The sequence below is a fragment of the Symphalangus syndactylus genome, chromosome 20 (genome assembly GCF_028878055.3).
Source record: "Symphalangus syndactylus isolate Jambi chromosome 20, NHGRI_mSymSyn1-v2.1_pri, whole genome shotgun sequence".
NCBI classification, from domain to species: domain Eukaryota; kingdom Metazoa; phylum Chordata; class Mammalia; order Primates; family Hylobatidae; genus Symphalangus; species Symphalangus syndactylus.
In genome coordinates, this window is record NC_072442.2 from 45699995 (window position 1) to 45975285 (window position 275291).

General features: G+C 52.3%; 10 protein-coding genes, 2 long non-coding RNA genes and 1 pseudogene across 65 annotated transcripts in view; 5 read left to right on the forward strand and 8 right to left on the reverse strand.

The window, feature by feature from the left end:
• Positions 1–7208: 7208 nt before the first annotated feature.
• LOC129470200 (uncharacterized) lies at positions 7209–8859 on the reverse strand. The gene is made up of 3 exons (XR_008653177.2): positions 8218–8859; positions 7500–7954; positions 7209–7414 (listed from the first exon to the last, which is right to left on the reverse strand). It is a non-coding gene; the product is annotated as an uncharacterized lncRNA (long non-coding RNA).
• A 2049-nt stretch (positions 8860–10908) lies between these two features.
• On the reverse strand, positions 10909–15990 carry LOC129470201 (uncharacterized). The gene is made up of 3 exons (XR_008653178.2): positions 15801–15990; positions 11553–11631; positions 10909–11010 (listed from the first exon to the last, which is right to left on the reverse strand). It is a non-coding gene; the product is annotated as an uncharacterized lncRNA (long non-coding RNA).
• A 26216-nt stretch (positions 15991–42206) lies between these two features.
• Positions 42207–80591, reverse strand: DCAKD (dephospho-CoA kinase domain containing). 8 transcript variants are annotated; one of them, XM_055257751.2, is made up of 7 exons: positions 71382–71471; positions 70558–70626; positions 54345–54447; positions 53750–53980; positions 53163–53366; positions 48953–49040; positions 42207–43539 (listed from the first exon to the last, which is right to left on the reverse strand). In XM_055257751.2, the coding sequence occupies exons 4-7, from the start codon at positions 53859–53861 to the stop codon at positions 43248–43250; spliced, it is 696 nt and encodes a 231-aa protein (XP_055113726.2). In that variant the 5' UTR covers positions 53862–53980; positions 54345–54447; positions 70558–70626; positions 71382–71471; the 3' UTR covers positions 42207–43247. The 8 variants fall into 8 exon arrangements, with proteins under 8 accessions (XP_055113726.2, XP_055113727.2, XP_055113729.2 ...); XM_055257752.2 differs by lacking the exon at positions 54345–54447; XM_055257754.2 differs by lacking the exon at positions 70558–70626 and having other exon boundaries at positions 71382–71396.
• A 179-nt stretch (positions 80592–80770) lies between these two features.
• On the forward strand, positions 80771–126010 carry NMT1 (N-myristoyltransferase 1). The gene is made up of 12 exons (XM_055257712.2): positions 80771–80938; positions 102382–102490; positions 107262–107406; positions 114363–114481; positions 116880–116971; positions 117816–117932; positions 119059–119229; positions 120072–120180; positions 122989–123159; positions 123764–123931; positions 124900–125037; positions 125655–126010. The coding sequence occupies exons 1-12, from the start codon at positions 80808–80810 to the stop codon at positions 125673–125675; spliced, it is 1491 nt and encodes a 496-aa protein (XP_055113687.1). The 5' UTR covers positions 80771–80807; the 3' UTR covers positions 125676–126010.
• Positions 126011–131677: 5667 nt separating this feature from the next.
• Positions 131678–152684, reverse strand: PLCD3 (phospholipase C delta 3). Of its 3 annotated transcripts, XM_063629235.1 has the most exons (16): positions 152388–152482; positions 149330–149424; positions 141225–141386; positions 140916–141144; positions 140357–140486; positions 138843–139071; positions 138318–138519; positions 138020–138164; positions 136653–136805; positions 135365–135511; positions 135116–135266; positions 134276–134392; positions 133463–133629; positions 133144–133279; positions 132885–133034; positions 131678–132726 (listed from the first exon to the last, which is right to left on the reverse strand). In XM_063629235.1, exons 3-16 carry the CDS (start codon positions 141355–141357, stop codon positions 132638–132640), a joined length of 2178 nt encoding a protein of 725 aa, XP_063485305.1. In that variant the 5' UTR covers positions 141358–141386; positions 149330–149424; positions 152388–152482; the 3' UTR covers positions 131678–132637. The 3 variants fall into 3 exon arrangements, with proteins under 3 accessions (XP_063485305.1, XP_055113684.2, XP_055113686.2); XM_055257709.2 differs by lacking the exon at positions 149330–149424 and having other exon boundaries at positions 152388–152560; XM_055257711.2 differs by lacking the exons at positions 132885–133034; positions 149330–149424 and having other exon boundaries at positions 152388–152684.
• A 64-nt stretch (positions 152685–152748) lies between these two features.
• ACBD4 (acyl-CoA binding domain containing 4) lies at positions 152749–164040 on the forward strand. Of its 21 annotated transcripts, XM_063629241.1 has the most exons (13): positions 152749–152793; positions 153161–153304; positions 155166–155421; positions 155664–155789; positions 155944–156068; positions 156334–156454; positions 156526–156610; positions 156853–156973; positions 157202–157288; positions 157594–157664; positions 157747–157822; positions 158897–159036; positions 163308–164040. In XM_063629241.1, exons 5-13 carry the CDS (start codon positions 155981–155983, stop codon positions 163434–163436), a joined length of 918 nt encoding a protein of 305 aa, XP_063485311.1. In that variant the 5' UTR covers positions 152749–152793; positions 153161–153304; positions 155166–155421; positions 155664–155789; positions 155944–155980; the 3' UTR covers positions 163437–164040. The 21 variants fall into 21 exon arrangements, with proteins under 21 accessions (XP_063485311.1, XP_063485310.1, XP_063485315.1 ...); XM_063629240.1 differs by lacking the exon at positions 153161–153304 and having other exon boundaries at positions 152753–152793; XM_063629245.1 differs by lacking the exon at positions 152749–152793 and having other exon boundaries at positions 153224–155421; positions 158897–158991.
• A 3784-nt stretch (positions 164041–167824) lies between these two features.
• On the forward strand, positions 167825–171973 carry HEXIM1 (HEXIM P-TEFb complex subunit 1). The gene has a single exon (XM_055256572.2). The coding sequence runs from the start codon at positions 169040–169042 to the stop codon at positions 170117–170119; it is 1080 nt and encodes a 359-aa protein (XP_055112547.1). The 5' UTR covers positions 167825–169039; the 3' UTR covers positions 170120–171973.
• An 8555-nt stretch (positions 171974–180528) lies between these two features.
• HEXIM2 (HEXIM P-TEFb complex subunit 2) lies at positions 180529–190736 on the forward strand. Of its 7 annotated transcripts, none has more exons than XM_055256573.2 (3): positions 180529–182174; positions 183673–183787; positions 189716–190736. In XM_055256573.2, exons 1-3 carry the CDS (start codon positions 182056–182058, stop codon positions 190508–190510), a joined length of 1029 nt encoding a protein of 342 aa, XP_055112548.1. In that variant the 5' UTR covers positions 180529–182055; the 3' UTR covers positions 190511–190736. The 7 variants fall into 7 exon arrangements, with proteins under 7 accessions (XP_055112548.1, XP_055112549.1, XP_055112553.1 ...); XM_055256574.2 differs by having other exon boundaries at positions 183676–183787; XM_055256578.2 differs by having other exon boundaries at positions 180529–181869; positions 183676–183787.
• On the reverse strand, positions 189903–193848 carry LOC129469716 (uncharacterized). Of its 2 annotated transcripts, none has more exons than XM_055256581.2 (3): positions 193586–193848; positions 191688–191815; positions 189903–191031 (listed from the first exon to the last, which is right to left on the reverse strand). In XM_055256581.2, the coding sequence occupies exons 1-3, from the start codon at positions 193779–193781 to the stop codon at positions 190993–190995; spliced, it is 363 nt and encodes a 120-aa protein (XP_055112556.1). In that variant the 5' UTR covers positions 193782–193848; the 3' UTR covers positions 189903–190992. The 2 variants fall into 2 exon arrangements, with proteins under 2 accessions (XP_055112556.1, XP_063485333.1); XM_063629263.1 differs by lacking the exon at positions 189903–191031 and adding an exon at positions 191149–191451 and having other exon boundaries at positions 193733–193848.
• Positions 193849–210964: 17116 nt separating this feature from the next.
• LOC129469657 (uncharacterized) lies at positions 210965–240191 on the reverse strand. Of its 8 annotated transcripts, none has more exons than XR_010118220.1 (4): positions 239407–240191; positions 238926–238972; positions 238328–238512; positions 210965–211358 (listed from the first exon to the last, which is right to left on the reverse strand). XR_010118220.1 is itself a non-coding variant. In XM_063629273.1 (3 exons), exons 1-3 carry the CDS (start codon positions 240189–240191, stop codon positions 238469–238471), a joined length of 876 nt encoding a protein of 291 aa, XP_063485343.1. In that variant the 3' UTR covers positions 237360–238468. The 8 variants fall into 8 exon arrangements, 1 of the variants encoding a protein (XP_063485343.1); XR_010118221.1 differs by lacking the exon at positions 210965–211358 and adding an exon at positions 235972–237166; XR_010118218.1 differs by lacking the exon at positions 210965–211358 and adding an exon at positions 235972–237265.
• Positions 240184–265477, forward strand: FMNL1 (formin like 1). 5 transcript variants are annotated; one of them, XM_063629264.1, is made up of 28 exons: positions 240184–240318; positions 248673–248756; positions 250418–250531; positions 251292–251365; positions 251716–251799; positions 252140–252268; positions 252876–252893; positions 254254–254362; positions 255425–255501; positions 255691–255784; positions 256710–256784; positions 257101–257211; positions 258651–258800; positions 259309–259410; positions 259562–259814; positions 260042–260335; positions 260527–260651; positions 261302–261504; positions 261951–262185; positions 262335–262403; positions 262975–263055; positions 263136–263265; positions 263410–263573; positions 263789–263890; positions 264035–264130; positions 264367–264487; positions 264661–264760; positions 265024–265477. In XM_063629264.1, exons 1-27 carry the CDS (start codon positions 240190–240192, stop codon positions 264750–264752), a joined length of 3315 nt encoding a protein of 1104 aa, XP_063485334.1. In that variant the 5' UTR covers positions 240184–240189; the 3' UTR covers positions 264753–264760; positions 265024–265477. The 5 variants fall into 5 exon arrangements, with proteins under 5 accessions (XP_063485334.1, XP_055114756.1, XP_063485337.1 ...); XM_055258781.2 differs by lacking the exon at positions 264661–264760; XM_063629267.1 differs by lacking the exon at positions 252876–252893.
• A 570-nt stretch (positions 265478–266047) lies between these two features.
• Positions 266048–268951, reverse strand: LOC129469658 (EF-hand calcium-binding domain-containing protein 3-like; annotated as a pseudogene).
• Positions 268952–272406: 3455 nt separating this feature from the next.
• SPATA32 (spermatogenesis associated 32) overlaps positions 272407–275291 on the reverse strand; it is a 7692-nt gene continuing 4807 nt past the window's right edge. The window contains exons 2-5 of one of the 7 annotated variants that reach the window (XM_063629270.1): positions 275170–275224; positions 274383–274422; positions 273113–274131; positions 272407–272527 (exon numbers count right to left, since the gene is read on the reverse strand). In XM_063629270.1, the coding sequence (XP_063485340.1) occupies positions 272440–272527; positions 273113–274131; positions 274383–274422; positions 275170–275224 (1202 nt within the window). In that variant the 3' untranslated portion in view covers positions 272407–272439. Of the gene's footprint in view, positions 272528–273112; positions 274132–274382; positions 274423–275169; positions 275256–275291 lie in introns of all 7 variants that reach the window. The other 6 variants (XM_055258788.2, XM_055258787.2, XM_063629271.1 and 3 more) reach the window with 6 other exon arrangements.

Consider the following 275291-nt stretch of genomic DNA (forward strand, 5'->3'; position numbering starts at 1 on the left):
CGTGTGTGTGTGTGTGTATGTGTGTGTGCATGCCTGTAGGGAGCAGGAGGGAACAGGTCCTGAAGTCAGGGAGTGAGGAAGAGGGAGGAGAGAGGGAGAGAGGCATGGACCAAGGGCCATTCAGAGCTGATAGAAGCCTGGAGTGGAAGCAAGGCAGAGACAAGGGCAAGGCAAAGAAATAGAGACTGACAAGGGTCCAGCCAGAGGGGGAAGGGGTGGGGACCGAGACCCCCCTACCCAGATGAGAAGCTGTCACATTGCTGCTCCGGTGGCCATGAGACCAGCACCACCCCCAGCTGGAGCCTTTCCCCTCTGGATCTTGTCACTGTGGCTTTGCTGCTTGGGCAGCCGGGAGTGGTGACAAGCAGGGAAGACAGTCCCCAGGGCGGTTGTCCATGCCACTCCAGCCTGGCTGCCAGCTCACCCATCACTGCCCATCTAATCACCCACAGGGGCCCAGATGAAACCAGGGATCGGCCTGGCTGCCCTTGCTTCCCAGTGTCACAGTAGAGAACATGGGAGCCACTGGCCCCCTCCCCAAAAGGTGGGCAGTGTTAACCACACCTTGCCCAGGTCCCTGGACCTTGAAGCTGGATTAGGGAAGAATGGTCCAAATCTCTGCTTCCAGGCACCCAGGACCTGCTAGACGGGGAAGGAATTGGTGAATGAGACAGGGGGCTTGAGGAGGGGGTTGGGGAATGAAGCCACTATGAGGAACCCAGTGTGTTTTGGGCATAAACTTTTTATTTCATCTGCTTTACCATGCACAAGAATGATGACCCCACATCCCATGCCCCTGGGTGCTGTGTTAAATAATCATCCTTCTCGCCTCGGGTCTGTCTCAGGGTATTAGTTCTGGGGCATCAATCAGCCAGTTTGTGCTCTGCAATCTGAGAACAATCATTTCTATAAAATCAGTAAGGCAAAAAAGGAATCATAATACAAAGCAGGGAAAGTTGCACTGACTGCTATTTTCCTGTTTTTTTAATCAGCAGTGCAGCTTTCCGTCCAGGTTTTGACGTCCTGATTGATTCATGCTTTCACAGGTTCATTCATGTATTTACTCAACAACCATTGCTCATCCGAGTGCCAGGTCCTGAGCTGCTTCCTGGGAGCCAGTGAGAAAGCCAGACAAGGTTCTTGCTTACATAGTGTTTAGAGTTGATCAAAACCAAACAAACGCACAACAAAAGGTGATTCCCCCAAGGGGCCAGAGAGCAGTGTCTGAGTGCCCAGCCTGGGGACCCAGACATTGGGATCTTCCAGTGGAACACTTGGAAATCACCCGGAATTCTTCTCTTGTTCCAGGATCAACATCTTCCCATCCCTCTCCTGCCTTGGCAGTTTTGCTTTTCCTAACAATCAGACCATCTGGTAATGGGGGGATGTATGAATGTGAAACTGAATCTCAGCTTGGACACTCACTGGCCAGGTGACCTTAGGCAAATTGCTTCTTCTCTGAGTCACAGCTTACTTTTCTGTGAAATGCAGTAAATAATACCCATCACCAGGGTACCATTGACTTTTTAAGTATATACATCACCAAAGAAGGTGCCTGGTACACAGTAGGGCCTCGACCAGTGCTAGTACCTTTCCCTGCCCCTTTGCCAGTGACATACGCTGCGTCTCTCCTCACAGGCAAGGAAAGGAAGCTTAGGGGGTATGGGGAGTGCAGGAGGACCCAGCATTCCATGTGCCATTAATCTATGTTTTATGCTGTCTTCCCAGGCATCTGATTCTGTTCTGCTCTATGGGAAGCCTCTTATTTAAGGGGAAGAGGGTGAAGAGGCTGGGCTTTGCCACCTGAACCACCTGAACACTCCAGAGAAACAGCCCCTTTCTTCACTATTTCTTCTTTCTCTGGCTTTCAAGTTTATAAAAGCATATTGTGGGTCTGGTGTTTATGGAATGGTGGTGGTAACAGTGGTGTGATGGAAGTGGGGTGGTGGTAATGATATTGGTGGTGGTGAGGTGGTGATGGAGGAGGTGGTGATGGAGGCGGTGGTGGTGATGATGGTGGTGATGGAGGTGGTGGTAGTAATAATGGTATTGGTAGTGATAGAGGAGGTGGTGGTGGTGGTGGTGATGGAACTGGTGGTGGTGGTCATGGAAATGGTGGTAGTAATTATGTTATTGGTGACAGTGATGGAGGTGATGTTGGGGGTAGTGATGGTGGTGGTGATAATGACGTTATTGATGGTACTGATGGGGGTGATGGTGGTGGTACAGACGATAGAGGTGGTGGTGGTGGTAGTGATGGTGGTGATGGAGGTCCTGGTGATGGTGGTTTTGATGGAAGTGGTATTGTAATGAGGGTATTGATGGTGGCGATGGAGGTGATGGAAGTGATGGTGGTAGAGATGGTGGAGGTGGTAATGGTGGTGGTGGTGATGGAGGTGGTGGTGGTGGTAATGATGGTATTGTTGGTGGCGATGGAGGTGATGGAGATGGTAGAGATGATGGTGGGTGATGGAGGTGATGGAGGTGATGGAGGTGGTGGTGATGGAGGTGCTGTTCATAATGATGGTATTGGTGGTGATGATGCAGGTGATGGTGGAGGTAGATAATGGAGGTGGTAATTGTGGTGGTGGTGGTAGAGATGGTGGTAGCGATGGAGGTGATGGAGGTGATGGAGGTAGTAGAGCTGGTGGTAGTGATGGAGGTGATGGAGGTGGTGGTGATGGTGGTGGTGGTGATGGAGGTGCTGTTGGTAATGATGGTATTGGTGGTGATGATGCAGGTGACGGTGGAGGTAGATAATGGAGGTGGTAACTGTGGTGGTGGTGGTAGAGATGGTGGTAGCGATGGAGGTGATGGAGGTAGTAGAGCTGGTGGTAGTGATGGAGGTGATGGAGGTGTTGGTGGTGGTGGTGATAGTGATGGAGGTGATGTTGGTAATGATGATATTGGTGGTGATGATGGAGGTGATGGTGGAGGTAGATAATGGAGGTGGTAATTGTGATGGTGGTGGCGATGGAGGTGGTAGTGGTTGTGATGATAATGATGGTAGCCATGGAGGTGATGGTGGTGGTAGAGATGGTGGAGGTGGTGATGGTGCTGGGAGTTCATTTTAAAATCCCATGCTCAGATTTTAAGAGCTAGAAGAGGGCTCCATTTCAGTGAATCTCTGAGCTATGTGCCAGGCCCATGGTGCTCACCTCCTTTTCACAGCAGTGCCCTGAGTTTACTATCTCCTTTTGCAGATAAGGACACTGAGACCAAATATCAAATGACCTGGTCAGAGGCATGGAGAGGTATTTTTCTGTTTTTTGTTTTGTTTTGTTTTGTTTTTGTTTTTGTTTTTTTTGAGAGAGAGAGAGTCTTACTCTGTCACCCAGGCTGGAATGCAGTGGAACAATCTCAGCTCAGCTCACTGCAACCTCCGCCTTCTGGGTTCAAGTGATTCTCCTGCTTCAGCCTCCAGAGTAGCTTGGATTACAGGTGCCTGCCACCATGCCTGGCTAATTTTTGTATTTTTAGTAGAGACGAGGTTTCACAATGTTGGCCAGGACGGTCTCGAACTCCTGACCTCAGGTGATCCACCTGCCTCGGCCTCCCAAAGTGCTGGGATTACAGACGTGAGCCACCTCACCCAGCCTATGGAGATGTATTTAAAACCTGGGTCCTTTAACTTCTAGTCCACCTTTCTTCTCTATGCCATCATGATGCCACCCACATTTCACAGTAGGGGGAATGGAGATCCAGAGAGGTCAGGTAATTTGCCTAAGGTCATGCAGCAGTTAGAAGCAGATCCTGGCCATTTAATCTGCACTCCTAGGTCTCAGCAGCCTTCTCATCACCAAGCGCTGGGGGTCTCACTGAGAAGTCTAGAAGGACCACCAGCGCATTGCAGAGGCTCACAGCCACAACAGAGGTCCAGAGCCAGACCTCCTCAGGTCCCTGGGGCAGGCTGTGGATCTGCTGTCCTTCTGCCCCTGCACACTGTCAACTCCAATCTCCCCTCCAGCCTCAGAGTGAGAGTGACAGACAGGCCAGCCCTGACCAGCCCATTAAACCTGACACCTCCTCTCCCAGATTTGGCTGTGGGCCTCCCTTAGCCTGAGCATCATGCCGCGGCAGCTCTGACTGGCACTGAGGTGGGGTGGCGGGGCTGGCATTCCTCTACTATCTCCTCCCCATCTGAGCTCTGAGGTGGTGAGCTTGGGGATTCAGTCATCTTGCTCTCCTTGTCCTTTTCCGGTCTCAGACCTTAGTTTCCCGCAAAAAAAAAAAAAAAAAAAAAAGAAAAGGGTAGCTCTACCTTGACCCACTAGCAGTTAGTGAAAAAGGGAAGAGAGAGTAAGAATTGTGCCCAGGCTCTGTATTGTCCACAGGCCCCCTCCCCCAGGAAACCTTCTGGGACTCATCCCACTCCATTCCACTCCCTCTGAACCCTCTGCACCATTTCTCCTATCTCAAAGCTATGTGTCTGGCTCTAACCTGAGTCATGATGATGATGGTGGTGGTGATGGTGGTAATGGCAGTGGCGATGGAGGTGGTGGTATTGGTTGTGGTGATGGTGGTGGTGCTGGTAATAGTGATGGTGGTGGTGGTATCGGTTGTGGTGATGGAGGTGGTGGTATTGGTTGTGGTGATGGAGGTGGTGGTATTGGTTGTGGTGATGGTGGTGGTGGTATTGGTTATGGTGATGGTAATATTGGTTGTGGTGATGGAGGTGGTGGTATTGGTTGTGGTGATGGAGGTGGTGGTGTTGGTTGTGGTGATGGAGGTGGTGGTATTGGTTGTGGTGATGGTGGTGGTGGTATTGGTTATGGTGATGGTAATATTGGTTGTGGTGATGGTGGTGGTGGTGGTAGTGGTGATAGTAGTAATGGTAGAGGTGGTAGTGGTACTGATACAGAAGGAAAGTGCTGGGAAGGGAAGAGCATGGTCACTTTAAATGATACGGAGGCGGGTAAGGAAAGTGCTGGGTAGAGGAGGGTGTGGTTCCTGGCTAGGGCTCCACCCCCATGGATCTAGGTGAGGGCAGGCATTCCTGTCCAAATGTTGCATTTCCCAAGACCACCCTGGCCTGCCATGCCCCATCCTCTGCCTATAAAATACCCGAAATTCTAGCAGGCACACGCACAGGTGGCTGGACATCAAGAGAAGCATGTCAGAGGAGGAGCACACGGGCAGCTGGATGTCGACAGGAATGTACCGATAGTCCCTGGCATGATGGCAGGCCATCGACCATCGACCAGCTGAACTAGGCAGAGTTTGGCTGAGGCAGAGTTTTGCTGGGAAGTCAGAGGGAAGTGGCCCAACTGCAGGGGAAAACCATCCCCCTTCTGGCTCCCCCATCTGCTGAGGGCTACTTCCACTCAATAAAACCTTGCACTCATTCTCCAAGCCCATGCATGATCTGATTCTTCTGGTACACCAAGGCAAGAACCCCAGGATACAGAAAGCCCTCTGCTCTTGTGACAAGGTAGAGGGTCTAATTGAGCTGGTTAACACAAGTCGTCTATAGACGGCAAAACTAAAGGAGCACATGGTAACACATGCCCACTAGGGCTTCAGGAACTGTAGGCATTCACCCCTAGACACTGCCATGGGGTCGAAGCCCATCTCTATGTTCCCCTAGAGGTTTGAGTAGCAGGGCGGGGCACTGCCAATCCCCCTGTTGCTCCCTGTGAGGGAGACAAGGGAACTTTTCTGGTTTCAGTACTCTGGGATGGTCAGAGTTGGATGGGAACTCCTGGATGGAGGGGAGGTTGACTTGTTACTACCTACCTTCCTCTATTCCTCTATATCTCCCCACCAACTCCTTTTTTTTTTTTTTTTTTTTTTTTTTTTTTTTTTTTAGAGACAGGGTCTCGCGCTGTCACCCAGACTGGAGTGCAGTGGCATGATGATAGCTCACTGTAGTCTTGAAGTCCTGGGCTCAGGTGATCAATCCACCTCAACATCCCAGGTAGCTAGGACTGTAGGCACACACCACCATGCCTAGCTAATGTTTTAAGTTTTTGTAGAGATGGGGTCTTGCTGGTTACTCAGGCTGGTATCAAACTCCTGGGCTCAAGCGATCTTCCCACCTCGGCCTCCCAAATTGCTGGAATTACAGGTGTGAGTTACCATGCCTGTCTCCTGCCCCCAATTCTTTAATAAAAGCTATTTATTGAGCATCACCCATAAAATAGGTACATGCTAAGCACCTTCCATGTAATAAATCATTTAATCCTTCCAACAATCATGAGGTAGGTACTAATATTTTAGAGATGAGATAGCAGAGTCACAGAGAGGTTGAATAATGTGCCCAAGGCCATACAGCTCACAAAATAGCAGAGCCTTGGCCAGGCACTGTGGTTCACACCTGTAATCCCAGCACTTTGGGAGGCTGAGGTGGGAAGATTGCTTGAGCCCAGGAGTTTGAGATCAGCCTGGGCAACATAGCAAGAACACGTCTCTATTTAAAAAAATTAAAAATTGGCCAAGCACGGTGGCTCAGCCTGTAATCCCAGCACTTTGGGAGGCTGAGGTGGGTGGATCACGAGGTCAGGAGATCGAGACTGTCCTGGCCAACATGGTGAAACCCCGTGTCTACTAAAAATACAAAAATTAACTAGGTGTGGTGGCACGTGCCTATAATCCCAGCTACTCGGGAGGTTAAGGCAGGAGAATCGCTTGAATCTGGGAGGCAGAGATTGCAGTGAGCCAAGATCGTGCCACTGCACTCCAGCCTGGTGACAGAGCAAGACTCCGTCTCAAAAATAAACAAACAAATAAATAAATAAATAAATAAGGAGAGCCTAGACTCAGCCACAGCCCCACATCAGAGTCTCAGTTCCACCCCTGCTCTCTCTTCCTGTCTCCTGAGCAGAGCTCTCTCCATGGGGCAGAGCTGGTGGGTGAGTTGAGCTGGAGACTTCTAGGGGCTCCACTGTCTTTGGGTTTCCAGGGCTTGGCAGAGCCATTCTATCTTCCTGCCTCCACACAGGCCTCCATCCCTTAGGAGCTCTGACAGGGGAGGTGGGATGGTGGATTGAGGGGGATGTTAGGCTCCTAGTGGCGCTGGTAGCAGTGGGGCGGAGCTCTGTCTGGCCCGGTGGGGCAGCTCACTCCAGCTCCTGGCTGGGGCTCCCGCCCTTGGGAGCTCCATCCTGCTGGCCTCTCTCCCTCCCAGGATCTCATTATATCCCTAAGAGAAACTGACAGCCTCAATATCTTACTTTGCAAATATAGTTTATTCCTTCAATAAAGCCGCCTGCGCAGGGGAATGTTTAAGACTCGCTCTCCCCCGAGAGCCTCATTTGAATTTCTAAAGTCTTCAGTCGGCTTCTCCAATGGGGCAGCTGGGTGAGGAGAACGCAGCAGCCGCTTAGAGGGGATTCATTTCCTGTCTGGGTCTCCGCCGCCGCCGCCGCAGATGGGGGAGCTGAACTGACGGAAAGGACTGCTGGCTGCCTGGATGCTGGGGGGCAGAGGACAGGGAGGCCTTGGCCTGGGTCTGTCCTCTGGTTGGGGCGGGAGGGGGTGCATGCCTGGCTCATACTCACGTGGGTAAATCTGTGCATTCACTCGGGGGCCTTCAGCCTCCATCCCTGTAGCCCAGGTTCTTCCTCGAGGGCTCAGCTCAGGGGCCCCTCCAAGGGACCTCTCAGCCCGGGAGCTACTCTGTGGGGTCCCCCTGCCTAGGGACCCCTCCGCTGGGTCTCTATGCCCAGGGGCCCCCAAACAGTATCTCTCAGAGGCCCAGGCCACCGATTCCTGGAGATGGGGCCTCCTCCCTGGCTGGACCCCCTCACTCCAGGGCAGCCCCCATCTCAGGCCCCCGTGGGAGTCTCTAATTAAAGGGCCGGCACGCCCCTTGGGGACTCATTAGGCCCGCTGTGCAGAGAACATTTAATCATTGCTCAGAGCATCGATTGGAAAATCAATTTCTTTGTCTCTCCGCACGCGGCGCTGGAGAAGTGGGGGGAGCGCTGACCTCCTTCTGCTGCCATGTAAAGTGCTGCACATTTAATCAGGGAACAGAAATCAATTAGCCACTTACGCGAGGCTGGCTTTAGTTACCGAGTCGGCAGGGCCTGCGCTGCAGTTTGACGCTGACAGAAGCGAATCTCAACGCGCTGGGCTGGTCAGCGCCGGCCCGTCCCCACAGCTGTCCAGGGCCCTCGTCTTCTCTTTCCCACGCACCAACACCTGCCATCTAGACAGGCCCCCTAGACCCGCCCCACAGAACCCCTGGGAAGGCTCCCAACCTCCCTTACTAACCTCCTTTCCTGTGCTCAGTTCTGCCAACCCTGAGAAGCCACCTGGAGACTCAGATGCAAATCTCAGCTGTGCTGCAGAACGCGGAGACGGATGCCTGTAATCCCAGCACTTTAGGAGGCCACGCCTGGCAGACTGCTTGAGGTTAGGAGTTCGAGACCAGCCTTGCCAACATGGTGAAACCCCATCTCTACAAAAAATAAATACAAAAATTAGCCGAGTGTGGTGATGCACACCTGTAATCTCAGCGACTCGGGAAGCTGAGGCACGAGAATCGCTTGAACACAGGAAGTGAGGTTGCTGTGAGCCAGGATCACACCATTGCATTCCAGCCTGGGCAACAGAGCGAGACTCTGTCTCAAAAAAAAAAAAAAAAATTATATGGACATGGTGTTGCACACCTGTAGTCCCAGATACTGGGGGAGGAGGGATTGCTGAGCCCAGGAGGTCCAGACTGCAGTGAGCCATCATTGAGCCACTGCACTCCAGTCTAGGCAGCAAAGCAAAACCCTGTCTCAAAAATAAATTAATTAATTAAATTGTACAAAATAAACACAAACCTCAGCTTTGCTTCCTACTGGCTTCCATGATATCAGTGAAGTTTTGAACTGGACTCTCAAGCACACTTTGCTCATCAAATGGGAATAGTAATAGTTATCTACCTTACCAGCATGTTCTGGAAATTCGATGTGATCATCTTTATGAAGCTCCTACCAAATCGAGCTCAATTGAAGAGAACTTCGAATTCACATCAGCGGGACCGTGCCCTTCCCACCCCACAGTCAGCCAGGGCAGATGAGGGGACAGTGTGTGTGGGAGTGGGAAGGGGGACCTCTGGCCACTACTCTCCTTCAGGACAAGGACAGGTGGGCCCAGTGTCCCCCTTTGCCCACTCTCGTTTCCCCACTGCCTCCTAGGGGTTGGGCTGGAAGCCCCTTTGCACCTACTCTCCACCTCCTATTTGTGCAGCCCCTATAGCCACGCATGCTGGCTGCTCCCTCACCTGTGACTGTGCACCACCCCCCACCCAGGCTTTCCAGTGATGTCTCACGCACCCAGAGTTACATACACCCAATTACACAGAGTTGGACGCGGTCTGCATGGCCCGTTGCACACAGTTTCGCAGTTTCTCCCACAGTCACAGTCCCAGCTTCCTGGTGCTCACACGCAGCTTCGCACACAAGCACCCTCACCCACTGCCACCCGCATGGGCTCACCCGTGGGCCCCCACCCCACAGAGTTGCACACTGGTGGCACACATGCACGCACACATACACGCACTCACACTGGTTCCATAATAATATTAGACATGCCATTTCTTTTGCATGACAGTTCCAGTGGAGATGCTCAGAGCTGTCACTTGGATGAAAAATAATGCATAATCCTCGTCTTCCTTCCTTCCCTTCCTTTTCTTTCTTCCCTGTTTAATGAGCTCCTAAAAATATTCCTTGCCGTCTCGCCGAGGCTGTGGGCTAAGTATGAGTCGGGCCTCCCCCCCACAACTGTCACTATCCTCGTTGCCTCCCTCAGCCCCCTGGCTGGGATGGGGGATGAAGCGGTACAGTGAGTCCTGGTGGTTGGCCCAGTGGAGGTCAGGCCAAGGGGCTCCCACCCAGGCCTCCCGAAGATCTCGGAGTCCCACTTGTCCCCTCTCCTGGCTAGTCCACTTGAGCGGGAGATGAGAGAAACAGAGAGACATGGGGGAAGAAAGATAGGCAGGAACCTCCTTTTGGTACCTGACCACTCTTGGCCACCCCCTCCGCAGCGCCTGACCAACTGCACAAGACCAAACTTACCTATCACCCCTTCTACCCCAAGAGGAAAAGGTCCGTCTCCGCCCTCTTGCACACCTGGTTCACCCTCCCTCTCAGAACTCAAAGTGAAGGGGAATGGGAGAGACAGAGTCCCCTCTGAACCCCCAACTTCTCCCAGCACCTTATCTTGGCTCTGTTGGGAAAACTGCAATGCTTAGTTTCCTCCAGTTCATCCTTTAAGTCCCAGATCAAAGTCAACTCCTCCCTGAAGCCTTCCTGATTCACACGGAAGGAGATATTTGTTCACTGCAGATATCAACACACTTTAATAATAATAAACTTACCAGCCAGGCACAGTGGCTCATGCCTGTAATCCCAGCACTTTGGGAGGCCAAGGAGGGCGGATCACCTGAGGTCAGGAGTTCAAGACCAGCCTGGCCAACATGGTGAAACCCCATCTCTACGAAAAATACAAAAGTAGCCAGGAGCGGTGGTGCACCCCTGTAGTCCCAGCTACTCGGGAGGGGGAGAGGGAGGTGGGGGCAGGAGAGTCGCTTGAACCCAGGAGGCAGAGGTTGCCAAGATAGTGCCAAGATAGTGCCACTGCACTCCAGCCTGGGCTACAGAGCAAGACTCCATCTCAAAATAAATTAATTAATTAACCGAGGAAAGCTATTGTGTGTGGTACCTGGTGGGAACTCCTGTGTGTCGTTTCCTTATTTACGTGGGTCACTCTCACTGGATCTGAGTCCCTCCCAGCTGGGGACCTCACTAGCCCACCCAGCTCTGGCTGAGTGAGAGCTCATATTCCCCGAGGGGTTGGAGGAATAGATGGGAGATGGTGTAGGAGGAGGAGTTCAGGGTCCCGAGTCAGGGGCCTGAATGTTCACCCAGTTCCCGCCAACATTCACTGAGACTTGGGAAAGGCAAAGCTCTCTCTAGGCCTTGGTTTGTCCATCAGTAAAATGAGAGAGCTGGGTCAGGTGGTGTCTGAGAGCTCGGAGGTCTCCTGCAGCTCAGGTAATCTTCATTCTGTGATTCTCTACAGTGTCAAGCAGAGTAAGCCTTTCTAATGCTTTTCACGTCCCACCTTACTGGGTGCAAGGGGCTGAGTGGTATGACGAACAGGACAAGGAGCTCTCTGCACAGCTATCTGGAGCTTTGTTTTCCCAGCCTTTCCTCTGTCTCCCACTTCTTCCATTTTTTTGTTCTAGTCTCCTTAATTCCACTTTTATGACTTCCTTTCATTCTGTTCCTTTTCTTGCTTTTTCTGGGCCCGCATCCTACCCATTAGTAGCTCATAGCGAGCAGCCCCCTCCACCTCCTTTCCTCTGCCTCCCTCCCCCAGCTCCACCTGCTTCAGAAGCCCCCTCCCCGTGGCCTCCCCATCTCATCCCAGCAGCTCCAGTCCCGAAAGGTTAAGCTAATAGCAACTCCTTCCCCATCAGCTGCTCTTGTTTGCTCTACATAATTGCAGGAGAGGGGGACTGAGATGGGAGGGCCCTCTCAGTGGTTACGAGGTATAGGGACGGGGCTGTGCAGCCTTGTCCCTGGGAAGTGGCGCTGGGGGAAGTTGGTACTTACACAAATGCGGTGGTAGGCTGTGTGGGAGCTGATCCAATGGGACAAGAATTGGGCAGAAGGCCAGCTGCGGCACAGATGCCTAGAGAAGGGGGAGTGGAGTCCAGAGAGGGGCTTCAAAGGAGGAAAATAATCATAACAGTGGCCATAAGTGGCATTTATCAAGCACGTACTATTTGCCGGGTACTGTATCAAGCACTTTACTGGCGTTGTCTCACTGAATCTTCCCAACAGTCCCAGGAGGCAGGTTCAGCTCTTGTGAACATTATTTTTTTTTTCTCGTGCCCATTTTACAGGAAACTGAAGCTCCAGGAGGCTAAATCATTGCCTGAAGTCACGTGTTGCTAAATGGCAGAGCCTCAAGCAGAGACTGCTGTCAATCACTCCTGCTCAGAGACAGTCAGTGCTTGCAGGGACCTGGGAGGCCATTGGGTCCAACCCATTCATTGTCCAGAGGGACAGAGGAAAATAGACTTGTCTAAATTCACACAGCAAGTTGTTGACACAACTACGCAGAGAATCCAGGCCTGATACAGAAGGAGTTTTTCATTTTCTGAGCCTAAGTCCCCCTGGAGACTTCTTGTGGATGGGTGCTTGGGTGAAGGGTGGCGATGTAGACAAGGCCAGCCCCAGCTGGAGGAGGCCATGGTATGCGTGGTGTGTGCACAGTAGAGGGGAGGCCCACCTGGAGAGTTCCACCTGTCTGCCAGGGAGCAGCAGCCCTGGCCTTTTGCTGGGTTGAGTATCTCCAGTAATTCAACAGGAGCCTAGTGGAGCCCAGAGCAGCACGCATGGAAGGTGGGGCAGGCTGTGTCATAGCCAGTGGGAGTGAATTTAGGTCAGCCCTGGGAAGTTGGATCAGAAAGTCAGTATGCCTGGGCTCAGTCCATCACAGCTGCAGACTTGGGGCTGTGCTGGCCTCCACATTCCTGCCTCCCATCTCAGGTCCCATCTCACTGGCACGTCTGCTCCAATCAGGACAGCCTGCCTCTTGTTTTCCTCCAAGCAATGGACACTCTCAAGGCAGGTACTGCCTCCCACTTTAGATTTGAGGGCTTCCCAAAGCAAGGACTCTTATCACACTGGAGCTTCGAGGACAGGGATTGAGTCTCCTCCATCAGAGTGGACACTCACCGAATGCTGAGATTGTGTCTCCCCCATCAGAGGACCCTCCAGCCTCTAACCTTGTGATCTGACGGTCACAGCAGCTCCAGCATTAGCTGCATCCTGAAACATCCACCCCACCCCCACCCCATCCCCATCTCACAGCAATGAGTTACCCTGTCCCTTCCCAGCTCCTGCCTGGGGACCCATGAGACTTCCCTTGCAGTGATGTGCTATCAGATGGGTTCAGCTCTGCGCAAGTGGCCCCCTTCCCTCTGCCTGGACCCTTAGCAATGGTCATCAGAGCAGCTACCCTCTGTCACTTCGTAGTGAGCATCCATAAGCCCCTGGCAGCGTATGACCCTTTCCCACCACTCACACCACCAACAGGACCCTCACGACAATATAGTGGCAGGGCTGGGGGAGAGGGGTGCCTCAAAGGCCATCTTTCTTGAGAGGGGGGGTCTTCTAGGCTCTGCTGGGACACACTGCCTCTTGAAGTAGGGAAGCTCTCTCTTATGGAGAACGACCTGCTTTTGGAGAAACTGTCCTCAGAGGAAGCCAAAATCCATCTCCTTGTGACTGTCCCATGGAAACCCAATGCTCCCGCTCATCTGCCTGCAACTCTGCTGCTTGCCCAGTGCTGGGGATACTCCCATAGCTGCAGCTCACCGCATGCCCGGGTGCAGGCCCCCAGCTCCCACCAGCACTGCAGGGGGCAGCTGTGAAGGGGCTGGTGGACGAGCAGGCAATCTCATTTGTATTCTGAGTGGCCAGGCTGTGCCATGGCTTTCTCCAAGAGAACCCTATCCTCTCCCTCAGCTCCGTCTTTCAAAACTTCTCCAAGCAGCATCAATAATGGGAATCGATTCATCAATGAGCATCCTGGCCTCGCAGGCCCCATCCCCGCTGCGGAGCTTTGCTGCATCCCTAAGTACTTCAGCTTCTTGCCCACTCCATCCCCCATGTCCCATGCAGCACTTCCAGGGACCTGGCCCTGCCTTCCAGCCTGCCAGGATCCCAGGAGACCAAGCCTCCACCTCTGCCTCCAGACAGGTTACTTTGGCTGAGCAAGGAGGATAGCCTGGGCCTAGAGGAAGACATGAGGACAGGGAACCTGGGGCTGAGCTCAGAGCTGCTTGAGCCCTTCAGGCTCCATTCAGAGTGGGAGAGGGGGTGTCATGCCTTAGAGATGTGAGGACTGACCCCCTTATCCCAGCCTCCAAACACTGACGACCCAATATCAACCTCTTAATGCTGCCTAGCCAAGACTGATCATCCACCAAAGTACTGACCACCCACTGACCCAACCCAACCTCCTAACACTGATGGCCCAGGCCCAGCCAACTGTCTAATGTCTCCCCAACCATCCACTGATCAGCTTGATGGCCCAACAGTACTATGGAAGCACAACCGGAACCAACTGCCTGTCATGACCACCCATCACCGAGATCCCTACAACCAACATCCAATAATGACCTTCACTACAGACCTACCCTAATGGACCACCCCAAATTACCTGTCCCTAACCACTCTCCACTGCCCATCTATCCAACAAGGATCCCCCAATCACTGATCATCATGTCACTTCCTGCTGGACCCTTGTGTGTCACCAGCAACTCTTCAGATGGCTGCTGGCTACAGCTAGATTTCCCTGGCACTGGTTGGAACTAATCTGAACCTCCTCCAGCTCCTAGGACTTGTCCAGTTGGCCAGTGGTGAAGCTGTTGGGTGTCTAGACCTGTCCCTCTCCTTCTCACCAGGCCCTATCGACTCCTACCATCCAGTACTGCCCAGCTGCACTGGAGTTGGGATAGGAAGAATTTTCTTCACTGCAGAGGAAGGAGGAGAGAGGGGAGGGAGAAGAGGCTCGGAAGGGCAGAGGCTGGGAGAAAGGGGAGGAGGGAAAAAGGAGTTAAGAAATGGCCAGGGCAGGCCAGGCATGCTGGCTCATGCCTATAATCCCAGCACTTTGGGAGGCCGAGGTGGGAGGATCACTTGAGGTCAGGAGTTCGAGACCAGCCTGGCTAACATGGTAAAACCCTGTCTCTACTAAAAACACAAAAATTAGCTGGGTGTGGTGGCGGATGCCTGTAATCTCAGCTACTCAGGAGACTGAGGCTGGAGAATTGCTTGAACCTGGGAGGTGGAGGTTGCAGTGATCCGAGATCATGCCATTGCACTCCAGCCTGGGCGACAAGAGCAAAATTCCATCTCAAAAAGAAAGGAAGGAAGGAAGGAAGGAGGGAGGGAGGGAGGGAGGGAAGGAAGGGAGGGAGGGAGGGAGGGAGGGCCAGGGCAGAAAGGAGGCTGAGAGGTGGGAAGGGGTGCAGTTCTCAGCGTGTCGGCCCTGTGTGCTGCCTCGGCCCCTCCTGACCCCTCCTGGCTGCCCCTGCTTGATGGAAAGCTCCACAGAGACTCGAAGACTCAGGCAGAGCAACAGCTCCTGATCCCCCTTCATCAAGGACCAAGGACCATGGTCATTCATTACACGAAGGAGCAGCTGCTCTGGGCCCAGGGACCGAGTGGCAGGAAGTCACTCCAGCTCTGGAAGCTGTGGCCTGGCCCCGGCCTCCCGGGTTGGGAGGCTGTCTGTCCACCCTTGTGCTCTGTGGGGCCCACCCGGGGATCTGTATGTGCTAACTGTAATCCCTGCCTGCTGCCAACCTTGGAGCCAGGCCCAGGAGATTCCATATGCCCAAGGAGAAACCAGCTCCTGGACTGACTCTGACTTGCCATGGTCAAGTCATGTCCCTTCCCCAGGCCTCAGTTTCCCCATCATTCAATGAAGAGACTCAGTTCTTTCTCTGAGGAAGGATGCTGTCTCTGGCTGCCCTGAGGGGGGTGATCTCTGGGCTCTCTTTGTCCTCTCGTGGGCACCACCATAGGCCCCCTGGACTTGTCTGGAGCTGAAACAAGGCTGAGCCCAGTGGCAATGACTTCTGGATTCTGGGTCATTTATCTGCTCTCTAGCCCCGCTTTGAGAACCCAGGGAGAGTCACCGTCTGCTCAGGTGCTGGACTCACATCACCGGCTGAAGCCAGGGGAGCTCAGGAGCTGGAAGGCTGCTCAGGCCTGCTGGCTTGGGGAGCTGAGTAAATTGGAGATGGGGGAGATGGAAGGCAGGCCAGACGTCAAGATACCCACTCCGCTTCCACTGGCCACCTCCAGATGATACGGCAGAAACTCATAGAGTGATGCAAGGACTGTCCTCTATCATGAGAACGTTCTGTGTTGGTGGGAAGGAGACGAGATGTCGCAGTGGTTCCTCCCAGCTGCCAGAGTCTCTGAGGCTCGGAGTCTAATGCTGACCAGGCAGCAGCTGCCTGCTCTGCTGTTTCCTGCAGGAGTGGGGACAAGGGAGATGGATAAGATGTGGCTCCTGATGGATGGGTCCTTTCTACCCAGAGGAGGAGATGGGACTGTTGTCCAAGAATCACAGAAGTGCAGCATTCATTGAGCCTCTATGTGTAGATACACACACACACACACACACACACACACACACACACACACACACACTCAAAGATGGCAGGAGTGAGGTTGCTTGGTATAAACCACAGGAGTTTAAGGAAGGAAGAACTCAGGAGGCTTCAGACAGCTCGGAAGGCTTCAGCAGGAGGCAGGAGTTAGTTTGGGTCTTCAGGACTCCTGGGACATGGCTTCATGGAGAAGAGGGAAGTCATTCCATGCAGAGGGAACAGCCCGTGCAAAGGCACAGAGAGGGGATGGCGGGAACGTGGGCAACAGAACCAACTCCCAGGAGCCAAGGGTGCAGGCAGGATATGGAAGAAGCTGAGGAGGAGTGGTGGTTAGGGGACCTCTCAAATGCCCATTTATTTTATTTTTATGTTTTATTGTTTTGAGATGGAGTCTCCCTTTGTCGCCCAGGCTAGAGTGCAGTGGCACGATCTTGGCTCACTGCAGCCTCCGCCTCCTGGGTTCAGGTGATTCTCCTGCCTCAGCCTCCCGAGTAGCTGGGACTACCAGCGCGCACCACCATGCCAGGTTAATTTTTGTATTTCTAGTAGAGACGGGGTTTCACCATGTTAGTCAGGCTGGTCTCGAACACCTGACCTCAAATGATCCATCTGCCTCAGCCTCCCAAAGTACTGGGATGACAGGCATGAGTCACCGTGCCTGGCCTCAAATGCCCTTTTAAGGCATGAAGATTCTTTTCTGATCCCCACATATGAGCATATGGTATGATTGGTTGTGTGTGCTTAAGGGAGAGATGGGGCAAGATGTTTGGAATATGGGCCATTTTAGAAAAGCAGGCAATTTTGGCAGTGGAACCTTTTACTTTTGCATTTTCCCAGCCCTTCCTAACTTGCTGGTCATACCAGGTGGAGCTGGGCGCCATCTTCCAGGAACCTGCATCCCCAGAGGTGGATAGAGGAGGGGTACCATTTCCACAGGACACAGCCAAGGACCTCGTACCTACATGAGATGCAGGGCCCTGGGTACCCTGCGTCTTGACTTTGCCTGCCTGCCCTAAACTAAGCTGCCCTTCCCACTTTAGTTCAAAACCAATCCTGTTCTTGCTGGTCCCAGGCCTCCTCTGAACAGGATGGAAATCAATGAACAATTTGCTGCTATTTGTAGATCTCATTTCCCTGCTGGTCCCCCAACCCTAGATGGTTCTGACCAAGTTCAGCCCTGCCCATGCTACTCAGTCAGATGCACTGGCACTGTGCCCATCCACTCGGAGCCCGGTGCTCAGTACTGGGGCTGGCCTAGGGGAGCCGCAGCCCAGAGGCCCCTGCAGGGGGCAGGGCTTATCCTTTAGCTGGGACTAGAGGGTATGGATCCCTGAGAGCCTAGAGGAGATAAGGACAAAGCACAGACTCAGGAATCTGAATTGTTAAAAAACCCTCAAAGGGATTCAAGGGAAGCTGGTGCAAGAATTGCTGGGAAATGAACAGCACTGGCTACTGTCAGCTTCCCTTCCACCTGCCAGCTGTGTGACTTTGCTTACCTTCTCTGTGCCTCAGCATCCTCATCTGTGAAATGATAGCACCAAGAGCTCTGGCCTCGTTGAGCCTCTGCCTGGAGAGTTAACAGAGGAAACCTAGGCATAGGGCTTAACTCAAAGCAGAGCACTTAACAGGCATTCGTCAATGATTGATAGCAGCAAGTGAGACCAAGGGCCAGAAGCACCAGCACACTGGCCTTCTGCCTGGCCAGCCAGCCCCTCCTGGACAACTTTGGGGTCCCTGGGTGGGTAAGCTTGGTAACCTGTCCCAGAGCAGTGTGCCCGTGCTGCGCTCAAGGCCCACATTAGTCCCCTGGGTGATGAGTGGGAGAGGCTCCCAGGAGGATGAGCAGGGGTAGGCTTGGCTGGTGGAGGGAAACAAAACTTTGACTCCCTAGGAGTTCCTGATCTGCCAGTCAGGATGATGCTGTTTGAGGAAGCTGTAAGGTGTTGACTTTAGGAGGGGTCAGGGAGGGGTCCCAGCAGGAGGCTAGACACTTTAGGGGTGGTCATCCCTCAGATTAGAGGGAAAGCCATAGAGAGCCTGGGGCGGTGGGGCCAGTAAGGCAGAGGGTTGCTGGATGCTTCCTTCCCACTGGGGGCGGGTAGTTAATTCCAAATAACCACAACCCTTTCTCTTCTTTGATATCTCTCTCTCTTTGTTGCCTTGCCTGTATGTATGGTAAAGCTTTCTCTTCTTCAAAGGGGCCCCAGGTGCCCAAGACTCCCTTCCCACTACCTTGAGACACACAGGGCGTAACAGTTACAGATGTGGAGTTCAGCTCAGCTTGCTTGGTTTCTTTTTTCAACTTTATTGAAGTATAATTTACATATAATAAAATGTACACATTTTAAGTGTTCAGTTTGATGAGTTTTGACAAATTTATAGACACATATAACTATCACTACAATGAAGATCTAGGGCATTTGCATCATCCCAAAAAGCTCCCCTGTGCCTCTTCCCAGTAGTTCCCCACCCTTCCCCCAGCCCCCAGCAACCACTGATCTGCTTTCTGTCACTATAGATTAGATTTGTCTTTTCTGGATTTTCATATAAATGGAATTATGTAATATGTACTCTTGGTTTCTGGCTGCTTTAACTGAGCAGAATGTTGATGAGATTCATCCTTGTTTTTATGGCGGTAGTTTACTCTTTTTGTTGTTCAGAAGTATCCCATTGTTTGCACATATAAGAATCTGGCCACTTGCTGATGGACATTTGTCTTGTTTCCAGGGTTTCAGTTGTTGTGAATAAAGCTACCATGAGCATGTGTATACATACAAGTCTTTGAGTAAACATATATTTTCATTTTTCTTGGTTAAACACCTAAGAGTGGGATAACCGAATCTTGTGGTTATTGTATGCTTAACTTTTCAAGAAACTGACAAACTGTTTTCTGAAGTAGTTGCACTATTGTACATTTCCATTATCAGCGTGTGAGAGTTCCAGTTACTCCACAACCTCATCAACACTTACCATGGTCAGTCTTCCAATGACTGTGCAGTGTATCTAATTGTGGTTTTAATTTGCATTTACCTGATAACGAATAATATTGAATATTTTTTCATGCACACACTGGCCATTCTATCTCTTCTTTTGACCCTTTTACAATGGGATTGTTTGTCTTCTTCCTATCGAATTGTAAGAGTTTGCTGGATACAAGTTCTTTGTCAGATACATGTATTGCAAATATTTTCTCTCAGCATATGGCTTGCCTTATTTTCTTAGTTGTTTAAATCTTGATTCTAGGCCAGGCACGGTGGCTCATGTCTGTAATCCCAGCAGTTTAGGAGGCTGAGGCGGGTGGATCACCTGAGGTCAGGTGTTTGAGACCAGCCTGGCCAACATGGTGAAACCCCGTCTCTACTAAAAATACAAAAATTAGCTGGGCATGGTGGTGCATGCCTGTAATCCCGGTTACTCGGGAGGCTGAGGAGTAGAATCACTTGAGCCCTGGAGGCGGAGTTAGCAGTGAGCCAAGATTGCGCCACTGCACTCCAGCCTGGGCAACAAGAGTGAGACTCTGCCTCAAAAAAAAAAAAGAAAAGAAAAAAGACAAAAAAATTTTGATTCTATTAGTTCCATGTTGTGCACTCTTGAACAAGTTACTTAGTCTTTCTGACCCTTCGTTCCCTTATCAATAAAATGAGGCTAAAAGTACCTAGCATGTAGAAGTGTTGTGACATTTAACTCAATTAATATATATAAAATACCTAAACCCAGAGGAGGTCCTCAACTCCTAGTGGTCATTACTGCTATTATTAGACTGGTGCAAAAATAATTTGCTATTAGTTTCAATGACAAAAACTGCAATAACTTTTGCACAAACCTAGTATTTTCAGGCAGTTAATGGCCTCTCTTTCCCCTCTCCCGGATCTGGCCCTGATGGGGCGATATCTCTTTTCTGTCCATCTAGCTCCTGAGGATCCCATGGGCAGGCAAGGCAGGGGCAGGATGGAAATAGGATGATGACCCAAGTCATCCTGTGCCCATCCTGCCCAGACACACAAATTTGGGAACCACAGGGTACTGAGCCCGGGGGCCCACCAACCTGGAGACTCAGAGAGAAGGAAAATGTCTCTGGGACCCCATAGCTCCTACTTGTGGACCTATGCACATTCACAATTCCTTAGTCACAAAATCTACACAAACATATGTATGCCACCCCATCACACTCTGCCTGGCACCTGCACAAACTCACTTACACAGGAAGAGAAATGCAGTCATCACTCTACTCCCCAACCCCCACTGCCACTGGTCAGGAATAGCTGGCTTACTGGCCAGACCATGCATAATTCAGAGGTTTGGCTCAAAATAGTTCTATTCAGGCCCAGCTTCTCCAGTGGGGGTTAGGGGAGGAGCAGGAGCAGCAAAGGGAGTGGGGAGAGACATCTCAACTTGGAGAAGACGCTAGAGTCTGCCTCCCGCCCTAGGTGCCTGGGCAGAGTTTGGGGGCCAGGAGAACTTCAGAGCAGCCTGAAGCATTCACTTCCCAAATTCCCTCTCCCCAACACACATCCCCAAATCCTCCCACCCTGGGGAGACAGGGTCACCTGCAGGCAGCTGGGAGTGCCAACACCTGGCCATTCACACCTGCTGGGGCCTGGAGTCCCCACCTGTGTGTGTCAGGCTCCCCAACATCTCCCCAGGGCCCAGTCTGAGAGGGACACTGCTGAGTTCTCAGGCATCTTTGTCCCAGGTCTCCTGTCTTCACTTCACCAATCAATCAGTTGATAAGTCCACAAATATTTACTGAGCACATGCCCAGGCAAAGCTGGGTCCTAGGACATCAGAGGGCACCTGGCTGTGCACGGAGAGGCTCAGAACTTGCTGAGGAGGCAGGAAATCCACAGAAAAAACAAAGACTGGGTCAGAGAGGGACAGGCCATGGAGCTAGGGATGTGGGCAGGGAAAGGCTTCCAGCTGAAAGCCTGACTTGAGCTGGGCCTGCCCAGGTGAAGGCCTGGATTCAGGGAGATGGAAAGGCAGGTGGGAGGGACAGGGTCGGCTGGATGGGGGTGGAGGGTCGGAGGCTATCTGGATGTTAGTAAGAAGATTGGCTGATGGAACTGGGGTCATGTGAGGAAGTCATGGGGCAGGCCCGGCATGGCCTTCAAACTTTGGTAGTTCAACGAGGATAGGGACTGCACCATATACAACTCCTGGGGGTTTTCCAAGATTCTCCAACGTGGTGTTAAGTGCTTTTGCTTTGGAGTCAGCCTACTGGGATTCAAATCCCAAAATCACTATGTCATTGCCCCATGACTTTGGGCAAGTGACTAAAGGTGCATTTCCTTATGTGTTAAATGGGGTGTCTGTACCAGCCGGGTGCAGTGGCTCACACCTGTAATCCCAGCACTTTGGGAGGCTGAGGTGGGTGGATCACTTGAGGTCAGAAGTTCAAGATCAGCCTGGCCAACATGGTGAAACCCTGTCTCACCAAAAATTAGCCGGGTGTGGTGGCACAGGCCTGTAATCCCAGCCACTCGGGAGGCTGAGAGGCTGAGGCAAGAGAATCACTTGAACCGGGGAGGTGGAAGTTGCAGTGAGTCGAGATCGGGCCACTGCGTGCCAGCCTGGGTGACAAAGCTAGACTCCGTCTCAAAAAAAAAAAAAAAAAAAGTCTGTACCTTTTGACCCTGTTGAAGAGATTAAGTAAGGAGTGAACATATATTGGGAGGCTGAGGTGGGCAGATCACCTGAGATTAAGGGTTCGAGCCAACATGGAGAAACCCCATCTCTACTAAAAACACAAAAAAATTAGCCGGGCCTGGTGGCAGATGCCTGTAATCCCAGCTACTCAGGAGGCTGAGACAGGAGAATTGCTTGAACCCGGGAGGTGGAGGTTGCAGTGAGTTGAGATCGTGCCACTGCACTCTGGCCTGGGTGAAGAGCGAGAAGCCGTCTCAAAAAAATTAATAAATAAAAAGAAGTGCACAAATAGTGCTCGGCCTGCCTCCCATGTTCTTCCCACCTGCGTGGAGACAGACGCAGCAGCACAGAGTGTCTTCAGGACCTGGGTGGCTGACCAGGAGAGAGTGTTACTGCCCAACAGTGAAAAGATGGTGTTGGTGGGCCGGGTGCAGTGGCTCATGCCTGTAATCCCAACGCTTAGGGAGGCTGAGGCGGCGGGTAGATCATTTGAGGCCAGGAGTTTGAGACCAGCCTGGCCAACATGGCGAAACCCCGTCTCTACCTAAAAGTACAAAAATTAGCTGAGTTTGGTGGCACGCACCTGTAGTCCCAGCTACTCAGGAGGCTGAGACACAGGAATCGCTTGATCCCGTGAGGCGGAGATTGCAGTGAGCTGAGACCACACCACTGTCCTCCAGCCTGGGTGACAGAATGAGACTCCATCTCAAAAAAAAAAAAAAAAAAAAAAAAGACAGATGGTGTTGGTGGACAGAAAGCAAGAGGGCTTCCTGACGGAGTAGGTCTTTGAGCTGTGATTTGAGACAAGGTGCCTGATCCAGAACTCCTAGAGGCAATGTGAACTGGTGGGCCCAGTGATATGGGGGCCATGTAATCCATGGAACACCACACTTTCCATGACACCCTGGGAGTCACAGGAGGGTTTTGGTTTTGCTTTCCTGTGGTTTTTCCCTGCACAAAGTCTGCATGAGGGTTGCTTTGACTCTAGGTTCTGAAAGGCTCCTTTCCTCCTCTCCAGCTCAGGCTCCATCCACCTCTTTGGGCCTCTGGCTCAGTCTCTCCATCACTCTGCCTCCACCTCTTTTGGTCTTACTAATTTTGTCTTTCCCTGAGCCCCTTTCTCCCTCTCTTCCTTGTTCCAAGCCTCTCACAGGCTCGATTCTATCTTCCCCACCTCTCCTTTGTGCTCTCTCTCTCTCTCTCTGTCTCTCTTTCTCTCTCTCTCTCTCTCTCTGTCTCTCTGTTGTCTCTCCAGGGACCTTTGTAAAACTCTGCACTCTCTTCCTGGAGACTGGGGCAGCTGGGGAGTGGGGATCGGAGTCCCTGCCTCTAGGGGGCCCATGTCCCAGGCCCAGCTCTGTTGATTAGGGCTTTTTTCAGAGGACTGGAGACATCAATGACTGTTACAAGCTTCACCAATGCTGCTAATATTAGCCCAGGAAGGCAGCTCACTGATGGATTAGGAGAAATTAAGAATTCAAATTCTGTAATTTGAATTGGAGGGCTGCTGCTTGCTGACAGCTAATACTTCCCCAGAAATTAATGAGTGAAGGAGGGATGGCAGCACTGGTTTTCTTCTTTGACGATACAATTTTACCCCGTGATCCACGCCTTTGAAACTCCCATCTCCAGGCAGGCACTCGCCTGAAGGGCCAGGGTCCTGCAGGGTCCTGTTTGTCTCAGATCTTATTTGTGGATCCCAGAAATTCTCGGGAACTGGCCTTCTCATTCCGAGCTGAGCCCTCTGCGTCTGCCTGCTGATGCCTCAGCATGAGGCCGGCTGGCTCTGGGAGAGGCGAGGTGAAGCTGGAGAAAGGACAGGGTCAGGGCACCGGCAGAGCTTGCTTTCAGTCCCCTTCTGGCTGCGTGTGACCCTGACAAAGGTCTGAACCTGTCTGTAAAATGGAAATTATAATTCCCCGCATTAGGGGATGTTGGAGGCACAGAGGCAAGCATCTCACGGCTACCTTCATTCCTCTCTCACCGCTTCCCTTTCTCCCTGGGCATTTCTGCTGTTTGGTCCTTCAGAATATCCACCAACCTCCTCTCAGCCAAACCATGCTGAGACCTCCTTGAAACTGCCTCCTCCAGGAAGTCTGCCTGGGCTTCGTACTGTTGAGATTGACTGGCTCCTGAGTGCTCACGGCCTCATTTCTGAACCATCTCCCCTGCTGTCTCAGAGTTTTAGATGATTTCTAAGAGGGTGTCCTGTCTCCCAAACCAGATTGTTATTCTCCTGGAGGTGGCACTGGCCCTGCGCCTCAAACCCAATAGGTGCTCAATACCTGGCAAATGAATTGCACCAACACCTTCTGTCCTCTTTGCACCTGCCTCACTGTCCCTTCACCCATGCCCAGTGATGCTTGTTGATGGCGGGTGGGTGCTGGGGCTGGGGTCTGGCCAGTCTTCCCTGTAGTCCCAGTGCCCATGTCTTGGGTGGGAGGGGAGGGGCGGTGGGGGAGACACGTTCCTGCTGTGAGTAGCACATTCTCCAAAATGGCACCTTTAATGCATTATATATATAATATATATATTATATATATAATATATATATATTATATATATATATATAATATATATATATATATATATAATATATATATATATATTCTCAGTCTGTTGCCCAGGCTGGAGTGTAGTGGTGCCATCATAGCTCATTGCAGCCTTGACCTCCCAGGCTCAAGCAATCCTCCTACTTTAGCCTCCTGAGTAGCCGAGACTATAGGCATGGCTGTACCCAGCTAAATTTTTTTTTTTTTTTTTGAGATGGAGTCTTGCTCTGTCACCCAGGATGGAGTGCAGTGGTGAGATCTGGGCTCACTGCAACCTCTGCCTCCCAGGTTCAAGTGATTCTCCTGCCTCAGCCTCCTGATAGCTGGGACTACAGGCATGCGCCACCACACCTGGCTAATTTTTGTATTTTTAGTAGAGATGGGGTTTCACCATATTGGCCAGGCTGGTTTCGAACTCCTGACCTTGTGATCTGCCCGCCTCAGCCTCCCAAGGTGCTGGGATCACAGGCATGAGCCACTGTGCCTGGCCACCCAGCTAAATTTTTAAATGTTTTAACTTTTTCTAGAGACTAGGTCTCCTAACACTGCCCAGGCTGGTCTCAAACTCCTGGGCTCAAGTGATCCATCAGCCTCAGCCTCCCAAAGGGCTGAGATTACAGGCATGAGCCACCTAAGCGATTTCTTTAAAAAAGTGTTGACTGAGGCAGGAGGATCACTTACGCCCAGGAGTTTGAAGTTACAATGAGCAATGACTGGGCTACTGCACTCCAGCCTGGGTGACAGAGCAAGACCCTATCTCTAAAAAAATAAGAAATATTTAAAAAGCGTTGGCTGGGCACCGTGGCTTATACTTGTAATCCCAGCATTTTGGAAGGCTAAGGTGGGAGGATCACTTGCGCTCAGGAGGTCAAGACCAGCCTGGGCAACATAGTAAGATTCCATTTCTACAAAAAATTTAAAATATTAGCCAGGCATGGTGCCGTGCACCTGTAGTTTCAGCTTCTCAGGAGGCTGAGGCAGGAGAATTGCTTGAGCCCAGGAAGTAGAGGCTGCAGTGAACTATGTTGGAGCCAATGCACCCGAGCCTGGGTAACAGAGCAAGACCTCATTTCTAAACAAAATAAACAATTTTTTTTTTTTTTTTTGAGACGGAGTCTCGCTGTCGCCCAGGCTGGAGTGCAGTGGCGCAATCTCAGCTCACTGCAGGCTCCGCCCCCGGGGTTCACGCCATTCTCCTGCCTCAGCCTCCCGAGTAGCTGGGACTACAGGGGCCTGCCACCTTGCCTGGCTAATTTTTTTTGTATTTTTAGCAGAGACGGGGTTTCATCGTGTTAGCCGGGATGGTCTCGATCTCCTGACCTCACGATCTGCCCGCCTCAGCCTCCCAAAGTGCTAGGATTACAGGCGTGAGCCACCGATTTTTTAAAGAAGTGTTGACATGGTGTTTGTTAAGGTGTGGAGAAAAGGAGTTACAGAGAGCCCTGAGAAAGCCAGACCTCAAGACCATGAAGATGCGTCCTTCCTCCTGGCCCCTCAACCTTTCAGCACACCCCTCCCCTCTCCTCCTGCCCCAGTCCCAGGCCCACTCTCGCTCCTGGCACCTGGCTGAGCTCTGGCTCGGGGTGGGGAGGGACATCCTTAGCTGCCAGGCAGGTGGGCTCTACAAGGCTCAGTGCCTACAAGCCCCTGCAGAATTGGCCACCAAAGAGTTGGTGCTGGACTTCTCTAGCCTCATGGAGAGCGAAGGCACAGGGAGAACCAGCGCAAATGGCTTCCTTCGTTCCTCGGAGGGGTCTTGGGGGTCACCTAGGACCCTCTCTTTGACAGATGGGAAAACCAAAGCTCAGAAAGGTTAGCATATGTTCAAACAAACACCAGTCATCTGTCTAGCAGGGAGAAAGGGTGATCCCAGGAGCAGATAAATCCAAATCCCTTTCGAAGGCCCTCCTGGATCCTGGAAAATCAAATGTTCTTTCCAACTCTGCTTCCTTGGGCTAGTGTTTGAGCAAAAGTCTACTTCAGCTGGGCTGGGACTGGGGTCAGAGGAGGGAAGGAAATTGGCAGAAAAGTAGTTTTCTAAGTGGCTGAGGGCTGCTTTGGGCAGGAGACAGGCTGCTAGGAACCTGTCCCCTCCAACCCCCTCCACAACCCACTTGCGTGGGAAGCCTTTCCCCCACACCCATTTTCTCTTTCCGGCTGAGGCTTACCCTGGATCTAGGATGAACGTGGGGGGCCTGGGGAGAGGTAGGGGCTGGGAAGAGTCCTGTCTGCCTTTCGAACCTCATGGGCAGGTGGGGCTCCTGCCTGACATTCCCATGCTGCTCCCGCCCCCGCGTGGCTCCGCTGATGCCCAAATCGCCTTTTCCCAGATCCAATTAAAACAGCGTTTGGAGCAAGGTTGAAATAATCACATAATCATTTTCTCCAGTAAAGTTACTGGCTGGAGCCCGATTTGAAAGCTGAGCTGGTAATTGAATCTGAGGGGCAGCGACAGAAGAGGAGCTGGGGGGAGTGGTGGGGACTCTGTGGGGCCCAGAGGCTCCTGGCTGTGATTACCCCTCCCACCGCTGGTAATAGAAGGTGTTGCAACCCCCTCCTACTGTCCATCCCCATCTCACTCCCTCCCTCTAGTAACAGATGTCTCTCGGGGCTATAGAACTCCCAGACTTCAACAGGAGAACAGGCCCAGAGCCCATGCCATCAGACTTTCTCGGTTCACAGGCCAGACTGGGGAGGCCACATGCCCACAGTCATGCAGAGAGGTCAAGCAAAGCCAGGACTCCAACCCAGGTCTCGGACTCTCCAGCCACTGTTTTTTTTTTTTTTTTTTTTTTTTGACAGAATTTTGCTCTGTCGCCCAGGCTGGAGTGCAGTGGCACGATCTCAGCTCACTGCAACCTCTGCCTCCCGGGTTCAAGCGATTCTCCTGCCTCAGCCTCCCAAGTAGTTGGAATTACAGGCGCGTGCCACCACACCTGGCTAATTTTTTTATTTTTAGTAGAGACGGTGTGCCACCATGTTGGCCAGGCTGGTCTCAAACTCCTGATCTCAGGTGATCCACCTGCCTCAGCCTCCCAAAGTGCTGGGATTACAGGCGTGAGCCACTGGGCCTGACCCAGCCACTGCTTTAATCTCCACTTCAGGTTTCCTGACTCTCAGGCCCTCCCCAGTCTCTCATTCTCTGCCCATCTTCCTCCACCATCTCCCAGGATTTCCTGGTCCCACCCTATCCTCTCTGCAGTGGAGACGGGAAGGGACTACCTGCATGATCTCTGGGCCAGTGGGCTGTGCAGCAGGGGCTCCCTGCACATCAACAGCTGACATGCCCAGACTGGGCAGCCCTGCTTGGTCCTCCACCATGTCCTTCCTCTCAGCATTTGACTGGGGGCTCAGACTATCTGCCATGTGTGGCTTATTCATTTCTTCTCTCCTTCCTTTCTTTCCTCCACTCTAAATATTCTTTATGTCCCTACTGCCTGTGAGGCCCTGAGCAGGATCCTCCCGCAATCGGGAGGTATAGACAGAGCAGCAGCTGTGCTCACAGGCCCGTGGCAGATGTGAGCAAGTTAACACAAGAGGGGGCCCTCACCTGCAGCTGGGGGACGGGGCATCCTGGCTGAAGTGACCTCTAAGCTGACGTCTCAAAGCTGAAGAGAAGTGCGTGACTCAAGACAAATGCAAAGGCTGGGAAGCAAGAAACGCCCGGGTGTGATCTTGGGCAAGTTGAGGTCTCAGTTTCCTCATCTCTAGAATGAACTCCTGGCTCAGTTTGCCTCGTGAGATTCTGGGGAAGAATGAACATGGAGGTGTCTGTAAGATGGAAAATCCCACTTAACTGATGACAGTTTTTTGTTTTTTTGAGACAAGTTTCCACCCTTGTCGAGGCTGGAGTGCAGTGGTGTAATCACAGCTCACTGCAGCCTCGAACTCCTGGGCTCAAGCAATCCTCCTGCCTTAGCTTCCTCAGTAGCTGGGATTACAAACGTGAGCAACCTTACCTGGCTAATTTTCTTTCTTAAAATTTTGTGTAGAGACAGGGGTCTTGCTATGTTGCCTGGGCTGGTCTCAAACTACTGGCCTCAAGTGATCCTCCCACCTCAGCCTCCCAAGGTCGAGGATTAAGGCATGATTAGGTGCTGGAATTACAGGCATGACCCATTGTGCCCAGCCAATGATTGTTGCTAATGGAGGGCATTTGTCCCCTATCCCAGACAAGAGACAGAGTGTGGGGGCGGGGTGGGTCGGTGGTCGGGGTGGTGAGGGAGGCCAGAGGTGGGAGGAATGGGAATCGAGGACTTGCTCTGCAGAGTCCTTGTGGCTATTCCAGATTGGAAGCCAGCAGCTGGATGGGGGCATTGTCTCACCACATGGCTGGGAGTTGTGAGGATGGAAGAAATCATAGGGTTTGGCCAGGCGCGGTGGCTCACGCCTGTAATCCTAGCACTCTGGGAGGCCAAGGCAGGCGGATCACCTGAGGTCATGAATTCGAGACCAGCCTGGCCAACATGGTGAAACTCCGTCTCTACTAAAAATAAAAATCAGCTGGGCATGGTGGCGTGTGCCTGTAATCCCAACTACTCGGGAGGCTGAGGCAGGAGGATCGCTTGAACCTGGGAGATGGAGGTTGCAGTGAGCCAAGATCGCAGCATTGCACTCCACCCTGGGCCACAGAGCAAAGAAACCACAGGGTTGGTGGCTGCTGGCAGGGCTAAGTCTGGTTCCTCTGGCCAGTGCCCAGCTTCCCCACGCTCACTATCCTCTGGGCCTGGGGCACTCTAAGCCCCAGGAGTCAAGGTGGGACTCTGAAGGAATCCAGTCCCCTCCCTGCACCTCTCAGCCAATCAATATCTGCTCTGCCCTCCCTGCCTTCAGCAGGGTTGGTGCCAGATGTGCCATCCGGGAACTCACTGATTGGTTGAGGGAGCAACCCCTCTGCCTACCACTCACCATGGAGGCTCTTGGAGAGACCTAGCCATGGGCAAGCTTTGTGCCCTGCAAATGGCTCAGTGGCGCCAACCACTGAGCTGCCTGCCCCTGGGCCCTCATAAGACCATGCCTGCAGCCTCAGTGGCCTTCTGGGCATGGCTGGCCTCCCGGTCAGCAGCTGTAGGGGTGAGCCACGGCTCTCATTAGAGCTTAATTAATCAATTGAGCTAATCAGACAGCTGTGATGTGCTGCGGTTGCAGATGTGGGGGAGAGGGAGAGAGTTGGAGCGTGAGGCACTGGTAAGGTGAGCTGGGGCTGGCAGGGCCTGGAGTGGCAGCAGAGCCTGGTGGGTTGGCAAGGGAGGAGGGGGCTGGAAAGGAGGATGAATGCTCCTGACAAAGGCCTGTGATGGGTTGCTCTGAAAGGTGACCTTGGCAAGGTGCCAGAGACCGAGGCTGGGGGAGGAGGAAGTAGGACCTCTCCCACCTCCAGCTTCCTCTCTCATTTTTTATCTTGTTACGTGTGTCTCCAAAGCTTTTTGAAATCCTCCACTGAATGGAATGGGAAAAGGAGACAAAGACAAAAAAAGGTAGATCCTCACATTCCCAGTGATCCCAGTCTGATGGGGGAGGCCAGAGGTCTACTGGCAGCACAGAGACCCAGACTAAGAGATGGTGACCGAGACACAGTGTCTTTCCAGGTGAGCTGCTCAGGCTTGGACATCTGGACTGGGTGGATGGGGAGGAGCCAGAGGGACCGGAGCCAAGGGTAGGCGGGAGTCCAGTAAGAATATTGGGAGGAGGGGAGCGCCTCAGCGGGTTTTACAATGTGATGTGCAAAATCTTGTTTCATCTATTCTTTTCTCACGTCCAACCTTGGTGTTACCTTGGGCTGGGGAGCGAGCAGGACAGGAAGTGCAATGGTGAGAAATGGGCTCCGAGAGGACTCATGGACAGCCGAGATAGCTCTGCCCTCCAGGGGCTTCCATTTCCAGACGCTTACCGGGAGTCTGAAGCTGTGAGAGAGAAAGATCCAGGGCCTGGGACATGCAAGGGGCTACGGGAGATGGATCAGAGGAGGGCAGGCATTTCTGATGAGGCTACCTGGCAAGCGTTCCCAGAAGAGGTGGCATTTGAGCCAGGCCTTTCAGAATGGATGGATTTCAATCAGCAGAATTGGGTGTGGAGAGGAAGAAGGATGTTGCAGGAGGAGAAACGGCCCAGGCAAAGGCAGAGAGGCTGGACAGCCTTAGGCAGGGCCAGTTGGCACAGCAAGTTGGGCTGGAAACAAGGTACCTGTTTGTGTCAGGTGGAAAGAGCTTGATGGTGAAGGGCTCTTGGAATGCCAAACCAAGGAGTTTGAAAGGGAATTTGGTAGACACTAGGAATCACTGTAAGTCTCTAACTGGGAAGAATAGGCTGAAAGTAGCTGTACAGAGAGGATGTCTATGGAAACAGTTCTTTGTAGGATGGAACCAAGAAGGAAGAAATCTGAAACAAGAAGAAAGAAATGCCAGGTGTGGTGGCTCACGCCTGTCATCCCAGCACTTTGGGAGGCTGAAGCAGGCAGATCATGAGGTCAGGAGTTCAAGACCAGCCTGGCCAACATAGCGAAACCCCATCTCTACTAAAAATACAAAAATTAGCCGGGTGTGGTGGCGCATGCCTGTAGTCCCAGCTACTCGGGAGGCCGAGGCAGGAGAATCGCTTGAACCCGGGAGGCGGAGGTTGTGGTGAGCTGAGATTATGCCACTGAACTCTAGCCTGGGCAACAGAGCAAGTCTCCATCTCAAAAAAAGAAAAGAAGAAGAAGAAGAAAGAAAGAAAGGCTGGGTGCGGTGGCTCACGCCTGTAATCCCAGCACTTTGAGAGGCCAAGGTGGGCAGATCACTTGAGGTCGGGAGTTCGAGACCAGCCTGACCAACATGGAGAAACCCTGTCTCTACTAAAAAAAATACAAAAGTAGGCGAGCATGGTGGTGCATGCCTGTAATCCCAGCTACTCAGGAGGCTGAGGCAGGAGGATCACTTGAACATGGGAGGGGGAGGTTGTAGTGAGCCGAGATTGTGCCATTGCACTCCAGCCTGGGCAACAACGGCAAAACTCCGTTTCAAAAAAAAAAAAAAAAAAGAAAGGCCAAGTGCAGTGGCTCATGCCTGTCATCCCAACACTTTGGGAGGCAGAGGTGGGAGAATTACTTGAGGCAGAGGTGGGAGAATTACTTGAGGCCAGGAGTCCGAGGTCAGCCTGGGCAACATTGAGAGGCCCCATCTGCACAAAAAAATAAAAAAAAAATAGCTGGGTGTGCTAATGCACTACATGTGCATGCACCTGTAGTCCTAGTTACTTGCGAGGCTGAGGAGGGAGGATCACTTGAGTCCAGCAGTTGTAGACTGCAGTGAGCTATGATCATGCCACTGTACTCCATCCTGGGTGACAGAACAAGACCCTGTGTAAAAATAAATAAATAAATAAATAAATAAATAAGTAAAAGAAGAGGCTGGGCCAAGTGGCTCACACCTATAATCCCAGCACTTTGGGAGGCCGATGCAGGCAGATCATTTGAGCCCAGGAGTTTGAGACCAGCCTGGGTAATGTGGCGAAATCTGGTCTCTACCAAAAATACAAAAAATTAGCTGGATGTGGTGTTGCGTGCCTAGGGTCCCAGCTACTTGGGAGGCTGAGGTGGAAGGATCTCTTGAGCCCAGGATGTTGAGGCTCAAGTAGCTGGGACTATTTTTACACAGGGTCTTGTTCTGTCACCCAGGATGGAGTACAGTGGCATGATCATAGCTCACTGCAGTCTACAACTCCAGCCTGGGTGACTGAGGGAGATCCTGTCTTAAAAAAAAAAAAAAAAAAAAAAAAGTTAAATCCCAGATCTATCCCTTAGTTGCAGAGTCTGCAAAAGAAATATCTGAGGGGCTGGGCACCTCAAAGTGTAATCCTAGCACTTTGGGAGGCTGAAGCAGGTGAATCACCTGAGGTCAGGAGTTCAAGACCAGCCTGGCCAACATGGCAAAACTCTATCTCTACTAAAAATACAAAAATTAGCCGGGTATGGTGGTTTGACTATAATCCAGCTTCTCGGGAGGCTGAGGCAGGAGAATCGCTTGAATTTGGGGGGAGGAGGTTGCAGTGAGCCAAGATTGCGCCACTTCACTCTAGCCTGGAAAGAGTGAAACTCAAAAAAAAAAAAAAAAAGATATAACTGAGGGCTCACTGTCGCTCTTGGGACCTGGCAGGTGGGCTGGGGGCTTGGTCCTGGGGTAGCCTGGTGCTTCTCTCCACACTCCTCCCCAGGCAGGGCAATTGTGCAGCTAGGACAGGGAAGACCAATGGGAAGTAGGGGCTGGGACCACTTGGGTACAAGATCAGCTGGCCCAGGTGTGAGATTCAGGTTTCCAGGTCCCCTTCTCTGGCTCCCAGCATCAGCAGAAAATGTCAGACTAGACCCACGAGGGCCTCCCAGCCAGCACTCGGCTGCCTTTGCATTGCCCTGAAATAGTCCTGTCCACTCCTTCCCACAAACCCTCACGCCTAGAGCAGCTGAGAAGCAGGGCCTGGGTATCCTGGCCCCACCCCAGCGTGTCCAGCTCACTCACTGCTGGATGTGCTGTGTGGCTCTCAGAAAATCACACCCTTTCTGGGCCTCCTGTCCTACCCTCTTTCTCCAGCCTCCCCCTGAAGTTGGAGGGCCCCTGCAGACTCTGGGAGCACAGCCAGCAATAGCCAACGAACGGAGGGGCGGCCTCAAAAGGGGCTCCCTCCCTCCTCACTTTCTCTTTTCCCCGTGCACGTTCATGGCTTACAAGCACACTGACTTTGTGTAAGAAACCTTTTTACAGCCTTTAAAGCAGGGTTGATCACAGCTATTCCCATTTGAGTGATGATGCAGCTCCGAGAGGGGCCTTACCTTAGATGCTACAGCCAGAAGACTAGGCACTGACTGGGAATGAGGCGTTCCCAAGCCCAGCTGTCAGGCTCTTCCCTCCAAACCAGCTGCTGTAGTTGCCAGGGGACTCCGGGAAGGGGAGCTCAGTGTCTGCCCCAGCCTGGTCCCTATCCTGGCGAAGTGGCCATTAGTCTGCCTCCCCTACAGAGCCCCTGCTAGGGCACCGTAATGCCTCAGAGGCCAGAAAGTTGTTCCCACCCCCAGCAAAAGGAGGACTCTGCCTTGTATTTCTCAGGGACTCACTTCACCTTCTGCCTCCAGAGGTCCCTCCTCACTATCACGGGCGCGGGCCGGGGGCAGGGGTCGGGGCAGAAGCTCCTATCCTGTGGGCTTCTCATTCCAGATCTGTGCTGGCCCAGTACGGTAGCTCCCGCCACATGTGGCTTCAGGGCACCTGGAATGTGGCTAGTGACACATGCTGAAATGGTATTTTAGATATATTGCGTTAAGTTAAAAGATATTATTTGAGGCAGGGCACGGTGACTCACACCTGTAATCCCAGCACTTTCGGAGGCCAAGGCAGGCGGATCACGAGGTCAAGAGATGGAGACCATTCTGGCCAACATGGTGAAACCCCGTCTCTACTAAAAGTACAAAAATTAGCAGGGCGTGGTGGTGCACACCTGTAGTCCCAGCTACTCAGGAGGCTGAGGCAGGAGAATTGCTTGAACCTGGGAGGCAGAGGTTGCAGTGAGCTGAGATCACGCCACTGCACTCCAGCCTGGCGACAGAGCCAGAATCCGTCTCAAACAAACAAACAAAAAAAAACAGTACATTGGCTGGGTGTGGTGGCTCATGCCTGTAATCCCAGCACTTTGGGAGGCCAAGGCGGACAGATCACCTGAGGTTGGGAGTTCAAGACCAGCCTGACCAATATGGAGAAATCCCATCTCTACGAAAAATACAAAATTAGCCGGGCGTGGTGGCGTATGCCTGTAATCCCAGCTACTCGGGAGGCTGAGGCAGGTGAATTACTTGAACCCAGGGGGTGGAGGTTGCGGTGAGTGGAGATTGCGCCATTGCACTCCAGCCTGGGCAACAAGAGCGAAACTCTGTCTCCAAAAAAAAAAAAAAAAAAAAAGAACATTTAACTGTACATATATGGGCTGGGTGCAGGGGCTCATTCCTGTAATCTCAACACTTTGGGAGACTGAGGTGGGAGGATCACTTGAGGCCAGGAATTTGAAACCAGTCTGGGCAACATAGCGAGAGCCCCATCTCTACAAAAAGTACAAACAAATAAACAAACAAAAAATCCCCCAAAACTAGCCAGGTGCTCAGGAGGCTAAGGTGAGGGGATCGTTTGAGCCCAGGAGGTTGAGGCTGTAATGAGCTACGATTGTGCCACTGCACTTGCAGCCTGGGCCACAGAGGGAGACCTTGTCTCTTAAACAAATTAGTTTAAAAAAAATTTTTAAGTGCATATGTGGCTTACAGTATATTTCTACTGGGCAGGGCTCCCCAGATAGCAATAGCCCCTCAGCCCTGTCCAGTGTTTTGTATAATCTCATTTAAAAACTCTGAGACCAGTGGGGTGGGGGGTGCCTGCCTCTATTTTACAGACAAGGAAGGTGAGACTCTTATGAGGTCAGATGACTTGGTCAAGGTCATATAGCCAGGAAGGGGTGGAGGCCCAGGTTTTCCTGACTCTAGATCTGAGACAATCAGGAGAGATGTCCCTGCTTCCCCATGGGCATTGACCCACACTGGAGCACTCACTACCCCCAGCCCCTGCTGCAGCCACTGCCCCCTCCCCACACTCTAGGAATCTTCCACTAGAAACAGCCCCCTGACAAATCCCATTAAGACGAATGCCTCATGGGCCTCCATTGAGGCCGGAGTCTGATTTGAGTTAGACTCTGTGGCCTACGATTCCCCGTCAAAGCTGGTGCCTTCATCCTGCAACTAAAGGCATGGCTCCTTTGTACCTGCTGCCACTCACACACATCAGGGTAGAAGCAGCAATGACCACTGCTCCCTGGGACATGCCCGTCTCTCTCCCACCCATACTCCTCCACCTGGGTTCCACCTTATCTAGCTACTCCTTGAAGATGGGCATATCCAGTGATGCTAGGGGACTGTTTCTTTAATTTCCCCCCTGTCTGTCCCTGGAACGTGATAAAAATACCCAGCATTGATCTTTTTTTCTTCCCTTTCTGCCAGGATAATGTTTACCCAGGTGTCAATCAGGAGAAGAATTTGGCTTCCTAATTTCTCTTCTCCTCCCTGGGGGCCGCACATCTCCCCGCCTCGCACGGACACTGAGCTGGAATCAAGGTTACTAATAATCCCCCAGCACACACAGACACCGAGAGCACATATATTAAAGTCACATATTGATTTATATTTTCGGGTCCCTCTTCCTTTCTGCCCAGCCTCAGCCTTTCTCTTTGCCAAGGAGAAAAAAGAATTACACAGCTATATTCATCGCCAAGATGTTTAGTGTAAAGAGCATTGTGTCCGAAGGTAATTCCCGCTCCCCTGCCCTCTTTGGGGGTATTTTTAAAAAATAGTGTGGCATTGCCTATCCATACGCATTTATCTTTTTGCTGTTCGTTCTTTCAATTTTCCCTGAGGGAACCAAAGAGAGATTTAAGGTAGACTGTCAGAAGGACTTCCTGGCTTGACAAATGGTGGGCTGCCATCCCCAAAGAGGCTGGTTGTTTCGCCAGCAGAGAGAATCCTATTGCAGGTAAGGGTGGGGTGGGTAAGAGTGAGTGTAGAAGGCAGGGCAATGGATTCAGCAGCCTCTAGAGGTCACCCCAGGCTGGATGTGGTGACTCATGCCTGTAATCCCAGCATGTTGGGAGGCTGAAGCGGGGGCAACATTGAGGCCAGGAGTTTGAAACCAGTGTGGGCAACATGGTAAGACCCTGTCTCTAAAAAAAAAAGAAAAGGAAAAAAAATTAGCCACACATGTAATCTGTAATCCTAGCTATTCGGGAGAGTCGCCTGGGCCTAGAAGTTCAAGGTTACAGTGAGCTATGATGGCTCCGCTGCACTCTCATTTGGGCTACAGAGTGAAACCCTGTCTCTAAAAAAATAAAAATAATAATAAAAGGCCGGGCACGGTGGCTCATACCTGTAATCCCAGCATTTTGGGAGGTTGAGGCGGGCAGATCACGAGGTCAGGAGATCAAGACCATCTTGGCCAACATGGTGAAACCCCGTCTCAACTAAAATACAAAAAATTAGCCGGGCATGGTGGCACACACCTGTAGTCCCAGCTATTCTGGAGGCTGAGGCAGGGGAATCGCTTGAACCCGGGAAGCAGAGGTTGCAGTGAGCCGAGATCGTGCCACTGCACTCCAGCCTGGTGACAGGGCAAGACTCTGCCTCAAAATAAATAAATAAATAAATAAATAATAACAAAAGAGATTACTCACCAGTTCAAATAGCACCTCATAATTACTGGCTGTGGTCCCATTTCACAGGTGGGAAAATCAAGGAGTGAGTTTGCTTCCCATTGGCAGGGAACTGAGGCTCTCTGGATTCTATGTCAACCTTGCCTTTCCACCTGGATTCAGGATTTGATGGGAAAATAACTTTCCTCCAAGTGGGGCTGACTCCTGCACTGAGACTCTGGGGGCGGGACACTGGGGGGGTAGTGCTGGCAGGGAAGGAGGCTTATTCTTTAAAAAGGGCTCTCAAAGCACTAAGCATGAGGCTCACAGTCTTCCCCTAACCTCTCTTCCCACCCAGAGGCCCTGTCACTCTGGCAGAGCAGGCATTTAAAAATGCCAGGCTAGGCATTTGACTCCAGTTCCCTCGGGGGCTCTTGGGATGGAAGCAGTGTTGAGCATGGGAAAGGAGACTCCCACACAAACTTGGCCCCATCTTCTTCATGCCGGTTGTGAGTTTCCTCCCCTCTCCCATACTTCATTTGCTCCTCACAAATGCTCTGGGAGGTAGAGGGCATCAGCCTCATTTTACACATGGAAAACTGAGGTTAAGTAGTTGACTAGCAACATGTACCAGGAGAAGGTAAAGCCTCAACTACAGCCCAGCTGTCCCGATTCCCCCCTGCCACAGGGCTGGCCTCTTGGTACTCAGCTTGGCAAGGGTCAGGAGCCTTGGTGACCTTTTTCAGATCCCTCCGGCCTCCTTGCCTGGCTGCGGCCTTGGGATCATGGCTCTCTCACTCTCCACCCAGGTATTGGAAAAGCGGCTTCTCTTTTGGTTGTGCCCAGATGCACTTGGGCTGGGGGTCAGGACTTTCCCTGATGGAGCTTGACCAAGGTCCTGGGGCCTGTTCAGCCCCTGCCAGAGACTCTGGGGATGCTGGCTGTCCGCTGCTTTCCCTTTGGTATTTTTCAGTGGCTTGGTTGAGTTGCCTCGAACTCACTGTCTCTCACTTCCTTCTAGAGCCTATTTTATCCCCTAGCAGGGTGAGAACTAATATCTGTGGGAAGTCACTGTGTGCCAGCCCTGGGCAGGGTGCTGTCCCTCCATGCTGTTGACCCCACAAGGTGAAGGTTGATCCCCCATGTTATGGGGGACTCCGAGGCTCAGGGAGCATAAGTAACTTCCCCAAGGTCACCCAGCGGGTAAGGGGAGTTCCTAGGACGGGGCCTGGTCTTCCTGACCCCAAGTCCTTGCTTTGAGCTCACTCCACCCAACTGCTGTCTCAATCAGACAAGCCAGGTGGGGGCAGGGGCCAGACAGCGCAGGGCGCGGCGGGAATCAGCAACAAGGACTCTCCCGGGGAACTTTTCCCATTGAAAATCTGTTCCCTCGCAGCCACGGGTGATGTATGGCTGGAGCTGATGAAAAACGTGCAGTGGAATGGAGGAGGGCGGCGCGGGCGGCCCGGGCGGGGGCAGCGTGGCATTGAGATTCCGCGGGGCGCGGGGGGCGGCGCGGGCCCTGACACTGGCCGGGTAATTGATCTGGAGGTGCCAATTTGCAGCAACTAAATATTTGGTTTCTGCCTTTGCCCGCTCCGCGCTCTGCTCAAACAAACTTCAATTAAAAGCGAAAAGCGAGGGGTGGGGAGGCGGCTCGCCCGGGTCCCTGCGGCCCGATCGATGGCGCGGAGCCCGCGGGCTGGCGAGCGCGGCGCGCCGGGCGGGGACACGGCGGACATGGGCCGGGCGGGTGCCCTCTTCCGGATCGCCGAGCAGCGGGCGCCCGGCCCGCAGGAAGCAGCGCCCGAGGGTGGGATGGCGGAGGCAGCGCTAGGAGCCCGGGAGCCGCGGCTTCAGCTCAGCTCAGCTGAGCGGAGGGGTGGCCACCGTATGCCAAGCGGGGCAACCCCAACACCTCCACCGCGGAGTGTGAGCCTGTGTACTAGGCTAGAGAACCCGGGGAAGGAGGGGTCGCGGGGCTCTGACCCTGTTCTCCCTATGCACCTATCCAAACCAACTTTGAAGATGGCCTTGCTGTTCGGTGCAATCACTCAGGTTTTTCCTGAGAGCCACTGGGTGCTGGGTGCACTGGGCTCCAAAGCCCGTCTCCTCTTCCATGTCTGTCCACCCCTTTACTCTTGGGTTGGCCAAAGAGCTGCCAGTGGATCCATCCCAGGACCCAACCTTGGAGGGGTCTGAAGGGGAGGGCTTGGAATTGGGAGAAGAGCAGTGAGATCCTGGGGGGGTTGGAGAGGGGGCCTGGGAGGTGGCCACAGCTTGGAGCAGAGGAGGACATCATTGGGTCACAGTTGCCTTTTTTGGGGTTCAAGACAAACAGCAACAATAGTCATTCACTGGGTGAAGTTAGCCCACAGGGAAGTTTCTCTTCCTCAAGGATCTTCCAGTCCTTTGAGGGTAGAGGGGAAGGGCTGGGAGGAAGATCTCACCGCTGTGCGCCAGGCAGAGCATCTCTGGTCAGCCGGGTAGGGCAGCCTGGGGCACAGGAACAGTTCTGGGAGAGATGTGATGGGAGGAGGTGGGGCTGGCAATGAGGCATCCAGGTTGGCATAGAAGGCAGAGGTAGATTCAGATCCAAGGAAAGAGGAGGGGAACTGGGGTCCTTTCATCTGAGTGAAATTTTCTTGAGGGCCAGAGGCAGGAGCTGAGGCAGAGGAGCTGGGAATGTGAGGGAGGGGGCCCTTGGCCTCTCCCACATTTCTGTGCCCCACCTTCTGGGGTGGAAGACTTACTCCTTCACCAGATGAGGCTGCTGCTAGTTCACTCAGCTGTGGGCTGGGGCCCCTTTCCTCCCCCCTCCCTGTCGACCCCTTCTCCTGTCCTCCTAGGTACCCCTTGGCCCACAGCGGGCTGTTAGAGTACAGGTCTTGCTTGTGTGGACCCTAGCCTCCAGGCCCTCAGATGCCCACACCTTGGTGCACAGGGCTCTGGGAGAGGGTGGTCCTGCTATCTCGGCTTCTATCCCTTTTGACACTAAGAAGATGCCTCGCTTTCTGGACCCTCATCCACACTCAACTCCCAGCTCTGTCTCTCTTAGTGGCTTGGGGCACCAATCTCCCCATCACACAGAAGTTGGATCCAGAGCTCCGCATGAGGTTGAGGATGAGCCTAGGGTTGGCCTGCCCCTAGGAGCCTCCCCACCCCCCACACCTCAGGGGTGGGGGGCTGCAGCACTCCCAGCCTTCTGCCTGAAGCCCGTTCCCAGCCTGCAAGCTGGGCGCCTGCTCCCTTGAATTCCCTCCCTTCCTTTCCCTTCCTGAGCGCTGAGCTGTGGAGCAGAATGATTTCCTGTAATTGACCAGCAATCCGGCTGCCCGACTTGTTCTATCGACATGCTGGTTAGCTGGAAATTGTATTGGAATCTGAGTGACTAGGAGGGGAAAAGAAGGTGGGGAGCAAAGAGAGGCGGTTTGGGTCCCAGCTGGGTGCAGCCTCAGCTCTGCAGGTGGGATGAGGAATCACCAGCCACGCCTCTCCTGGAAGGAGCAGGAAAGCAACCTATAGCACCACATCACCTCCTTCCTTTTGCTCCTTCTCTCCCACCATGTCCGGGGGTCTTCCTGCCCACTCCTATATGCCCCCATGGCCTGAAGTCATCACTGCCATCGCATTCCCCCTCCTGCTCTGAGACTGTTTCCTTCTAACCTAAAGTGCCTTGGTGAGAACTAGGGGCACTCAGCAGAGCGCCTATCCTGCTCCCATTCAATTTTTAGCCATGGAGGCTCATCACCGAAGGTCCCAAACCTTTCCCTGCCTCTGCCCTGCCCCCCATGAGGAGAGAGAGAGAACGAACATTTGAAGAAGAGTTGGCAATTACTAAAGAGCCGAGGTGTATAATGGGGGCAGTGCAGATAGCCGGAGGAGCACTGTACTGGGAGTCCAGAATCTTGGTGGTTATACCTGTTAGCTACTTAGGCCCCTTGGCTCAACCTCTGAGCCTCTGTAAAATTCTGGACCTGTCTCCCTCACACAGCTGGGAGATTTCAAGGGGATAACCGGAACGTGCTTTGTAAACTGTGAAACTGCGAATGACCCTCCGGCCAGTCGGGCCTGGGGGTGGAGGTGTTTTAGAGGCCTGCCTGAGCCCTTCGTCCCCCGCGCAGAAGGCGTGTGCGTCTTGGCCCTCGCTGGTGTCTTATTGCTCCACGCCCGGTGCTAAGGCCCAAAGTGAAGGAACGGAACGCAGAGGCTGCAGGGTTCCGTCGCCGTCGCCGTGGGTGGACAGGGGACACACCCTTTGGCACCCAGGGCCCGCAGCCCAGGCTCAGAGGACTTGGGCGAACAACGCACCTTTTAAGTTAGCGCTCGGGGTCAGGCAGAGCCTCCGCGCCCACCTGGCCCGCGCTCCCGCGGCAGCCGCTCGGCAGAAGTCTGAGGCCGCCCGCGGCCCGAGAAGAGGAAGATTAGGCCGCTCGGCGAGCGCCCGCCGCGGAGGCCCAGCTCAGCCCAGCCCAGCCCAGCCCGGGAGGGTGCTGCCACCTGCCGGCCGAACGGCAGGCCGCCGGCTCGGGCGCGGGCCTGGGTCCCGGAGGCCCGACCTCTGCGGTTGCTGAGCGGCCTCAACTTCAAGTCCCTTTCGGAGAAAGTAGTCCTTCTTTTAAGGCCGCCTTGGACCCCCAAGGCCAGGAAGGGGATCCCGGGGCAGGGAGGCAAGAGGAGAGGGAGCTCTGGCGAGGCCCGGGAAGGGCAGGGCTGAATCCGAGGTTTCTCCACACGTGCCATGCTCTGACATTCCTGCTTCAAACCCAGCTCACTGGGTCAGGGAAGAAGTTAATTCTCTGGAACTTTACAGTTTGCTAAGGGTTTTCAGTGTCCTCCACTATGAAGCCTTACGATGTATGAGTAGAAACTAAAGGCAGGAGGTCACATGGCAAGCGGAGCCGGAACCCAAGCCCAAGGCCCAATCCCAGGCTTCAGCTCCTCCTGACAAGAGGCTCAGCGCACAGGAGAGAGTTCAGAAGCCTGGCTCTGCAACCTGGACCAAATCCATCTTTCTGAGCCTGGGATGGAAATAATCAGTGTTATGTTAACTACAGGGCCTTACACATCCAGCAGTGCCTGGCATGCTGCGGATACTAGGAAGTGCCATTTCCTCAATTATTGGGGTGACAGGGCACTGTGGGGGTCCATACCTTCCCTCTCCTTTTCCCCTCCTGGCGGATCGCACCAAACCGAGGAAGCGGCAGGCTCCTGCCACCCTCATCCTGCCTGGCCACCCACCCGGCAGCCCACCACTGCCTTACCCGGCCCTTCTTTGCCCCTTAGGGGTTTGCAGCAAGTTAATGAGCTAGACTCAGCACAAGCGGCTCTGGGAAAGGGGGAACTAAGTATGGCCACCACAGCATTTGCATCCGTCACACTCATTTCTAGCCTTAATAGGCTTCTAGCTGCAGGATCAACACATTAGCAGGTCTGCAGGCCCTGGCAGGGAAGGCTTATGTCTGCGCTGCTCTAATTGGGTTGGGGAAGGCAGAAGGGGAGGCGGGGCAGGAAGGTGTGACGCTGCCTCAGCCCTCTACCCACCTCCCACAAAGGGCTGGCTGCAGTCCTCTTGGGACCCAGGGAGAAGCCTGATGGCAAGTGTACCTTCTGGGGCCCTCACCTCCCCCTGGGCTCCGGGAGGATTACAGCCCAGTGTGGGAAGAAGCTAAGTCTGGGAATCTTGGTTGGTCTGGGGCATTTCAGATGAACACACTTTATTAAACACCAGCAGCGGGCCAGGCTCTGCACTAAGAACACAGAGATGAATAAGACACTGTCCCTGTCCCCAGAGGGCTTACAGTCTAGTAGGAAAAACCAGGCAAGTTTCAGCTAATTACTGTACTGTTGGATTAAGGTGAAACATTGAGGGGGAGTTGGTATCCTAGACCACCTAACCCAGCCTGGGGCTTTAGACAGTGCCTGAACTGAGAGCTAGTTGTAGGTTAAAAAAAAAAAAAAAAAAAGGAGAAGAAATAAAGAAAATAAAAGGTATCCCAGGATCCCAGGCCAGGAGCAGCAGGTTGAAGGCACAGAGGCAAGAAACAGCAAGCATGGTGTACACGGAATACCAAGAGGTCCAGGGGAGGAGTAGGGGTGGAAGGCAATAAGCAGGACGTGAGAGCACTGCACAAACCCTACGTGGGGAGAGGGGTCTCCCAGAAGAGGCTGACCCTGCCTGGCTACAGCGTTACCCAAGACAGAATCCTTGCTGCGTGCTGGCCAGGAGCTCAACCTAGGGGAGGGCCTTGTTGACTCTGTTTGAACATGGAAACCCTTGGTCCAACATGATTTCCCTTGGTCCACTGAGGAGGTTTAGGCCATAATGGGGTAGGTGCTTAGAGAGGGTTCAAGCCCAGTGAACCCTTGGCCTCCCAGTTCTGAGGAGGGCCACAGAGCCAGTATTCCCTACCCCCGCCCACAGGAATGTATAGCAGTCTCTGTTGTTTTCACACACCATTACGGTTGCTGTTCTGTAGGTGCTGCTCGGGGAAGGTGGGAAGGACAGCAGGCTGTTTCTTGACCTCAAATAGGATACGCTCCAAAGAAGGGATGGCCTGGCACAGAGGCCCAGCCCCGATTCGGAGAGTCCGTGTTTGTGTGTGTGTGTGTGTGGGTGCGTGTGTGCGTGTGTGTGGAGGGGGCTGGGAGGAAACAGGATGTGTTACCTGGCTTCAGCCTCCAAGGAGATAGATGGAGGCCTGGGGCTCCCTGCCTTGAGTGCCCCACTAGGCGTAAGGCAGAAGGTAGCGGGTGAGCAGGTAGAGGAGGCTGGCAATGGCAGCGAGCCCTGTGAGGACACCAAGCCTCAGCGGCAGGTACTCCAGGGAGCGCTCCAGCTCGGCGTGCAAAAGGATGACCTGGCGTTTGGTGACGCTCCACTCGCCCGAGTTGTCTAGGACATGGCGGGCCATGCGGGCCTTGTCTGTCAGGGGCAGCTGGGCATTGATGCGGGCCTCTGCGTCCTTGCGGTTCAGGCTGTTCCGCCGCATCAACCGGGCCAGCTGTGTGTCCCGGTCACTAAGGACAGGGCAAAAGGGCACTGTAGGTCCTGCCTCCCTCTCACCCCAAGTTACAGGGATAGGCAGCCCTGCCAGGCCCAGCCTGAAACAGAGAGCATGAAGACTGGATTTTCCCTCCAATCCTACCCTGCTCTGGGCTACTCAGGGTCCCACAGCCAGGGAGGGAGGCCTGGAAGTTCACTGGCTGCCTCCCACCCCATTCCACTCACTGTGAGGACCCCAGAGCTCTATGCGCTACCGAAGCCCCTTAATACAAACAAGGGGGGAACTTTGGCCACAGTTTTTTTTTGTTTGTTTGTTTTGTTTTTTTGCCATCTGGGGTCTCTTTGCTTTGCTACTAGACCTGAGATTCCCCAGTCATAAGGTGGGAAGATTTCATCACCTGGAACCAGCTACATCCTGGATCCCTGGATGGGTGACCTTTACTGAAAGGCCTATGCCTATGAGCTAGATGCTTCCTGCAGTTCCCCTGAGGGCCTGGGCCTTCAGTATCGAAAATATCTCCTTGGGCCATCACAAAGACCCCTCTCCTTGCTGCTACACCCCTCCCCTGAACATTTAGAGTAAAAGGATTGTGCTGAGATGGTATCTGTTGTGCTTAATGCCACTGATGACGTGGGACAGACAAACCCAAGGTGCTTCAAAGAGGATCAAGGACATGAGAATTGGTCCCCCTTAGTTGTGGGACAGGATTCAGCACTGCGGATTAGGTTGGACAATACCAAGTCTCCCAACTCCAAGAGAAATTCAAAGAATACCTCCTTCACCCACCCTGAGGTCACCATCTGGGTCCTTCCTCAGGAAACTCCCTCTCTTGCCTTGGGCTACAGTCAGTCCTCTGGAGCGGGGTTACCTCTAACACCCCTCGAGCTCTAAGAGCTACTTCAGCCCCTCAATGAAGACAAGAGCAGAAGGGGTTGCAGCAGCTGTTTTCTACCATTTGGGGTCTTTCTGCCTTGTCACTAGGCCCGAGTTTTCCCAGTTATAAAATGGAAGGGTTTGATCACTACATTTTGGTTCCTCCTTTTTTTTTTTTTTCCTGAGACAGTCTCACTCTGTTGCCCAGGCTGGAGTGCAGTGGCGTGATCTTGGCTCACTGCAAACTCTACCCTCCGGGTTCAAATGATTCTCCTGCCTCAGCCTCCTGAGTAGCTGGGATTACCAGCATGCGCCACCATACTCAGCTAATTTTTGTATTTTTTTTTTTTTTTGATACGGAGTCTCGCTCGCCCAGGCTGGAGTGCAGTGGCACAATCTCTGCTCACTGTAGCCTCTGCCTCCTGGGATCAAGAGGTCTTCCTGCCTCAGCCTCCTGAGTAGCTGGGATTACAGGCGTGCAACACCATGCCCAGCTAATTTTTGTATTTTTAGTAGAGATGGGATTTCACCACGTTGGCCAGGCTGGTCTTGAACTCCTGACCTCAGGTGATCCACCCGCCTTGGCCTCCCAAAGTGCTGGGATTACAGGCATAAGCCACCACGCCTGGCCTTTTTTTTTTTTTTCTTTTTTGAGATGGAGTCTTGCTCTTTCATACAGGCTGGAGCACAATGGTGCAATCTCAGCTCACTACAACCTCCGCCTCCCAGGTTCACGCCGTTCTCCTGCCTCAGCCTCCCGAGTAACTGGGACTACAGGCGCCTGCCACCACACCTGGCTAATTTTTTGTATTTTTAGTAGAGACGGGGTTTCACCGTGTTAGCCAGGATAGTCTCGATCTCCTGACCTGTGATCCGCCCGGCTTGGCCTCCCAAAGTGCTGGGATTACAGGCGTGAGCCACCGCGCCCGGCTTTTTTTTTTTTTTTTTAATAAATATAAAGACGAGGTCTTGCTGTGTTGCCTACACTGGTCTCAAACTCCTGGGCTCAAGTGATCCTCCCACCTCGGCAGTTTGGTCCCTTCTTAGGGATTCTGGGAAGCAGACCAAGTGAGGCCAAAAACAAGTGCAGCCACTTGCCATGAAAATGAATTACATAAGCTATAGATTTCCTCTGTTATGGGGTCAGTGTACTATGGCCATTGTGGGGCCAATACCCACCTGGCTGAGAACAAGGACTAAATCCAGCCTTCATCAGGGAGACCACATATCTGTGGGCGGGAGAATCTAGGGTGAGAATGGAGATGGACTGGGGCTCCCAGTAGGTGCACATCCTCCTGAAGCTGTGGCCCAGACCACAGAGCCTCCTGGATGTGGAGCAGCACCTCCGACAGCCCTTCCTGGGGCTCAGAAATGGTCCGATTCTAGTTAGTCTAAGACTTGGTACAATTTGTGGTAATAGGATTTTTACCCACTTATTCCACAATCGACAAATTTTTCAAAAACATGAACTTGGCTGGGCATAGTGGCTCATGCCTATAATCCCAGCACTTTGGGAGGCCAAGGAGGAGGATCACTGAGCCCAGGAGCTTGAGACCAGCCTGGGCCACATAGCAAGACCCAATCTCTACAAAAAATAAAAAAATTAGTCAGATGTGATGCTGCATGACTGCAATCCCAGCTACTCAAGAGGCTGAGGTGGGAAGACTGCTTGAGCCCAGGAGGTTGAGGCTGTAGTAAGCTGTGATCGTGCCACTGCACTCTAGCCTGAGTGACAAAGTGACACTCTGTCTCAAAAAAAAGAAACCAGCATGAAATCATGTTTTGGTATAATCACACTTCAGGAGATGTCCTAAGTAATTTCAAATGCACCAGGGGTAGTCTTTCAGTTAAAGAAATCCACAAGGGAGTCCTTATTTTTGTAAAGCCTAGATCCCTTTGGTGAAAAGCATCACCACCTCTCTGGCATCTCTCAAGAGTTATACACCCACACCCACTGAAAGCAGGGCATGAGCGGCACCCAGGACTCTGGCAAAGGCTCCTCTGGCCGGTGAGTGGGGCTGAAGGTCTCCTGGAGAGCACACATGATCAACAAAGCCCCACTCACCCACCAAAACCCATGGCCACCTCTGCTCTCGGCAAACAGACCAACCTCAAAGAAAAGCACAGGAAGGGCTGGGCACGGTGGCTCATGCCTGTAATCCCAGCACTTTGGGAGGCCGAGGCAGGCAGATCACGATCAGGAGTTCCAGACCAGCCTGACCAACATGGTGAAACCCCGTCTCTACTAAAAATACAAAACTTAGCTGGGCATGGTGGCGTGTGCCTGTAATCCCAGCTAATCAGGAGGCTGAGGCAGGAGAATCACTTGAACCTGGGAGGCAGAGGTTGCAGTGAGCTGAGACTGCACCACTCTACTCCAGCCTGGGTGACAGAGTGAGACTCCATCTCAATAAAAAAAAAAAAAAAAAAAAAAAAGCAAAGCACAGGAAGGACAAATGGCCAGAGGTGGGCGTGGGGTCATCTGGCGACTGCACATGCAGGTGTTGGCCCCTGCTCTGTCTTCTCATCTACACTCTAAGATTTTTTTTTTTTTTGAGACGGAGTCTCGCTCTGTCGCCCAGGCTGGAGTGCAGTGGTGCGATCTCAGCTCACTGAAAGCTCCGCCTCCCAGGTTCACGCTATTCTCCTGTCTCAGCCTCCGGAGTAGCTGGGACTACAGGCGCCCGCCACCATGCCCAGCTAAATTTTTTTGTATTTTTTTTTTTTTTTTTTTTTTTTTTTTTTTTTTTTTTTTGAGACGGAGTCTTGCTCTGTCGCCCAGGCTGGAGTGCAGTGGCGCAGTCTCGGCTCACTGCAAGCTCCGCCTCCCGGGTTCATGCCATTCTCCCGTCTCAGCCTCTCCGAGTAGCTGGGACTACAGGCGCCCGCCACCACGCCCGGCTAATTTTTTGTAGTTTTAGTAGAGACGGGGTTTCACCGTGGTCTCGATCTCCTGACCTCGTGATCCGCCCGCCTCGGCCTCCCAAAGTGCTGGGATTACAAGCGTGAGCCACCGCGCCCGGCCAATTTTTTTGTATTTTTAGTAGAGACGGGGTTTAACTGTGTTAGCCGGGATGGTCGCGATCTTCTGACCCCGTGATCTGCCCACCTTGGCCTCCCAAAGTGCTGGGATTACAGTCATGAGCCACCACACCCGGCCTTTTATTTTTTGAGACGGAGTTTCATTCTTGTTGCCCAGGCTGGAGTGCAATGGTGCAATCTCTGCTCACTGCAACCTCCATCTCCTGGGTTCAAGCGATTCTCTGGCCTCAGCCTCCCAAGCGGATGAGATTACAGGTGCCCGCCACAATGCCCTGCTAGTTTTTGTATTTTTAGTAGAGATGAGGTTTCACCATGTTGGCCAGGCTGGTCTCAAACTCCTGACCTCAGGTAATCCACCCACTTCGGCCTCCCAAAGTGCTGGGATTACAGGCATGAGCCACTGCACCCGGCCTCTAAGATCCTTTTAAAAAAAAATGTTTTTATCCCTAAGTACAAAGTTCCAGTCGTGCTACTAAGGCAAAGATAATTCCAGGTCTTCGTGGGGTCTGCCTGACCTTAGTTGACAGCCTCACAAACAGGGAATGAAGAACCCAAAGAGGCTGTAGGTTTACTCACATAAGGCAGCATGGCCCAGTGGGGGAGCTGAGAGGATGCCTGCGTCCCTGCATTGGGCTCAAGGGATTCAGACTGGGCTTTCAACGACAGCCCATGGGGACCCACGGGGAAAGGCAGGGGGATTTTCAGGGCCCTGAGCACTCCAGGCTCCGCCTCCAGCGTGCTGGGAGCCTCCAATGCCTTAGGCTCTTGAGAGCCAACCTATGCCCAAAATACCAGCAGAGCCAAGTGCCCATCTATGTGTCTGCTGTACTTATGGGTGGCATCCGGGAAGCTTCTGGGTGGCAGAGATACCCTGCGGACTCATCTACTCTCACCCCACTGGGACAGGGACTCATTTTCCCCCACAGGTTGATCCTCCTCTGTTTGTCAAACCTGGATTCTGGTTGGCTCCATGTCCTGGGGAATTCTGAGAACAAAGTGCCTTCCTTAGCTGGGCCGTGATAGTCCCTTCCACAAAACCTCCTGTTCATAACAGGTGTTGCCAAAGGGTGACCCTGGACACATTCTGTAACTGCCCCCTCTTTAATTTTATCTTCAGTAACTCAGGAATATCAACACCTGTCCTGACCACCTCCCACTGAGAGGTAAACTGTGCAAAGTAATAAAGGTGCTACAGGAGGAAGAAGGAGCCACTGAGTAACAGTGGCCCAGGGCGAGGCCAGGCATCTGGGCTGAAGTGCCTGCAATGGTCAGCAGGGGGAGCGCTCCCCAAGCACTAGAGAAGCCCGCGGGGCCGTCCCTTCCCACACCTGCCCCCAGGACTATCCGCATCAGGCACAAAGGTTGGTTTCTACAGACCCTGAGCACTGCTGCTCAAACCCCCATGCCTCTTGGCCGCCCCGTGGGGAAAGGGCAAAGTGCAAAATGATGTGGGCTGTTTCCCAGATACCCCCGTGGTCCTCCCTTCCAGCCAGGGCATGCTACGCACTCACCAGTATACTACCACGGTGTGCTTCATGTACTTGAGCAATTTCTTGGTCTCAAACAGCAGGGGGATATCCAGAATCACGTAGCGGTATCCTGGGGAGAGGTTGGAAATCCCCCAAGTTCAATTCTGCAAGCACACACTGAGGACTGATGATATGCTGGGCCCTACCGTCCAGAGCGCCTAGCAGAGGGGAAGGCCTTCCAAGGACACACATACCCTGCACACTGGCTGGTTCCAATGCCGTGCAGAGCAGAAGGCTGCAGAAAATCGTTTCTGGATAGCTGGTCAGGGAAGACCTTCTAGAAGGGCTGGCACTTGTGCTGGCCTTGAAAAGTGGGGGGCAGGTCTTTTGATACTTGAAAATGAGAAGGTGAAGGTGAGGATTCCACGAATGAGGACCACCACAGCACAAGGAGAGGGAGGCTCTACTGTGTGGGCTGAAGCAGAGGCCTCAGGCCGTGTGAGGCAAGGTGGTGATCAGGGCAGGCACTAAGGGTTTAGTTTACCTTGATCTTAAATCTCAAGTTGTTATTTCTCAGAAAAAACAAACAAACAAACAAAACACCCAAAAGACAGGTTCTTCCCAAAGAGTCAGGTGCAGGCCCAGCCCTGCTGACAAGAGCCAAGGTGGGCTGTCTCTACCAACTCTCCATAAGAGGCTCACATGGGGGCGGCAGCATTAGAAAGAAGCTGCTTCTCCCATCAGAGGCAGACCTACAGCCAGCGTAAGGCCTGGATCTGGAGGCAGAGGGGGCAGTTATGACTAATACTGTATTACACTCCTGCAGTGTAAAAGGCACTGGCTGGACCTCCCACTACAAGCCAAGGCCAGTCAAGGGCAGCACCCCCACCCACTGTGAGTGAGCACATCCGTAGGCTGCTGTGGGCTACACGCTCCTCGTTCTTTTTAGGTCAGTGACCCCCGTGCATGTGTACAAAGCTGGGAGGGCTCCAGGAGAGCAAGAAGGGTAAGGGACAGGGAAATGCTTCTCTGTCCAGAGACCCCTGGCCTGGCTGGGGCAGGAGACTGCACCCCTGGAGCATCCCACTCCAAACACTTCCAAGCACAGAACCAGACACACATCACACCAATTCCAGGGGTGTCACGGGAAACTTGCACTCAAAGTGATGCAGGGACAATGGGGGTGGGGGGTGGCAATCTCAGCTGCTTGGTTTCCTGTTCCCCAAGACTTGCTGCTCAGTAAGCTCAAGAGAAGCCCACAGTTGAACAAGGGGGTTAAAACCATGGGCTCTGATGACACACCTTGGTTGGTAGCCCCCCACTTCCCCACCATGTGACCTTGGGCCCCCTTTCGTGTAAACCTCATCTGTGTAAATGAGTAAAAAGAATACCTACTTCACAGGATGATGGTAAAGACGAAATGAGCCTTGAATATATGTGAACCATGCAGTACCCTTCACCAGTCCCTCGCTAGGTGCCCCAAAATGATAGTTACTGTTGCAGGGGGAGGCCAGCAGTGTGGTGCGCCCCCCTAACTTGGAGCAGAAGCCAAGACCAGATCCTCTCCAGGCCTCTTATCTCCCTTTCCTGTTCAGCTTCCATCACTTCCTCTCCCCTTGCTGTCCTTTCTCCGGCCCCTCTGGGGAGTATGTGGTCAGCTCTTTGGTTCACCAGCAAAGGGCTATTCAGCTGTCACATCCCTCCTGCCTGATAAGCTCTGCAAACCATCCTGACTCTATTAAGACATCCGTCTGCCTACACAGAGAAGTGCCCAACAGCTGGTGATCTTATCTGACGTTTGATTATACCAACTTTGACAGTTGTATTTGTTATACTCATCAGGGAAAAACTGGGACTGTGGAAGCCACAGCTGTCGTCCCCATTTTTCACCTTATCGAGCTCAAAAGGGCTTTCTGGCTTTTATTTAAGTGGTGGTGGCTGGGGAAGCAGGAGGCTGGGTGGATGACACAGTGAAAGAGCTTTGGAACCGGTGACATTATCCGATGTTTAATTTCAGAAGGGGAGAGCCATTGCCGCCCCAAAGCCCTGCAGATGCACCGGTAACTGGCCTGGGAGAGAATGCAGAAAGGACAGGAATGAAAGGCAGATGACTTCACTCTGGGTGGGGGACGGGAAGGACACTGGCACAACATAGGAGGCAGCATAAAGAGTCCAGAGGGAGGACTCTTCTTGAGGGAGGCAGGGAGGAGGCCTGCGGCGTGGTGCTGAGATGGAGTGCACACGCTGGTTCAGCAGGGAAGATGCAGGAGCCAGCTCCAGCCTGGCCGGAAGGGGGTTGGGGTCAGCATCATGGATGTCTGTCGAGTCATCCCTCTTTTGGAGGGAGGTATTGGCCAGAGGGGGATGAGGGTGGGGGAAGGTTGCTCACTCAAGGCATGACAGAATAAGGGGCTTGGCCATGGTCACAGTGTAAAAGGCTCCCCCAGCCAGGCACAGTGGTTCACGCTTGTATTCCCAGCACTTTGGGAGGGCGAGGCAGGCAGATCATGAGGTCGGGAGTTCAAGACCAGCCTGGCCAATATAGTGAAACTCCATCTCTGCTAAAAATACAAAAGTTAGCCAGGTTTGGTGGCATGTGCCTGTAGTCCCAGCTACTCGGGAGGCTGAGGGCAGAAGAATCACTTGAACCCGGGAAGGGAGGTTGCAGAGCCGAGATCGCCCCACTGCACTCCAGCCTGGGTGACAGAGCGAGTCTCCATCTCAAAAAAGAAAAAAGCCTCCCCTATACCCTCGTGGAAGGAAAGTCTCAGTGTAGTGACTGAGAGTGGGGTGATAGGCAGCCAGGCCTTCAACTCGGAGGCCCAGGCTGGAGGCCACATGTGCCAAAGGCTGGCATGCAAATCTCCAGCAGCCCTAGGCCAGCTCTTGCCAGATCCCAAGCCACTGCCCTCTGTTCTCCCTCCCACTTCTGGTGACTGACCCCATCCTGGAAAGTAAGCATCAGGCCACCCCTGTGCAATGCTGTCCTGAAGAACATGGCTTAGGCCAGGTGTGGTGACTCATGCCTGTAATCCCAGCACTTTGGGAGGACAAGGTGGGAGGATTGCTTGAGGCCAGGAGTTTGAGATCACTTTGGCCAGCATAGTGAGACCCCATCTCTAAAAATAAAATAAAATTAAATTAAATTAAAAAAAAAAAAAGAACAGGGCTTGAACCATGGCATATAGCTTGGAAGAAGGTTCTTGCCAACTGGCCCCAGGCCCCTGCTTTTCAAATACTCCCCTCTTTTCCATCTGGGCACTGCCTGGCTGTCCCCGCACCTGCACCTAACTCTCCATAAAGCCCAAGCTGCAGAGGACAGTCCCCACTTAGCACCCTTCCCCTACCCACCCTGGCCATCTTGGTCCCTTCCCAATTTCCAGTCTACAAACTTGCTTTCCCAGATGGCTCAGCCAGAACCAAACCTGCCCCTGACTGCAGTTTACATGTGTGATTGACTGCAGTTTACATGTGTGATTAACTGACAGTCACTGACCTGGACTCTCAGTCTTCCTAACGTGCTCACGTTGGATTTTTTCTTTTTTTTGAGACGGAGTCTTGCCCAGACAGTCTGAGTACAAGGTGCAATCTCAGTTCACTGCAACCTCCACCTCCCAGGTTAAAGCGATTCTCCTGCCTCAGCCTCCCGAGTAGCTGGGCTTACAGGTGCACACCACCATGCCCAGCTAACTTTTGTATTTTTAGTAGGGACAGGGTTTCACCATATTGGCCAGGCTGGTCTCGAACTCCTGACCTCAAGTGATCTGCCTGCCTCGGCCTCCCAAAGTGCTGGGATTACAGGCATGAGCCACTGTGCCCAGCCTCATGTTGGATTATTATCCCCGCTGCAAGATGAAAAAATGAGCTGAGGGCTAGATCACTCAATGAGGTCACACAGCTAGAAAGTCAGGGTTGGGATTTGAACTCAGATCTATGGCTCCATTATTCACCAGCTCTTATTACTCCCATCCCTACTAGAAAAACAAACTTACTTTCTGGGCTCATGGCTCGAAAGTCTCATGTGTCTCTTCTCATTAAACTGTCAGCCTCCTTAAGAGCTGAGGAAATGTGCTTCCTTCCTCTGGGGCTGGTACGGGGCTCTGCGTGGAGGGGATGCCAATAAGCAGTTTGAACTCATCAGTTGGGATAACCAGCTCCCCTACCCTGGCCATACTTTCTGCAGAGGAGAAGGGCCCTGGCCCTGGAAGGAGAGGGTGTTGCCCCCAACCCTGCCCCAGGCCCCGGCACTCACCCCGGAGGAAGTACTTGAATGTCTCCTTCATCATCTCCTTGCGGATCTCGGGGTGGGTGATGGCGTTGAGCAGCTGCCGCCGGTCAGGCTGGTTAAAGATCAGGTCCCCCAGGACCTTGCGATTTATGTCGCCGTTCTCCAGCAAGACCTCAGTGCCGAAGACCTCTACGATGCGCCGGTGGGCAGGGTATCCTGGCTGCACGACTGTGGCAGGAGGAAGAAGCTGGGTCACTCCCTGAAGCCTCAGGGCCAGCCAGAGGACTTCGATGACCAGGGGCAAAATGATGGGGGAACTCGGGTGCTTCTTTCAGGTGGGGCAAAAGCAAAATGAGGGTGGAGAAAGCAGTGAAGGAAAAGAGCAGAGTGTACAGGATCCCTTGTGCTGGTAATGGGGTACAGCTGGGGGGTTTCTACAAAGAGAAAATAGAAGAGCAGAGAAGGCAAGCATGGGGCAGAGACAGAAGTCAGACCAGGGTCGACAGGAGCCTTCCCCTCCTCTGAGACTTATAAAAAAAGGAGGCATGCCAGAAGGCCGGACGCACGGGGAGCTGCTGTGCACGGCCCCCCAACCTGCCCCTCCAACTCACCGTGCCGGGCCATCACGTCCACGTCAATCACCGCACAGCCCAGCTGCTGGAACACCTGGATCACTGAGCTCTTGCCTGAGGCAATGCCCCCTGTCAGGCCCACCAGAAACATCTTCCCAGGAAAGAGAGCTGTCCGCGAGACTACGGAGCCAGGAGCCACAGAATCACTGGAGAGCAGGGCAAGCGTGGCCGGTGGGGGCGGTTCACCAGAGGAGTGCCAGAAGGACCTGCCTGAGAGAGGCCAGCGGGCCTGATCAGTTTGGGCCAAAATAATTGGGAGAGAGGAGGCAAAGGAAGTAAAGGGAGACAGCTTGGCTGGGGAGGGACATGCCCTGAGCTTGGGGTGCTCTGGGGCCATCTGGAGAGGAGAAACCCTCCAGGAAAGGCCTCCAGTATTTTAAAAACACAAAGAAGGCAAATGTGGCCAGGAGTGGTGGCTCACACCTGTAATCCCAGCACTTTGGGAGGCCAAGGTGGGTGGATCACCTGAGGTCAGGAGTTTGAGACCAGCCTGGCCAACATGGTGAAAGCCCATCTCTACTAAAAATACAAAAATTAGCTGGGCGTGGTGGCGTGCACCTAGAATTCCACTTACTCAGAAGGCTGTGGCAGGAGGATCGCTTGAACCTGGAAGGTGGAGGTTGCAGTAAGCTGAGATCCTGCCACTGCACTCCAGCCTGGGTGACAGAGCCAGATTCCTTCTCAAAAAAAAAAAAAAAAAAAAAAAAAAAAAAAAAAAAAAAAAAAGCAAACGAACAGTATAAATTCAGCAATTAAAAGCTGAACAGGCAGGGCAAGGTCAGGTGCTGTTAGGCAGCATGCTTCCTGGACGAGGCAGGATCCCCTTGGAGGCCAACTTCCTAGAGGAAGGAGACACCTGTCTCTCTGCGGTGGACCCACAGCACTCTTCAGATGCCCACAGGTCCCCCTGGCCTTTACTTTCTAGTCTAGGAGACTGAGGCTCAAAGGGAAGAAATGGCCTGCCTGCAGCCATCCACGGAAGTTGTAGGACAGACCACAAATAGAGTCCAGGTGCCTGGGCCCTCTTTTGCCCCAAGGCCTCCTCCCCACAGAAGATCCCATGGATCACTTCCCCTTGAACGCCAGCACTAGAACTGCCTGGGTGGCTGGTATAGATGGAGACGCACAATCCTCTTGGCCCAGATGGGGAACTGAGCCGCAAGCAGTGGCTCGGCAGCCACTAAGCCCGAGGTTTAGAAAAGTACCACTCTTGCCAAGAAGGAATGTGAGGGAAAGGCCAGGAAGCTGGGCGATGCTGGTGGTGTGACTTTGAGCTGGCGTGGTTTGTGGCTTCCTCAGACCAAGCAGCGGCAGCACGGCACAAAGGTTGGGGCATGGCTTCTTCACACCCAGCTCCTCCACTCACATGTGCTGCAATCCCGGGCAAGCCGCTTGCCTCCCTGAACCTCAGTTTTCTCATCCATAAAATGAGGTTTAGGATCATAAGACTGCCTTGGCTGGGCGTAGTGGCTCACGCCTGTAATCCCAGCACTTTGGGAGGCCGAGGCAGGCAGATCATGAGGTCAGGAGATCGAGACCATCCTGGCTAACACGGTAAAACCCCGTCTCTACTAAAAATACAAAAAATTAGCCAGGCCTGGTGGCGGGCGCCTGCAGTCCCAGCTACTTGGGAGGCTGAGGCAGGAGAATCGCTTGAACCCAGGAGGCGGAGGTTGCAGTGAGCAGAGATTGCGCCCCTGCACTCCAGCCTGGGTGACAGAGCGAGACTCCGTCTCAGAGAAAAAAAAAAGAAAAAGAAAATGTATCTGTAGTCCATGATATGTTGCTTGACAAATGGCAAATGTCCCAAAAATGGAAGTGAGGATAGTGATACAGGGTGAAAAGTAGGATTTACAGTTCCACTGCAAGGCATAGAAAGGAAAAAAAAAAAAGACTTTCATGAAATCATGTCCCTATTCCTCCAACCTCAGACTATCACACCATAAACTTTTAAAGAGTCATGGTGCATTTTCTGGAGTAAATGAGGTTACCATGTCTTGGACTTTGTTCCCAGGCTAGAAGCAATTAAATCAAAGGCCAGGTCTCTCCCACCCTTCCTTCAGCCTCAAATCACTTCTCCAGGACTGTAAAATCTGCCATAGGACTTTTTTCGTTGCTGTTAAGCAGCAGATTTACTGTCCTAATTACACTTTGCTTGAGCTTACACTGAAATGAGATTGCCTCCCATGAGGACACACCAAATGACAGGGGAGGCAGCTGCTTGAATGTGGCTGAGTTGGTGCCTGGCTTGGGGCAGCAGGGGACCAACCTAGAAATTGAAATCTGCCACTGCTCATTCTCACCCCGGAAAGCCAGAGGTAGACAGATGAAACTATCCACCATGGAGTCATCATCCGAATGGAGAGACCCAGCTACATTATTCAACTATTTAACAATCATTTCTAGGCCACGCACGGTGCTCACGCCTGTAATCCCAGTGCTTTGGGAGGCTGAGGCAGGAGGATTGCTTGAGACCAGGAGTTCGAGGCCAGCCTGGGCAATATGACAAGGCTCTCTCTCTATTAAAAAAAAACAATAATTTCTCCTCAATCTCTCTGAGGCTGGTGATCTCCTTCTAGGTCACAAAAATGATAGGGTTCAGTTGTAAAAACAAACAAACAAAACAAACAAACAAAATGTCAGCCACTCAGCTGAAGCTTTGAAATAGAAAATCTAGAAAGAACTTTTTTTTTTTTTTGAGATGAATTTCACTCTTATTGTTGCCCAGGCTGGAGTGCAATGGCGCATCTCAGCTCACTGTAACCTCCGCCTCTCAGGTTCAAGCGATTCTCCTGCCTCAGACTCCCAAGTAGTTGGGATTACATGCAGCTGTCACCATGCCCAGCTAATTTTTGTATTTTTAGTAGACATGGGGTTTTGCCATGTTGGCCATGGCTAGTCTCGAACTCCTGACCTCAGGTGATCTACCCACCTCAGCCTCCCAAAGTACTGGGATTATAGGCGTGAACCACCACGCCAAGCTTCAAGAGCTTTTTTTTTTTTTTGAGACAGAGTCTCACTCTGTTGCCCAGGCTGGAGTGCAGTGGTGTGATCTCGGCTCACTGCAAGCTCTGCCTCCCGGGTTCACACCATTCTCCTGCCTCAAACTCCCAAGTAGCTGGGATTACAGGTGCCTCCCACCACGCCCGGCTAATTTTTTTGTATTTTTAGTAGAGACGGGGTTTCACAGTGTTAGCCAGGATGGTCTCGATCTCCTGACCTCGTGATCCGCCCACCTCGGCCTCCCAAAGTGCTGGGATTACAGGCGTGAGCCACGGCGCCCAGCCCGCAAGAGCTTTTTTAATCCCCACCCTACTGTTGTCCGTAAAGTAATGACAGTCTGTTTCTCTCCACCAAAGCCCAGTCGGGAGGAATGGGAATGGGACTTCAGACTAGGCCAGGACTAGTGAACAGGCAAGGGCCAGGTTCCCTGATCTCTCGTCACTGCAAGCAAGCCACAGTTACTAGGTCATCCTACCTTGCCAAGCTCAGCTGAAGGAGCTGGAAGACCATCCATCCCCCTGTACACAGATGCCCAGGCCCCTCCTGAGACCTACTAAATCAGAATCTTGGGATCAAGCTGAGCGGGAAGTTCTTTTTTCTTTTTTTCTTTTTTTTTTTTTTGAGACAGAGTTTCACTCTGTTGCCCAGGCTGGAGTGCAGTGGTGCGATCTCAGCTCACTGCAACCTCTGCCTCCCAGGTTCAAGCGATTCTGCTGCCTCAGCCTCCCGAGTAGCTGGGATTACAGGTGCCCGCCACCACACCCTGCTAATTTTCTGTATTTTTAGTAGAGATGGGGTTTCACCATGTTGGTCAGGCTGGTCTCAAACTCCTGCCTTCAGGTGATCCACCCACCTCAGCCTCCCAAAGTGCTGGGATTACAGGCGTGAGCCACCACGCCCGGCCTTTTTTTTTTCTTTTCTTTTCTTGAGACAAGAGTCTCTCTCTGTCCCCCAGGCTGGCGTGCAGTGGTGCAATCTGGGCCCACTGCAACCTCTGCCTCATGGGTTCAAGAGATTGTCCTGCCTCAGCCTCCCGAGTAGCTAGGATTACAGGTATGCACCACCATGCCTGGCTGATTTTTTTTTTTTTTTTTTGAGATGGAGTCTTGCTCTGTCGCCCAGGCTGGAGTGCAGTGGCGCAATCTCGGCTCACTGCAAGCTCCGCCTCCCGGGTTCACGCCATTCTCCTGCCTCAGCCTCTCCGAGTACCTGGGACTACAGGCGCCCGCCACCACGCCCAGCTAATTTTTTGTATTTTTAGTAGAGACGGGGTTTCACTGTGGTCTCGATCTCCTGACCTCGTGATCCGCCTGCCTCGGCCTCCCAAAGTGCTGGGATTACAAGCATGAGCCACCGCGCCCTGGCGATTTTTTTGTATTTTTAATAGAGACGAGGTTTCACCATGTTGGCCAGGCTGGCTCAAACTCCTGACCTCAGGTGATCTGCCCACCCAGGCAGTTCTGATGTGTAACAGCGCTCGGGATAAATTCTAACTCTTCTTTTACAGCAGTGGAGACTGAAGACCAGAGGAGGGAGGGGACTTCCCACCAGCAGCTATTATCAAAGGCTGGATGGAATTCAGGGCTCCTAACCCCTAGTCTAGACCCCTGCCTTTAATGTACTCAAGAAATGGAAAATTAATTTACCTTTAGACTAATGAGACAAAGTAAGGAAGATGAATGTTTGTAGGCAAATCAAGTCGGAGCCAAAGAGAAATAATTTCTTGATTATCATACTGTTTTCTTCCTGCAGAATGGCGGGGTGAGGGGGTGTGTGGACAACGGCCAGAGCACAGATGGAAATTCCAGCCTCCCGGGTTACCTAATGAGGATCCTCCCTTCTCAGTGCCTTGACCGAGTGTCTGTGGAAACAGACCAACAGCTGCTTGGCCTCCGTCAGGAAGGCCAAGGGGACAGAGGAGCACACGCCCAGGGAGGCTCCGGGTCCCCAACTTAAAGGGCCTCAACAAATAACAGCTGTTCCTGTCCAACAAGCCCCTCTGTAGCTCATTCCTTCACTAATCATCCACTGAGCTCCTCTGTGCTCTGCAGGAATGGTGCCAGGGACCTCTTGGGTAACCAGAGGAAAACACAAGTCTTGCCCCTTGGGAAAACTGGAGAGCTAGATAGTACCAGATGAAAACATCTGAGAACAGAGTGCTGACAGGTGAGCAGGAATGGTCAGGTGGTGCTGGCCCCGGGCCTGCTGTATAAGTGCCTTCCCACTCACTTGGCTGCGCACAGATCTACGGGGATCTTCCAAGGATGAAGCTCAGCAAGGAGCAAATGGAGGCTTAGGTACCCAGCGGCCTCCAAGTCCCACCTAGACCTGCCAGCACCTCCCTGTCAGGCCCACATGAACAAATGACCACCTTTGATCACCTGTGTTCATGACCCTCTTCCTGCTCTGGTCAAGTCATCATTCTCCAGAATCCAATCTGGCTTCCCACATTCCACTGCCGCTTACACAGAGGCAGTACATTCCTCACAGCAAGTGCTAAACCTGGCTATAATCTGAATTTACTGCGAAACTTACAAAAGGTACAGACACCCAGGCTCCATCTACCCCAGCTCACTGAATCTGAATCAGCTAGGCCTAGAACCACGGCTAAAATGAAAGGCTGTGGACTGGAAGTGGAAAAGTCCTGGGTCCTGGTCTCTGAATTCTGTGATAAAACTACCCATGTTGTGACTGCAGGAAGTCTTCTCTCCAGCCTGGCCCAGGGTGGTAAGAACTCCATACAAGAAACAGCTGAGCCCTGGGTGCCTTCCCTCCTCTGAGCCTCAGTCCCCACACTTGTGAGTGAGAGGGGCTGGACTTTCAGTGCCAAGAATGGCGCGGCTCCCCAGGGAGGCTGAGAGACACACTGGTGATTTCTTCCTCCCTTTCAGTGGTTCAGAGCTCTCCTGGGAGTGGTGAATAAATGCTCTCCTGGGGCCGGGCGCGGTGGCTGTAAGGCCAAGGTGGGCGGATCACTTGAGGCCAGGAGTTCGAGACCAGCCTGGCCAACATGGCGAAACCCCATCTCTACTAAAAATACAAAAATTAGCTGGGCGTGGTGGTACATGCCTGTAATCCCAGCTATTAGGGAGGCTGAGGCAGGAGAATTGTTTGAATCCGGGAAGCAGAGGTTGCAGTGAGCAGAGATCATGCCACTCTGGACTCCAGCCTGGGCGACAGAGTGAGACTTCGTCTCAAAAAAAAAAAAAAAAAAAAAAAGGCCGGGTGCAGTGGCTCACGCCTGTAATCCCAGCACTTTGGGGGGCCGAGGTGGGAGGACCACCTGAGGTCGGGAGTTCGAGACTAGCCTGACCAACATAGAGAAACGCCATCTCTACTAAAAATACAAAATTAGCCAGGCATGGTGGCGCATGCCTGTAATCCCAGCTACTCGGGAGGCTGAGGCAGGAGAATTGCTTGAACCCGGGAGGTGGAGGTTGCGGTGAGCTGAGATTGCGCCACTGCACTCCGGCCTGGGCAACAAGAGTGACACTCCGTCTCAAAAAAAAAAAAAGCTCCCTTGGCAAACCAAGGGATGACATTACTGTTGGTGGCCTGGGAATCTTCCTCGTCAACATCAAAAGCTGTTCACAGAGCTGGCTTGGCTGGAGGCGGAAGGACAACACCAAGTCCACAGTAACAGAGAAGGAGCCAATGCACTGTGCAGGAGAAATGGAAGCTGGATTCTGGAACCAATCCCAGGCACGGGATTCATCAGCCAAGGAGGAGCCAGAAAGAAAAGCGGGCTTCGGATCCCAGGGAAGCCACACCCCATCCTTTCTTTTCCTCATTCTCCATGTCAGTGAAAGGCAGCAGGGTGCAAGGAGTTTGGGTTGGAGCTGGTGCCTGCGCCCCAACTCTGCAATGAAGCTCTAAGGCCTCTGAAATGACGATCAGATTCTACTGTGCTCCATAAATGGTGGGCTCTTTTGCATCGGGTGTCTCCAAATTGCCTCTCAGTATTCACTTCTTGGGCCCAGTAGCCCCGAGAAGAGTAAGTACATTCAGAGAATGGTCTGTCTTAGAATCTCCTCTGGCAGTGTTTCTCTTAGGGAAAAATTAATGGGCTAAATAAAGCCCTACTGCTCTGGGAGGTCTGGCCAAGTTCTAATCCCACTAGGCCCACTCTGTTAGCCTAAGCCACTAGCACCTGTGCCCTGACCACTCCAGTAGCCTCATGACCTGACCCCCAGTCCCTGCCTGGCTTCTCCCCAAGGTAGCCAGGGTCATTGCTTAAAGGAGTCATCTGATTATGTCACTCCCGTCTAAAACCTTCACTGCCTTCTCCCGCCTCCTCCTGGCCCTTCACAGAGGTCTCCAGGCCCTGTGTGACTCCCTCAGTCACTCCCTGTCCATGATGCCTGGTGTCTGTCACACTGATCTTCCTTCTGTCCCTGAACACACGGGCTCTTTTTTTCTTTTGAGACGGAGTCTGGCTCTGTCGCCCAGGCTGGAGTGCAGTGGTGCGATCTCGGCTCACTGCAACTCCGCCTCCCGGGTCCACGCCATTCTCCTGCCTCAGCCTCCCAAGCAGCTGAGACTACAGGCGCCCGCCATCACGCCTGGCTAATGTTTTGCATTTTTAGTAGAGACGGGGTTTCACCGTGTTAGCCAGGATGGTCTCAATCTCCTGACCTCGTGATCCGCCCGCCTCCGCCTCCCAAAGTGCTGAGATTACAGGCATGAGCCACCACGCCCGGCCACATGTGGGCTCTTTTCGACCCCAAAGCTTCTGTGCTGGTGTTCTCTCTGCCAGACTCACCTCAGGGCTAACTACTCTTCAGTCACCCTGTACTGACTGTGTCAACCAATCAGACACCAGGCACAGGAAGGGGTGGTGGGGACAGCAGGGGAGGGGTAAAACAATAAACTCACAGTACCAGTAAGTGTAGTGGTGGTAAGTGGGTAAGGGTATCGAGAGCAATGGGGGGCCGTGCATGGTGGCTCATGCCTGCCAGCACTTTGGGAGGCCAAGGTGGGAGGATCATTTGAGCCCAGGAGTTAGAGGCCAGCCTGGGCAACAAAGCGAGATCCTGTCTCTTAAAAAAAAAAAAAAAAATTAGCTGGGCATGATGGCATGTGTCTGTAGTCCCAGCTACTTGACAGGCTGAGATGGGAGGATTGCTTGAGCCCAGGAGTTGGAGGCTGCAGTGAGCCATGACTGTACCATTGCACTCCAGCCTGGGTGCAGAACAAGACCTGACTTAAAGAAAATAAATAAATAAAAGAGCAACAGGCACATCATTGTCTGAGCCAGGACCTGAAGCAGCATGGGAGTAAGTCACATCCCCTTGGAGCAGCCTCATCCAATCCCCCAACCCAAATGAGGCCCCTGCCATCTCTCACCACTCCATTTACTTTCCCTCCTTTGGCCTCGTCATGCTTTGGACTTTTATTTCTGTTCATGTGACTTTTTTCTTCTTTGAGACAGGGTCTCACTCTGTCACCTTCTTCCCTTGGGAGAGCTCAGGACTTATGTTGGAGGCAAATTCTGTTGCTTCTCATCTCCCATTCAACAGCCCCGCCCCTGCATGTGCCAGGCCAGGACCTGGCTCCCTCGGCTTGCAGCCCCTGTCCTCCACCCCTTGCCGCCTCTCAGGATTTCACACTGGGGCCGCCTGACCAGCCAGATAGAATTCCTTTCCTAAGGGGGTGTATCTGTTTTGCACCAATGATCAATATAATCATTCATGAAAACGAGTCATTCCCTGCCTTGGGACCCAATTATTTCTCGAGGAACCAGTGGTTGCAAAAATACATTGTTTTCCAGTTAACTATTAAGTGCTATTTTTATATACGGCTTCCCCACTCCTAATCTTTCATTATTGGTGAGAGGTTGCTATTTAAACCTTCAAGTCCAAGTTCTCTTCCTGGGCTCGGCCCATTAAGCCGCCACCTCCTCCAGGCTGCCAGTTACGTGGAGAGAGCCACAAGGAAAGGAGCTGGCGTCTGCCTCCCTCTGCCTCCTCTCTGCTCCCTTTGCCAACACCAAGGGCAGGGAGGGGACAGGTCTCTCTTCTCTACTTGAGCACTCTCCAGGCACAAACCATCACTCCAGCTTTCATGAATGGGCAGGGAGGCTGTTTGGACTGGACTACTTTGTTGCCATTTATGCAAAAAAAGGATCACAGGAACTGCACATTCTCAGAGGGTTCAGAGTCAAAGGGACCTTGGTAGGGATTAGCTCTGTCCCTTAACTAGCTGTATGGCTGGAGGCAATTTAATTCAGCATTCTGAGCTTCTCTTTCCTTGAGTATAAGATAGGATTTGCGCTTGAACCTGGGAGGCAGAGGTTGCAGTGAGCTGAGATCGCGCCACTGCACTCCAGCCTGGGTGACAGAGTGAGACTCTGTCTCAAAAAAAAAAAAAAAAAGGATTTGTAATGACTACTCATGGGGTCATGTCAGGATTCAATGAGGTGGCATAGGTCACAGTCACCTCATCTTCCCCAACTCAGTGTGTGACATGTCACAGCCACTGCAGTCTACTCCATTTGTAGTGTGATGGGTTACTTACGGGTGTATGTATGTCCACCACTTGAACCCTGCAGGCTGGGCGGTAAGCCAAGGCCATGGTGCCCAGCTGAGGAGCAGGTGTCCCTGAGAACCCAAACATCCTAGGCCATAGCTGGGCACATACCAAGGAAAATAGTCTCATCACACACACAGGAGGCAAAGAGCCAGAAAATTAGCTTAAAGGCAACCTGGAGACAGGAGGCGGCACGGATGCCCAGAGCTGTCCTGCTGCCACCAAGGAGTGCCCTCCATATAAGTCCTAATACGCTCACCTACTCATCAAGCTGGACTTGTTGGAATCATTCTTTGGTCTCTCGGCTACCTCCCGATTTGGGGGAATGTTTTTCTGTACAATTCTGGGTTTTTCTCATAACTCCATATCCCTAAACAGTACCTCCCTCCTCCCTCCTTCCACTTGTATAGGCCAAAAGCCTCGGAGTCCTCCTGGCCTCTCTCACACCCTTCATCCAACCCGCAGTGCCTGGCCAGCGCTACCTCCCACCTGCACAGCCCACAAGGAGCCCCCGGTGCATGAGTGCCACCATGTCGCTGCTGAACCCCTGCAGCAGCCTCTGAGCCATTTCCTGCTGCACCTTTGCTCCAAAGTTAGGAACAAACTTTGTTTGCTCATAACAAAGCAGCTAGTGTGATCCTTTGAAGTGCAAGTCAGATCATGTCAGGCCTCTGCTCACAGCCCTCTAACAGTTCCCATCTCAGTGGGTACAAGCCAAGTCCATGGAGAGTCCTACAGAAGCCTCATGAAAGACGCGTCTATGTCCTCCCAGCATCTCCAACCACTCCCTCCTAGATCACTGCCCTCAGGCCTGTGTCCCAATGTCCCCACAGTCCCAGAAAAGGCTCTTCCCCAGAGGGCTGCCCCATTCACTCCCTTCTCTGCCCAATCGTCCCTCCATCAGAGACTGTCAGGTCCTGTCCCGCTGAACCCAACCCCCATCTGGAACTGGCTGGAATCACCTTTTAAAAGCTGTGGCAAGCGGTCGGGTGCAGTGGCTGACGCCTATAATCCCAACACTTTTGGAGGCTGAGGCAGGCGGGTCACCGGAGGTCAGGAGTTCGGGACCAGCCTGGCCAACATAGCAAAATCCTGTCTCTACTAAAAATACAAAAATTAGCCAGGTGTGGTAGCACGTGCCTGTAGTCCCAGCTACTCAGGAGGCTGAGGCAGGACAATCACTTGAACCTAGAAGGCAGAGGTTGCAGTGAGCCGAGATCACACCACTGCACTCTAGCCTGGGAGACAGAGAAAGACTCCGTCAATAAATAAATAGATAAATAAAAGCTGTGGCAGAAGAGTTCCCACAAGGGAATGCCCTAAACTGTCCCGAGACGAGGCCAGTTGGGATTCTAAAGAAAGAACCACTAAATGCCAGGGTGATCAGTCCAAAGCATTTATAAGCATTCATTAGGGGAACTTCCTTACAGAGTGGGCTGCACCAATGCTCTCAATGGACAGCGAGAGAAATGAGGTGTTCTACCTAGGTATGTCGACAGCAAGGGGGTCAGGGCATGGAGTTTATATGAAGGTTTAAGCAATTTGGCTCAGGGCCAGGGCCAGTTTCTTTCAGTGTTTTGGGGAACAACCTAGATACCTTTATCTAGCTATCTAGATATCTATAGGCACCTTTATCTAGGTATCTAGGTGCCTGGGAATGTTCAAAGACCCAGTTTGGATTCAACCCTGCAGCTAGCTGGATCACAGCATGGTCAGGACACGGACAGAAAGCAGGGGAACTGGGGACCCTACAGATAAACTGTCCCCAGATATATAAAACAGCACCCCTGCTTTATCCTGTAGTCTCCTTACTGTCCCACTTTTCTTCACAGCGCTGACCAACGTGTCACCACCCAACACATTACCTGGCTTTGTGTTGATATCTTGCAATCTGCCTCTCTCTAAATCTGGGTACTGCTGTATCCAAGGTGCCAAAAACAGGGCCTGACAAGTAGGCCCTTGAAAGATACTTGTTGGCCAGGCACGGTGGCTCACACCTGTAATCCCAGCACTTTGGGAGGCCGAGGCGGATGGATCACTTGAGGTCAGGAGTTCAAGACCATCCTGGCCAATATGGTGAAACCCTGTCTCTATTAAAAATACAAAAATTTGCCAGGCGTGGTGGTGTGTGCCTGTAGTCCCAGCTACTTGGGAAGCTGAGGAAGGAGAATCAATTGAACCCGGGAGGGGGAGGTTGCAGTGAGCAGAGATCGCACCACTGCACTGCAGCCTGAGCAACAGAGCAAGACTCTGTCTCAAAAAAAAAAAAAAAAAAAAAAGAGACTTGTTGAATTAATACATAAACCATGCAGCAAAATATTCAGCTCATGGGCAAGCTGGAACTCAACATTAACTTTTTTTGTTTTTGTTTTTGAGACAGAGCCTCGCTCTACTGCCCAGGCTGGAATGCAATGGTGCGGTTTTGGCTCACTGCAACCTCTACCTCCTGGGTTAACGCGATTTTCCTGCCTCAGCCTCCCGAGTAGCTGGATTACAGGTGCCTGCCACCATGCCCGGCTAATTTTTTTTGTATTTTTAGTAGAGACAGGATTTCACCACGTTGGCCAGGCTGGTTTCGAACTCCTGACCTCAAGTGATCCGCTTGCCTCGGCCTCCCAAAGTGCTAGGATTACAGGCGTGAGCCACTGTGCCTGGCAACATCAACTATTTTAAAATGAGAATCACAAAACCTTTCCACATTACTTCCCACCTACACATTCCTGGACTGACAATATTTTGGGCTAAAAGATGAGGAAAATGTGGGAGACAGTGCCTAGAAAGGTGAGTTTCCCAGCATGCAGGAACTAGAGTGTGAGAGCAGCACTTTCTCAAAGTGAGGAGATGGAAGTTAAAAGAAGTTCTGGCTCGGCACGGCGGCTCACACCTGCCTGTAATCCCAGCACTTTGGGAGGCCAAGGAGGGCTGATCACGAGGTCAGGAGTTTGAGACCAGCCTGGCCAATATGGTGAAACCCCATCTCTACTAAAAATACAAAAATTAGCCAGGTGTGGTGGTGCGTGCCTGTAGTCCCAGCTACTCGGGAGGCTCAGGAAGAAGAATTGCTTAAACCCGGGAGGTGGAGGTTGCAGTGAGCCGAGATCGTGCCATTGCATTCCAGCCTGGGCAACAGAGAGAGATTCTGTCTCAAAAAAAAAAAAAAAAAAAGCAGCTCTATGTTTGCCCACGGTAGTGCCAGGTGGCCTACACACAGGAGAACAAGAACACTTAGGTGATGCGTGAAGATTTTCTGAGAGGCACAAAGGTAGAGTTTCAGGGTCATAAATTTCCAACTCAATTCCCACTGGCTCTCCTACCCAGCTCCTCCTTCACACTCACCCATCTCCCATGTTTCAGAGAAAGGCATAACCACCCACCCATGCTAAATAATACTGAGGTGCATGGTCCCACAAGGTGACAATTCCCTGGGCACCAGAAAGGGCAATTCAAAAGGTCAGTATTCATGCTAAGAAAGTGACTGCCTACAGTGACTAAGGAACAAATCCTTGCATGAGTTAGGTGGTTTCTAAACCTTGGCCTTCAAGAAAGTTAAAGGAGGACCTAAAAGAACTGTGGACTGACAGATTATTAATAATCAAATGTGATTTTTCAGCCCATAATTCAGAAGGTGTTCAAAGAACTGAGTGATATTGCTGAAAAAAAAAAAAAAATGCCTTCAACTCCTGTGTATTTAATTTACATGAAGAAACTTTTTCACTGGTTACAGCCAAAGAAAAAAAAAGCACTCTGCTCACTCTAGTAAATATACAAATAAACATGGATAGATTCATGAGCTTTAAAAAGCTCCACCCAGCTTATTTTTTTCGAGGCAGAGTCTCACTCCGTTGTCTAGGCTGGAATGCAGTGGTGTGATCGCAGCTCAGTGAAATTTCAACCCTCCTGGGCTCAGGTGATCCTCCCACTTCAGCCTCCCAAGTAGCTGGGACTACAGGCATGCACCAACATGTTCAGCTAATTTTTAAACATTTTTTGTAGAGATGAGGTTTTGCTGTGTTGTCCTGGCTAGTCTCTTTTTTTTTTTGAGTCGGAGTCTCACCCTGTCACCCAGGCTAGAATGCAGTGACGTGATCTTGGCTCACTGCAACCTCCGGCTCCCGGGTTCAAATGATTCTCCTGCCTCAGCCTCCCCAGTAGCTGGGATTACAGGCGCACGCCACCACACCTGGCTAATTTTTGTATCTTTAGTAGAGACAGGGTTTCACCATGTTGGTCAGGCTGGTCTTGAACTCCTGACCTTGTGATCCGCCCACCTCGGCCTCCCAAAGTGCTGAGATTATAGGCGTGACCCACCGTGCCTGGCCCCTGGCTAGTCTCAAACACCTGAGCTCAAGCAATCTGCCTGCTTTGGCCTCCCAAAATGTTGAGATTACAAGCATAAGCCACCATGCCTGGCCGTCTTAGCTTATTAAGAGAAATACTCAAATAAAACTTCGTTAATGTAGTTTTTATCAACTGTGTATTTTATAATTGTAACAACTCAATCCAAAAGAAACATTTAATACTCATGATAACACAATTTTTAAAAAGTTTTAATTTTGTATGTATTTTTGTTACAGAGAAATATGATGATAAACCAAAGGCTTTCAGGCATAAAATGTATTATTACATGGTCAGGCACAGTGTCTCATGCATATAATCCCAGCACTTTGGGAAGTCAAGGCAGGAGGATCACTTGAGCCCAGGAGTTCAAGACCAGCCTGGGCAACATAGTGGGACTCTTGTCTCTACAAAAAAATGAAAAAAAAAAAAAAAAAATTAGCTGGAATCCCAGCACTCTGGGAGGCCCATGCGGGCAGAGCACTTGAGGCCAGGAGTTTGAGACTAGTCTACCTGGCCAATATGGCGAAAGCCCATCTCTACTAATAATACAAAAATTAGGCCAGGCGCGGTGGCTCACGCCTGTAATCCCAGCACTTTGGGAGGCCGAGGAGGGCAGATCATGAGGTCAGGAGTTTGAGACCTGCCTGGCTAATATGGTGAAATCCCGTCTCTACTAAAAATACAAAAATTAGCCGGGCATGGTGGTGCATGCCCATAGTCCCAGCTACTCGGGAGGCTGAGATAGAAGAATCGCTTGAACCCTGGAGGCGGAGGTTGCAGTAAGCCGAGATCGTGCCACTGCACTCCAGCCTGGGTGACAGAGCGAGACTCCATCTCAAAGAAAAACAAAACAAAAATTAGCCAGGCATGGTGGCATGCACCTGTAATCCCAGCTACTCAGGAGGTTGAGGCTTGAGAAGCACTTGAACCTGGGACGTAGAGGCTGCAGTGAGCCAAGATTGTGCCACTGCACTCCAGCCTGGGTGACAGAGTGAGACAGACACTGTCTCAAAAAGAAAGAAAGAACCATAAAAATAGCCAACCAGCAGCCCTCAGGGCTATTCTGCCTATGGTGTAGCCATTCTTTATTCCATTATTTTCCTAGTAATATTGCTTTCATTTGAAAAAAAAAAAAAAAAAAAGAAGTGGCTGAGTATGGTGGTGAAAGCCTGCAGTCCTAGCTACTAGGGAAGCTAAGGTGGGAGTATTGCTTGAGCCCAAGAGGTCAACGCTGCAGTGAGCTGTAATCCCACCACTGCACTCCAGCCTGGGTGACAGAGACCCTGTCTCAAAAAAAAAAAAACTATTACATTAGAAAAAACTTCTTTGAGGAAACAGAGTGGAAATATGAGTTCAAGAAGGAAAAAGGGCCCAGCATGGTGGCTCACACCTCTAATCCCAGCACTTTTGGAGGCTGAGATGGGAGGATTGCTTGAGACCAGGAGTCAGCCGGGGCAACATAGCAAGACCTCATCTCTACTAAAAAGAAAAAGAAAAATCAGCCATATGTGGTGACAGACACCTGTACTCTTAGCTACTTTGGCGGCTGAGGTGGGAGGATTGAGCTCAGCAGGTCAAGGCTGCAGTAACCAGTGACTGCCACTGCACTCCAGCTTGAGCAACAGAGCAAGATCCCATCTCAGAAAAAAAAAAAAAGGAAAAAAAGAATGATTTGAAATTTCGATGGTTAAATAAAAAGTGAGGTTTTTTTTTCAAAAGATGAGGGAAATCAAATCAAATGGTACATATTTAGACTTCACTGCAGGTTTAAATGAGGATTTTAACAGCTTTATTTTAAAATATCAACATTCACAATTAACCAGAACTTTTATCCTCTGTAATCTTCAAAAGAAAAATGTGAAAGTTTCAATCTAAAGCTGTCAATCTAAAACTGTGCCAGCAGGTAATTTTCTTTTTCTTTTCCATTTTTTTTTGAAACAGAGTCTTGCTCTTGTCACTCAGGCAAGAGTGCAGTGGCATGATCTCAGCTCACTGCAACCTCTGCTTCCCGAGTTCAAGTGATTCTCCTGCCTCGACCTCCTGAGTAGCTGGGATTGCAGGCACCTGCCACCACACCCAGCTAATTTTTTTGTATTTTTAGTAGAGATGGAGTTTCACCATGTTGGCCAGGCTGGTCTCAAACTCCTGACCTCAGGTGATCTGCCTGCCTCAGCCCCCCAAAATACTGGGATTACCAGGCGTGAGCCACCGCGCTCGGCCTCCCAGCAGGTAATTTTCTTTTCTTTCTTTCATTTTTTTTTTTTTTGAGATGGAGTCTCACTCTGTTGCCCAGGCTAGAGTGCAGTGGCACTATCTCGGCTCACTGCAACCTCTGTCTCCCGAGTAGCTGGGACTACAGGCATGCACCACCATGTTCGGCTAATTTTTTTGCATTTTTTAGTTGAGACTGGGTTTCACCATGTTGACTAGGCTGGTTTCGAACTCCTAACCTCGGGTGATCCACCCTCCTTAGCCTCCCAAAGCGCTGGGATTACAGGCGTGAGGCCACCGTGCCCGGCCCAGCGGGTAATTTTCAAAACAATGCTAAGATCGTGGCTTACCTGCCTTCAGCTATCAGCCCTCTTCTTCTCTCCTTAAGGTACAGGCACCAAGAGAGGCTAGGAGACCCTTTAAAGGTTATTTACCAAGGGGACAGATTCAGAACTTGGTGAAGACAGACAGAAGAGGATTTGGTGGGAATTTAGGGCCCTGCTGAGACAAAAACCACCCGAACCCGTCTGTCCACTTTCTATCCATCTACCAGATCTCTAGCATCTCACCCCTTTCCCCAGGCCTATGCCAGCACTGTGCCACACCAACTCAATCTTGATTTATTCAGGTAAAATGAGCACTCTCCCTCCTGCAAAAACAAACACGTTTAAGACATAAAACATATTCAAAGGCTTCCATTTCCTCACCTTTAGAATTGAGACTTAATGTCAAAGTTCACTCGGGTAGTTTGAATCATTTGAATCATTTTCCCGTAACTAAGGGAGAGAGTGAAAAATCTTTGAAAACTCTGTAAGCGAACACCTGAGATGCCAACGCCTCCTTTGCGGAGCTGGGGAAGGAAGAGACGGGTGGCCGGATGGCCTCCCTCACTAGTGGGTGGGCGGGAGATCCACGCCGCCCCAGTCCCGGGGGCCTTCGCTAAAATCTTAACTGTCTGGCCTCCCGGGGGAGAAGGAAGCGGAGGAGAGAGGTCTGAAAATCGGAGATGATCACTCAGCTCATCAGTAAAGCACTTTATACCCACCCTATAGGACAGATACTGTAGCTTTATTCCCATTTTTCAGATGAGCAAACTTGGGGTCGGAAAGATACCCCAAGGTCACACAACTGAAGTGGCAGAAGCTAGATTTAAGAATCAATCGGCCCGCAAAGTTCTAAAGGGCAGTGGCTTTGGTCTGATCCTGAGTTTGAATCCACAATCTCCAGCCCTTTCTAGCTGTAAACCTTCCTGCGCGTCCTCAGCCGTAAAACAGAAGAAATAACACCTTGCTTGGCAGGGTTGCTGTCAAGACAATGGGCCGTGGATATAAAAGCGCTTGCCTTAGTGCTGGCCGCACACGATGCGCTCAATACATCGTAACTCAGGCTTTCAAAAGAGGCCCGTAGCCCCACTAGGCCGCAAATTGGGGCGCCCGGGGCGGTAGCATCCCCGCGTAGCAGCCGCGGCCAGGGCCCGCCCCCTCCCCGGGGCCCGGCCGGCTCCCACCTGCCCGCGCGGCGCGCTACGTACCCAGCGCCTCCGACCCGGCCCAGGCCTCCGCCTCTAGCCCAATCTCCGCAGCGCTTACAGGCCGGCTCAGCGGGCGAGGCGGGACCTCGGGAGCGCGCGCCCGCGGACCGGACGTCCGGCCAGCAGACGGGGACCGGAGAGGTTGTGCGGGCTGGCTGGCGGGCGGGGCCGGGAGAGGTTGGTTGGGCGGGCGTACGCGGGAGAGGCGGGCGTACGCGGGAGGTAGGGGGGGAGAGCTCGGCCCCGGAGCGCGGCACAGAGCTCCCCCAACCCCCGACCCGGAGCCGGGAAGGAGAGGGAGAAAGAGGAGAGGGGCAAAACTGCAGGGTCCTAACTTCAGATATAAAGCTCGGTCACTCACTACTTGTGCAGCCTTGGCAGTGGTGATCATGAGCACTTTCCACCTGCCAGGTCCTAAGAACACTTTGTGGGATTATCTCAGCCCGCACAGTCCTCAGGGTGGATCCTATCATCATCCCCATTTTACACAACAGGAAACTATGTTTAGCGGTTAATCCATTTGCCCTCTCATACAAAGTCATGTGATTGCAGAGCCCGCATCCTGTCCATACAAGCCTAGCAAGCCACTCAGCCTCTCATCCTGTCTCCTCTCAAAGTGGGGATAATCGCAGGCGTGCAGCGTTGTTGAAAGAATACATAAAAGCCGGGTACGGTGGCTCACACCTGTAATCTCAGCACTTTGGGATGCCTAAGTGGGAGGGTCACTTGAGCCCAGGAGTTTGAGACCAGCCTAAACAAGAGTGAGACTAATCCCGGATCTCTACAAAAACAAACAAACAAACAAACTAGCCAGGCATGGTGACAGTCAGCTACTCGGGAGGCTGAAGCAGGAGGATGGCTTGAGCCCAGGAGGTCAAGGCTGCAGTGAGCCATGATGGTTCCACTGCACTCCAGCCTGGGCAACAAAACGAGACCTTGCTTCAAAAAAAATAAAGCATCTAGGCCGGGTGCTGTGGCTCACGCCTGTAATCCCAGCACTTTGGGAGGCTAAGGCGGGGGGGATCACCTGAGGTCAGGAGTTTGAGACCACCTGGCCAACATGGCGAAATCCCATCTTTACTAAAAATACAAAAATTAGCTGGCCATGGTGGCAGGCGCCTGTAATCCCAGCTACACGGGAGGCTGAGGCAGGAGAATTGCTTGAACCCGGGAGGTGAAGGTTGCAGTGAGCCCAAGATCTGGTCACTGCACTCCAGCCTGGGAGACTAGAGCAAGACTCCGTTTCCAGTTAAAAAAAAAAAAAAAATCAATCTAGTTATCTAGTTATGCCTCACATATAGCAGGAAGTTGTTTTTGTTTTTTTTGTTTGGTTGGTTTTGTTTTTTTTTTTTTTTTGAGACAGAGGTTCGCTCTATTGCCCAGGCAGGGGTGCAGTGGCAGGATCTTGGCTCACTGCAGCCTCTGCCTCCCAGGTTCAAGCGATTCTCCTGCCACAGCTTCCCAAGTATCTGGGACTAGAGGTGTGCGCCACCACACCCGGCTAATTTTTTTTGCTTTTGAGATGGAGTTTTGCCCTTGTTGCCCAGGCTGGAGTGCAGTGGCACGATCTCGGCTCACCGCAACCTCTACCTCCCGGGTTCAAGCAATTCTCCTGCCTCAGCCTCCCAAGTAGCTAGGATTACAGGCATGTACCACCACACTCGGCTAATTTTGTATTTTTAATAGAGATGGGGTTTCACCACGTTGACCAGGCTGGTCTGGAACTCCTGACCTAGGTGATCCACCCACCTCGGGCTCCCAAAGTGCTAGGATTACAGGTGTCAGCCACCATGCCCAGCACATCGGGCTAATTTTTGTATTTTTAGTAGAGATGGGGTTTCACCATGTTAGCCAGGCTGGTCTTGAACTCCTGACCTCAGGTGATCCGCCCACCTCAGCCTCCCAAAGTGCTGGGATTACAGACATGAGCCACCGTGCCTCGCCAAGCAGGAAGTTTTTAATTAACACCTACCCTGTCTCCCTTCCCTCTCCTTAAACTGTATTTCTGTTCTCTACTTCCTTTAAGGTAGGAATCTTGTCTATCTACCACTACAATACCCAGTGCCCTGCACAGTAGGGATTCAGTATATTGAGGAATTAAGTAATTTAACATCTTTCTTAGATCACCTGAGTCCCTGAAAGCTTTCTTCCTGACTTCAACAGTCAAGGAGACCTACTACCATCACCCAATATATAGGATTCCACCTTGTGTCCAAAAGGCCATTTGTTCCAAATACCCTGCCAGTATTTGAATCTTTTCCACATTATCTCTGCCATCTATACATGTACATGTCTCATGTTGGGAAACTCACTGCCACTCGACAGTTTTTTTTTTTTTTTTGAGACAGAGTCTGGCTCTGTTGCCCAGGCTGGAGTGCAATGGCGCGATCTCAGCTCGCTGCAACCTCCGCCTCCCGGGTTCAAGCGATTCTCCTGCCTCAGCTTCCCTAGTAGCTGGGATTACAGGTGCCTGCCACCATGCCCAGCTAATTTTTTTTTTTTTTTTTTATGAGACGGAGTCTTGCTCTGTCACCCAGGCTGGAGTGCAGTGGCGCAATCTCGGCTCACTGCAAGCTCCGCCTCCTGGGTTCATGCCATTCTCCTGCCTCAGCCTCAACGAGTAGCTGGGACTACAGGCGCCCGCCACCACGCCCAGCTAATTTTTTGTATTTTTTTAGTAGAGATGGGGTTTCACCGTGGTCTCGATCTCCTGACCTCGTGATCCGCCCGCCTCGGCCTCCCAAAGTGCTGGGATTACAAGCGTGAGCCACCGCGCCCGGCCACCCGGCTAATTTTTATATTTTTAGTAGAGATGGGGTTTCACCATGCTGGCCATGCTGGTCTCAAACTCCCAACCTCAGGCGATCTGCCTGCCTCAGCCTCCCAAAGTGCTGGGATTACAGGTGTGAGCCACCACACCTGGCCGACAGTTGTTATTGTTTTAAGTCCAGTCTTGGCAGTTAGAAAGTTCTTTCTTAGGCAGTATCTCTCCTAGTTTTAAACCGTGGGGCCATACAGAACAAATCTAATTCTATTTTATAGAGCCAGATTTAATGGCTCAATTCCCTTCCTCAATCAAACAATGTATAGCTAACCTAATCCTGCGGTTCTCACCCTTTTCCCTACTCCTGACACATCCAAGGGATACCCAGACTCCCACCAGTAATCATGGCTGGCCAAGACAGGGATAGGAACAGGCCTGGCCTGTCCCCCCAAATTATCTGGATCTTCCTAGGACACAGTGTTAGGAAACCCTCCAGATGACCCTACTTTTCTCAGATACTGCTTTACAGTATTATAACTATTCATGTACAAGTGAGAGCCTTGTCTTCCAAGGAGGTATCCTTGTGGTCCAATCTACCAAAAGCAGCTGCACCTCTACCCCAGGAAGATCCCATAGGAAAGGGTGAAGGGCCGCTACAGGGCCTTCAACCCAGGTACCTCCCCCATAATAAAACTTGGGCTTTGGAGTTTCCATGTGATGCCATCAAGGGCTTTTTCAGCTCAAATATATGTCTTTCATGATTCAAGATGGCAATAAGAAACTTTGAGCTGGCTGTAGCTACTTACGCAATCTCATTTCATCCTGACAGTGGCCTGCATCTCAGTCACCTCTGTGTCTTTAGCATTTAGCATGATGCCTGGAATACAGTTCTGCTTCTCATTTTGTTTGATGAACAACCCTGAGTCCATTAAAGATGACTCCTTTGGCTCCTAGTTTTAAATTTATTTTCTGTACGTTTATTTATTTATTTTTGAGACAGGGTCTCACTCTGTTACCCAGGTTAGTGCAGTGGCGTGATCTTGGCTCACTGCAACCTCTGCCTCCCAGCCTCAAGTGATCCTCCCATCTCAGCCTCCCACTGAGTAGCTGGAACCACAGGCACACACTCCTCACTTTCGAAGCTCCAGTCCTAAGTCATATCATTCTCACTGCCATACCTCTAAAGCACCCAAGTCTCAGGCACCTGGACTTTCTACCTAGAACATCCACCCCAGTTTGTTTACTGTCCTGATGAACATTCAGCTAAGCCATCATGTCCCCCCAGGATCTCCTGCCCCAGGTTAAGGCTCCTGCTTCTGGACAGCCTGTGCTGTCTTAGGCACTGTGCTAGAACTGTTCTACCCCTGACTCTCCAGTTCCTGCCATAGAGGCTGACAAGTCATCAGTGTTCCCGAGGTTGGAATAAATGAATCACAACCTATCTCATGGCTTCCTAGGTCCACCAGAAGAAAGGTTATCTCTGGCCGGGCACAGTGGCTCACATCTGTACTCCCAGCACTTTGGGAGGCCAAGGTGGGGGATCACCTGAGGTCAGGAGTTTGAGACTAGCCTGGCCAACATGGTGAAACCCCTTCTCTGCTAAAAATACAAAAGATTAGCCAGGCATGGTGGCTCACACCTGTAATCCCAGCTACTCGGGAGGCTGAGGCAGGAGAATCGCTTGAACTCAGGAGGCAGAGGTTGCAGTGAGGAGGGATCGCACCATTGCACTCCAGCCTAGGCAACAAGAGCAAAGCTCCATCTCAAAAAAAAAAAAAAAAAGAAGGTTATCTCTGACATGCTGGAAGTACAGTAAGGGCCTAGATCTGTGATGGACATCATGAAGAAAGTTTTTCTTTGGTTATCATAGTAGTAATGCTGACTTCCTGGGAAGGGAAATAATAATCAAGTGGGTATTAATTCTGTCCTAGACACTTTTAGGGCTCTCTATGCAAGTCTTATTTTACAGATAATGACATTGACGCTCAGACGTTAAGTGACTTGCCTAAGTTCATTCATTAAGTCAGAGGCAGAGCCAGGATTTAGAACCCAGGGAGTCACACTCTGCCTGCACTCTTTTTTATATATTTTTTTCTTTTTTTTTTTTTTTTTTTTTTTGTTTGAGACGGAGTCTTTCTCTGTCCCCCAGGCTGGAGTGCAGTGGCGCAATCTCAGCTCACTGCAAGCTCCGCCTCCCGGGTTCACGCCATTCTCCTGCCTCAGCCTCCGGAGTAGCTGGGACTACAGGCGCCCACCACCACGCCCGGCTAATTTTTTGCATTTTTAGTAGAGACGGGGTTTCACCGTGTTAGCTAGGATGGTCTCGATCTCCTGACCTCGTGATCCACCCGCCTCGGGCTCCCGAAGTGCTGGGATTACAGGCGTGAGCCACCGCGCCCGGCTACATATATTTTTTTCCCAAGACAGAGTCTTGCTCTGTCGCCCAGGTTGGAGTGCAATGGTGCGATCTCGGCTCACTAAAACCTCCACCTCCCAGGTTCAAGCAATTCTTCTTGCCTCAGCCTCCCAAGTAGCTGGGATTACAGGCGTCCGTACTGTGCCCAGCTAAATTTTGTATTTTTAGTAGAGACGGGGTTTCACCATGTTGGCAGGCTGGTCTTGAACTCCTGACCTCAGGTGATCTGCCTGCCTTGGCCTCCCAAAGTGCTGGGATGAGCCACCGTGCCTGGCCTTTTTTCCTTTTTTTGAGACTGAGCCTCGCTCTGTCGCCTAGGCTGGAGTGCGGTGGCACGATCTCCGCTCACTGCAAGCTCTGCCTCCCTGGTTTACACCATTCTCCTGCCGCAGCCTCCCAAGTAGCTGGGACTACAGGCGCCCGCCACAATGCCTGGCTAATTTTTTGCATTTTTAGTAGAGACAGGGTTTCACTGTGTTAGCTAGGATGGTCTCGATCTCCTGACCTCATGATCTGCCTGCCTCGGCCTCCCAAAGTGCTGGGATTACAGGCATGAGCCACCGCGCCTGGCCTTTTTTTCCTTTTTATATAGAGACGGGGCCTTGCCATGTTGTCCAGGCTGGAGTGCAGTGGCATGATCCTGGGTTCCAGCGATCCTCCCACCTCAGCCTCCCAAGTAGCTAGGACCACAGGTGCGTGCCACAATGCCACGCTAATTTTTGTATTTTTGTTTTTTTAGAGACAGGGTCTCTCTCTGTCGCCCAGGCAGGTCTCATACTCCTGGGCTCAAGTGATCCACCCATCTCAGCCTCCCCAAGTGTTGGGATTACAGGCATGAGCCACCTCACCCAGCTATATTTCTGCATAACTCCATAAGGCAGAACCAGGCCAGCTTTTCACAAACTAAAATTGTTTCAAAGTGGAAAGCTCTCGGCCGGGCGCAGTGGCTCATGTCTGTAATCCTAGCACTTTGGGAGGCCAAGGCAGGCGGATTGCCTGAGCTCAGGAGTTGGAGACCAGCCTGGCCAACATGGTGAAGCCCCATCTCTACTATAAGTACAAAAATTAGCCAGGCATGGGGGTGCGCACCTGTAGTCCCAGCTACCGGGGAGGCTGAGGTGGGAGGATTGCTTGAATCCAGAAGGCAGAGGTTGCAGCGAGCCGAGATTGCACCACTGCACTCCAGCGTGGGTGACAGAGCGAGACTCAGTCTCAAAAATAATAATAATAAATAAAAATAACATACACAATACCTTTTTATCTTTTATTATTGTAATCTCAAAGTGCTGGGATTACAGGCATGAGCCACCACGCCCAGGCTACTTTTTATTTTTTTGAGACAGAGTCCCGCTTTGTCAACCAGGCTAGAGTGCAGTGGCAGAATCTTGGCTTACTGCAACCTCTGCCTCCCAGGTTCAAAAGATTCTCGCGTCTCAGCCTCCCAAGTAGCTGGGATTACAGGCGCCCACCACTAAGCCCAGCTAATTTTTTTGTATTTTCAGTAGAGACGGGGTTTTGCCACGTTGGCCAGGTTGGTCTCGAACTCCTGACCTCAGGTGATCCACCCACCTCGGCCTCCCAAAGTGCTGGGATTACTGGCGTGAGCCCTGGCACCTGGCCTGGCTTTATTATTATTATTCTTATCTCTGACCCCCGCTTCCCTGCAGCTGCAAATAGGGCAATCGCGTTGAACAGCAGTCTTGGACCGCGGAGAGTTGAGTGTGGTGACAGCTCTCAGACTGAGTAGGCATCTTTGACTGCCTTCCAAAGTCAAATATAAATGACTGGGGATTATCTGCTGCTTTGGATCAAAATTACTTATGCTTATGCCATGGATATAAAAACAGAGTTGAGTTGGCTGGGCGCGGTGGCTCATGCCATGGATATAAAAACAGAGTTGAGTTGGCTGGGCGCGGTGGCTCATGCCTGGGTAATCCCAGCACTTTGGGAGGCTGAGGCGGGAGGATCACGAGGTCAGGAGATCGAGACCATCCTGGCTAACATGGTGATACCCCATCTCTACTAAAAATACAAAAAATTAGCCGGGCGAGGTGGCAGGCGCCTGTTGTCCCAGCTACTTGGGAGGCTGAGGTAGGAGAATGGCGTGAACCCGGGAGGCAGAGCTTGCAGTGAGCCGAGATTGCGCCACTGCACTCCAGCCTGGGCGACAGAGCGAGACTCCGCCTCAAAAAAAAAAAAAAAAAGAAACAGAGTTGACTATATTTACTTCTGTGTTTTAATTGTGTTTTCTTTCCCTGAGTCACATGGGAACTGTTTCTTCCCACCCTGCCATTCTTCCCATGTTGAGATCCTTCCCAAAGGCAAAGATCATTTCCCTTTTTGGCCATGGAGTGCTCTGATGGTAAGAATTAGTCCTCTCATCACCCACCACACTCAACCCGAATAGGAAATTTCCACAAATAGGAACCATGTCTTTGGGCACTCAGGTGAGATTACTCAATCACAAGAGTGAGACTCAGGGACTGAAACATTCGATCAAGGTTAAAAACAGATTAAAATGTGGCAGTTACCTTTTTTCCCCTGACATAGAATACACACATAGAGTCACAGTTACCTTTTAGTAACTGATTTCCTTGAGTGAACAGTGTATCAGAAAATGGGACTTCTATGGTGGCAAAGAATTCTGAGGGCCTAGGGGCACACAGATCCAGATTTGTATACCGAGTTGCCACTTAACTAGCTATGTGACTGCAATTTACCAACCTCTCAGGGCCACATTTTTTCATCTGTCAAAAAGGTCAATATGGCCGGGTACGGTGGCTCACACCTCTAATCCCAGCACTTTGGGAGGCCGAAGTAGGCAGATCACGAGGTGTGGAGTTTGAGACCAGCCTGACCAACATGGTGAAACCCCATCTCTACTAAAAATACAAAAATTAGCCAGGTGTGGTGGCATGCGCCTTTAATCCCAGCTACCCAGGAGGCTGAGGCAAGAGAATCACTTGAACCTGGGAGGCGGAGGTTGCAGTGAGCCGAGACTGCACCACTGCACTCCAGCCTGGGCGTCAGAGCGAGACTCCGTCTCAAAACAAAACAAAACAAAAAGATGAATAATAATAATAGGACCTATAATGTAGACTTGTATTGTAGACTTGTTGAGAGGATTAAATGAGATAATGTACGAAAGGCCTTACTACAGAGTCTGGCACTTATTAAAGAGTCGATGTGGGCTGGGTGCCGTGGCTCACGTCTGTAATCCCAGCACTTTGCAGGGTTGGGGTAGGAAGATCCCTAGAGGCCAGGAGTTCGAGACCAGCCTGGGCAACAAGGCGAGACCCTCGTCTCTACAAAAAATATAAAAATTAGCCAGGTGTGATGGCTCACGTCTGTAGCCCTAGGTACTTGGGAGGCTGAGGTGGGAGGATAGCTTGATTGCAGTGAGCCGTGATCTTGAGCCATTGCGCTCCAGCCTGGGCGACAGAGGGCGGCCGTATTTAAAAAAAAAAAAAAGAGTCGTTGTGGAAGATTCTTGTGGGGAATTAAAGGGACCATGTGTGCGCGAAAGAGCTTGGCGAAGATCAGCACCTGGAGGCCAAGATAAGGCGGCGAGCCCTGCCTCCCTAGCAGTGTGGTCTCCTGGCTTAGGGTCAGCGCTTCGCACAAAAAAATCCACTGCCTCTCATGAGACCTTGAACTGCCAATGACCGCGCGTTGCCCAGACTCCCGAGTGAGGAAGGCGGCCAGGAATCAACTCGGCTTCTTGCAGAAAAGCCCACTCCAAGAAGGCCGGGGGCATTCCGGCTCCACGCTGGTCGCACCCGCGGGCCTCAGGCCCTTTCACTTACCCGGGAAAGGTAACGGTCCTTAACGGCAGCCAATAACGGCTCCCAGCGACCCAGGCACTGGCAAGGGCAGGCTGAAATCAAACCTTGGATTTGGAACCTCCACGCCTGAAACCCTAAACCAGCATCGAACTACAACTCCCAGCATGCCAGGCGGCCGCCCGGTTCCCAAGGGTCGGTCCCACCAACCTTGCACCCCTTCTTTCCTCAAAGCGTGGCCGAATGCCTAGGCTTCCGGGTATTAGTGGCCCCGCCCCTTAATCCGACTGGAGCCGTCCTCGTGATTCCTGGGTATTGTAGTCAGTTTCCTGGGAAAGAGTCGCTCCTAGTGGCAGCTCCCTTCGCCAGAAAAACTACAAAACCCAGAATGCAGCGCAAATTCCCCTTGTCCAATAGGAACCCCCCATGTAGCGGGGCGCGGAGCCCTGCTCTCGCAACTCAAGATGGCGGACGAGAGTGAGACAGCAGTGAAGCCGCCGGCACCTCCGCTGCCGCAGATGATGGAAGGGAACGGGAACGGCCATGAGCACTGCAGCGATTGCGAGAATGAGGAGGACAACAGCTACAACCGGGGGTAACGAAATCCTCGGAGTCCAATTCCTGTCCAGCCTCCCACAACCTGGGTCTCTGGGGTGCGGGGAAGTCACCGGGAGCTTAGTCTAGCCCCACCCTCATGTTCTTATTGGCTAAGTCACTAGGCTCCTGCCTGGCGATTGGTTACTGCCTTTGTCATTTACCAAGGGTGGGTGCTCTGGATATTAAGGGCCGGAGACGTGCAGTACTTTTATTATATAAAAGTTCTATGCAATGTTCCACTCGTGTGCTTCAGGCCATTCCTGGGAAAAGAGCATGTTGGACGATGGTTTTCGATGGTACAACACAGGACAGTCTAGTAACAGTACAGTTCAAAGGGAACGTTACTTATAGACGTGTTGTTTGAACAACGTGACTAGCAATAAACGAATAATAAAACATTTCGCAGCAGTTCACCCTCAGTGAGGAAACTCATCAGACTATACAAACTGTATATATAATTATATTGTAAAATATCACTGCCAGAGAATCCCAAAATATAAACTCACCTTATAAACCTATGTAATTAACGATATGGTAATGCTTTGATTTACATAGTTTCCATTGCTTCAAATAATCCATAAGTATCCTGAACAATATATTAATATAATTAAGTCTTCGAACATCTTTGCCTCGTTACCTTTGCAGAGCAGCCCCAGGCTTCAAGAAATGAGCGATGTTGTTTCTTGGAGAGTATTTGGAATCCTCGGGCTCCATACTGCCTATCCTGTACTTTAGGGTCTTGCCATTAGTTACTATTTGTTCCTAGGGATGAAGAAACGCACCAGGCATTTGAATGTTGAATTCTTTTTCCAAATTAGTTTTTACTTCTGTAAGCCACAGCTTATTCATCTTTCTTCACATGGTTGGTGCCTGGCACTGGCACTCACGCTGTCTCTCCCCATCTTCCTGTCTATATTTGTAGATATATTTTTAAACTGAAAGTCGTGAGAGATTTTTGGGTGTATAACTTGCTGAGTCTGAGGTAGTCTGATTTTCATAGCCAGCTTGTTATTCGCAGTATTGGTGGTAGTCCAGATATAAAGGTATAAAGACCAAAGGTTGCATAGAAGAGATGGTCCCACAAGATTATAGTACATATTTTTATTGTATCCTTTCTATGTTTAGGTATGCTTAGATACACAAATACTTACCATTGTGTTATAGTTGCCTGCAGTACTCAGTAACATGCAGTAGCCTATTGCTCCTAGGCTACAAACCTGTATAGCATGTTACTGTAATGTACACCATATAGCCTAGGCATTTAGTAGGCTATACCATCTAGGTTTGTGTAAGTACACCCTGTGATGTCTGCAAGACAAAAATCAGCTAACCATGCATTTCCCAGCACATACCCCTGACGTTCAGTGAAGCATGACTGTATTTAAGTGGTTTATAATCTGCTTGTGGTAAATCTCAGGTTAAAAGATCTAGCTTTTATGTTCTTCAGCCAGCATTAAAAATCACAGGAAGGGCCGGGCACGGTGGCTCACGCCTGTAAACCCAGTACTTTGGGAGGCAGATCACGAGGTCAGGAGATCGAGACCATCCTGGCTAACACTGTGAAATCCCGTCTCTACTAAAAATACAAAAAATTTAGCCAGGCGTGGTGGCGGGCGCCTGTAGTCCCAGCTACTCCGGAGGCTGAGGCAGGAGAATGGCATGAACCCAGGAGGCAGAGCTTGCAGTAAGCTGAGATCACGCCACTGCACTCCAGCCTGGGCAACAGAGCGAGACTCCTTCTCAAAAAAAAAAAAAAAAAGAAAGAAAATCACAGGAAGAATGTAGAGGAATAGGAAGCTTGCCAAATTTAGTTTTTATGACTGTTCTGTTGCTATAACTCACAACAGATCTAATGTAATAAAAGTCTTGTTTTGAAGTTTGATATTCCTAAAAATGGAAGAGCTGAGAAAGAGGAAGTAGGAACCGGAAGAAGGGAAAGTGAAGCTCTCCTGAGTAGAGATCTGAATCACAGATGAGAGTTGGTGAATGTGAAAGTCATTCCAGAAGTGAAAGTGTGGCATTTTCTTTGCTCTTTTTGTAGTTGCTTTTATTTTTGTCTTAACTGTTGTCCTGACCAGTGTCCTTAGGTTTGTGCCCTATAATCTGTGAATCACTTTTCAAAACTGTGTGCCAGAAAGTTATTTTATTGGCCTGGTGTGGTAGCTCACACCTGTAATCCGAGCACTTTGGGAGGCCGAGGCAGGCGGATCACTTGAGGTCAGGAGTTTGAGAACAGCCTGACCAACATGGTGAAACCCCGTCTCCACTAAAAATACAAAATTTAGCTGGGCATGGTGGCGTACGCCTATAGTCCCAGCTACTCCGGAGACTGAGGCAGGAGAATCTCTTGAACCTGGGAGGTGGAGGCTGCAGTGAGTTGAGATTGCGCCACTGCACTCCAACCTGGGCAACAGAGCAAAACCCTGTCTCAAAAAAAAAAAAAAAAAGTGGGCCGGGCGCGGTGGCTCATGCCTGTAATCCCAGCACTTTGGGAGGCCAAGGCGGGCAGATCACGAGGTCAGGAGATCGAGACCATCCTGGCTAACACAGTGAAACCTCATCTCTACTAAAAATACAAAAAATTAGCTGGGTGAGGTGGCGGGCGCCTGTAGTCCCAGCTACTCGGGAGGCTGAGGCAGGAGAATGGCGTGAACCCCGGGGGGCAGAGCCTGCAGTGAGCCAAGATCACACCGCTGCACTCCAGCCTGGGCGACAGCGAGACTCTGTCTCAAAAAAAAAAAAAAAAAAAAAAAAAAGCACACAATGGCTCATGCCTGTAATCCCATCACTTTGGGAGGCCGAGTCAGGTGGATCACGAGGTCAAGAGATTGAGACCATCCTGGCCAACATGGTGAAACCCTGTCTCTATTAAAAATAGAAAAATTGGCCGGGCGCGGTGGCTCAAGCCTGTAATCCCAGCACTTTGGGAGGCCGAGGCGGGCGGATCACGAGGTCAGGAGATCGAGACCATCCTGGCTAACACGGTGAAACCCCGTCTCTACTAAAAATACAAAAAATTAGCTGGGCGTGGTGGCGGGCGCCTGTAATCCCAGCTACTCAGGAGGCTGAGGCAGGAGAATGGCGTGAACCCGAGAGGTGGAGCTTGCAGTGAGCCGAGATCGTGCCAGTGCACTCCAGCCTGGGGGACACAGAAAGACTCTGTCTCAAAAAAAAAAAAAAAAAAAAAAAAAAAAAAAATAGAAAAATTAGCTGGGCGTGGTGGCGCATACCTGTAGTCCCAGCTACTCGGGAGGCTGAGGCAGGAGAATCACTCGAACCCGGGAGGTGGAGGTTGCAGTGAGCTGAGATCGCGCCACTGCACACCAGCTTGGCAACAGAGCGAGACTCCATCTCAAAAAAAAAAAATAAATAAAATTATTTTATTTGTAGTAGAAGTAAGTAATAACTGGCCAGGCGTGGTGGCTCACGCTTGTAATCCCAGCACTCTGGGAGGCCGAGACGGGCGGATCACGAGGTCAGGAGATCGAGACCACGGTGAAACCCCGTCTCTACTAAAAATACAAAAAATTAGCCGGGCATGGTGGCGGGTGCCTGTAGTCCCAGCTACTCGGAGAGGCTGAGGCAGGAGAATGGCGTGAACCTGGGAGGCGGAGCTTGCAGTGAGCCGAGATTGCGCCACTGCACTCCAGCCTAGGCGACAGAGCGAGACTCCGTCTCAAAAAAAAAAAAAAAAGAAGTAAGTAATAACCTTAAAAACTTTGACAGTTTGCGGTGGTGTTTCTGTGCATGGTTACGGTCTGGGTGAAAAAATTATGTTTATTAGCATCCCAAATCTAAAGATCTGTGAAAATGAGTTTGGAGGTAGCAGGTGAAAAACCAAGGGCCTAGTCTGGAGGAGAGAGTCTAATTCTGGCACTAAGAATCTGGGGTAGAGTCAACATTTTTCCATGAATTTTAAGAGGAAATGGTTTTGGAGAGAAGCAGCAATGTGGGAAAATGCAGCACGGCATAGTGGAAAAGCATGGACTTTGGAATCATTTAAATCTGGTCTCAGGCCAGGCGCAGTGGCTCACGCCTGTAATCCCACCACTTTGGGAGGCTGAGGTGGGCGGATCGCTTGTGGTCAGGAGTTTGAGACCAGCCTGGCCAGCATAGCAAAACCTCATCTCTACTAAAAATACAAAAATTAGCTGGGTGTGGTGGCAGGCGCCTGTAATCTCAGCTACTCGGGAGGCTGAGGGCAGGAGAATCACTTGAAAACAGGAGGCAGAGGTTGCAGTGAGCTGAGATCTCTCCACTGCACTCCAGCCTGGGCAACAGAGCAAGCCTCTGATCTCAAAATCTCATCTCAAAGCTTGGCTCTGACACTTAACAGTCCTGTGACCTTGGGAAAGGTACTTAACTCAGAGTTGTAGGGATTAATGAGATAACATCTGGAATGCACTCCTCTTCCTCCCTCCTCCTTTTTCTTCAGATTGTCCCTAACCTCCCAGATTGCCCCTCTGCTCTTGTCACATACTGTATTGTAGCTTTTATTGTAACAATAGTTATAATAACAATAAATATAACTACATGTTTAGTAATTTTTCTTAATGTGTCAGGTACCTGTCTCATCTGACAGTAAGGTGCATGTAAACAGGATTGTGTCTTCGAAATGCCTAGCACTTAGTGGGCATTAATGAGTATTTGCTGTATGAATGAATGGCAGATATTAAAGTGCCTAGCCCAATATTAGTGGAGTTTCATCTCCCCTCACCAAGTGAGAGGATGTCAGATTTTTCTTACATACACATTTTCTCTCCCCAAATAATTCTCATTGTAAGCCTTACTACAATTTTTATGAAATACCTACAGAGGCCGGGCGCAGTGGCTCACGCCTGTAATCCCAGCACTTTGGGAGGCCAAGGCGGGCAGGATCACGAGGTCAGGAGATCGAGACCATCCTGGCTAACACAGTGAAACCCCATGTCTAATAAAAATACAAAAAATTAGCCAGGCGTGGTGGCATGTGTCTGTAGTCCCAGCTACTCGGGAGGCTGAGGCAGGAGAATGGTGTGACCCTGTGAGGCAGAGCTTGCAGTGAGCTGAGATCGCACTACTGGGCACTCCAGCCTGGGCGACAGAGCCAGACTCCGTCTCAAAAAAAAAAAAAAAAAAAAGAAATACCTACAGAAACCAGGAAGCTCCAATTTGCTGTGGAGCTTTCCACTGTTGTGTGCTTTCCACTGTGTTTTGCTTCTTGAAATGTTTTTTGTCTTTACTTAGTATTATTTAAAATGTTCTCAAAAATCATGTAAAAATTGACAGAAGTTTTCCTTTCAATGCTAGAGAGTCTAAAATGTGTAATATATAATAAAGGTTAATGTTAGTTCAAGTTAACCCTTATTCTCTTAGGCCTTTTTTTTTTTTTTTTTTTTTTTTTTTAAAGAGACTGTGTCTCGCTGTGTTGCCCAGGCTAGTCTCAAACTCCTGGGTTCAAGTGATCCTCCTACCTTAGCCTCCCAAAGTGCTGGGATTGTAAGCATGAGCCACCACACCCAGCCTCCTGGCCGTTTTTTTCAGGAACTAAAGTCAGTGCTCTGTGCTAATAAAATGAGCTAAATTCATGTACTGGATTCTGTTGCCCAGGCTGGAGTGCTGTGGCACGATCTTGGCTCACTGCAGCCTCTGCCTCCCAGGTTCAAGAATTCTCCTGCCTCAGCCTCCTAAGTAGCTGGGACTACAGGAGCACACCGCCACGCCCAGCTAATTTTTCATATTTTAATAGAGACGGGGTTTCACCACGTTGCCCAGGCTGGTCTCGAACTCCTGAGCTCAGGCAATCTGCCTGCCTTGGCCTCCGAAAGTGCTAGGATTACAGGCATGAGCCACCATGCCCGGCCAGTTGTATTAGTTTCTTATGTCTCTTTGTATATGAGTTTAGTTCTTGACTTTTCTAGTCTTCTGTTTCCTCCATAATTAAATCAGCATAAATATTTGGTGAATATAAAACTTCATGTGGTTGTGTGTAGTGGCTCATGCCTGTAATCTCAGCACTTTGGGAGGCTGAGGCAGAAAAATCACTTGAGCCCAGGAGTTCGAGACCAGCCTGGGCAACATGGTGAGACCCCATCTCTATAAATACAAAAAACCCCAAACCCTTCATGTATACATATAGGTATACATGCATACATATGCAATGTGTATGGGTGCATCTCTTCAGTTTTTCTATTTTAAAAATGTTTAATTTAATTTTTAAATTATTATTATTACTTTGGAAACAGGGCCTCGCCCTGTCGTCCAGGCTATAGTACAGTGGTGTGATCATGGCTTACTGCAGCCTTTGACCTGGGCTCAAGCGATCCTCCCACCTCAGTCTCCCAAGTAACTAGGACTGTAGACAGGCACCATCATCCCTGGCTAATTTTCTTTTTAAAAAGTTTCTGTAGAGATGGGGATCTCACTATTTAGCCCAGGCTGGTCTCAAACTGCTGGCCTCAAGTGATGCTCCCACCTTGGCCTCCCAAACTGCTGGGATTGTGGGCATAAGCTCCTGCCTCCAGCCAGTTTTGTTTGTTTTTTTACTGCACTGAATTTCCCCCAGTTACGTGCCTAGCATAATTATCCTAAATAATTGAGAGGAGAGTCAGACTAAGATAATCTTTATGCAGCATCCACCTGTAGTTCATGATTCATCTACATGGTTTAATTTGATTTTTTTTTTTTTTAATGAGAGTCTTTCCAAGAAGTATTGTCAAAGAATAAATCTCATCAGTTGGCAGATTTTAATTTGGGGGTAATAAGTGAAGTTTGTCTGAGTGTTTTGGAACAAAAAAGAACTTTTAGACTATTGTGTTCTAGGAGTCTCGGAATTTATTTTGCAGTGTCTTCAGTATCATTGAGATCCTGGTACGCATGGGTCAAGAGCCCTCTGACAAGAGGTGTCTCATCTCCATCCTGCTTTCTTACTCCTTGGGACAGGTTAACATGGATTCTTTATAAGTTCTCCTCATTTCCTGGTTGTGAGATATTATCCCTTATGAAAACTTAGGAGGAAAGAACAGTCTTTCTGAAAATAAATTCCATAAAGCTAGCCTTACTTGTTTTTGTTTTTCTCTTCAGCTTCTCCAAGAGTCGTTCTTTCCCTGTTTATTTGTTGGCTTATAGCTGCAGCTAGCTCTTGGAAATAAGAAATCTTTTTAGTTCCTTTTTAATTTCTCCCTTCAACTTTTGGTTTTTCAAAACTAGATCAAAGCAGAATGGAAAGAGAAACCTCATCACTGATATCAAATAAGTGTTCTAATTTTATTTCCCAATTAAGTGGCAATTAAAAAGAAACTAATCAAGAGCTGCTTCAAAGAGAAGAGACTGGAAAGCAGAAGAAATGGAAAGTAAATGAGAGCCTATTTCAGGGACTCGCTTCTCATGGCAAAGCAGTTTTGCTGATTTTTCACATTGTTCAACTAATATGCTCACGCTAAAATTCCCCAGCTTTACTAAGTTGGCAGTTAACCCTTTCCCTATAGAGCCCATAGATTTATGAGCCATACATTGAGTAACTTCAGGAGGATGCTTCTTTAACTCTTTCTCTTTAGCTTTTTATCTGAAATCTCCACCCTTCAGGCCTCTCTTCCAGTTCCTCAAAGAAGATGTCCTTGTGATTTTTACATTTAAGGGACAAAAATATGGTGTTCTCTATTGAGAGCGCCAAAAATACTAAACTGGAATTCCTCCATAGGCTCAGTATTTGCCTCAAAAATGTCCCAGCACTTTGAGAGGCTGAGGTGGGCAGATCACTTGAGGTTAGGAGTTCAAGACCAGCCAGGCCAACATGGCAAAACCCCATCTCTACTAAAAACACAAAAATTAGCTGGGCGTGCTGGCATGCACCTGTAGTCCTAGCTATATGGGAAGCTGAGACAGGAGAATCACTTGAACCTGGGAGGCAGAGGTTGCAGTGAGCCCAGATGGCGCTGCTGCACTTCAGTCTGGGCGACGGAGAGAGCCTCCATCTCAAAAAAATAAACAAAAAAAACAACAACTTTCTAGAGCTGCTCTCTGAGAGACAACTGAGGAGTCACTATGGTTAAGTGTTTAGTAAATGTTACTATTATTACTACGTAGTGGGCATTGTGCTAAGCCCTTTACGTGGATTATATCCTCCATGATTTCACTTACGAAGACTTTAGGGATTTTTTGTTTGTTTCTTTCTTTTTTTGAGACAGAATCTCACTCTGTCGCCCAGGCTAGAGTACAGTGGCACGATCTTAGCTCACTGCAACCTCTGCCTTCCACGTTCAAGCAATTCTTGTGTCTTAACCTCCCAAGTAGCTGGGATCACAGGTGTACACCACCATACCTGGCTAATTTTTGTATTTTTAATAGAGACATGGTTTTGCCATGTTGGTCAGGCTGGTCTCGAACTCCTGGCCTCAAGCAATCCACCTGCCTTGGCCTCCCAAAGTGCTGGGATTATTACAGGCGTGAGCCACCATGCCTGGACTTTAGTTTCTTGTTTTTTGGGGTTTTTTTGAGACAGTCTCACTCTGTCGCCCGGGCTGGAGTGCAGTGGCGTGATCTCAGCTCACTGCAACCTCTGCCACCCGGATTCAAGCGACTCTCCTGCATCAGCCTCCTAAGTAGCTGGGATTATAGGTACCTGCCACCGTGCCTAGCTAACGTTTGTAGTTTTAGTAGAGACGGGGTTTCACCCTCTTGGCCAGGCTGGTCTTGAACTCCTGACCTCGTGATCCATCTGTCTTGTCCTCCCAAAGTGCTGGGATTACAGGCGTGAGCCACCATGCCTGGCCAGACTTTATTTTTTATTTTTTATCATTTATCTATTTATTTATTTTTGAGACAGAGTCTTGCTCTGTTCCCCAGGCTGGAGTGCAGTGGCGTGATCTCGGCTCACCACAACCTCCACCTCCTAGGTTCCAGTGATTCTCCTGCCTCAGCCTCCTGGATAGCTGGGACTATAGGCGCATGTCACCACGCCCAGCTAATTTTTGTATTTTTAGTAGAGACGGGGTTTCACCATCTTGGCCAGGCTGGTCTTGGAACTCCTAATCTCGTGATCCGCCCACCTCAGCCTCCCAAAGTGCTGGGATTACAGGTGTGAGCCACCACCGCGCCCAGCCAGACTTTAGTTTTTATAGTGAGGCTTAAGATTTGCATCTCCACTGGTCTCTTTGACATCTCAGAGGATCCATTCTGAACTTGCTGGATTTCTTTCCCCTGCTGAATTGACTTCTGCATCTTGAATCTGCAGCAGTGTGAATCCTATCTTTGGATCCACTTGACAGCCTATGGACGTTCCCAAACTTGGGAGCCAGTTTGTCTCTCCATGATAGACAAGTATTTTTTTCAGAAGTCATTCTAATCACACCACTGCACTCCAGCCTGGGCAACAGTGAGACTCCATCTCAAAAAAAAAAAAAAGAAGTCATTCTAGTGGGTGAGATTTCTGCCAGCATTGAGCCACTGCTCAACATATTCTTGATAATGGTCTCTGAACAGCATTTGATTTTACCTTGGAGTTGCAAAGTCAAAGTCTAACTCGCCAAAAAAACTCAATGTGGAATTTACACGTTTGTCTCATTCCAGTTTTAAGGAGTTTAGTATACCAGAGCTTTTGTGACCTCTAAAAAGCAGTTATCGTCCATGACAAGAATTGGCTTGTTCACCCTCAGTACTCTGGCTTATTATCCCAGGGAGGGCCGAGGGTGGCAGCAAAAGTGGTCTTTTGTAATCCCTTCTTATAACCTGCTGTTCTCTTCACAGACCTCCCAGGGTACCTTGGTTTTTTTTTTTTTTTTTTTTTGTGAGCTGGAGTCTCACTCTGTCACCCAGGCTGGAGTGCAATGGCGTAATCTCGGCTCACTGCAACCTCTGCCTCCTGGGTTCAAACGATTCTCCTGCCTCAGCCTCTCGAGTAGCTGGGATTACAGACACCCGCCACCATGCCCAGCTAATTTTTTTTTTTTTTTTTTGAGACGCAGTCTCGCTCTGTCGCCCAGGCTGGAGTGCAGTGGCACGATCTTGGCTCACTGCAAGCTCCGTCTCCCGGGTTCACGCCATTCTCCTGCCTCAGCCTCCTGAGGCCCACCACCTCATCTGGCTAATTTTTTATATTTTTAGTAGAGACAGGGTTTCACTGTATTAGCCAGGATGGTCTCGATCTCCTGACCTCGTGATCCGACCGCCTTGGCCTCCCTAAGAGCTGGGATTACAGGCGTGAGCCACCGCACCCGGCCAATTTTTGTATTTTTTAGTAAAGAAGGGTTTCGCTATGTTGGTCAGGCTTGTCTCGAGCTCCAGACCTTAGGTGATCTGCCCGCCTTAGCCTCCCAAAGTGCTAGGATTACAGGCATGAGCCACTGTGCCCAGCCCCAGAGTACTTTGATGGCAGTACTAAAGTGTTTTTATTTTTCCCATCATTTGGGATTCACAAGCAGTTTTTGATATAACTAATTGGTGGGAATGTGCAGAGTTGGGGGTATTGCACTGAGTGATCCTTAGCCGCAGAAGTACAGAGACTAGACAGCTGATACTGATTCATGCCATGTCGTTTCCTTCTGGGCATCTTTGCCATTTCATTCACCTCTCTTTCGTCTTTCTGAGTGCTAATAGGGTTATTAGTGAACTTACCATACTTCAAGAGTTAATTGATTTGCAAAAGGATTTCCTGATGTCTAAAAGTAGAATCAAAAGGATATTAGAGGTTTGAGTTTAATAAGTTTCTCCGGAAAATTTGATTTTCAACCCAAAAAATTCATTTTTTTTTTTTGAGACAAGGTTTCACTCTGTCACCCAGATCATAGTGCCATGGTGCAGTCCTCCTACTTCAGCCTCCTGAGTGACTGGGACTACAGGCTAATTTTTTTGTCTGTGTATGTAGAGACAAGATCTCACTATGTTGCCCAGGCTGGTCTCTAACTCCTGTCTTTTTTTTTTCAGAGGTAGAAAACAAGTGGCGGCTAGTCCAAGTGCAGTGGTGTTTACGACTAATTTGTCATAACCAGTTATAGATCTCTTTGTTCCATTTCCACTCCCACTGCTTCACTTGACTAGCCTTTAAAAAATAAAAGTAAAAAACAAGTGACCATGAGATCTGAGAGCTACAGTGAAAAAAAAAGTGGCCAAATTTGTGAATTTTATTTCCTGAACTTTTTTTTCTTATGTTGTAAACCTGTGGTCTGTGTTTAAGACATTGAAACCATTAGAAATAGTTACAGTAGAGCTATTTTGTTTGCGTTTTATTTACTTATTAGAGATGGGGTCTCACTTTGTCACCCAGGATGGAGTACAGTGGCTATTCACAAGCGTGGTCGTGGTGCACTACTACATCATCAGACTCCTGGGCTCAAGAGATCCTCCCGCCTCAGCTTCCTGAGTAGCTGGGACTACAAGTTCACACCACCACACCTGGCTGGGCCTGTTTTAATTTTTCAAGGAGTAGGACAGAGCCTAAGGAGAGAGAAGACAATGAATAAGAAAATTAGGGCTGGATGTGGTAGCTCACATCTGTGATCCCAGCATTTTGGGAAGCTGAGGCAGGTGGATAGCTTGAGTCCAGGAATTCAAGACCAGTCTGGGCAACATATAGAAACTCTGTCTCTACAAAACATAAAAATTAGCCAGGTATGGTGGCATACGCCTGTAGTCCCAGCTACTCAGGAGGCTGAGGTGAGATGATCGCTTGAACCTGGGAGGTTGAGGCTGCAGTGAGCCATTATTGTGCCACTGCACTCCAGCCTGGGTAACAGAGTAAGAACCTGTCTTAAAAAAAAAAAAAATTCAGTATTTTTTTATTTGAGATGGAGTCTCAGTCAGGCTGGAGTGCAGTGGCGCAATCTCGGCCCACCGCAACCTCTGCCTCCCAGGTTCAAGCGATTCTCCTGCCTCAGCCTCCCAAGTAGCTGGGATTACAGGCATGTACCACCACCACACCTGGCTAATTTTTCTATTTTTTTAGTAGAGATGGGGTTTCGCCATGTTGGCCAGGCTGATCTCAAACTCCTGACCTCAGGTGATCCACCCACCTTGGCTTCCCAAAGTGCTAGGATTACAGGTGTGAGCCACCGCACCTGGCCTATTTTTTTTTTTTTTTGAGATGGAGTCTTGCTCTGTTGCCCAGGCTGGAGTGCAGTGGCGTGATCTCGGCTAACTGCAAGCTCCGCCTCCCGGGTTCACGCCACTCTCCTGCCTCAGCCTCCCGAGTAGCTGGGACTACAGGCTCCCACCACGACGCCTGGCTAATTTTTTGTATTTTCAGTACAGACGGGGTTTCACTGTGTTAGCCAGGATGGTCTCGATCTCCTGACCTCGTGATCCACCCGCCTCGGCCTCCCAAAGTGCTGGGATTACAGGCGTGAGCCACTGCTCCCGGCCTATTTTTTTAATAAAAAAAAAGAAAGTTGATAATTTCAAATCCCAATCAGTAGCTCAAGAGCACAGCATTTCCATTGCTCTCATAGAATATTAACACAGCTGTCCTGTGCAAACAGTACTGAAGATGTTTTGCTGACCCTCTTTTGGGCTCTAGCTTTTCAAGGTCTTATTTTAGTCTATTATGCCTGTAAAGCATCAGTCAAGCATATAATTGTTGAATGTTAACTGTGTGCTCAGCACAACTAGAGGTGCTGTGAGAAACAGCTGTATAAGATGTAGTCTGGCCGTGCGCGGTGGCTCACGCCCGTAATCCCAGCACTGTAGGAGGCTGAGGCGGATCACTTGAGGCCAGGAGTTCGAGACCAGCCTGGCCAACATGGTGAAACCCTGTCTCTACTAAAAATACAAAAATTAGCCGGGCATGGTGGCACATGCCTGAAATCCCAGCTTCTCAGGAATCTGAGGAAGAGAATCGCTTGAACCCAGGAGGCGGAGGTTGCAGTGAGCCAAGATCACGCCACTGCACTCCAGCCTGGGCAACAGAGCAAGACTCTGTCTCAAAAAAAAAAAAAAAAAAAAGATGTAGTCCCTATTCTTAGGAAATTTTTAATGTCATTGGGAAGCCAAGAAAGCAATATATTATTATATATAAAATGTTTTAGGAGATTATAGTTTTAAAACAGGCAGACATCAGAGAACTAGAATAGTCAGAGCTGACTTTCTGGATAAAACATGACTCACTTTCCTCATTACCTCTAATGCTTGCTCCTCTCAAACACTAAAGCTGTGTTCTATAGCCCAGTGTGAGGAAACAATATTCTCTTGGCTTTGGAGGATTCTCAAATCAATTCTTATAGGGAACCAAGCCATCGCCTTTGGGAGGAAATGGCCCCAAGCCAAGTCTTTAGAGATTGATGGCTCCTCCCTAGATGCTAGTTGGTTGGTTGATAACCAGTTTGCCTCACATCTCTGGGCCTTAGTTTCCTCATCTGTAAACAACAAGTTAAGCCAGATGGTTCTGAGATTCCAGTGTTGGAGGCTCAGCTTCCCCTCCCCTATGATAGAGCTTTTTCTTCCCAGGCATGCAGTTTTGAGCGGATTACATCATCCAGTAAGACTGAGAGGAAGCCCACATATGGACCCTCGCTGCTCCTGTTGTCTAGAAGTTCCTCTTCTCCTGCCGTTCATCTGCCAGCTTGCCCTTACTTCCCACCCGCTCACATACCCAGCACTGCGTTCTATTTCTAGAAATAAGTACTGAAGTTCATTTTCCATCTCCTCCCCAAGGTCTGAATTTATACAAGAGCATCCTTAGGATGTCTTACATCTTTGAACTTGGAACATTTTGGTCTTCGTTAAAAGATGACATTTCTTTTTTTTTTTTTTTTTTTTTGAGACAGAGTCTCGCTCAGTCGCCCAGGCTGGAGTGCAGTGGCTGGATCTCCGCTCACTGTAAGCTCCGCCTCCTGGGTTCATGCCATTCTCCTGCCTCAGCCTCCTGAGTAGCTGGGACTACAGGCGCCCACCACCACGCCCAGCTAATTTTTTTGTATTGCTTTTTGGTAGAGACGGGGTTTCACCGTGTTAGCCAGGATGGACGCGATCTCCTGACCTCGTGATCCACCCACCTCGGCCTCCCAAAGTGCTGGTATTACAGGCGTGAGCCACCGCACCCGGCCAAGATGCCATTTCTTGATTGCTTTCCTGCTCTGTTCCTGGATCTTTTATTCTAATTCACCCTGTATTTGCTAGGTTGGTCATTGATGACTTGAGTTGATCAACTTTAGAATGTAAGTCTCACAATTTTTGTATGAACTGCCATCTCCCTTCTCGGGGAGGAGGCACTTCTGTCGCTGCACCAAGGCAAACTTTACTTAATTCTCTACTTTTTATTTTGGAACCAAGTGAAACAAGTTGGACTTTGGTTTGCTATATTCTAAGATTCTGGTTCTGGCCAATCTCAGTTTGAAATAAGGTGACTGGCAGCTTAGATTTCTGAAAGATTTCTGTTTCAGTGTGCCGAATCGCAGCATGCCCTAGGATTCCCACCCAGTGGGTGTGGACTTCAAATCCCTTTAAAAAGGATGCCAGCCAGGCACGGTGGCTCATTCCCGTAATCCCAGCACTTTGGGAGGCCAAGGCAGGAGGATTGCTTGAGCCCAGGAGTTTGACCCCAGCCTGAAATTCGCCAGGCATGGTGGTGCACACCTGTAGCCCCAATTACTCCGGATGCTGAAGTAGGAGGATTGCTTGAGCCAGGAGTTGGAGGCAGGAGTTGGAGGCTGCAGTGAGCCATGATCGTGCCACTGCACTCCTGCCTGGGTGACAGAGCAGGACCCTGTCTCAAAAATGAACAAACAGCCAGGTGCGGTGGCTCATGCCTGTAATCCTAGCACGTTGGGAGGCTGAGGTGAGTGGATCACTTGAGGTCAGGAGTCCAAGACCAGACTGGCCAACATGGTGAAACCCCGTCTCTACTAAAAATATAAAAATTAGCTGGGCCTGATGGTGGGTGCCTGTAATCCCAGCTACTCAGGAGGCCGAGGTGTGAGAATTTGCTTGAACCTGGGAGGCGGAGGTTACAGTGAGCTGAGATCACACCACTGCACTAGAGCCTGGGCAACAGAGCGAGACTCTGCCTTAAAAAAAAAAAAAAAGTCCGGGCGCAGTGGCTCACGCCTGTAATCCCAGAACTTTGGGAGGCCGAGGAGGGTGGATCACGAGGTCAGGAGATCGAGACCACAGTGAAACCCCGTCTCTACTAAAAATACAAAAAATTAGCCGGGCGCGGTGGCAGGCGCCTGTAGTCCCAGCTACTCCAGAGGCTGAGGCAGAAGAATGGCGTGAACCCGGGAGGCGGAGCTTGCAGTGAGCCAAGATGGCGCCACTGCACTCCAGCCTGGGCGACAGAGCGAGACTCCGTCTCAAAAAAAAAAAAAAATGGCTGGGAACGGTGGCTCACGCCTGTAATCCCAGCATTTTGGGAGGCCGAGGCTGGCAGATCATGAAGTCAGGAGTTCGAGACCAGCCTGGCCAACATGGTGAAACCCCGTCTCTACTAAAAGTACGAAAAATTAGCCGGGCATGGTGGTGCGTGCCTGTAGTCCCAGCTACTCGGGAGGCTGAGGCAGGAGAATCGCTGAACCCAGGAGGCGGAGGTTGCAGTGAGCTGAGAACACGCCACTGCACTCCAGGCTGGCAACAGAGCAAGACTCCATCTCAAAAAAAAAAAAAAAAAAAAAAAAAGAAGCCAGGTGCGGCGGCTCACGCCTGTAATTCTAGCACTTTGGGCGGCCGAGGCAGGCAGATCACCTGAAGTCAGGAGTTCAAGACCAGCCTGACCAACATGGTGAGACCCCCATCTCTACTAAAAATACAAAAATTAGCTGGGCATGGTGGTATCTGCCTGTATTCCCAGCTACCCAGGAGGCTGAGGCAGAAGATCACTGGAACCTGCGATGAGGAGGCTGCAGTGAGCCGAGATTGTGCCATTGCCCTCCAGCCTGGGCAACAGAGCGAGACTCCATCTCAAAAACAAAAACATGAATCAAGAAACAAACAAAAAATGATGCCAGATTCCTGGAGAAGGATTAGCGTGGCTTCTGTGGGGTCCTCTGGTTTTGTTTTCCCTTAGTCCAAATTGAGGCCGTTCTTCTGTGAAGTGGCGTTAGCTTGCTAGGATGCTTTTTGAAGTTCTATTCTCAAGGCCTCTGAGCTTGGTTCCCTATGAATAATTAAAATTATTATAATTACCATGAAAGCTAACTGTAGTGGGCTCCTTGGAAGTCTGGTTTTGCTGAATTGGTTGTCTTCTGTTTGGGGGTGTTGACTGTAAGACTATGTGTACTCATAATGTGTCCTCACGGATGGGGCTCAATACTTGGTAGCTCAGTGAAAATGACTCATTAAAGAAAAAAAAAAAAAAGCAGCCGGGCATGGTGGCTCATGCCTGTAATCCTAGCACTTTGGGAGGCTGAGGCAGGTGAATCACCTGAGGTCAGGAGTTTGAGACCAGACTGACCAACATGGTGAAACCCTGTCTCTACTAAAAATACAAAAATCAGTTGGGCGTGGTGGCACATGCTTGTAATCCCAACTACTTGGGAGGCTGAGGCAGGGGAATCCCTTGAACCTGGGAGGCGGAGGCTGCAGTGAGCTGAGATTGTGCCATTGCATTCCAGCAAAAAAAAGTGCACTCCAGCAAAAAAAGTGCCATTGCACTCCAAAAAAAATAAATAACTTCCCTGTGTTATTCAGCCATGTGCTTGATGTACAAGTTGAAACAGGATTTTTGCTCAGTAACTGGCTGCTTGTACAAATTCAAGCCAATATAAAGAAAATGAAATTTGCTCTCTGATTTTAGTTTCGGTCTTGGAGATTTCTAGACACTTGTATTGGCAATGCATAAAGCAGAACAAGAGTTCAGCCCAAGATCCTTCCACAAAAATTGGGTCCATGAGGTGATAGCTACATGGAAGTATCTCCACTAAATAGCAAGAACAAAGGCAGGAAGGTAGTTTTTGCAGTGATTTTGCATATTTGTAAAGACTTTTAAAGTTGGAAGAAGTAATTATTTTCCCCATGTGAAATTATGTTTAGTAAGTATCCAGTTGGTTAATCTACAGCAGTTCTTCACCTTACCTTTTTGATTCTTTCTTTTGTAGAATTATAAAAAGTTATTCTATAAAAAGTTATTCTTACGGTAATTTATATTCTGGGACCAGATAATTTGTTCCATAAGCTGTTATGAATAAGAACTTATATTATAAATTGTATCCAACAATGAGACACTGCTTTGTCTCCTAATATCAGCCAGGTTTTGTTTGTTTGTTTGTTTTTTGAGATGGAGTTTTACTCTTTTTGCCCATGCTGTAGTACAGTGGTGCAATCTTGGCTCACCACAATCTTCACCTCCCAGGTTCAAGTGATTCTCCTGCCTCAGCCTCCCGAGTAGCTGGGATTACAGGCATGTGCCACCACGCCCGGCTAATTTTGTATTTTTAGTAGAGACAGGGTTTCTCCTTGTTGGTCAGGCTGGTCTCGAACTCCCGACCTGAGGTGATCCGCCTGCCTCAGCCTCCCAAAGTGCTGGGATTACAGGCGTGAGCCACCGCACCCGGCCTATGGGCCAGTTTTTAAATCTTATAATGCTTCACATAATCCTGAGACTGAAGTGAAAATATCTGGAGTAGGAAAACCACAGAGTTGTCCTAGGCTGCAGATGGTCCTGTGTGTAATAACAAAATTGAGTTATTAAGAAGAAGAAGTTATCTTTAGGCCGTAAATGACTTTATGGTTTCTGTTCTTTGCCATGGCCTTGGGGGTTTTGCTGAGCATCTGGTTTTAAGGAAGTTACCTTATTTCCCCTTTGAATGTTCTCAGTCTTCCCTCCATGTTAATGCCTTCTGGGTCTCATTAGTGTCATACCAAGTAGGTGTACTTGCATGTAGACTTCATGACCTTATGCTTGGACTAAAGGAAGTTCCAGACTTAACTGGATCTCTCCCTGTCACAGTCTTTCTGCATCAGGGGCATTGAGAGGCCCGGCCAGATAGAAGCTGTGGGAGGCAAGAGTGGACAGCGTAAGTGGGAACTGAGGGTGATGGGCCTAGGGAAAAATTGGGCTTGATACCTTCCAAGTTAAGAAGCTGCTGTCACTCCAGGATTTCTTTTTTTTTTTTTTTTTTTTTGAGACGGAGTCTTGCTCTGTCGCCCAGGCTGGAGTGCAGTGGCGCAATCTCGGCTCACTGCAAGCTCCGCCTCCCGGGTTCACGCCATTCTCCTGCCTCAGCCTCTCCGAGTAGCTGGGACTACAGGCGCCCGCCACCACGCCCGGCTAATTTTTTTTGTATTTTTAGTAGAGACGGGGTTTCACCGTGGTCTCGATCTCCTGACCTTGTGATCCGCCCGCCTCGGCCTCCCAAAGTGCTGGGATTACAAGCGTGAGCCACCGCGCCCGGCCTGCTCCAGGATTTCAAGCATGGGGGGGACACATGGAAAGCCATTTTCACAGTGGTGAGTCCCACAGCTATATAGAGTTCAGGTGATGGAGAAAGATTGTGAAGGCAGAGAGATCCAGAAAAGGCTGGAGGTAACTTAAGTCCAAGGGTAAGGTCATGAAGTCTGGATGTGAGCATTCCTCCCAGGAACAGGAAGAGATAGGAGAATCTGAAGACATTCTATGAAGAGAATTGGCAGCATGTGATTTCAGATCACTTTCTCCCTATATATATATATATATATATACACAGTATCTGTCTGTGAGATAATAGTAATATTCATAATAACTCCAAGGCATTTTGAGACCCTGAAGTCTTTCTGAATTATAAATTGTATTTAACATAATGTTAATGGAAAATTGTATTTTATATTGTTTTAATTCTTGGGGTTTTTGGTGGTTTTTTTTTTTTTTTTTGAGACAGTGTCTGGTTGTATTGCCCAGGCTGGAGTATAGTTGTGCGATTTTAGCTCACTGCAGCCTCCTCCTCCCAGGCTTCAAGCCAGCCTCTCAACTCAGCCTCCCAAGTAGTTGGGACTACAAGTGTGCACCACCACACCTGGCTAATTTTTGGAATTGTGGTAGAGACAGGGTTTTGCCATGTTGCCCAGGCTGGTCTCAAACTCCTGAGCATATTTTTAGTAGAGGCAGGGTTTCGCCATGTTGCCCAGGCTGGTCTCAAACTCCTGAGCTCAAGTGATCCACCTGCCTCAGCCTCCCAAAGTGTTGGGATTACAGGCATGACCCACCATGCCGGACCTTACAGTTATTTGAAAATCGGTTATCTAGAATATACAGTTAAAATTATCCCTGCGTTTATCTGATCCTACTGATTAGGATTCACTGTACTCAGGTTGGACTCCTAATTTTGACTTTTCTTTTTTTCTTTTCTTTTTTTCTTTTTTTTTTTCCCCAAGATGGAGTCTTGCTCTGTCGCCCAGAGCTGGAGTGCAATGGCGCGATACTGGCTCACTGCAACCACCGCCTCCCAGGTTCAAGCAATTCTCCTGCCTCAGCCTCCCAAGTAGCCGGGATTACAGGCGCGTGCCTCCACGCCTGGCTAATTTTGTATTTTTAGTAGAGACGGGGTTTCACCATGTGGGTCAGGCTGGTCTCGAACTCCTGACCTCATGATCTGCCCACCGCGGCTTCCCAAAGTGCTGGGATTACAGGAATAAGCCACCGCGCCCAGCCAATTTTGACTTTTCAATGTGGCTAAGACGCCGAGCATGGTGGCTCACCCCTGTAATCCCAGCAGTTTGGGAGTTCAAGGCAGGAGGATCACTCAAACCTAGAGAGCTTGAGGCCAGCCTGGGTAACAAAGGGAGACCCTTGTCTCTATTTTTTAATTTAATAAAACATTAATGAGGCTAAGAAACTTTTTGCTTCATTCATTGGGTGTGTCATGTAGGGGAAAGCAGCACAAGGAAGTCCCTTGATCACGTGCACACATGCACATGTGCATACACACAGAAATGTTTCTTTTTTTTTTTTTTGAGACCGAGTTTCGCTCTGTTGCCCAGGCTGGAGTGCAGTGGCGCGATCTCGGCTCACTGCAAGCTCCGCCTCCCGGGTTCACACCATTCTCCTGCCTCAGCCTCCCAAGTAGCTGGGACTACAGGCGCCCGCCACCACGCCTGGCTAATTTTTTAATAGAGACGGGGTTTCACCATTTTAGCCAGAATGGTCTCAATCTCCTGACCTCGTGATCCGCCCACCTTGGCCTCCCGAAGTGCTGGGATTACAGGTGTGAGCCACTGTGCCCGGCCACATGTTTCTTGTAATCTCTCCATGGCAGGAGTAACTGGGTGCTATTGTTGTTTTAATTTCCCAAGATTCCTAATGCTGGGTTTTGCCAGTGGTGATCCCTCAGTCTGAGCTTGCCAACAGTTGTCCTCAATCCTGCAGACCTGATTTAGGCATTTCTTTTTTTTCCCTTTTTTTTGAGACGGAGTTTCGCTCTTGTTTCCCAGGCTGGAGTGTAGTGGCGCGATCTCCGCTCACAGCAACCTCCGCCCTCCGGGTTCAAGTGATTCTCCTGCCTTAGCCTCCCAAGTAGCTGGGATTACAGGCATGTGCCACCATGCCTGGCTTATTTTGTACTTTTAATAGAGACAGGCTTTCTCCATGTTGGTCAGGCTGGTCTTGAACTCTGGACCTTAGGTGATCTGCCTGCCTCGGCCTCCCAAAGTGCTGAGATTACAGATGTGAGCCACCGCACCCAGCCTTTTCCTGTTTTTTTTTTTTTTTTTTTTTTGGAGGCAGAGCTCTGTCACCCAGGCTGAAGTGCAGTGGCACGATCTTGGCTCACCACAAGCTCCACCTCCCGGGTTCACACAATGCTCCTGCCTCAGCCTCCCGAGTAGCTGGGACTACAGGCGCCTGCCACCATGCCCGGCTAATTTTTTGTATTTTTAGTAGAGACAGAGTTTCACCATGTTAGCCAGGATGGTCTTGATCTGCTGACCTCGTGATCCACCCACCTTGGCCTCCCAAAGTGCTGGGGTTACAGGTGTGAGCTACCGCACCTGGCGATTTAGGCATTTCTCATGATTGACCATTTTGGACACAGATTGCGGCAATGTTAATGTGCCTTTTTCCTCATCCCTCACTCCCTTTTCGTACTGTCTTGTGCTCCAGATCCAGCTGGGGAAAATTATGAAACTTAATACATTTAGGAGGTGAAGGAAGGAAGGGCAAAGCATTCCAGAAAGCCCACCACTGCCTTTTGGCTGTCATCCTTTTACATTCAGAGTTCAAGGAAGTATTGTGGTATGAATGCCTTGTTTACAATTATCATTCGTGTTTGGTGCCATTACCCTGGCAGTCTAAAGAAAATAAGCAACATAAAAGCAAGAACGGAAAAGGCCCTTTCACACAAATAGGACATCCCTTGCCCAGCACTCCCTCCCTGAAAGCTGAGGGGGCGCGAGTCAGGAGGAGTGCTGGTGTCCTCCAAATGCCCTTTCTGGACCTGGGTTCTTCAGCCTGATTCTGAAGCCAACAGGCTTGATTAAGAAAGGTCTGGCTCCACAGAAAGCTCTTTGTCAGGGGTAGCACAAAACAGATTTTTTTTTAAACCTTGCATTAGTATTTACTTTTTGTTACAGTGGTTTGAGTCCAGCCAATGACACTGGAGCCAAAAAGAAGAAAAAGAAACAAAAAAAGAAGAAAGAAAAAGGCAGTGAGACAGATTCAGCCCAGGATCAGCCTGTGAAGGTAACAAGGAGGTTCTGTTTTTTGTGACTGAGTCACTTTTTCACATGAGAGAGTTTTGAGGTGAATGTATAGGAACAACTTGGATTGACGTTCTCCACTGGTATTACTTCAAGATGGAAGAGTTGGATCCCAGTGCTGTCCTCTGCTGCCCTAGACCTAGGTGATGAAACTGCTGTCAGTACCCTAAAAGATACAGCGGGTCAGACACTGACTCCCAAGCATGGTGCCCATCAGAATGGACAGGTGCATACTGCATGTGCTGCTGTGCCAGTGCCCTGGGGAGCTACGTGTGACAGCCCCTGGCGCCTAGAGCAGTGGTTCTCTGTCTTAAGTCCCCACCGCTCTGACAGTGAAAGGCCCCCCCCTTTCTTTTTGAGACAGAGTCTTACTCTGTTGCCCAGGCTAGAGTGCAGTGCATGATTATAGCTCACTGCAACCTCCACTCCTGGGCTCAAGTGATCCTCCTGCCTCAGCCTCCCAAGTAGCTGGGATTGCAGGTGCATGCCACCACACCTGTCCAATTTTTTTTTTTTTAATTTTTTGTAAAGATGGAGTCTCACTATGTTACCCAAGCTGGGTCTTGAACTCCTGGGCTCAAGCAATCCTCCTGCCCTAGCCTCCCAAAGTGCTGGGATTACAAGCGTGAGCCACTGCGTTCAGCCAAAGACCTCTTCTTAAGACCTTTATATATTTGCAAACATTCTCTTAAGGCCATAGTCATTATAATGAAAGCCATGAGTCCCACAGAGTCTTTCTGAGTTCTACTCCATGAGAACCACTGGCTTAAGGCTTACAGCCCGAGAGTGATGCACTGGCATGAAACCCAGAGATATGGGTAAGGATTGTTTTGTTTCGTAAATAAAACAACATTACAAAATAAAACAATTGCAGGTAAATGTTGTCTTCTTCAAAGTAGGCTGACAGGGGCAGGGGGACAACTCAAACATATTCATAATTCACCTTTTAAAACTGCCTCTGAGACCAGGCGCGGTGGCTCATGCCTGTAATCCCAGCACTTTGGGAGGCCAAGGTGGGTGGATCACCTGAGGTCAGGAGTTCAAGACCACCCTGGCCAACATGGTAAAACCCTGTCTCTACTAAAAATATAAAAATTTAGCTGGGCATGGTGGCAGGCGCCTGTAATCCCAGCTACTCGGGAGGCCAAGGCAGGAGAATCGCTTGAACCCAGGAGGCAGAGGTTGAAGTGAGCTGAGATCACGCCACTGCACTCCAGCCTGGGCAACAGAGTGAGACTCTGTCTCAAAAAATAAAAATTAAGTGGCCAGGCATGGTGGCTCACGCTTGTAATCTCAGCACTTTGGGAGGCCAAGGCGGGTGGATCATGAGGTCAGGAATTTGAGACAAACCTGGCCAACATGGTGAAACCCCGCCTCTACTAAAGATACAAAAAAAAAAATTAGCTGGGCGTGATGGCAAGCACCTATAATCTCAGCTACTCAGGAGGCTGAGACAGGAGAATCACTTGAACCCAGGAGGCGGAGGTTGCAGTGAGCTGAGATCGCGCCATTGCACTTCAGCCTGGGCGACAGGGCAAGACTCTGTCTCAAAAAAAAAAATTTGTTTTTAAATTTTAAATAAAAGAACAGCCTCTGAAACAGTTTATAAGCCTTGCAAAAATCCATACTCATTCCAATATACCCACACTTTGCTTTATGCCTCAAATGTTATGCCTCAACTTGAATCTACTACCTTATTGAGACATGACTTCAAGTAATTTTTTAGTATTTCCAATATAAAACTCACTATGAAAAAAATACCATTATTATTTAATACCATGTTGCACTTCGTTTAAATTAGCTCCAAACCATCACCATCCCTACAAGGTAGGTGGGAGTCTTCCCTTTTTATTTATTTAATTTATTTTTGAGACTCTTGTCATTCAGGTTGGAGTGCAGAAGTACGAACATGGCTGACCGCAGCCTCAACCTCCTGGGCTCAAGCAATCTTCCTACCTCAGCCTCCTGAGTAGCCAGGACTTCAGGTGTGCACCACGACACCCGGCTAATTTTTTTATTATCTGTAGACACGGGGTCTCCCTACGTTACTCAGGTTGATCTCTAACTCAGGCTCAAGAGATCTGCCTGCCATGGCCTCCTAAATTGCTGAGATTACAGGAGTGAGCCATCACACGTGGCCGAGAATTTATTTAATAAACTGCAAGGGGAAGAAAATTAAAATGCCACCTCCGAGGCCTAAGCAATATGAACATATTGGTTCATATTCTTTCTTTCCTTTATAATCTAAGTGAAAAATAGAAAATATTAGAAGAAAAATATTAGAAGAAAATGTATGTATTTTTATTAACCTAAGTCTGACATAGGACCCAGAAGCCATAAAACAGAAATTGACAAATTTAAAACTTTGTAGAAGTCAAAAGATAAACAACAATCTGGGACAATATTTGCAACATATGTATTAGTTTAAAATAATTGAATGAATAGGCAGTTCAGAAAGAAAAAATGTTTAATCAGTGAATAATGAGATAGTTAAAGTCATAATGGAAGAAATGACCATTAAAGCGGTAATTTTTTCTCTTAGATTGGCATAGATTAAGGCTTGGTAAATTTTTTTTTTTTTTTTGTGAGACGGAGTCTCGCTCTGTAGCCCAGGCTAGAGTGCAGTGGCGCAATCTCGGCTCACTGCCAGCTCCGCCTCCTGGGTTCGCGCCATTCTCCTGCCTCAGCCTCCCGAGTAGCTCGGACTACAGGTGCCCGAGACCATGCCAGCTAATTTTTTGTATTTTTAGTAGAGATGGGTTTTCACCGTGTTAGTCAGGATGGTCTCGATCTCCTGACCTTGTGATCCACCCACCTCGACCTCCCAAAGTGCTGGGATTACAGACGTGAGCCACCGTGCCTGGCCACTTTTTTTTTTTTTTTTTTTTTTTAAATAGGAACGGGGTCTCACTATATTTCCCAGGCTGGACTTGAACTCCTGGGCTTAAGCAGTCCTCCCACCTCAGCCTCCCAAAGTGCTGGGATTACAGGTGTGAGCCACCAAGCTCAGCTGAGGCTTGGTAAATCTAATGGTGAGGGTCTGGAGCTACTCTCATACACTGTTCATTGGATTACTGATAGTCTCTTTTTAGAGAGCAAATTGATGATAAATAATTTCAAAAGTGCATACCTTTTGACCTAGCAAGCCTCTTTCTTAACTTAATCCTACAGAAATATATATCCCAGTGGGTAAAAATAGATGTATAAGAAAATTTATGCTGGGTGTGGTGGCCTGTAATCCCAGCATTTTGGGAGGCCGAGGTGGGCAGTTCGCTTGAGCCCAGGAGTTCGAGGCCAGCCCAGGCAACATAGTGAGACCCCGTCTCAACAAAAAAACAAACAAAAAAATTATCTGGGCCTGGTGGCACATACCTATAGTCCCAGCTACTCAAGAGGCTGAAGTGGGAGAATCCCTTCAGCCCATGAGGTTGAAGCTGCAATGAGCCATGATTGTGCCACTGCACTCCAGCCTGGGCAACAGAGCGAGAACCTGTCTCAAAAAAAAAAAAGAAATTCACTGCAACATTGTTGTATTACTGAAGAACAAAATCACCAAAATGCCCATGAGTAGGGGGCTGGCTAAATATACTGTGGTCCATACATACAGTGGACTTAGTTGGTAGAATGGGTAGGTCCATGTGTTTTCACCTGGAAAGGTCTCTAAGACAGTCTTTAAAGAGCAGTTTGTACGATAATATTATATGATCGAATTTTAGTTTTTGAAAAGTGTGTGTGTGCATTTGGAACTTGCATGCAGAAAAGTCTGGAATTATGTTTGCCTCTTCTCACCTTCCCAAGTGAAGACTATTGATGACAAGGATTATATTTGGGGGATGGGATTGTTGGGTGTTTACTTTCTATGTGTCTTACACATTTCTGCATTGTTTGAAATTTACATTGAGCATGTATTACTTTTGTCATCAAACAACATAAGACTAATAAGGGGAGAAACCCTGCGGGCAGCACCCGCCCATCATATAGCTCATTGTCAACCACTTTTTCTCCGGTTGTAATGACCTCTGGCATTACGACAGAGGAACCAAACCCCTTCTTTGAGTTGTACCCCTTAACTCTTTTTTTTTTTTTTTTGAGATGGAGTCTTGCTCTGTCACCCAGGCTGGAGTGCAGTGGTGCGATCTTGGCTCACTGCAACATCTGCCTCCCAGGTTCAAACAATTCTCCTGTCTCGGCCTCCTGAGTAGCTGGGATTACAGGGACACGCTGCCATGCCTGGCTAATTTTTTGTATTTTAGTAGAGACAGGGTTTCACCGTGTTGCCCAGGCTGGTCTTGAACTCCTGAGCTCAGGCAATCCACCTCCCTCGGCCTCCCAAAGTGCTGGGATTACAGGCATGAGCCACTGTGCCCAGCACTCTTTTTTTTTTTTTTGAGACAGAGTCTAGCTTTGTTGCCCAGGCTGGAGTGCAATGACGCCATCTCGGTTCACTGCATCCTTCGCCTCCCAGGTTCAAGTGATTCTCCTGCCTCAGCCTCCCAAAATAGCTGGGATTACAGGTGCCCACCACCACGCCTGGCTAATTTTTGTATTTTTAATAGAGACAGGGTTTCACCATGTTGGTCAGGTGGGTCTCGAACTCCTAACCTCAAGTGATCTGCCCACCTTGGCCTCCCAAAGTGCTGGGATTACAGGCATGAGCCACTGCACCCAGCCTCCCCTAACTCTTGAACTCATAATTAATCAAAAGTCTTACTAACATAATGGGCCTTTTCTCTCCCCAACTTTGTCTTGTCCAGATGAACTCTTTGCCAGCAGAGAGGATCCAGGAAATACAGAAGGCCATTGAGCTGTTCTCAGTGGGTCAGGGACCTGCCAAAACCATGGAGGAGGCTAGCAAGCGAAGCTACCAGTTCTGGGATACGCAGCCCGTCCCCAAGCTGGGTATGTATATGCTTGCTTTCTTTGCCAGGTCAGGGGCGAGGGATCTGCCTCAGCTGTGCCTTCATGAGGGTTTCATGCTGAATTACTGTAGGGAGGGCAGTAGAGTCCTGTAGTTCCTTGGTAGTTGTTTTCAGAGGGTGGTTCTTAAAAATGCAGCACAAAGACTATCATTCAGAGACCTTACCATTTTATAGCAGCACACCTTGAGAACAAATAATGATTCTTGCCAACAGCAGTGGCTCACACCTATAATCTCAGCACTTTGGGAGGCCGAGGCGGGAGGATTGTTTGAGCCCAAAAGTTCGAGACCAGCCTGGGCAACATAGTGAGACTTTGTTTCCACAAAAAGTACAAAAATAAAAAAAAAAATTAAAAAAAAAAAATAACCAGGCATAGTGACATGCACCTGTAGTCCCAGCTACTCAGGAGGCTGAGGTGGGAAGATCACCTGAACCTGGGAGGTCAAGGCGGCAGTGAGCTGAGATCACGCCACCGCACTCCAGCCTGTGCAACAGGAGTGAGACCCCCAACTCAAAAAACAAACCAAAAAAACAACAACAACAAAAAAAACAAAACTATTGGCACATGAGAGTGGGAATGTCTGCCCAGAGGTCTTTTTTCCACTTAGGTTTATAGAGAGTTTGTCTTGTTTGTCTGGGCACATGTTTATTCCTGGAATGGGCAAAGTCCCCAGCCTCTTCCCCTTTGTCTCCTAGCCAATGCATGCTTACTAAATGCAAAGTGGTTTGAGATTTTGCTTAGCAGTGATGGTTCAACAACAGGAATACCATATATAGATTTCATTAGCACCCCGTAAAAAAGCTATAATGAACTGCTAAAGGGGTGGAATAGGCAGAATGTCTAAAAGGATTCTGGAAGGGACTGGATCCTGTTAGGCGTGCCTGCCAAGACTGAGCCAAGCCACCCTTGATAGCTAACTTCAGGACTCAGCTGACAAAGTTTCTGAAGTGGTTGTATCATGATTCTGGACCCACTGGTGGCCTAGTTCCTGTTTTCTTTGTGACTGGGAAAGTAAGTATGTTGAATGACTTTCAGCTTGTCCACATTACTGCTCCCCTCCCGAAACACAACGAGACTTCACTAGTATGTTCGGTGCAGAGGAGGAGGGTGGGGCAGGGCCAGACAGGGTAGGGCCAAAGACTGGTGAGGGGAGGAAGGCAGCTGTGCCCAAGGAGATTTGTCTGCTGCAGAGGTTGGGAGCAGCTACTCCATGAGGCCTGCAGACCTGCAGGATGGGCATTGCCTAATTGCTAGTAGAAATGCAGTTTGTCAGGCCCCACCCCAAAGCTGCAGAATCAGAACTGCCAGAGGATTTGTGTCCACTTTGAAAGTTTGAGAAGCTCTGCTCTAGAGTGGATGCAGTTCTTAGAAGCTTGGTCACAATTGACGCAAGCTGAGGAGGTGCATCCCCGCAGGTGAGGGAGAGCAGAGCACTGCCCAGGTGGACAAGAGGGGTGCTGATTCCCCCATCACCGTGTGTGTTTGGCTGCCCTCATCGGCCAGGTCCCAGGCCCACTGGCTAAGCCCTCCAGCAAGGCTTTGGGCCACAGGGTGGGGTCCCAGTGACCAGTTTCTCGCTGAGGAGCAGGAAGGATGCAGAGAGCCACACATCTCACCTCTGAATGAAATCCCTGATGAGGTGTTGTGTGGTGGCTGCCATATATCTTGGCTCTGTTTTCAGATGGCATTTTGGAGTTTTGGTTTGATTTTATTTTTCCTGAGGAATTTGCAAATGAGTAACCTTGCTACATTCTTCACAAATAGTGGCACCTGGTAAAGAGGCAGATTGAGGCCAGGCGCGGTAGCTCACGCCTGTAATCCCAGCACTTTGGGAGGCCGAGGCGGGCGGATCACCTGAGGTCAGGAGTTTGAGACCAGCCTGGCCAACATGGTAAAACCTCGTCTCTACTAAAAATACAAAAACTAGCTGGGTGTGGTGGCACGGGCCTGCGATCCCAGCTACTTGAGAGTCTGAGGTGGGAGAATCGCTTGAACCTGGGAGACGGAGGTTGCAGTGAGCTGAGCTCGCACCACTGCACTCCAGCCTGGGCAGCAGAGCAAGAATGCGTCTCAAAAATAAATTTAAAAAAAAAAAAAAAAGAGGCAGCTGGGATTAATTTGCTTCTGTTCCTCTTCAGCCCAGCAATACTTTGTTTTCCTTTCACCTGTAAATGTAGAAAGTGCTTCAGTTTAGTTCTCAGAAAGCTCAAGAGAAAACCACACAGTTGCTCATACGGGCCCTGACACTTTGAGGAAGGAGGAACAAGGTCTGGTTTTATTTCTCCTGGCTTTGCCTTCTGTGCAGTGCGTGGTGTTGGACTCTATGGAAGAGCGGTCACCCTGAGCATCTGACTAGTCTGCCTTTGAGGTCCAGGGTCAGTCAAGCCCCAGTTACATTCCTTTGTTTGTGTCAGCCTGTAGAAAGTGCCACCTTGGCAGGCGTGTTAGCCTGCATGGCTGAGGCGTCACCCTAGTTCTGAGTTTTCTCAGGGGTGGTGGTACCTACAGCTTCTTGCCCTAATTTTTTTTTCACTTAATTGGAGAACTAATGATTATAAATCTCGTGCATATTAGCTGCACTGTGTTTTTACAGTACTCTCCACCTTCTTGGGAGAGTTTTAATTAGATGGTATTCCACTAAAGAAACCTATAAGTCTCTCTTATTCATTTATTCATTTATTTATTTATTTATTTATGAGACAGAGTCTCACTCTGTCGCCCAGGCTGGAGTGCAGTGGCGTGATCTCGGCTCACTGCAACCTCTGCAGGTTCAAGCAATTCTCTGCCTCAGCCTCCCGAGTAGCTGGGATTACAGGCGCCCGCCACCACGCCCGGCTAATTTTTGTATTTTTAGTAGAGATGGGGTTTCACCATCTTGGCCAGGCTGGTCTTGAACTCCTGACCTCGTGATCCACCTGCCTCGGCCTCCCAAAATGCTAAGATTACAGGCATGAGCCACCGCGCCTGGCCCTCTCTTTTATTTTCATGAGACAGGATCTCGCTCTGTTGCCGAGGCTGGAGTGCAGTGGCATGATCATGGCTCACTGCAGCCTTGATCTCCTGAGCTCAAGCAATCCTCCCACCTTAGCCTCCTGAGTAGCTGGGACTACAGGTGCCTGCCACCATGCCTGGCTAATTTTTAAATTTTTTGTGGAGACATGGTTTCACTATGTTGCCCAGGCTGGTCTCAAACTCCTAAGCTCAAGCTGTCCTCCTATCTTAGCCTCCCAAAGTGCTGGGATTATAGGCGTGAGCCACTGCACCTGACTGAGACCTGCAATTCTTTAGAAGCTTAAAATTATCCTAGTTTTACCATGGAAAGGCCTTCTTAGGCCAGGTGTGGTGGCTCAATGCCTGTAATCCCAGCACTTTGGGAGGCCAAGGCAGGAGGATTGCTTGAGCCCAGTAGCTGAAGACCAGCCTGGACAACAGGGAAAGACCTCGTCTCTACAAAAAAATTTAAAAATTAGCCAGACATGGTAGCACATGCCTGCGGTCCCAGTTTCTTAGGAGACTGAGGTGGGAGGATCGTTTGAGTCCTGGAGGTCGAGGCTGTAGTGAGCCATGATCATGCCACTGCACTCTAGCCTGGGTGACAGAGCGAGTCCCTGTCTCAAAGATTAAAAAATAAATAAATAAAAATGAAAGGCCTTCTTAGCAGAAGTGTTTTAGTCTGTATATACTGTAAGAGCCGCAGATGAACTTTTGATCCCCCGCTTCAGATCATGTCATTCTTCTTTTTAAAGTCACCCCTTTCCCGCTCATGTCAATGGAAGCAGTATCCTTTTCTGTCTTTGGTCAGTGGAATGCAGTGTGGCCACTCTGTTTTAAAAAGTAACTATCAAAGGGAGGATGTGCACTCACCTGGTTTCCGTGGGTCCCAGAGAGAAGCTTCCCCTCTCTTTCCTCTCCCTGGCCTTTGTTTGGTTTAGTGTTTTCCACATCTCAGACATTCTCAAAGAATTTTGAGGGAAGAGTGTGCAGAAAGAAACCCATTGAAAGCTCAGGGTTTTCTTTAAACTTCCAGATTCTTTTAAAGCAAGTTCGAAGTGTCATCCTTAGTCATTTATTGGTTCATGTTGGCCTTGAGAGAATCGGCTGCATTCTTGCTGTGCTCTGCAGAGCAGCCTTCCACCCCTGCTCAGCAGGAGGTACTCAAAGGCCATTGTAAGGGAGAAGGCAGGCTGCTCCCCACAGAGCAGGACAAGCAGAGGCCATGATGCTGGCACCAGATCGAGGACAGCACAGGAGCCTTGGGCTGCTTCTTGGCATTGAGGGCACTCCACAGTGGGAGTCTAGTAAAAGTGGCTGCTCCCTTCTCAGTGTTTCCTGTAGCTCTACTTTTTCACACCCACCCTGCCCCACATAGTCCACCCGCAGCCTGGCTGATTCCTAATTATCCTTGAGGTCTTGTCTTTAGATATTTCCTCTGAGAGGTCTTTCCTCACACACACACACACACACACACACACACACACACACACACACACACACACGTCCCATAGTACCCTGTACTTCATTCTTACTGGCCCTCGCCATGCCGGTTGGCACGTACCTCCTTGCTCGTCTCTTTGGTGTCCATGATGGTAAGGACCTGTGTCTGTTTCATTCGCCAGCCCCTGCCACAGAACTGGCACATTCTAGTATTCAGTGAACACTTGGTGAAGGAGTGAGTGAATGGAAGTGCCTGTTGCATGTAGGACCTAGTAGCCAGCCAGCCTAAATGAGAAGATTTAGCCTTGAAGTTATTTTAGTACAGTAGGGAAGACCATCAGTATTCTTGGCCATGGAAATAATTTAGGGGGAAAAAAAGAAGGTTCTGAAGTGTATAGGAAAAGGTATAAATTCAATACAAGTTGGGAAATTAGCACCTAGATAAGACTAGAGGGTCTGGCCCTCAGCTTTGTAGGCTCAAAAATGTTTTTTTAATATACATAGCTGTCAGTTGGAAGCGGATTGACTTAAACAAATTCACAAGAGCTACTTAATGAATAATCAAATGGTGGGTTTTGGCTGGGCGCCGTGGCTTATGCTATAATCCCAGCATTTTGGGAGGCCAAGGCAGGAGGATCACTTGAGTCTAGGAGCTCGAGACTAGCCTGGGCAACAGTGAGACCTCATCTCTACGAAAAATAAAATTAGCCAGGCGTAGTGGCACATGCCTGTAGTCCCAACCACTCAAGAGGCTGAGATGGGAGGATCGTTTGGGCCTAGGAGGTTGAGGCTGTAGTGAACCAAGGTTACGCCACTGCATTGCAGTCTGGGCAACAGAGCAAGACCCCATCTCACCAGTCATGAGTTTCCTAACTAGGGAAGAAAAATATGACCTGTCTCCTAAGCAAACCTGTTGGGAAGCCTGATTACCAACAGAGCAGGCTGCTTCCCTGCTGTGTGTCCCTGCACTTTCCAGATCCTGACCCGCAGCACGTGGATAATGACTCATTTATTTACTATTTCCTCAGAAGATGGTACGTCTCATGAGGACAAGGACTTGGTCCTTTTTCCTGCTGTACACTAGGGGCTGGCATGGTCACTGAGTCACTGGTGCATGGTTGGCGCTCAGTAATGTGTCTGATGGAAGAGGGTGAGATGATCAGTGCCAGCGGTGGTGTCGTGTGCTGCAGCCTGATGCAGCCCTTTCCACCACACTTGCCCCACAGATTATCATTCTGGGAAGGTCTAGAGCTTCCTATTACATGTTAGAATGAAATGTTTGGACTTTGGGAGGCCGAGGCAGGTGGATCACTTGAGGCCAGGGGTTTGAAACCAGCCTGGCCAACATGGTGAAACTCCATCTCTACTAAAAAAAAAAACAACACCAAAATTAGCCAGTGTGGTGGCAGACACCTGTAATTCCAGCCACTTGGGAGGCTGAGGCAGGAGAATCGCTTGAACTGGAGAGGTGAAGGTTGCAGTGAGCCAAGATCACACCACTGTACTCCAACCTGGGCGACAGAATGAGACTCTGTCTCAAAAGAAAAGAAAAAGAAAATATTTGGGATCAGGAGTCTGAAAGTCAGTAAAAGCATGAATTGAGTGCCTAGTCTATACAGAGCCCTTTGCTAGGAACACTGTTACTGGGTTGGTCCCTTTTGAAGACTCCATTTTCCAAAATGCACTAAACATTGCATTCTTCGCAATGTAAACATGAGTGAGCCCGTTGTAGAACTGAAATCATCCCAAGGGCCAGAATTCAGTGGTGAATCTCTCAGCATTTATGAGTCCGATTGAGCTCTGGATAGGAATGAGGGCTGTGTCTTTGGAGCACTTCCCCACACGCTCCCACGGAGGAGGGGCCTATCCTGCTCAGGGAGGGGATGTTGTGTCAGGGTGACTTCCCGGCAGCACTGTGTAGAGTTGGTGATTCAGCCCAAAGGCACTTGGAGGACTCTAAACACTGAGGGCCTGAGTTGGCAGTAGCAGTTAACTGGCTCACGCTGCTGAAAGCCAAGGCTGGCAGGGCCACGATTGAGCCTGGCGCCTAGAAGCCATCATCTGGTTCAGAAATGGGCCCAGTACATTGTTGTTGCTGTTGACACAAAAGCAGGCTTGTTGTGACTCCTTACAAACCCATCCAGACTGACGGGCCTGGGCCAGGGCCCTGACAGCACTCTTTACACCAACCAGGAGGCAGGAAGCCAAATTACTAAAGATAAATGTTTGTCATTCAGTGACCCAAGGGAGATTTAAATGGATTTCCAAAACACGAACCACCTTGGATCCCAGTGATTGTCCTGAGGTTTTGCCATGAATTGGCCCTCAGTTAGGGGCTAAGGGTAGCTGGAAAGATGGTTTGCAATTGCCAAGCACAGAAAGTTCTTCAGATGGAGGGCTCCTAGGGACAGGAGGAATTTGCTCTGGTTGAGTTTTGAGCTGAGCCCTTTACTGCCCCGAGGGGGCAAAGGGTGAGGCTCACAGCTGTGCTCTTCTTTCAGGCGAAGTGGTGAACACCCATGGCCCCGTGGAGCCTGACAAGGACAATATCCGCCAGGAGCCCTACACCCTGCCCCAGGGCTTCACCTGGGATGCTTTGGACCTGGGCGATCGTGGTGTGGTGAGTGGGCCCTCAGAAGGTTACACCTGCGGGTAGGAGCCACTTTCACAGTAAGCCCTGCAGTCTCACCGAGACCACGTCTACTCGAGCCCTAGAGAGCTGAGCCAAGGAGGTCTGAACAAACTCCCGTCTGTAACTTCCTGGGGCATGGCCAAGACTCCACATAAATAGCTTTTCTGGCAGGTTGAAAGTTAACGTCTGTAGCTCCCCAACGTGGATACCTGTTTTTCATTCATTCTTTTTTGTTCATTCATTTATTTCCTTATTTTCTTTCTAGTCTGTCTCCTGACTGGAGCAGCTGGGGCTGCTAAATGAGGCCCTGTCCTCCACTTTCCACCCCGGCCACCCAGAGCCCCTTGTTTGGACCTGAGGGATTTATTTCCCTTATAAAGGATGATGAAAATGTCGCTGGGCGCGGTGGCTCACGCCTGTAATCCCACCATTTTGGGAGGCCGAGGCAGGCGGATCATGAGGTCAGGAGTTCGAGACCAGTCTGACCAACATAATAAAACCCCATCTCTACTAAAAATACAAAAAATTAGCCAGGTGTGATGGTGTATGCCTGTATCCTAGCTGCTCGGGAAGCTGAGGCAGGAGAATCTCGTGAACCTGGGAGGAGGATGTTGCAGTGAACTGAGATCGCACCATTGCACTCCAGCCCAGGTGACAGTGCAAGACTCTTTGTCTCAAAAAAAAAAAAAATGTCAACAGAATTTTTTTTTTTTTTTTTGAGATGGAGTCTCGCTTTGTTGTCCAGGCTGGAGTGCAGTGGCACCATCTCAGCTCACTGCAGTCTCCGCCTCCTGGGTTTAAGCGATTCTCCTGCCTCAGCCTCCCGAGTAGCTGGGATTACAGGTGAGTGCCACCACGCCCAGCTAATTTTTATATTTTTAGAAGAGATGGTGTTTCACCATGTTGGCCAGGCTGGTTTCGAACTCCTGACCTCAGGTGATCCGCCCGCCTCGGCCTCCCAAAGTGCTGGGATTACAGGCAATGAGCCACTAGGCCTGGCTTTTTTTTTTTTTTTTTTTTTTTTGAGACGGAGTCTGGTTCTGTTGCCCAGGCTGGAGTGCAGTGGCGCCATCTTGGCTCACCCCAACCTCCACCTTCCAGGTTCAAGCGATTCTCCTGCCACAGGCTCCCGAGTAGCTGAGATTACAACTATCTGTCACCACGCATGGATAATTTTTGTGTTTTTAGTAGAGATGGGGTTTCACTATGTTGGCCAGTCTGGTCTCGAACTCCTGACCTCGTGATCCACCCGTCTCGGCCTCCCAAAGTGCTGGGATTACAGGCATGAGCCACTGCGCCCACCCTTTTTTTTTTTGAGATGGAGTCTTTCTCTGTCGCTCAGCCTGGAGTGCAATGGCACGATCTTGGCTCACTTCAACCTCCACCTCCTGTGTTCAAGTAGTTCTCCTGTCTTAGCCTCCCCAGTGGCTGGGATTACAGGCGTCTGCCACCACGCCCGGCTAATTTTTTTATTTTTTAGTAGAGATGGGGTTTAACCACATTGGCCAGGCTGGTCTTGAACTTCTGACCTCAGGTGATCCGCCCACCTCAGCCTCCCAAAGTGCTAGGATTACAGGCTTGAGCCACCACACCTGGCCAACAGAATTTTTTAATACCAAAGTTGGGCCAGCAGATGGAGATAGCTGAGAAGGCAGAAAAAGGCCTTTGTGGCTGGGTGTGGTGGCTCACACCTGTAATCCCAACAATTTGGGAGTCTAAGGTGGGAAGATCGCTTGAGCCCAGGAGTTCAAAATCAGTCAGCCTGGTCAATATAGTGAGACTGTCCCCCTACAAAAGAAAAAAATTTAATAATTAGCTGGACGTGGTAGTATGCCCCAGTAGTCTCAGCTACCTGGGAGGCTGAAGTAGGAGGATCACTTGAACCCAAGGAGTTGGAGACTGCAGCGAGCCATGATCACACCAGTACACTCCAGCCTGGGTAACAGAGTGAGACTCTATCTTGAAAAGAAAGCAAAAAAGGCCTTTGTTTGGGCCAGATGGTAAAAAATCAGACAAGGTGGGAAATAGCAGTGACTCTCCGTGGAGTAATTCCTTGACTAGCTTCGAGAGTCATCCCTCCACGGCACTTCACAGAAGTTGAGACCAGTGGCTCTCCATTGTTGATGGCGCAGAATGATGAAGTGGTTGGTTAGTTAGGTGGCATTCTCGGTCTGCCACTCTACCACGTGATGGCTCCGTTTTCTACTGTAACGAGGGTGTTTGCTCCAAGAGTTCCTACCATGCCAGGGGGCAGAAGGATTTGTGAGGTGCCACGTCATTTTTGGTAGTTTGCTTCATCCTTCTGAAACGCCTAGAGCCCCAGGGTATTGGAGTTGGTCTCCTACCTGGCAGAATACCTCCAAGTGAGCTGCTTATTTCTTTACAGCTAAAAGAACTATACACCCTCCTGAATGAGAACTATGTGGAAGATGATGACAACATGTTCCGATTTGATTATTCCCCAGAGTTTCTTTTGTGGTAAGTTGTAGGGGCTTTCTTGAGGTTCTTGAGGGCAAGGCGTAGAGCAGAACCACCAGAGGGCACCAGAGTTTTCATCCCTGCCAGGGGCCAACCTTTGAATGGCAAATTAGTGTGTCATTTTTGAGTTCCTGCATCTGAAGGAGACTTGCTTTCATTGGCGCTTAGCATTGCAACCTTGTTTAACACAATTGACTAGGTGAGGGAGACCTTCGTAGAGCTGGTACCCAGGGAAGAGGTATTCATTGTCTGGTGACTTTATATAAGAAAGGAAGGGGCATGAGACCTACTAAGACTGAAAGAAAAGAAGGCACATTTTCTATCTAGTTCCTGAGCATGCTCAATTGTATAGCCTTGCCTGGCTGAGCCATCCACCTGCCAAGGCCACGTTTAATATCCAGGAAGAGAGAGGCATGGGCCGAAATGGAGAGGGACTACCTGAAAGGGAAGGAAGAATTTGCACCAGAAGGAGGGAGACGGGAGACCAGAGCTCCAGGGTTGCCACAATCAGCTCTCAACCGTGGGACCCACTGGCCTCCGAACCAAAGATGCCAGTCCCTTGGTTCAAGCTGTCAAAATGAACACACAGAAATTAGATCAGGCATGAAATCCTCAGTATGATAACCTTGGGTTGGATGAGTAACTAGGCCAAGTGGGATGAGCAGCCAGAAATGGTGATGGCTCGATTCTGTGTGTCCAGGAGGGCTTGGCCCTAAAGAGAATTCAGCTGTTAACCCCCAGGGAGGTGGTAGCACCAGGTCCGAACCAAATTTGGCTGTGGAGCCCAAGCAGCTTGTCCAGCCTGCCGGCAAGCAGCACAACTACCCCAGCCTCTCTTTTCCAGGGCTCTCCGGCCACCCGGCTGGCTCCCCCAGTGGCACTGCGGGGTTCGAGTGGTCTCAAGTCGGAAATTGGTTGGGTTCATTAGCGCCATCCCAGCAAACATCCATATCTATGACACGTAAGCACCTGCACCTACCCCCACCCCCAACAACACTGCCATCCTGCTTGGTCTGGGAGGGAGGAGGAGAAGGCTGCACAACGTGCCCCATGAAAGGAAGAGGGAAGGTCTCAGGAAGGGAGGATGCCCAGGTGCGGGGACTGCAGATTCATCCTAGGAACCACCTGTTCTGCTCAGAGTCCCAGCTGGCTCCCTTGTCTGTGGCCCGGGTTGGAAGGAGCCCACCCTGAGGCCTGGTGTGCCTGCTCAGCAGAGGCTTGTTTTTGTTTTTTGTTTATTGTTTATTATTTTTTAAATTTTATAGAGGCAAGGTCTTGCTGTGTTGCCCACACTGGTCTCAAACTCCTGAGCTCAAGTGATCCACTCACCTCTGCCTCCCAAGAGTGTTGGGATTATAGGCGTGAGCCACTGTGCCTGGCCAGAGGCTTTTTTTAGTCTCACTCTGTTGCCCAGGCTGGAGTGCAGTGGTGTGATCTTGGTTCACTGCAAGCTCCACCTCCAGGGTTCAAATGATTCTCCTGCCTCAGCCTCCCAAGTAGCTGGGATTACAGGCCCACGCCACCACACCCCACTAATCAGAGCCTCATTTTTGAACGCCTGTACCAGTGTGGAAGCACTTGAACAGCAGCAGAAATGGGCCAGAGCCAGTGTGACCCAGATTCAGATAGTCCTTGGGGCCTGTGATCTCTGCTCTTCATTTTCCCTGGAAGTGTTGAAACCATCTGTCTGCCACAGTCTTCAGGGCTTATCAGCTGTGTTCTTGAGGGAATCAGAATGCTTGAAACCCTAGAATTGCCTTGACCTGCCCCGTGGGTTCCCTGTGCTGCTTCCCTGCATGCTGAAGGTGGGATTCCCCAGGGACTCATCAGGGAGATGCTGGTGGTACCTTCAAATAAAGGCGTTTGCTTGAGTCCCACCTTCCTTTGGAAATAGATTCTGTTGAAGTGAGGTAGGCTCCTGGCCTGGTGGAGTGTGGTGGGGAGTCCCAGTACTGAGTGCAGGTGGCAGCTAAAAGTACACCTGTGCTGCAGACCTGGTCCTTCTAGGTGTGGCTGCACGTACTTGATGGGATCACCATTCCCTTCCCTGTTAAAAACCTTGTCACCTGGATTTTTCCCCCTCTTAGAGAGAAGAAGATGGTAGAGATCAACTTCCTGTGTGTCCACAAGAAGTTGCGTTCCAAGAGGGTGGCTCCAGTCCTGATCCGAGAGATCACCAGGCGGGTTCACCTGGAGGGCATCTTCCAAGCAGTTTACACTGCCGGGGTGGTACTACCAAAGCCCGTTGGCACCTGCAGGTAAAACTGTCTTCCTGTAAGTCCCCAAAAATACGGGTGTCTGCACTGTAGTTGAGGAGCATGTGCCACTGTGAGTCACAGCTCTGCCCTTAGCATCCCACCTCTGGAGTATCTGGTAAGGCGGGCACTTGGTGCCTGCAGAAGCCAGATGGGGAGCATGGAGAGGGTGGGAGGGTTGTAGGGATGGCAGACTGGCAAGTCCCTGCCTTATCAGGAGGGCTCTTGGTGTCTGCTGGCTGCTGCCATTTGGAGATGGTGGGGGGCGGTACTGGTGGTTTGTTTTTGTTTTTAGGGATGAGCCCAAATCTGGATTTTTGGGAAATGTCCTGAAGTTTTAAATGGTTGGCTCAAATTGTTTTGAATATTGTGTGCACCAAATACAGCAAGTCAGCTATGTGATCTAAGGGCAGCCTCTGCCTTAGAAAGTTGTTTAAAACAATTGAATAATCTCTCCCTAGAGAACTTTAAAAGTAAAAACACCAGGTGTGAAAGCAAAAGAGGAGGAGGGAGGAGGGTGAGTGCCTCTGCCATCATCTTCTGGGCTTGACTACAGTCCTTTTCCGTTGACTTGAGTGAGGATTGCTCTCCCCAGACAACCGCTGTAGCAAAGGAATAGTTTTTGAACTTGAGCAAGAAAAATAGGGAGAGAGAAAATCCAGGAGGAGCTTTGGCAGCACTCACTAGGGGAAGGGGAAGGCTGGAGAGCAGGGTGATACCACTGACTCCGGAGGCACCTGATGTGTCTCTCACGCCACCTGCTGGCCAGCTGGGGTCTCCCTGCCATTGTCCTTGTAATAGGGATTGGCCAGAACCCTGAGGACAGGACATTTGTGTCCCCACAGGTATTGGCATCGGTCCCTAAACCCACGGAAGCTGATTGAAGTGAAGTTCTCCCACCTGAGCAGAAATATGACCATGCAGCGCACCATGAAGCTCTACCGACTGCCAGAGGCCAGTGGTGCCCCGGGTGGTGGGCAGGGGGCAGAGAGAGGGCAAGGAGAGCCTGGCTATCAGCAGGAGAGAAGGGCTCTGGGTGGAGAGGGAGCTTTCTCCTACCGGAAAAGTGAACTAGCCCATAGTCTTCAGATTTCCTGGACTTTCTATTTCTGTTATCTGAAGCAGGATTTTATTTTAGTTTAACTTTCTCAGTTCCTCTGAGTCTGTGCCTGGACTAGCTTCTCTGCCATCTGTTGAAAGGCTCAGAGAACACCTATTCTCTGTAATTTTAGCCTAAGTAAAGCATAAATAGAATGATGAATCCACTTAGTGAACCTTCATACACATGGCAGCGCGTTCCAAAGCCCAGCGCAGATGCACTAGAGGGTCTGCGACGCCCCTCTGCCGGGTCAAGTAAAGGGTGACCTGAGCTTGTGAGGGAAGCCCCGATTTCTAATCCCAATTTCCCCACCCAGATTTGGCTGAAGGACTGGGCAACCTTAAAGCGAGCTGCTTTTCTGTTCTGGGTCTCAGTTTTCCTAGTTTCCCAAAGAAACAAGTGCTCCAACTGTGGCTAGCTTCAGGTAGGGATTCTTTTTTTTTTTTTTTTTTTTGAGACAGGATCTGATTCTGTTGCCCAGGCTGGAGTGCAATGGCACAGTCACAGCTCACTGCAGCCTCGACCTCCCAGACTCAAGTGATTCTCCCACCTCAGCCTCCCAAGTAGCTGGGACTACAGGCATGTGCGGCCGTGCCCGGCCAATTTTTGTTTTTATAGAAACGGGGTTTTGCCGCCAGGCACAGTGGCTCACACCTGTAATCTCAGCACTTTGGGAGGCCGAGGCGGGCGGATCACGAGTTCAGGAGATCGAGACCATCCTGGCTAACATGGTGAAACCCCGTCTCTACTAAAATTAGCTGGGCATGGTGGTGGGCACTTGTAGTCCCAGCTACTTGGGAGGCTGAGGCAGGAGAATGGCGTGAACCTGGGAGGCGGAGCTTGCAGTGAGCTGAGATTGCGCCACTGCACTCCAGCCTAGGTGACAGAGCGAGACTCCATCTCAAAAAAAAAAAAAAAAAAAGGGAAAAAGAAACAGGATTTTGCCATGTTGCCCAGGCTCGTCTGAATTCCTAGGCTCAAGTGATCCATGCACCTCAGCCCCTCAAAGTGCTGGGATTATAGGCGTGAGCCACCGCGCCCATCCCAGTAGGGATTCTTAAAATCCCTTCTCAGGCCTGGCGGTGGCTCACACCTGTAATCCCAGCACTTTGGCAGGCCTAGGCGGGCGGATCACAAGGTCAAGAGATTGAGACCATCTTGCCAACACGGTGAAACCCCGTCTCTACTAAAAACACAAACACTAGCTGGGCGTGGTACGTGCCTGTAATCCCAGCTAGTTGGGAAGCTGAGGCAGAAGAATCGCTTGAACCTGGGAGGCAGAGGTTGCAGTGAGCCGAGATTCGCGCCATTGGACTCCAGCCTGGCGACAGAGCAAGACTCCATCTCAAAAAAAAAAAAAGGAAAGAAAAAATCTCTTCTCTTTCCTCGGAGTGCTTCCTATTGGCCATCAGTCCACACAGTTACTGCGTTCCCGCTGACGTGAGGCTGCCTGCCTGGATTCCTCAGCCTCTAAACAGGATTGATCACTCTAAAATCAGGCTAATCCACCAAGTGATTGGGGTCATTAGTGTCCCATCTTGAGAGACTGCTGCAGTACCGTTAGACACTGCCAAAAGCACAGGCTTGGGGGACTGTGGTATGTGTCTTCTCCCTTCTGTTCTCATGACAGATCTGCCCTGCATTCTAGACCGGTGGGCAGGCAGGCAGAGAGTATTCCTACAGTGCTGCAGCAGCCAGAAGAATGTCCCACCCATGTCTGGGTGGAAACCCCTGCATGGCTGTTTGCAGTCCAGGATTTGAGGTATCATTGTGGGAGCTGCCATGTAGAATGAGGTCATTGAGCATTCCCCTAGAGAGACGAGGATTTAGCAAGGAATTTTAGAGGCTGGAGGGTCTAGAACTGAAGTTTTAAAAGCAATTCCTGCACTGGGAAGCATTGTGTCAGGCACTGACTGAGGCCTGTAAACTGTGACACCACCTTGTTTGCAGATTGCCCCAAGCCCACCTTTGTGTATCTGAGCCTCTGGGGATGTTCTACCAGCCCCGGTATTTGCTCCACAGGATCACATGGTTTCATTCCACTGAAGCATTTTTCTAGCAAAAGCAGCTGCCGGGTGGGACGCTGACTGGGGATAAAATCCTGGGAGTATGCTGCTTTTCTTCTGAATTTAACCCGCAGCCGTGTCTCTCTGGGAAGTAATGGTGTAATGGTGTCTGGGTGGGCAGACCCTGGCTGGGCCCTGGGGTCTGTCTGTGAAGTGCTCTAAGTCTAGCAGAGAAAGAGCAGTGAGTGTGGGATGGCATCAGTCACAGTTCAGTGAGAAGCCTGTGAGGACTGCTGGGCTGTGCGGGCAGAAGGTACAGCTAGAAAGGCCAACCTGGCCCAAGGGTAGAAAGTCTTGTGCTCTGGGGTGGGGAGTTTGAAACAAGGGTGGAGCATGAAGGGTTGTGTTTTCTTAGGGAGTTAGCCTGGGGCCCTGTGGATGCTTGATTGATGTAGCAGCCTGAGTCCACCTGGACTAGGAGGGAAAGGGCCAGAAAATATGGAAGAGGCAGGCCCTGTGCCTGAGGAGATATGCATGGGGGTGCAGGGAGCCGCCGAATGACCAGGGATTCTCTCTTGAGGGCCTGATCTATCCTTGCCATGGATAGATCCAGGGCGACCAGCTCATCTCACTCCATCTCTTCTGTCTTGCTTCCAGACTCCCAAGACAGCTGGGCTGCGACCAATGGAAACAAAGGACATTCCAGTAGTGCACCAGCTCCTCACCAGGTACTTGAAGCAATTTCACCTTACGCCCGTCATGAGCCAGGAGGAGGTGGAGCACTGGTTTTACCCCCAGGAGAATATCATCGACACTTTCGTGGTGGAGGTGAGTCGGGGAGTGGTGTTCCAGGCCTCTAACGTGTTCCCAGAGAGGCACCCCCCTGAGTGGCCGGGTTCCCAGGGCTCGAGTGTTGGCACCCTAGACTTCCTTGACCGTCTGTGTTTGGTTCTCCCTAAAAACAGGGAGTTGGTGCTTGAATTTGCTGAAAAGATACCTCTGGATCTGGCTTGAGCCCTTCTCCTCCTCTGCCCCACTTTGATAACACAAAATAGAGAGAACTGAGCCCCGCTTAATCCTTCAGGAAAGCCTGCAATTCCCTGCCTGTCCCAGCTTAACCCAGTGCTGACCAGACATAGGAGACACAGTCTGGGGGGATGTGAGCTGCAAGAAGAGGTCCCTGGCGGTGCCCATGCTGGGAAAGAGGTCTGGCAGGTTCAGCCCACGATCACAGCTCTGTCCTCAAGTCCTCAAGCTCTGCCCTGAGCCAATGTCCCTCCTCCTCCTCCCCACGTGTCCTGTTGCAGTTTCCACCCGTTTATCTAGAGGGGCAGAGCTGCCTGCAGGCAGAGTGAGAGAAAACATTTCGTTCCCGGGCCGCAGTGCCACTGTGCATGCCTGACACTGCCTCTTTGTATTGCCTTCCCTTCAGAACGCAAACGGAGAGGTAACGGATTTCCTGAGCTTTTATACGCTGCCTTCCACCATCATGAACCATCCAACCCACAAGAGTCTCAAAGCTGCTTATTCTTTCTACAATGTTCACACCCAGACCCCTCTTCTAGACCTCATGAGTGACGCCCTTGTCCTCGCCAAAATGGTGAGGAGCAGACCAGGGGGTCTCTGGGGATGTGCAGGGAAGGGGCAGTGGAGCCATGGTGAGCACAGCTCCCGGGACACAGGAGGGAGGGCTGGAGGCTCTGAGTCCTCCTCACCTCCTGTTCTGCTTAGGCAGGGTTCCCACAGTTTTTAGCCAGAAACTCAAAACTTGGAGGGAGCAAGGAGCATCCGAAGTAAAGGCACTGAACTCCTCCTGATTCATTTCAGTGAGTTTCGTTCTCACAGGAGGCACCACCAAGGAGCCTGAATAGCCAGGCCTTCCCTGGGAGGACAGGGGTTCTCCTCTCAGCTTTCCCAGCGTGGGAAAGGGGTGATTGCTGTCAGTCGTGGTGAGTCATTGGAGTGTCCAACTGCCAGCAGTGGGTGGCGAGCCCGTCCATCAATGCTTTGCTGTGGGTTCTGGTGACCTGTGCCCAGCCCAGCCTGCTATGGGCAATCTGGTCCCTGCCCTGTGAGAGCTTCTGCTCCAGTTGGTGAGGTTTAGGAAGCATCTTCACAGTCTCCAAGCGACACAGCAGGTGTCATACAACGTGAGGTGCACTGAGGGCCTGAGAGTTGGGGCATCCATGGAGTAAGGAAGCAACACAAACCCCACGTAGCTGACCAGAGCCAGCTTCTCAGAGGAAGGGACTCAGGGTTTGGACTCCAGAGAGGACTGTGGAAATTACTAGAGTTTCAGGGAGGCATAACCAGGAATAGCAAGAGCCCCGGCCTGGACACTGAGTACATATGTGTTCACTCAGAGGGACACTGGGCAGAGGCCAGGCTGGAGGGGGCACTCAGAGTGTCCTGAGAACCACCCGGAGAGCGGGGATTAACGTGGAAGCAGCAGAGCTTCTGAGGGAACCTTGTTCTTGTGGCTGCCCACAGGACAGCTTTGAAATGGCAGCAAAGGGATAGGAAGGAGGCTGTCCTCACCTGCTCTTGTTTCTCCCTGCTGCTTTGCAGAAAGGGTTTGATGTGTTCAATGCACTGGATCTCATGGAGAACAAAACCTTCCTGGAGAAGCTTAAGTTTGGCATAGGGGACGGCAACCTGCAGTATTACCTTTACAATTGGAAATGCCCCAGCATGGGGGCAGAGAAGGTAGGCGACGCACAGCCAGAGTCCAGGCCACCCGGCCCAGGGAGTCCATGTCTCCAGCAGAAACCGGGCCATGGGCTGGGGAGACAGCCGCAGTCTGGGTCCTTGTTACCTCGAGTTGAACCTTTGAAAGTGCCCTCCCTCTGCTGGCCAGACCAGCAGGTCAGCGTTCCCCTCTCAGCAACTGGTGTGAGGATGGCACGGGACAGAGCCACACAGGAGCACAAGGTCATCTCCAGTGAGGCCTTCCCACTTGAGGGAACCGTGGAAGTTGAGTTGCCCACGGTTTGCCAGGAGGGTAGGGCTGGGGGAACTCAGGAGGTTTCCTCTCCCGAGCTGCTGCCCTCTTCTGGCATGACACTTTCTTAGCCCTTCCTCCCCCAGCGCCACAGGGGACATGGGGGTGAGCTGGAGCGTGGGCCAGTTTTCCCTGGGAGGTCTGATGGACGTGTGAACCCTGGTGTGGAGGTTGAGTGTGGGGCCGGCTGGGTGTGAGTCTGCTCCCACAGCACAGGCGGTGGACCCGGGCCCAGTCACTCGGAACTTCGGGGATAGGGGGTGTGGGAGAGTCTTTGGGCCACTGTGGACTCAGCTCTGCCTCTCCCTGTTGGCTCTCCTAGGTTGGACTGGTACTACAATAACCAGTCACCAGTACTATTCTGGATAAAGCCACTGAAAATTCGAACCAGGAAATGGAACCCCACCACTGTTGGTCCAATTTTCACACACGTGAGAATCCCTGGCAAAGGGAGCAGAACTGAACCGGCTTTACCAAATCGCCAGCGAACTTGACAATGGTATTGCGATGGCGTGGGCTGCGTGACCTCACCTCCGGTCGTGTCTCTGGTCTCCGTGTTTTCCAGTTAATTACATCCTCATGCAGCCATGATCAAGGGAATGTAACTGCTGAAAACTAGCTCGTGATTGGCATATAATGGAGTTAACGGGTGAATAATAAAAGTATATATATATATTATATATATATAAATATTTTAAATATCTTTCATGTTCCAAATGTACAAGGATGTTTGGTCTTTAATGAAAAGCTGAATCCAGATCATTCCTCAGAATGAGGACCCGAGGACAGTGGCAGACAGACACGTTGGCACAGTTCATGGTTTCCTCCAGAGGAGACATTGGCTTATCTTGGGGAAAAAGAGGATCTGGAGAACTTCATCCAGCTCCCCTTCTGAATCAGCTGGGATGACTGGCTTTGAGCAGGAAGGGAAGATGGAACAGGCTCAGATCTCACGGGATGGCACATGGAGCTCTGGGCTGGGGCTGACCCTGGGCAGGGACTTTCCTGCAGGGCCAGACCTGCCTGCATTCTGAGACACAGCAATGGGACGGTCCGCAGAAGCAGACCTCATTGATTGAGTCCCTTCTTCCATCCCCTTGGCCTGCTCCCTGTAGGAAGTCATCCTGCCAACTGATTTAAAAGGGCTCTTTAGCCAGTTGTTGCCAACCTTATAGGGATGAGTCCCCTGTGAGATTTTGCTTTTCCACTGCCTGGGATGACGCAGTTTGAAGAGGCCCTTGGACCTCCTTGTAGCATCAGGGACCTTTGGAGACCATATCAGTGTAAGCCCTGCTTAGCTCATCTTAGAGCAAAGAGCCAGCACCCTGATGTCCCCGGGGTGGCTAGGCAGGAGTGGCGTGGGGCCAGTACCCAGACACCTTCAGCCACCAGCCCCTGGCCTGTGCCTTCCAACCCATTAGCCATTTCTTGTTTTGCCCCTTTCCAAGATACAGCCTGCAAGTGGTAGCAAGAAGTGATTAGAGGCAGATCTGGACTTGGCAACAGAAGTGGTTTCCCATCTCCATTGTCTGAGTCTGATTTTCGCTGATGCTGTTTTGTGGATTTTTGTGGTAGTGATGGTTGTCAGTGCTGCCAGTTTCCCAAAACGTAATTAAGCCTCTGGTCACATGGCTGTCGATGTAGGCATTCTGGAGTGGTGTTCAGCCAAGTGACCGGGCAAAATTGGGCTGTGGAATTGTCAGGAACTCACTTCCAGGCTTGGATGTAATTTTTGCTCTAGAGAAGCAAGTGGTGGGGAGGAGGTAGCATGACGTGTGGCGTGCGGGGTTTCCTTGCTGCCGTCACCTCTCCGCTCATACAGGAGTGAAGCCTTAGCCAGGAGGCCAGGCTCAGCCCTGTGCCACTCACCGAAGCCACTCTCTGCAGGCCAGCAGGGATTTGTTGCAGGCTGTGGGTTTTGGTGTGGTTTGTCGGAGGCTATTTCTGCAGAGTTTCCAAAACCAGAAGACATCGTATGCTTGGGATGGGGGCCGTGCCACCCGTGGGAATGCTGCCCGCTCTGCAGACTGCTGCTAGAGCCAGCAACTCCACTAAGGTGGATTTTCATCAGAGGCCTGCAGGGGCCTCCCTTTTCCCGTTGTTCCTGTGCTGCAAATTGCAGGCCCCAGCAATCGTGACTGACGTTTGACTCCTTGACTCCAAGAAACCGAGACCAAAGAAGCTGCTGTTCTTAGCAAGATGCGCACTGCATTCCACAGGTGGGAGGAGTTGGAGAGGCAGGGGCTTGCTTTGCAGCCCCACAGACAACAGTTGCACAGTGCCTCAAGCCCCAGAGTGGCTCACCCTGTCCAGACCTTTGAGGATATCAAAGAACAAAGTGCCCAAGTCTTTCCTACCTTGGGGGAACCTGGAACTTGGAAAGGCTCCCTGTCCTAGTCTTGATCTGTTCTGGGCCAGGTCCCAGCTTGAGCTGCCTCTGAGATTTGGGCTGTGCGGATCTCTGGAGTAAGCTCTGTTTCGGTTGACCCAGGTCATGGAATGGAAACGGTGAGGCCCCAGTGGCTGTTCTGGAAGAAACAGATCTCTTGGCAAAGGCCCCAGCATCTCCCTCACTGAAACCGGGTGCCTGCCTCCTCGGACTCTGCTTTATCTCGCGGTGAGAACCCTGCCCAGGTGTGCAGGGTTTGGCTTGGGGGCTGCTTGCTGCTCGTCTGATTTTTGTTCCAGTAGTCCCTGTGTTCTTCATTCAACCCCTTCTGGGACTTCAGGTCAGAGAGCTCAAAGAGCACCAGCTCAGAGAGCACTCAGAGAGCATCAGGGCCTCCCCACAGGAGCCCTGCAGTGTGGTGGCACCATGGCTGGCTCAAACCAAGCAAAGGAAGGACCCCGAGGCCTTCACGCTAACCCTCCTCGAGCAACCACTGTTGGAAGGCCTCCCTGGGCCTGGCCCCCACCCTCTGCCACCCAGTCCTCCCAGCTGCCATGTTTCAAAGATGACCTTTACCTCCTGCCTTTGGACTGACTCTGCATTTGACCACGGACTCCAGTCTGTGTGTAGGGAGAGAGCTGAGTAGGAGGCCTCCACTCCGGATCGAGGCCTGTATAGGGCTCATTTCCCCACACATGCCTATTTCTGAAGAGGCTTCTTATTTGAAGGCCGGCCCACACCCAGCTACTTTAACACCAGGTTTATGGAAAATGTCAGGCCTTCCCCACAACTCCCGTCTAACTGCCATCGCCCCCCTACTTGCTGGCTCTCGGAAGCCTAGGAGAGTCCCTGTGGTCCTGAATTCTTTCCCCAAAGATGACCAGCATTTAACCAACCTAAGGGCCCAAAGGCCTTGGACAGCTGCATGGAGCTGCGCTCTAGGAGAGGGAGGGGAACCAGATGTTAGGGGAGGGAGCAGGAGTGTCCCTCCCGTCAGTGCCTACCCACCTGTGAGGCAGCCTTCTGACGGCCTGGCCCACCTTCCCCAGAACCAGGGGAGGCCTGAGGCTTGTTTTGCTCTGCTGCAAATGAAGGCAGGCCCGCAAGCCGACTGCACCTAGGGAGGCTGTTTAGGACAATTTCATTCCATTAAATTAAAAAATACTGACTGGCTGGCAGGCAGGTGCCACGTCTGGGAACAAGGACGGGGGAGCTTCACCTTTTTGTCTTGGCTTTTCTTTGGGCTATGGGGGGGCATCCATTTCCAGGGTCGGGGAGGAAATACCAAATGCATTGTTGTTCTGCTCAATACGTCTCACTTGTTTCTAATAAAGAAAGCAGCTGAACAAGACCTTCTGTCGTGGTATTCCTGGTCAGCAGGTGGCAGTGGAAGAAACGGAGTGCTGGGGCCTAAGCTGGAGCCAGGACGACAGGGCTCGGCCACAAAGGCCCTCAAGCCCACAGCACCAGGCCAGCTTCCAAAGGCCTTCCTTTAAGGCTGCCCTTCTTCCAGGGCAAACTTGGTGTTGTCAGACCCTTCCCACCCGCCAGAGACGTGCTGCTATTGACCCAGGTTCACTCCAAGTTAAGAGCAGCAGCTGGGCTCGGCTCTCAGCCAGCACCTGAGCACCTCAGCACAGGAGCCGGCCCAGGCTTCCCTAGCTGGGCACCGAGCAGCCCCCTTGGTCCAGGTCAGCAGTGGCTCTTCTGGTGGAGGTGCAGGCCCCGTGCCTTTCCACTGTGCCCAGGTGCCACGTCTCTCCTCCTGCACCACTGGCCGGGTGGTTCTTTGAGTCACTAGGGGTGCATTTTAACATGGCAAGTTGCTGGGCCCCAGTAGCTGTGTTGACTTCCCATTTCCCGTTCTCATCCTCTGGAACTCACCCATTCCCTGACCCCCTGATCCTTTCAGGTCCATAGCTGGTGCCTCCAAGCCCTTTTCCAGGGAAGCTGAGTGGACACAGGACCTGCCTGACCCCTCTAAAGCCCCCCAACCTTCCTGTCCCAAACCAAGTCACTCAGGCTCCTATGGCCCATGCCTTTTTTCCTGCCCTTAGCTTTGGGCTGAGAGAACATAGCCCTATGTGTTGTTTCTACCCATGGGCCTCCGGGGTAAAAGGCTGTGATTTCAGGCTGGGCACGGTGGCTCATGCCTGTAATCCCAGCACTTTGGGAGGCTAAGGCGGGTGGATCACGAGGTCAGGAGATCGAGACCATCCTGGCTAACACGGTGAAACCCCATCTCTACTAAAAATATAAAAAATTAGCTGGGCGTGGTGGTGGGCGCCTGTAGTCCCAACTACTTGGGAGGCTGAGGCAGGAGAATGGCGTGAACCCGGGAGGCGGAGCTTGCAGTGAGCCAAGGTCTTGCCACTGCACTCCAGCCTAGGCGACAGAGGGAGACTCCGTCTCAAAAAAAAACCTGTGATTTCTCCCTTGCTTCCGCTTCCCAGTTCACTTCCTTAAAGACTCTTGCCCTTTTGGCTGGGTGCAGTGGCTCACGCCTGTAATCCCAGCACTTTGGGAGGCCAAGGCGGGTGGATCACCTGAGGTCAGGAGTTCGAGACCAGACTGGCCAACATGGTGAAACCCCATCTCTACTAAAAATACAAAAATTAGCTGGGTGTGGTGGCAGGCGCCTGTAATCCCAGCTACTCCGGAGGCTGAGGCAAGAGAATCGCTTGAACCCGGGAGGCAGAGGTTGCAGTGAGCCGAGATCACGCCATTGCACTCCATCCTGGGGGACGAGCAAGACTTTGTCTCAAATAAAAAAAAAAGACTCTTGCCCTTTCAAGGCAGCCTTCTCAGTGTTGGGCCCTCATCCTGGCCTTCACCCCTTCCTCTTGGTACCAGATACGAAACCAGAGAAGCCAAGCAGGATGGGCACTCAGCCCTGGGTCTAGTGCTCACCTGACCCAGACCCCCCAGCCAGCCTCTGGCCAGACCTGGCTCTGCAGGGGCTGGCCAATGCTAATAGCTCTTCATTTGCTAAAGCTGGACTTAGCCTCACTGTGCCTCCCATCCTGAGGCTGCAGTTTGGCAGCCTGACCCTCTGACAGCCCTGAGTGCCAGATGCCTGGGCTGCCTGGCCCGCCTGGCCCGGCCCGGCCCATTCCTTCTGGGGCCTTTTGATTCTGACGATCCTCTTTCAGACACACAAATTCACCTGAGCCAAACACCACTCCCAGCATGAAGGAGCGGGGGACACTGCCACTTTCTGCATCAGTTCTTGGAGTTGCTAGAAGGTGGAGTCTGCCCCAGCCCTGTGTTTTGGTTTCTGCAGGGCTTGGGGCCAGTTCAAGGCCTATCCCAGCCCAGTTCCAGGCCACCCTCTGGGGACTAATGTCAAGTTCTGCCCTTGTCCAGTGCCGGCACTGTTGCCTGGCAGAACCTAAAACACCAGGCCTCCACATTTCACCCTGCTGGCAGGGGCGGGTGCAGGATTTTCTCCAGATTCTGTCGCCTAGTGTCCAGTGCACTCTCCCAGCATTTCTATAGAGGCGGCCCAAGCAGCGTTTCCAGCCTTTGTGTAAAAGGCTGGCTGGAGGAAGGGAAGCCCATGTCCTTGGGATTTGCCCTACTGAGCAGACAGGGGCCTTGAGCCCAGCCAAGCCTGGAGAGTGGCAGTCTGAGGGTCCCTCAGACTCCTGTCCCCTCCTCATTCAAGGCCCCTCTGTGTGTGTGTGTGTGTGTGTGTGTGTGTGTGTGTTGTGGGGAGGTGCTGACCTTGTGAATTGGCATCCTCAGACAGTCTTGTGATACTCGCAGCAGCTTTAAGCCAGGAGCAGGGGGGTCGCGCTATTTAGAGCTGTGGCATCTCCTGCTGCCACCCCCTGGCTGTCTTAGACAAGTCCATGCCCTGTTGAGGGGAGAGGCCCAAGGAACTCATCCAGCTCTGTCCCTCCTCATAGGCCTGTGGGGGTGGCAGCATAGAGGTGCTCAGGGAATGGCGGTGGTGAAATAAACGTGCTTCTTTATTTTTTAAACTAGATAGGCTCATTCTACTGTCTTCTCCAGGGCTCTTCTATGAAACAGTTACAAACCTACGGCCAGGCCGGGCAGTGGCTCACACCTGTAATCCCAGCACTTTGGAATGCTGGGGCAGGAGGATCACTTGAGGTCAGGAGCTCGAGACCAGCCTGGGCAACATAGGGAGACCCCCCCCCCCGTCTCTACATTAAATTTAAAAATTAGCCAGGTTTGGTGGCCTGTGCCTGTAGTCCCAGCTACTCAGGAGGCTGGGATGGGAGGATCGCTTGAGCCTGGGAGTTCAAAGCTGCAGTGAGCCGTGATTGCAACATTGCACTCCAGCCTGGGCGACAGAGCGAGACCCTGTCTCAAAAATAAAAACCAAAACCTACCGTCAGTTTCCCCAGGGCTTCATACCTCAGCGCTCCCTTCTTGCTTTGAGAAGGGAAGGGGAGCTCAGGTTCTGGAGCTGGAGGGAGGAGTCCAGGAAGGCCTGGGGTAAAAGAGGGCTTAGGGGCTAAGCCCCGGGTGGGGGCCAAGTGGAGTGACTGCGCTCCTCTAGGGGAAGGAGGCTGGGATGGCCCATGGGAGGACAGAGGGGAACTGAGGGCCCACAAGTGTCCTGCTCCCCAAGTCTCCTGGCAGCAACAGGCTTGGCTCCTCATAAGTCACAATGAGGGGTGGGCTGAGAACAAGAGGAGCTGGGGCCATCTCAGGGCCCCAGGGTTGGAGCTCACTGAAGTCACATGAACAGCTTTCTATTCTTCAGGAGGGGCCCAGGCAGCCCTCAGCACCCAGGTGAGACCAGCGCCTGGTGAATGGGCTGAGTGAGCCAAGTGGGTGGGCTGGGGGGCTGGTACTCCCACCACCTGACTCCAGGGGAGGAGAGGGCTCTGCAGGGGATGTGGACTGGCACTCGCAAACCCCAGGGCAAGTGAGCTGGGCCCTCAGGAGCGCTGCATGCGGATTTGGATGAAGAGCGTGGCTGGTGACAGTGAGGCCCCGTCCTTGGAAAGCAGGTGTATGTGGCGGTACCCTGTAGGGAGGACAGCCAGGCCTCAGGTCCTCTGTGCACCCCGGGGGTCTGGCCCAGCCCGGGCCTGCTTCAGGGCAGGAAATTCGAGGCACAAAGGTGAACAGGGTCTGCAGGGCCTGGACCCACATCCCTCTCCATCCCCACCAGCCTCCACCAACCTTGCTTTAGGCTGCTAAGAGGCAGTGTAAACTGGCCCACAAAGTCATTGGGGGAGGTGGCATCATAATCTTCCACCACAAACCGGACCAGTGCCAGCTCTGGAGCCCGCAGCTGGAACTGCAGGGTCTGCCTCCAGCGGGGGTTGAAGCCTAGGGCACAGGGGTGGCAGTCAGAGCCCAGGGGCCCCAGGACCCACCCTGCATCACCCTTAGCTCTCTGCCATCTCCCCCCACCCCACTTCTGCCAGCAGCCGCCCACCATTGTTGAGCACGTAGTCAGTCTCCTGCCGGGCACAGTCTGCAGGCACCCCATGGATCTCAACGCGCACTAGGGGGTCCACAATGGAGTGTGGCTTCTCGGCATTCAGCTTGGGCAGCTGCTGTGCCGTCAGCACCTGTTGGGTGAGGGAGGGAGTGGCTGGGGCCCACGCCCACCTTGGCCATCCCCTCATGGGCCTCAAGCTTACCCCACCCTCACTTGCAGCATGTCCCCAGCCTCCCTTGCCTTCCTCCACCTCACAAAGAGCCTCTCCAGAACCAGTCTGACCCCAGGTTGGGGCCCGTTCCAGCCTGCTGACCTGGATGCTGAGAGTGGTTCTGGGAGGTCCCGGGTACTCAGGGTCAAAGGTCGAGTCAGGTTGCCGCAGGCAGGCAGGTTTCAGGACATAGCCACACTGCCCATTGACCAGGAAGCGCCCGGCATTGAGGTCCATCTCGTAGCCTGGCGTCTGGAAGTTCAAGGCCACTGTGGACACAGCAGAGTCAGAGCAGGGGCTCTTAGCGGCCCTGTTCTCACTACTCAGTTTCAGGGGACTGCATTCCTCCCTACAAAGGGCCTGGGGTCCCACTGTCTGCTTAGTGCTGCTCTGCCCCCACCATGACTTTAGGGGAGGGGGTCATGGACCCAGCCCCCACTGTCACCTGTACTTCTGCCCTGGGATCCCTCAAAGCTGGGGTGGAAGGTGCTGAAAAAGCCACCACCCTCAGGGCCAGGCTTGGGTCAGAGCCAGTGGTCTGAGGAAGCCTGGGGTTTCCATCCTTACCCCAAGGAGACAATACAGCCCTCCTTTGGTGGTGCTCAGCATCCCCCAGAGGACACCCTTGTCAGTGTTGACTTAGCGGGACTGCCAGGTGTGTGGGGGTTGTGTGTGTCCGGGGGAACATGGGAATGGAGGTTTTAATTTCTACCATCATAAAAATGCGAGACCTGTACACTGACAAGAACAAATGAGCCTGATTTGATTTTCCCACCTACATTGCTGGCAACTTTAAAAATAATCAACAAAATGCGTGTTTCCACCGTCTGGAAGGCTGTGTGGGCCCCTCACTGCTGAGGCCTCCCCCACACTGTGGCACCCCGCCTGCTCCCGTTCCTGTGGCCCCCCACTTACCCAGCTGACAGCCTGAGTTCCACATCTCCTGGGGACTGTAGTTGGCTGAGTTCATCCGCAGCCCCAGCGGGTACACGCGGGTCAGCTGGCGGGCATTGTGCCTGACGAAGCTGTTCCCTGGGGCAGAGTTGGGGTGAGACTGTGACAGACTCCGGGGGTCCCTCACCCAAAGCCCCGGCCTGACACCTCCAGGGAACAGAGCCCAAGCCTGTCCCCAGCTCGCCCTGCCCCCGCTCCTCACTCTCTTGTGACCTAGGGTGAGAGGGGAGCTCACTGAGGAGGCTGCAGGGACCCCCTCCAGCCACACAGCCTGGCCCCGAATCCCCAGCCCCCAATTCCCTGCTCCTGACAAAGTTCCAACCAAGTGCATTGAATGCCCACAGCCCTCCAGCTCCACTGCGGTTCCTGGAACTCTTCTCCAGGCCAAGCCCCCAGGCCTTCAACAACCTGTCCCTCTTGTCTGGAAAGCTCTCCCCCCTCTTCACCTGGCTGCTTCCTAGTCCTCCAGGTGATGTGTCCTCGCAGCATCACCTGCCCCAGGAATTCCTCCCCAGTGTCGCAGCAGCTGCTGGGCTCCCCCAGCCCCCAGCCCAGCCTGACCCATTACCCTCTATGGCCGGCCCCACCACAAGGCTCTGAAGGCAGACAGCAGGCAGCCCTCAGCGTGCCTCTCCCCTCCATCCACCCTGGCATGTGCAGGGCCCTCATTCCCTCAGCCCAGCCCCTCTTTAGGGTCCTCTTGACCTCTTTACCGTCCCCCAAAGCCCCCTCAACTCCTTTCCAGACTCCCTTCAGGAGGCCTGTCACCCTCTCGCCCCCAGACTGTGCCCCAGCTCCTACCTGCCTCCCGAATGAGTTTCTTGGCTTTGCGCTCGCTGAGGGAGCTGACCTGGCAGGGCTGCAGGGCGTTGGGGGCAGGGTGCAGGGTCCGCAGGCGGGTAGCGTGGCAGTACACGGCCAGGGCTGACAGCTCTGGGGAGATCTGCTTGGCCTAGGAGACCAGCCTCAGCGGGGATCAGCTGGCCCCCGCTTCCTACACCCGTCCTCCCACATCCCCCCCTTCCCCACCCCACCCATCCGAGTTCTCACCAGCCGCCTCTGCGCTGCAGCCTCCACCTCCTCTTCTTCCTCCTCGTCATCCTCCTCCTCCTCCTCCCGATCTGACAGAGCCCGGCCATCCTCGCTCCGAGCAGCAGGCAGCTTCTTTCCCTTCACCAGGACCCGGCCCTTTAGCTGCTGTGGGGGCCAACGTGGAGGATGAAGGGTTAGGCCTTCTCGCCCCTGTGGCAGCTGGTCAGTCAGTTATTCAACCACCACCATGTGAGGGGCTGGCTAGGGGTGGGAGGCAGGAAAGGAAACACAGAGGTGAGTGATGTTTCTAATAGGAAAGAGTGGAGAACGGCCTAGGAGGCCATCAGGAAGGGATACTTAATAAGATCCCTCAACATCAGAATATACACACCAGCCACTACAATGCACGTGACAGCTCAGGACTGAAAGGGAAGGGGCCCTCTTCAAAAAAGATCTTATGTGGAAGAAGTGAGGCTACAACCTGGAATCACACGATCCTTTTTTGGTACCATTTAAAAGAGAAGACAGTACACGTATGTACACAGGTAATGTGTGTGAGGAAATTCTCGAAGGACACGCAAGAAAGTTGGAGATGGTTACTTCTTGTGAAAGAGGACAGGTCAGTGGAGGGAGGGGAGCACCGTTCATCGCATCCCTTAGTACAGCTCAGTTTTCTTTTACCATATGGGTGTGATTTTCATACTAATAACAAAAATCACGTCTCACACACACACAAGGGTGAGTCAACCCTGCCTGCATGTTGGGGATTGGAAGTAGGAGGAGAGTTTTCTCAAGGAGCCCGACAGGATAAATGTCTGGAGAGGGCCAAGGACGCGCTCTGGTGTCTGGGGGAGAGCAGGAGGCCGCCTCGGGCCCGAGAGTTGGAGAAGTGGATAAGGCCACAGGAAGAGGCAGCTGAAGTCGAGCTGAATTCTAAGCAGGTGACGCTTGGCAAGTGTGGATGGCCGAGAAGGGACTTTCAGGTGGAGAAAGTGTCAAGCGGGGCCTTGCAGGTGGGAATGGCAGAGCCTGCAGGACTCTACCGGCAGGGACACAGGGCCAGCAGGGCAAAGCCAGGTTACAGAAGAGGGTGTGTGTGTGGGGGGGTCTAGTCAAGAATGGAGAGCCAGAGGGCAGCAGAAGGACAAGACCAGGGGATGGCAGACCCCAAATGAACAGAGGAACAGAGAAAAGTTAAGGCAGCGAGAGGTGAGGGGTCCTGAGCCAAGAGGTGGCACGACCAGTGCGGGGAGGCAGACTCCCACCAGACCTCCCTTCACCCAGGCTAGGGGCTGGGGGGCGTCACCTCTGGGGACGGCAGCTCCTCGGGATTTGGGGAGTCCAGCGCCTGTGTCACCAGCATGTCCCCCAGGATGGTGCGGAGGTGGCGGGCCATGGCAGCCTGCTGCTCCAGCCCGCAGTGGTTCTCCAGGGATAGGATGACAGGGTAGGGGGACAGCTGTGGGGGGAAGGGCAGCGGCTCAGAGCCACGCCCCTCCCTCTGCCAGTATCTCCCAACATCTGGCTCCCAGACCCTTCAGGACAGGTAGGCAAAGGCAGGGCTCTGGAGAACCCAGGGAAGCGGGAGACTGTCCGGGAGGCTGAGGGCAGCTGCAGGAATGATTTTCTTTTTTCTTTGAGATGGAGTGTTGCTCTGTCGCCCATGCTGGAGTACAGTGGTGCAATCTCAGCTCACTACAACTCCATCTCCCGGGTTCAGGCGATTCTCCCTGCCTCAGCCTCCTGAGTAGCTGGGATTACAGGTGCCCGCCACCACGCCCGGCTAATTTTTGTATTTTTAGTAGAGATGGGGTTTCACCATGTTGGTCAGGCTGGTCTCAAACTCCCAACCTCAGGTGATCTGCCCACCTCAGCCTCCCAAAGTGCTGGGATGACAGGTGTGAGCCAACAAGCCCGGCCGATTTGTTGTTGTCGTTGTTGTTTATGCTTTGGTCTCTCTCCATCACCCAGGCTGAAGTGCAGTGGCACAGTTAGTCTCCCTGTGTTCTCCAGTCCTGGGCTCAAGTGATCCTCCCACCTCAGCCTCCTGAGTAACTCAGCCTACAGGCACATGCCCCCATGCTCAGCTAATTTTTATTTTTGTTGAGACAGGATGTAGCTATTTGCTCAGGCTGGTCTGGAATTCCTGGCCTCAAGTGATCCTCATGTCAGCCTCCCAGAGTGCTGGGAATACAGGTGTGAGCAACCACACCTGGTCCCATAAATGCTTTTTACATGTGAATGACATTGACCATGTCAGTGATGTGGAAAACTCTCCTCCCATCATTTGCTGATGGGAAGATTTGCACACTGTGACTGAAGTTGCAGTGTTTATGCAGATGCCACTGGTGAGCTTCTCTTACGGCTTATTTATTCTTTGGAAGTCATGATTAAAATGTCCTTCCCTCCCCCAAAGGTTTTCTTCTGGAAACTCTGTGACTTTTAGGACATTTCCCAAATATGAGAGAGGGAATATATTTCCTAAATATGAGGGTGGCATCTCGTTCAGCTTTATGCCACCCCATTGGCCACTTATCCCAGCAGCACTTGGTGAATGAATGATTCTCTGGGCAAGGGTTTCCTCTGGAAGGATGGAGGGCAGCTGGCATGTGAGTGCAGATGGAGGTCATTGGGAAGGCTGTGGGGCTGGGGCTGGGCATCCCATGGGCTCACCGTGAAGGCATGGTCGCGCACGGCTTGGACCACGTCCCGGAAGAGAATCTTGGAGGTGAGGGTATGGCCGTGATAGATGACGGGTTCCCCTCCTGGCCCCTCCCAGCAGTCCAGCTCCACGCAGCGGCATCCCTGGGCAAAGGCCCTGTGGGTGGACAGATGGGTGGATGGGCAAGGTGTTGTGAGAGTGCCACAGAGCAGGGCAGTAGGCAGGCTGGGCCAGGAAGGCCCCAGGAAGCCAGCCCCATGTCTCTCCCCAGGTGGGGCTCCCGGAAACATTCATCCCCTGCTACAGTACCTAACGTAGGCCTCGGTGCTGCTGGGCCCCCCGATCTGGGAGTCGGTCAGATAGGTGTTGTGGGAGGAAGAGATGAAGTAGTGGGCGAGGGGCTGGTTCATGTCCTGGAACACACACGTGTGGGTGTTGTCCAAGGCAGCCCCCTCCGGCGACAACAGGTACATCATGAAGCCATCCAGTGTCATCAGCTCATGCTGCTTGGCTGCAGGGGTGGCAGGAGAGGGCATCAGGCCACATGGGGATCCCCCATGTCCAGCTTCCAATGCCCCCAAGGCCCACTCAACTTAGGAATAATGGCTAGACAATCTACTGACTAGACTCCACGTAAGTCATGCCACTTAACCTTCCACCAGCCCCTGGGAGGAAGATGCACTGTTGTGCCATTTTACACATGTGGAAGCTGAGTCTGGAGGAGGCGAGGTAACCTGCCCGAGATGGTGCCCGCGCCAGCCCGCAGCAGAACCCGCTTAGCTGGGAACACAGCTCTGTCAGGTGCCATGACCTGGCCGTGCCACCCCCCCCCACCTGTCTCGTTGAGCTCGTAGGTCTGAATGAGCTGCTGGGCGCGGGCCAGTGTGGCGCCCTCCTCGCCCTGGTCCTCCAGGAACTCCAGCAGCTCAGGGGCACTCAGCACGCGGTCCTCGCCCGAGTACTGATGGAAGATCTCCTCCAGCTCTGGCCGCTTCAGCAGCCGCCGCAGGAACTCCTCGATCTCAGCCCCCTCTAGACGGTCATTGTTGGAGTGGTCACACTCCTGGGGAGCAACAGGAGAAGCTCAGAGGAGGCGGACGCTCCAGGAAACCTGGCCCCTTTGACCCATCTGTCATCTACCACATCTGAGAAGGCAATGTTCCCCATTTCACAGGTGGAAAACAGAGTAAGACTTGTGACTCTAGCTCACACAGCTGGTAACTGCAGGGCAGGATTTTTGGGTTTGTTTTTTAGGTTTTTTGTTTGTTTGTTTGGTCTTGCTCTGTTACCCAGGCTGGAGCGCAGTGGCATGATCATAGCTCACTGCAGCTTCCAAGGCGTGATCTCAAGTGATCCTCCCACCTCAGCCTTCCAAATAGCTGGACAGCTGGGACCACTGGTGTGCACCACTGCACCTGGCTAATTTTTGTATTTTTTGTAGAGATGGGGTCTTGCTATGTTGCCCAAGCTGATCTCAAACTCCTGGCTTCAAGCAATCCTCCCGCCTAGGCCTCCCAAAGTGCTGGGATGACAGGGGTGAGCCACTGAGCCTGGCCAGCAGGGCTGGACTTTAAAGAAGGTGTCTCTGGTTCAGTGTCTGCCCCTCTGCACCATAACCTACCCCAAGAATCAAGATGTGGAAGGAAAAATGGTGACCCTGGGCCAAGACAGGGCCCTTGGGTCCTCACACTCCCCTAGGTGGACACGTTACTATACTGACACGCACATATTCACACCCAGGGTCATTGAACAAGTCAATGAGAATTCATGGAGCATCCCTGTGAAGCTGTGGCCCAGGGGTCCAGCTGCCATGGGCTCTCCTGTCTTTCGGGGTCACAGGTGGGTCCCACCGTCCACATGCACACAGAGGTCTGCCATGGGCTCCAGCTGGGCCATAGCTGCAGAGCCCACTCCTGTGTGCCCCTGTGCTCCCATGCATGAGGTGCCAACACGTGCCACAGTGGAGGGTCTGCGTGCAGAAGGGTGCACACGTGTACCTGTGCACATGCACGCCTGTATCCTGGCTCCTGCCTGTGCCCCCACGTGCAAAAGGTGCCCTGCAGACTCAGGGAAATGAAAACAGCTTTGCTGCTCACTTTGGAGGGGTAGGAACTGAGGGTGAGGAAAGTTCTGGGCCCTGGCTCCCCACTCCCTTCCTGGCCCAGTGGCCTCAGGGGAGGCAAAAGGCTAACTAAACCCAGATGTTGCCTTTGTGCAGGGAAAGGCTGCTCACTCCAAAAAAGCTGCAGGTGGAGAGGGCAGGGGAGCTGATGACTCAGATGGCTGGGGGCAGGCAGAGGTCAGAGTGATGGCAGAGCCAGGGGCCGGGGTTCAGGGCGGAAGCCCACCTTGAAGAGGAGGTAGGCGTACATGTCGTTCATGTCCACGTTGACCATTCTCAGCAGGCTCTTGATCTCCTTGAAGCTCATCTTGCTGTCCTGGTTGGAGTCAGCCCGGTGCAGATAGGAATGGATCCAGGTGTGGGTGCTCAGGAAATAACAGCAACACGCCAGGCTGCCCCCATCCCCCAGGTAACTGGCCGGTAAGTCACCCCCACCTGGGTCTGGGGGCTCCCCAGTTTAGGGGCTATACTTTCCCCTTGGCTTGTGGACTACCCGAGCACGGTAGCAGCGTCTCCTCCGCAGGACTGGGGCTTACCAAAGTCCTCCGCAGGCCTGGGGCTTACCTGTCTCCACCCTCAGAAGGCCTCAGGCCTCCCTGAAGGAGGGGCCGCGCCACCCCTCCTGGTGGGAGCTTGGGCCTAGCCAGGGCGCGTGTCCCCACCCTCAGTTTCGAAGACCAAGGTCTCTGACCCAGACTGTGCGCCCTCAGGACAGGGGCCCTGCCTCCCCTGGGCGTGGCGGCTCTCCAAAGATGGGGCCCTCCGTCCCAGCCCCGGCAGGATATTGGTCTAGCCGCTCGCGCTGGCTCATGGCGTCCAGGCGCGCGCGGAGCTTGGTCAGACCGCGCACCCAGCGCTGCGCTTCCTCAGCCGTGGGCGCCGCCAGGTCCAGGTTCTTGCGGCGGCCCTTGAAGGCGATGGTGAGGCAGCGCGCCGGCGCGAAGGCACCCCCGAAGCGCCGCAGGCCCTCGGACTGGTGGCCCTCGCGGACCGCCTCGATGTGCTGCACGAAGACTGAGAGGAGGGCCGGGTCAGGGCGGAGGGCCGGGCCTGTCCCCACCTCCCTGCCCGCCCGGCGCTCCCCGGCCGCTCACAGATGTGCTGCGATGGCGCGCGCGGGATGCGCCGCTGGAACCACACGCTCAGACCGTCCTCCTGCAGCCGGTACAGTCGCTCCTTGTGCCACGTGCGCGAGCGGATCTTGCGGAGCCGGGAGCCCCGCAGCATGGCGCGCACGTCCTCGTCCTCCGTCAGGCCTGCCGGGGCGGGAGGACCCGGGGCGTCAGGCCGTCCCTGCCCAGAGGCTCCCCTGCCCTACCCCGCTAGGACCTGCTGCTCCTTCCTCCAGCCTCTCCAAACCCAGGCCTTCGCCCCACAGTAAGCTTCCCTGCCCCTCGCAGGACTCCCCTCCTCCCCGATTGTAAGAAGCCTCCTGCACTGGGTTTGGCTTTAAGCTTTGGAGCCCTAAGCGCCCCCTAACCCCTGCTCGTACCCCATCTCCCTCCTTCCTTCCAAGCAGCGGCCTCTGCAGTCCCTCAGTGTGGAACTGCCCTCGGACAATGCCTGGGACTCGGGCCTCACTAAAGGTTGCCCTTTCTGGCCGGGCGCAGTGGCTCACGCCTGTAATCTCAGCACTTGGGAGGCCCAGGTGGGTGGATCACTCGAGGTCGCGAGTTCGAGACCAGCCTGGCCAACATGGTGAAACCCCACCTCTACTAAAAATACAAAATTAGCTGGGTGTGGTGGCACATGCCTGTAATCCCAGCTACTCGGGAGGCTGAGGCAGGAGAATTGCTTGAACCCAGGAGGCGGAGGTTGCCATGAGCCAAGATGGTGCCACTGCACTGCAGCCTAAGCAACAGAGTGAGACTGCGTCTTAACAAAAAAAAAAAAAAAGTTGCCCTTTCTGCCACTATCCCCTACCACATGGCTTCCAGCCTTCAAGTCCAGAATTTGCCACCAATAGCCTTTTTCCCTTGACGTGAAACCATAGCCATCAGGAAGGTCTCACCATCTAACCTAGATCTCTCTTGCTGTAACCCAAGCACCTTGCCTCTGCTTTCCCAAAGACAAGGAGGACAGCAGAGGCCACCCTGGCTCCAGGGTCACAGGCCAAGGACTCCAGGATCAGCCCTGCCCAGTTGATCTCCAGGCATGGGAGGCTGAGGCATGAGAATCACTTGAATCCGGGAGGCGGAGGTTGCAGTGAGCCAAGATTGCGCCAGCCACTGCACTCCAGCTTGGGCAACAGAGTGAGACTCTGTCTCTAAAAAATAAATAAATAAATATCTCCTGTGTGCAGGCCCTGCTCATGTACTAACAGACAAGGAAACTGAGGCTCAGGGAAGCTTAAGTAAGTTGTCAGAATTCCATATTGGTAGAAGCCACTTTGGGCTCTGGAGGTCGGGGTCCAGCGCCTCTGCCCTTGGGCCCTGCACTGCACGGCTCTTCTAGTGCTCCTAAATTCAGAAGTCTGGGGAGTAAGTCTCAACTCTGTCACTTCCCAGTTATTTAATACATGGCCCCAGTGGTACTAACCTGGCACTAAGCCTCATGTTCTCCATCCATAAAATGGAGACCACAATCATACCTGCTGCAAAATCCAAAATTCAGAGGTTTCTGCAGCATGACCGAACTGTGCCCCGGAGAGGTTTGGCCCTTTCCTGGCTCTGGCCCCCTGGAACACGTGATGCCCAGTCCAGATAGTGCCACGCCCTGCTCTACAATGCCTCAATGAGAGTCACAACCAAAGATTTTTGAGTCAGAGGACAATAGAGGAGGTGGGAAACTGGGTAAACGGAGAGTCCATGGCCTTTGGAGGTGGGGCACAGCCTGGAGTGAATGAGGGCCCAGAGTTTCCAGAGAACCAGAGTATAGATCCGTGTGTGAAGCCTCCACATATTCTAATGTTGGCAACGAAATCAAATTGAAAAAAACAAAAACCAATAACCCCTGTGCGGGCCAAAAGAAGTATGACAGTGGGCCTCTCTTCCTCCCTTTATTTCGACAAGCCCCTAATACTGGGTTTGGCTTTGTGATCCCAAGGCCCTGGCTTGCCCAATTGCAAATTCTGACCTAAGGAATTGAGTCTATATCTCTGGACCATCTCCTCTCACCCTCTTTTGGACCCTTTTGTAGGATCCTTCTCCCTTCTCTTCCTCCTGAGTCCTTGAAGGACCAGTTCAGATATCACCTCCTCCAGGAAGCCTTCCTTGATTTGTCCTCAAGTGGGCATTCTCCCTCTCTGACCACTAAGCACTTTTTGCTTTAATTAAAATAAAACACAAAACCTGCCTATATACTTTAATAAATCTGAGGGCAGAATGAGGTCTTATCTCCTCACCGCAGTGCTCATCCCAGAGCCAGGCTACCAGCTAGTGTTGACTGAAGGGGCAGACAGGTAGACGGGCAGATGGGGGGACTAAGCGAATTCTACCCCCAGCTCTGCCCCATCTGTCTGGAGTTCAGGGCAGAGGCCTCGCAGGTCAGGGTTTGTCAACCTTAGCTGTGCATCGGAATTACCCAGGAGAGGCTGCAGACACCACAGCCCAGGGCATCTCACCCAGCTGGTGTGGGATGGGGCCTGGGCATCTGTATTTTTAAAACCCACTTTGTCCATGGCTGAAAATCAGGGTCTCAGAGGCAAGAGGAGAAATCCACCTCCTTAAGAGGCCATAACCTCTCTGGGGCCAGCCTGTGGCCCTTACAGCTCCAGAGGGTCCCTCAGGGTCTAGACTGTGGCCCTCTGAGTGAATGCCCACTCGGTGTCCCCTGGTCAGGAAGGGGAAAGTGGAACCCTCCTTTTTCCAGACAAAAAGCTGGGCGTACATGGCACGTGCCAGGCTGAGGGGCTCACCAGAGCCCCCCACCCACCAGGTCCAGGTAGCCTCTAAATGGTCCCATCCTGAGCAATGACAGGGTGAGGGCAGAACGGTCAGGGGGAGCCTGCAGTGCCACCACACTTAGGCACACCCTCCTACACCACCTTGGCCATGGGAAAGGGGACTGCTCGTTGCCATGACAAGCAGGCTCTGCAGCCGGGGCCGCCTCCCCTACCTAGGCCGGCCCTCTGATGCCAAGCCCATGGGTGTGGGGGAGGTGAGTGACTAAGGCCGGAAATGGGGGTGAGTCACCGGGGCCTGCTCTGTCCAGAGCCTTCTGCAAACAGGCCATCAACACAGGCAGCCTGAACGCCTGACTGGGCCCCCACTTGGGCAGGCTCCCAGTGGAGGGGGCCCCTACTCCTGGCCCCTTACCCTCAGCTCCCCAGGAACCTGTTGGGGGAAGGGGTGACATTCCAGGCTGCCCCGCAAACTGGCACTGCCCCCCAACCACACACCCAATGGAAAAGCCAAACAGAAGGAGGGTGCAGTCCAGGGGGGCCAGGTGCTGAGTCCCTGGGTGGGTGCTTCTGTTTCCCCACTGCTCATGCTTCTGAACCCTGGGGTAGTGAGAGGACTGGGGTGTCCAGCAGGAAGGGCAGGACCAACAGAGGTAAGGAGGCAAGGTCAGAGGGAGGGCTCAGGGCCGGGGCAGTGATGCTGCGAGGACCGTGGCTCTCTGTCCAGCCACCCAGTAGACATTTATAGGTCCTGCCAGGCCCAAACCCACAGATGTCGCCTTGACCTTGTTCCTACCTGCTCTGAGCAGGTGCACAAGCCGCCCACCTCCTACTGTTCCCGTGGGGTTTGTATCTACTTGAACCATCTCTGCCTTGATCCTGCAGCTGCTGGGCGGGTGACTGAGTGGGTGGAGACAATCACAAAATAATAGCAGTGAAAATGAGGGCAAACGAGAGCCAAAAGGTAGAAACAACCTGAGTGCTCATCAACAGATAAGCCTGTAATCCCAGCACCTTTGGAGGCCAAGGCAGGCGGATCATTTGAGGTCAGGAGTTCGAGACCAGCCTGACCAACATGGTGAAACCCTGTCTCTACAAAAAATACAAAACATTAGCCAGGCATGGTGGCTCACACCTGTAATCCCAGTACTTTGGAAGGCCGAAGCAGGCAGATCATTTGAGGTCAGGAGTTCGAGACTAGCCTGACCAACATGGTGAAACCGTGTTTCTATTTAAAATATAAAACATCAGCTGGGCATGGTGGCTCACACCTGCAATCCCAGCACTTTGGGAGGCTGAGGCATGTGGATCATTTGAGGTGAGGAGATCGAGACCAGCCTGACCAACATGGTGAAACCCTGTCTCTACAAAAAATACAAAACATTAGCCTAGCATGGTGGCCCACGCCTGTAATCTCAGCTACTAGGGTGGCTAAGGCAGGAGAATGCTTGAACCCGGAAGGCAGAGGTTGCAGCGAGCTGAGATTGTGCCACTATACTCCAGCCTTGGTGACAGGGCAAGACTCTGTCTCAACAAACAAAACAAAACAAAACAAAACAAACAAAAAACAGATGAGACAGATGAATGCATAAGCAAAATATGGTTTATCAATACAATGGAATAGTATTTAGCCATGTAAAGGAGTGAAATCTGATGCACGCTACAATATGGATGAACCTTGAAAACATCATGCTAAGTGAAAGCAGCTAGACCCCAAACGACAAATACTATGTGATTCCACCCATGTGAGGTACCCAGAGCAGCAAGTTCATAGAGACAGAAAGTAGCTGGGAGGGTACCAGGGGCTGGAATGGGGAGGTAATGGAGAGTTACTGCTTGATGGTTAGTTTCTGTTTGGATGATGAAAAAGTTTTGGAAATAGGCAACAGTAATGGTTGCACCACAGTGTGAATGTACTTAATGCCAGTGAATTAACCACTTAAAAATGGTTGCAATGGCCAATTTCATTATATATATTTAACATATATATATATATTTTTTTTTTTTTTTTTTTTTTGAGATGGAGTCTCGCTCTGTCGTCCAGGCTGGAGTGCAGTGGCACAAACTCGGCTCACTGCAAGCTCCGCCTCCTGGGTTCACGCCATTCTCCTGCCTCAGCCTCCTGAGTAGCTAGGACTACAGGCACCCGCCACCACGCCTGGCTAATTTTTTTTGTATTTTTTAGTAGAGACGGGGTTTCACCGTGTTAGCCAGGATGGTCTCAATCTCCTGACCTCATGATTCACCCGCCTCAGCCTCCCAAAGTGCTGGGATTACAGGCATGAGCCACTGCGCCCAGCCTTTTTTTTTTGAGACAGAGTCTCGTTCTGTTGCCCAGGCTGGAGTGCAGTGGCACGATCTCAGCTCACTGCAACCCCCACCTCCCGGGTTCAAGTGATTTCCAGCGAATTGTTGTATTTTTAGTAGAGATGGGAGTTCACCATGTTGGCCAGGCTGGTCTCGAACTCCTGACCTCAAGTGATCCACTCACCTCAGCCTCCCAAAGTGCTAGGATTACAGGCGTGAGCCACAGCACCTGGCCTATTTTACCATAATTTTTAAAGTTTAATGATATAATATGCTGGAAACCATTGTATACTTTTTTTTTTTTTTTCTGAGACAGGGTCTTGCTCTGTAGCCAGACTGGGGTGCAGTGGCACAATAATGGCTCACTGCAGCAGCCTCAAACTCTTGGGCTCAAACAATCCACCTACCTCAGCCTCCCGAGGAGCTGGGACTACAGACTTGCACTACCAGGCCTGAATAATTTTTAAACTTTTTTGTAGAGTTGGGGTCTCACTATGATGCCCAGGCTGGTCTCAAACTCCTGGCCTCAAGTGATTCAATAGCCTCTGCCTCCCAAAGTGCTCCGCACTGTGTACTTTCAATGGATAAATTATAAGGTATGTGAATTAATATCTCAAAAATGCTGTTAAAGAGGCAGACAGCCAGGTCAGCACCCGGTGGGGCTGAAACGTGATGGAAGTTGGGGGAGTCTGACCCCAAACAGCTGTGTGTGGCCACAACAGGCACAAGCACATGGAGCCTGGTTTAGGCCTGGCCCATAGTGCGTGCTCAGCAAATGATCACAAAGAAGGAAACTGAGGCAGGGCTCTGGGGAAGTGAGTCAGTGCCCCGGGTGGGAAGAGGCACCCATGAGTTCTGATCCATCTGTCCCCTTAGTATCATGGCCTCCAGCTGGTACCTTCCCCAGACCAGGACAGCGGCATCTCCCGCCCAATTCGGTGTTGTCAGCTGGGGCTCAGACACCTTCCCAAGCTGCCTGCTTATCTCAGCCTCCAGAGGGGGGTCAGGCGTGGTGAGGAAAGGGCAGGCCCAGTTTCTCAACTTCCACCTGCAGCCCGGGTGGTTTGGGGCGTGGATGGTCTGGGGCCTGAGCAGTTCTGTAAGGGTAGCCAAGACCAGGGACCAGAAACTACCTCATGTCAGCGCTGGAAGGGGCCCCAAATCCCACCCTTTTCACAGGTGCACCACTGAGCTCAGAGAGGACAAGCCCTGTGTGCTGAAGACAGTGCAGGTCGCCCCCAGGCAGGGATGGATACAGAGGCTGTGCGGTGGAGACAGGCGTGAGGGCTGCTGGCGGGGCGGGTGGGAGTTCTGTCCTGGCTTGTCCCGGAGGGGTGGCATGCAGGGCAGGGTGTGTGCGGGGTGTGTGCATAGGCAGGGAGTGTGTGTGTGTGAGAGAGACAGTGTGTGTGTGTGTATGAGTGTGAGTGAATGTGTGTGTGTGCGTGTGAGAGACAGTGTGTGTGTGTGTGTGTGTGTATGAGTGTGAGTGAATGTGTATGTGTGTGTGTGAGAGAGACTGTGTGTGTGTGTATGAGTGTGAGTGAATGTGTGTGTGTGCGTGTGAGAGACAGTGTGTGTGTGTGTATGAGTGTGAGTGAATGTGTATGAGTGTGTGCGTGTGAGAGAGACTGTGTGTGTGTGTGTGAGTGAATGTGTGTGAGTGTGTGCGTGTGAGTGTGTGTGTGTACAGGGTTCATGGGTGGAGAGGGTGGAAGGTGGGCCAGCCAGGGGGAAACAGGCGGCTCGCACTCGGGAGGTGCACACAGGGCTCCACAGGAATGCGACTCATGCAGGGAACTGCTACAGCCAGCAGCCATGGCCAAGGCCGAGCAGGGAGTAGAGAAAGAGTGTTTCCAGGTGGCCGGGGCTGTGAGATTCTAGGAGAGGACACACAATGGCGAGGGGGCCCAGAGACCCTCCCACCCTAATCCTTTAACCAGCAGGCAGCCTCCACACCTCAGGCACCAAGCCTGTCCCCCGTGACCCAGCTGGCTGCCACACCCAGGGCCGGAGCCTGGCGGGGGCTCGGCGCCAGAGTCCATAACATTCCTTGGAGAATCAACAAAGTCAGGAAAGGCAGGCGGTGCGTCCCTTGGCCCTGGGCCGGACACAGCAAGGGGGGGATGGCAGCACCCTTTTCTGTGGGGTCAGAACAGGCATGAAGTCTGGTTGGGTGCAGAAGTCAGGGTAGGGGACAGGGAAAGATGTGACGGGGACCACAAGGCCTGGCAGAGCCAGCCCCCTAGTCCCACCTAGCATGCCCCTGCTTAGACTGGAGGGCCGCCCAGCTTACCCACCACCCAGGCCAGGCATCTGCCAGGGCTGGGGGTTGTTCTGAAGACCCTCACCTGCCAAGTCACCCACGGCAGTGCCACTTACCCTGCGGAAGACATCCCAGGCAGGCCATGGGCCGAGCCCTCTTGCTCAGGAGCACTTGGTAGTGTGTGTAGGCTGGGGAGGCAAGGGGGCAGGATTCTGCCCACTCAGGCCTCTGCCCATGGGGAGGATGAGGGGCAGGGGCGGAGCATCAGGGCACAGGCACACACAGGGCTCTGGGGACACAGGGCTGCCAGAGAAAATCCAGGACACCCGTTAAATGTGAAATTCAGATAAAAAATAATTTTTTAGTATAAATACATTCCAAATTCCGCATTTAGCGGAATTCCAAACTTAACCAGGTGTTCTGTATTTTATTTGGCAGCCCTGTGAGGACGCTCCTGGGGGACTGGCAGGGCCCCCATGGGAGAGGAGAGGCCAGCAGGCCCCCTGCAGGTATCAGCTTCTCTATCAGTCGCTGTGTGACAAGCACGGACTCTGGGCCACACTGCTTGGGTTCAAATTTTCTCTCAGCTACTTCCCAGCTTTGAACCCTAGGCAAGTTACCAAACCTCTCTGAGTCTCAGTTTCCTCATCTGTAAGAGAAGGCTACTGGTACCACCTACCTCATATTAGTGTGAGCATTAAATGAGATAATATGCGAAAAGCGCCTGGGACAGTGACAAAATTGTTCATTAGTATTCACCAGGCTAGCCAAGAATGGTAGCTTACACCTGTAATCCCGGCACTTTGGGAATCCAAGGCAGGAGGATCCTTTTAGCCCAGGAGTTCAAGACCAGCCTGGACAACACAGTGAGACCCCAACTCTACAAAAAATAGAAACAAAATTAGCTGGATGTGGTGGTACCCAGTCTCCCAGTCTCCTGAGTCCCAGCTACTCGGGAGACTGAGGTGGGAGGATCACTTGAGCTCAGGAATTTGAGGTTGCAGTGAGCTGTGACTGTGCCACTGCACTCCAGCCTGGGTGACAGAATGAGACCCTGTCTCATAAACAACTAACAACAACAGCAACAACAAAAAGTATTCACTGGGAGCCATCATGGAAAACTAGGCTCTGGCAGCAGGCAGGCATGTGGCCTTGGGCGGTGATTTCACCCCTCTGCCTTGAGCTTCCTGTCTATAATGTGACATGAGGACAGCACCTCCCGCACAGGGATGCCTGAGGATTAAGCAGGATCAGGTCTGATGCAAGCTCAGCACAGTGCCTCGCGCATGGCGGGTGCTCACTGGGCTCTAGCGCTCCTCTCTCTTCAATGATTCCCTGCACGTCAGCAGAGCCCAGCCCAGGAGCAGGGGACTGGAGGGGGACAAAGGACTCCCACTCACTGTGGGGGTGTTTTCTTCCTCCTTCCCCACTCATCTGGGTCTCCCTAGTGTGGCCCTAGAAGGTTTTTCCTTCCTCAGGCCCCTCTGAGCCACTCCCTGCCCTAGTCCCTTGACCTGATTTGATATAAAATCTATTCTCTGTTAGGCTAAGGGGTGTGGTGATGGCAGGGGCAGAGCGAGGCGGGGGAGGCTACCTGGGTGACAGGCCTAGGCCTTGGCCTCTGATGGCCCAAGGGGCTGGGCCCCAAGACTGGGTTTCCTTCTCCACCCTGTCCCTGGGCTCCCTATGGCCTGGGGAAGGGACATTCCCAACAGACTCGGACTCAACATTCTTCTCTCTGCAGTCACTCAGCAGGACAGGGCAGTGGTAAGGAATGAGGGTGGCCTAGATGACATTCTGATATCTATGTAGTTCCCGAGAGTGTCACCTTGATGAGGTGCCCAGAGCTCCTGTGCAGCCTTACTCAGCTGTTGAGTACCGAGGCCCGGGCTCAGCTGTAGTTATTTGTCTGCATGTGACTCTGCCCACTAAACTGTGCACTCCCTGAGGGCAAAGCTCTGTGCTACTCATCTCTGTAGCCCCAGCCCCTGGCACAGCACTCTGGCCCACTAATGGCGCTCAGCAAACGTGTGGGATGAAGAGGCCAATGGACACGGGGCCTCCCCTCAGCCCTTCTGCAGCACCCATGACCCTGCCGGGGCTGACTCCCAGGGCTATGCTCAGTCATCCCCAAACCACACCATTTCTTAGCCCAGAGAATGACACCCGTCAATCACAGAATCCAGCCCAGTCTATCTCCTGGGAGTTCTGGGGTCCATCCTGGGTGTCCCCCAAGTCTGGTCCCCACCCCTTGCCCAACTAACTCCTCAGCCTCCCTCCTTGGGTCTCCCTGTTTCTCCCCTGCCTTCGTCCAACCTGCCCCCCACTCTCCACACTCACTCCTGCCCAAGCCCTTTCTGGGGCTCCTGATGCCCTCCAGATAAAGTCCATGACTCTCCAGCGAGGGCCTGGAGGAGCTCCTCCCACCCCCAGCCTCTCCCCTTTGCCACTCCCGTCTTCCTCAGCTGGGGCCAGCCAGGGCCTGCTGGCTCCCCAGCCCCTCATGTGCTGCCCCCTGTTCCCCCACCCCCAAGGTCCTGTTCCTTTGTTTCACTGACTGATCTCCCTGCTGGAACCTCAGCTCTCTAACACAAGAGCCCCAGGGCGGAGCATACCATAGGCACTCCACAAGTGCTTGTACCACAGTACCATACCATGGGCACTGCATAAGTGCTTGTCCAATGCATGCACAGTTGAATGGATGGCAGGGTAGAGACTGTGTCCTATGTCTCAGTAACCAGAGTGCCAGGCACAGCGCCCAGACATAGTCAGCGCTCAGGTGGAATGAGTGAAGGTAACAAGAAGGCAAAACTGGCAATCAGGACCCCTGAATTCTGCCCCAAGTTTTACACGGGGTCCCTGGCAGCCTCGTCCTTCTGTTCCGGAGTTCCACACCTAGCCTCTCCATCACTGACTATTCTACCAATGGCAGGCCCAACGCAGCACTTCAGTGGCACGGTCCTTTCCACGTCAGACAACACTCTCGCACACACCCTCTCATTCAAGCCCTCCACTGCTCTGAGGGTCCCACTTTTCCCAGACTCTGAGAGGGTACCAGGGCCCATGTGGTGGGGCACCACCAGGGTGCCAGTCACACTTTGCCCTTTGTTGGCTGTGTGGTCACAGGCAAATTCCTTGCCGTCTCTGAGTCCGTTTCCTCACCTGTGAAATGAGGATTCACCTCCTACCTAGGAAGTCGAGGAAGATTGCAAGACACCACCTGTGTAACCCACCCAGTGCCAGCTGCCTCTGTGATGTTCCAGTGAGCCACAGTTACATTCCTTTTCCACGACTGACTTCCCCAAATCTGAGAGGAGAGCCTTGGCTTTCGGACGTAGGCTGTTAGACCAGTCCTGCCACAGCAGTGTGGCTGTGGCCGCCTCTGTGGGGCCGCGGGTTGGAGGGCTGCTGCGGAGGCCAGCCTCTTCTGCGGAGGCCAGCCGTAAACTCGCATCCTTCCTAAGGGCCGCCAAGACCCCGAGACACCCTGGCAGACCCTAGATACCGCTGGGGAGCCGGACGAGGGACACCCCAAGCCTCCCTCTCCCGCTCCACTCTCCCTGGGGACCCCACCAGCGCCCCGTGCCCGAATTCGCGCTCCAGACGCCCCGCGAGCGCCCCCTGGTGGGAAGCAAAGAACATCCTGGGCGCCCGGCTCGCCCCGGGACCCTCGGATGACCCCAGGTGCAACCCCCGGCTAGACGGAGCTGGCCCTCCGCCCCTAGCCATAGCCTCCCAGCCCCGTGCAGTCTGGGGAGTCCACGAACTGCTCCCTGGAGCGCCCCAGACTGGGCCCCTGGGAACGGTCCGCGCCCACCCCACCGCCCCCTGCCCGTCACTGACCCATCTTCTTCAGCGCCCGCAGCCCGGGCCTCTTGGTGCCGCCATCGGAGGGAGTCGGCGGGGACGGGAGAGCGACCGGCGCCGCGACTTGGGCTGCGACCTGGGCGGCCACCGGGGGCTCCTCGGGCGGGCGGCGGCAGCGCCTCCAGCGGCCGCACAGCATGGCTTGGCGGGGGGCCGGGGCCGGGCCCGGGGTCTGCACGCGGGGACAGGGCAGCGAGGCGCCGCTCTGGCCCGGCCCCGGCTCTGAGCGAGGCAGCGAGCGAAGAAACTTAGCGGCGCGGGAGGGAGTCGGAGGAGGCAGCAGGAGGCGGGGCGGGGCGGGAATGGGGAGGGGCCAGGGCGGGAAGGGGGCGGGGCCAGGCGGTGGCCTGGAACCCCGGAGCCTCAGCGCTCGCCCCTGCTCGTGAGTCCATCTCCCCTTCGTCCGGGCGAGCCTCTGATCTTGGCCGCGACGGTGACTAGAGCCCCCATGCTGCGGGGCTGGGGGTGGGAGCTGGCACTGGGGACGAGGACCGCCCTCTGGCACAGACACCTTCTCCTTCCCGGGGGCCCTGACTCGAGGCTGACGCAGGACCCCCTCCTCCTTCCCTTCCGCGTCCCCGTCGCGCCACAGGCCTCAACAGGGAACCAGAACCGGGACGGGACGCAGGGCCGGGAGCGACGGCAGAGCCCCGGGAGCTGAGCCGCGCAAGGCAGCGCGAACCCGAAGGGATGGGCATGGGGGTGGGGAGGTTGGCAGTGACGTCATAGGATTAACCTTCCTGTGCCAGGCCAGGTGCTGCCCCCTCGGAGAGCCACAGTCTCGGAGCGGACGGACCTGGGGAGCCTGAGGCGGAGCCGAGCCTGGAGTCCCCAGCAACTGGTTCTGGATTCGAGGCTTGGACAGGCCGGCACCCTAGCCCGGCACTCGCGGTGTAGTTGTCTGCGACGTCAACCCGTGGGTGGGCATCCGCGTGCAGGTTCTGGTGGCCGAGTCGGGTGTGCACTTACTATTTATATGCAAGCACCAGAGTGCGTGCGCGAAGTGGGGGACGTCCAGGTGGCAGCGTTTCTGCAGCCGGTGGCCTGGGTCCGGCAGAGAGATGGGCGCACACCGCCACTCTGCGGCGGCCAGCGGCGTGGCATCCTACAGAGAGGCTAGTGCTCAGGGCCTGGATTTGCCACCTACTTGCCCTGCTCTACCCCATCCTCAGATCTCCCGGGACCAGAGATTCTGCACACTGGCCTGGGTCCCTACGCCACTCTGGGGTCCTGAATTTTCTTCCTGATTATCGTCTTCGCCTTTGTGCTTTTGATCCTGCCGTTCCTTCCTCCAGAAACAACCTTCCTTATTCTCCTGGTTTACCCTTTTGTTATTGTTGTTGTTGGATAGGCTAAATCTACATTTCTTTTAATTGTTACGGATACTTAATAGTTGCAGAGAATTATGGAGATGCATGTAATGTTTTGATACAGGTATAAAATGTGTAATGATCAAATCAAGGTAATTGAGGTATCCATCACCTCAAGCATTTATCATTCCTTTGTATTAGGAACATTCCAATTCCACTTTTAGTTATTTGTATTTTTATTTTATTTATTTGTTTGTTAGAGACAAGGTCTCCTACTTGGTTGTCCAGGGTGGAGTGCAGTGGCATGATCATAGCTCACTGCAGCCTCAAAGCAATTCTCTTGCCTTGGCCTCCCAAAGTGTTGGGACTACAGGCCTGAGCCACCACGTCCCGCCCAGTTATTTTGAAATATACAATAAATTGGCCGGATGCGGTGGCTCACGCCTGTAATCCCAGCACTTTGGGAGGCAGAGGTGGGATGATCACTTGAGGCCAGGTATTGAAGATCAGCCTGGGCAACATAATGAGACTTCTGCCTCTACAAAAATTGTTTTTAAAATAATTAATTTTAAAAGATACAATAGGCCAGGCGCGGTGGCTCACGCCTGTAATCCCAGCACTTTGGGAGGCCGAGGCGGGCAGATCACAAGGTCAGGAGATCGAGACCATCCTGGCTAATACGGTGAAACCCCGTCTCTACTAAAAAATACAAAAAATTAGCTGGGCGTGGTGGCGGGCGCCTGTAATCCCAGTTGCTTGGGAGGCTGAGGCAGGAGAATGGCGTGAACCCGGGAGGCAGAGCTTGCAGTGAGCCGAGATCGCACCACTGCCCTCCAGCCTGGGAGAGAGCGAGACTCCGTCTCAAAAATAAATAAATAAATAAATAAATAAATAAAATAAACAAAATAAAAAGATACAATAAATTATTGGTAACTATAATCGTTGTATTGTGCTACCGAATACTGGATCTCATTCATTCTAACTGTATTTTTGTACCCATTTCCCCCCCTCCCCAGTACCCTTCCCAGCCTCTGGTAACCATCATTCTGCGATCTCCATTTTGCTTACTCTTTTTTTTTTTTTTTTTTTGAGATGGAGTCTCACTCTCGCCCAGGCTGGAGTGCAGTGGGGCAATCTCGGCCCACTGCAATCTCCACCTCCCGGGTTCAAGCGATTCTCCTGCCTCAGCCTCCCGTGTAGCTGGGAATACAGGCGCGCGCCACCACGCCCGGCTAGTTTGTGTATTTTTAGTAGAGAGGGGGTTTCACTATGTTGGCCCGGCTGGTCTCAAACTCCTGATCTCAGGTGATCCGCCCGCCTTGGCCTCCCAAAGTTCTGGGATTACAGGCATGAGCCACCGTGCCCGACCGTCTTCCAAAACTGAGCTGTGATGTCCCTCCTCCAGAACACCTGACCACAGGACATGACTTTTTTTAATCCCCAGTGCCTAAGTGTCTGGAGAGCTGAGTGTGTTGCCTCGGATCGGCCAGGCCTGGATATCAGCGAACAGATGCGGATTTCCACCAGGGGGCGCTAGGACGCCACGACCTTTCACTATGTGCACCAGGGGGCGCTGCCGCCCGCCTTGGCCATCCCGGGCTGGGAAGTCCGACCCTTGGATTAAGCCCCGCCTGACTGGGAAAGGCTCTGAGAAACTATTTGCATGATCTTGAAAGGGCCGTGCTGAATGGTTGAAGTAGGTAAGCCGAATGTGAAACAGGCTCTCTCATTGGCCTAAATTTCCCCCCTCGCTCTGCGTCGCCATCCCGGCCCTGCTGGACCCCGGGGTCAGTAGGAAGCCGCGGGGTGGTGGTGAGAGAGGACCCAGGTGTCCTGGCGGTGGGCGCCGCGAGGCACAGGCTGGGCCAAGGTGCAGGCGGCCAGGCTGGAAGACTGTTCGCCCCGCCCTGACTCCTCCTCTCTTGCTTCTCCACCTGTCCAGGAGTTGGAGATGTGCACCTAAAGGACGCTCATTTGGGGACGCACACATCTGGCACTGAGGCCCTCGCCACCTGCCTCTCCACCTACCGAGGCCCTGGCGACCCTGACCCCACCACGCTGCCTTGAGGTAGGAAAAGGAGGCTCCTCAACCACAACTTCTGACCTCCCAGGGTGTCTGGGGCCTCTAAAGAGCTTAGTTTGCCCCTCTGGGAAGTGAATCCTTGGCTTATGGTGCCGGGGGGACCCTGGAGGCCCCCTCACACGAAGGCTGCTTCTTGCAGAGTCGCTCAAAAGTAGGGCCCCAGGGCTCGCAGCAGCATGGGCACCGGGAAAGAAAGCCCAGAGCCCGACTGCCAGAAACAGTTCCAGGCTGCAGTGAGCGTCATCCAGAACCTGCCTAAGAACGGTGAGGCTGCAGGGACTCGCATTTGGACTCACATTCAGGACGCCTGAGGTCTGACTGAAGAAAGAATGGTCCTGATCACTGCAGTTTTTGCAGACAAGCCCCTGCCTGGGCTGTCCTGGGGGTTCCCTCCACTTCCTACCCCAGTCCAGATGCCCTGGGTGGGACCCATCCCCACCTCTGCCCTTTCCAAGCGGGGTTCTCCCGCCCCTCCGCCCCTTGGAGCTGGGAGTGATGCTCTGCCCTGGCTTTCCAACTCTCTGCCCAGGTACTTACCGCCCCTCCTATGAAGAGATGCTGCGATTCTACAGTTACTACAAGCAGGCCACTATGGGGCCCTGCCTGGTCCCCCGGCCCGGGTTCTGGGACCCCATTGGACGATATAAGTGGTGAGCTCCCTGCTGGCTGGGCAAACAAGCCTCAGCTGTCAAGCAGCCCTCTCACAGCCCTCTGCCCCCAGGGACGCCTGGAACAGTCTGGGCAAGATGAGCAGGGAGGAGGCCATGTCTGCCTACATCACTGAAATGAAACTGGTGGCACAGAAGGTAGGGGCTCCAGGTGCTCTGTCCCCAGGCTCCTGGCCAGGTGGCCTCACCCTTCCAGTTCTGACCCCCACCAAGTTTCCTACACATGGACCCCCTCATGGGAATCACCACCTTCATGTTACCCCCAGCCCTGCCTATCTTTGGCCCCTGACTGGGCACAGGGTGGAGGTGTGTGACAGGGCAGGAGCAGGGCGGAAGGGACAGGAGGCCACTCCATCCCCAACAGACCCCCTCCCCTACAGGTGATCGACACAGTGCCCCTGGGTGAGGTGGCAGAGGACATGTTTGGTTACTTCGAGCCCCTGTACCAGGTGATCCCTGACATGCCGAGGCCCCCAGAGACCTTCCTGAGAAGGGTCACAGGTCAGACTCCCCGGCTGGGAGTTCCAAAAGTGCTGAGTGAACTGTCTTAGGTCTAGCCTGAGGTGGGCGGGGGGCAGAGGGCTCCAGGCGACATCCCTGTTAGGACCCCCATGCCCCTGAGAGGTGGATCTCAGGCAGCATCCACGGCTCATCCCGAGTAGGGGCTTGATCACCCTGGGAGGTGCCAGCCTCTCCCCAGCCCCACCTCTGGGTGCTGTGTCTTGGCAGGTTGGAAAGAGCAGGTTGTGAATGGAGTTGTTGGGGCTGTTTCAGAGCCTCCCTGCCTCCCCAAGGAACCGGCACCCCCAAGCCCAGGTTAGTGCTTGAGCAGGAGGGGTGGACCAAACTCAGGCTGGGGGAGGGCTGGAGGGGAGAAGGCTGGATGCCACGCTGTGCCCTCCACAGACACTGAGACTTCCTGTGTTCCCAAAGGTGGGGACTGGGGTCTAGGATTCCTCTTCCAGGGCCTTGCTTCTGGCGCCCATCTGTGCTGCAGGTGTTGATATCTCTAGTGCCTCGTATCTCTAGTGTCTCCTAAACAGGTGCTTCTGCCCAGTGCGCAGCTCTGCTCTCCCTCCACAGCTTCCCTCTGGGCAGTAACTGTACCAACCCCTCCACAGAGTCCCATTCACCCAGGGACCTGGACTCCGAGGTTTTCTGTGATTCCCTGGAGCAGCTGGAGCCTGAGCTGGTGAGACCAGTCCCCATTCCCCACTTTTCCCACCCCACTGTGCTCCCACTCCCACCCTCAGCCCTCTGACTCATCTCAGCAGGTTTGGACAGAGCAGCGGGCAGCATCTGGAGGACAGCGTGACCCCAGGAAGAGCCCCATGCCCCCCGCAGAGAAAGGTGAGCTCCTGCCCAACCCCTCACCCGCTTCTGCTCTTTCCCGTGGTCCTGGCACCCTAGGCCTTCTCTTGGCTGCCTTCCTAGGGCAGAGTTGAAAGTCCATTGCTGAGCGCTGAGCGAGAAGCCTCTGTCCAGGAAGGGGGCTGCCTGGATGGGCAAAGTCTCCGCCCTCCCTCCTCTCCCCGAAGGGCACCCAGGAGTCTGCCTGGATGGGCAAAGTCTCCGCCCTCCCTCCTCTCCCCGAAGGGCACCCAGGAGTCTGCACCCTCTGCAGGTGCTGAGTAAGGCCAGCGGGATGGGGGCCCTAGCCCAGCTCTCCCACCTACAGCTGCACAACCTCAGGAGGTCATCCATACTCTCTGGACTCCCCCGTTTGGAAATCTCAGAAGACAATGAGTTCTGCCCTCTTCCCTTCTAGAACTCCTGTTGTGTGTCAGGTCCTGTATGGACATTTTCAAAAGTATCTCCTTTATTCCTCTGAGCAAGCAGCCCTGTGAGGGAAATGACATCTTCTCCTAATTTTTAGATGACAAAATGATGCCCAGAGAAGTTAATGCCTTTGGCCGGGCACGATGGCTCACGCCTGTAATCCCAGCACTTTGGGAGGCCAAGGCAGGCAGATCACCTGAGGTCAGGAGTTCGAGACCAGCCTGGCCAACATGGTGAAACTCTGTCTCTATTAAAAATACAAATATTAGCCGGGTGTGGTGGGCACCCATAATCCCAGCTATTCAGGAGGCTGAGGCAGGAGAATGGCTTGAATCCAGGAGGCAGAGGTTGCAGTGAGCCGAGATCATTGTGCCACTGCACTCCAGCCTGGGCGACAGAGCAAGACTGTCTCAGAAAAAAAAAAAAAAAAGTTAATGACTTGATCTATGTCATAAGCAGCCATGCTGGGATTAAACCCACAGCAGCCCATTACTCAGCTACATAGATGGACTTTGCAAGAATTACACTTGGTACAGGGATTGGGTCCACTCCTACACTTTCCTGGGCTTGCCCCAGCCTGCCCCCACCCTGCCCGGAGCTGAATTGCCTCCTGAGCCCCCTTCCCTGTGTGTCTGTGCTCCGCAGAGGGGTTGCGGGGCAGCCCGCCAGGGCCCCAGGAGTTGGACGTGTGGCTGCTGGGGACAGTTCGAGCACTACAGGAGAGCATGCAGGAGGTGCAGGTGAGGGTGCACAGCCTGGAGAGCATGCCCCGGCCCCCTGAGCAGGTAGAGTCCCCCACCCCATAGGACAAGATGATGGCAGAATCCGGTCTTTATTCTGGGCTCCTCTTCCAGCCACTTTTGTTTTTGTCCTCACACCTCCACCTGCCCACATCTCTCTCCAGAGAATGGCATGGCTCCTGCTGCAGGCAGGAGGTGGGGGTGAGGGTGGAGGGGGCTGACATGCTTCCACTCTGAAGGCAGAGTGGGTGGGGTCCTTTGCTGTTCTCCCCTCCCTCTGCCTGGAAAGAAGCTAAGCCTCAGGACTAATCCTGTGTGGGAAGGGCCATGATGTGTCTGCTCTGGGCATTGAGGATGCGGGTCCCTATTGCCCCTCAGTCAGGACTTCCATTCCCAGAATTAGGATTTGCCCCAAATGGTTCAGCCCTTGCATCCCTCTCCTCAACTCCTAGCTCTGCTTGCCTCTGACACTTGGGATCCTGGGCTCCTGCAAACTAAATAACAGCTGCCATTGCTGGAGCCCCACTGGGTGCCAAACACTCATGGGCATCTTCCCACTGAATCCACACAACAGCCCTATGAGAGAGTTTCTTTTCACCTCCCTTTTAGAGAGGGAAACTAAGGCTCCAAGGGGCTAATTTGCCTGAGGGCACACAGCCTGAGAGAGCCTCTCTGAGCTGCTGTGAGGATTCAACCACGCATGTTGGTGCTTCCGTGGTGCCCACCACACAGAAAGCCTTCTCCAGTCGGTTCTGTTGCTACTATTGCTGTTAATATTAACATTAAGCGATGGAGTTGGCAGTGGCCCCTAGTCTGTCTCTCTGCAAAGCTGGTGCCCACCATTAACTCTGAGTGGCTCTGCTCTTGAAAAGCCTGAGGTGGTGGGGCAGAGAGGCTGGTTCCCAGATGTGAGGCATCTCCGGGGTGACCCCTAACCCACTCAGCACAGCAGGTGTGAGCCCACAGCGGCAGGGTTCCCTCAGATCCCCAATGGCTAACTTTTCAACACTGCCCCTCCCCCTCAACAGGGCTTGCTTTCCTTTTTTTCTGTTTTCTTTTCTTTTTTCTTTTTTTTTTTTTTTTGCTTTTTGTTTTTTTGTTTTTGAGACGGAGTCTTGCTCTGTCGCTGAGGCTGGAGTACAGTGGCATGATCTCGGCTCACTGCAACCTCTGCCTCCCGGGTTCAAGTGATTCTCTTGCCTCAGCCTCCGGAGTAGCTGGGACTGTAGGCAGCACCACCATGCCCAGACAGTTTTTGTATTTTTAGTAGAGATGGGGTTTCACCATGGTCCCCAGGATGGTATCAATCTCTTGACTTTGTGATCCACCTGCCTCAGCCTCCCAAAGTGCTGGGATTACAGATGTGAGCCACCACGCCTGGCCCCCTTTTCTTTTTTTCCTACCATTTACTACTTCTAAATGTTGAAGATTTTAAAGTAGATTACAGGCCAGCGTGGTGGCTCACACCTGTAATCCCAGCACTTTGGGAGCCTGAGGAGGGAGGATCTCTTGAGCCTGGGAGTTCGAGACCAGCCTAGGCAACATAGCAAGATCCTGTCTCAAAAACAAAAACAAAAACAAAAGATTCTAAACATCATGATGTTCCACCCCGAAAGAGTTGGGTTCATATTCTCAAAATAGGCTGGGCGTGGTGGCTCACGCCTGTAATCCTAGCACTTTGGGAGGCTAAGGCAGGCGGATCACCTGAGGTCAGGAGTTCCAGACCAGCCTGGCCAACATGGCAAAACCCCGTCTCTACTAAAAGTACAAAACTTAGCTGGGCGAGGTGGCAGGCACCTGTAATCCCAGCTACTCAGGAAGCTGAGGCAGGAGAATCACTTGAAACTGGCAGGCAGAGGTTGCAGTGAGCTGAGATGGTGCCATTGCACTCCAGCCTGAGCTACAGAGCAAGACTCCGTCTCAAAAACAAACAGAAACTCATATCTCTCAAAATAAGAACATTCTACCTAGCCTAAACAACATTTTATTACACACAATTATTAATTTCTTAATATCATCAAATATCCAATCTAAATGCCAGTTTCTCCAGTTATCCTGAAACCGCCTTTTCCAGCTGCTCTGGTTTTCCAGTCTAGGACCGCACATTGCATCTGTTCTCCTTTCAATTCTCTTTTAATCTAGCCCAGTCCTTCTCCTTGCCATTGACTTGCTGACCCGTCTGGGCTGGTGTCCTATAGAATGTTCCACCTTTTGGGTCTAATTACATCCTTATGGGTGGTTCCTCAATACACATTTCCTGCGAACTGCAGGTTAGATCTAAACACTAGATTAGAGTCACATTAAACATTTGGCTGGGCATGGTGGCTCACGCCTGTAATCCCAGCACTTTGGAAGGCTGAGGCAGGCAGATCGCTTGAGCCCAAGAGCTTGAGACCAGCCTGGGTAACATAGTGAGACCCTGTCTCCACAAAATATATGTTTAAAAATTAGCTGGGCGTGGACTGAAGCAGGAGGATCGCTTGAGCCCAGGAGATCGAGGCTGCAGTGAACTATGATGGTGTCACTGCACTCCAGCTTGGGCGACAGAGTGAGACCTTGTCTCAAAAAAACACAAAGCACAAAAACACACAACATTTTGGACCAGACTACATCAGAGGTGATGTTTTTTCATGGCAGAGGACACATACTATCTGGATGCCCCATCATTAGTAACTCTAGCATGGACCACTGGCATGGTTGAAGGGGGTCTGATCCCACCATTGTAAAGTCATGTTTTCCTCCTGCAGTTGGAGAATATCTGGTCCCCCATCAACTCCATTTGCTAGTTTTTGACAATTGCTAATCCTTGCCTGAGTCAATAATTTAGTGATTGCCAAAAAAAAGCTGACTTTTAAGTGCTATGATTCCTTTAACATCTATTAACTATCATTTGTGTACTGTTTCCCTCATCATCTTGGGTTTCCCTGAAATACAGTGGAAAGGCAAGATAAATACCTCATTCTTTCTCTTTAGTTATCTATTTTTAAAGTAAGAAATTAATTTAGGCTGGGTACGGTGGCTCATGCCTGTAATCCCAGCACTTTGGGAGGCTGAGGTGGGTGGATCACCTGAGGTCAGGAGTTTGAGACCAGCCTGACCAATATGGTGAAACCCCGTGTCTTCTAAAAATACAAAAATTAGCTGGGCATGGTGGCAGGTGTCTGTAATCCCAGCTACTCAGGAGGATGAGGCGGGAGAATCGCTTGAACCCAGGAGGCGGAGGTTGCAGTGAGCCGAGATCACGCCATTGCACTCTAGCCTGGGAGACAGAGCAAGACTCCTCAAAAAAAAAAAAAAGAAAAGAAAAAGAAAAAGAAAGAAATTAATTTAAAAGCCACCTAAATGGTGACAAAATTCCAGTTTTCTCTTGAGTATCACAGCGGGCTCATGGATTTCACAGATTCAGTATTCCCAGGAGCCACAGTAATTCTTTTTTTTTTTTTTTTTTTGAGATGTAGTCTCATTCTGTTGGTCAGACTGGAGTGTAGTGGCGCGATCTCGGCTCACTGCAACCTCCGCCTCCCCGGGTTCAAGCAATTCTCTGCCTCAGCCTCCCAAGTAGCTGCGATTACAGGTGCCCACCACCATGCTCGGCTAATTTTTTTGTATTTTTAGTAGAGACGGGGTTTCACCATCTTGGCCAGGCTGGTCTTGAACTCCTGACCTCGTGACCGCCTGCCTCGGCCTCCCAAAGTGCTGGATGACAGGTGTGAGCCACCCCACCCGGTCTGCCACAGTCATTCTTTGTGATGCTCAGACAGTCACAACTTTGGCCATTCGAGACCCTTTCATACCGGATCTTATGTTCTTATAACACGACCTGATGAATCTTTAAAAGCGACCTTGCTTTCCTGGTACAAGGCGCCCCACATTCACTGCCACCTTCCCTGCCCCAGGCCTGGAATCAGCCACTTCTCCAAGGAGCCTTGGCTCCTTTTTAGTGGAGAATGATACTTGGAAACTAAAATCTGGGTACCCAGGGTCCTCATTTGACATATGTGGCACATCCTTAACAACACAGGTCTTCAGGTCATACCAACGGTCATTGCTTTGTGGCCCAGAGAAGATGGCATGGAAGCTGCTCCCTCTACCCGCAGCCCCTCCAGCCTCTCTTGACACTGGGATTGCCCTGGGGAGGAAGATGTGGGAGGGAGTTGGCATTCAACCTGTCAGAACCACCTGGGGGCCACTTCCCTTCTAGTGGTGCAGACTTAGGGGCAAGGTCTTTCCAATCTTCCACTGAATTGGAAGCAGGTTCCTAGGGAGGCTGTGCTGAGGCCTAGACTGGCCTCTCACTCCCTGCCTCTTGGCTGCAGAGGCCGCAGTCCAGGCCCAGTGCTCGGCCATGGCCCCTTGGGCTCCCGGGGCGCGCGCTGCTCTTCTTCCTCCTGTGGCCCTTCGTCGTCCAGTGGCTCTTCCGAATGTTTCGGACCCAAAAGAGGTGACTGTCAGTGGAGGGGTCTCTGCAGCCAACTGACACTATCTTGCTGTGCCCTGAGCCTTCCTAGGGTTTAGAAGAACAGCATTCAAAATTTCCCCTCCTGTCAGTGTTTGCCTTCGCACCTCCTCCCCTAAAGCAGCGTGGGGGGCAAATAAGACCCCACCCCTCCCTGCAGCTTCACAGGGACGCTTCCTTCCCTCCCCGCAACCACCCCAGACTCCCCGGGAGGCTGCAGTTGTGGTACACGTCCCCGGTGCTGGGTTGGCCGTGACTCGGGGGCGGGGCTCTCGGGTCTCAGCCCCTGCCCTCCCCACTCTCTGGGTCACCTGACTCTTCCCACCCCTGCTTCTCCCCGAGGAGGTTCAGCTCTTGAGCAAGTTGGGACTTGGGCCGGGGCCTGGAAGAATGATTGGCTGGGAGGCTGCGGGAGGGTGGCCAGGAGGCCCGGACCAGTTGGGAGGAGTGAGCAGGCCCCGGGGGAGGGGGATGAGCGCAGTTTGCTCGCTTTCCTCCCCTGCCGGCCCCCTCGGCCCCCACACACACTCAGGACGTCTTCATTGAAGATTCACTTACAAACGAATGTTTCACTAAATAAAAGAAAACCATAATCTTCTGCTGTCTGGTCCCCTACGGGGGGAGCGGGGAGCGGGGCCCGGAGCGAGCGAGGCACAAGTCCCTTTCCTGCTCCCCACCCAATGCCCCCTTGATGGCCCTGAAGAAGAAGCCAGCGGTTGGTGTTTCTGAATGGGGAATATTTTCCCTCCTCCCCGGGCAAGCGAAGGGAAAACAGGCCTCTGTGTGGAGGGGAGAGGGAGAGGAACCAAGGGTGGCCCGGGCCGGGAGCGGGGCGCCCTTGGGAGGGCGGGGCCAATGCCGAGGGCCGAGGGCGCGGCCCTGCCCGCCGCCCCGTCGGGGACGCGGGGTCCGAGCGAGCTGGGGATGGCGGGGGGGAGCGGAGCACGGCTGGGCGGGGCCGAGGGGCCGGTTTGCCCCCCGCCCAAAGGGGACGGCGGCTGCTCCAGCTCCGCGCCCCGGGCGTAGAGATGAGGTTCCGAGCACCCGGCCCCAGAAATGTCCGCTGCCCCCTCCTCAGCTGCCTGTTCCCGGTGCCCCGCCTTGACCTCCGGGCCTGGGCCTTTCCAGGGAATTTTCTGGAAGGCCAAGGCCCAGCGAGAGACTCGTCCTCGCCCCGCCCTGAGTAGGGAGCAGGGCCCTGCGCGCCTGGAAGCCCCCGTCGGGGTGGGCCGAGCGCCCGCGTGCAATCGCCTTCCCGGGGGTACAGGCCAGAAGCCTTGGCCTCCCTCTGTCAGCACAAGCCCTGTCGTCCATGGGTCGCCTTGGCTCAAGCCTCGGCCTGGCCTGTATTCAATGGCGAAACTGGCCGCTCTGAGCGCCGCCTGGTGCCAGGGCCTCCAAGTCCACTGGCCAGGGTTCCTACCGGAGCCCCCCGCCGCTGCCACCACCTGGCCCCTAGGACCTTCCTACCCCTGGGTAAGGAAGAGGCAGTTCTGAAGGCCCCTGGCTGAGATCCTTAAACTCCTGAGTTCCCTGTCAGCCTGTAGTCTTGACCACCGCCCCAGGCTTGGCCATCATTGGCCCCACTGGAAGCCACAGTCACTCTTTAGTCGTCAGTCCTCTCAAAGCCCGGGAAGGCATCCCTGAGGCTAGACGGTGCGCTCTGCACCTGCACGGCTCAGCCCAGGGTCACAAGCACAGGCTGAATAGCCCCTGTGATAAGACTGGACTGCAGCAAGCAGGACAGACAACAACAGGGCCACCTTGGTGGGGGATGCAGGTCTGGAGCTGAAGCCAGCTCCACCACTTGCACAGTAGCTGTGGAACTTGGGCAAGATTTTTTTTTTTTTTTTTTTGAGACCGAATCTCGCTTTGGTCAGGCTGGAGTGCAGTGGCGCGATCTCGGCTCATTGCAACCTCCGCCTCCCAGGTTCAAGCGATTCTCCTGCCTCAGCCTCCCGGAAGTAGCTGGGACTACAGGCGGGCGCCACCACGCCTGGCTAATTTTTTGTATTTTTAGTAGAGATGGGGTTTCACCATGTTAGCCAGGATGGTCTCGATCTCCTGACTTCGTGATCCGCCCGCCTCGGCCTCCCAAAGTGCTGGTATTACAGGCATGAGCCACCGCGCCTGGCCCCCTTGGGGAAGATTCTTAACTGCTCTGGGCTTGGGTGGCCTTGTTTGTGAAATAGGGTTGATCTCTTCATCATAAGGCAGTCCTGGGGTTTACCAGTGATGGGGCATGTTAAATGCCTGGCAAAGGGTTAGAACCCAGCTAACAGTAAGGTTGCCTGGCCCCTTGACAGAATTCTAGAATTCCACAACCTATTCATCAGTCCATCTCTCCCCCAGTATAACACATGAGACCATACAATGGAGCCCAGCCCAGGACACTGAGGCTGGGCTCAGCAGTGCCTTCCAAATGCCCTGACTGGGGGTACCCCAGAATCCTCTGGAGTCTGAAGATGGGGTAACAATTTGGAGGTCTCTGTGATAACCAAGTTCTCTGCAAAATGCCTTTTTCCTCCAGGAACCCTCTGAGGGGCAGTTCTTGCTCTCAGGAAGCTTCCTGAGGGATGAAGCCACACGGAGCGGGGAACTTTTCAGGTGGACCGGAATTCTTGGAAGCCCAGAGAAAACAAACGAAGGTGTTCATTTTCAGAACATATAGCTGTGCCCAGAGGCCCGCGTGCTTGCGGTTCCCCTTAGAGGCATCTACATTGGCCATGCCCATCACCACTGGCCCCCACCCCCGATATCTCACACTGCCCAGAGCCACCGAGGTCCCAGACTAGCCCTTTCCTGGCATATGATGCTTGGTCATCCTAAAATGCCCCTCTTCGTGCCACTTTGCCTGAAAGCTCTTCATCCTCCAGAGCCAGCCAGGAAGTCACTTGCTCCTGACACTTGTCCATAATTCCCAGCTCCCACGCACTCAGCTCATCAGCTCCCACCGGGATTTCCCTCACTTGCCATTTAGGCTGGCTGTGGTCTGACGGCTTCTCCACAGTCCATGAGCAACTTGAAGGCAAGGATGGCATCCCACCCCTCTTTGTACCCTCCTGTTTGCCAAATGATATAGGGGCTGAATAAGGTTGAAGTTGTTGGGAATGAAAAGAACGAAATCCAGAGTTTTCCCCGATTTTAAGAAAAAACGGGGTTTTGTGTTTGTGACAGAAAGAAAAATGGCATGGGGAGTCACAAAGACCCGCGCTGTAGCCAGAACTGCCCCATGGTTGTCATGTGACCTTGGACAAGTCACTTATTTTCCAGTGTCTTAGAGATGCCTTATCTGTAAAATGGAGACACTCATTCCTATCGTGTCTAACTTGCCAGGCTGTGGTGAGGTCACATGGTTCTGTGCGTAAAAGGTGCACAGTGCAAACGTGCTGGAATGTCAGGGATGCTATTAAGGAAGCAATAAGAAGAAAGGGTCACTGGGTGTGTGGCGAGGGAGAAGTGGAAAGAGCGCCAAGATTTTAGGCCTCAGTGACTGGTATGGAGGTTCTCTGGGTCCTCTCAGTCCCTGTTTATGGAGGGCTGGGGGCTTGGGTCTGGAGAATTTCTCTCTGAGAAACTACGCCCCCGGGGGGATTCGGCCCCCCAGCCCTGCACCAGAATCCCCTGCCGCAAGTTTCGGGGCAAGGCCTCCTCCATGCTTCCCTCCCAGTCTTATCCAGAGCCCACTGATGAGGAAGGGCCTCTGCGGGTGAGACCTGCTTCCCTCTCGGATAGCCAGGGCTGATGATTTCAACTCATTAATCATTCCGAACTCTTCCCAACAAACAGCCTCATGGCTGGCCCGGACCTCCTCTGTCCCGGCTCAGGAAATGATCTCGGTCGGAAGTGAAAAGACCAAATCGGCCCCAGGAGGCCATTTTCTTCGACAGAAGCTGAGGCGTGGGGGCGAGGCCTTCCCCCGCTTCCCCCTCCACCCCCCTCGCCGCCCGCCCTCGGCCCCGGCTTTCCGATCTTGGCCCAGGGAAGAGCCTTGGCCGCGAATCACCAGTTTGCATTGGCCCCTGGGGTGGGGGCCGCCTTCTGAGACCAGGCTGGGGCTGGGACTCCCCCACCTTCAGCTAAGGGTACCGAGGTCAGTCCGGGAGTCGGCGTCACCGGGACTCGAACCCGCCTTTTCGTCTTCCGAGGCCTAGTGCGAGCCTGCGGCGCTAAAGGCAGTCACACTGTCCCTTTAAGGCGGCACTTTTTATTCTTCATTTGTTTACTTCTTCATGCGCTTTTCGTTCTTTACAAAATGTGCTCGCGATATCCTTCCGCAAGCGTCAGTCTCAGGCGCTCACTACCCGCCTTGAAGCCGTTTCTGTAATCTTAAGAATCGCGAGTTAGCAGCCGTGGGCCGACGTCTCTCTTTAAAGGATTTAATTATTTTACATTTTAGGGACTACTTTTTAGGAATAAACCATTCTTGCGTTAGTTAATAAAGGTTCATAACCTTCGGAACCCTTCCGCTGAGAACAGAATACGATAATAGCCTTTATAACGCACCTTTCCGTAAAAATATTCTGGGTGGACTCTCATAGGCCATCGAATCTTCTCGTATTCCTGAAACAGAATGGTACGGTCCAGAACCCGCCCCATCTTCTCTGCGATTGGCCGTCCTTCCTCAGCGAGTCGTGTGATTTTTCACCAATGGCCGCTCGCGTTTCTTTAGCGAGGGCTAAGCGATGGAAGGTGGTGGCCAGGGAGACGCCCCCTACGCGTTCTGGGATTGGCTACGTCGCACGGCGCGCGAGGACGGCGGGCCCGAAAGATAAGAACTACGACTCCCGGCGCCCCGCAAAGGGAACTCCGTTACGCATGCGCATGGGCGGGGCGAACAAGCTTCTATATAAAAGGGGCGCAGAGGGCTGGGAGACAGCAGTTGGAAGTTGGCAGGTGGAGAGGCAGGTTGGGAGGGAAAGTCGGGGGAGGAGGCGGAAGAGGAGCTGTGGGAAGGGGGAGGAGGGAGGGAGAAAAAGAGGAGGAGGCGGAGGAGAACTGAGCAGAGCAGAGCATCGAGCCAAAGGGGAGATGAGTTTGTCTGTCCTCTGCTGAGGCTCCGGCCGGGCCTAGGGAACTGGGAGCTTGGGTGGAAGCGACACCCGTGGAAGTGGGAGGAGGTGGCGCCGGGACTTTAACCCCTTGTGGGCTCTGCGGCAGGGGATTTAACCCTTTGTGGATCTGGCCCCTCGGAGGCAGCGTCATCGGTAGTTTTAACCCCTTCGGGGCTGGGTTTCACGCACTGGACTTACCCGCATCACCTTGCTCACCAACTCCTTTATTGGGGTGCTCCGCTTGGAGGTTTGAGGCCCACCTCCGCACATTACGTACTGTTCCTGCCGCTGCACCCCCTTGGACCCGCTAGCTGGCCGCACTGTGGGCGCTTAACCCTTTACTGACTTGAGCTCCCCAGATTGCAATTGGAGTTTGCTGATAGGACTAGCTAAAGGCGTCACTGCAGGAATTACAAACTGAAGAGGACTCTGTTGGACTGTGTTTTTTTTCTTTTCTTTTTTTTTTTAAGAAAAACCCATTTTTTTCCTTAAGGACTTACTAGCCAAAATTTCTTAAACTTCGAGGACTCTACTAGCCATGGCCGAGCCATTCTTGTCAGAATATCAACACCAGCCTCAAACTAGCAACTGTACAGGTGCTGCTGCTGTCCAGGAAGAGCTGAACCCTGAGCGCCCCCCAGGCGCGGAGGAGCGGGTGCCCGAGGAGGACAGTAGGTGGCAATCGAGAGCGTTCCCCCTGTTGGGTGGCCGTCCGGGGCCGGAGGGGGAAGGGAGCCTGGAGTCCCAACCACCTCCCTTGCAGACCCAGGCCTGTCCAGAATCTAGCTGCCTGAGAGAGGGCGAGAAGGGCCAGAATGGGGACGACTCGTCCGCTGGCGGCGACTTCCCGCCGCCGGCAGAAGTGGAACCGACGCCCGAGGCCGAGCTGCTCGCCCAGCCTTGTCATGACTCCGAGGCCAGTAAGTTGGGGGCTCCTGCCGCAGGGGGAGAAGAGGAGTGGGGACAGCAGCAGAGACAGCTGGGGAAGAAAAAACATAGGAGACGCCCGTCCAAGAAGAAGCGGCATTGGAAACCGTACTACAAGCTGAGCTGGGAGGAGAAGAAAAAGTTCGACGAGAAACAGAGCCTTCGAGCTTCAAGGATCCGAGCCGAGATGTTCGCCAAGGGCCAGCCGGTCGCGCCCTATAACACCACGCAGTTCCTCATGGATGATCACGACCAGGAGGAGCCGGATCTCAAAACTGGCCTGTACTCCAAGCGGGCCGCCGCCAAATCCGACGACACCAGCGATGACGACTTCATGGAAGAAGGGGGTGAGGAGGATGGGGGCAGCGATGGGATGGGAGGGGACGGCAGCGAGTTTCTGCAGCGGGACTTCTCGGAGACGTACGAGCGGTACCACACGGAGAGCCTGCAGAACATGAGCAAGCAGGAGCTCATCAAGGAGTACCTGGAACTGGAGAAGTGTCTCTCGCGCATGGAGGACGAGAACAACCGGCTGCGGCTGGAGAGCAAGCGGCTGGGTGGCGACGACGCGCGTGTGCGGGAGCTAGAGCTGGAGCTGGACCGGCTGCGCGCAGAGAACCTCCAGCTGCTGACCGAGAACGAACTGCACCGGCAGCAGGAGCGAGCGCCGCTTTCCAAGTTTGGAGACTAGACTGAAACTTTTTGGGGGAGGGGGCAAAGGGGACTTTTTACAGTGATGGAATGTAACATTATATACATGTGTATATAAGACAGTGGACCTTTTTATGACACATAATCAGAAGAGAAATCCCCCTGGCTTTGGTTTCGTAAATTTAGCTATATGTAGCTTGCGTGCTTTCTCCTGTTCTTTTAATTATGTGAAACTGAAGAGTTGCTTTTCCTGTTTTCCTTTCTAGAAGTTTTTTTCTTTAATGTGAAAGTAATTTGACCAAGTTACAATGCATTTTTGTTTTTAACAAATCCCCTCCTTAAACGGAGCTATAAGGTGGCCAAATCTGAGGACAATTAAATTCATTTTAGTTATAATAAATTTAATATTTGTAAATGTAACATAGTTTCAGTGTGATTTCTAGAGCTAATTCAAAATAGTATTGATTTATTTTATGTGATTGCATTTTTGGGGAGGAGTACCGAAATCAAATTTGTCAGTTTGCAAAAATATCTATCTTTAATGGGAGAATTTTCAATTTGCCAATTTTTTCCTTGAATGGGTTTAAGTATGCTACAATATACAGTTCAGGCAAAATTTAAGATGTAATTATCTTCAATACTTAAGTGTGCTTGCTTTCTAGTGCCTTGGTTTTCTTTCTTGATGCTGGAAAAATAAACAAACCGGTATTGAGTGTTTAGGCGAGTGGAAAGTGGCTACGATCCAAAATTTTAAATTTAACTCTGCCTCGGCCATTCAAAAGTCTAATAACAAAAAATGTAAACCTAATTGGGCAGTTTGTTAGGTTAGACAATTGACAGCCTCATTTCATTCCTACAAGTTGGTTTTCAGTAATCTCTTCCTTCCCCCAATAAGGCTGGAAGAAGTTCCTGGATGCCTGGAAGAGGCTCTTGGCAAACTTCTTAGTGCAAGCAATGGTTAGATTAATTTGTGAGGCAGCTCTTTAAGACATTCAGAGGTAAGAAATACTGGATTTATAAAGGAAATGGCTGTTTGGGGGATTCCAAGGACTTACCCTAATTGTCCAATTCTACGTGCTCTCTATACAAAAAAAAAAAAAAAAAAAAAAAAAAAAAGAGCTATCCACCTTTCCATGTGGGTCAAACTAAAATTAGAAATGGCCCCTCACTGCAGATCAAATGTAAAGCTTCCAGTTAAGGAGCTAAATGAGGTCCTCAGCTGAATGAGGAACCCTGTACATTCCCTTGCACAGCCCTATTCTAAATCGCTTAAACTATGCTGATAGCTGCTTAGGTTCTTGAGTAGTTCTGCTCTTAAATGTAGGGAGGCCCTGAGAACTAAATTTTGCCCCAAAATAAAAATAGAAATTATGAGATTATTCCCTCCTGTCACTTTGGTTAACCCAGTCCTTCACCTGCCCTGTCAGTGTTTTCTGAGGGCAATTGCGTTGCTCAAATCACTAGCACAGAGGTTCCTTAATTTGGGGTCTTAGAAACCATTGTGGGCCTTGGGGTCCATGAACCCCATGAAATTATTTGTAGACTTGTATGTACATTTTTCTGGGGAGAAGGTTCAAGAGATTCATAAGATTGTCAAACTCCTTGAAGGTTCAGAACTTCTGCAGGGAAGGGGGAAGAAAACCCATTAGGAAGCATGCTTTTGCAGTTAAATGGCAATGGTGGAAGTGATAGGGACTTCAAGAGTAAAATGCACCTTGTATTGCATAAGAAGCATACACAAATCAATAAATCAAGGGAGATTACACCAGTAGGACTGAATCAGGGCCTTCAAAGCTGGACTGAGTTGGTCCTGTTCTGGCACATACGGTCCACTGGAGACAATGTATGATCGAGTTTTTCTTTGGTCTAAAAATTAAACATTTATTTTGAAATAGTTTTCTTCGTGTTTTTTTCTTCTGCTATGACGTCATGCAGCAGCCCCAGAAAAACAGCTGCTTGGAAAGGCAGCAACAGTGCCCTCTGGCTTTACAGTGCAGAGCTGAAGCCTCATTTTGACTTAACTGTAGGATGCAGCAGTGATTATCTCTGATATTAGACCCTTTTTTCTTTTTTTTGAGACGGAGTTTCGCTCTTGTTGCCCAGGCTGGAGTGCAATGGCGCAGTCTTGGCTCACTGCAACCTCCGCCTCCCAGGTTCAAGCGATTCTCCTGCCTTAGCCTCCCTAGTAGCTGGGATTACAGGCATGTGCCACCACGCCTGGCTAATTTTGTATTCTTAGTAGAGACGTGGTTTCTCCATGTTGGTCAGGGTGGTCTGGAACTCCTGACCTCAGGTGATCCGCCCACCTCGGCCTCCCAAAGTGCTGGGATTACAGGCATGAGCCACCGTGCCCGGCCGAGACCTCTTTCATAGATTTTCACCTATGAAAATCTTATTTCTCCTACTATTAGAAAAAGGATATTTACAAAATGAATCTTGGAAAGACTATAAATGCATTTATCATCAGAAAAAGCATGTTTTAGAAGACAAATTCAGTCCAGTCTTCAAATATACAAATATCTAGTCTGGGCACAGTGGCTCATGCCTGTAATCCCAGCACTTTGGGAGGCTGAGGTGGGCAGATCACCTGAGGTCGGGAGTTAGAGACCAGCCTGACCAACATACAGAAACCCCGTCTCTACTAAAAATACAAAAATTAGACGGGTGTGGTGGCGAATGCCTGTAATCCCAGCTACTTGGGAGGCTGAGGCAGGAGGATCGTTTGAACCCGGGAGGTGGAGGTTGCAGTGAGAGGAGATCGTGCCACTGCACTCCAGCCTAGGCAAGAAGAGCGAAACTGTCTCAAAAAAAAAAAAAAAAAAATATATATATATATATATATACAAATATCTAATTATAAGTAACTCTCATACATCAATTTACTTCAAGCTATGCAAGTATGTCTGAATTTTGCTTTCAAAGGCACTAGCATTTTACCTTTTTTTTGCATTTATATCTCACAATGATGAGGTTTATTCAAAATTTCAGTTTTGTATTAACACTTTCTATACTTTTTTTTTTTTTTTTTGAGACAGAGTCTCACTCTGTCGCCAGGCTGGAATGCAGTAGCGTGATTTCGGCTCACTGCAAACTCAGCCTCCTGGGTTCAAGCGACTCTCCTGCCTCAGCCTCCCAAGTAGCCGGGATTACAGGTGCACGCCACTGCGCCTGGCTAATTTTTATATTTTTAGTAGAGAGGGGGTCTCGCCATGGTTGCCAGGCTGGTCTCAAACTCCTGACCTCAAGTAATCTGCCCGTCTCAGCCTCCCAAAGTGTTGGGAATATAGGCATAAGCCACTGCGCCGGCTTTTTTTTTTTTTTTTTGAGATGGGTCTCTATGCTGGAGTGCAGTGTCGTGATCTGGACTTACTGCAACCTCCACTTCCCAGGCTAAAGCGATCCTCCCACCGCAGCCTCCTGAGTAGCTGGTACTTGCCACCACGCCTGGCTTTTTTTTTCCTTTTTTTTTTTTGGAGAGACAGGGTTTCACCCTGTTGCACAGGCTGGTCTCAAACTCTTCGGCTCAAGCAATGTGCCCTCCTCGGCCTCCCAAAATTACAGTTGTGAGCCACCAAGCCCAGCCTATTCCTACACTTTCTTTTCTTTTTTGGTCGGGGGGGGATGGAGTCTTGCTCTGTCGCCCAGGCTGGAGTGCGGTGGCGTGATCTCGGCTCACTGCAAGCTCTGCCTCCCGGGTTCACGCCATTCTCCTGCCTCAGCCTCCCAAGTAGCTGGGACTACAGGCGCCCGCCACCACGCCCGGCTAATTTTTTTGTATTTTTAGTACAGACAGGGTTTCACTGTGTTAGCCAGGATGATCTCAATCTCCTGACCTCGTGATCCACCTGCCTCGGCCTCCCAAAGTGCTGGGATGATGGGCGTGAGCCACCATCCCCGGCCTCCTATTTCTACACTTTCTATTGAAACATTTAACTAGCATATTGCTCTCATGGCAGAGAGAAGAATTAGTTACCTATATTTTAATTTAAAAAAAAAAAAAGCTTAGGCCGGGTGTGGTGGTTCATGCCTATAATCCTAGCACTTTGGGAGGCTGAGGTGGGTGGATCTCCTGAGGTCGGGAGTTGAGACCAGCCTGACCAATATGCAGAAACCTCATCTCTACTAAAAATACAAAATACAAATTAGCCGGGCATGGTGGCGCATGCCTGTAATCCCAGCTACTCAGGAGGCTGAGTCAGGAGAATCACTTGAACCCGGGATGCGGAGTTTGCAGTGAGCCGAGATCGCCCCATTGCGCTCCAGCCTGGGCAACAAGAGTGAAACTCAGCCTCAAAAAAAAAAAAAAAAAAGGCCGGGCACAGTAGCTCACGCCTGTAATCCCAGCACTCTGGGAGGCCAAGGCAGGCAGATCACCTGAGGTCAGGAGTTCCAGACCAGCCTGGCCAACATGGTGAAACCCTGTCTCTACTAAAAATACAAAAATTGGCCAGGTGCAGTGGCTCACACCTATAATCCCAGCACTTTGGGAGGCCAAGGTGGGCGGATCACGAGGTCAGGAGATCGAGACCATCCTGGCTAACATGGTGAAACCTCGTCTCTACTAAAAATATAAAAAATTAGCTGGGCGTGGTGGTGGGCGCCTTTAGTCCCAGCTACTCGGGAGGCTGAGGTAGGAGAATGGCGTGAACCCGAAAGACAGAACTTGCAGTGAGCCGAGATCACACCACTGCACTCCAGCCTGGGCAACAGAGCGAGACTCCGTCTCAAAAACAAAAACAACAACAACAACAAAAAACAAAAATTAGCTGGGCATGGTGGTGGGTGCCTGTAATCCCAGCTACTTGGGAGGCTGAGGCAGGAGAATCACTTGAATCTGGGAGGCAAAGGTTGCAGTGAGCCAACATCACGCCACACTGCACTCCAGCCTAGGCGGCATAATAAGACTCTATCTCAAGAAAAACAAAAAGTTTTGTTTTTGGTTTTTTTTTTTAAGAATTGGGGTTTCAGCAGGCCCGGTGACTCAAACCTGTAACCCTAGCACTTTGGAAGGCCAAGGTGGGCAGAATGCTTGAGCTCAGTAGTTTGAGATCAGCCTGGGTAACATGGTGAAACCCTGTCTCCAAAAAAAAAAAGTTGGGAAAAAAAAAAAAAAAAAAAAAGCTGGGGTCTCCTAAAGTTGCCCAAGCTAGACTGCAGTGGCACTATCATATCTCACTGCAGGCCGGGCGCGGTGGCTCACGCTTGTAATCCCAGCACTTCGGGAGGCCGAGGCGGGCGGATCACGAGCTCAGGAGATCGAGACCACGGTGAAACCCCGTCTCTACTAAAAATACAAAAAATTAGCCGGGCGTGGTGGCAGGCGCCTGTAGTCCCAGCTACTTGGAGAGGCTGAGGCAGGAGAATGGCGTGAACCCGGGAGGCGGAGCTTGCAGTGAGCTGAGATTGTGCCACTGCACTCCAGCCTGGGCGACAGAGCGAGACTCCGTCTCAAAAAAAAAAAAAAAAAGCCGGGCGCGGTGGCTCACGCCTGTAATCCCAGCACTTTGGGAGGCCGAGGCGGGCGGATCACGAGGTCAGGAGATCGAGACCATCCTGGCTAACACGGTGAAACCCCGTCTCTACTAAAAATACAAAGAATTAGCCGGGCGAGGTGGCAGGCGCCTGTAGTCCCAGCTACGCGGGAGGCTGAGGCAGGAGAATGGCGTGAACCCCGGGGGGCGGAGCCTGCAGTGAGCCGAGATCGCGCCACTGCACTCCAGCCTGGGTGAAAGAGAGAGACTCTGCCTCAAAAAAAAAAAAAAAAAAAAAAAAAAAATCTCACTGCAGCCTCAAATTCCTGGGCTTGAGCGATCCTCCCACCTCAGGTTCCTGAGTAGCTGGGACCAACACACCCCGCTGATTTACCTATATTAAACAGGGGGCTTTGATGATAAATGATCCCCAAGCCCACTCTAGCCTTTCACTTAAGTCCTCTGTCAAGCATTTTAACTGAGCTGCTCAAAAGACCAAGCTTACAAATTAGCAATTTCAGTTTGTTCCCTTTTTCCTACTGGGGCCTAGGTATTTAACCAGGAAAAACTGCTTCTCAAACTGACACAGCTAGCTGGACAGCTTTTCTTAGAGCCCTCAGGAGACAGGGTCCTTTAGACTTCAGAGTTTTAGGAGAGCGAGCCAGGGAGTTCCAGACTGGTTTAGTTCTGAAAAATAGACTAAGTATCTCTAAAAAGGGGAAGCATAATAAAGATTAGACAGGGCAGGCGCAGTGGCTTCATGCCTGTAATCCTAACACTTTGGGAAGCCAAGGCAGGAGGGTCACTTGAGCTCAGGCACTTGAGACCAGCCTAGGCAACATAGTTACCAACACAGGCAACATAACCAGCCTCGTCTCTATTAAAAAGTAAATTTAGGCCAGGCATGGTGGCTCATGCCTGTAATCCCAGCACTTTGGGAGGCCGAGGCAGATGAATCACTTGAGGTCAAAAGTTCGAAACCAGCCTGGCCAACATGGCAAAATCCTATCTCTATTAAAAATACAAAAATTAGCCAGGCATGGTGGCAGGTATCTGTAATCCCAGCTACTCGGAAGGCCGAGGCAGGACAATTGCTTGAACCTGGGAGGCAGAGGTTGCAGTGAGCCGAGAGCCCGCCACTGTATTCTAGCCTGGGCAACAGAGCAAGACTTTGCTTGGAGAAATGTAAATAAACACACTCTGCCCTAATGACTGCAAAAGTTAGAGAAACCAAAGAGGGACTCCACAGACTTAAACAACAAAACCCACAACCAAATAGTCTACCTACTTAAGGGCTGGCTATATTTAGTCAAGCATTAGGTAATGCATCAGTTCTTCCCTTGATCACTTATACCCATAACAGCTAGCAACAAATATTCACAACAGTGTGGTGGAAAAGTTGGTTATAGTTAAATAGTACTTGAACATTAAGTACTTAAGTACACTTGAGTTGGTGGGGTTTCAAGGTTTGTTTTTTTGGGAGAAGTACTATTTCTCACATTTGCACATCACTGGAATAACAATTCCACTTTATTATTCTTTCTCACGCAAAGTGTAAATGGTTGAGGCTAGAAATAAAAAGTTATTTTTTTAAAAAAAGAGAATGTTGCCACGCACGGTGCCTCACGCCTGTAATCCCAGCACTTTGGGAGGCCGAGGTGGGCAGATCACCTGAGGTCAGGAGTTGGAGACCAGCCTGGCCAACATGGTGAAATCCTGTCTCTACTAAAACTACAAAAATTGGCCAGGCACAGTGGCTCACGCCTGTAATCCCAGCACTTTGGGAGGCCCAGGTGGGCGGATCACAAGGTGAAGAGATTGAGACCATCCTGGCCAATATGGTAAAACTCCGTCTCTACTAAAAATACATTAAAAAATTAGCTAGGCATGGTGGCACCCACCTGTAGTCCCAGCTACTCGGGAGGCTGAGGCAGGAGAATCACTTGAACCCAGGAGGCGGAGGTTGCAGTGAGTCAAGACTGCGCCATTGCATTCCAGTCTGGTGACAGAGTGAGACTCTGTCTCAAAAACAAACAAACAAACAAACAAACAAAAACTACAAAAATTAGCCGGGCGCGGTGGTGGGCGCCTGTAATCCCAGCTACTTGGGAGGCTGAGGCAGGGAGAATTGCTTGAACCCGGGAGGCAGAGGTTGCAGCAAGCCAAGATCGTGCCACTGCACTCCAGCCTGGGCAACAGAGCTAGACTCTATCTCAAAAAGAAAAAAAAAAAAAAAGAATGTCAAATTCAGGCCCTAAACACCATGGGAACTGCTGACCAAAGGATAAAAGTCATACTTTGCAACTGGAACAAAATATATGGTCCAGGAGGCAAAGTTTTAATCTTTGGCCAAATTTCTGCCAAAAAAGATCAAGAACAGGATGTTGGGGTCTAAACACAGGAGCATAAAAAATTGATTAACTGGCCAGGCATGGTGGCTCACGCCTGCAATCCTAGCACACTGGGAAGCCGAGGCGGGCAGATCACCTGAGGTCAGGAGTTGGAGACCAGCCTGGCCAACATGGTAAAACCCCGTCTCTACTAAAAATACAAATACAGGCCGGGCACAGTGGCTCATTGACTGTAATCCTAGCACTTTGGGAGGCCAAGGCGGGAGGATCACCTGAGGTTGGGAGTTCAAGACCAGCCTGACCAACATGGAGAAACCCCGTCTCTACTAAAAATACAAAACTAGCCGTGCATGGTGGCACATGCCTATAGTCCCAGCTCCTCGGGAGGCTGAGGCAGAAGAATCGCTCGAACCCAGGAGGCGGAGGTTGTGGTGAGCCAAGATCATGCCATTGCGCTCCAGCCTTGGCAACCAGACGAAACTCCATCTCAAAAAATAATAATAAAATACAAATACAAAAATTAGCCAGTCATGGTGGCAAATGCCTATAATCCCAGCTACCAGGAGGCTGAGGCAGGAGAATCGCTTGAACCTGGGAGGTGGAGGTTGCAGTGGGCCGAAATCGCGCCACTGCACTCCAGCCTGGGTGACAGAGCAAGATTCCATCTCAAAAGAAAAGAAAAAAAATTGATTAACTGTGGAAACCAAACAGAAGCAAGCATCTTCATCCCGAAGAAGGGGAATTACTGTAAAGAATCACTCCTTTTCTGCAATTATACAGGCAGTAGGAAAAAAAAACAAAAAAAAAAAACTCCTATCTCTGTCAACGAATCCTACTCACACATAGTCACTGGTCCCTAGGATTTGGCCATCAGGCAAAATGAGTGTCCAGGACTTCACAGCCACAACCAGTGGGCACCCTGAGACTGATCCTCATTCAGCCTACTTAGATGGCTCTTTTGTGATGCTATGGACAACTAAGGCCACACTTTGGTAAGGCAGGCTTTCCAACTGCCCCAATGATCTTTGAAGCATTCGTTGTGAAGTTCTCATATAACAAAGTTACAGGGCGTAGGTGTTTACATAGCGACTTAAGACTAGTTACTCCTCTAGGCATTTATGAGGGAGACAGCACTGATACCATTTTCAAATGAACATAGAGTTTGTAGAATTTGTCATAAAAGCATAATGCAACTCATCCGAGAGGGGAGAGCTGAAGAGGAAGTTGAAAGTCTGGTTGAACAGTAGATGAACAATAGACTAAGCAACAAAATGACCAGTTTGGCCTCATCATCAGTATTTGGCCTCTGGCCAAGTCAACCAAGTCAAGGGCAGCACACACAGAAACAGAGCTTGGAGTTCCTAATTTTCAGTCCTTCAGTCCTGTGTTTTCCTTAGATAACCAGGAGGCCATTAATAAGCCGGTTTTATTCCCAATTTTTCTTTTCTTTTTTTTTTGAGACAGAGTCTCGCTCTGTCACCCAGGCTGGAGTGCAGTGGCGTGATCTCGGCTCACTGCAACCTCCACCCCCGGGGTTCAAGCAATTCTCCTGCCTCAGCCTCCCAAGTAGCTGGGACTACAGGCACACACCACCACACTCAGCTAATTTTTGTATTTTTAGTAGAGATGGAGTTTCACCACGTCTGCCAGGACGGTCTCAATCTCTCTTTTTTTTTTTTTTTTTTTTTTGAGACGGAGTCTCGCTCTGTCGCCCAGGCTGGAGTGCAGTGGCGCGATCTTGGCTCACTGCAACCTCCGCCTCCCGGGTTCACGCCATTCTCCTGCCTCAGCCTCTCCGAGTAGCTGGGACTACAGGCGCCCGCCACCACGCCCGGCTAATTTTTTGTATTTTTAGTAGAGACAGGGTTTCACCGTGGTCTCGATCTCCTGACCTCATGATCCGCCCGCCTCGGCCTCCCAAAGTGCTGGGATTACAAGCGTGAGCCACCGCGCCCGGCCGGTCTCAATCTCCTGACCTCGTGATCTGACCGCCTTGGCCTCCCAAAGTGCTGCGATTACAGATGTGAGCCACTGTGCCCGGCCTATTCCCAATTTTTCTTAGCATAGAATGGAAAAGCCTGTGGGTCAATCTTAAGGATAGTAAGTTTCATTTACAAAGGAGTAACAAATTTCTGCTGCTGGTACAGTATTTGCCACTCAGTAGCATCCAAAAGTTTCACTAGATTACTTCATAATGGAGGATGAATCCCAGGTGTCTAGGATCCTCCCCCATTAAATTCTTGACAGAAGACCCCCAAAGATCATCTTCAAAAGCCTTTTCTGCTCCTATGACTATTTAAGTCCTACCAAGTTAGTTAGCTTTTTTAAACTCACATCTCTTGATCAGTGTAGAGCCAACATGTCATATGTAGGCAAAAAATCAACCCACAGTAGGGATCAAGTGTACTGAAGCTTCAGTTAGGAGTAAGTGGTTCCAGTTTTGGATTGAGGACCCTAGTCAATGATGATTCTATTTTGTAATCCAGTTGTAAGACATCTGGGGAGCAGAGGGAAAAAAGTTAATGCTATGGAGTTGTCACTCCAACTGAACAAAAGTTATTAATAGAAGGAGCAGAACTTCAGTTCTGGAAAACCTTTTTTTTTCCTTTTTTTTTTTTTTTAATTTGAGACGGAGTCTTACTCTGTCACCCAGGCTGGAGTGCAACGGTGAGAGGCTCATGGCAAACTCTGCCCCCCCGGGTTCAAGCGATTCTCCTGCCTCAGCCTCCTGAGTAGCTGGGATTACAGGCACGCACCACCGCACCCGGCTGATTTTGTATTTTTAGTAGAGAAAGAGCTTCACCATGTTGGCCAGGTTGGTCTCAAACTCCTGACCTCAGGTGATCCACCCGCCTCCACCTCCCAAAGGGCTGGGATTACAGGCGTAAGCCACCGCGCCAGGCCAAGTTCTGGAAAACTTTTAGTAAGGCTGAAGGCTTAGGCATGTTTTGACCATTTGTAACTGATAATGAGACTCATCACAAGGTACCCACAAAATTCACTGCCAGTCACCCTGCTACGTCAAAGCCTCTCCTACTTCAGCGCCTACCTAGGCATAATTTTAACTGACATTTTAGCAATAAAACTTTTATTTGAAGATATCCTTGAGCCACAAATCTCTCTGGATTTAGATTTCAAGCAGTAGGAAATAAGATGGCTTAACCTGCAATTCAATAAAAGAACTTCACATCAAACTTCAATCTTTAAGAAGCTGCTACAGCTATAATGTAAGGTTAAGAGTTTATTCTTTCAAAGCAGGTCTCCTCATCTCTTAAACGCTACACATATGAAGTAGATAAAAACTCCAATTTCTATTTTGGTAGCATTTAGGATCTACAAAAGTGATCCTTCAATTACTTGGAATTTCAAAAAATAGAGGTTACCTAGTAACAATACACCACTAGAACACAAAATACTCTGATTTTGTTTAGTCTGTGGGAAGAGAAAAATCTTTAAACTGGAAAGATTTTGTAGTCTTACAAAGATTACAATGGAATTGGAATTACTGTAGTTGTTTTTCCCTCTAGGAGGGCAGCCATTTCTCTAAAAGTTTTGTAAAAGTTAAGACTCGGATTTCAAAATGCGAGCAGATGTTGATGAAGCATACGAAATGGGCAACTCCATTTCTATTTCGGAGCCGCAGCGACTCCAACTTTGTGCCCCAACCCTGTAAAGGGCAAAACCTCATCCCTTCGGTGTAAACTTTCAAGAGAAGTGGGGCAGCACACTTTAGGCCTTTCACCAAGAGGCTGGCGACATGCTAGGTCAGGTTGTCCGGAGAATCGGGGCTGAATGGGAGAGATCTTGAGGGCAAGAGCCTCAGAGACCTTCAGGCACCGGGCTCGTGAAGGTTTCCACGTGCCCCTCTCTAGCTGGTCCCAGGGGGAATTAGTGGTTGCTACAGTAGTTTAAGAGGGCCGTGGTTTTTCGCACCCCGGGCGGCGAGATGGCGCTTTGGTGTAAGCGAGGTAAGGTGGGTGCACTGGGATCTCCGCTCTCGGAGCCTCCAGCTGACTGCCACGCCGACTTGTGGCCAGACCTGCGACCTCCGCCCTCCCCCGCGGCGCCAGCCTCTGGAATCTGGCGTCGCCCCCACCTCTTCAGTCGAAGTGGGAGTCCCTCTGTGCGGGGCCTCGCCGCCATACCCAGGCCGAATGGGGGTGGGGAGGGAAGTTGGCAGAGCTCGGCCTCAGGATCCGCGCCCCTGTGGAAGGACGGCAGAGGGGAGCCGTTTCACCAGCCTCTCCCCTGCTGGGGTCTCGGGAAACACGCGGTAATTACCGAAGAACCCCGCACTCTGTGAGAGGCGAGGCTGCGGGGCTGCCGGGACGGTTTGAGGACCGGGCTCGGCCGGGGAGACTCCAACCTTCACCCTCCCTGGCTCCCGGTCCCACTTCCCGCCGTCTCCCGGCGCCGCCACTTCAGGCAGCCCACTCGGCCCGGCCTCTCCCCGCGCCCGGACCACCCCCCACGGGGTGCTCTCACTGCGCAGCGAGTCCCTCCGCTGCCTCCTCCCAGCCCAAAATGGCGGCGATGGCCGCCGATCTTCTCGTCGCCTTCCTCAAAGGCCAAGGATCCCTCCGCGCCTACTGCCCCGCCCATCTTAGCCGGATCTATTTTCTGCCCCGTAAAGATTAACGCCATCAATGAACTCTTTAATTGAGTTCGGAGAAGGCGGGTCCAGTTGTGCCTCCTCACAGCTAATCGTTGCCAAAAGCGAGAATATTGGCAGAAGGCTTGACCAATCGAAGAAGGCAGCGATGCGCGGCGGCCGTCTGCCCCCGCGCAAGGGTAGATGGGTTTTGGAGTCTCGGTTGTGGCTGTTGACGTTACAGGCGCTTGGATCGCTTTCCAGGCTAGAAGAACTACAATCCCCAACAGGCACCGCGCGTTCAGGCTATCTCCTCCCCCCATCTTAGTGGCCTGAGCGGCTTGACCAGAGCTGCTGCAACTGCAGCAAGAGGTAGGGCTCAGGCGTTGGGAATTGCACCGACAGGCAGTCGCACAGAAAGACACACAGATGTAGTGGTGTGCATAGCCCTTGACAGCGAATAGGTCAGTTCCACCTTTGCAAAACCTCTTTCCATGACTATCTCCCCTCTTCCAAGAAATCCATCCTTATCCCAGTTGGGTTTCCCTCCCAGCTGCATGTAGCGCAAAGACCTCTTTCCCCTTTCCCCTGTTTCCCTTTCTGAGAGGAAGGAGGGAGGCAGGCCAGGACCTTAGAGGAAAGGCCTCAGCACTAGGCTGGCCCAGGTCCCAGCTGTGCTTCTGGCCTTTGGAGCCCAGCTTGGGGAGAAGGTTGGAGGTGCAGGGCTGCATCAAGATTGGGGCCCCTGGAGACAGTGGGGAAGGACTCCTGAGCTTGCTCCATGTTCTCCCGTGGCGGCAGCAGCCCCGCTGCACTCCCAGCCTCCCCAGGCAGTCCTCCTTTTCCCCTTTGGTGGTTGGGGAAACAAAACTTACACCTGGCTTCCTGGCTGCCAGCCTGGGCCTCGGTGACTTCCAGGAGGACAGTACAGGACATGAGTCCTGGTGAGGGACCCGAGGAGCAGGACAGGGAAGACGGCCCCTGAATCCCATTTGGCCCCTTGCTGGCCGGAGGTGTGAAAACCAGCGGTGGAGGCAGCCTTCGGGGCCTGCATTTGAGAATAAGGGTATGAAGGGCTGGGGTACAAAATGGCTGCCACCGCCTGGGCAAACAATTCTGGGCAGCCAGATTATTCCTGAGAACGTTCCTTCAGAATTTAGGTTTCTGTTGTTGTTCAAAGCAGGTGTGTCACTAGTTCCAGGCGTCTGCTGAAAGATTTGGAACGGAAGATGATGGCCACTCCGAACCAGACCGCCTGTAATGCAGAGTCACCAGTGGCCCTGGAGGAGGCCAAGGTAAGTCCCTGCCCTCCTGCCCACCCGAGTACCCCGAGCATGGGTCCCACAGCTGAGATCCAAACTTCTTGTGCAGATTTGGAAAACCAGTATTTTGACGAGTCCGTACTATGTACTAGGCAATAGGCCAGAATCCCAGTCTATGCTAGCTTATGAAATCTTAGTAACTGGCCGGGTGCGGTGGCTCACACCTGTAATCCCAGCACTTTAGGAGGCCTAGGTGGGTGGATCACCTGAGGTCAGGAGTTTGAGACCAGCCTGACCAACATGGCGAAACCCTGTCTGTACTGAAAATGCAAAATTAGCCTAGCGTAGTGGTGGCACATGCCTGTAATCCCAGCTACTTGGGAGGTTGAGGCAGGAGAATCGCTTGAACCCAGGGAGCAGAGGTTGCAGTGAGCCAAGATCTCACAATTGCACTCCAGCCTGGGCATCAGAGCGAGACTCCGTCTCAAAAAAAAAAACAAAAAAACAAAAAAATCTTAGTAACGCTTAACGCTTTCAGGTAGGAATTATTTCCAATTCCCGGAAGCTAAGGTTCTGAGACCTGAAATACCTGTTCCAGAATCATGCTGTCTACAAGCAACAGACCCAGGGTTTAAACTTAGGGCCTTCTGACAACAGAACATTGCCTTGACCTCAAGTCCAAAGAGGGCATGGAGGGACTGGGTTGAACGTTTACATTTTGTCCAGGCTAAGAACCAAGTCTGAAGCAGGAAGAAGAGTTTTTGGGTCATAATTTGGAATGGACCCAGGCAGGCAATTCACTTGAGACCAGGAGTTCAAGACCAGCCTGGTCAACATGGTGAAACCTCATCTCTACTAAAAATACAAAAATTAGCTGGGCATGGTGGCACATGCCTGTAATACCAGCTACTCAAGAGGCTGATGCACGAGAATCACTTGAACCCAGGATGCAGAGGTTGCAGTGAGCTGAGATCACACCACTGCACTTTAGCCTGGGCGACAGAGTGACATTTCATCTCAAAAAAGAAACAAAAACAAAAACAGGCCAGGCGCAGTGGCTCACGCCTGTAATCCTAGCACTTTTGGAGGCTGAGGTGGGTGGATCACTTGAGGTCAAGAGTTCAAGACCGGGCCGGGCGCGGTGGCTCACGCTTGTAATCCCAGCACTTTGGGAGGCCGAGGCGGGCGGATCACGCGGTCAGGAGATCGAGACCACGGTGAAACCCCGTCTCTACTAAAAATACAAAAAATTAGCCGGGCGTGGTGGCGGGCGCCTGTAGTCCCAGCTACTCGGAGAGGCTGAGGCAGGAGAATGGCATGAACCCGGGAGGCGGAGCTTGCAGTGAGCCGAGATTGCGCCACTGCACTCCAGCCTGGGCGACAGAGCGAGACTCCGTCTCAAAAAAAAAAAAAAAAGAAAAAAATAAAAAGAGTTCAAGACCAGCCTGGCCAACATGGTGAAACTCTGTCTCTACTAAAAATACAAAAATTAGATGGGCGTAATGACAGGCGGCTGTAATCCCAGCTACTCAGGAGGCTGAAGCAGGAGAATCACTTGAACCCATGAGGCAGAGGTTGCAGTGAGCTGAGATTGCGCCATTGCACTCCAGCGTGGGCAACAAGAGCAAAACTCTCTCAAAAAAAAAAAAAAAAAAAAAAAGGGCTAGAAGCCGGGCGCAGTGGCTCACGCCTTAATCCCAGCACTTTGGGAGGCCGAGGTGGGCAGATCACCTGAGGTCAGGAGTTCGAGACCAGCCTGACCAACATGGAGAAACCCTATCTCTACTAAAAATACAAAATTAGCCAGGCGTGGTGGCACATTTCTATAATCCCAGCTAGTTGGGAGGCTGAGGCAGGAGAATCGCTTGAAACTGGGAGGCGGAGGTTGCAGTGAGCTGAGCTCATGCCCCTGCACTCCAGCCTGGGCAACAGAGCGAGACTCCATCTCAAAAAAAAAAAAAAAAACTGAAATTAGCCCGGCGTGGTGGTGCATGCCTGTAATCCCAGCTGCTTGGGAGGCTGAGGCATGATAATCACTTGAATCCAGGAGGCAGAGGTTGCACTGAGCTGAGATCACGCCACTGCACTCCAGCCTGGGTGACAAAGTCAGACTTTCTCAATAATAATAATAATTTGGAATGGAGGTAGGGGGTAGGATATAACCCACGAAAGAGGAGAGAAAGATCATATCAGGCCCTCAGAGGATGGCACTTCCCAACCCGGCAACAAGAACCCATGCTTGTTCAGCCCGTGTTCTCTCACTACCTGCCCTTACCCATTCTTCCTTAGTCCATGACTCCCTATAGATAAGCAAGGGGCTTAGGACAGGGGTTAGAGAGCTTCTGATCCACCCTGCCTAGCCTATTCCATGTTTTCTGGCTTGACTGAATTCGGAATTCATGACGTGTCAGGGCTACAATGTTCAGCCAGGTCACACAACTTATCTACAGTAGCGGTCATGGTGGTAGAGGGCCAAGTCTTCAGGAGGGAGGCAGCAGGTAGGGCTAGGGGGCTGGGCTCGCTTGGGTGAGGGTGGAGGATCAACAGGGCACTTCTACTGAGGGCTGGGAGCATGTGACTGTGCACACCAACAAGCCACCATGCCTTGGCATCCCAGTGGCCTTGCCTGTCCCAGGTGGGGCAACAGCTCTGTCTCATTTGGCCCAAGCCACTGGTGGAGACAAGGGCTATTGCTTATATTTGGTGATCTCCCTGCAGGTGAAGTATCACAACAAACTCCACATATATACACATCCCACACACATACACACCCTGACATACCTCCTTTTCCCTGAAATTCTCTTCAGGGTCTGCAAAACACACATGACATATGCCTGGCTCTTAAGGGCCGCGCATACACCACATTCCTCAGTACACACCCTGTGTGCATGGACCATGCTCACATGTCTCTGGACTGCGTTGCATATTATTCAACAACATACCAGTGGTAGTGGTTATTATTAGAAATTGCCCAAACCACAAACTTAGAGCAATTCATTTCCCATCTCCCACACCCAGTACTCCCACCCTTCCCACAACAGAGATAAACAGATGCCCTGAACATGCTCTTTTGACAGCCTTTCTACCTCTTAGATAAGTTCTGGAACTCTCTCACTGCAGACTGGAGGCTGACCCTCCCTCTCCTTGGAGAGGATCTCTTTCCTGCCATTCATATTGGAGAGTGATACCAACTACCAACTTCTGCCTGGAATAAATATGTTCCATCATTTTATTTTATTTTATTGTTTAATTTAATTTTTTTATTTTATTTTTTGAGACAGAGTCTCACTCTGTTACCCAGGCTGGAGTGCAGTGGCGTGATCTCGCCTCACTGCAACCTCCGCCTCCCAGGTTCAAGCGATTGTCCTACCTCAGCCTCCCGAGTAGCTGAGATTACAGGTGCGGGCCACCATGCCCGGCCAATTTTTTTGTATTTTTAGTAGAGACGGTGTTTGGCCATGTTGGCCAGGCTGGTCTCAAACTCCTAAACTCAGGTGATCTACCAGCCTTGGCCTCCCAAAGTGCTGGGATTACAGGCATGAGCCACTGTGCCCGGCCCGCTGCATCTTCTTTATGCCAGAAGGATAGAGAAGGGGAGTCTTTTTTTTTTTGAGACTCCAGCTCTGTCACTCAGGCTGCAGTGCAGTGGTGCGATCACAGCTCACTGCAGCCTCAACCTTCTGGGCTCAAGTGATCCTCCCACTTCAGCCTCCCAAGTAGCTGGGATTACAGGTGCTCACCACCATGCCTGGCTAATTTTTTGTAATTTTTGATAGAGATGGGGTTTTGCCATGTTGCCCAGGCTGCTCTTGAACTCCTGGGCTTGAGCAATCCACCCTCCTTGGCCTCCCAAAGTGCTGGGATTACCAGCATGAACCACTACACCCGGCCGTAAGTCTTATTTCCCAATATCTTTTGGATCTCCCGATCCTATAAGCTTTAGTCCACTTAACAGATATTTACTGAGCACTGCCCTTGTGCTGTGCATAGGAATATAGTGGTGACTTGGACAGACAGACAAGATGCGTTCTCACATGAGGAAGACAGATGTTAAATGGCCATATGCTAAATGCTGTGCCAACTGTGTGACGTGATAGAATCACTAGGGAGGGGAGATGGGGGAGTCTACTTTAGGTAGGGTGGTCAAGGAGGGGCTCCCTGAGGAAGTGACATTGGAACTAAGCTCTAAAAGATGAAAAAAGGTGGCTGGCGGTAGTGGCTCACGCCTGTAATCCCAGTACTTTGGGAGGCCGAGGCGGGTGGATCACTTGATGTCAGGAGTTTGAGACCAGCCTGGCCAACATGGTGAAACCCCATCTCTACTAAAAATACAAAAAATTAGCTGGGCATGGTAGTGGGCACCTGTGATCCCAGCTACTCCGGAGGCTGAGGCAGGAGAATCGCTTGAACCTGGGAGGTGGAGGTTGCAGTGAGCCGAGGTCGGGCCACTGCACTCCAGCCTGGGCGAAAGAGCGAGACTCCGTCTCAAAAAAAAAAAAAAAAAAAAAAGCCCAGGTGCAGTGGCTCATGCCTATAATCCCAGCACTTTGGGAGGCCGAGGTGGGCAGATTACTTGAGGTCAGGAGTTCCAGACCAGCCTGGCCAACACGGTGAAACCCCATCTGTACTAAAAATACAAAAATTAGCCTGGCATGGTGGTGCACGCCTCTAGTCCCAGCTACTCAGGAGGCTGAGGCAGGAGAATCGCTTGAACCCGGGAGGCGGAGGTTGCAGTGAGGTCTCAAACTCCTGACCTCAGGTAATCCGCCCACCTCGGCCTCCCAAAGTGCTGGCTTTACAGGCCTGAGCCACCATGCTGAGCCTAAAAAAACTTATTGTAGGCCTCGCACGGTGGCTCACACCTATAATCTCAGCCCTTGGGAGGCTGAGGCAGGTGGATCACCTGAGGTCAGGAGTTTGAGACTAGGCTGGCCAACATGGTGAAACCCTGTCTCTACTAAAAATGCAAAAAATTAGCCAGGCGTGGTGGCATGTGCCTGTGATCCCAGCTACCCGGGAGGCTGAGGCTGGAGAATTCCGGAGGCAGAGGTTACAGTGAGCCAAGATTGCGCCACTGCACTCCAGCCTGGGTGACAGAGCAAGACTCCGTCTCAAAAAATGAAATAAAATAAAAATAAGGGTTTTTTTTTGAATAATATGTTTAAGACAAGGACAGCATGAAGCCAGGCGTGGGGCCTCTGTGGGACTTCACAGGTCACCTGCCCATGAAGCCAGCTGTGTTTGAAAGTCAGGTTTTCTGGGAAGAGGGGAGAGCCGGTGCCATTTGGGCTTCTGATCAAGCAAATGCATCAAGATCCATCTTCTATCCCAGTTTTCTTCTTCTCCTACTTTACTCATTTGGACAGTATTTATGGAACTCCTACTCAGTGCCAGGTATTATTCTAGGCATTGAAATTACAGAGTGAAACATACAGGCAAGGGCCGGGCGCGGTGGCTCACGCTTGTAATCCCAGCACTTTGGGAGGCCGAGGCGGGCGGATCACGAGGTCAGGAGATCGAGACCACGGTGAAACCCCGTCTCTACTAAAAATACAAAAAATTTAGCCGGGCGTGGTGGCGGGCGCCTGTAGTCCCAGCTACTCGGAGAGGCTGAGGCAGGAGAATGGCGCGAACCCGGGAGGCGGAGCTTGCAGTGAGCCGAGATTGCGCCACTGCACTCCAGCCTGGGCGACAGAGCGAGACTCCGCTCAAAAAAAAAAAAACAAAAAAAAACATACAGGCAAAATTCCTGCTCTCACCATGAGTTTACTTGGGGAAGGTTGGGGGACAGAGAGTAGACAGGTCGCTTTGTAAACAAATCGTTGAAACAGGTTGAGGGGCTAAGAGTGACCAAGTTAGCTGAGTGTGGGAAGGTTGGCTTCAGGCTGGGTAGAGAGGGAAGGGTTCCACCTCCAAGGACAGGCTGTCTGATCCATCCTTCTTCCTCCTCCCTCTCTTTAGACCTCTGGTGCCCCGGGGAGCCCCCAAACACCCCCTGAGCCTCATGACTCTGGTGGTTCCCTGCCCCTGACACCGCGGATGGAGAGCCACTCAGAGGATGAAGATCTTGCTGGGGCTGTCGGTGGCCTGGGCTGGAACAGTAGGAGTCCCCGGACCCAGAGCCCAGGGGGCTGCTCAGCGGAGGCTGTGCTGGCCCGGAAGAAACACCGTCGGCGGCCGTCGAAGCGCAAAAGGCACTGGCGACCCTACCTGGAGCTGAGCTGGGCTGAGAAACAACAGCGGGATGAGAGGCAGAGCCAGAGGGCCTCCCGGGTCCGCGAGGAGATGTTCGCCAAAGGCCAGCCCGTGGCCCCCTACAACACCACCCAGTTCCTGATGAATGACAGAGACCCGGAGGAGCCCAACTTGGATGTGCCCCATGGGATCTCCCACCCAGGTTCCAGTGGGGAGAGTGAGGCCGGGGACGGTGATGGGCGGGGCCGAGCGCACGGTGAGTTCCAGCGGAAGGACTTCTCTGAGATTTACGAGCGCTTCCACACCGAGAGCCTGCAGGGCCGCAGCAAGCAGGAGCTGGTGCGAGACTACCTGGAGCTGGAGAAGCGGCTGTCGCAGGCCGAGGAGGAGACTAGGAGGCTGCAGCAGCTGCAGGCGTGCACCGGCCAGCAGTCCTGCCGCCAGGTGGAGGAGCTGGCTGCCGAGATCGAGAGGCTCCGGACCGAAAACCAGCGGCTTCGTCAGGAGAACCAGATGTGGAACCGAGAGGGCTGCCGCTGTGATGAGGGGCCGGGTACCTAGGGGTGCCTCCCAGCCTGGTGGACCCAAGGAGAAGGTCCCATTTCGTGCACACTCAGGCCAGCTGGGTCTCAAGGAGGCAGGTGGCAGATGAAAACCACCGTCAACACCCTGTGCCACCTGAGAACAGCTAAACCGGTTCAGACTCCCACCTCACTGTTTCCATAGTTGGCTCCTTTGTGTCATCTTACCCTTTACAGAGAAATTAAATGGCCTTGGTGGGACCAAATGGGAGTGTCTAGGATTGATTTCACTAGGGCTGTTGTGAAAACCAAAACATTTGCCCCAGAGAGGTCTGAGTGGGGTCCCAGTCCCTGCTGCCCCAAGCCTGGCAGGACAGCAGACCTCTGGATGGGGACCTCCCAAGGTGTCCAGGATACCTGAATCCTGCTCTGTGGGTGTTGGAGCAATCAGACTGCACAGAAGGTTTTCTAGGTGGGAGGGAGTTCAGTCAGGAGCCCCCAGTTTCGGCCAGAAACTGACGCTCAAGATACCAGATCGCTGTGAGGAGCTGTGAGCTTTCCCTGAAGGAGAGAACAGGGATTTTCGGAGAAGACCCAGGCCCAGGGGTTCCTTCAGAGTTTGCTCCTGAGCTCCCTGTATTCTCCCCACAGTTTAAAGGCTGGACTAGACGGGTTGTGGGTGCCTTGTGCTTCCTTGTTCTTGACAGCCCCCAACCCTGACCCTCTCTGCAGGGGGTTGGGCCTGAGGTTAGTCATCACGTGTTTGTGTTTGTCCCTTACCTCCCAAGGGTACTAAGGGAGGCGCTCTCCTGGTAGAAAATAAAGTCAAGAGACAGAGGGGAACAGCGCATGGATCCCCAGCAGAGCAGAGCAGAGCAGCCTGGCTGTCCTGGTGCCTGCCATGTGTCTGTGCGTCCTGCTCCTCTCAGCCTCATCATGTGGGTGTGAATTCTCTCTCAAGTGTGTGAGGCCCTCGCCTGTCTGCATCAGAGAGAGCTGGGTCAGCCTGGGTAACGCAGATACCACCAGCCAGCAGATACCACCAGCCAGCGTCAGGCTCTGAGACAAGCTCACCCACCCCCTCACACTCAGAGCCACCCTTCCCCAGACACCCTGTCTCTTCCATCCCCTCCTGGTGCCCTTGCAGGCTGGTGTTGGGTGTCAGGCAGCAATGAACATGGACAACTAGTGGTGGCGGAGGAAATTAGTCAACTCACCAGTGAGCCAGTGCTGGCTGTGCCACCAGGCAAGGGGAGGGGCAGAGGCCTGGCTGCCCAGTCTGGCTTCTCTTCCAGGCCCTCATCTTGACAGGCCACGTTGGGCAAGATGAGGCTCGGCCCAGGAGCTGTTGGGGATGGAAATGTTGATGAAATCTTGTGTGTTGCCAGGACAACTTTCATTTCTATACTGCCACACCCAGGCCTGGCCAGAGCCTCCTACAATGAAACAGGGAACAGATTCTAGGAACGCATGGGTTTAAAGAGAAAGCAAAATCCCATCTGGGAGACCTGCCCCTGGAACCCTGGGTCCTCAGACGGCTCAGTCAAGAAGGGCAGCAGGAATGACCATCCCCACTTTGCAGACGGGAAACCAGAGGCTTAGCGAGGAAGTGGCTTTTTGGATTCCAGGAGAGCCTCTGGAGGCCTGCCTGCCCCTGTGGGGTGCTGTGGGGTGCTAGCCTGGGACCCAGAGGCCCCTTGGCATTTGCTGGCAGCCTCCCAGCTGCATTCCTCAGCATGGAGCCCGAGGGAGAGACGAGGCCCGGGACAAAGGTGGACAAAGGTTGTTTACCCGGAGGTGCCTCTGTGTGTGTGTGTGTGTCTAGGAGGTGAGAGAAGATTCCAGAGGGCTGCTGGAGTGTCGGGGGAGGGGTGTGGGTGAGAGTACTGGGGGTGCATTGTGGGCTGGTCATGCCAGGGAGGGGCAGGTGAAGAGTTTGGCCCTTCTGGGCCCAGAAGCTGAGGAGCCTGGAGGCAGGAAAGCTGCTAGCTGCTCCTCCAACATCCCCCTTACACATAAAAGGCTGAAGGGCGCAAATAGGGCAGCACCTCGGTGGGTTAATTCCTGTACCCCCACCTCACTCTGCTGGAGGGTGGGTGGGGCAAGAAGAGAACAAAGGAGAGGATGCTAGCAGGGAGTGTGGGAGGGCCTGAACCCAAATGGGAGGGGTCCATGAAAAGGGTCCCTGTCCGCCCCTCCCCCCGTCTGGCTCCCTGATTCCTGGGTAAGGGGTGTGCAGGGAGGAGATCGTCCTGGGGCCAGAGCTGGGGCTTAGCACTGGAGAGAACCGGCTCAGCTGTGGGTGGGAGCCAGGCCTGGGTCCCTCGGTGCCCCGCCCCCTTTGCTGCTTCCAGTTGTTCCCACACCTGCTGCTTGGTCTTGAAGCCTGGGCCTCCACTCCGCCTACTGCAATGGTGGAAGCTCCAGTTTACAAGACACCCCCACCCCCCCATCACACGCCCTAGCTGGGGAAGTTGGGCTTGGACACAGCCTCCCTGGGCCTTTCCAGAGCTGCCCTCACGCCCTGTGCTTTCTGGGACCCTCTTGGTCAACTGGGCCGGGGGAGGGAAGCGCAGAGAACGTATGTTTCACCGGAGTGATTGTTGAAGCCTCCCACCACCCCTGCCCAGCCTGTCTTAGGATCCCTCTTTCTTCCCCGGCAGGAACTGCCCGACCCCAGGTGGAAACTTCTGTGCCCAGTGGACAGACCCTGCCTGCAATAGGGTCAGGGAATGAGGGAGAGGGGTGGGCAGAGATTGGTGGGGTGGGGCAGGAGGAAGCTGCCAGGGAGTGGGGGAGGGGGTCCAAAAGGAAGTAACGGTATTGGGGGAAAGGTGGCCAGGTCCCATTGCCCTTGTTGGGAACAGGCAAGTGTGGCACTGGCCCTTTAAGTGGGGGTGCCAGTCAGTGCCCTCCCCCAACCAACCCAATTCATGGGCACACTGAGCATGTGCAGGGGCTGTGCATGTGGGGAGGGGAGGAGAGGGGAGGAGAGGGGAGGAGAGGGGAGGGGAGATGGGGGCATACATTCCGGAGGGAGCTTCTCATCCCCCTACTTCCGGTAGCTGCCCCCACTCTCCTTCCTGGGTCTGACAAAGGAGCCCATGGTGCTCACCCAATCCCTTCCCCCACCCCAGGCCCCAGGGGGTGCTGCCCTCTGCAAGTGCTGAAGCTGCCATGGGTGCTGGGCAGGCCCTCTCTGCCCTGGGGAGTCTCCTGGCTGCCTGGAGGTGGCACACATGCAGCCCAGTGCCAGCCTTACTTCCCTGGTGTGGGCGGCGGCGAATCTTCCTGCTGCCTACGTGTTCCATTTCATTCCATTGGTGCCAGGGTTTTTAAAAGAACCATCCACCTGTGATGCCACTTTGAAAGTGAAACAGCTCAAAGGATGCAGGCCCTACCCCCTAACCAGGACCTTCCAGTCAGAGAGGAAGCAAACAGCCCAGAGGCTGCAAGGGCCTTCCCTGAATCCCGCTCCTTCTGCTTCTCCCCTGCTGGCCAAGTGATCAAAGTCAGCTTCCTCCAGACTACCTTCACCTGCAGCCTGGGACCTTCCCTCAAACCTTTCCACCACCTCAACCTTACCTGTTTCTGCCAAGTCTTCCCCTCTCCCTGCCCTCAGCCCCTCCTGTTACCTCCCCTACCTCTTTAGCACTTGTCCACTCTTAGCTACTGGTACCATTCTTTTTATTTTTTCTTTCTTTTTTTTTTTTTTGAGACAGAGTCTCACTGTTGCTCAGGCTGGAGTGCAGTGGTGCGATCTCAGCTCACTGCAACCTCTGCGCCCTCAGGTTCAAGCAATTCTCCTGCCTCAGCCTCCCGAGTAGCTGGGATTACGGGCGCCTGCCACGACGCCCAGCTTATTTTTGTATTTTTAGTAGAGACGGGTTTACACCCTGTTGGCCAGGCTGGTCTCAAAAACTCCTGACCTCAGGTGATCTGCTCATCTCAGCCTCCCAAAGTGCCGGGATTATAGGCATGAGCCACCGCACCCAGCCTATTTTTCATTCTTTTTTTGTTTGTTGTTTTGGTTTTTGAGATGCAGTTTCACTCTTGTTGCCCAGGCTGGAGTGCAATGGCCCAATCTCAGCTCACTGCAACCTCCACCTCCCAGGTTCAAGGAATTCTCCTGCCTCAGCCTCCCAAGTAGCTGGGATTACAGGTGCCCACCACCATGCCCAGCTAATTTTTGTATTTTTAGTAGAGACAGAGTTTCACTCTGTTGGCCAGGCTGGTCTCAAAAACTCCTGGCCTGGCGCGGTGGCTCACGCCTGTAATCCCAGCACTTTGGGAGGCAAAGGCGGGCAGATCACGAGGTCAGGAGATTGAGATCATCCTGGCTAACACTGTGAAACACTGTCTCTACTAAAAATACAAAAAAAAAAAAACGAGTGTGCTGGCGGGCGCCTGTAGTCCCAGCTACACGGGAGGCTGAGGCAGGAGAACGGCATGAACCCGGGAGGCGGAGGTTGCAGTGAGCCGAGATCGCGTCACTGCACTCCAGCCTGGGCGACAGAGCCAGACTCCATCTCAAAAAAACAAACAAAAAACTCCTGATCTCAGGTGATCTGTCCATCTTGGCCTCCCAAAGTGCCAGGATTACAGGTGTGAGCCACCACACCCGGCCTATTTTTCATTCTTTTTTTTTTTTTTTTTTTTTTTGAGACGGAGTCTGGCTCTGTCGCCCAGGCTGGAGTGCAGTGGCGCAATCTCGGCTCACTGCAAGCTCCGCCTCCCGGGTTCACGCCATTCTCCTGCCTCAGCCTCTCCGAGTAGCTGGGACTACAGGCGCCCGCCACTACGCCCGGCAAATTTTTTGTATTTTTAGTAGAGACGGGGTTTCACCGTGGTCTCGATCTCCTGACCTCGTGATCCGCCCGCCTCGGCCTCCCAAAGTGCTGGGATTACAAGCGTGAGCCACCGCGCCCGGCCCATTCTTGAAGTGAAATTTACATGCCACGAAATCACCCCTTTAAAAATGAACAAAGGCTGGGCGTGGGTGGCTCATGCCTGTAATCCCAGCACTTTGGGAGGCTGAGGTGGGCAGATTACTTGAGGTCAGGAGTTCGAGACCAGCCTGGCCAACAGGGTGAAACCCCATCTCTACTAAAAAATATAAAAGTTAAGTCGGGCACGCTGGCTCATGCCTGTAATCCCAGCACTTTGAGAGGCCAAAGCGAGCAGATCATGAGGTCAGTAGTTTGAGACCAGCCTGACGAACATGGTGAAACCCCGTCTCTACTAAAAATACAAAAATTAGCCGGGCGTGGTGGCGTGCGCCTGTAATCCCAGCTACTCAGGAGGCCGAGGCAGGAGAATCACTTGAACCCGGGAGGTGGAGGTTGCAGTGAGCTGAGATCGCACCACTGCACTTCAGCCTGGGCAACAGAGTGAGACTCCGTCTCAAAAAAAAAAAAAAGAAAAAAAATTAGTTGAGCGTGGCGGCATGCGCCTATAATCCCAGCTTCTTGGGAGGCTGAGGCAGGAGAATCTCTTGAACCCAGGAGGCGGAGGTTGCAGTGAGCTGAGATCGCACCACTGTACTCTAGCCTGGGTGACAGAGCGAGACTCCTTTTCAAAAAAAAAAAAGAAAAGAAAAAAAGTGAACAAGGCCAGGGCATGGTGGCTCACACCTGTAATCCCAGCACTTTGAGAGGCCCAGGTGGGAAGATTGCTTGAGCCCAAGTTCGAGACCAGCCTGCGCAACATGGTGAGACCCTGTCTCTACCAAAAAAAAAAAAAAAAAAACCAACCAAACAAAACATTCAGGTGTGTTGGTGCACATCTGTAGTCCCAGCTACTCAGGAAGCTGAGGTGGAAGGATTGCTTAAACCCAGAAGACCAAGGATGCAGTGAGCCGTGATTGCGTCACTGCACTCCATCCTGGGTGACAGCGAGACCTTGCCTCAAAAAAAAAAAAGGCTGGGCTCAGTGGCTCAGGTCTGTAATCCCAGCACTTTGGGAGGCAGAGGCGGGTGGACCGCGAGGTCGGGGGATGGAGATCATCCTGGCCAATGTGGTGATACCCTGTCTCTACTAAAAATACAAAAAATTAGCCAGGTGCGGTGGCGTGCGCCTGTAGTCCCAGCTACTCAGGAGGCTGAGGCAGGAGAATTACTTGAACCCAGGCGGCAGAGGTTGCAGTGAGCCAAGATTGCGCCACTGCACTCCAGCCTGGTGACAGAGCAAGACTCCGTCTCAAAAAAACAAACAAACAAACAAAAAACAAAAAAACGTGAACAACTCAGTGGCATTTAGTACATATTCACGATGTGTGCAACTGCCACTTCTAGTTTCAAACATTATCACTCCGAAAGGAAACCCTGTACCCATTAAGCATTTACTTCCCATTCCCTCCTTCCCTAGCCTGGCAGCCACCAATCTCCTTTCTGTTTCTATGGGTTTACTCATTCTGGATATTCTGGTGGTAGAGCCACGAGGGGAAAACTCTCTGGTCTCCTGGTGTCTGTACCTGAAACACACAGACTCCCTGAGGGTGCTGCTGTAGAGGGAGCACTGGACCAGGAGTCTTGAGCCCTGTGATCCATCCCAGTTCTGCTTCTCACTCAGGGGCTCTTTTTCTTCATTTGTTCAAGGGGTTGGGAGGTGGCCTCAGGCCAGTCTAGGATCCTGCATCCTCCAGGACCCATCCCTGGCCAGGGGGATTCTACCTGGAACAATGCTGCCTGGCCAACCACCCCGTTGACCTCCTGCCTCCTCCCTGTGAGTCCAGGCAGTGAAGGTGGAGCCAGGGGACAGTGTGATTAATACTGTGGGGTTTGGGGTAAGACACAGGAGATGAAGAAACTTGAGCTCAGAGAGGCTGAGAAACTTGCCCAAGGCCGCACAATTCCTGCCATACTGGAGCCTTAGCCGGTTCTCTGATTGTAGTTTGAGCCGTTGACCACCTTAGTCTCCTATCTTCAAAGAGAAAAAGTAAATTAAAGGCTTAGCCAAGTGCCAGCTGTGTGGGAGGTGTGCTCAGATGGAAGCAGCCATACATTTTACGACTTTCAGGACATTGTGTAATCATGAGTAGCTCCATTACAAGGTAGTTCTTGGGAGTTCTCACTGTCTCCCTCCCTTTTATTTTTTTTTTTGAAATGGAGTCTCGCTTCATTGCCAGGCTGGAGTGCAGTGCCGCGATATCGGCTCACTGCAACCTCCTACTCCCTGCTACTCCCTGGTTCAAGCAATTCTCCTGCCTCGGCCTCCCGAGTAGCTGAGATTACAGGCACAGGCCACCACGCCCAGCTAATTTTTGTATTTTTAGTAGAGACGGGGTTTCACCATGTTGGCCAGGATGATCTCGATCATGAGCCACTGCACCCGGCCCTCCCTCCCTTAACTTTGGGAGCAGGTTTCCTCTCTGCCCTCTCTACCAACTTCTCTAGGAGGACAGCTTTTTCTTTCTTTCTTTTTTCTTTTTTTTTTTTTTTTTTGAGATGGAGTCTCGCTCTGTCGCCCAGGCTGGAATGCAGTGGTGCAATCTCAGCTCACTGCAACCTCTGCCTCCCAGGTTCACGCCATTCTCCTGCCTCAGCCTCCTAAGTAGCTGGGACCACAGGCACCCGCCACCATGCCTGGCTAATTTTTTGTATTTTTAGTAGAGATGGGGTTTCACCATGTTAGCCAGGATGGTCTCAATCTCCAGACCTCGTGATCCACCCGCCTCAGCCTCCCAAAGTGCTGGGATTACAGGCATGAGCCATCACGCCTGGCCCTTTTTTTTTTTTTTAATTGAGACAGAGTCTTGCTCTGTTGCCCAGGCTGGAGTGCAGTGGTGTGATCTCGACTCACTGCAATTTCTGCCTCCTAGGTTCAAGCAATTCTCCTGTCTCAGCCTCCTGAGTAGCTGGGACTACAGGTGGCCACCACCACACCCGGCTAATTTTTGTATTTTTAATAGAAACGAGGTTTTACCCTGTTGGTCAGGCTGGTCTCGAACTCCTGACCTCAGGTGATCCACCCGTCTCCGCCTCCCGAAGTGCTGGGATTACAGGTGTGAGCCACTGTGCCAGGCTGAGGACAGCCTTCGTGGGGGCTGGGAGGGGGCCTTGGACCCTGAGCCCTTCAGTCAAGTGGATGTGTGGAAAGCACTGTTTTTCTTCCCCCTCAAATAAGGAGATTTTATTGTTCCTCCCCACGTCCCTTCAAACTGTATTTATCCATATTTTCATGGCTGAACCTCCACCCATGCCCCTCAAACAGGAAGTCTTTTGTGGAGCCAGAGAAAGGAGGGGACTGCTCAGGCCTGGCCTGTCAGGTAGACAGGCTGCACAGCTGACACCCAGTTGGCCACTGTGTCCTGGCGGCTTGTGAACATGGTCATTGCAGAGACCACCTGCCCCAGAGGCCCCCTATAGACCCCGTTTAAGATGGAAAACCCCAGACGAGCCCTCTGACCCACATGAGCCTCAGTCAGCCATATGGTGACTACTTTGCCACAGTTTGAGGACCTGGACAGGCTCCCTCATGGCCCGTACCTTGAGCCGAGCCCTGTGGCTGCCGGGCTGGCAAGTTCCCAGCCTGAGGACCACGGAGTCCCCAGGCCCCGCATCCTTATGGGCTTGACCTCCATGCCTTTGCTTCTCAGCACCAGCCAGCTGTTTCCCTCTTGAGCCTCTGAGAAAGAGGATCTTTTTTCTCTGGGCCCCTGGTCCCACTGTCCTCACTTGTAATTCACATTAGTTGAGTTTGTTGCCACAGGTCTACACCCCTCCTCCCAGGCTCCCTCCTGAACAACCCTGGCTTCCCTGGCCTCCCTGGGCAGCAATCCCCTGCTCCTTCTCTTCCCCTCTTTCCCTGAGCTCCAGATTCTAGCGGATTTTAAAAATTATTGTTGTAGGCCGGGTGCGGTGGCTCACGCCTGTAATCCCAGCACTTTGGGAGGCTGAGGCGGGCGGATCATGATGTCAGGAGATCGAGACCACTCTGGCTAACACGGTGAAACCCGTCTCCACTAAAAATACAAAAAAAAAAATTAGCCGGTAGTGGTGGCAGGCGCCTGTAGTCCCAGCTACTCAGGAGGCTGAGGCAGGAGAGTGGCGTGAACCCAGGTGGTGGAGGATGCAGTGAGCCGAGATCGCACCACTGCATTTCAGCCTGGGCAACAGAGTGGGACTCCATCTCAAAAAAAAAAAAAAAATTATTGTTGTAGGCTGGGCATGGTGGCTTATGCCTGTAATCTCAGCACTTTGGGAGGCAGAAGCAGGTGGATCACGAGGTCAGGAGTTTGAGACCAGCCTGGCCAAGACGGTGAAACCCCATCTCTACTAAAAATACAAGAATTAGCTGGGCGTGGTGGCGGGCGCCTGTAATCCCAGCTACTCAGGAGGCTGAGGCAGGAGGCTTGAACCCAGGAGTTGGAGGTTGCAGTGAGTTGAGATGGCGCCACTGCACTCAAGACTGGGCAACAGAGCGAGACTCCGTCTCTCTCTCTCTCTCTCTCTCTCTCACACACACACACACACAATTATTGTTGTAGTCTTAATTTTTCCAAATGACTATACAGGCCGGGCATGGTGGCTCACACCTGTAATTCCAGCAATTTGAGAGGCTGAGGCAGAGGGATCACTTGAGGTCAGGAGTTCTAGACTAGCTTGGGCAACAAAGGGAGATCTCATCTCTACTAAAAGTAAAAAACAAACAAAAACAAATGGACTGGGCACAGTGGCTCACACCTATAAGCGCAGCACTTTGGGAGGACGAGGCAGCTGGATCACTTGAGGTCAGGAGTTTGAGACCAGCCTGGCCAACATGGTGAAAGCCCATCTCTACTAAAAATACAAAAATTATCCGGGTGTGGTGGTGTACACCTGGAGGCTAAGGTGGGAGGATCACTTGAGCCCAGGAGGTTGAGGCTGCAGTGAGCTGTGATCGCCGCACTGCACTCTAGCCTGGGCGACAGAGTGAGACCCTGTCTCAAAAAAAAAAAAAAAAAAAAGATTAGTTGGATGGACAGACATACGTGCAGATAGAGACACAGATATAGATGTGTTGGAAAGAGACATGCGAGATACTCCTAGATGTTAGCTGATTCAACATCCTATCTTTAGGCTGGATTAAATGTCTGCTTAAATCTATGACTCTCTCTTATATTTTTCTTTTATTGTTGGAAATATACATTATATATACATTACATAAAATTTGCCACTTTAACCATTTTATTAATTTTTTTTTTTTTTTGAGACAGAGTCTTGCTCTATCGCCCAGGCTGGAGTGCAATGGCACGATCTTGGCTCACTGCAACCTCCACCTCCCTGCTTCAAGCAATTCTCTCACCTCCGCCTCCCAAATAGGTGGGACTACAGGCATGCACCACCATGCCCGGCTAATGTTTCACCATGTTGGCCAGGCTGGTCTCAAACTCCTGACCTCAAGTGATCCGTCCACCTTGGCCTTCCAAACTGTTAGGATTGCAGGCGTGAGCCACTGCTCCCAGCCCATTTTAATCCTTTTTTTTTTTTTTTTTTTTTTTTGACACAGAGTCTCACTCTGTCACCCAGGCTGGAGTGCAGTGGCGTGATCTCGGCTCACTGCAACCTTCACCCCCCGGGTTCACGCCATTCTCCTGTCTCAGCCTCCCGAGTAGCTGGGACTACAGGCGCCCGCCACCACGCCCGGCTAATTTTTTGTGTTTTTAGTAGAGACAGGGTTTCACGGTTGTAGCCAGGATGGTCTCGATCTCCTGATCTCGTGATCCACCCGCCTTGGCCTCCTAAAATGCTGGGATTACAGGCGTGAGCCATCGCACCCAGCCAGTCATTTTCAAGTGTACAATTCACCCGGGCACGCTGGCTCACGCCTGTAATCCCAGCACTTTGGAAGGCCAAGGCGGGTGGATCACGAAGTCAGGAGATCAAGACCATCCTGGCTAACACGGTGAAATCCCGTCTCTACTAAAAATACAAAAAATTAGCCGGGCGTGGTGGTGGGCACCTGTAGTCCCAGCTACTCGGGAGGCTGAGGCAGGAGAATGGCCTGAAACCAGGAGGCCGAGCTTGCAGTGAGCAGAGATAGTGCCACTGTACTCCAACCTGGGTGACAGAGCGAGACTCCATCTCAAAAAAAAAAAAAAATGAAGTGTACAATTCAGTGGCTTTAAATACATTCAAATTGTTCTGTAACCTCGCCATCATCCATCACTCTTCATCTTCTCAACTAAGACTCTATACACATTAAACAATAACTCATCATTTCCCACATTCTCCTAGCCCCTGAACACCACCATTCTACTTTTCCATTTTTAAAAATTATTTATTATTATTATTATTATTTGAGATGGAGTCTCGCTCTGTCACCGAGGCTGGAGTGCAGTGGCATGATCTCAGCTCACTGCAACCTCTGCCTCCTGGGTTCAAGCAATTTTCCTGCTTCTCAGCCTCCTGAGTAGCTGGGGCTAGACGCTCGTGCCACTACGCCTGGCTAATTTTTGTATTTTTAGTAGAGACGGGCTTTCACCATGCTGACCAGGCTGGTCTTGAACTCTTGACCTCAGGTGATCTACCCGCCTCAGCCTCCCACAGTGTTGGGATTACAGGCATGAGCCACTGCATCCAGCCTATTTATTTTTTTAAACCCCTATCTGTACCAGACCTTCTACTTTTTTGGAAGCCTTTCCCTATGACTGCCTTCCTGCTGCTTTCCATCTTGCCAGAGTCCAGCTTCCCTCCCTTTGTAGAACGCCTATGTTCAAGAAATCATTGCTTCTCAATGTTACTTCCCACTGGAATTACCTGAGAAAGTTTTCACAGTTCCAGTGCCTGGGTTCCATGCCCAGAATTTCTTTTTTTTTTTTTTTGAGACGGAGTCTTGCTCTGTCTCCCAGGCTGGAGTGCAGTGGCGCGATCTCGGCTCACTGCAAGCTCCGCCTCCCGGGTTCACACCATTCTCCTCCTCAGCCTCCTGAATAGCTGGGGCTACAGGCACCTGCCACCATGCCTGGATAATTTTTTATATTTTTAGTAGAGGTGGGGTTTCACCATGTTGGCCAGGCTGGTTTCCAACTCCTGACCTCAAGTGATCTGCCCACCTCAGCCTCCCAAAGTGTTGGGATTACAGGTATGAGCCACCGCACCCGGCCCAGAATTTCTGATTTAATTGTTCTGAGATTTTTGAGGCTCCCTGGGGGATGCCCAGGTACACCCAGGGCTGAGAACCAGAGTTCAGAGAGCTGCAGAGGTTTTCTCTGCCCGGCTTGCCCTGACCAGGAGTCCCAAGTGTGGGGTGCCTTGCACCTGCCCACATCCCTAGGAGGATTCCAAGATGGCACGACCTCCAGGGTTTAGATACTAGGCAGGGGAGCTTTAGAGGGCCGACCAGGAAATGTGCAGAGCTCAAGTTAAAGGGAAGGAGGAATTTCCACCACTCAGCTAGGGGTCAGGCTGTCTCCAGAGACTCCTGGCTCCCATCAGTGGATGTGCCAGGGTGCCTGTGAAAGGGCAGGAGGTCAGACCAGAAAACATGCCAAGTGCTCCTCCAGCAATCAGATTCTGAAATTCTGCCTAGCAAGGAACTGTTGCTTTTTTGCTACAACAGCACAACGCCCTGCCCCAGGGTGTGTGTGTGCGTGTGTGTGTGTGTGTGCGTGTGTGTGTGTGTGTGTGATGACTTCTGCCCTATCCAGGCAAGGGGGCCTCTGCACCGGGGTTTACTCCAGGCCTCCTGCTGGTGGCATACATGGGGGCAAGTGCTGTGTATGAGCTCCCTGGAAGTTTCAGAATCAAATGCTATCCTTGCTTCCTCTTTAGTATCTTCTTGATTATCCCAGCCCTATTTCTTCTGCTTCACTCAGAGCAGAGGTGGGGAGGAAGGAGGCCACTTGGAGGTCAGGACAAGGAGGGTTCTCTAGAGCTAGCTGAGTTACTCTGAGGTCTTGGCAAGTGCAGAGATTGAGAGCACAGATTGGTGTTGGACAGCCCAGGTTCAAATCCTGACTTTGGCCAGGTGCAGTGGCTCATGACTGTAATTCCAGCACATTGGGAGGCTGAGGCAGGTGGGTCAGTTGAGATCAGGAGTTTGAGATCAGCCTGGCCAATATGATGAAACCTCGTCTCTACTAAAAATACAAAAATTGGCCAGGCATGGTGGTGCACACCTGTAATCTCAGCTACTTGAGAGGCTGAGGCAGGAGAATCACTTGAACCTGGGAGGTGAAGTTTGCAGTGAGCTGAGATCATGCCATTGCACTCCAGCCTGGACGACAGAGCGAGACTCCGTCTCCAAAAAAAAAGTCCTGGCCGGGCATGGTGGCTCATGCCTGTAATCCCAGCACTTTGGGAGGCCGAGGCGGGCGTATCACAAGATCAGGAGATCGAGACCATCCTCGCTAACACGGTGGAACCCCGTCTCTACTAAAAATACAAAAAAATTAGCCGGGCGTGGTGGTGGGTGCCTGTAGTCCCAGCTACTTAGCAGGCTGAGGCAGGAGAATGGCGTGAACCCGGGAGGCAGAGCTTGCAGTGAGCTGAGATTGCGCCACTGCACTCCAGCCTGGGCCACAGAGCGAGACTCCATCTCAAAAAAAAAAAGTCCTGCCTTGCCTGGCTCACTGCCGCTCCCTACCCTCTGCAGAGCAGGCCAGGCACCTTTCCATTTTCCTGCCTGGACACACACATCCCTCTCTCCTGGTGAAAAGATGCCATGACTCATCAGGAACACAAGCAGCACCATTTGTTCATTCAACAGATATTGAATGGGTGTATTTGTTTCCTAAGTTGCTACAATAAAGTACCCCCGAGTGGTTTAGAACAATGGAAATGTATTGTTTCAGTTCTGGAGGACAGAAGTCTGAAATCAAGGTGTTGGTAGGGCCACACTTTCTTTAAAACCAGTAGGAGAAAGATCCTTCCTTGCCTCTTTATTTACTTTTATGTATAGAGACGGGATATTGCTATAATGCCCAGGCTGGTCTCGAACTTCTGGCCCCAACTAATCCTCCCACCTTGGCCTGTCAAAGAGCTGGGATTACAGGCATGAGCCACCGCACCTGGCCTTCCTTGCCTATTTTTAGCTTCTAGTGGTTTGCTGGCAATCTTTGGCATTCCTTGACTTGTAAATGCATGGCTTCAATTCCTTGTTTTCATATGTCCATCTCCCCTCTATGCATGTGTGTCTCTGTGTCCAAATTTTCCCTTTTTTTTTTTTTTGAGATGGAGTTTCACTCTTGTCGCTCAGGATGGAGTGCAATGGCACAATCTCGGCTCATCGCAACCTCTGACTCCCAGGTTCAAGCGATTCTCCTACTCAGCCTCCTGAGTAGCTGGAATTACAGGCATGCGCCACCACGCCCGGCTAATTCTTTGTATTTTTAGTAGAGACAGGGTTTCTCCATGTTGGTCAGGCTGGTCTTGAACTCCCAACCTCAAGTGATTAGCCCACCTCAGCCTCCCAAATTGCTGGGATTACAGGCGTGAGCCACCGCACCCGGACTAAATTTCTCCTTTTTATAAAGACACCAGTCATTAGGGCCCACCCTAATAACCTCACATTAACTTGATTACCTCTGTAAAGACTGTTTCCGTATAAGGTTGCATTCAAAGATACTAGGAGTTGGGACTTTAACATATCTTTTTTGTCTGGGGTGCGTAATTCAATTCATAGCACTGGGTGTCCACGCTGTGCATGCTGGGGATATCCCAGTGAGCTTGATGGACACAGTCACTACCCTTATGGAGCTTACAGTCTCTTCTGATCTTTTTATATAAAGTTTTCTTTTTTGAGACAGGGTCTCACTCTGTCACCTAGGCTGGAGTGCAGTGGTGCGATCAGCTCACTTTAGCCTCGATTTTCTGGGCTCCAGTAATCATCCCCCATCTCAGCCTCCTGAGTAGCTGGGACCACAGGCACGCACCATGACACCTGGCTCATTTTTGTATTTTTGGTAGAGGCAGGGTTTCACCACATTGCCCAGGCTGGTAGTTTTATTTTATTTATTTATTTGTTTTATTTTAATTAATTAATTAATTAATTTTTTTTTTTTTTTTGAGACGGTGTTTCACTCTTGTCTCCCAGGCTGGAGTGCAATGGCATGATCTCAGCTCACTGCAACCTCTACCTCCTGGGTTCAAGTGATTCTCCTGCCTCAACCTCCCCAGTAGGTAGGATTACAGGCACACACCATCACACCCAGCCAATTTTTGTATTTTTAGTAGAGACAGGGTTTCACCATGTTGGCCAGGCTGGTCTCAAACTCCTGACCTCAGGTGATCCTCCCGCCTTGGCCTCCCAAAGTGCTTTACAGACGTGAGCCACCATGCCCGGCCAGTAGTTTTATTTTTAAACAATAACTCTCATTAATATGAGTTTATTTTTTATTTATTATTATTAGTTTTTGAGACGGAGTCTCATTCTGTCTCCCAGGCGAGTGCAGTGGCATGATCTCGGCTCACTACAACCTTCACCTCCCGGGTTCAAGGGATTCTCCTGCCTCAGCCTTCCAAGTAGCTGGGAATACAGGCGCGTGCCACCACGCCCAGCTAATTTTTTGTATTTTTAGTAGAGACGGGGTTTCACCGTGTTAGCCAGGCTGGTCTTGATCTCCTGACCTCATGATCCGCCCACCTTGGCCTCCCAAAGTGCTGGGATTAGAGGCATCAGCCACCACGCCCAGGCCATATGAGTTTATTTGGGTGATATGGTGAGATCCATTTCACGAGTGGGAAGACTGTCTTTTGGAGATCTGAAATTACTTGTTTAGGGTCACGTGACTTATAAGTAATAACACAAGCAATAACAATATCCAGCACTTGCTCAATGCCAACCATTGTGGTATGGCTTGAATGTCCCCTCCAAAACTAGTGTTAGGATTTAATAACCATTGTGACAATTTTTTTTTTTTTTTTTAGATAGAATTTTGCTCTTGTCACCCAGGCTGGAGTGCAATGCCACAGTCTCGTCTCACGGCAACCTCCGGCTCCCAGGTTCAAGCAATTCTCCTACCTCAGCCTTCCAAGTAGCTGGGATTACAGGTATGTACCAACACGCGCAGCTAATTTTTGTATTTTTAGTGGAGAAATTAGTTGAGACGGGGTTTCACCATGTTGGTCAGGCTGGTCTGGAACTCCTGACCTCAGGTGATCTGCCGCCTTGGCCTCCCAAAGTGCTGGGATTACAGGCATGAGCCACCGTGCCTGGCCCATTGTGACAACATTAAGAAGTGAGACATTTGGCCAGGCGTGGTGGCTGTTGCCTGTAATCCCAGCACTTTGGAAGGCCAGGCGGGCGGATCATGAGGTCTGGAGTTGGAGACCATCCTGGCCAACATGGTGAAACCCCGTCTCTACTAAAAATACAAAAAATGAGCCTGGCGTGGTGGCACGTGCCTGTAGTCCCAGCTACTCAGGAGGCTGAGGTAGGAGAATTGCTTGAACCTGGGAGGCGGAGATTGCAGTGAGCGCAGATTGCACCGCTGCACTCCAGCCTGGCGCCAGAGAGACTGTCTCAAAAAAAAAAAAAAAAAAAAAAGTGAGACGTTTAAGAGCGGATTAGGTCATGAGGGCTCTGCCCTCATGAATGGATCAATGCCGTTATCGAGGAACTGTGTTAGTTGTGGGACTGGGTCCTGATAAAAGGATAAGTTTGGCAGATTTCCTCTTTCTGTCTTGCATACTTCCACCATTTGATGCCTTCTGTCACGTCATGATGCAGCAAGGAGGCCCTCACCAGACAGGGCCCCTTGATCTTGGACTTCTCGCCCCCAGAACCATAAGCCAAATAAATCTCTTTTTTTAAAATAAATTACCCAGTCAGTAGTTCATCTTATTTGATCCCCATAAGCATTTTGCAGGATAAAGTAATTGAAGTGAGGTGTCCAAAGTCACATCATTAATAAGATGTCACATCCGGGCTGGGTGTGGCGGCTCATACTTGTAATCTTAGCACTTTGGAGGCTGAGATGGGAGAATCACTTGAGTTCTGGAGTTGGAGACCAGCCTGAGCAACATAGTGAGACCTCGTCTCTTAAAAAAAAAAAAAAAAAAAAAAACTCACATCAGGAGTTGAGCCCAGGCAGCCCAGGGGCAGCATCCAGCTCAGCCACCCCACGTTGCTCATTACATCAAGATACAGCCTCAGCTGGGCGCGGTGGCTCACGCCTGTAATCCCAGCACTTTGGGAGGCCGAGGCAGGCGGATCACAAGGTCAGGAGTTTGAGACTAGCCTGGCCAATATGGTGAAACCCTGTCTCTACTAAAAATACAAAAATTAGCCAGGCATGGTGGTGGGAGCCTGTAGTCCCAGCTACTTGGGAGGCTGAGGCAGGAGAATTGCTGGAACCGGGGAGGCGGAGCTTGCAGTGAGCCGAGTTTGCGCCACTGCACTCCAGCCTGGGTGACAGAGCGAGACTATGTCTCAAAAAAAAAAAAAAAAAAGACAGCCTCACGTCTCTGTTGCTGCCCTTTGCTCTACGCCAGCACGTCAAACCTTAATGTTCCCTCCATGCCTAGCAGAGAGCCACCTCTTTGCTCTTCCTTATCAAGTGCATTAACTGCTACCTTCCATCTTCCTTTTTTCTTCTACCTTCCCTTTATTTTTTTGTAGAGATGGGGTCTTCCTATGTTGCCCAGGCTGATCTCAAACTTCTGGCCTCAGTCGATTCTCCTGCCTTGGCTTCCCAAAGTGCTGAGATTACAGGTGTGAGCCGCTGTGCCCAACCCCTTCTCCCTTTCTCCCTTCCTTCTTCCCTCCTCCTCCCCTCTTTTTCTTTCTTTTTTTTTTTAGATGGAGTTTTGCTCTGTCACCCAGGCTGGAGTTCAGTGGCACTATCTTGGCTCACTGCAAGCTCCGCCTCCCAGGTTCAAACAATTTTCCTGCTTCAGCCTCTCAAGTAGCTCGGATTACAGGCCTGCACTACAACACCTGGCTAGTTTTTGTATTTGTATTTTTAATTTTTAATTTTTTGAGATGGAGTCTATCTCTGTCGCCCAGGCTGGAGTGCAGTGGTGGGATCTTGTAACCTCTGTCTCCCGGGTTCAAGTGATTCTCCTGCCTCAGCCTCCCCAGTATCTGGGACTACAGGCATACGCCACCACACCCAGCTAATTTTTTACATTTTTGGTAGAGACGGGGTTTCACCATGTTGGCCAGGCTGATCTTGAACTCCTGACCTCAAGTGATCTGCCTGCCTTGGCCTCCCAAAGTGCTGAGATTACAGGCGTGAACCACCCCTCCCGGCCCAGAGTTACTTTTCAAATGTTTAATTTATTATATGATATTTTAGCCATAAAATATACAATATTTTAGGCTGGGCGTGGTGGCTCAAGCCTGTAATCCCCACACTTTGGGAGGCCGAGGTGGGTGGATCACCTGAGGTCAGGAGTTCGAGACCAGCCTGACCAAAATGGTGAAACCCTGTCTCTATTAAAAGCACAAAATTAGCAGGGTGTGGTGGCGCATGCCTGTAATCCCAGCTACTCGGGAGGCTGAGGCAGGAGAATTGCTTGAACCCAGGAAACGGAGGTTGCAGTGAGCCGAGATTGCGGCATTACACTCCAGCCTGGGCAACAAGAGCAAAACTCCGTCTCAAAAAAAAAAAAAAAAAAAAAAAAAAATATATATATATATATATATATATACACACACACACATATATGGCTGTAAAATATTATACAATATTTTATATAATATTTTATATTTATGGCTAAAATATTCATGGGGTTTTGCCATGTTGCCCAGCGAAATCCTGTCTCTACTAAAACACCTATGTACCCATCACCCAGTTTAAGAACTATCAACTCTTAATGCTGTGTGTGGGAAGCATTTAATGCTGTGTGTAGGAAGAAAAAAAGTTGCAACATTGTGGTGATTGTTGAAGCCCCAGCATTATTCTGCTCTCTAATTGCACTCTCCCTCCTAGAGGTAATTGGGATCCTAGCTTGGTGACAATCATTTCCATGCATCTTTAGAAACATGAAGTTGCTTTTGACTGACAGTAAAGGAATTTTGAGCTTGATTCTTGACAAGGAAACATAGCAGAAGGTAGGTCTAAAGATGGAGGTGTAGTTTGAATGGAATCTCTTTTGGAAATATATTATGATGAAATATTTCAGACACAGAAAGGCATATGTAGAATAATAGAATGAACCTCTTGCTTAGGAAATAAAACATTAAAAATACTACCCTGCCCTCCTCAAAACAGTCCCCAGGGTCTTCCTCCCTGATTGCATCCTTCTTCTTCTTTTTTTTTTCTTTATTTTTTTGAGACAGAGTTTTGCTGTTTTTGCCCAGGCTAGAGTGCAATGGCACAAATCTTGGCTCACTGCAACCTCCGCCTCCCAGGTTCAAGTGATTCCTCTGCTTCAGCCTCCTGAGTAGCTGGGATTACAGGCATGCACCACCATGCCTGGCTAATTTTGTATTTTTAGTAGAGACGGGGTTTCTCCTTGTTGGTCAGGCTGGTCTTGAACTCCCGACCTCAGGTGATCCTCCTGCCTCAGCCTCCCAAAGTGCTGGGATTACAGGCATGAGCCACCATGCCCAGCCTTTTTTTTTTTTTTTTTTTTTTTTTTTTTTTGTGACAGAGTCTCGCTCTGTTGCCTAGGCTGGAGTGCAGTGGCGCCATCTTGGCTCACTGCAACCTCTGCCTCCCGGGTTCAAACGATTCTCCTTCCTCAGCCTCCCGAGTAGCTGGGACTACCAGTGTGTGCCACCACACCCTGCTAACTTTTGTATTTTCAGTAGAGACAGGGTTTCACCATGTTGGCCAGGCTGGTCTCGAACTCTTGACCTCAGGTGATCCGTCTGCCTCGGCCTCCCAAAGTGCTGGGATTACAGGTGTGAGCCACCCCCGCCTGGCCATATATATATATATATATATATTTTTAGTAGACATCATGTTGGCCAGGCTGGTCTTGAACTCCTGACCTCCGGTGATCCACCAGCCTCGGACTCCCAAAGTGCTGAGATGACAGGCGTGAGCCACCATGCCCAGCCTGATTTCATCCTTCTAGATGAACTGCCCTTCTGAATTTGGGGCTTATCATTTTGACCTGAATCCTGGGGGAGGAGCAGCAGTGTGGGGACAAGTGGGCATAGGAAGGGGCGTCACCAACAGAACGGCAGGGTAAAGACCCAGGGGAGTGAGTTTGGGAGGCAGGTGTTGGCATGGCTGGTAAGCTGGGTACCTGTCGGGGAGGGGCGGGGTCAGGTAAGTAGCTAGCCTCGCTCTCCTCTGGGCCCTGGCTTCCGTATTTCCCTCTGTCATTGTCCTAATCACACAGAATCCTAGTGATCTGTTAGCTTGACTCCAAGATCCTGAGGGTAGGGAACCTCTTGGTCATTGTCACCCCAGTGGCTAACACAGTGGCTGGCACAAATGGCTTTTTGTTAAATACTAAATTGATACATGAGCGAATGAGTAACTGACTGATTTCAGCCTGCCTGGTAAGGGAGTTGCTGGTAGCAAGACAGTCTGAGTGCAAAGTGTGAACGAGAGTATTTTTGAAGAGAATTGTCATTTTATTACCATTCAGTACAGTAACACCTCTGCCTTCATCAGTGTGGCCTAGTAGAGACCTTGCTTGAATGCATATCAGTCAGGGTGAGAAATCTGCTGTGCGGGCAGGTGTGCGATGATGTGGTAACTAGATGGGCTTCTTGCAGCTTCAACCACCGCCAGCGTCATTCACTACCCTTCAAACTATCAGCTCTGATTGGAGTTAAAGGGATAATCAGTCTCCCACAGAAGTAGCACCGATTTCTCTTCCTTCAAAACAATCCTCAAAGCCTGTGAATCCCCTCCAGTGTGCTTATTATGCGGTTAGCTCTGCTTGTGGCTGCAGAGACAGCTCGTTTTGCATTCCTAGAAGCCCCTCTCAGAGCTGGGCATGCTTCGGTGGGTTTTGAGTGGTGAGAAGTGCTTTTCTCAGAGGCTGCATTCCACATGAGGCCTAATAAACAGATAAAACGTGCCTGCAATTAGTGGCATCTCTGCATGCAGACTTAATGTGCTGAAGGCTGTTTGTTGATTTTTTTGCACTGTTCAAAGCGATGCCACAAGCTGTTTGGGCCAGACCTTGGCTTAGAGAGCCCCCTCTTCCATTTTGTCCCATGAAAAGGACAATGCAGTGATATAAAAGAGCCCAGTGGGTTGAGCTACACCTATCACATAGGCAAATCTGAAAAGGTTTCCAATAAAGATCAAATTATTAAAATATTTGGCTGGGCTTGGTGGCTCACACCTGTAATCCCAGCACTTTGGGAGGCTGAGGTGGGTGGATCATGAGGTCAGGAGATCGAGACCATCCTGGCCAACATGAAGCAACTCTGTCTCTACTGAAAATACAAAAATTAGCTGGGTGTGGGGGTGCATGCCTGTTATCCCAGCTACTCAGGAGGCTGAGGCAGGAGAATCACTTGAACCTGGGAGTCGGAGGTTGCAGTGAGCCGAGATTGTGCCACTGCACTCCAGCCTGGTGACAGAGCGAGACTCTGTCTCAAAACAAAACAAAAACAAACAAAAAACAAGATTTGAGCAGTATTTATCCATAGAAATTTGGGGCCACCTGATTCTGAATTTGCAGTTTTTATTTATTTTTTTTAGACAGGGTCTCACTCTTGTCACCCAGGCTGGAGTGCGGTGGCGCAATCTCGGCTCACTGCAACCTCTGCCTCCTGGGTGCAAGTGATTCTCCTGAGTAGCTGGGATTACAGTTACCCATCACCATGCCCGGATAATTTTTGTATTTTTAGTAGAGACAGGGTTTCACCATGTTGGCCAGGCTGGTCTTTTTTTTTTGAGACGGAGTCTCACTCTGTCACCCAGGCTGGAGTGCAGTGGCGCAGTCTCGGCTCACTGCAAGCTCCGCCTCCCGGGTTCACGCCATTCTCCTGCCTCAGCCTCTCCGAGTAGCTGGGACTACAGGCGCCCGCCACCACGCCTGGCTAATTTTTTTGTATTTTTAGTAGAGACGGGGTTTCACCGTGGTCTCGATCTCCTGACCTCGTGATCCGCCCGCCTCGGCCTCCCAAAGTGCTGGGATTACAAGTGTGAGCCACCGCGCCCGGCCTGCCAGGCTGGTCTTGAACTCCTGACCTCAAGTGATCCACCTGTCTCGGCTTCCCAAAGTGCTGGGATTACAGGCATGAGCCACTGCGCCCGGCCCTGAATTTGCAGAGTTCTGATTAATGAAGTTTTGTTCTTTCACTGTGCCCTGTAATTCAGTAATTCTGTAATTCAGTTCAGACACAGATAGTGCTGAGTCAGGTTGGCGTCTCTACTATTGCTGCCCCTCTCCAGTCACCCCCTGTTTGCAGAAGAGTAGGGAATGGCCTGGACTTGGGATTTGGCATAGGACGGTCTGGCATCAAACCTTGGTTCTGATGCTTTACTGCCCAAGTGATCGAGTAATCTTTCATTCACCAAGCACTTGTTGAGGGCCAGCACTGGGTTGGCACTGGAAAAACAAAGATAAATAGGACACAATTTCCTCCCTTCCTCCTTTTCTTTTGTCTTCTCTTTTCTTTTTTTTCTCTCTCTCCCTCTTTCTTTTGCTGAGGAGTTCTTTTAACTATGTCAGTCAGAAAAATATAAAGTATTCAGAATAATAAAATGAACACCCATGATAAGAACCATCCCGCTTAAGACGTAAAGCGGCTGAGTGTGGTGGCTCACGCCTGTAATCCCAGGATTTTGGGAGGCCGAGGTGGGCAGATCATGAGGTCAGGAGATCGAGACCATCCTGGCCAACATGGTGAAACCCCGTCTCTACTAAAAACACAAAAATTAGCCGGGCGTGATGGCATGTGCCTGTAGTCCCAGCTACTCGAGAGGCTGAGGAAGGAGAATCACTTGAACTGGGGAGGCAGAGGCTGCGGTGAGCTGAGATCGTGCCACTGCACTCCGGCTTGGGTGACAGTGAGACTCTGTCTCAAAAAAAAGAAAAAAAAAAAAGAAAGCAAGCAAGCTCGAAATACTTATTATTATTATTATTTTTTGAGACGGAGTCTCGCTCTGTCACCCAGGCTAGACTGCAGTGTCGTAATCTCGGCTCATTGCAACCTCTGCCTCCCGGGTTCTTGCCATTCTGCCTCAGCCTCCTGAGTAGCTGGGACTACAGGCACCCAACACCACACCCGGCTAATTTTTTGTATTTTTAGTAGAGCTGGGGTTTCACCGTGTTAGCCAGAATGGTCTCGATTTCCTGACCTGTGATCCGCCTGCCTCGGTCTCCCAAAGTGCTGGGATTACAGGCGTGAGCCACCGCGCCCGGCCTATTATTATTTTTTTAACTTTTAGAGATAGAGTCTCACTCTGTTGCCCAGACTGAAGTGAAGTGGCTTGATCACAGCTCAGTGCAACCTCCAACTCCTGAGCTCAAGCAATCCTCCAGTGTCAGCCTCCTGAGTAGCTAGGACTATAGGTACACACTATCAAGCCTGGTTAATTTTTAATTTTTTTTTTGAGACAGAGCCTTGCTCTGCCGCCCAGGCTGGCGTGATCTCAGCTCACTACAACCTCTGCCTCTCGGGTTCACACCATTCTCCTGCCTCAGCCTCCTGAGTTGCTGGGATTACAGGCGCCCGCCACCACGCCTGGCTAATTTTTTGTATTTTTAGTAGAGACAGGGTTTCACAGTGTTAGCCATTATGGTCTCCATCTCCTGACCTCGTGATCCGCCCGCCTTGGCCTCCCAAAGTGCTGGGATTACAGGCGTGAGCAACCACGCCCGGCCAATTTTTAAATTTTTTTGTAGAGATGGGGTGTCACTATGTTGTCCAGGCTGGAGTCAAACTCCAGACCTCAATTGATCCTCCTACCTCAGCCTCCCAAAATGCTGGGATTATAGACAATAGTCACCACTCCCAGCCTAGAAAAACTTTTGAAACACTGAAGGAAAATCTCTGTTATGCATTCAGTGTTATCACTCTTCTACATTTTTTTTTTTTTTTTTTGAGACGAGGTTTCACTCTGTCACCGAGGCTGGAGTGCAGTGGTGCGATCTCTGCTCACATGAACCTCCGCCTCCCGGATTCAAATGATTCTACTGCCTCAGCCTCCCAAGTAGCTGGAATTACAGGTGCCCGCCACCATGCCTGGCTAATTTTTGTATTTTTAGTAGAGACGGGGTTTCACCATGGTGGCCAGGCTAGTCTCGCACTCCTGGCGAGACTACCCGCCTCATGCAATTACAGGCATGAGCTACCGCACCTGGCCCACTGCATGTCTTTTATTTGTACTACCTAGGTATGTATACTTAAATAATATGTAGTCTTAAGCACTGTAAAAATTTTTATGAATCATACTACCAAAATCTTATAACTTGCTGCTTACTTAAAACGTTTTAAGATTCGTTTACGTGGGCCGGGCACGGTGGCTCACGCCTGTAATTCTGTGTCAGGAATCGGTGGGTTCTTGATCTCACTGACTTCAAGAATGAAACCGCGGACCCTCGTGGTGAGTGTTACAGCTCTTAAGGTGGCGCGTCTGGAGTTGTTTGTTCCTTCTGATGTTTGGATGTGTTCGGAGTTTCTTCCTTCTGGTGGGTTCATGGTCTCGCTGGCTCAGGAGTGAAGCTACAGACCTTCGTGGTGTTACAGCTCTTAAGGCGGCGCGTCTGGAGTTGTTCCTTCCTCCCGGTGGGCTCGTGGTCTCGCTGGCTTCAGGAGTGAAGCTGCAGACCTTCTCGGTGAGTGTTACAGCTCATAAAAGCAGTGTGAACCCAAAGAATGAGCACTAGCAAGATTTTTTGCAAACAGCAAAAGAACAAAGCTACCACACTATGGAAAGGGACCTGAGCGGCTTGCCACTGCTGATTCGGGCAGCCTGCTTTTATTCTCTTATCTGGCCCCACCCGCATCCTGCTGATTGGTAGAGCCCAGTGGTCTGTTTTGACAGGGCACTGATTGGTGCGTTTACAATCCCCGAGCTAGACACAAAGGTTCTCCACGTCCCCACCAGATTAGTTAGATACAGCGTATCCACACAAAGGTTCTCCAAGGCCCCACCAGAGTAGCTAGATACAGAGTGTCCATTGGTGCACTCACAAACCTTGAGCTGGACACAGGGTGCTGATTGGTGTGTTTACAAACCTTGAGCTAGAGACAGAGTGCCGATTGGTGTATTTACAATCCCTGAGCTAGACATAAAGGTTCTCCACCTCCCCACCAGACTCAGGAGCCCAGCTGGCTTCACCCAGTGGATCCCGCACCGGGGCTGCAGGTGGAGCTGCCTGCCATTCCTGTGCCGTGCGCCCGCACTCCTCAGCCCTTGGGTGGTCGACGGGACTGGGCGCCATGGAGCAGGGGGCAGCGCTCATGGGGAGGCTTGGACCGCACAGGAGCCCATAGAGGGGGTGGGAGGCTCAGACATGGCGGGCTACAGATCTCGAGCCCTGCCCCGTGGGAAGGCAGCTAAGGCCCGGTGAGAAATCGAGTGCAGCGCCGGCGGGTTGGCACTGCTGAGGGACCCAGAACACCCTCCACAGCCGCTGGCCCGGGTGCTAAGCCCCTTATTGCCCGGGGCCGGCAGGGCCAGCCGGCTGCTCCGAGTGCGGGGCCCACCAAGTCCACGCCCACCCGGAACTCCAGCTGGCCCGCAAGCGCCGCACGCAGCCCCGGTTCCTGCTCGCGCCTCTCCCTCCACACCTCCCTGCAAGCTGAGGGAGCCGGCTCTGGCCTTGGCCAGCCCAGAAAGGGGCTCCCACAGTGCAGCGGTGGGCTGAAGGGCTCCTCAAATGCCGCCAAAGTGGGAGCCCAGGCAGAGGAGGCGCCGAGAGCGAGCGAGGGCTGTGAGCAGTGCCAGCACACTGTCACCTCTCAATCCCAGCACTTTGGGAGGCTGAGGAGGGTGGACCACCTGAGGTCGGGAGTTAGAGACCACCCTGGCCAACATGGAGAAACCCCATCTCTACTAAAAATACAAAAATTAGCTGGGCATGGTGGCACGTGCCTGTAGTCTGTAGGAGGCTGAAACAGGAGGATCACTTGAACCCGGGAGGCGGAGGTTGCAGTGAGCCAAGATCGCGCCACCACACTTCAGCCTGGGTGACAAAGGGAGACTCCGTCTCAAGAAAAAAAAAAAAAAAAAAAAAAGATTTATGTGATACATGTAGTTCAATTCATTTGTCTTTGTTCTTTGTCTTTTTTTGTATTAAGGGTAATTTTTTAATGGAAGTATACAACATTTATACAAAAAAAGTAGATAAATAGTAAGTGTACAGCTTAATGAATTTTCATAGTCAACACACCTATGTAACCACACCCAATGAAGAAACAACTGACCAGGAATGGTGGCTTATGCCTGTAGTCCCATCACGTTTCGGGGACCAAGGTAGGCAAATCACTTGAGTCCAGGAGTTTGAGACCAGCCTGGGCAACATGGTGAAACCCCGTCTCTACTGAAAATACAAAAAATTAGCTGGGTACAGTGGCATGTGCCTGTGGTCCCAGCTGCTTGAGAGGCTGAGGTGGGAGGATTGCTTGAGCCTGGGAGGCGAAGGCTGCAGTGAGCTGAAGTCTCACCATAGCACTCTGGCCTGGGCAACAGAGTGAGACCTTGTCTCACAAAAGAAACAAAGAAAAAGAAAAACAACTCTATCTGTACCCAGAACCAGCCAAGCCCTGTTTTTTTGTTTTTGTTTGTTGTTGTTGTTGTTGTTGTTTTTGAGACAGAGTCTGGCTCTGTCACCCAGGCTGGAGTGCAATCGCATGATCTCGGCTCTCAGCTCACTATAACCTCTGCCTCCCAGGTTTAAGAGATTCTCCTGCCTCAGCCTCCTGAGTAGCTGGGACTACAGGTGTGCACCACCACGCCCAGCTCATTTTTGTGTTTTTAGTAGAGACAGGGTTTCACCATGTTGGCCAGGCTGGACTTGAACTCCTAACCTCAGGTGGTCTGCGTGCCTTGGTCTCCCAAAGTGCTGGGATTACAGGCATAAGCCACTGTGCCCAGCCCCAAGCCCTGCTTTTTTTTTTTTTTTTTTTTTTGAGACGGAGTCTCGCTCTGTTGCCCAGGCTGGAGTGCAGTGGCGCAATCTCAGCTCACTGCAAGCTCCGCCTCCCGGTTTCACGCCATTCTCCTGCCTCAGCCTCTCCGAGTAGCTGGGACTACAGGCGCCACCACCACGCCCGGCTAATTTTTTTTGTACTTTTAGTAGAGACGGAGTTTCACCGTGGTCTCGATCTTCTGACCTCGTGATCCACCCGCCTCGGCCTCCCAAAGTGCTGGGATTTTTTTTTTTTTTTTTTTTTTTGAGACGGAGTCTTGCTCTGTCGCCCAGGCTGGGGTGCAGTGGCGCAATCTTGGCTCACTGCAAGCTCCGCCTCCTGGGTTCACACCATTCTCCTGCCTCAGCCTCCCGAGTAGCTGGGACTACAGGCGCACGCCACCACGCCCGGCTAATTTTTTTGTATTTTTAGTAGAGACAGGGTTTCACCGTGTTAGCCAGGATGGTCTCGATCTCCTGACCTCATGATCCACCTGCCTTGGCCTCCCAAAGTGCTGGGATTACAGGCGTGAGCCACCGTGCCCAGCCAAGTGCTGGGATTACAAGCGTGAGCCACCGCGCCCGGCCCTCCTGAGTTTATTTCTAGGATTGGAGTTGCTGGGTCATACTACATAAATATATTCAATTTTAACAGAAAATGCTAAATGGTTTTCCACCCTCACCAGTTGAGTATGAGAATTCCTTTGCTCCACGTACTTGGCCCACACCTAGTGTTGACTGCTTTTTTCATTTTAGCCATTCTAGTGGGGATGGACTTCCCTGTTTTGTTTTGTTTTGAGATGGAGTTTCGCTCTTGTTGCCCAGGCTGGAGTGCAATGGCATGATCTTGGCTCACCGCAACCTCTGCCTTCCATGTTCAAGCGATTCTCTTGCCTCAGCCTCCCCAGTAGCTGGGATTACAGGCATGCGCCACCATGCCTGGCTAATTTTGTATTTTTATTAGAAACGGGGTTCCTCCATGTTGGTCAGGCTGGTCTGGAACTCCTGACCTCAGGTGATCTGCCCTTCTCAGCCTCCCAAAGTGCTGGGATTACAGGGGTGAGCCACCACTCCCAGCCCAACTTCCCTGTTTTAAGTCAAATTTATTGTGCTAAGCATTTTACATGCATTTTTTTTTTTTTTTTTTTTTTTTTTTTGGAGACAGAGTCTTGCTCTGTTGCCCAAGCTGGAATGCAGTGGTATGATCTTGGCTCACTGCAACCTCCGCCTCCCGGGTTCAAGTGATTGTCATGCCTCAGCCTCCCAAGAGCTGGGATTACAGGCGCATGCCACCATGCCTGGCTAATTTTTGTGTTTCTAGTAGATAGGGTTTCACCATGTTGACCAGGCTGGTCTCGAACTCCTGACCTCAAGCAATCTGCCAGCTTTGACCTCCCAAACAGCTGGGATTACAGGCATAAGCCACCATGCCAGGCCTTTATATCATCTTCTTATTTTACCTACATATCAACTCCATGAGGAAGGTATTGCTGTTAACCCTGTTTTACAGATGGGAAACTGAACTTAAAGTTAGGGAACTTCAAGGCCACATAGTGAGGGCTAGTGCAGAACCTCCAGGCTTTACTGTCCCTATTGCTGTGGTCTGACACCATCTGGTAGTGGTGGGGGGGTCCCACGAAGACAAATCACTGGAAGCCGATGACACAAATACAGTAACTGGGATATTATTCGAGGTACACAGGGGGCCCCAAAGCTGAATGAGATGAATTCCACTACATGGGCTGGAAGGAGTCACAGAGAAGGCCTGGATTGAACTGGATCTTTGGACAAATTTAGAGTGATAGTACCCATCTCTGATGGTCCTAGTGAGGATTTAAGGTGCTTTAAGCATTAGGTAAAGCTCCTGGTACTCGCACATAGCGGGTGCTCAGTGAAGGGCTGTTGAAGGAATTAGTGAACGAATGTAGGATCGGGAGACCTACGCACAGTTATGGTCTTTCCTGAAGCCAGGGGATGGACAAAATGACCTCTCTAGGCCTCTTTCATCCTGAGTTTGAGTAGGTCAGGGGAAAGCCTAGGGTAAAGGGCCAGCTCCACTAGGCCAGGCAGGGAATGACTCCTCCTCCCCAGCCCCTATGACTGAGGGGCTGCGAGAGCAACTCCTTTCTAGACAAGGAAGAAATAATGTCACAGGGCATTGTCTGCGCCGCTCCCAGCACCCTGTCACCCCTTCTCCAGCTCTACCCTGAGCTCTGGATCCAGCAGAAGGAACTGGAGTCTAGGACCCACAACCCCCAGAAAAAGGCCCAGGCAGGGGGATGGGCTGGGGAGGTGTGTGTTTGTTTTGAAAGCCTGTAGAGGAGGAGGAGGGGGGGGATGAGGAGGAGGAGGAGGAGGAGGGGGAGGAGGAGAGGGGGAGGATTAATTTGCAGCTTAGATTTTAGGGCCAAGGATTGAAGCCTCTTCCTGCCCTCCTCCCCTCCTCCACTTGGCATTATCCCAAGGAGTTGCCTTGGGGCTTCCGTGATGGCGACGGGAATGCGGGGAAGCTGAGGGCCGGGGAGCCCGAGGCCAGATGGGTGCAAAGAGGAGTGAGGCTGCTTACAGACCCTGGTGGGCTGGGTTCTGGAAGAAAACCATGGGCTGACCAGCTCCAGGGCCCGGCTGAGCCTCAGCCAGGTTCTGCCAGAGCTGGCTCAACAGCGGCACCTGCCGACTGGGGCCCTCTCTGCGGGGCAGGGCTCCTCCACCGCCCTGGGAGCCCCGCGGGTGAGTCACTCCTGGCCTAGCTCCGTGGCCTCCCGAGCTGTCAGATCAGAAAATGTTGCGAGCCGAGGAATGTCCCGAAGCGGAGGGCCTCTGCCCTTCTGGCCGCCACCTGTGCCCCTAACACTACCCTGTTCACCCAGGACACTGACCGAGGGCCAGGGCTGGGGAAAAAGATAGGATGAAGGCCACTCACTTTAGGGAGGTCCTGGTTTGGGTAGTTATTATTATTATTAATTTTTAATTTGGAAATACTTTAAAGCTTACAGAAGAGCTTCAAGAATGATATAAAGATTCTTCATCCCTTACCTGGATTTATCAGTTGATAAAATTTTGCCCCATTTGCTTTCTTTCTCTCTTTGTATATACAGTAGATAAAAACGTAGTATTAGTTGGTTGAACGTGGGGGACAAGAAAATAAAAAATAAAAAATTAACAAAACAACATAGTTTTGGGCCAGCAGCAGTGGCCCATGCCTGTAATCCCGGTACTTTGGGAAGCCAAGGCAGGATAATCACTTTAGCCCAGAAGTTTGAGACCAGCCTGGGCAACATAGTGAGACCCCATCTCTGCAAAAAAAAATAAACAAAATTAGCCAGCTGTGGTGATGTGTACCTGTAGTCCCAGCTACTCAAGAGGCTGAGGTGGCTTGAACCAGGGAGATTGAGGCTACAGTGAGCCATGATTGCGCCACTGCACTCCAGCCTGGGTGACAGAGCGTGGTCTTGTCTCAAAAAACAAAAAAACAATAAAAACATAGTTTTCTTTTTGGTATATTAACTGAACTGAAGGTGGCAGCCATCATGCCCCTTTGCCCCCAAATACTTCAGTGGGTATTACCTAAGAACAAGGATATTTTCTTGTATCACCACAGTTCAGTGAAATTTAACATCAATACAATAATTTACTGTCTATATTCCAATTTTTATCAATAAGGATCCTTTAGAATATTTTTTCCCTCTAGTATAAGATCCAGATCAGGATCACACATTGCATTTAATTGGCTTCCTCTTCTCCATTTTTTTTTTTTTTTTTGAGACAATGTCTCACTGTGTCACCCAGCCTGGAGTGCAGTGGTGTGATATTGGCTCACTGCAGCCTCTACTTCCTGGGCTCAACAGATCCTCTCACCTTAGCTTCCTGAGTAGCTGGGACTACAGCTGTGTGCCACCACACCTGACTAATATTTCTTTTCTTCTTTTAGAAATGAGGTCTCGGCCAGGCGCGGTGGCTCACGCCTATGATCCCAGCACTGTGGGAGGCCGAGGCAGGCAGATCACGAGGTCAGAAGATCGAGACCATCCTGGCTAACACAATGAAACCCTGTCTCCACTAAAAATACAAAAAATTAGGCGGGTGCCTGTAGTCCCAGCTACTCAGGAGGCTGAGGCAGGAGAATAGCATGAACCCAGGAGGCGGAGCTTGCAGTGAGCTGAGATCATGCAACTGAATTCCAGCCTGGGTGACAGAGCGTGATTCCGTCTCGAAAAAAAAAGAAAAAGAAAAAGAAAAAAAAAGAAATGAGATCTCACTATGTTGCTCAGGCTGATCTACCCACCTCGGCCTCCCAGAGTGCTGGGATTAAAGGCGTGAACCACTGTGTCCGGCCATTTTTCTTCTTCTTTTTTTTTTTTTGAGACGGAGTCTCGCTCTGTCGCCAGGCTGGAGTGCAGTGGCGCCATCTTGGCTCACTGCAACCTCCGCCTCTTGAGTTCAAGCAATTCTCCTGCCTCAGCCTCCTGAGTAGCTGGGATTACAGGCACTTGCCACCATGCCCAGCTAATTTTTGTATTTTTAGTAGAGATGGGGTTTCTTTTTTTTTTTTTTGAGGAGTGCAGTGGCACAATCTCGGCTCACTGCAAGCTCCGCCTCCCGGGTTCACGCCATTCTCCTGCCTCAGCCTCTCCGAGTAGCTGGGACTACAGGCGCCCACCACCACGCCCAGCTAATTTTTTTGTATTTTTAGTAGAGACGGGGTTTCACCGTGGTCTCGATCTCCTGACCTCGTGATCCGCCCGCCTCGGCCTCCCAAAGTGCTGGGATTACAAGCGTGAGCCACCGTGCCCAGCCAGAGATGGGGTTTCATCGTGTTGGCCAGGATGGTCTCGATCTCCTGACCTCGTGGTCTGCCCACCTCGGCCTCCCAAAATGCTGAGATTACAGGCATGAGCCACCACGCCTGGCCATTTTTCTATTTTTTTGTAGAGACAGGGGTCTCCCTATGTTGCCCAGGCTGGTCTTGAACTCCTGGGCTCAAGCAATCCTCCTGCCTCAGCCACCAAAGTGCTGGGATTTCAGGCGTAAGCCACCACACCCAGATATTTAGGCTTCTTTATTTTTTATTTTTTTTATTTTTTGAGACCGAGTTTTGCTCTTATTGCCCAGGCTGGAGTGCAGTGGTGCGATCTCGGCTCAACTGGGTTCAAGTGATTCTCCTGCCTCAGCCACCCGAGTAGCTGGGATTACAGGTGCATGCCACCACAATTTTTGTACTTTTAGTAGAGACGGGGTTTTGCCATATTGGCCAAGCTGGTCTCGAACTTCTGGCTTCAGGCCATCTGCCCATCTTACCCTCCCAAAGTGTTGGGATTACAGGCGTGAGCCACCGTGCCAGCCTAGGCTTCTTTAATCTGGGGCAATTCCTCATCTTTTTCATCTTTCATGACATTTTTTCAGAGTAGGACTCCCCCACACATTTTTCCTTTTAATCGAAGGCACCTTATTTGAGGTTTGTCTGGTATTTCCTTATGGATAGATTCAGGCTATGTCTCCCTGGTGCAAATATAAGCAATATTATGTTGTTTGGGTGGAGTTCTCTCCACTTTAAGGGATTCATGGAACTTCTGAACCTCTGAGGTTGATTAACCCCTGAGTTGTCTGTCAAAAAAATCAGATTTTCAAAACAAGTTAAGAAGGACATCATGAATTATGCGTGTGTCTTCACTCTGCTGATGGCTGGCTTAGGCTCTGCCTTCTCTCTCTCCCTCTTCCCCTCCCACTACCAAACTTGCCCTTGAAATTTTAGCAGCTGCTGTTGAAAGCATTCTTTTTGAAGGCCACTAGGGACCCCTAATTGCCCAACTCAGTCGCTTTCATAGTCTTCATCCTCTTGACCTCTTCTCAGGGCAACGGACCGGCTCACCCGCCCTTCTCCCTAAAACCACAGAAGGCCGCGCTTGGCTGCCCCAGTCTCCTCCCATCTCCTTCATCAAAAATGACAGAATGCCGGCTGCTCTGGGAGGTACAGAGGTGGATCCACTGTGGAGCCAGCTTTGCAGGTGGTGGCTTGTCAGGAAAATTCTGCAGGTCCTGGTCTTTTTTTCTTTTCTTTCTTTTTTTTTTTTTTTTTTTTGAGACCGAGTCTCACTCTATTGCCCGGGCTGGAGTGCAGTGGCATGATCTCGGCTCACCATGACCTCCACCTCTTGCCTGAGCCTCCCAGGTAGCTGGGATTACAGGCGTCCACCACCACGCCCAGCTTATTGCTGTATTTTTAGTAGAGACGGACTTTCACCATGTTGGCCAGGCTGGTCTCCAGAACTCCTGACCTCAGCTGATCTAGCCGCCTTGGCCTCCCAAAGTGCTGGGATTACAGGCGTGAGCCACCGCGCCCGGCCTGGTCCTGGTATTTCTTGTATACTCTCCACACCCCAGCGAAGATGTTCTCCCAGCTCTTGTCCTCAGATGGGGTGCCTGGAATTGGTCTTTCCCCTGGAGAGCCCCACCTTCTAGTGGTTTCAACTATGCCTCTCTTTCAACAACCCAGGAGGGCAGCCCTGAGTCTCTGACCCTGACTCAGTGGATGTCCAGGCAGAATTATGTCAGGAATGGATCTGGGCTTAGTGTTTCTTCCTCAGCAGCCCCTAGGGCAAACAGACCTCCCCTCATACTCCTTTCTCAGGCTGTGAACTCTTTTTAGGCAGGCTGGGGTCTAATTCTTCTCTATCCCTTGGCGCTGGGCATGCAGTTGGCCCTCCATCAATATTTATGGAATAATGGTCAGGCACAGTGGCTCATGCCTATAATCCCAGCACTTTGGGAGGCTGAGGCAGGAGGATTACTTGAGGTCAGGAGTTCAAGACCAGCCTGGTCAACATGGCAAAACCCAGTCTCTATTAAAAATACAAAAATTAGCTGGGTGTGGTGGCGCGTGCCTGTAATTCCAGCTACTCGGGAGACTGAGGCAGGAGAATTGCTTGAACCTGGGAGGCGGAGGTTGTAGTGAGCCGAGATTGGGCCATTGCATTCCAGCCTGGGTGACAGAGTAAGACTCTGTCTCGAAAAGAAAAAAAAGTTATGCAATAATGAGCAAAGAGGTTCAGGGCTTGCCTAAGGCTTGGCCTTGCTCTTGGCTTTCATCACAGGGACCTACGTGTTGGCTGGCTGTTGGGAGGGAGACCTTTGGAAACTGGCTGTCCCTGGTACAGGGGAAACAGTGGAGAAAGCTGGGTCCCAATTTCTGGGTTATTGTCTTGGCTCTGCCATTTTCTTTTTCTTTTTTCCCCCCAGTTATTGTTTCCTGTTTTTTTTTTTGTTTTTTTTTTTGTTTTTTTTTGAGACGGACTCTCACTCTGTCACCCAGGCTGGAGTGCAGTGGCACAATCTTGGCTCACTGCAACCTCTGCCTCCTGGGCTCAGGTGATTCCCCGGCCTCAGCCTCCCAAGTAGCTGGGATTACAGGCACCCGCCACCACACCCAGCTAATTTTTGTATTTTTAGTAGAGACGAGGTTTCACCATGTTGGCCAGGCTCATCTCAAACCCCTGACCTCAGTTGATCCACCCGTGTTGGCCTCCCAAAGTGCTGGGATTACAGGCGTGAGCCACTGCACCCAGCCCCTGTTCCTTTTAGAAATTATTTCAATAGGTTTTTGGGGAGCAGGTGGTGTTTGGTTACATGGATACGTTCTTCAGTGGTGATTTCTGAGATTTTGGTGCACCCACCACCCAAGCTTGTACACTGTACCCAGTGTGTAGTCTTTTATCCCTCGCCCCCCTCCCAATCTTCCCCTAGAGTCCCCAAAGTCCATTGTTCATTCTTATGCCTTTGTGTTCTCTTATAAGTGAGAACATATGTTTGATTTTCCATTCCTGAGTGACTTCACTTAGAATAATGGTCTCCAATTCTATCCAGGTTGCTGCAAAGGCCATGATTTTGTTTCTCTCTTTTTTTTTTTTTTTTTGAGACAGAATTTTGCTCTTGTTGCCCAGGCTGGAGTGCAATGGCATGATCTCAGCTCACAGCAACCTCTGCCTCCCAGGTTCAAGTGATTCTCCTGCCTCAACCTCCCGAGTAGCTGGGATTACAGGCATGTGCCACCACGCCCAGCTAATTTTGTATTTTTAGTAGAGATGGGGTTTCTCCATGTTGGTCAGGCTGACCTCGAACTCCTGACCTCAGGTGATCCACCCGCCTTGGCCTCTGAAAGTGCTGGGATTACAGGCATAAGCCTGTATATATGACATTTTCTTTAGCCACTCATTGATTGATGGGCATTTGGGCTAGTTCCATATTTTTGCAATTGTGCAATTGTGAATTGTGCTGCGATAAACATGCATGTGCAAGTCTCTTTTTTATATAATGACTTCTTTTCCTCTGGGTAGATACCCAGTAGTGGGATTGCTGGATCAAACAGTAGATCTACTTTTAGTTCTTTAAGGAATCTCCTGGCCCTGCGCAGTGGCTCATGCCTATAATCCCAGCACTTTGGGAGGCCCAGGTGGGCGGATCACGAGGTCAGGAGATTGAGACCATCCTGGCTAACACGGTGAAACCCCATCTCTACTAAAAATACAAAAAAATTAGCCAGACATGGTGGCAGGCACCTGTAGTCCCAGTTACTTGGGAGGCTGAGGCAGGAGAATGGCATGAACCCGGAAGGCGGAGCTTGCAGTGACCTGAGATTGTGCCACTGCACTCCGGCCTGGGTGACAGTGCAATACTCCATCGCAAAAAAAAAAAAAAAAAAAAAAGGAATCTCCATACTGCTTTCCATAGTGGTTATACTAGTTTACATTCCCACCAGCAGTATAAAAGTGTTCCCTTTTTACTACATCCATGCCTACATCTATTATTTTTTGATTTTTAAATTATGGCCATTCTTGCAGGAGTAAGGTGGTATTGCATTGTGGTTTTGATTTGCATTTCCTTGATAACTAGTAATGTTGAACATTTTTTCATATGTTTGTTGGCCATTTGTATATACTCTTTCGAGAATTGTCTATTCATGTCCTTAGCCTATTTTTTGATGGGATTGTTTGTTTTTTTTTCTTGCTGATTTGTTTGAGTTCCTTGCAGATTTTGGATATTAGTCTTTTGTCAGATGCATAGTTTGTGAAGATTTTCTGCCACTCTGTGCGTTGTCTATTTACTCTGCTGATTATTTCTTTTGCTGTTCAGAAGCTTTTTAGTTTAATTAAGTCCCATCTATTTATCTTTGTTTTTGTTGCATTTGCCTTTGGGTTCTTGGTCATGATGTCTTTGCTGAAGCCAATGTTTAGAAGGGTTTTTCAAATGTTATCTTCTAGAATTTTTATGGTTTCAGGTCTTAGATTTAAGTGTTTGATCCATCTTGAGCTGATTTTTGTATAAGGTGAGAGATAAGAATCCAGTTTCATTCTTCTACATGTGGCTTGCCAATTATTCCAGCCACCATTTGTTGAATAGGGTGTCCTTTCCCCACTTTATGTTTTTGTTTGAGTTGTTAAAAATCGGTTGGCTGTAAGTATTTGGATTTATTTCTGGGTTTTCTATTCTGTTCCATTGGTCTATGTGCCTGTTTTTATACCAGTACCATGCTGTTTTGGTGACTATGGCCTTATAATATAGTCTGAAGTTAGGTAATGTGATGCCTCCAGATTGGTTCTTTTTGATTAGCATTGCTTTGGCTATGCAGGCTCTTTTTTGGTTCCATGTGCATTTTTTTTTTTTTTTTTTTTTTTCAGATGGAGTCTCCTTCTGTCACCAGGCTGGTGTGCAGTGGCACAATCTCGGCTCACTGCAACTTCCACCTCCCAGGTTCAAGTGATTCTCCTACCTCAGCCGCCTGAGTAGCTGGGACTACAGGCACGTGCCACCATGCCTGGCTAATTTTTGCATTTTTAGTAGAGAGAGGGTTTCACCATGTTGGCCAGGATGGTCTTAATCTCTTGACCTTGTGATCTGCCTGCCTCTGCCTCCCAAAGTGCTGGGATTACAGGTGTGAGCCACCGCACCCAGCCCCACATGAATTTTATTGTCTTTTCTAGTTCTGTGAAGAACGATGATGGTATTTTGATGGGAATTGCCTTAGAGTTTTGGATTTCTTTTGGCAGTATGGTCATTTTCACCATATTGATTCTACCCATCCGTGAGCATGGGATGTGTTTCCATTTGTTTGTGTCTGTGATTTATTTCAGCAGTGTTTTGTAGTTTTCCTTATAGAGGTCTTTCACCTCCTTGGTTAGGTATATTTTAAGTATTTTATTATTATTTTTTGCAGCTATTGTAAAAAAGGTTAGATTCTTGATTTGATTCTCAGTTTGGTCATTGTTGGTATACAGCAGTGCTACTGATTTGTGCAGATTGATTTTGTATCCTGAAACTTTACTGAATTTGTTTATCAAATCCGGGAGCTTTTTGGATGCATCTTTAGAGTTTTTCTAGGTATATGATCATATGATTGGTGAACAGCGACTTCCTCTTTACCAATATGAATGCCTTTTATTTCTTTTTTTTTGAGACAGAGTCTTGCCGTCTCCCAGGCTGGAGTGCAGTGGCGCGATCTCGGCTCACTGCAAGCTCCGTCCCCCCGGGTTCACACCATTCTCCTGCCTCAGCCTCCCGAGTATCTGGGACTACAGGCGCCTGCCACCACACCTGGCTAATTTTTTTTTTTTTTTTTTTTTTTGTATTTTTAGTAGAGACGGGGTTTCACCGTGTTCACCAGGACGGTCTCAATCTCCTGACCTCGTGATCCGCCTGCCTCAGCCTCCCAAAGTGCTGGGATTACAGGCGTGAGCCACCGCACCCGGCCTGGATGTCCTTTATTTCTTTCTCTTGTCTGATTGCTCTGGGTAGGACCCTGCCATTTTCTTGACCTTGGATATGTCACTAAGCCTCTCAGCGCCCCAGTCTCTGCATCTTGATGAAATAATGGGACTAGTAACACCAACCTAAATGTATTGCCACAAGGATGAAACTAACAAGACCCTTTCACAGGCCCAGCGCCTGGTGTTCAGAGGGTCTTTGATAATTGTTCCTTCTGTTAGCATTCATTAAACACCTACTGTGTACCAGATGCCAGGCTGTGCTCCCCTAGCCCCAAGAATGGACCTAGGTTTTCTAGGGGGCCCCCTTAGTCCACTCTCTCCTCTTAGCTCAGCAGCTCTGGGCAGCTGTAAGTCCCAGTCTATTTGGCTGCAGATTGGATGGGACCTCACCTGCCCTAGTTTGTTTGTTTGCTTTTTTAAGATGGAGTCTCACTCTGTCGCCCAGGCTGGAGCACAGTGGCATGATCTTGGCTCACTGCAACCTCCACCTCCCCGGTTCCAGTGATTCACCTGCCTCAGCCTCCCGAGTAGCTGGGATTACAGGCACCTGCCACCACTTCTGACTAATTTTTTATTTTTAGTAGAGGTGGGGTTTCACCATTTTGGCCAGGCTGGTCTTGAACTACTGACCTCAAATGATCCACCTGCCTCGGCCTCCCAAAGTGCTGGGATTACAGGCTTGAGTCACCGCACCTAGCCTGTTTATGTTTTGAGACAATGTCTCACTCTGTCACCCAGGCTGGAGTGCAGTGGTGCAACCATGGCTGACTGCAGCCTTGAGCTCCTAGGCTCAAGTGATCTTCCCACCTCAGCCTCTTGAGTAGCTGGGACAACAGGCACACACCACCACGCCTTGATAATTATTTTTAGTTTCTATAGAGACAGGGTCTCACTATGTTGCCCAGGCTCATCTTGAACTCCTGGGCTCAAGTGATTCTCCCGCCTTGGGCTCCCAAAGCAGTAGGATTACAGGCAGGAGCCACTGCAGCCGGTCCCCATCTGCCCTACTTTTTGTGAGACTTAGGGCCTTGAAAGAAATGACTACATTTTCCTCTTCTGGCTGGGTTGTCAGAGCTGTTTCAGACAGACTAACAGACAGCTGTGGTTTGTAGCCTCTCAGCTCAGTCAGACACAGCTAGAGTGTGAGAAGTGACCAAATGTCTCCTTGGCAGATGGTTTCAAAGATTAAGACACTTAATCTAAGATTAAGATTTGGAGGCTAAGTATGGTGGCTCATGTCTGTAATCCTAGCACTTTGGAGGCCGAGGTGGGAGGATCACTTGAGGCCCAGGAGTTGGAGACCAGCCTGGGCAGCATAGGGAGAATCTGTTTCTACAAATAATTAAAAAAAAAAAAAATTAGCTGGGCATGGTGGTGCATGCCTGTAGTCCCAGCAACTCGGGAGGCTGTGGTAGGAGGATTGCCTAAGCCCAGGAGGTGGAGTCTGTAGTGAGCCATGATTTTGTCACTGCACTCCAGCCTGGGCAATGGAGCAAGACTCTGCCTCAAAATAAATAAATAAATAGGCCAGGCGCGGTGGCTCACACCTGTAATCTCAGCACTTTGGGAGGCCGAGGCGGGTGGATCACGAGGTCAGGAGATCGAGATCATCCTGGCTAACACAGTGAAATCCCATCTCTACTAAAAATACAAAACAAAAAATACAAAAAAAATTTTTTTGAGACACTCCATCTCAAATAAATAAATAAATAAAATAAGTAAAAATATAAACATTTGTTATTAACCAAGAAGCTCCTCCTGGCCTCCCTCAGCTGTCCCCTCAGAGGCACCATGAAAAGCAAGAGGGCTAACCTGGGTTTGAATCCTGGCTCTGCCACTTTATAAGTGGGTGACTTGAGTTACTTCATCATTAGCAGCCTCAGTGGCCGCTAATGTAAAACGAAACTAGAATAATCTCCAGTTCACAGGGTTGCTGTTTGTATCTCATCCTTTGGATTCTCTCTTCCCAGACTCAGTGATCACCCTCAAACTCAGCCTTGAATTTTTTGTTTTTTTGAGACAGGGTCTGGCTCTGTTGGCCAGGCAGTGCAGGGGCACAATCATGGCTCACTTCAGCCTCTACTTGCCTGGCTCAAGCAATCCTCCTGCCTTAGCCTCCTCAGTAGCTGGGACTACAGGTGTGCACCACTACACCCGGCTAATTTTTAAACTTTTTTTTTTTTTTGAGATGGATTATCACTCTGTCACCCAGGCTGGAGTGCAGTGGCGCGATCTTGGCTCACTGCAACATCTGCCTCTCAGGTTAAAGCGATTCTCCTGTCTCAGCCTCCCGAGTAGCTGTGACTACAGGCGAACAGCACCACACCTGGCTAATTTTCGTATTTTTAGTAGAGATGGGGTTTCACCATATTGGTTTGGCTGGTCTTGAACTTCTGACCTCATGATCTGCCTGCCTCGGCTTCCCAGTGTTGGGATTACGGGTGTGAGCCACCGCGCCCCGCCTTTTTAAACACTTTTTGTAGAGACGGGGTTTCACTATGTTGCTCAGGCTGTCCTCATACTCCTAGGCTCAAGTAATCCTCCTGCCTTGGCCTCCTGAGTAGCTGAGACTTTGGGTTTGTGCTACCATGCCTAGCTAATTTTTTTTTTTTTTTTTGAGACGGGGTCTCGCTCTGTCGCCCAGGCTGGAGTGCAGTGGCGCGATCTCGGCTCACTGCAAGCTCCGCCTCCCGGGTTCAAGCCATTCTCCTGCCTCAGCCTCCTGAATAGCTGGGACTACAGGTGCCTGCCACTATTCCTGGCTAATTTTTTGTATTTTTAGTAGAGACGGGGTTTCACCGTGTTAGCCAGGATGGTCTCGATCTCTCCTACTAAAAAAATACAAAAATTAGCCAGGCATGGTGGCATGCACCTGTAATCTCGATCTCCTGACCTTGTGATCCACCCACCTTGGCCTCCCAAAGTGCTGGGATTAGAGGCGTGAGCCACTGTGCCCGGCCTAGAATGGATATATCTTATTGCTAGATTGAGGTAAGCTAGTATCCCTAGCATCTCTCTCTGCTGGGTAGATGTTTTTTCCATTACTATCGAAGGATATCACCTTTTGGGCACCCTTGACTTTTTCTTTCTTTCTTTTTAAAATTTTTTTTTGAGACAGGGTCTTGCTCTGTCACCCAGGCTGGAGTGTGGCGGCATGATCTTGGCTCACTGCAGCCTCTGCCTCCTGAGGGGCTCATGTGATCCTCCCACCTCAGCCTCCTGAGTAGCTGAGACTACAGGTGTGTACCACTATGCCCGGCTAATTTTAAGTATTTTTTGTAGAGATGGTGTCTCACCATGTTGCCCAGGCTGTTCTTGAACTCTTGGACTCAAGTGATTCTTCTGCCTCAGCCTCTCTAGTAGCTGGGACTACAGGCACACACTGCCACACCCAGATAATTTTTGTATTTTTAGTAGAGATGGGGTTTCATCATGTTGGCCAGGCTGGTCTCGAACTCATGGCCTCAAGTGATCTGCCTGCCTCAGTCTCCCAAAGTGCTGAGATTACAGGTGTGAGCCTTGTGCCCAGCCACCTTTTCATTTTTCTGAGACAGAGTCTCACTGTGTCGCACAGGCAGGAGTGCAGTGGCGCGATCTTGGCTCTCTGCAGCCTCAACTTCCCTGGCTCAAGTGACTTTCCCATCTCAGCCTCCAAGTAGCTGGGACTACAGGAGTGTGTCACCATATATGGCTAATTTTTTTTTTTTTTTTTTTTTTTTTTTTTTTGAGACAGAGTCTCGCTCTGTCGCCCGGGCTGGAGTCCAGTGGCGCAATCTCGGCTCACTGCAAGCTCCGCCTCCCGGGTTCACGCCATTCTCCTGCCTCAGCCTCCGAGTAGCTGGGACTACAGGCGCCCGCCACCGCGCCCGGCTAATTTTTTGTATTTTTTAATAGAGACGGGGTTTCACCGTGGTCTCGATCTCCTGACCTCGTGATCCACCCGCCTCGGCCTCCCAAAGTGCTGGGATTACAAGCGTGAGCCACCGCGCCCGGCCGGGCTAATTTTTTTTTTTGTTGAGACGGAGTCTTGCTCTGTTGCCCAGGCTGGAGTGTAGTGTAGTGGCATAATCTTGGCTCACTGTAGCCTCTGCCTCCTGGGCACAAGCAATTCTCCTGTCTCAGCCCCCCAAGTAGTTGGGATTACAGGCACCCGCCGCCATGCCCAGCTAATTTTCGTATTTTTAGTAGAGATGGGGTTTCACCATGTTGGCCAGGCTGGTCTCGGACTCCTGACCTCAGGTGATCTGCCTGCCTCTGCCCCCCAAAGTGCTGGGACTACAGGTGTGAGCCACCGCACCCGGCTTATGGCTAATTTGTAAACTTTTTGTAGAAAGGAGGTCTCACTATATTGCCTAGGCTGGTCTCCAACTCCTGGGGTAAAGTGATCCTCCTACCTCAACCTCCCAAAGTACTGGGATTACGGGCATGAGCCACTGCACCTGACCTTAATTTAACTTTTTGAATAGGTAATATATGTACATGTTTCAACAACCAAAATGAAATATAAAGAAATTCACTGGAAAGTTCCGTTCCCACCCTGTCCTTGCCTACCCCCCCAACAGGATTCCCCAGCTCCCTATAGGTCACCCACTGTTATGACTTTCCGTATGCAAATTCAAGCAAATATAAACATCGATTTTTATTTCCACCTCCCTTTCATTCATTGGCTATGATACTACCACTGTGTAAAGCTCTTTTCTTTTCTTTTATTTTTTTGAGACAGGGTCTCACTCTGTCACTCCTGCTGTCTCACTCTGTCACCCCTGCTGGAGTGCAGTGGCACAATCTTGGCTCACTGAAGCCTCGACTGCCCCAGCTCAAGCAACCCTCCCACTTTAGCCTCCTGAGTAGCTGGGACTACAGGTGCGCACTACCACGTCCAACTAATTTTTGTATTTTGTGTAGAGATGGGGTTTCACCATGTTGTCCAGGCCGGTCTCACATTTCTGCAAGTGATCTGTCCCCTTTGGCCTCCCAAAGTGCTGGTATTACAGGCATGAGCCACCACACCCAGCCTCCTCTACCTGCCTTTCTTTCAAAAAAGATAACATACTATGTACACTGTTCTGAACCACATTTTTTTTTTGAGATGGAGTTTCACTCTTGTTGCCCAGGCTGAAGTGCAATGGTGCTATCTTGGCTCACCGCAACCTCCGCCTCCTGGGTTCAGGTGATTCTTCTGCCTCAGTCTCCTGAGTAGCTGGGATTATAAGCATGTGCCACCACGCCCGGCTAATTTTGTGTTTTTAGTAGAGACGAGGTTTCTCTATGTTGGTCAGGCTGGTCTTGAGCTCCCAACCTCAGGTGATCCACGGTCCTCGGCCTCCCTAAGTGCTGGGATTACAGGTGTGAGCCACCGTGCCTGGCCTTTTTTTTTTTTTTTTTTAGATGGGGTCTTGCTCTGTCACACAGGCTGGAGTGTGGTGGCACAATCACAGCTTACTGTAGCCTCAACTTCCCCAGCTCAAGCAATCCTCCCACCTCAGCTTCCTGAGTAGCTGGGACTACATTCATATACCACCATGTTGTCTTTTTTTTTTTTTTTTTTTTTTTTTTTACTTTCTGTAGAGACGGAAGTCTCATTATGTTGACCAGGCTGGTCTTGAACCCCTGGACTCAAGTGATCCTCCTGCCTCGGCCTCTCACCTTGGCCTCCCAAAGTGGTGGGATTATTGGCGCGAGCCACTGCACCAAGCCTGTACCACATTTTTGTTTCAAAATACATCCTGAAGATCTTTCCATTTTTCTTGGCATCCTCATTTTTTTTTTTACAGCTGCATAGTTTTCCATTGTGGGGCTATATCATAATTTATTGAACCCTTCACTGTCCAATATAGTAGCCACACATGGTTACTTAAATGGAAATTAATTAAAATTAAGTAACATTTATTTATTTCCTTAGTTGAACTAGCTACAGCTTGAATACTCGGTAGCTACGAGTGGCCAGTGGCTGCCATATTGGACAGGGCAGATAGAGAACATTTTCATCATTGCAGAAAGTTCTATAGGACAGTGGTTTAACTGATCCCCTAAAGTTGGACAGTTAGTTTGTTTCCAGTTCTCAGGCAGCTTGGGGATGATGGGGCCCATCCCTGGAATGCAGCAGAGCTGGGTGAAAGCTGCACTGGGAGTTCTGGGCCTTCAACCTCAAACCTTGCGACCTGGGAGGCTCCTGCAAGAGGAAGGCTTTTGGATTTGGGGCAGAGGCTTGACCAGAGTCTGGAAGAGAAAGTGGCCCTAAAGAGCAGGCCTCCTCGGAGGTTGCAGTGAGCCGAGATCGCACCACTGCACTCCAGCCTGGGCAACAGAGTGAGACTCCATCTCAAAAAAAAAAAAGAAAGCAGGCCTCATGCTCAAACCTGACCTTTTACTCTCTCCCTCCGGGCCTGCCAAAATGCAGCTCTGTTTCTTTCACTCAATATTTAGCAGATACTTCTTGAGTAACTCCCAAGGATGGTGTCAAGTCCTTCACTGGGGATGTAGGTATGAGAAAGACACAGTCCCTGCCTTGGAGAAACCCGCGGCCCAAAGAAAAAGACAGATCATCACCTGCTCTGTGACCAGGACTTTCAAAGAGTCATTACCTAAGATCAAAAGGCCTGATATTAACCTGTTCGTGAGGATTTGGGGAAACAGGTGATCTCATCCGTTGTTGGGGATTGTAAATTGGTACAAAATTTTTGGAGGGCAATTCTGTGAAAACCTATAAAACATTTAAGAGTACATAATCTTTGACCCAGAATTGCCATACTTATAAATTTATTTTACACACACACATATGTCTGCAAATATATGTACTAAGATATTTCCTGCAATTAGCATTGTTTGTAGTAATAAAAGGTGGACATACATAAATATCCACTAGGAGGGGAATGGTATGTAAATTGTGACACACCATATGATGGAAAACTATGTTGACTATCTACAGGCAGGTATATTATGACATGAAAATAGCAGGTGCTGAACAGTGTAGAGTGTGTGCTATCATTTGTGTCACACACACACACAGCATATGCTCCAAATATCTCTGCAAAGATACATTAGAACTGTTAAGAGGCCAGGCACAGTGGCTCACACCTGTAATCCCAGCACTTTGGGAGGCCAAGGCGGGTGGATCACTTGAGGTCAGGAGTTCAAGACCAGCCTGGCCAACATGGTGAAACCCCATCTCTACTAAAAATACAAAAATTAGCTGAACGTGGTGGCACACACCTGTAGTCCCAGCTACTCAGGAGGCTGAGGCAGGAGAATTGCTTGAATCTGGGAAGCGGAGGTCGCAGTGAGCTGAGATCATGCCACTGCACTCTAGCCTGGGCAACAGAGTGAGACTCTGTCTCAAAAAAAAAAAAAAAAAAAAAAACTGTTAAGAGTGGTTGCCTCTGGGGAGGGAATGGGCAACAGAGCAACAGGGAGGCTGATTGGCAAGAGATCTTTCCTTCCTTCCTTCCTTCCTTCCTTCCTTCCTTCCTTCCAGACAGAGTCTTGCTCTGTTGCCCAGGCTAGAGTGCACTAGCGCGATCTTGGCTCACGGTACCCTCTGCCTCCCAAGTTCAAGTGATTCTCCTGCCTCAGTCTCCCGAGTACCTGGGATTACAGGCACCTGCCACTACGCCAAGCTAATTTTTATATTTTTAGTAGAGATGGGGTTTCACCATGTTGGCCAGGCTGGTCTCAAACTCCAGACCTCAAATGATCCACCCACCTCAGCCTCCCAGAGTGTTGAGATTACAGGCGTGAGCCATCGCACTTGGCCAGGAGGGACTTTACTTTCTTTGCACATGCTTTTGCACTTTATTTCTCTTTTGAACTGTGTAATAACCTTTTTCCTTTTTTTTTTTTTTTTTTTTTTTTGAGGCAGGATCTTGCTCTGTTACCCAGGCTGGAGTGCAGTGATGCGATCTTGGCTCACTGCAGCCTTGACCTCTCAGGCTCAAACAATCTTCCCACCTCAGCCTCCCGAATAGCTGGGACTACAGGTGCGCACCATCATGCCCAGATTTTTTTTTTTTTGTAGAGATGGGGTCTCACCATGTTGCCCAGGCTAGTCTTGAACTCCTGGGTTTTAGCGATCTTCCCTCCTCAGCCTCCCAAAGTGCTGGGATTACAGGTGTGAGCCACCATGCCTGGCCCCTTTTTCTTTTTTCCTCAAGACGGAGTCTTGCTCTGTCACCCAGGCTGGATAGCAATGGCGTGATCTGGGCTCACTGCAACCTCGGCCTCCTGGGTTCAAGCCATTCTCCTGCCTCAGCCTCCCGAGTAGCTAGGATTACAGGCACGCGCCACCACACCTGGCTAATTTTTTGTATTTTTAGTAGAGATGGGGTTTCACTATGTTGGCCACACTAGTCTCGAACTCCTGACCTCATGATCTGCCTGCCTTGGTCTCCCAAAGTGCTAGGATTATAAGCGTGAGACACCACGCCCAGCCCCTTTTTCCTTTTTTTTTTTTTTCTTTTTGAGACGGGGTCTTGGTAGGCCAGGCTGGAGTGCAGTGGCGCCATCTCAGCTCACTGCAACCTCCTCCGCCTCCCAGGTTCAAGCGATTCTCCTGCCTCAGCCTCCTGAGTAGCTGGGACTACAGGCGCGTGCCACCACGCCCGGCTAATTTTTAGTATTTTAAGTAGAGACGGGGTTGTGTTAGCCAGGATGGTCTCGATCTCCTGACCTCGTGATCCTCCCGCCTCAGCCTCCCAAAGTGCTGGGATTACAGGCGTGAGCCACCGCGCCCGGCCTCTCGTTTTCCGTTTTTAAGGAGGCTTCTACTGAGTAATGGTGAAGGGGAGAGAAGAGATCCCTGGGGAAACCTTATCAATCACCTGGGTTCTGAATATCCCCAGTGACTGCACTGAAGGTGACAACCGTCCAGAAATGTCTCCGCTGCGGTGAATCCATCCATCGCCCCTCGAAGCCTTGCCCTATCTTGGCTGTCATACCGTCAGTGGCCAGCAGGGGGTAGCACAGATCCACCAATGTGTTAGTCTCAAGCTTCAGTCACCCCTTCTAGGATTTCCTCCTCTGTGGGCCAAGATGGGAAAGATACCTCCCGCCAAGCCAATGAAATTTACTACGTAATAATTGATTCCATCTTCTCATTTTTTTTTGTAACTCACAGATCTGATCAGCATGAGAGAGAGAGAGAGAGAGACAGAGAGAGACAGAGAGAGAGAATGAATGTAGGCTTGCAGAAACAACAATTTTCCACAGAAGAGGTGTTACTTAGCCCAGCTTTATTTCACCAGGCCTTGGGTGAAGAGTGGCTGGCAATGGCTTGAGAAGCCCCCAGGATTGAGGATACAGTCTGGTAACTACTGCATTCGTGGCTGCCCGCCTGGCTTGGGTTTCCAGCTGCAGGGCATGCTCCTACCCTTCTCTTTTCCTCTCACAGAAGTAGTTCTGGGCAAGAGGAAGCATGAACAGCTGGTCCCATAGGATGACTTGAAGCAGCCACTCTCCTAGAGAGGTTAAAAGTCTGTGCCTCGCTAGGCTGCAAGCAGCCCAAAGACCGAGGCATTTCTCATCTGCCACAGAATCCGCACGACCCAGCACAGTGATGGGCACATAGCTGGTGCTAAGTAAAGGTATATTGTTTAATTGAAAGAGACAGCCATTGAGGAATCAGGGAATCCATTCTTTAAAAAAATGTGTTTTTTTTTTTTCATTAAAAAAAAAGTCTTCCAGGCTGGGTGGGGTGCCTCATGCCTGTAATCCCAGCACTTTGGGAGGCCGAGGCAGGCGGATCACTTGAGGTCAGGAGTTTGAGACCAGCTTGGTCGACATAGCAAAACCCTGTCTCTACTGAAAATACAAAAAATGAGCTGGGTGTGGTGGTGCGTGCCTGTGGTCCCAGCTACTGAGGAGGCTGAGACTGGATAATTGCTTGGACCTGGGAGGTGGAGGTTGCAGTGAGCTGAGACCGAGCCACTGCACTCCAGCCTGGGCAACAGCGAGAGACTCTGTCTTAAAAGAAAAGAAAAAGTCTTCCACAACAGTTATCTTATAGAGACAAGAAGAAGAAGAAAGAAGAAAGAAGGAGAAGAAGAGGAGGAGGTCCTAGCTAATCTGAAGGGCAAGGACCCAAGGGCAAGGCTCTGGTTTGTCTGAGACGGAGAATATGGCAGTGTGCAGGGAATGGATCATTTTCCCTGCATGCCCAAGGAGAATCCTGCTTTGACTCACCTTGGAGGTCCTTGGTCAGGCCACGAAACCAGTGATCACATCTCTCACCCATCTGGGGTGCTGGTGACCTTGGCAGAAGAAAGGCTTAAACCAGGTCAACCTGGGGGAAGGGGCTGGCTCCTTCCAGGGTCTTCCTCCAGATTAGATGTTAACTTTCCGTCTCTTGCTTAGTCTCGTCAGTGGCTCTGAATGTGAGGGCAGAAGGAGGAGGATGCTGTCAGGGGAGGGGACACTAATGGCTCCTGACCTGGCCTAGAGATAATCCGGGGCTCCTTCAGCGGGCCCTCCCTCCTCAGTGCCCTGGAAGTGTAGGGAGGGGTCAGTTGGGGATCCCCACAAATTAAATGGGGAATGAGAGGAGCAACTGAAAGTCTCAAATTCAGGCTATAGATGGGACCCCAGCCCCCCATACTCTCCCATCCTACATGAGATGGGCAGTGGAGGGCCAGGACAGCAACTCCAAGCCAGTGTAGGTTTTGGAGGTAGACAGTGAGGAGTCTTGCTTCTGTCCTTTGTTAGCTGAGTGCCCTTGGACAGCTCACTTACCTACTCTCAGCCTCAGTTTCCCCATCTCTAAAATAAGGCTACCAATACCTACCTTCTCTGGCCATTGTCCGGATGAATGAAAGAGCTCTGGAAGTATTTCTGTAATTAGCAGACATCAGAGATTGTTATTCTCCAAGGTGAGAGGCCCCTCTAGATCCCTGGCAGTGACAGTGTCAAGATTCTTTTTCCCTCCTCTGCGGTGCCCGCTCCTTTTCCAGCCTTGAGGCTGGCTCTCATCCTCCTTTCCGCAACCCACCACTCCTCCTTGGGACCACCTTGGCGGGCCCAGCTTCTTGCAGCCTGCCCTATTCCATAGGTGCCCCCATTCTAAAACCTGTAGGGGTGCCCTGCACAGACGCACGGTTGGTCGAGGTGGGACAGGTGGTGGGGGTCTCCACCGGCCTGCGTCCGCGCCCCCAACCCTGTTTAGGAGTTCCTGTTTGGAGATGGCTCCCCCTGGTCCTCAGCTCGTCTCTGGGCTAAGCAGGGGAGGAGAGAAATAAAAGGTGGGGGGCCTGGAAGGGGGTTCCCACCTTCTCAGTTCGGGACCCGAGACGGGAACGCAGCCCTGGCGCGCCAACGCTGCACCACCGTGGGTCTCCGAGCCGTGCTCGCAGTCGTTGAGATCCTCGGTGCGGAGGAGATGTGCCCCTCCGATCCCCAGGCCGTGACCCCCTTCACCCAGACCCGGCCAATCCCTCGCCCGAGGCGAGCGGGAGGATGCGGTTCTAGGACCCGGAGGCGCCGCCGAGCGCGCCGCCGCCTCGGCCTCGCCTCGGTGGCCTCCTGCTCCGGCAGGTGAAGCGGCGCCGGCCGCCCCCTCTGCGGCAGGTGAAGCGGCTCGGCAGCCCACTCCCCGCCCGCCATGGTTGCGGGGGTCCCCCGGCCGGCACCCGGCGCCCGCCCCCTCCCTCCAGCCCGCCCCCCTGGGGCTGGGTGCCCGGCGGCGGCGGCGAACTGCGGTTTGCGCGCACGGGGAGCGACAGCAGAAGTTCGAAAATCGCCGAGGGGGGAGCCAGCGCCGCAGCTTCCTGCCCCCGGCCCAGCCCTCTGGCCCCGGCGGCCTGCAGCCTGACTTCCTCCCCCAACCCTGCAGCTCGCCGCCCGGTCCCACGGACGGGGCCGCCCCGATGGGACGCCGCGCCCCGGCCCCTGCGCGCCGCTGAGCCGAGCGCCCCCCGCCGCCGAGACCCCCGCCGCCGCCGCCGCCAGCCGCTGCCCCGTCGCCCCCGCCCGGGCCAGGAGCCTCGTCCCCGTCCCCCGGAAAGCTGGATTTCCGAGGCTGGAGGCGCCTGGCCGGCTGGGTGGGGACCACCATGGGTAACGCGGCCGGCAGCGCCGAGCAGCCCGCGGGCCCCGCCGCGCCGCCCCCCAAGCAGCCCGCGCCTCCCAAGCAGCCGATGCCTGCGGCCGGAGAGCTGGAGGAGAGGTTCAACCGCGCCCTGGTGAGTGCGACCCGGAGGCGGGTCGGGCGCGGGCGGGGGGCGGCAGGGGCGCGGCAGGGGCTGGGCGCGCTTCCCCGCCCCCGGGGACTCAGGTGCCGCTTGGAGATCCCGGGTCCGGCAGCTGCCCCCTCCAGGAGGTGGGAGCGACAGTGGCCTTTTTTTTCAGAGTGACTTAGCACTCTCCCCCCAAAACTTTCTTCAGTAATCGCCCAGTCTCCCTCCCTAAGACACCTCCACCCCTGCCGGGTCTAAAGGTCTAAACAAGTATGTCCTGTGAAGAAGCTGGCAGCGGGGCACGCACAGGGGTCCCGGGTCGCCCCCTTCCCCACTGCACGCAGGCCCAGCCACCGGGCGCGGGTCTGGGGCATCTGCCTTTCTGTGTCTGGGGTCAAAGATGAAAGGGTTACAACCTCCCGGGAGCGGGAGACCTGCTGGAGGTGTTGGGTCCTGATTTGTTGGGCGCCTGGACTGCCGGGAGTCGGGTTGTCGGATCATGGCCAGGAGGTATCTGTGTTTCTGCCCCGCCATATGTCAGAGCCAGGGTGCCTGCGGGTCTTTATCTTGGGGCATCCTTTCCAAGCCACTGAAGGGAGTAAGATGAGGGAGGGTGGGGTCAGTACGGGTGGGTCGCCCAGGCTAGGGGTGGAGCAAAATCTGGAACCACCCCCCACTGTGCCTACCTGGGGAATTGGAGTGGGGGCGCTGGGGAATAAGTCTCTGGGAGGGAACCATCAGCTCAGGCCGAGCCTGGAAACAGTCAACATGTTCAGTGGGGTGGGGGCTCCAGAGCAGACTCAGGGGTCCCCAAGACCCTGCATAAGGCAGAAGTAGGGAGAGGAAGAGCTGCTCACTCTCACTCCCCCCACCCCCCCAAGCCCTGGCCCTGGCTCCCGCCTCTAACTAATTGCCTGGTGGCCTGCCTGCTGTCAGCCTTCCCTTGCTGGACGCTGGGTGACAGGCAAATGAGGCTGTGCCTTCTCCCAGATGCATTTCCCAGTCTGTGCAGACAGCCCTGCAGGTCTGAGGGTGGGGGCTCAATGGAGACACAGGCCACAGAGGGTGCTGGCTCAGTTGGTGGCCCTCCATCTCCTTGACATCATTTCCCCTCGCCTGGCCAGTCATTAGGCCATATGTGCTAGATCCTTAGCATGGCCCCAAAGGGTCGCCTCCTAACAGTTCCTGAAAATGTTGGCTTCTGTCCTCTCCCAAGAGAAGGCTGGGGGGAGTTTGGAGGAGCTATGGGGTGGCGAGGGATCCATCCTTGTGAAGACACCTTGCTTGATTAGAGGAGGGCAGGGACACTGAGGGATGCCTCACACCAGTCTGGCCCCTGACTTCTCCATCTCTCCACCTGCCCTGCTCCCCGCTCCCCAAGCATAGGACTTCACAAAGCTGAGCTGAGCTGAGCAGATGGGGGAGGGGGGAGAATGAGTAGACACAGTCTCTGGGGGCCATCTGGAGAGCCTGCGTTGGTGGTGGGTCCTTGGACCCCTGCCAGCCTGGTTGGAGGGACATGGGTCTGTCTTTCCCCCAAGTTTGTGTCTATGGTCGGGGGTGTGGGCTCTTGGGGTGAGGTCCTGACCCCAATTTCCATTTAGCACGCTGATGGGGAGGAGCCCTGTGAATAATTCAGACCAGGGGAAAATTCACAAGTCAAATGGTGAGGTTCTGATGTGTGTGTAGGACTTGTTTGCCCTGCTTGGATTTGTGGCTGTAACTGATTGGCTCAGTCTGACAGTAAATGCCACTGGGAGTCCCTGAGTACCAGGACGTGGAGGGGGGACACCCACAGGTGGGTCAGAGAGGGTGTGCTGGTGGAGAAAGTGGAGGTGACTAGCAGAAACTTAGGGTAGCAGCGCCCACCAGGGCTTAGCCCCTACCGGGTGCCCAGGAACCCCAGTGTGTTTATACCTTCTTCCTGGGCTGGCTCAGCCTGTCTTATATCCTGTTGTGGGCAGGTTAAACCCAATCTAAGGACACTTGGCTAAGACCCTGGTTCCTCTCATTCCCCACCAGCAGGGGCATGAGGCTTGCCCCAGGGTGACAACCTTGATCTCTGCCTGAGGCTGCCCAGGGCTAAAGAGTTGGTTCAACCCTCAGGTCTGGCAGTGGGTATCACAGAGTGGGTCGCTATCTGAACCCCCACCCGAACCACCATGGCCAGAGCTGAGTCCTGTCCTCAGTCAGTGTCTAAGAGAAGAAGAACCTTAGATTGCTGAGGGGAGGGGCCCACTGCCATCAGTGGTCCCCAGTCTCAATGGGAGAAGCACCGTCCTGCCCTCGAGGATGTAGTCCAGCGACCCCAGGGAACCTCTTCCTTCCCCTTTTGTCCCTGGTGGGGCATAGGATCCTGATACTCCAAACTCTCCTTCCTCTCCTGGCTGTGTGACCTCTCTTGTGGGTGAAGGGTGTCCCCACTTACAGCCAGACAGGAGGTGCAGGAAGCCCTTCTCCCATGCAAGAGTGGGTGGTGGGGGGCTACCTTTCCAAGAAAGCTGTGAAAGAAAGGGGTGCCCCCTGCTTAAAATGGGGGTGGAGAGAAAGAGCAGGTTGAGCCAGGGTTTCCGGCTGCTGCCTTAGCAACAGCAGAGGAGCGGTGGCTGCCCAGCCCCACGGGCCTGCTGCGATGGTGGGAACACCAGCCGGCGGGGCGCCAAGCTCTCGCCTCTCCTACGCCCATGCCCAAGGCTGGGTGTCTTCCAGCCCCTTCATGCCTTCCCCTGGGAGGCACGCAGGGTCAGGGACTGGGATGACAAGGCGACCTTTCCAGGCCTGCCAGAAGAGCCACGCTTATACCTGGGCCTGGGACACCCTTGATCTGTCGGGCAGGGAGAATCCCATAACCTTGGGGCAGAGGGATCAAGGGAAGATGTCAGGGGTGGTGTACGTGAGGCCAAGAACCATGCTGGCATCCAGTAGCAGTGGAGAGGAATTTGTCTGATGGGTGCTCTTAGCTTGTGCCCAGGGGCCCGGGTGCCTGGCCAGGCTGTGTGGGGAGGTCCGGATGGCCCCATGTTGGGTGTGGGCCTGGAGTCCTGCCTGCAGCTGGGGCCCTTCCCTTCTGGGGATGGCAGTAAAGGGCAGGAGGGACTGCAACTAAGGCACTGCCCCCTGGCCACTCCCACCTCCGGGACAGGGCAGATGAAGTGTGGGGACATGGAGCCATGGGGTCGCTCAGGCCTTGTGCCTCCCATTTGCAGGACAGAGGATCTCAGGGGGGATGTGGCCATGTGGTCTGATGTTGGGCTGGGCAGAGGAGAGGGGTGACATTCCCAGCAGGCAGAGCTGGCACACACTAACCCTGGAAAGCCACGGATGTGGTGGGCATGATTCACAGTGACATCTGGGGCTGATTGGCAGAGAGCTGGGTGAGATGGGCAGGAGCAGGTGCTCTCGGGGCTACCTCTGCCTTTTTCCTGGGAACATGGAGCCCTGGAAGGTGGCTTGGGTGGCCTTTGAGGGGACAGGGGTTACTTACGGGAAAGGGAGGGACGTTTCCTGAGCTTTGGGGTCATGATGTTTGGGGGTTAAGATTCATTTTTGTCACTACCCGCATGGCCCTGGACAAGTTACTTAACTTCTCTGAGCTGTAGTTTCCCTCACCTGTAAAAAGAGAATAATAATGGCATCTCCTAGGATTGTCAAGAGGGTGAAGTAGAGGACTTCGCACAGTGCCTGGCACAGAGCAGATGCTCAGTAACCCCCCCTCCACTGTGAGGAAGGGGATAAAGCTGGAGCTGATCTGGTCCTTTCCATCTCAGGGCCCATTTAGTGGAGGGAGCCCAGACCCTGCCTCTCCTCTCCCTCCACCTCCACTACCAAGAGCACCCAAGGTTACTGTGCACTCCCCAGGAGCCCCAGATCCTTAGCTAGTGAGGGCCAGGCAACCTCCCCACCGTTATGCAGGTCACCAGCAGTGGGGCCCAGACCGAAAACTGCCTGGTGGCCGGAAACCGCTGGAGGGAGGGCCCACCTCTCCTGGAGGGTGGGGCAGCGGTGCTGCTAACGGTAGCAGTGTGCACATGGGAGGGGGAGGGGAGGCCTCCACTTCCCCCTGAGAGAGGGTGTGCTGGGGGGGGGGTTCCCCAGTGAGTAAGAGCTCGGTGTGGGCAACAACAGGAAGCGTGGGGCGCTGGGTGGCAGGAAATGGGGCTGGCTGTTCCTGGTTCCTCAGATGGGAGACCTGGGCCAGGCTGTCTGCAGAAGACCCCTGGGGGCCAGGACCCACATTTCCCATTCCCCGGGTGCTCCTTCTTTGGAGGGAGCTGGGTCTTCCTTGCTAGCTTGCCACTGAGGCCACCCTGGGCAAGCACCTTAACCTCCTTGAGCCTCAGTTTCCCATTTGTGAACTAGGGATTATAACAGTATCTCTTTTGTAGGCTTGTTGAGGTTTAAGTGAGTTTTGATGTAAAGCGCTTAGAACGGCACCTAGCACCGAGTGTTTGGGGACTGAGAGATTAATTCTGAGTTGAAAAAAAGTGTCTGGGGAGCACTTCTTATTGTTATTGTTGTCGGTGTTGTTTTCCTCCTACCAGCCTGGATGATACCGGTAATGGCTTCCACCCTGCTTGCCCTTGTCCCAGCTGTGGGGACCCTTGAACTCTGATGGGAGAAGCTGTTAGCTCTTTGGGTCCTCAGCACCTGATCCTAGGGCTGGGTCTCCTCATAGGTCTCCTGTAAGCCTGGAATTGCTTATAAGAGCTCCAGAAAATCTATATGCCAAGTTTAAAAAAGTGGGTAAAATTGATTGTGTTTGGAGATGTGCCGAGAGCACTACAACTAAGGTTGAGACCATATAGAGGTGGGCAGGTGGCAGGGAGATGGATGGGGGAGTGGGGGCTGGGGGACAGGCTCAGCTTCTGGGCCCATCGGGCTGAGGAACGCCTGTGGGGCTGGCCTGAGACTGGGATTGATGTCCAAGTTCAGGGGTACCCTGGGGCTTGAAGGGCTAGGCCATAGGGAGAGATGGGCAGGTGGACTGAGACGTAGGCTCCGCTCAAACTGAAAGTGAAACCCTAGGGTGTGGCTGTGTCCAGATGTGGACGCAGCCCCTTCAGCCTCCTGGGACACTGTCTCAGAAGTCAGCACTGACGTGGGGGAGGTGGGGGAAGGGCTCTTAGCAGTGTCTTTTGGGGGCTGTCTTAGGTGAGCAGATGCTGGGGGTCCCCTCTCACACCCAGGGCAGGGAGGGAGGAGAATGGTCCCCACACATTCTAATAGAAAGATGTGGGGAATCAGTTCCTTTTCTCGGCCACACCCTAAAAGATGAATCCTGTCTCTTTCCTCATCTGACCCAAAGCACTAAAGGCAGCAGGGAAAGTAGGCTGAAGGCTAGTTAAGGTTTGGCCAAAGCCTTGGAGACAAGTCTGTGTTTCTGGATGTTTTCACAAACTTCTGCTCACCCTACCATCCCCTACCCTGGGGTCTTCCATGGACCCATGCCTCTCCACCACTCCTGCCTCTGTGAAGTGCTTCTTCATAGTATTAGGCCACTGAAGAGCTTTGTTAAATCCAAACTCAGCTTCTCACTGAGTGTTCCAGGAGCTCCGTGAGTGTGAGGCTCCGGTGAAGGAGTGCGCCCATTTTATGGAGGAGGAAGCTGAGGTCCAAGGGGGCAAAGAAGCTGTAGGGCTAGTTGGGCCCAGAGCCTGGGTCTTTTGAAGCCAGCTCCAGGTCCTCCATGTGGCAGCTCATAGCTGTCCCTTCCCGCCCCCCTCAGGAGGCAGGTATCCCACCCACCTGGACTGCCAGCCCCTCCCCTCTACTTGAGCACTGTCAGCTAACTCTCCGTGTGTCCCCCAGCCCCCCATCCCATGGTGCTGCTGCCTTGCTGAAGGCCCTGGTCTGGGGGTCTGTTCCTGTTTTCAGGGTGGTCTCCACCCCGAGTGAGTGGCATCTGATGGCCCCTCTCCTACTCCCTGGAGTGCCTGGCTCCTCGGTGGGCACAGCCACAGCTGAGGAGCAGCTGCTAATTAGTGTTCGGCGCTGTCAGAGCTATTTCTGATTTCTGAGCCTAAATTTAGCCCGTCTGGCAGGCTGGCATGTGGGCCTGGGGGCCTGAGAAAGCCCAGGTGGGGAAGGGGCATGGGCACCCTGCCCTCCACCACTGTTCAGACAGGTGCTCCAGGCCCCAGCAGAGGCCTCCCCTCCGCAGTAACAACCAGGGGGCTGTCCTGGGGGGAGTGGACCCGAGTGGTGGCTCAGAGTCAGCTCCAGGCTCAAAGCCAGCCCAGCTCTCCTCTTACCGGCTTCATAACCTTGGGCAGGTCACTAAACTAATCTGTGCCTGCACCTGTGAGGTGGGAATGTTAACGGTGCCAGTGATGGCAGTGAGGGTGGAAGGCAGTCATCGGCGTGCAGGGCTCAGAGCAGTGCCTTGCACAGTGGGCATTCTGGCGGAGCTGGCTACCTGACTGTTGGGGATGTCATTATGACTAGTTACTGCCTCTAGCAATGCCGCTGGGGCCATTCCAGAACCATAAAGGTCCCTGGGTGGGTGAGGGCCTGGGAGGATTCATGTCGGGAAGCGGCTGTCCCCTCTGTGGCTCTGTGCAGCTGGGCTCAGCCATCCCCTTACTCCCTGGCCACCATCTCCGTCTTTTGTGCTGGCCACGGCTCCAGTTTCCCTGGCACTGCTGGCCCTGTCTCCCCTCTTTGTCCCTTTCCTCCACCTTGCTCCCACCTTGGCCCTGCCCCACCCTTTGTCCCTGTGGGATGGGGGTGACTGAGAGAGATCATCAGCAAGATGGATCAGAGAGAGAGACAGACAGATGGACAGAGACAGAGAATGCCCTCGCCTCCTTTGTACTCCTGGGCGGTCCCCCCCACTCCCTGCCCCTGTGGTAGCAGGAGCTGTCCTGGTCCTTGGAGGGCTGGGGGAGGGCGGCCGATGAGACAGCGGTGGTTTCCTCAATCCAGGCTCACTTTCGCAATGGGGGAGAAGGATGACGTATTCCACCCTCCCCAGCCGCTGGGGGCGGGGGGCCTGGCGGAGGGGCAGTTTCACCTCTCCAGCAGGGCCTGTCCGGAAAGCTTAGGCAATGGAGGCTGAGTGCACCCAGCTTCCTGTTGTCTGGGCCTGACCCGAGGCAGTGATTTTGGGGGTAAGGTCTGGCTGGAGCCCCAGAACTAGGCCCAGAACCCTGGAGAGGAAGCTGGCTGTGGAGCCTCAGGTGGGTGTGGCCCTCTGACTGCTCCAGCTGTGGCCTCTCCTCAGAACCACATGACTGAGGGTGTGGAGCGTGAACCACCATGGCTGGTGAGCCCCTCGGGGTCTCCCACATCCCCGATGGAGACCCTTCCTCAACTCAGAGCTCCTTGAGGGCAGGAACTGTCTTTTTGGGCCAGACATATAGAAGGCTCTCAATAACCTGAGGTTTACTAAATTGAAGGGAACTGGCCTCATCTTTTGGGTCTGTCAGGGAGACAAGCCAAGTCTGGGGGTCCAGAAAGCCCCTGGTGCTACTGACACTTGGTTGATTCTGCAGCCCTGGGCTGGCCCTAACCTGCTCCGTGGTGGCAGGGGCACCGTACCCTTGTCGTCTGTGGCCAGGGGAGGAGGACCCAGGCAGAGCTCTGTTGACCTTTCTCAGCTCCTGGGGGAGTCCCAGCTGGGCGGCCCGCACCACAGACCCAGGGCACTGGCTCTTCTCCCCAGTGCTGTGGCCGAGTGACCTTCCCCACAAATCTCCCCACCCCTGCAGCTGTGATCTGGAACTCCCTGCCTGCTGACATGGCTGCCCTCAGCTCCCCCAGCCCTCTCCTTCCTTTCTCAGCCTTCTCCTCCAAGTGGGAGGGGGCTGGAGAGGGATGAGGAGAAGGCTGCTGTCCACCCTCCTTGCAAGAGGTTTCCTGGTGTTGGTGAGGCACTGGTGCCCTGGGCCTGGTCTGTGTACATGTGGGATCTGGTGGGACACTGGCCACTGGCCACACTTTGGCCTGACTGGTGATGGCTCCCCTGTTAGCTTCCCACCAGAATGGGGGAAGAGATGATGCCCCAATGGGAAAACTGGGGCCCAGAAGTGTCTCAGCTCCCCAGATAGGTAGGCTGACAACCCACGCACCTGCCTGCACACCAGGCAGGCCAGGGAGGCGGTGTGGGGGGCGACACAGCGCAGGCAGACTCGAATTCAAATCCTACTGTCCCTTCTAGCTGGTGTGCCCCGGGAAAGGTGTTCTGTCTCTCTTGGCCTTGGCCTTCTCATTGGATAACACTACTTATCTCCCAGGGTCAGAGGATTCATGGGGGTGATGCACCTCCTAGGGAGCCAAGTGGGTTTCCCCCAAATGCCCATTCTCCCCTCTCCGCTTGTTGGGGCCCCAGGCTCAGGGGTCTTTGTCCTGCCTCTCCCCAGAACTGCATGAACTTGCCCCCGGACAAGGTCCAGCTGCTGAGCCAGTATGACAACGAGAAGAAGTGGGAGCTCATCTGTGATCAGGTAGGTGCCAGCACTGCCCAGCCACCCCTTCCCTCCCACTGTCAGCACCCCACCCTGACCAGGCTGGGGCTATGGGGCGAGGGGCACTGCCATACTGCCCATAGGGCCAAGACTCTGCTCAGTGGCTAATGTAGCACCTGGGGAGGGTGCTGGGGTCTGCAGGACTCCCAAATCCCTTTCTCTTGAACTCCCCAAAAGACCTTGTGAGTCACTAGCAGGGCTGGGTCAGCTTCGGAGGAGCTGGCAGAGCTGGTTCAGGCTAGGGCAGCTGGGGCCTCGTCACTGTCACTGTCCTCCTGCTGAGCTTCCTGAGAAACCTCTCTGGACTGGGGAAGGGAGGGGGTGACCCTGGGGTTGGACATCTTCACCTGACCCCATGGGAGGGAGGGAGGAAGGAATTCCCGCCCTTTTGCCTTGGGTCCAGAGGAGCTGCGGTTGACCAGCAACTCCCCAAGGCCCGCCACGTTGGACCCCTGCTTTGGTGCTCCGTCCAGGTGCCTGGACTCGCGGGTCACTCAGCTGCCCCCACCCCTCCAGCTTCAAGGGCTGCAGTCGGCCATGGGCCCACCCTCTGGGCTGGGTGGGGCTCGGCTGCTGCAGGGATTCTGTGAAGGAGGGAGGCTGCAGAGGCTGGGGGTGGGGAGTTGGGAGCTGAGAGCCTCCCCTGGGAGCCAAGGCTGGGCCTTCGCCTCCTGTTAATGAAGCAGATGGCCTGAGCTGGCTGGGCAGCAGTCCAGGGGTACGGGCTGGGAAGTGGGAAGAGGGTGGAGAGCTGCCCCTGGAGTCTCTGGTAGGGGTCCCCTCGGAGCAGCTCAGCCTGACATCTCAGAGGTTGGGGGCTCAAAGGGCTGGAAGAAGTGAGTCTGAGGGGTGGCTTGGCGAATCTGAGGGGTTTGGGTTGGAAGGGTGGGGGACCCTCTGGGGAGGGGTCTTTGCTGTGGTCCCTGCCTCTTTGTGTGAGTGGCCGCTGGAGGCTGCGGTGGGGTAGGGGAGTTAGGAATTGCATCGCTGAGCACAGGAGAGGAGCACGCAGGTTCCTGCCAACCCAGACATGTAGGGCGGCCGGGTCCGAGTCCTACCCAGGTGCTGAGTCCCCTTCACGAGGCACCTCCAGCCGTCCTTCCCTGCCGCCGTATCCCAGCTCTGGTCCAGGGAAGGCGCCACCTGCCGGCTAGACTGAGTTCCTTCCCACCCCAGGGCGGGGCCTACGGCAGGACTGACCCCTGCATAGTCCACCCCAAAGCTGTGTCAGGGCTGTGGCCTGGGAGCCCATATGGGAAGGGCAGGCTAGGCCTAGGCCAGGGGTCTTTAAAGTGGCCCGATGCTAGCTGGGCGTGGTGGTGCACACCTGTAGTCCCAGCTACCTGGGAGGCTGAGGTAGGAGGATTGCTTGAGCCCAGGAGTAGGAGGCTGCAGTGAACTATGTTCATGCCGCAGCACTCCAGCCTGGGCCACAGGGCAAGAAAAGAGAAAGATAAAATAAAAGAAAAGAAAGTGGCTTGGTGGACTATTTGGGTTTATACCTTTGGTATTTCAGAGGCGTCTTAAGAAAGCCTGGGACCTCAGATCAGAGCTGAGAATGGGACATTGGGATGAGAACTGATCATCTGCCCTGGGGTAGCTCTGGCTGGTTTTCTGTACCCCCCATTCCATCTCCCCAGGAGCGGTTTCAAGTCAAGAACCCCCCTGCAGCCTACATCCAGAAGCTGAAGAGCTATGTGGATACTGGTGGGGTCAGCCGAAAGGTAGCAGCTGATTGGATGTCCAACCTGGGGGTACATGTCTCCCCTCTTTACTCTGTCCCTTTCCCCCACATTTTCCAAGCTCTGGTCAGCTGGAGTAACTGTGTGTACAGACTTTTCTATGTGCGTGTGTGGGTGCCTGTATGAGTGTGTGTGTGTGTGTTTGTGTGTGTCTGTGTATTTATAGGGGACTGAGAGTGCCCTGGGTATGCACTTTAGATATTCTTCTGTACATCCTGTGTGTGCTTACATGGACACATTCTGTGTACTTATACTGTGTGTATACACATGTGCAGCCCATATGTCCATATATAGGTGTGTGTGTATACTATGTGTGTACTTTGTCCACTTATGGATGTGTGTATGTGTACCCTTGAGTCCATATCTAGGAGAGAGAGAGAATGTGTGTGTGTGTGTGTGTGTGTGTGTGTGTCCATGTATGGATGTGTGGATATCCTATGTCGGTATTTAGAGTCACGTATACGGATGTTCATGTGCTGTGTGTGTGTGAGCGCACACACCCTAACTCTTTGTGTGTGTGCATGTGTATACCTTGTGTGCCCATGTATCGGGGGTGTGTGCACCCTGCTTGTCTATGTATGGGGGAGCACACGTAGCCTGTGAGTTCTTATTCTGCTGGGCAGGTGTGTGGAGGTGGTGGGGGAGGCTGAGCATGAAAGGCCACTTGTGCCAGTTGGAGGAGGGTGGGCGCTGCTGCCTGCTGCCTCAGGACTTGGTGGGCCTGTGGGAGGCTGGGCTCCACCCACCAGCCTTCCCTGTTCTCGGTCCCCAGTTTAAGAGGCGAGTTCAGGAGTCCACGCAGGTGCTACGGGAGCTGGAGACCTCCCTGAGGACAAACCATATTGGGTGAGTGAGGGCTCAGATCTTCCTCTCTGGGCCTAGGAAGGCTCTGTTTCCAGGCAGCTCCTAGAGCTTCCCCTTCCTACTCCCCCTGCCCCCCGCACAAGGCTGTGCTTGTGGACCACCTCCTGGAGGTGTCCAGGACAGCTTCCCCTCCCCTTCCTGCCCATGCTCTGACTGGCACCTTGAGGCATGGCTGGGCTGTGGGACCCACCTGAGTCTCCCAGAATCCCTTGGTATCATTGGGTCTTTGGGGGCTGAAAGGGCACCCCAGGGGTCCTTGCTGTCCCTGTTCTGTGCCCATCTGGGGCAGGACCTCCTTTCTGGCTGGAGCTCAGGGAGCCCTGTGCCCACAGGTGGGTGCAGGAGTTCCTCAATGAAGAGAACCGTGGCCTGGATGTGCTCCTCGAGTACCTGGCCTTTGCCCAGTGCTCCGTCACGTAAGCCCCCCGCTCCCAGCCCTCATGCCGCTCCTCAGAGCTTTGATCCCCGTCTCCCTGCATCTCACCCACTCCCCTGGCCAGTTTCAAGCCGAGCAGCCCGAGCCTACCCTGGAACCCTCCATTTGGCCTTGAGTGATGCTCCTTCCAGAAGGCCTGCCCCCGACAGGGAGGGGTGGCCTCTCTTCCACCACTAGGTTCAGCACAGTGCCAAGAACACAGCCTCCTCCTCCTGCTCCTTAGTCTCTCCTGCAGGTCTGTCTCTCCTTGCATTTCCTCTGCCCCCTCTTAAGTGGCCCCTGCAGTGTTGGCCTCCAGCCCCATTACATCCTGTCCCCAGGTATGACATGGAGAGCACAGACAACGGGGCTTCCAACTCAGAGAAAAACAAGCCCCTGGAGCAGTCCGTGGAAGACCTCAGCAAGGGTCCGCCCTCCTCCATGCCCAAAAGTCGCCACCTGACCATCAAGTATGTGGGCCACAAGGTGGGGTCGTGGGAGAACAGAGAATTCAGCCCCCACACTGCTGCATCTAGCCAGCCCACCCCGGGCCCTTGGGGTTGGCGAGAGGGGTAGCCACCCATTAGGGGTCCGAGTAAGGGACTCATACAGAGTTTGGGACACCAGTATGTTAAGAAGCCATCAGGGGTGGGGCTGGGTGCTGTGGCTCACGCCTGTAATCCCAGCACTTTGGGAGACTGAAGTGGGCAGATCATTTGAGGACAGGAGTTTGAGACCAGCCTGGCTAACATGGTGAAACCCCATCTCTACTAAAATACAAAAATTAGCTGGGTGTGGTGGCGCACGCCTGTAATCCTAGCTACTCAGGAAGCTGAGGTGGGAGAATCGCTGGAGCCGGGGGGATGGAGGATGCAGTGAGCCGAGATCGCATCACTGCACTCCAGCCTGGGTGACAGAGTGAGACCCTGTCTCAAAAAAAAAGAAAAAAGAAGCCATCAGGGGTGGGCACCTAGAAGTTGGAGTCTGGATGGGTCTGGGATAAGAAGGGAGTTTCTGGGTTGGTGGGACCCCTCTTGTATGCATCTAATCCCCTGTTTTCTCCCATGCGGCCTCCAGGTGTCCCCCTTCTCCCCGGTACGTAGCCATCTAGGGGCAGGTGCATGCCTGGCTGACTCCCTCCCAGGGCGGTGGTGGGTTAGGATGAGGTATTCAACTGATGTCCCTGGGTTCAGTGCTGTGGCTGGGTTCCTGCATCCTAACACGGGCATCTTGCTGGGAGGCAGGAAGCAGGCAGTAGATTGACCCTAGAGCATCTTGTGGATTCCTAGCTTCCTACTTTGGGTCTAGAGAATTGATTGCATATTAAGCCTCAAACTTTCACAATATGTTATTTGTCCATTCATGCAATTATGCATTCAACAAACATTTTTTTAAAACTTAGTATGCAGGGAGACAGGTCACCCTGCCCTCAGGGGCCCACAGTCTAAGTGGGGGACAATTTAGTGTGACAGGCTGTCATGGAAGTGTGCCTGGGAGCTCTGAGAAGGGAGGTGACCACCACTTGGGGCATCAGGAAGGCTTCCCAGAAAAGGTGACACTGGAACTATGTCTTACAGACAGATACAGGCTTTACAGGCAGCCATGGGAACAGGGAAGGGCATTCCAGGCAGAAGGAACAGCATGAACGAAAACTCTGGCATATTAGCACAATGACAAGAAAGGGTGATGTGGCAGGAGGGGGTGAAGGCGGGGCCTCCCGGTATTACTGGGAATGTGATAGAATCGTCAGGGAGACTGACATGTGGAAGTCCCGGTCGGCAGCTCTGCAACAATGAAAACATCACACATTTGTTGGTGAAGAATAAGGGAGTACAGTCATATAGCACTTACTATGTGCCAGGCACTGTTCTAAGCCCATTCCATAGTCCCAACAACCCTGACAGGAAGCTACTATTATTAGCATTCCTATTCTAGAAGCGAGGAAAGTGAGGGACAGGGAGATTAAGTGACTCGTCCAGTAAATGGTGAGCTGGGATGCTCCTGAACCCTGGCAGTGTAAATTCAGATCCGCCTCTCACATTGGGAGATGAGCCCAAGTGGCCATGAGCGCCACCTTGTGGTGATCCTTCCCATGTCTCTTCCTTCTATAGACCTTCGCCCTACCAAGTCCCTGGGAAGCGTCTTTGCTTCCGTGTCCCCCGCTTCTCCAAGCATGCCAGACCCCAGGTCTAGCTTCCGTGTCCCCCCTCCTCCAAGCATGCCAGACCCCAGGTCTAGCTTCCGTGTCCCCCCTCCTCCAAGCATGCCAGACCCCAGGTCTAAGGACTGAGGAAGCCTGCCTGCCCTCAGCCAGCCTCTTTGGTTGGGTAGACGGGATATGGTGCCATCAGGTTCCAGATGTGCCTCCTCTTACCCCAGAGGCCATCTGAGTGGTGGGGAAACAGGAAGCTGGGGCTCACTCTGACTCCTGCTGCCTCCTCCACACCCTGCCCAGGCTGACCCCAGCCCACAGCAGGAAGGCCCTGCGGAATTCCCGCATCGTCAGCCAGAAGGACGATGTCCACGTCTGTATTATGTGCCTACGTGCCATCATGAACTACCAGGTCAGCCGGGGGGCATGGGACTGGGGACTAGGGAGCCCAGCCTGTCCTCACCGGGGGCTACACAAGCTGCCGAGGCTCTGGGATCCACTGTCCCTTTACCCTGTGCCGTGTTGGGCAACTTGCGCATCTGGGCTGTTGGCTCGGGCTTTTAAGGCTGATGAGTCTTGAGGGGAAGCCCCTGTCTTTGCTGCCTCTGTCAGGTTCTCTGAGTACCCCTGCCCAAGGCTGGGACATGAAGGAGCCTCACATAGGGACTGGGCTCACCTACCAAGAAGGGCTGGCCAGGGGGCCAGGGGAGAACAGCCTCGGGTCGATTCATTTGGAGGGCTGATGGATGAAGCTGGGTCCTCCTTTACTTAGCCCGCCTTTAAGCCAGCTTCATGGTTTCCAACGTGCCTGATGCTGGCTTTTGGAAACACAAAGGTTTTTAAAAAGAGGCCAGGTGCAGTGGCTTATGCCTATAATCCCAGCACTCTGGGAGGCCGAAGCGGGAGGATTGCTTGAACCCAGGAATTCGAGATCAGCCTGGGCAACATGCCGAAACCCCATCTCTATGAAAATAAAAAAATAAATAAATAAATAAATAAAGAGGCCAGGCATGGTGGCTCATATCTGTAATCCCAGCACTTTGGGAGGCCCAGGTGGGCAGATCACCTGAGGTCAGGAGTTCGAGACCAGCCTGGCCAATATGGCAAAACCCCATCTCTACTGAAAAAATACAAACAAAATTAGTTGGGTGTGGTGGCAGGTGCGTGTAATCCCAGCTACATGGGAAGCTGAGTCAGGAGAATCACTTGAACCCGGGAGGCAGAGGCTGCGGTGAGCTGAGATGGCGCCACTGCACTCCAACCTGGGTGACAGAGGGAAACTCCATCTTGAAAAAAAAAAAGAGAGAAACAAGGCCAGGTTTTGGTGGCCACAGAAGAAGTTGCGGTTGTATATGAAGAACTTCCTAAACTTGAGGGCAGTTAAAGATCTGCGTGGCGCGGCACTGACTCTGCTGGGGTGCCTGAAGTCCAGGGGGGCCCTTCCTGGAGACACTGACCTCTCCTCTCTCCCTAGTCTGGCTTCAGCCTTGTCATGAACCACCCAGCCTGTGTCAATGAGATTGCTCTGAGCCTCAACAACAAGAACCCCAGGTGAGGTCCAGGCCCCCAAACCTTTCTCCATATCTAGGGTCTTCTCCTACTTAGCCCCTTGCTTACTGTGTCCTCCAGGTCTCAGAGGCTCATTCCACACCCACTGTGCTCCTCCTAGCCAGGCCTGTGCCCACCCTTGCTGCGGGTCCTGCCTGTTCTCAAGGGACAACCTGCCCCTTCTCTCTCCAGAACCAAGGCTCTGGTGCTGGAGCTGCTGGCGGCCGTGTGCTTGGTGCGGGGAGGACATGACATCATCCTTGCAGCCTTTGACAACTTCAAGGAGGTACCGGAGTCCCTCACCCAAACATGCATTTCCCCGTATGGTGTTGCTTGGAGTCTTGTTGTTGGCAGTTGTGGCCTTTGCTGGAGACAGCTGAGGACATTGGGTGGGCATTTGGGGAACGCCCAAAAGTTGAAGTTTAGCCACATCGCCGGCTCAACAATCTGGGATGGGGAAGTTCTGAATGGAAGGTGCAGGGTCAGGTAAGGGCACCACCTGGGTGGGGGTAGGGACAACTACAGGGACCTGCTGAACCTCTGACTCAGCCTTGCCAGATCCAAACTAGCCTTGGTTCATACCTCCAGGAGTTGCGGACTCTGGCTGACAGGCTTGCAAGAAGTAGATGTGTGGGGATGCATAAGATGCATAAGACAAGATATCTTCATTCATTCATTCCTTTATTGAATATTTATTGAGTGCCTACTATGTGTCAGGAACAGGGCACTTGGGGCACATCAGTGAACAAAGGAAACCATATAGGGAAAGGCAGAAACGATATAATAAATGAGCAAATTACATAGTATGTTAGGAAATGACAAATGCTGTGAGAAAAAAGCCAGCAATGTTGCAGAGGGAGGGGGAATTGGTTGCAGGGTGGTCAGGGAAGGCCTCACTGAGCAAGTGAGATTTCAGCAAAGCTGTGAAGGAAGCAAGGGACTTGGTGTGGGAGTGAGGGCACTCCAGGGAGTTGGAAGAGCAAGTGCAAAGGCCCTGGGGTGGGAATGTGCCAGGATGCCAGTGTGGCCGGAGTGGAAAAAGTGAGGGGGAGTGGGAGATTGAGAGGGAGTGGAGGTTTTGAGCAGAAGAGTGATGTGGCTCAACTTAGAATTAACTGGAGAGGAGCCTGTTGAAGCACAGTTGTGGCAGCCAGAAGGTAGCTTAGGATGTGTGTCACTGGGCCTCAGTGAGAGCCATTCCCCTTACCCAGGTGTGTGGGGAGCAGCACCGCTTTGAAAAGCTGATGGAATATTTCCGGAATGAGGACAGCAACATTGACTTCATGGTGAGCTCAGGAGCCCAGCAGCCTGAGGCCTGGGCCAGGCCCTCTTGGGTGCAGGGAGCAGCTAGGGTCCTGGGTGCTGGGCAATGGGCCCTGCCCCCGCAAAGTGTAAGGATTGAGTGGTCAGTAGGGGAAGGGTGGATGTTGGCAGGGGGCTGGATTGAGGGAACATGGAGGTGAAATGTTGGGCAGGCCAAGGCTGGGAGTTAGTGGAGTGAGAATTGTGGAGAAGGAGGGAGGCTTGGGGTAAGTGGAGGTGGAAAGCATTGAGCAACCCCACCTAGAGGATCATAGATCTACCCATGTCCCTGGCTCCCAGGTGGCCTGCATGCAATTCATCAACATTGTGGTACATTCGGTGGAGAACATGAACTTCCGTGTCTTCCTGCAATATGAGTTCACCCACTTGGGCCTGGACCTGTACTTGGAGGTAAGCCCTGTACTGCCCCCCAGACTGAACTGCCTGCCCACGGTAGAGTATGGCTGAGTGGTTAGCAGCATGAGTGCTGGGGTCAGGCAGACCTGGGTTTCAATCCTGGCTCTGCCATTTCCTGCTATGTGACCTTGGATAGGTCTCTTTCTCTCTCAGAGTGTCAGTTTTGCCATCTGTCAGATAGGAGAATCATAGAAGATAATCTTGACTGTAAATGCATAGACCAGCGCCTGGCACATACCAGGCCCCCAGTCTATGCAACTGTTTTTGCAGGCACCAGAACAAGTCAAGGTGGCCCAGAGTCTGGCTCTGGGAGCACCAGCCTCAGACAGGTGCTCTGACTCCAGCATATAACGGGGAACCCAGAGATACAGGGTAGAAGCAGGAGTTGGCTCATGCTGGATAGGCCCAGGACATGGAGGAGTTCCCTGCCCTGGGGAAGGTGGGCAGAGCTGCTTGGTGCTTCCTGGCCCAGCCTGAGCAGAGAAGCTGCAGCTCCTTCTCTGCTTCCTTTGGGAGGTTTCCTGGAGGAGCGGGGCTTTCGGGGTTGGATTTTTGAAAGCCAGGATTAACAAAAGGTAGACAGCAGGCTGGCGGGGGTGGGGGGGGGGCGTCTATCTGTACAATGGAATATTATTCAGCCACAAGAAGGAATGTAGTATTGACACATGGTACAACATGGGTGAGCCTTGAAAACATGCTAAGTGAAAGAAGCCAGACACAAAAGGTCACGCACTCTATGACTGCTTTTTTTTTTTTTTTTTTTGAGATGGAGTCTTGCTCTGTTACCCAGGCTGGAGTGCAGTGGCACGATCTTGGCCCACTGCAACCTCCGCCTCCCGGGTTCAAGTGATTTTCCAGCCTCCCCAGTAGCTGGGATTATAGGCGCCCACCACCACCACCACACCCGGTTAATTTTTGTATTTTTGGTAGAGACGGGGGTTTCACCATGTTGGCCAGGTTGGTCTTGAACTCCTGACCTTAGGTGATCCGTCTGCCTCAGCCTCCCACAGTGCTGGGATTACAGGCGTGAGCCACCTCGCCCAGCTATCTATGATTGCTTTATATGAAATGTCCAGAATGGGTAAATCCATAAAGATGGAAAGTAGATTAGTGGTTGCCAGGGACTGGGGGAGGAGAGAATGGCAAGTGACTGCTGACGCCTATGGGGTTTCTTTTTGGGCTGATGACAATGTTCTGGAATTAGATAATGGTGATGGTTGCACAACCTTGTGGCTATACTAAGAATGACTGAATTGTACACTTTAAAATGGATTTTATGATATGCGAATTATGTCTTAAAAAATAAAGAAAAAGTAGGCTAGGGCTCAGGCCCCTTCCTCTGGATGGCAGTGGTGGTGGGGGGGGGGGTTTGGAAAGACTCCCCCCTACCACACACACCAGGCCTCACCCCGCTCCTTCCATCTGGGGGACAGAGGCTTCGGCTCACTGAGAGTGACAAGCTGCAGGTGCAGATCCAGGCGTACCTGGACAATGTTTTTGATGTGGGGGCGCTGCTGGAGGACACAGAGACCAAGAACGCTGTGCTGGAGCACATGGAGGAACTGCAGGAGCAGGTGGCACTGGTGAGAGTGGGTCCTGACCCCAGCCCAGCACATCATAGGCCCACAGGGCACACGGGCCACAGGGCCACGCAGGCACGGGCACTGGGCACTGGGCGGCAGACAGTGTTATAGTTGTGCATTGGAGGTGCTGCCTGCCTGGCCCGAGTCTGGCCTGAATCCAAAGCCTGAATCTGTTGGGTGTCTTTCTCAATGAGTGTGGGTAAGCGCCCTCACTGACAGGCCCCTCCTCTACCCAGGCTCAGACCCCAGGTGAACTGAAATGGGTGCCTGGGGCCCCGCCCAGCTCAGTCTCCTCCTCTCCCTCCACCTCCCGCATCACTGGTACCTTGGTTTCCTCTCCTTATTTGCTTGGGTTCGAGTGCCAGGCTCGGCCCACCCTTGGCACCTGGGCTGAGCGGATCCGGGAGCCTCCCCCAGTCTTCCAGGCAGGCATGCCTGATGCCGCCCCCTCACCGGCGGTGCCAGTGCCGGGCTGCGGGTCGGGGCTCACCATGTGCTGGTGCTACAGCTGACAGAGCGGCTTCGGGACGCGGAGAACGAATCCATGGCCAAGATTGCAGAACTGGAAAAACAGCTAAGCCAGGCGCGCAAGGAGTTGGAGACCCTGCGGGTAAGGCTGGGGCGGGTGGTGGGCCAGGCGCCCAAGAACAGGCCAGCTGAGGCTTCTAGGCTTGACATCTCCCTCCACCCCGGGAAAAGGATGGGGACTTGGTGCCAAGGAGTCTGCTGGTGGGCACTGACCCCTCCCGTGGGGTTCGCAGGAGCGCTTCAGCGAATCGACCGCCATGGGCGCCTCGAGGCGTCCCCCAGAGCCTGAGAAAGCGCCTCCCGCTGCCCCGACGCGGCCCTCGGCCCTGGAGCTGAAGGTGGAGGAGCTGGAGGAGAAGGGGTTAATCCGTATCCTGCGGGGGCCGGGGGATGCTGTCTCCATCGAGATCCTCCCCGTCGCTGTGGCAACTCCGAGCGGCGGTGATGCTCCGACTCCGGGGGTGCCGACCGGCTCCCCCAGCCCAGGTGCGCAGGAGCTTCAGGCTGGCGGGGATGCGGGGCAGGGTCTGGAGGGGAGCCCAGGGGCATCTGTGGCGGGCAGAGTTGGGCGAGGGAGGTTGGGATTGTAGGCTCGGCTCAGGTAGGAGCGCATGCGTAGAGCGGGGAGGCGGAGAGGAGCCCACCCAAGCCAAGGAGCTGACTCGCGCCTCCCCCCCGCCCCGCCCCGCCCCGCCCTGCCCTCGCTGGCTCAGATCTCGCACCTGCAGCAGAGCCGGCTCCCGGAGCAGCGCCGCCGCCGCCGCCGCCCCCACTGCCCGGCCTCCCCTTCCCGCAGGAAGCCCCGCCCTCGGCGCCCCCACAGGCCCCGCCTCTCCCTGGCAGCCCGGAGCCCCCGCCCGCGCCGCCGCTGCCCGGAGACCAGCCGCCCCCACCCCCGCCACCGCCACCACCTCCGGGCACTGACGGGCCTGTGCCTCCGCCGCCGCCGCCGCCTCCCGGAGGTCCTCCTGATGCCCTAGGAAGACGCGACTCAGAATTGGGCCCAGGTGAGTGGAGTGGACCACCTTGGGCACGGGGCTGAGGGGAGATGGAGGGAGGGGCCTGGGCCTCAGTGTCCTCCAGGGTCCTCTGCCTGGGGGTCTTCTGCTGCCTCCTGGCTGCCCCATCAGCCCTCTCTGGGCCCAGGTTCCCTCCAGTACCCCCAGTGCTCACCACTCCCCACAAACCCCCGTCCCAGGAGTGAAGGCCAAGAAGCCCATCCAGACCAAGTTCCGAATGCCACTCTTGAACTGGGTGGCACTGAAACCCAGCCAGATCACCGGCACTGTCTTCACAGAGCTCAATGATGAGAAGGTGCTGCAGGTGAGTGTCCCTGCCTGGCTCTGCATGTGGGCACCGGAGGAAGAGGGGAGTTGCCTGGATCAGACTGGGCCCTGGGGGTAGTCATTTTTTCCAAGCCATTTCACAGATGAGGAGGGGGAGGCCCAGGGATGGGCATTAAGCCAGACTGGACCAGTACCTCTAACAGGCAGAATCCTGCCTTCCCAAACGCCTTCCTCTCCATCCCTGCAGAGGGGTGCATCCCCTCACCCCAGTTCTTCTGCCTCCAGGCCTCTTTCCTTCCACTTTCCCACAGGCAGCCAAGGCTTCAGCCCTCCTGATTCCACTTCTAGTTTTCCAAAAGGATGTGTTCTCTTGCCTCTAGGCCATTGTTCCATTCTGTTCCCTCTGCCTGGAATGTCCTTTCCTTTCTCCTTTTTACCGCTGGCCAGTTCAGCTCTTCCTTTAGCTCTTGTGGCCCCAAGTCTGGGTCCCCCAGGTTAGATGGCCCTCCTCCTCCAGGCTCCCTGTGCTTCCCGTGCCTCCCAGCAGGGCCTGTGGTCAGGCTGGGTTACTGGTTCTCTGCTGGTGGCCTGGTCAGAGCCAGATGGGTGGCTCCAGCACTATGCTCAGCCAGGAGAGTGCCAGACCCCAGCCCCACCCAGCTCCGCCTCCTCACCCTGCACCTTCAGGAGCTGGACATGAGTGACTTTGAGGAACAGTTCAAGACCAAGTCCCAAGGCCCCAGCCTGGACCTCAGCGCTCTCAAGAGTAAGGCAGCCCAGAAGGCCCCCAGCAAGGCGACACTCATTGAGGCCAACCGGGCCAAGAACTTGGCCATCACCCTGCGGAAGGGCAACCTGGGGGCCGAGCGCATCTGCCAAGCCATTGAGGCGTGAGTGTCCCTGTCCTGGGCTTGTGGGCAGTCCGGCCCCTCTGCTAGGCTGGGGTTGTCAGGCAGATTCTAGTAAAAGAGCCTCAATGGTGAGCTCTTTCATCAAGCTTCGTACCAACCCTGGTCCAGGAACCTTGTCCCCATTTTAAGGTGGAGAAAACTGAGTCCATGCCTAAATTAGGATGTCCCACTTTCTCCCTGCCTCTTTGCCTAGCTGTGAGCACCCAGGCTGTGGGATTTACAGCTGGGCATCTGCCACTGATGTACGATGGGGACCTCAGCTTCCGAGTTCCCAGTTTCTCTGGATTCCTACCTCTTGCTCTCTGAAGCTGTTGGCAAATAGAAAATACTGAAATTCATTTATTCAATCAAGGCAGGGGTAGCCCTGCTCCCAGGGACTGGTGGGTATGGATGATGCCCACTCTCCCCTCTCCTCCCTCCCACAGGTACGACCTGCAGGCTCTGGGCCTGGATTTCCTGGAGCTGCTGATGCGCTTCCTGCCCACAGAGTATGAGCGCAGCCTCATCACCCGCTTTGAGCGGGAGCAGCGGCCGATGGAGGAGCTGTCAGAGGAGGACCGCTTCATGCTATGCTTCAGCCGCATCCCGCGCCTGCCAGAGCGCATGACCACACTCACCTTCCTGGGCAACTTCCCGGACACAGCCCAGCTGCTCATGCCGGTGTGGGCGGAGCGGGCAGGGCGGTGCGACTTGGGTGGGGATGGGCAGGAGGCAACTCCCAGCCTGGGCTGCAGCAGGGAACCTGGGAGTACTTGAGCCTCCAGATGGAGGAGGCTCCAACTTATCTTATCTCCCCCATCCCACCCCAGCAACTGAATGCCATCATTGCAGCCTCAATGTCCGTCAAGTCCTCTGACAAACTCCGCCAGATCCTGGAGGTGAGGGGCCAGGAGGTGGGGTCCACCCTTGCCTGTTCTGGATAGTGTGAGAGGGAGACCCAGGCCTTGCCCACCTGCAATGCAACAAAGATAACATTCCCACTTCTCATGTACATGCTGAGAAGGACAAATCTAAGGGGGGTGGCGAGTGGGAAGGGGTACAGCAGCCGTGTCTGTAGCAGCTCACCTGGGACCCTGCTGGAGGGCTCAGTCCCCTTTAGTGTTGCTCTGTGAGCAACCTCACCCGCTCAGTGGAGGGCCCAGGAACCAGCAGAAATGGCTGGTGGAAAGGCAGTGACCACACAGACTAGGAGGGGTTGCTGGCAACAAGTTGTGGGTTGGACTAGCAGAGGACAAAATTGGGTGTGCCCATGGTGTTAACCATGCACATGTGTGAGACCTGTGTGTACACACATGTACATGTGCTGTGGATCTGAGGGGACTGTGCAGGAGTACAGTAGGGGCTGAGTGTGTGGGGCCTGCTCCTTGCCACCTGTTCTCCTTGTGCAATATACTTAAGCGGTGTCCTCAGCCCTGGCATTCTGCTGAGCCTTTCTCCTGCCTCTCCCAGATCGTCCTGGCCTTTGGCAACTACATGAACAGTAGCAAGCGTGGGGCAGCCTATGGCTTCCGGCTCCAGAGCCTGGATGCGGTGAGGAGGGGTCCCCTGGCTTGGGGACTGGGGCTGGGGACCGGCTGGTGGCCTGTGGCTTACAATGGGTCCTTGTGCAGCTGTTGGAGATGAAGTCGACTGACCGCAAGCAGACGCTGCTGCACTACCTGGTGAAGGTCATTGCAGAGAAGTACCCGCAACTCACAGGCTTCCACAGCGACCTGCACTTCCTGGACAAGGCGGGCTCAGGTAGGGGACACACAGATCCTTGGGTGCGGGGAGGGGCCGTGGGCTGGGGTAGGTTGGGAGAAAGCTAGGGTGCCACAGGATATAATTGGTGGGAGGGCTGCCTGTCCGATTCACTGACCTGATACTGCCCCATCCCTGGCCCAGTGTCCCTGGACAGTGTCCTGGCGGACGTGCGCTCCCTGCAGCGAGGCCTAGAGTTGACACAGAGGGAGTTTGTGCGGCAGGATGACTGCATGGTGCTCAAGGAGTTCCTGAGGGCCAACTCGCCCACCATGGACAAGCTGCTGGCAGACAGCAAGACGGCTCAGGTGCGCCAGGGCTGGCCTCACCTGGAGGTGGGGCATGTAGGAGCACTAGGTAGCCCAGCCTGGCGGGGTGTGGCCGTAGCTGGGACCCCTTGGGGGGATGCAGCAGGAATGAGGGGCCACCCTGCCTGGGAGGAGCTGAGTTCAGGTGGCCAGTTTCCTGAGGGGTACAGGGTGTGAGAGGTCTAAGCTGGGGGGCTGACAGGCTGTGCCCACAGGAGGCCTTTGAGTCCGTGGTGGAGTACTTCGGAGAGAACCCCAAGACCACATCCCCAGGCCTGTTCTTCTCCCTCTTTAGCCGCTTCATTAAGGCCTACAAGGTATTCGGGTCTGGGGCAGGCTGGGAGCCCTGTAGGGCACTGAAGCCTTTCCACTGGGCAGCGGACGGGTGGGGCTGCTTCTGTTTAGGCGGTGGGTAGGGCAGTAGGGAGGGCCACCCTCATGGAGACTGCCTTGGCCCACAGAAAGCTGAGCAGGAGGTGGAACAGTGGAAAAAAGAAGCCGCTGCCCAGGAGGCAGGCGCTGATACCCCGGGCAAAGGGGAGCCCCCAGCACCCAAGGTAGGCAGCTGCTCCTGGGCTTGGTACTGGGCTGCAGGGATGCATGGCATCTCATCACCCTCTGGTGTCACCCCCACACTCTCACTGTTACAGACAGACCCTGCCCCAGGAGCCTGGGATGGGAGAGGGTTCTTTCTGCTCAAGCCAGCTGTCCTTGCTGTGGGGGACCAGGCAGATATTCCAGGGTTTTGGTGATGGGGAGGCATCCTGGAGCTGGAGCTATAAATTCCCCCTAGTCACCGCCAAAGGCCCGGCGACCACAGATGGACCTCATCTCTGAGCTGAAACGGAGGCAGCAGAAGGAGCCACTCATTTATGAGAGTGACCGTGACGGGGCCATTGAAGACATCATCACAGGTAAGGGCTTGGCCAGGCCTTGGTCTTATCCTCAGTCTGTCCTTCTATGCTTTCTTCTGACCCAATCCCCTACCCTCTGGGGACTGGCTGCCACATTGCTTCTTGCTACCTTTTCTGTTTTTCTTTCCTTTTTCCTTTCTCTACTCCCCTTCACCCGCCCCACCCCCACTCAGTGATCAAGACGGTGCCCTTCACGGCCCGCACCGGCAAGCGGACATCCCGGCTCCTCTGTGAGGCCAGCCTGGGAGAAGAGATGCCCCTCTAGCCCCTCAGGTACCCAGATGACCTGGCCTCTGATAACCACGCTGTCCACAGCCCCTGGGACCCTTGGGGGAACTGAGGCATGCTGCCTTCTCCTGGGCCAGTGGATGGCTGGGATGTGATTTGTGGGGTGGGGGGGTCTGACAAACATAAACGGTACCCCTGCCATGTGCACACAATCTGAGTCCTTAGGAGGCTAAGCTTTGTGCCCTGGAGCCACGCTCCCAGCTCTGGGCGGACTCCTGAATGGTAAATGTGTCTCCTTCGGCTGCCAGATCTGCGGAACCAGCCCTACATCCGCGCAGACACAGGCCGTCGCAGTGCCCGCCGGCGTCCCCCGGGCCCTCCACTGCAGGTCACCTCCGATCTCTCGCTGTAGCCGCTATTTCTGCAGGTGGATTCTGCAGGGGTGTGGGGCCGTGGACAGGCTGAGGCTCAAGGAAGGTGGTCCTCAGCTCGGCTGGCCGGGCAGCCCCTCCTCCGCTGTGGCCCGCCTCAAACGGGCTGGTGCATCCTCCTCTTGGCCACAGAGGGCAGCATCGCCCGCCCCTCCCCCCAAATGCTGCTTGCAGCACCCACCCTAAAGCCCCCTCCAAATAGCCATACTTAGCCTCAGCAGGAGCCTGGCCTGTAACTTATAAAGTGCACCTCGCCCCCGCAAGCCCCAGCCCCGAGGACCGTCCATGGACCTTATTTTTATACGAGATTAATAAAGATGTTTGCAAAAGATCTGCGTCGGCTTCGTGCCTGCCGCAGCCACCCGCAGCCCGTTTCCGCTCAGCAAACGCTTTACTTGTACAAGCTCTTCATAGCAGGCCTCTGCAAACCAGCGGACGCCGGGGAGAAGGGCTGCTTCTTCACTAGAGTTGGCGGCGAGGGAGCCCGCTTCGAGGGTGCGGAGGCTCTCGTGGCTGGCCCAGTATCCCTGCGGGAGGCCGGAGGGGGCGAGCGCAGGGGCGAGCGGGCAGCTGGGGTTAGACCCGCCGGGCCAGCCCCGCAGCAGTTCTCCTTCCGGCTGCCCCGCCCCATTTGCGCCAGTCCTGCCGCCTACCTAGGCATCTGGCCCCTTTTCCTTTCGCCCTACCCAGTACTTAGTGACGCCATGAGTGACCTCGCCTTACATTTCCGCGCGTGCCGCCTCCGTCACCGCCTGCCGGGTCCCCATTTCTTCCGGGCCTGCCCCCGCTCCTCGCCTGTCCCTCCCCTCCGCCAGCGGGTGTCGCCCCATCTGCCTGTCCCGCCTCCGCGCACTTGTCCCGCCCCTCACTGCGTGTCCCTCCCCCGCCCGCCGGCTCTCACCTAGGCCGAGTCACGCCCCGGGCTGGGCGGGATCTTGGGGCGGCCGGGCCAGTAGGGCTGGATCAGGCGGAAGCCGGGGCCCCGGACTGGGCTTCGTGTCCTGCGTTCCGGGAGCGCCAACCCCTCCAGGTTAGGAATCTGAGAGTAGGGGCTGCGCGCACCTGGGGCGGGTGCCGGGGAGGAGGTAGAGGAGGTGACGGTCCTCAGAGCGGGTCCTGGGGGTCGGAGGCGAGGGCGGGTGTTGTGAGTGGCTGGGAGAGGTCCCTCCCGCGGGTCCCCGCGTCCCCCGCCCCCTCGGGGACGCGCCTACTTCGTGCAGTCTGTGCAGCGAGCGCGCCAGCTCCTAGTTGGAGAGGCCACTGATGCGCGCCGCGTGGCAGAAGGTGAGGCCCGCGTGGGAGCGCCCCCCAACCCCCGCAGCCTGGGCTGAGCCGCGGAGCCCGCTGCTTCTTGAAGTAGTAGCTTGGAGAAGAGAGGCGGGGCGGCCGCCTCAGACACCCCCAGCCCTCTCTGTCTCACAGGTGCGGAAGCCAAAGCAGGGCCGGAAGCCACTGCTTTGTCTTTGTCCTGGGGCGACTTGGGGCCCAGGAAACAGACCCAGAATTCAGGGCTCCCGTCTCTAGGGCGGGAACATCCCGGGGCAGGGTTTGCTCCTCCCATTCTGGGCCCAGGAGCTGGTATGGTTGTGCCCACCTCATCACCTCCTGTGCCAACTTGGAGGGCACAAAGCCCCCGCCCAGCAGCTTGAACAGCATTTCCAAGAACAGGGTCTGCAGTCCCTGGGGGTCACAGACCTGGCTGTTCCTCACCTGGCTTGGGGGCAAAAAAGGTGAAGGAGGGTGAGGAGGGGGCACCCCCTAGGCCAGGCCCACCCCTCCTCCACCAGCCTTGCTCCCCACCCAGGCACTAAGCCAAGCGGTAGTTGTCATTGAAGACACCCAGGAAGTCACTGAAGCTTACGATTCCATCACCTGGAGAGAGGAGAGGGGGTGCTGTGGGTGCCTGCCCCCTGCAGAAGGCCTGCCTTGCACATGCCTGCTGGCAGTTCCAGGTGTTAGAGAATCTAGTCCTGCCTCTAGCCAAGGGCAGACCCCAGTTTCAATGGGGGAGAAATGGCCCATGCCTTGGGGGTTCCCAAATCAGGATTAGGATTAACACAGCAGCAACATTTACAGGCCTTGAGATAGGTGTGTTGGTCAGGGCAGGCTTCCTGGAAGAGGGAACTTTAAAATAGGACCAGGCCAGGATTTTGTGGGAAGGGGAAGCATTCTTTAAAAGAATGCCTGGAGGTGGGAGGGGACAAGAGGACAGGGATGGGGCACCCACCATCCAAGTCTGCCTGCCGCAGAGCCTCGAACGTCTGCTGTGGACTCAGCTGGATACCCACATTGCCCAGGGCAACTTTCATGCTGCACATGTCCACGGTGCCTGTTGGGCTGGAGCTGAAAAGTTTGAAGATATCCTGGAAGGCTGAGGGTAGAGGGGACAGGTGGCAAGATGAACCACCCACACAGGAACCCTGAGAGCTGCCCACTCTAACTCAGGTGGAACTGATGACTTGGCTCATTCCAACTCCCTCCTGGGTGTTTTAAATTTTTATTTATTTATTTATTTTTGAGACAGAGCCTCACTCTTTGCCCAGGCTGGAGTGCAGTGGCGAGATCTCGGCTCACTGCAGCCTCAACCTCCCAAGGCTCAAATGATCCTCTCACCTCAGCCTCCTGAGTAGCTGGGATCACAGGTACGTGCCACCACACCTGGCTAATTGTTTAATTTGTTGTAGAGATGGGGTTTTGCCATGTTGCTCAGGCTGGTCTCAAAGTCCTGGGCTCAAGTAATCCTCCCGCCTTGGCCTCTCAAACTGTTGGGATTACAGACGTCAACCTCCACACCTGGCCTATAACTTTTAATATAAAGAGTAGCAGTGGCTGTTGTGTGTTGGTACATGTTATGTGCCCATCCAGTCCTCATGTCCAAAACTCATGTTTGAAAAACATTCAAAACTCATGTCCAAGGTCACATCTGGCAGTCTGGCTCTGAAGCTACAGTGCCTTGGAGCCCTGCTGGTGCCTGGCATGTAGTAGGCACTGAACATTGTTGATGATGAATAAAGTGATTCTGCTTTGAGGGGCCCTTGCCGATATCAGGACATGTTGTTTGGGGGGAGCATTGGGGCTGTGGTTTCTTTTGCCTTTACCCCTATGGTCCTAGACCCCAAGAGGCAGGGAAACTCAGATTTTTCCCTCCATTTTTTCTCCTTCTTTACCTTCTCCCTTCTTTTCCATCCTGTTCATCATCCATCTATCCATCCGTCTAAATACCTGCATTCACATATCTACCAATCCATTGAGTTTTCCTTTCCTCCCTCCTTCACACACACACACACACACACACACACACACACACACTCACAAAGACTCTGTGAGCCCTAGGGTTGTAGAGATGAGCAAATCAGACAAGCATGGAGGGATGGTTGCAAACACTGGCTTCTTTCAGTGACCCCAGCTTCAGGGCAGGCAATCCCTTGTAGTTCTTCCTTGAGCACCCCCTAATTTTCTTCTCTACTCTCAGTCCTGGGGCCCTTACCTGCCAGCTGCTGGGGTGTCTCGCCTGTCAAGCTGCCCCAGGAGAAAGAAAGAGGTTGGAAAGGTCTTTGCACCTGTTGCATAGAGATGCCAGGGCTAGCCAGGCCTTACCCCAAACCCAGCACCCAAGGCCTGGCCTCCGGTCCCTGCCTTCACCTCTGAGACCCAGCATCTGGACCTGACTCTGCTGGATGGGCAGCTTCACAAGGCCCTGGATTTCTCTTGCCCTCATGGTGTATTCAGCCTTTGTGGCCATGGCTGCTGCTGGCTCTGTCTGGGTCAGCCAGGCAGTATACAGCTGCAGCCTCCCTTTCTGCATCCTGCCAGCCTGCTCCTCTGCTGGATCTCATGTGAGCAGCCTTTGAGGGTGCTGTGGAGGCCTCAGAGGCAGGAAGGACAGAGGGCAGAGGGGCCCAGCCCACTCAGGTACTCAGACTCCAGGGGACCTGGGACCAGGCCTGTGGGTATACAGTTCCACCTCCTCCCAGGATCCTCCATATGAAGCTGTACCACAGCCATCTATGCAGGGGATTCTGGGGAAAGGGGTAGGGCAGTGATTCCCCCAACCCCGGGTGAGGGAAAAGGACCCTCCTCCAGCTCTGGTCACCTGTTTGTTCTCTGTGATGACTCGGATCTCTTGGTCTTCTGCTCTCTGCAAATTACTCCTAAAACTCAACAGTAAGGCCAGGCATGGTGCTCAGGACCGCGATCCCGGCACTTTGGATGGCCGAGGATGGAGGATTGCTTGAGCCTAGAAGTTCAAGGCTGCAGTGAGCCATGATGGCACCATTGTACTCCAGCCTGGGTGATGGAGAGAGAACTTGTCTCAAAAAACAAAAAAATAAAACCCCCCAACAGTAAGAAAATGAACAGCCCGATTTAAAAAAAATGGGCAAAAGCCGAATGTGGTGGCTTACATCTTTAATCCCAGCACTTTGGGAAGCTGAGGTGGGAGGATCACTTGAGCCCAGGAGTTCAAGGCTGCAATTAGCCATGATCGAGCCACTGCACTCTGCCTGGGTGACAGAATGAAGCCTTGTCTTAAAAAAAAAAAAAAAGTCTAATCTAAATAGGCACCTCACCAAAGAATATATACAAATGAAAGTAAGCATATGAAAAAATGTTCAACATCATATGTTATCAGCAAATTGCAAATTAAAACAATGAGATACTATTATGCACCTATTCAGATACCAAAATCCAAAACACTGCCACCACCAAATGCTGGTGAGGATGTGGAACAATAGGAACTGATTAATTGCTGGTGGGAATGCAAAATGGTGCAGCCAATCTGGAAGACAGTTTGGCAGTTTCTTACAAAACTAAACACACCCTTATCAGATGATCCAGCAATGGTGCTCCTTGGTATTTATCCAAATGTTTTGAAAACTCATATCCACACAAAAACCTGCACATGGATGTTTATGGCAGCTTTATTCATAATTGCCAAAACTTGGCAGCAACCCAGATGTCCTTCAGTAGGTGAATGGATAAATAAACAGTGATACACCCAGACAATGGAATAGTATTCACCACTAAAAATAAATGCACTATCAAGCCAGGAAAAGATATGGAGGAACCTTAAACATGTATTACCAGGTGAAAGAAGCCAACCCAAAGAAACTGCATACCGTATGATTCCAAATCATTCTGGAAAAAGCAAAACTGTGGCAACAGTAAAAGGACCAGTTGTTGACAGGAGTTGGAGGGGCCAGGTAGAGCACAGAATTTTTAGGGCAGTGAAACGACTCTGTATCATACTACAATCAAAACCCATAGAACGGGCCGGGTGCGGTGGCTCACGTCTGTAATCCCAGCACTTCGGGAGGTCGAGGCGGGTGGATCACCTAGAGTCAGGAGTTCAAGACCAGCCTGGCCAACATGGTGAAACCCCGTCTCTACAAAAATACAAAAATTAGATGGGCGTGGTGGTGGGTGCCTGTAGTCCCAGCTACTTGGGAGGTTGAGGCAGGAGAATCGCTCGAACCCAGGAGGTGAACAGAGGTTGCAGTGAGCTGAGATCACGCCATTGCACTCCAGCCTGGGTGACAGGGCACGACTCCGTCTCAAAAACAACAAAACCCCATAGAATGTAGAACACCAATAGTGAACCCCAATGTGAACTGTGGACTTTTGGTGATGATGATGAGTCAGTGTAGGTTTATCAGTTGTAACAAATGTACCACTACAGGATGTCCATAGCGGGGGAGGTTGTATGTGGGTGGGGACAGGGGTACATGGGAACTCTTTGTACTTTCCACTCAGTTTTGCTGCAAACCTAAAACTGCTCTAAAAAATAAAGTCTATTAATTTAAAAAAACCTATGGAAAGATGAGTCCTGAGAGCCCATTGATGCTTCTGGCTCAGTCCCGCACCACCCCCAAGACACCCACCTCTGCAGCTCCTCCTTGTCCCTCCCTCCAGTCTCCTGCCCGCTTCTCCTCCTGGCCCTGGCCTATTCTGAACTGCTCACCCCTTCCTAATCCCACCCTCCAGGCCCTGGGCATCTCTCTCCTTGGCCCCTCCAAAAGCTGGGCAGGCCTTTGAAGATCCACAAGGCTGGGCTTTTGCTTAGCAGGGAACTTGAGGCCAGGCCATGGCGTGGCCTCCCCTTCTCCTTCCCCCAGGCTTCCCTGTCCACATCCTTGTCCATCCGGGTACTCCGAATCTCCTTCCTTCCTTTGCTGCCATCTCTACTCTGCCAGAAGCCAGTCTATACTGCCTGCCCTCTGGGCCTCCAAGGCCAAAGCCTGGGTGGGAGGTGTGTGCATTTGTGTGCATGTATTTTTTTTTTTTCTTCTTTGAGATGGAGTCTCTCTCTGTTGTCTAGGCTGGAGTGCAGTGGTGCAATCTCAGCTCACTGCAACCTCTGCCTCCCGGACTTGAGAGATCCTCCTGCCTCAGCCTCCCCAGTAGCTGGGACTACAGGCGCATGTCACCATGCCCAGCTAATTTTTGTATTTTTAGTAGGGATGGGGTTTCACCATGTTAGCCAGACTGGTCTCGAACTCCTGGCCTCAAGTGATCTGTTGGCCTCTGCCTCCCAAAATGCTGGGATTACAGGCGTGAGACTCCACGCCTGGCTTTGTGTGCATGTTTGGTACATGCGACTGTCACAGGCACATGTGTGTATGGGCATGTGTGACATGTGCTACGTCCTCTGTGTGTGGGTGCTGTACGTGTGATGTGCTGGGCAGTTGGTGGTGTCTGTGTGCACATGTCTGGGTGATCTATGGCTCTCCTGCATTTGGAGGTACGTCTAGCTCCGGCCTGTGACCCCTGGAGGACCAGTCCTTCAGCCTCATTTTCCTCCCCTTCAAGCTCCTGGACACCATCCCTTCCCCATGCCAGCCCTTCCCCATGAAGAGTGCAGGAAGAACCCCCTCAGACCCACTTTCTCACCTGCCCAGTCCACGCCCAGGAGGCCATCTCCTCAGATGATCCCAACATGTCCCTGGCCTCAGGCCAAGAGGAAGCCTCATTTCACAGTCTAAGAAATGGAAGCCTCAGAGGACACCGACGTCTCCTCAAGACCAGCCACAAGTCTTTCTGCTGGCCTAGAGGGCTGGCCAGGAGGGAGTGAAGGGAACTGACCCTGGGGAGTGGGCAGGTGAGAGATGGGTGGCCAGGACAAGGGTGGCGTTGCCCTCTGGGGGCAGGTGGAGCTGGGGCAGCTAAAAAATGGGGTGGCATCCCTAAAAAACTGAGACCAGGACACACCAGCCAGGTGGGCTCCCTGGCCCAGGGGCATTTGCGCAAAAGTCTGAGCCGACAGTCAGCACTGGAGGCTTTATTGGTTCTGTCTAGTCATTTCTCTGGGGTTGTGGGGGCTGACAGCTTAAAATGGATTTTCACCAATAATGGATTTTCTTTCTCTTTTCCTGGTGGCACTGAGCTGCAACACAAAAGAGAGAGTGTCACTTGGGCCCCAGAGGGTGGTTGAAGGAGGGGGTGAGCCCAGAGGCCCCTCTGAAGAGGTCGCTGGGGTAAGGGGTCTTCTGCTGCTGCCTGCGTCTGGGCAGCTGAGGTTGCATTCTGTGTCCATTCACTAGCAGAAAGCAAGGTGTACTGGAGAGCCCTGCACCCTCATTCTCCCCTCAAGAAAAGTGTCCTGGACCCCAGGGTTGAGGCCAATAGGCTTTCAACAGGGCAGACCCCAGCCTGAGCATTCCCAACCTTGGTGAGGCCCGACCCCCAGGGTGGAAAGCCGCCTAATGCCAGTGTGGTCCTTCCCATTTTGAACCCAGGCCCCTGTGCCCACCCTCCTTGGTCCCCAGGCCTCCTCCTGCCCTTGTCTTGGCTCTGCGCCTCAGTCCACTGGAACGTCGTTCCGACAGCCGTTATGAGGTTACTGAGGTGGAGGCGTCACAGCCCACCACATCCCATTCCACTGTTCTCCACCCCTACCCGGCTGTGTGAGGACCCCTGCCACGTTCTAGCACAGCCCCTCAATGGGAGCTGTGGGGCTGGCCTCACTCACTCTTCCTTGCCTCCCTGCAGCAGAGGGGACGTGGCTGGTGGCTGGAGAAGCTGCATTTGCCCTTCGATGGTGGCCCTCTTGATCCCTGGCTTGCCGAAGTCAAAGTAAGCTTGAGCGAAGTTCTTGTCTTCCTGACTCCAAGATTTCAGTGGTGCTCTGGCTTCACGTGGTTTCTCTGGCAGGCTCTCTGCGTGCTTTTCTGGCTCTTGCTCCTCCACAGTGGTCAGGAGGGGCTCTGTGGAAGGCTCCAGAGCCTCCTGGGGTGGAGCTTTCATCATGTGTTCCAAACTGGGCAGGTCTATCCTGCTGGAGGAGGCCATGGCCAGGGAAGATGCAAAGGTGATTAGCTCTGCCAGGCCAATGGGTGGCGGGAGATCTGAGGACAGGAGGGGGCTTGGTGCCTGGGAGCTTGTGGCTGGAGGAGCTGAGTGGGCATCAGGGATCTGGAGCTGCTCCTCAGAGCACAGGGCATTGGGGATGGCCTCCTGGAGGGGGGATCTGATGGGTTGGCCTGCGCTGCCATTGTTGAGCTGCATGTTGATGGCCCGCTGCAGGCTGTGCTCTGAGGCCTGGATGAGCTTGTTTGCCCAGAAGAGGTGCTTGGAGGTCTGCGCACTGATGGAGTGATGGCAGGCAGACATGTGGTTCTCCTCCGTGAAACTCTGGTAGTTTGAATTCAGACTCCATGGTCTGAAGGTCTGTAGCGTGGGCAGCCCCATGTTGGAGTGGACGGACTCTATTTTGCATACCAGCTGCATGGGTTCTTCGAAGTCAGACTCCTCGTTCCAGTTGGCTTCCGTGTCCTGCTCAGCTTCAAGCTTGAGGGCTGGGTATAGCTCTGACTCCAGTAAAGCCGGCACCTGTCCGATCTCCAGTTCTGGGTCTGGGTCTGGATCTGGGTCTGGGTCCAGGTCCGGATCCACTTTGAGTTGGGGCTTCTGCTCTAGCATGTCTGCCTCCAGCTGAAATGTTTCAACTCGAAGCTGAGGAGGCAGGAGCAGGAGCAGGAGGTCCTGCCCCTGAGGCCCTCCCTGGCACCGAGTCCCTGCCCCACCCCTGCCCCGGGTCCTGCTCTCTTTCCCCCGCCCCCTAACTCCATTCCTGCCTCCTCTCAGAGACCTGCCTGGTAAGGGTGTGTGTGTGTGGGTGTACCCACACCGGCCTGGTACTAGGATCCCAGGATTGTCAAGGGTAGGGGCTGGTGTGGACTTAGGGAAGAGCCCTGCCGCTTGCCTACCACCTCCCTATAAGAGGACACTCCCATTTTTACCTCCTGTTCCTCTTGTATCTGATGTTGACTTAAATCATCTCTAAGACAGAAGAAGACAGAGTGGGTGATGGGGATCTGTGGGGTGGGTGGTGGCTTCAGCGGGAAGGGGGTTTCTGGGGCCCTCAAAGCCCTCTGCCTTGTAACAGAGGCTGGCACGATGCACCTCCCCCCGACCACCCCGCCACCAGCTCATCCACTCCCCTGGCTGTCCCACTCCGCTGCCACCAGGAAGTCTGCAGTTGTATTCTGAAACTTTAGTGAGTTTAGGAAGCTCCTTGCCAACTCATGCCCCACCCCCAAAGAGGAATCCAGTTGGTTGGAGGTAAGGCCCAGGAATCTCATTTTTATCAAGCATTGCAGGTGAGCTGGGGCAACTCACTTTGAGGATTAGTGCCCAGAACACTAGTCCCCAGCAGGGCAGCCCCAGAGCAACGTCCTCCCACCCACCTGCCCACTCTTTCTTCAAGTGCCTGCCCACCCCCGCCTTGAGCAGCTCTGTCCTCAGCAAGCCAGGCAGCTCTGAGGGGTCAGGTCCTATCCCATCCCTGGGTGTGCCCCACCACCCCTCAGTCTTCCTCTCATGCCAGGGGCTGAGGGCATAAACAGAAGTGGGAGGATAGACGCCCCACGCCCTCCCCAGCCTTTTGCCTGGACACTGGTCCCGGGGAGGTTTTGGAAATGGCGGAAGGGAGGGAGATCCTAGGCTGGGGGATCCTAGGCTGGGGGTGAGGTTGGAGGTCCTGGAGGGCTCAGGGGAGGCCCTGTGTTGATTGAGGATGGTTCTCACCGCATCTCTGCAACCTCCACTGACCCTTTGCTGCAGCATGGAAATCCATGGGTACCTGACAGGGCAAAGGACGTGAGGGCAGGGAGCTGCAGGGTAGAGGACAGTCCCGGAGGGATTCCAGA

What these genes read in the sequence shown, in the direction of transcription:
- DCAKD (XM_063629236.1), bottom strand. Translation starts at nt 53,861, where the DNA reads ATGTTTCTGGTGGGCCTGACAGGGGGCATTGCCTCAGGCAAGAGCTCA. An exon ending in GGACGTGATGGCCCGGCACG is followed by an intron (nt 53,367 to 53,749) that starts GTGAGTTGGAGG and finishes CTCCTGCCACAG; the next exon opens with TCGTGCAGCCAGGATACCCT. An exon ending in CACACCGTGGTAGTATACTG is followed by an intron (nt 43,540 to 48,952) that starts GTGAGTGCGTAG and finishes CCCTGTCCTTAG; the next exon opens with TGACCGGGACACACAGCTGG.
- NMT1 (XM_055257712.2), top strand. Translation starts at nt 80,808, where the DNA reads ATGGCGGACGAGAGTGAGACAGCAGTGAAGCCGCCGGCACCTCCGCTG. An exon ending in TCCCCAGAGTTTCTTTTGTG is followed by an intron (nt 116,972 to 117,815) that starts GTAAGTTGTAGG and finishes TCTCTTTTCCAG; the next exon opens with GGCTCTCCGGCCACCCGGCT. An exon ending in TCGACACTTTCGTGGTGGAG is followed by an intron (nt 123,160 to 123,763) that starts GTGAGTCGGGGA and finishes CCTTCCCTTCAG; the next exon opens with AACGCAAACGGAGAGGTAAC.
- PLCD3 (XM_055257709.2), bottom strand. Translation starts at nt 152,550, where the DNA reads ATGCTGTGCGGCCGCTGGAGGCGCTGCCGCCGCCCGCCCGAGGAGCCC. An exon ending in AGGAGCTGCCGTCCCCAGAG is followed by an intron (nt 135,512 to 136,652) that starts GTGACGCCCCCC and finishes TGGCCCCCACAG; the next exon opens with CAGCTAAAGGGCCGGGTCCT. An exon ending in GAACTCAGGCTGTCAGCTGG is followed by an intron (nt 133,630 to 134,275) that starts GTAAGTGGGGGG and finishes CTGTGTCCACAG; the next exon opens with TGGCCTTGAACTTCCAGACG.
- ACBD4 (XM_063629239.1), top strand. Translation starts at nt 155,981, where the DNA reads ATGGGCACCGGGAAAGAAAGCCCAGAGCCCGACTGCCAGAAACAGTTC. An exon ending in CTTCCTGAGAAGGGTCACAG is followed by an intron (nt 156,974 to 157,201) that starts GTCAGACTCCCC and finishes GTGTCTTGGCAG; the next exon opens with GTTGGAAAGAGCAGGTTGTG. An exon ending in CATGCCCCCCGCAGAGAAAG is followed by an intron (nt 157,823 to 158,896) that starts GTGAGCTCCTGC and finishes TGTGCTCCGCAG; the next exon opens with AGGGGTTGCGGGGCAGCCCG.
- HEXIM1 (XM_055256572.2), top strand. Translation starts at nt 169,040, where the DNA reads ATGGCCGAGCCATTCTTGTCAGAATATCAACACCAGCCTCAAACTAGC.
- HEXIM2 (XM_055256573.2), top strand. Translation starts at nt 182,056, where the DNA reads ATGGGGGTGGGGAGGGAAGTTGGCAGAGCTCGGCCTCAGGATCCGCGC. An exon ending in GGGGTCTCGGGAAACACGCG is followed by an intron (nt 182,175 to 183,672) that starts GTAATTACCGAA and finishes TGTTGTTCAAAG; the next exon opens with CAGGTGTGTCACTAGTTCCA. An exon ending in TGGCCCTGGAGGAGGCCAAG is followed by an intron (nt 183,788 to 189,715) that starts GTAAGTCCCTGC and finishes CCCTCTCTTTAG; the next exon opens with ACCTCTGGTGCCCCGGGGAG.
- LOC129469716 (XM_055256581.2), bottom strand. Translation starts at nt 193,781, where the DNA reads ATGGAACACGTAGGCAGCAGGAAGATTCGCCGCCGCCCACACCAGGGA. An exon ending in GGGGTGGGGGAAGGGATTGG is followed by an intron (nt 191,816 to 193,585) that starts GTGAGCACCATG and finishes CATCCCCAACAG; the next exon opens with CTCCTGGGCCGAGCCTCATC. An exon ending in CAGCCAGCACTGGCTCACTG is followed by an intron (nt 191,032 to 191,687) that starts GTGAGTTGACTA and finishes TCTCTCCTTCAG; the next exon opens with GGAAAGCTCACAGCTCCTCA.
- FMNL1 (XM_055258781.2), top strand. Translation starts at nt 240,190, where the DNA reads ATGGGTAACGCGGCCGGCAGCGCCGAGCAGCCCGCGGGCCCCGCCGCG. An exon ending in AGGAGTTGGAGACCCTGCGG is followed by an intron (nt 259,411 to 259,561) that starts GTAAGGCTGGGG and finishes TGGGGTTCGCAG; the next exon opens with GAGCGCTTCAGCGAATCGAC. An exon ending in GGGAGCCCCCAGCACCCAAG is followed by an intron (nt 264,131 to 264,366) that starts GTAGGCAGCTGC and finishes AATTCCCCCTAG; the next exon opens with TCACCGCCAAAGGCCCGGCG.
- LOC129469657 (XM_063629273.1), bottom strand. Translation starts at nt 240,191, where the DNA reads ATGGTGGTCCCCACCCAGCCGGCCAGGCGCCTCCAGCCTCGGAAATCC. An exon ending in TCGGGTCCCGAACTGAGAAG is followed by an intron (nt 238,973 to 239,406) that starts GTGGGAACCCCC and finishes TGCTAATTACAG; the next exon opens with AAATACTTCCAGAGCTCTTT. An exon ending in CCGGACAATGGCCAGAGAAG is followed by an intron (nt 238,513 to 238,925) that starts GTAGGTATTGGT and finishes CCTCACATTCAG; the next exon opens with AGCCACTGACGAGACTAAGC.